Source organism: Electrona antarctica (assembly GCF_951216825.1).
Source record: "Electrona antarctica genome assembly, chromosome: 5".
NCBI classification, from domain to species: Eukaryota; Metazoa; Chordata; class Actinopteri; order Myctophiformes; family Myctophidae; genus Electrona; species Electrona antarctica.
Window position 1 is genome coordinate 35889524 of NC_136810.1, and position 288358 is coordinate 36177881.

At 41.7% G+C, this 288358-nt stretch overlaps 2 protein-coding genes across 4 annotated transcripts; one reads left to right on the forward strand and one right to left on the reverse strand.

Annotated features, from left to right (window-relative positions):
- Positions 1-22861: 22861 nt before the first annotated feature.
- lysmd4 (LysM, putative peptidoglycan-binding, domain containing 4) lies at positions 22862-227888 on the reverse strand. 3 transcript variants are annotated; one of them, XM_079502190.1, is made up of 5 exons: positions 227766-227888; positions 226488-226771; positions 225982-226126; positions 24037-24303; positions 22862-23953 (listed from the first exon to the last, which is right to left on the reverse strand). In XM_079502190.1, the coding sequence occupies exons 2-5, from the start codon at positions 226571-226573 to the stop codon at positions 23393-23395; spliced, it is 1059 nt and encodes a 352-aa protein (XP_079358316.1). In that variant the 5' UTR covers positions 226574-226771; positions 227766-227888; the 3' UTR covers positions 22862-23392. The 3 variants fall into 3 exon arrangements, with proteins under 3 accessions (XP_079358316.1, XP_079358318.1, XP_079358317.1); XM_079502192.1 differs by lacking the exons at positions 225982-226126; positions 226488-226771; positions 227766-227888 and adding an exon at positions 51276-51293 and having other exon boundaries at positions 24037-24308; XM_079502191.1 differs by lacking the exons at positions 225982-226126; positions 226488-226771; positions 227766-227888 and adding an exon at positions 26563-26626 and having other exon boundaries at positions 24037-24308.
- On the forward strand, positions 138044-140245 carry LOC306923206 (tRNA endonuclease ANKZF1-like; the record flags this gene model as incomplete). Its single annotated transcript, XM_079501232.1, is given in 2 exon segments — positions 138044-140092; positions 140096-140245. Coding segments are annotated over 2 exon segments (2196 nt in total). The 3' UTR covers positions 140243-140245.
- Positions 227889-288358: the final 60470 nt, after the last annotated feature.

Sequence of the window (288358 nt, forward strand, 5' to 3'; positions counted from 1 at the left end):
TTATAGGTCAACCACACCAATGAAACTCCTTGCAACTGCCATTGGGGATAACGGTTGCAAGTAGTTGCATGTTGCAAGGAGTTGCATGGTGAATCATTGGTGCGGTTTGGGCTTGGGCTAACCGTTACTAAGATATTACAATCAATGGGTTATCTATATCTATAAATGCACCACGTCTCTGTGTGTACGTACGTGTGTACGTACTGTACATCTGCAATCCACATAACTCAAGAACTCTAGATTTACTGTAGGCAAAGGCAGGCAGATGCCTTACTTTGCTACGTTTCTGCCTCCTCTCAGACAACCGTTTATTTAAAATTATATCGCCTATTATCGCCTATAGGCCGCCGCCTAGCCGCTACTCAAGGCCGACAGACAGTGTATCAGACAGAAGAATACACATCTATTCTGGAGGGGTTTGAGTCTTTTCACACTCTGGTGCAGTGCTTGTGGTTCATGAAAGTACAAAATAAAAGTGTATGTGTTGTCATCATTTCGCAATCATCTAACTATTGTAGCCTATAACAATATAAGCTACAGCTAGCTACACGAAACAATATACATTGTATTTCGACTGTTCTGACATCACAGTGATTTTCTGACATCTGCATAGACTCCAGATTTGGGCATGCCTGACAAAAAACTTCATTTATGGGCATAAAAAGGACACAGACATAACTAGAACTGCACTCTGTCGAGTGCCTACTTGCGTGTTGCACACAAGTAGGTCATAAATGGCCTACTAGTGCGCAAGCAGAGCGCGCAAGTACTGTCGACCGCTACAAACTTTCAAATCTCAGCCTCTCTGTGAAATAACGGTTTCAATATTGAATTATTAGGTTTCTAGTTTAGGTACCTAGTTTTTGGAGGTAAAAAATAGTATTTTGAAGTATGGTAAAAGCTTTTATCTATAAAAGAAATACAGTCCCATCGATTTTGAAGTGTCCAGGATCCACTTGTAGTTTCTCAAAGAAAAATAAAACCTGGACCTATGCACCTTTCCTTACGAATGTCCATGATTGTGCCACGCTCCTAGAATAACCCACCCCATCTGCTTTGATTGTCACTATGGACTGATCAGAGTCACACTGACTGTTTGAACGTCCCGTATGTTATTGTAGGCCATGGTGGAGGTGGTGTTGATAATCTTCTTATTATCTTCGTCTCTCACAACGAGGTGCTACAAGGTGATCTGTCTCTAACCTCTGTCTTCCTGACGCTTGTCAGGACACGTTGTTCCTATTAGATTCTATTATATTTAAGTATCTTCTTTGGGTTTATCTGTTAGACTGAAAGAAAATATTCCTTATTTGACAACTCTTGAATGACATTTTATTATTGAACCTTGTAAATGATCGTAATTCATTTTAAACGATTAAAAAACATTGACTGGTTATGTAATTAATAACAACCAATTAAGCACTACAAAGCATAACAAGTAATGATGTAATTAATACGGGTGAGTGAGGGGTTATAACTGGCTCGCAATGGTGACGTAATAAAGATAGGTTGCAGATTACATATATACATGTATGTATATGTAAGTTGTATTATGTAATTTGTAAGTTGAAAAGTAGTATACTGTGGTTACTTGGGTCGTTTTATGCGTATGCCGTGGCTGCGTATGACGTAATGAAGATATATACCAATGCCAGGGTATAAGAAATGAAAAAATCGGCACACCAATTCAGCCTAAAGGTATAGATGGTATAGGTGTCCTTTTTGACTGTTTGTTCAGCCTCCTCCACCAATGCCAGGGTATGACTGGCTCTCGATGGTGACATAATAATGATATGTTTCAGTGTCGGGTGGATTCAGGGTTATGCCCCTATGTATACATGTATGTAATCTGAAACCAATGCCATATCAAGCACAAATTAATCATTACGTCATACGCAGCCACGGACATACGCATCGGAGCACCGGACAAACAACATTACTTGCACGCTCTGCTTGCGCAAGTAAGTTGATTATCAGTATACTGTGGTTACTTGGGTCGTTTGATGCGTATGTCCGTAGCTGCGTATGACGTGATGAAGATATGTACCAATGCCAGGGTATAACTGGCTCTCAATGGTGACGTAATAAAGATATGTTTCAGTGTCGGGTGGATTAAAGGAAATGCCTCTATGTATATATGTATATGTAATTTGTAAGTTGATTAGCAGTATACTGTGGTTACTTGGGTTGTTTGATGCGTATGTCCCGTAGCAGCATATGACGTGATGAAGATATGTACTAATGCCAGGGTATAACTGGCTCGTAATAATGGACGTAATAATGATATGTTTCAGTGTCGGGTGGATTAAAGGTAATGCCCCTATGTATACATGTATGTAATCTGACACCAATGCCATCTCAAGCACAAATTAATCATTACGTCATACGCTGCCACGGGACATACGCATCGGAGCACCGGACAAACAACATTACTTGCACGCTCTGCTTGCGCAAGTAACTAGAACTGCACTCTGTTGAGTGCCTACTTGAGCACGCAAGTACCGTCGACCGCTACGAACTTTCAAATCTCAGCCTCTCTGAAAAACATTGAAATTAAAGTCGGGTTATAACTGTCTGTCAATGGTGACGTAATTATGATATGTTTCAATATTGGTTGGGTAACAGATAACGTATGTATGTAAGTTGTAAGTTGAAAGTACTATACTGTGGTCGGCTGGCTTTTGTATGCGTATGCTCGGAGGTATATATACTGATGTTGATGTAATTAAGATATGTATCAATGCCGGGGTATAACTGGCTTTCAATGGTGACGTAATAAACAGATTACATAAATGTATACATACAGACATTACCTTTAATTCACCCGACATTGAAACATATCCTAATTACGTCACCATCGACATCAGTATATATACCTCCGAGCATACGCACATTCGTACGAGCACGACAACAGTACTTGTGCGCTCTGCTTGCGCAAGTAATAACTAGGTGGGGCATGCAGTAATAACTGGGTGGGGCATGCATTTCCAACTTGCATCGCTCCAAGTAGGCCGGTGTCCAATGGGCACCGCTAGTTACCCACTACAATATGATCGATTGACCAAATATGGAGAATATCTGATGTCGTCATAAACTTCTGATGACGTGTTGATAATAATGGATTGCATTTTTATAGCACTTTTCCAAGTGCTCAAATCGCTTTACAATGGTCCATTCATTCATACATTGGTGATGGACTTGGGTAGAAATGGGAGCCAGACAGACAGATACAAACATGGGTTGGGTTGGCCAATCAATCAGTGAGTCTTCCACAGACCCGCAGAGAGACAGATACCAACATCCGTGGTACTTCGGTTCTCGACAACCGTTTCTCCGATCATCTGTGACACATGTCAAGTTTGCATCATTCCAAGTAGGCCAGTGCCCAATGAATAAACTCTTTTATTTTGCAGACTTTATCAAAACAAAGTTTAAAAGATTACATATCCAGGTCGCGAGAGCCGTAGAGTAAAAGGCTAATAATAACTACAAATCTGAAAGTACTAACTGTAGCATAAGCCTCATTTATACTTGGCTGTGCACGTGTGTCACGCAACCAAGTATAAATGAAGCATCAGTGGGTCCACTGGTGTTGTGTGCATCTCTCATATTAATATCAACGTAATAAGGACCTGGTCCACTGGTGTTGTGTGCATCTCTCATATTAATATCAACGTAATAAGGACCTGCATGAGCAGCATTATCCAATACAACAGCGGCCCTTTTAGCACCTGGTGAGTTTGCTCAGTGCCGGGGTTGTAAACAGATAATAACTTAATGGCGGGGCCAATTTGGAAGCAGCTGGAGGCAAAGCAGTGGAGGCAGCTGTTTCAGCTCAGTCCAGCAGAGGAGGGGGAGCATGGCAGACCACGCCACTGCATTAGCATAGAACTCATTAACGGTGCCAGCAACATTATATTCATGCATACGAGTGCATACGCAAATACACATGCGTGTGCACGCATCTAATAAAGAAATACTGCACTTTCAAAAAACGCCAGCCTAATATATCTATAAACAAAAGATGATTATTCATGTCAAGTTGTGTTTAACCCAGTGGGACACGATTAAGAAATGTGTACCAAAACATAAACAGATGCTCATGGTTATGCATAACAATAGTCTTAGACCTATGTGTGTTATTTCTCCTCAAACCATGACAACCAGGATGCAATCTTATAAAGAAAACCTGTTATTTCTGCAGAGAAAGCCCATAAGGGCACATAGCACCCTCTACTGGCTGCAAATGGCCTCTGGCTCTGTGGTTCCCTGAAAACATAACCAAGGTCCACATTAAAAACCTTCCCTCACATTTCCTTGCCCACAAGCTTAGATACTGTAATTTTGTGGCTGCGGCAGGGTGATTTTCTTGGACATGATGACAGAGGATCTCGATTTAAGCGTAACCTACCATGCATTCAATGTGTTTGCTGCTGGCATAACGGACATCATCTGCTAATAAACTCCCTCTTGAAGAGAATTATTTGCATAATTAACAACTTAAGCCCTATATAGTTTGTCATACGATGAATATAGTGAAAACAGCCGATCTACAAGCTTACAATACGTTGCACCGCAACATCTTGTGAGCTTGTAGTATTGCTATAATGACATGCCCAAAATAGAGACACCAGAGTTAAAGTGGTTAATACGATTAGGACAATAGGTTTCAACCCATAATAAGGTGGTGCAGAGGTGGGTGAAATATGAGATCCTCTATTATATACAGTAGTGCTACAATTTGGTAGACTATGATGCAAAAAACTGTACAGCCCAGTACTGTTTGTTCTTTCTCTTGGAGAGCTACTTGCTGTCACTCTCTGCACAAGAACATATTATATGCACTGCAGAAATGTTGGCACCCGGACAAACACGCACACACACATACAGACACACACACTCTCTCTCTCTCTCTCACACACACACACACACACACACACACACACACACACACACACACACACACACACACACACACACACACACACACACACACACACACACACACACACACACACAACCTCAACACCTATTTTTAATGTAGTGGCTCTGGAAAAGCTCAGACAGGAGAACACAGAGTGTAAAAGGAGAGCCACAGTTGTTTTCCAGTACTAATTCAGCTCTGACGCTTTCCTCCTTTACAGTCCCTATTTAACCAATTATGTACAGTATCTCTGGAGAAAAGGGACTTCTATCTGCTACAGTATGACCGCCTATTTAAAGGTGTAAATTGCCTGATAGAAAATTATAATAATTAAACCACTAATGAAGACTAAATCTGGTCTAATAGGGTCATTAGCTTGATCTCAGTGAGGCGAATTATTGCCACAAAATCCTTTTTTGCAACGCCTCTAATTGCAACATAGGTAGGTGTTTAACTCCCAGGACAGGAAGATCTGCCAAATGCATGCAATTATCTCAACAAAAGAAGCCTACAATTCTTTAAACATCCTTTCTGTATGAGCCTTTTTACACAGCTCAATTTGAATCTCTGCTAAATATAGAGATCTCACAATACTCAAGTTCAATCCTATGAATTTGTGCCTCATGATCATGAGATATAAATAAGGTGGAAAGTAACTAAGTATATTTACTCAGGCACTCAACAATTTTGTGGTAGGTTGAGTATTTCCTTATGCATCTACTCCACTACATTGCAGAGGTAAATATTGTACTTTTTACTCCACCACAATTATTTGACAGGTTTAGTTAGTTACTTTGCAGATCTAGGTTATACAAAATACATTACATAATAAATTCTGATATTGTATTATTGGTGAAACTGCCTAGCAGCACATAAGGGAACCCACATAACCTACAGTTATGACCTACAGTAATTATAATCAGCCCCACCTAACAGATCCAACATTAATGTGATGAACACAAGTAATAATTGAATTAATTATTTATTTAATTAATTTAATGAATTCATTTAATACAATACTATGATTGTGTGTGACATGGGCCATTCCACATAACCTTATAGGACCACTTATAGGACCTTTAAGTGTTGATGCCAATACGTTTTTGTAAATGTATGTAAAATTAACCACATGAAGCCAAGTCATAATCTGTGAACATTTGGCGATAACAAGTGAAAATTCAGCAAAAACAGGTGAACACTGAGTGAAAAAAGAAGATCTACAGTGTACTTTCACTGTTTGACGAGCAAAGAAGTATAAATAGGGTTTTGTTTTTCCACCACTGGTACCTCCCCAATCCCCATAATAGCAAAGAGTCAAAGAGTCAAAGAGTGAAATAGTAACAGAGGTACTGAGGCTCCCAGCTGCATTGCTTCACCTACTGCAGTTGCTATACGTAAACACTGTTACTTTTTGGAGCCATCCATTTTTTGGTGAGTGATAGTGAGAAATATGGTAATGCTTGACCTGCAAACGTGACAAATAGGAAGCAGACTCTGCTTACAGCTGTGAACAATTACAAACAGTGGATGGAATGTTTCTCCGCGGCTGCTCTCTGGAATGTGTATCATTGCCCTTTGTCCTCCGAACAAATTGGGCAAAACACTATTCAAGTCTGCATAATCTGTCCATTAGAGAGGCTTTCGTACTTTAAATTCTATTCTGCCGCTGAAATACTACTGAAAACCAACAATTGTGACTGCAAAATGAATTTTTGTTTTAGTTTTACATTAATTGACTTGAGCTCTCTAAACCTAGACCAAAAAAAGAGAAAAGATTTAGACACTTAATGCATAAAGGCAGGGAGGTCGCTGTGAAGAAGCATGTGTTTTGACTTTGGGATTTCAGTCAGTGCAAAATCAACTCAAGATGTGATGAATTCTGATTTAGATCGACGTAATTCCAAATGAATGCATCATCGAACATCAATGTGATTTACTACTGTCCAATGTGCATCTTCTTTCACAGCCTCTTTCGATCACCAACACACCAGGGAAAGAAAACAGATGAGTAAACATCAACACATTTTAGATTGCACTGAAAGGCCCATTAAAAGGAAGGAGAGTGGTTTTAATTCCTGACAGCTGTAGTAAAAGAATACTACAATGATTAGTAATACTATTTAAGCTTGCACTGTTGTCCACAAAACAGACAAATAATTGATTAGTTTCCCCAAATCAGAACTGTTCCTATGCTTTGAGCATACTGTATCTGTGGCTGTGCTATGACCACTTTACCTGTGCCTGAGGATGGATCGCTTTTAAAATCTCCATTCCAACCTGACAAGTTTAAACAAAGCAATTTCAGGCCCAGCTGCACCTGCAGTATTGACATGTCTCCTCAGAAGTGTCTAGCAGGAAGACAATAATTTGTCTAGTTACACGGCTGAAATGAGCTCACAGTCTGGACGCCATTGGTTGGGGGCAGGCAGCCACACTTTGAAGGTAGTGAAAGCTGGTCAACAGGCTTGCCTTAAAGAAAATATATCATATTTGGCACTTTGGCAGTCATTGGTACTATAAAATAGTTATTTGGATAGTTGGTTTGGACATCTGTGTATAATTAAAATGTTACAATTAATCAGTGAATTGACAAGTTCTTAACACACAGCAAATTGTGCCCAAATAAAATAATGATAATATAAAGCACTATAAATGACTGGGATTAAAAGATAAAACATTACTCCGTTTAATTATAACAAAAGGCAAGTCAGACCAAAACAAACACCAAGCAAACAAAAACTAAACAAAATCAGTATCAATATGGCGGCGCTTTTTGCCTGCCAAGTTGAAAAGAGACATTATTAGGATATTTTAAAAGAGGATCAACTTTCACTTCCGCCTATGTGCCTGAAGGGTGAGGTTGCTAAGCAATAGAGCCTATCTCTGAGGTGACGTTATCCCTCCCGGCACTGTTTCTCACTCAGCACCTCCACAGAAAGACAGAGGGACGCAGACACACGTATGCACATGTGCATGCACACATGTACATGTGCAAGCATGCATGAGCGCGTGCGTGCGCGCACACACACACTCACACAATCAATCAAAACACACACACACACACACACACACACACACACACACACACACACACACACACACACACACACACACACACAAGCCTCTGCTTTCCAGAGGTCTTTCTCTCTCCCTACAACCTTATCTGTAGGAGCCTGTTCTCACTCACTCATTGCTGTGCTGAGAGGGGCTTCAATGGGCTGACCCAATGAGGCTTACAGAACGCCTCTGAAACCTCTCGGGTGTCAAGCAGAACCAGATGGTGACAATGGAGAGGCCCTAAGAGCAGGGGCAGCTCAGCACTGTCTGTCTAATACCCAAGCAACACTCCTACAGAGCTGTGAACAGAACGCTTTGTTTATCCGTCAAGCTTAGATAAGATGAAGTGTTGCAGAATCTTTTTTTTTTTTTTTATCATAGTAATGCACTTAATCCTGGACCTCTGTTCTTTACCAAGAGGAGTGCTTGATTTCAGAGGCAAGCAACTAAAGCAAGACACGTTTCTATTCTAAGCAATCTCAGAATATTGCCCAAGAGTGATGTGTTGGAAATGAATAGGCATTTAGTATTTTAGTGTGTTTTAAGTGTCACTTGACAACTGCATAATCTGCAGGAAGAATTACGAGTTTATGTATTTTTTATTTATTTGTTTTTATTTCAGTTTGGGCAACTTCACAGAATTATAACATACATATTTCTTACAACTGCTTTTTTCACACAACCGCTGTTTCACACTTTCATAGAAATATGTATGTTATAACATACATATTTCATATTGAAGTTGTTTGTGTGTGTGTGTGTATGAGTATATATATATATATATATATATATATATATATACACACCTACTACCTCATTAGTAAAGGCAATATAGGACTCCATCTTTTACTAAATATGTTTGGTTGAAGCTTCAAGGCATATGTCATTTGGGTAACACTTTATATTAAGGTCGTCTTTATAATGCATTATAGCGCATTTATAATGCATTATAATGTGCTTATAAGGCATTATAACACTCGTTATAAATGTTTGTAATCATGTATAACAACTTATAACCACGTTTATAACATATTATAAGTGCTGGTCATAATGCATTATTATGCTCAGTGGAACAGCACATTATAACTATTATAACTTAGGTGATTATAAAGGCACATAGAGAAGTGCTGTAATGTCTGTGTCATAATGCATTATAACCAATGTGTATTAAATGGAATAATGTCTTATAAGCATCAATAATATGCTATAGCAGTGGCAACATTCTTTAATTGTTATTAGCAGTTGTATCATTTTATAATACCCTATAGCATGACTTTGTGACCTTTAAGTAAAGTGACAAAGACTGTAAAATATGCTATAGCATATTATTGATGTTTATAAGACTGTACTGTACTCCTTTGTACTGTACTGTACTGTACTGTACTGTACTGTACTGTACTGTACTGTACTGTACTGTACTGTAGTCTGTACTGTACTGTACTCCACTGTACTGTACTCCACTGTACTGTACTGTACTGTACTGTACTGTACTGTACTGTACTGTACTGTACTGTACTGTACTTCACTGTACTGTACTGTTCTGTACTGTACTCCTTTGTACTGTATTCATTGTACTGTGCTGTATTGTACTGTACTGTTCTCCACTGTACTGTCCTGTTCTCCTCTGTACTGTACTGTACTCCTCTGTACTGTACTGTGCTGTACTGTACTGTACTGTACTGTACTGTACTGTACTGTACTGTACTGTACTGTACTGTACTGTACTGTACTGTCGGTCAGAGTTTACGCATCTTTGAGAGACAAGCCAACAAAACACTTTTCACAGCAACATGTATGGGCCATCAGTCAAATATTCAATCCAATGTTGGCTAAATTCAAGTCAAATCTCATCAAGTCCTGGTTCATTCATTGCCTTTTTCAAGTACGGCATTGATGGATAATTTTGAGTTATTGTAGATCTGTTATTTTTGGTGGATGGTAGTTTCCATGTTCCCAATAACTTTGTATCTTCATGCCCTGTGTGCCACTGAGTTTACATCTAATTTCTGCCCAGACCGTGTTCCATATAGGTCATATTTTGTCATCTTGCCCTTTTATCATCAGTTTACTCATAGCCTACTGCCTGTTTACACAGGATTGTTCATCTTATCCTTTATATTATTTTATCATATTTATATTATGGATTTCCTGACGCCACATTCAGATTTAATATCTTATGGAAGTCTCCATACTGTCTGCCTGTAGCCACAAAACTCGCATACTGAGAGGTCTATTTTGATATAAGACTGCATGTATTTGACCTTGGTGCCTAGTGAGAGAGTAGATAGGAGTATTTCTCTCTGTCGAAAGTTTACAGCTAGCAGGGAAAGAATGTTATCTTCAGGTTGCCATAGCAACGCCAGCCTCTGTGCTTTCCCGGTTTATGGCCCTCAATGACGGAACCAAGGAAGCTGTCATGATACCAGTCTCATCATCCAGATGCTGGTCCAATGAGCGTTCGACAACCAGCGCCAGTGTGGCATATTGCGGAAATGAACTATCTATTCAGCCAATGAAGGTTTATCAACAACTGACGTGATCTACAGTATTAAATGCCTGGGACATGATGTGTCCGGGAGAGACAACCCTGTGCATTCTGTGGCACAGGGGGAGAGATTTTGTAATTTGGCTGTATGTGGGTATCTGTTCTGTCTCTCTGATCTGAAAATGAATCGACAAACCATATTTGCTCTGACTGGACAATCCTTCTTCCTGGTGGTCTCATCTTTTTATTGGGTACTTAAGGTATTTTTCTAAAAGAGTATTTCCTGCTTTAGGTAACATTTGGATATTGATAGTAATCCTGTTAAAGCTAAAAGGTTTGGAAACCATTTTTTTACCATTGTTAGAGGCTCTCGGCCTAGAGTTGTGGTGCTGAGTAAATGGTAAATGGTAAATGGTGCATTTATATAGCGCCTTTATCCAAGGCGCTTTACATAGATTGTGCATTACATTCACCCGTTCACACACACATTCATACACCGATTGCGGCGGAAGCCATGCAAGGTACAACCAGCACATCGGGAGCAATTTGGGGTTCAGTGTCTTGCCCAAGGACACTTCGACATGTAGACAGGAGGAGCCGGGATTCGAACCGCCGACCCATGGATCATTGGACGACCTGCTCTACCTCTGCTCTACCTCTTGAGCCACAGTCGAGTATTCATTTGTACTCTTTGATTACTTTCTTAAAAGTATTTTTACAGTTATAGCTCTGTGCAGCTCAGTAATTCAGTTATACAGTCCTTTATATCATTAGTGAATCATTAATTGTCCCTTCTGCATTTTATATGCAACAAATTGGTTTTATCTTAAATATATTTCCAACAGGCATGAAGTCTCAATGTACTCTGTCAAGTCCATGTCAAAGCCCAGTAGTAATTCAAATAACTAGAATTTCGCAGGACTTTGGCCCGCTCATTCTAGCGCCACGAGTTGCAAATAGGAAAAAGGCAATAGCGGGAGGGTGATATTGTTTTCTTTTCTTTTTTTACTTGGAAGAGCAAACATGGCAACCAACCTAGCGGGAATACTGTACTGTACTGTACTCCTCTGCACTGTACTGTTCTGTACTGTACCCCTTTGTACTGTATTGTACTGTGCTGTACTGTTCTCCACTGTACTGTCCAGTTCTCCACTGTACTGTACTGTACTGTTCTTCACTGTACTGTACTGCACTCCTCTGTACTGTACTGTGCTGTTCTGTGCTATTGTCCTTTTTTTTTTTTTTTCCCGATTTTGTAGGCCTCAAGATCAGGTAGATTATAGTTATAGTCACCATGTACACAGTTTTTCAATGTACAAATATTTATTTAAAACAAATAAAAAATAAAAATATATTTTTTTAAATGTATTTATTTTTTTACATAATAGGTAGTTAAACAACTAGTCGACTAGTCGACTAGTAAACTAGGCAACTAGTCAACTAGTAAAAATGACTAGAAGTGAATGCCCTACTTTGTACTGTACTGTATTGTACTGTGCTGTACTGATCTCCACTGTACTGTCCAGTTCTCCACTGTACTGTACTGTACTGTACTGTTCTTCACTGTACTGTACTGCACTCCTCTGTACTGTACTGTGCTGTTCTGTGCTATTGTCCTCTGAAGTCTGTACTGTGCTGTCCTGTACTATGCTGTTCCTCTGTAGTCTGTACTGTACTGTAGTCCTCTGTACTGTACTGTACTGTACTCCTCTGCACTGTACTGCACTGTTCTCCACTGTACTGTCCTGTTCTTCACTGTACTGTACTGTACTGTACCCCTTTGTACTAGGGCATTAAGAAACTAGTCGACTAGTTTACTAGTCGACTAGTAAATCCACTAGTCGACCTTGTTGGTACTAGTTGACTAGTTGATAAATAAATACAGTTTTTTTTTTTTTCCCGATTTTGTAGGCCTCAAGATCAGGTAGATTATAGTTATAGTCACCATGTACACAGTTTTTCAATGTACAAATATTTATTTAAAACAAATAAAAAATAAAAATATTTGTTTTTAAATGTATTTATTTTTTTACATAATAGGTAGTTAAACAACTAGTCGACTAGTCGACTAGTAAACTAGGCAACTAGTCAACTAGTAAAAATTACTAGAAGTGAATGCCCTACTTTGTACTGTACTGTATTGTACTGTGCTGTACTGTACTGATCTCCACTGTACTGTACTGCACTCCTCTGTACTGTACTGTGCTGTTCTGTGCTATTGTCCTCTGTAGTCTGTACTGTACTGTGCTGTGCTGTTCTCCTCTGTAGTATGTAATGTATTGTAGTCATCTGTACTGTACTCCACTGTACTGTACCATAATGTACCGTACTGTACCATATTGTTGCATACTGTGCTGTACGGTATCATACTGAACTGTGCCATACTGTACAGTACTGTACGGTACTGGAGCATACTGTACTGTGCTGTACTGTACACTACTGTACTGTACCGTACTGTAGCATACTGTGCTGTACCGTACTGCTGCGCCTTGTGTGTGTGTGTGCGCGTGTGTGTGTGTGTGTGCAGTGACATCACTTCCAAGTCCCGGGAAAAGACATGCTGTGATTGGCCAGTAGTCACTTTGAGCTCCAATATGGCGGCCTGCCTGGGAGTGGGGAATTTGTGATGTAATTTGCATCACAGCGAAATGTTGCACAATAACAGTGTGTTTGACAAAAGTAATATTTGTACAGTAAATATGGCAGTTGTGGGGAAGCGATGTAGTGCATATGGATTCGGATGGCGTGCAGGATTTGTTGTGCATGGAGAGATGTGTGCTAACGGAGTGGTTTGGTAGGAGAAGGCGAACGGATAAACGGCCATGTGCTTGTGTACCCCCTTTCCATTAGGGTAGAAGGATAGGCTTTCATTAATTTTCAATAGGCTTTCATTAATTTTCAATAGGCTTTCATTAATTTTCAATAGGCTTTCAATAATTTCTCAAATCCCAAACCCTCAAAAGGATAATAACAGATTTGCACAAAACCAGGTGGAAAGGTTGGTCCAAGGAAGAATAACCTTTCATGCCAATTTATGGCACTGATAACCGAGTGATTAATGCGTGTACCACATAGGCTCTGATGATGCCCGACAGCAAGTCCCCGGTTCAATTCCTGGGGCCACTTGCTGTCACTGATGTCACTCCCCTACTCTCTCACTTTGTTCCCTGTCGGCCTGTCTAATATCTACTGTACTATCAATAAATCAGAAAAGGATTGAACGTTTTCCCAAAAGGGGAGGTGGCAGAGTAAATGGCACTGCAACACTTTTCACCATTCAATGAATGCATTGTTTAAAGGTGACTCTCCACCAAGACAACTTCAGACTACAACAGACTGGCAATAATTTACGATTCTGTTCCTATCGGTACATAACTCGAACTGCTCTGAGTCGGCTTTAGCGACCTTCGCAGTGTTCGGCATGGCGACTCCCTTGGCGGTGCCTCTCGTTGCTCAAGCCCAGCCAGCGACGGCCACTACTGGCAAATCACAACCGTGTCTTTTCCGTGACTTGTCAGAATCATCACTTCCTCAGGAAAAGACATGCTGTGATTGGCCAGTAGTCACTTTGAGTGGCAGTGTACTGTGCCTAACTCCAATATGGCGGCCTCCATAAGATACAGGTCGCTCAAATGAACTGCAGCGGCAAATGAGGCGTCTACCTTTCTATGTGTCATGCTATTAGCCATCACTCTTGTGGGAATATTTACATTACCTTTGTAGAATGTCAAGCACTTGCACATACATTCTAGCAGTTAGAAGATCATAAAATAAAATAGACCAGCAAGTTTTCAAACAGCTTAGCAGTCTCTTTGTACAGTGAGGAGTCACAGGGCAGGATCCAAGTGAGAGTAGAAAATTATGAAAGCAGCTAGGATACAAGATCTCTCCGAGAGCAGAAAGACGTGAGTGGAATTGAGTTATGTTTTGAGTTATGACTCAACAACAACAATGTTAAACCAGTTTAGAATTGTTGTTCATTTCACAGCAGTGATGTCTTTTTGAAGAATATTTTTCACAATTATTGACAAAATGGTGACACACAATAATGTGAACACTCGCTTTCGTTGACCTATACAGTAGGCCTACAATACATTCAAGTGCCATTCTGCAAGAAATGCTATTCCCAGAATTACCATCAAGTTTGTATTTTTGTCAGTGAGATTACATTGTCATGTTTTTCCTTTCCTAATGGAGCTAATGTAGGGCCAGATTATTAACTCTGTTTCCCATATGGGTGCAACAGCAAGCTAATGCAGAATGCCAACTCCCAGGGCCCCACCCATAAATGCCCCAGCTTAAACATTGGCTTGGATTGCTGGAATAAGTTGAACGATACACACAAAGTTACAGTAAAAGGGGGGGCTGTTAAGTGAGACTAATGACAAATCAAAGCATGTTCTAAGGATAATATTGCTTAGCTTACAATTTAGGTTATTCTTGAATGTATTGTTTCTAATTACTTTTATATAGGTTTTCTAACATTAAGAGCACTGATATGAACTGTTTCACACTATCCTTAGGCGTCTCATCAGCATTCACGAAATCTCTCCAACGCCAGGCAGACATCAATGCTTACAACCTCACATAAAAGGATGTGTCTTTATCTGACCTTGGATCAGCAGCCATAGGCTATACCCTTTCAAAAGGGTAGCCTATGGGCTGACAATACTCCCCATGTCACCTTTGTGAGGCTTTTGATGCCGGTCCCTTCTGTACATTTTCATTGTTAACCAATCAATCTGCCATTTCCGTTTTTTTTCTTCTTCTTTTTTACCACTAAGCAAAGCTTTGCACAATCATTACACAACTGTCATTCGACAGTGATTTTGATGGATTCCACGATGGCCAGTCACCTTGCATATACTCATATCCATATACTGTATGAGCGGTCCCATAATATGTTTAAAAAAATATTGTAACTACCAACACCTTACCTAATCTAAAATTAAATCTTATATAATTAATTTGAGTAATGTCATTGTTGCCCTTTTGGCTCGAAGACTACATACAGTACAGTACAGAAAATGTGTAGACCTAATACAATCTACAGTAACTGCTACTGAAATGGGAAAAGCCATCACTGAAAGTGCAGGTACGTTGAGGGTTTGTTTCAACTTTGGACTGCTCAGACGTGGTTCATATGGGGAATTATTTGCACATCACAACTTTTTGCATGGACATGTTAGCAATGGCAAACATTAGCACAGATTTCGCAGGCAAACAACCTTTCCTTTGAAACACTCCTCTGAGAACATCTGCACGGGAACATCTGGGGATGGCAGGAAATTCACCGTCTCTCAGTGTGACGTGCAGCAAATGTTTTTCAAGTACTTCAGAGGATGAGCAGAGTATTCAGCCCCATATCCTCCAATCCCTGTAGAATTTATGGAGTCCAGCAGCAAGTGGTTCTCATTACCCATGTCATCTTCCAAACAAATTGCTGTATTGAGCCCACAGCTGGGGTGATTTTCTTCCCCCTGGCATAATTACTTTCAGAACATCAAATTTCCTTTTTATTTTTTTCCATTTCCATGAAAAATCTACAGTGTTAATATAACTCTGATGGCATCGTGGCATACAAACGTAACAAATTGGACCTGTAAGCGTCCATTTTGTTATATTTGGTGCATTTGGTTACATCTGTATTCTTCTGTACACTCTCAAGAGTGACAAATAGATAAATCAACACTGATGATTTTACTATGCATAGTTCCAGTTGATGCAGACAAGTGTTGTGACCGGAATAGAAGAGGAGGAATAGCATTCTAGTGTCATTAACGCTCAGGAAAGTGTACATGAGACTGCATTATCCATTCTTCTGGTAAACCTGCCCAAAATCCCCATGTGAATAAAACCACAGAAAGAGAAATGGGCGTTAAGCATCAAGAATCCCCCACCACCGTGAGGGGGCATTCCAGTTCCAGTTTAAGAAGCCACCCAGTTTTAATGGCATTCATCTGTTTTTGGTCAGCAGTGGGGAGCAAAAAAATATTACGCCAGGAATTATGGTATAAATTGTGCCTGAGAATGGAGAAATAAGCAGACTGCACCTGGTCAGACACAGCTGTTTTGCACATACTGCAGTGTAGTTCAGGCATGGTTTTTGTGTGAAGGCCTAAAAAAAGGCAGAAAATGCTCAAATTGTCCTTTCAAATCCAGCTCAAACAAGGTGGGTCTAAATTGCTTTCTCCAAGGTTATATTGTAATGTACTGTATGTATGGTGAGAGGATAAGCAAAATAAACCTTTTCTTCACATTCCAAAGATAATCTCTGGTGAGCCAATTATAAAAGCTACTGTAAGGTGTTTTAGTTTTGAATAGAAATGGAAAAGAATATGACCACGGGTGAGTCAAGCACCTTATAGTTATAGCTGGTTCCATTTGAAAATGACCCCATAATTAACTGAAATGGTCTGTTTATCTTAAAGATAAACACGAGTTAATTTAATCCAGGATGGTGATTCATATCTCTGTAATTTGTGTTAATATTGTAGTTAATTAATTCATTGCTCAATAATCAGAAAAAAGCAAGCCCTCAAACATACAATATGTGATATTGAGCAGAGGCTCAATATCACATATGGTAATTGAGTTTACTTGAACATCAGTTATATTTCCATCAAGGACATTCCAAGGATCTCTGACCTTGGAGGTAAGGAGCGCTTATTTTGAACCACATACTATACTTAGAATGACATAGTATTCACTTTGACCTCCCCCATAATCTTCATAATCTAATAAATCAAATTACAGTACCTGAACGTTAAGTTAAGGTCTAATGCAGGTGTAAAGGCTGAACATAAAGTCATCGTGTCATTCAGGGTTCAACATGAATACCGCTTTCAAAGAAAATGTCAAGACAATCCTTTCATGGATGATCTTAGTAGCACAAACCTCCCAAATCATGTGGATATTGATATGTCATAATCATGAAGTCTAAAATACTGTGTTCGTTCAATGCATCAAATGTGTTTAGTAGACACTCAACAAACTAACTCCACATGGAATAAAAGCCATCATCATGGCTGTTGATGTTTCAATGGTATCATTCACATTGACTTAAACATTAATACCAAAAATACAGGAATAACTAAGAATGTGATTAATATTACTGAACAGTTTGGCCAGAAGCAGCCCTTGGCTGGTGTATAGAATCTAATAAGATCCCCCCACGGAGGAATGCAAAACAGGTGCTGGACAATTGGTTCCCCTGCAGTGGGGGTGGGTGGAAGGAAAACACCCACCCTCACAGGAACATGACTGACAGCGTATCACATTCTCCAGCCAGCTGTGTCTCTGGCTGATCCCTTGCTTACACAGTCATTTTAGGCTATTGTCACTCGATGGAAAGGACATATTTCCAACTGAAAACAGCATAATCAAATCACAGCAATATGGATATGGAGTGTACTGCATATGGGTTCAACTGAAAAGTCCACTGCATTTTTGAAACATCACTGCCAAGTCTAAATCCAGCTTTGATAAATTATTTGGTATTGTTTTCTTTTGCACAAGTTCCAAAAGCACAGATGTTTGTTTTCAAATAAGCCTGAAGATTTGCTGATAAAAAAGAAACTGAACTATCGTATTTTTCCCTTGACACTCCATGTGTGTCTTTGTGGCACTGTATGTCTGGCATAGATTTATACATTCAAATTCTGGCAGGAGATTCAAAGAGCAGAGTTTCTAATTGAATCCACACCAAAGCCTGTGAGATTGAAATGTCTTCTGGCAAGAACCACCAATGCATACTCATGTTGCTTTACCATGTGACCTCAGCCCTCTGAGATCAAAATACTGCACTTTTTTTTGCAGCAGTGAAATAGTATTGAACTTTTTTAACCCACTATCAGCATGACATTTTCTATTCAGATTGATACAAGAACTGCAATACCTAACATTACTTTTGCAGCCTTTACAAATCCAGGATGATTACAGCATTGTAAATCAGGAAACACCCACTTCAAAGTGTACATCCTGCTTTGAGGAGAATTAGGAGTATTAGTGACCTAATTAGTGACCTAATGTGACCGTATCCTTTCCATTTGTCCAGCCATTAGCATGACAGCATAACACTAACCACTGAGCAACCATACTCATATTAACAACTAAAATCTACTGCTGTGCAACAATACTAGTATTCACAACACTAACCTAATGCTGAGCAACAATACTCATATTCACAACCCGAACCTGCTGCTGAGCAATGGCACTCGTCACAGCACTAACTTACTGCTGAGCAATTCTCTACTTACAGTTGGAGGCCATCGATATTGTCCTTTTCTTTTTGCTGAGGTTTGCGTGATCTGCGCAAAAGGACAGTTAACCCATTTTGGGCGGGAACCCCTTTTGGTGTTTTAAACATTATAATTTAGCTATTGAAAAATAGCAGATCTACAAGCTCATAGCGTGCCACCGAGTGGTAGCCTGGTTAATAAACCAGACCGAATCAGCCGTTGGCAAAAAAAAGTTGCCTACCAGCGGATTACGGTCTGGCGAGGCTCAGTAGCACGCCTCTTTCCTACAACCGAGAACAGGTCGGACCAATCGGGACACGGTATGCAATATGGGCGGGCTTTGGTACAGTGACGTTCAATGCTTGAGACTTTTGACTGACAGTAGCTCTGACCAATTGCGTCAAAGAGAAAATGTTCCCCGGGAAATGAAATCCAAGTGGAGCCAGCCCAGACTGATATACCGCGACAGTGTTGTGTGATATTAGTCTGGCTTATTAGCCAGGCTAACCGAGTGGCGCGCTACGAGCTTTGTAGGTCTGCTATTTTTGAAAAATCGTGAAAATATTTATTTCAGAAAACTGGAGGATTTAGAAGGATTTTTTTAAATTTTGAGGTCAGGCCTAAATGGGTCAAATGATAAGGGACAATATCGGTGGCACCCAACTGTACAGTACATGACCATTACCCTGTCGATTGTGGGCTAGGCTTCATTCCATTTTTACTCTGATCTTGCACTTGTAAGTTGCTCTGGATAAGAGCATTTGCTAAATGCCTATTAATGTAATCACGCACAACACCAACCTACAGTACTGTTAAATAACATTAACTCATATTCACAGCACTAATCTATTGCTGAGAAACAGTGCTCATATTTAAAACACAAACGTATTGCTGAGCAACAGTAGCCTACTCATATTCACAACCACAACACAACACTAATCTACTACTGCTGAGCAACAATACTCGTATTCACAACACCTACTCCTGAGCAACAATACTCATATTCACAGCCTGCAGACAGCAAATTGCTTCTCTCATTCCCTACCACGCCCTGCATTCGTTCTCAGCCACCTGCAAAATGAACCGTGCTGGAAATTTCACTACAAATTACCCTGTGTCTGCCAAATCCCCCCGGGAGCTGTGGAAATCAAAACCCTAGATCGCCCTGCCCCCACAGAAACAGACCTCAGACTCACATATGCGTGCGTGCGTGCGTACACACACACACACACACACACACACACACACACACACACACACACACACACACACACACACACACACACACACACACACACACACACACTTCTTTATTCAATGCAAGAGAATGTGTGCCAACCTTTTACTGAAAGCTTAATCTGAACCTGAATAAAAGTGTGTGGTGGTGGGGAAGGTTATAAACCATATAAAGCTCCCCAGTTTATCTTCGTCAATGCCACTTCTCTGAGCAGTTATGAGCCTCAAGTCAACTTTGGGTCTTGAAGCGAAGTCTCAGTTCCCACTAAGAAAGAGTGAAAACTGAGACCTGTTTTGCTTCAGGGGAAAATCAAAGGAAGGCACATACCTTAGCAGTGAATAATGATAAACAGCATAAACTCCCCCCAACATGTACATTATAAGGGCCACAGTGCCTCCTGGTGATGAGTCGGCAGAAGTGTAAACAGACAGGAATGTCAGAGAGAGAGAGAGAGAGAGTGAGAGAGAGAGAGAGAGAGAGAGAGAGAGTGAGTCAGTGGCCAATGTGCCAGTGAGATGAGTGTTGAAAGCTCCTTGGAAAAAGGATTAGGGGTGTTTATGTTGGCCAAGTGGCTCACTGCCAGCAGCTAAAGTGTGCAAACTTCTTAAAGCTGCAGAGTTTGAATGAATCTTCTTGCTCTATTTACACTCCACCCTCACTGTATAGATGGGTGTGCTTTGTTCAAGGGGAAAGCCCCTTCCACCACCAGATGGTTACTGTGTCAGACTCAAAATGACCGTACCTGTTCAGTATTAAATCTCGTGACACACACACACACACACACACACACACACACACACACACACACACACACACACACACACACACACACACACACACACACACACACACACACACACACACACACACACACACACACACACACACACACACACACACACACACACTTTTTGTTAAGTGTGAGTACAGTAGCAATACAGTGGGTAGCAATAGCATTTTGCTTTTCTTTTTAATGGATGCGTCTTCTATAGAGAATCCACAAACGTGTGGCTCGAATGTAGGTCTTGGACTTATAGCTCCCATACCGTGTGGATGGATCTCTGACTTCATGTGAACAGCCTGTGAGACATCTGTGACGTATTACTCCAAATTTGGTTCAGAGCTACACATTGAGTAGAAATTACAATTGAGGTACTTCTGTGGCCTACTGGCAGCTAGCATATAAAGTTTGTTGCTGATCAGTTCTACTGTTAGCTCTGGACAGACACACACTAATGCGTCATAGTCGGCTAGCCATGCCGTGAAAGTGGGAGAAAATAAAGGGCGGGGGGACGGGGGACGGAGAGGCCGACATAGCGAATGTGGGAGACTCACCCTGGGAACTGGCAGTAAGCCACAGCGCTGTGGCCTGGAGGTAGAACAGAGCAGGGAATGGTTGGTGAGCTGCACTTATGAGATGGAGGTCTCATGTAACGGTATCGTAAAGCATGGAGCTTCTGCATCAAAGCTTTAAACCCTAAACTTGTACTGCAAAATCATGAGTGTTCATTTAACTCTCCGAGTCCCTCCTAAGGGTCCGTTTTTACATTGTGAGTTAAACTGACGCTTTTCATTGTCTCTCTTTCATGGTGATTATGTATTAACAGTATTTTCAGTGAGACGTATGATTCTACAGTAATAATGTATGAATTAGCTATGTGATGCATGCATTTCTTCATTTGGAACACCTACACAACAAGTATTTCTACCCTCTTTATTGCTATATTTCCGTTGTATTTTGCCATGCATATTATCTATAATTGAACATTGTATATTTGATTTGACTGCACCTTCTTGTCATTTGACTTGTTCTTTATTCCTTCCTTCTATACTTTCTTTCACACATATTTTACACCTGTAATCTTGTGATGTGACAATCAAGCTACATTTTGAAAAAGGTTTAAGGGTTTAAGTAGTTGCACATAAGAAATTAATTGTTTATTTTCATTTAGCTGTTTTGCATACAAATTAAAGGTTCTCAAATAGAAACATTCATCAAATCCAAGACTTTGACTAAGAATTCAAAACATCAGTAGATGGATTAGGACTCTCTGAAACTGGAGTCGCATCAGACCCAAAAATCTGGCATAGAACCAGTGAGACATGGCTCTAAAGTCTAAACACAGCAGCATTAATGCTTGCATTCTGCCATCTACTGGCAAGTGTGGGTGCTACTTATCAATAGAGAGTTCTTTTGTATTAAACTTAATGCTGTGTTACCCTACATCAGTGAATCATGCCATCTGTTCACATTTGAAGGAAATTTAAACAAAATAACAAGGTTATAGTTTGTAGCCCTAAATCTGAGGTGAATTCACAGTGGGTTCCTCAGCCAGATTTCCAATGCTTTTGATACTTTTCATACTGAGAACGTTTTGTTGAGACATTTTGCTTTATGACAAAGTAGTGTACACGTTAATATCTCAGGCATGCATATTAAATTACTTACGTGACTTTTTTTCTAATTTTTCCCCCATCTTGTTTAATAAAACATGGGAATATACGTTTTTGTAATTTAAAAAAGAAAGAAATAAAGTTGACGAAGCACTCTCTACTTCACTGACAATAACAGACTATAATACACACTATTACACAGTGGTGTAATTTTTAATATTTATATTGAAAGGGGCATATAATGAATGTAAAATAATATTCAAAAAACAAAGGCAGCTATAGGATTTAAGTCACTCGTTGAGAGAAACATACACTAAACATATTTTCAACTTTACCTTGAAAGGGTAAAAATATGGCACAGCTGAGCTGGCACTGTAAACAAAATAAAACTTACAATTTGTTAGTGTCATTAGTTTTGTAAAACGTGTGTTTTAATCAGCAGATTCACCACCTAACCTAATCATGGTGGGACTAGGTTCGTGTAAAATATCAATTGAAAGTGAGGGGAAAAAGGTTTAAGGCACTTTTAGAATTCTCGGAAATAAGCAAAACATTTCTGTTTATTTCCGATAATTTGTTGAGAATTTGTTTAATCATGTTAATCAATTACGTCATTGATATAACACTGAACCTTGTCGAAAGGCCCTTACAATCCCTAGTACAAATAAAATGCAGCATACTGCAATCGCTTGCCTTGTAGTATTGGCACAGTGTTTAGATCAAGCAGTTCGTTGGATGGCTATTGGCTATGACTAAAATGCAAAATAATAAACACGCACAAAGGCCTACACACACGCACGGACCCACAAATAAGTTATACATCAAAAAAGGCACAGAGAGATAATCCTTAATCCATTTGTGTTGATACGACTATTTGAAACATGCACCGATTTTGTCACAAAACCATTTCTGAATCTGTTCTGGGAAAACACAGACAGACTACTGTAAAAATACTGTACTGAGCAGAAATACATTAAAACATGCATTGCACTGTGGCTTGGCTTCATAAAAGTGAAGCCTGTAATCCACATTATCCAACATTAACCTAACTCTCATTATCCCGGATTCTGTAAATGATCAGTTCCTACTGTACTGAGGTGTGTCCCTGAGCAGTTTGAAGAAATATGAGAAGAATCTATCCCACCACACTCTTCTACTGTAGAGACATTTCCGTTATCTTTTGTTTTGAAATAAACTATATAGAATATGGGTAGGATGATGCCTATAAGTAACATGGCGATCACAGCATTCCACCACTGGATGCCCCAGTCGGAGCCGTAGCTGGGCAGGCGATGGCCTCTGAAGCCAAACTGTCGTGGCATGTCACAGAAAACCTCATCTTGTACATCTGTGGTTTGTATTAGTTTCTCTATGTCATGGTCTACCTCCTTGAGAAAGTCTGTGTACTCCTGCACATTTGGCTTGAATCTGGCTCCGGCCCCGTCTTGAGGTGTGGCTGCCGGCATTGATGAAACTGGCGTTTCTTGCTGCCAGTCTCTTGGGTCAGCATGAGCCTCTGTTAAAAAGCTGTGTTTCTGCACAGGAATTTTGATTGATTTCAGTGCAAACAAATCTTGTTCCTGAATTAGGTTGTTCACTCTCTTTATGTCTGCCACCTGTCAATGAAAATAATTAATGTGCATCAAAATATCGGGCGCACACCGCCAACCAATGGCAATATTAAAAAAGAATCCCCTACCTTGCAACCATATTGCAACGCAAGCTTGTTGAGGTTGTCGCCGTCTAAAAGTTCTCGTTCCATCAGCTGGACATTCCCATCTCTGTCCTGTTCCTGACAAACACGCGGCATCAACTCGATGCCATTCAGGTCCTCTTCCTCAGAGGAGTCAGCGGATTCATTCTGCCTCTTCCTGAACATGTACACCTGGCCATCTGCACTGGCATGGACATCCACTGGGGCCTGAAAAGCCCTGGGAACGTGCTCCACACGCCGCATCAGTAAGATCTAACCTAGAAGGAATGTTTGGAGAAAATATCTCCAAGTTAATGGGGGTTCAGAGTCTTGCTCAAGGACACTTTGACACTAACTCTGGGAGAGCCCGGGTTCGAACTGGGAACTGGAAACCTTGCGGTTCCCATCTGGTCACTCTATCCCTGAGCCACTGCCACCCAGAGGTTCTGCTCTGGCAGGCATCCAGGGAGTGTGCGTGCACAGTTTCACTGCTAAAGACCCAACGGTGCCAGAGATGAGCTGGTCACATAGTACAGACACACGGACGGACAGGGTGCAAAACATAGTCTCAGCCATGCCTTTCGGCCTGGCGGAGACAAGTACACCTGAAATGGTTAGACATCTCGTTAACCACTTAAGTCCCTATACTAAATAAATAGCTTACACTGTGAGCTTGTAAATCTTGTAATTTTTGGAAACTTTCTTTCTTATGTTTTGAAAGATTTCACCTGACATCCCCAAAATAAGAATGACAAATAGGGGGATACAAAATTAGAGACAGGATACTAAATAATAACAAAAGTGCTCAGTCAGAACAAAATAGCAAGTTGTGGTGAATAATAATAATATTATAACTAAACATACCTACTAACACAGAGTTCTTAAAGTGGGGTCCAGTATGGTTACCAACCGTCCCATAAAATACGGGTTCGTTCCGTATTTGCTTAACTAAACGTGTCCCTTAATGAACTGATACTGGACCGGGACGCATTTTGTTCCATATTTTGGGGTTGTAGAAGTCACTCACTCACATTGTGGACTCATGTTTGTTGGTGTGATGCACAACAAACCAGACAGCTCAGTATAGATCCGGTATAAACCGGATACGGAAACGGCCTTTCTCCGTGCCTATGGGGTGTAGTCTCGCGTAGCCAGACAACTATTCTACAATCTCCGAATGCTATATAGAGTCTGGGACTGTAGCCCCCATGAGCTGAGTAACGGAAGCTGCCATTTCCGTTCAAGAAAATATATATTTTTTATTTCCTTTTCTGCTAAGCAACAAGCTATAGCCTTAGATGTTTTCTATTTATATTAGGATAAATATGCACGACTGTAAAGACGAAACGGAAGTGGCGAGGAGGCTCCACTTCCGCTGTATCCGGATACTCATGAGACCTTTTCCGTTGGCCCAGACTGTATGATGAAGCGTTTGGAAATCGCGGAGGCAACAGTCTGGTAACACGAGACTATATGGGGTGTGCAAAATATTACCGGATACAGTAGGCAGGCTATGAGTCCAACAAATTAAATTCAAAACATGTTTCTGGTTGGCTGACAGATTGTCAGTTACTGTATCATAGTTAGTTCTGATTGGTTGAAAAAAGAAAGAAAGAAAAAAAAGAAAACAATAAACTGGAGGGGAAATGAATACGCCGGCAACATTTGTTGGAGAATGCAATAAAAAAAATGAAGCACAATGCAACGAACAATTACTCAGATGTTTAAGAGAAAAGAGGGAGCTGCAGAAGCTGATAATGTGGTAAAAGACAACGTTTTGACTTTTGAGACACATGGGGAGGAGGCAGGGTACTATACCCTGCAATGAGAAGTGACAGCAGGACAACCAGAAGCAAGCACAGGTCATTAATAATAATTAGCCTAAAATTTAGACTCCCGCAGATGTATTTTATCGATTCAGAATTGATAAAATACAACAAAACAACATTTTCAATTAAAATCAGAACATTTAGAGACGTACAAATAATTAATATACACTTCTATATAATAAACTAAACCATAATCGCGCGTTTAATTTATGGGGGTTTGACACGAAATGTAGACCCGAAATTGGGGGCGTTTGACCCAAAATGTACCCGATGCCACTATCGTCCCTTATTTGAAACTCTGGAAGTTGGATCCTCGGGATTCCATCCTGGGGGTTCCAATGGACCCCCGCTGTAAGTTAACTAACTCTCTGACAGTGTACAAAATGGAAATAAATTGAAATGAAAAAAAGTTTGAGAATCCATGCACTGACTGACTAACATAACAGTGGCAGCAGTTGGAGCGTCTGACATTCGCAGTTTCGCACGTCGATCAATGATTGATCTGGCAGCATGTGTCACCTCACCAGCTGACTGCTTACATGGCATGTTTTAAAGTTACCTCGTATGAAACCCACACACCTACAACGAACACTTTGTAACTTGTCGAAATGTTACTGTTACCGAGTAAAGTAGGCCTATGTATTACAAAGTATAGTATTATATTATAATACTGTAACTATATAACCGGCAACAACAAACTTACCTCACAAGCTACCACAGCGTCAAAACATTTCTTGTTCTTTAACCCTATGTTGGTTGGGAAGAACTATTACTGCCACCTATTGATGTGGAGTGTAAACTGAACGCCAGACAGTTTATAATTCATCATTGATGAATAATGTGATGACATAAGAAAATAGACAAAATATATAGGCTAGATGATGATGATGATGATGATGATGATGATGATGATGATATAAAATGTTATAGTTTTTGTTTTATTTTCACAACACTGTAAATAAAAGCATAGCTACAGTAGCCTAAATGTTTCTCATCACCACAGATGAAAAAAAAAGAGAGAAAAAAATGCCACATCTTGTCTATTATTATTAACTTTGCTTTGTTTTGTTTTTACACAGCTATTTGACCTCGTTTATGCTCTATGTTTAAAGGTGTTTTCATTGATTTTGTTTCTTTTTTGGTGGTTCCTTTTCATTTATTCTTATCACGTAATGTTTCTACTTTATATTGTCTGTGCAAAATCAATAAAGAGATTTGTACAAAATAAATAAACAATACAATAAAAACGATCTGCTTCTACTTTGATGTATGGCATACATTTGCATAGAATCATTATGAGAATACTGGGTGCTACTTTGACAACTTACTGATTTAATAGAGCAAATAGAAAACAAAAACATTCTGATGCTTGAATAAAAATGTCAGTTTAGACATGCATTCATCAGACCAATGCAAGCTGTATAGAAGTTCACACCACCTACCTCATATGGATATGGCTCATGCATTTACTCATAGACCACCAGTAAAGTGATCTAATTTGAGATGCAAATGATCAGAAGAAAAACATTTTTCTTTCCCCATGCTTTTCTCCTTTGCATTAATATTTGTGTTAATTTCAAACAGGAGACAAGGAAGTAGTGATTAAAGAAAGTGAAGATGAATGGCAACACAAACATGTCTGGGTCAAAGGGGGTGACCTGTTGTAGCGTAGTTAGACCTCTAGATGGGGCTATGGCTCTTTCAAACCTTCTATTCATCATCACTGAACTGCAAAGCATTGGAGGAGGAAATGAGATCTTTGTTCAGAAAACATTATGTATTAAGAATGATAATTCCTCCTACCATTTCTATTCACTGTTGTACTCACACTGTAATGGAAAACAGCATAGCTAAATGCTTAAATGGTCATTTATTGTAGCCTACTTGTGCTTTCGTTTGAAATGTACCCATTCTGCATTGCATACTGTGAAATAAAAACTTCAATCAATCAATCAATCAATCAATCAATCAATCAATGGTTTATCTTCCCTGGACCACACAAAGGTTGAAAAGATATACAAATGTGTCAGTTCCTTGATTTAAAAACAAGGAAAAACGAGAGAAAAAAACATAACCCTGAAACGTTTTGCTATAAGTTAGGTTAGGTGATTAGAACCTAAGTAAGCAGTTACTCAGAAGTTATACCTATGTAAGAAGAACTGAAGCATCTGAAGGAATAATGCGGAATGCGAATATGTCAAACTAGACAGAATGGGAGCACAACTTCAGTAAACACAAAGAATAATAAAACAAATTTGCCAGGTGCATTGCTCCAAACATTTCAAGAAAGTATCTACCTGAAGGATAACGGTATCCAATGTCAGGGAAAACATTTCACTTCTCCTTAGAAGAAAAAGAATGATGTACTCATAGACTTGTATACATGGATTGACTTTAAATACTAGAGCAGGTCCACCTCTAAACAAATGGTGTATCTATATTTAAAGAGGAGCAAATTATGGCTCACTGAATATGGTGTGAAAGAAGATCCAAGAAAACCCCCTTCAAAATGTTGTATTGATTATTATATATTGAATAGAATACATGTTTACTTTTAGCACAAGTGAATGTTCCATTAGTTTGTTTGTTTGTTTGTTTGTTTGTTTGTTTGTTTCTCCCCCCCCCCCCCCCTTTCTCTCTCTCTCTGCACGTACATTTGCAGCACTTTGATTTAATTGATTGTGGGGTGGGGTTGTCTTTATCTAAATATAAAATGAAAACAATGCAGTTTTACAATATTTCCTTGCAGCAGTCTGTATATATCTGTAGCATATCAATGCAGACTGAACCTGTTATTTAATATAATATAACATGTTGTGTATAACGCAATCTAATTGTGTTCGTTAAAATACACCCCCTTTCCTTCCGAAATGAGCCATTATATGCATTTGCAACAGAGTAAATTGACCACATAATTCCATGTGTGAACAAGCTGTCATGTTTGACGAACCTTTCACACCTCAAAAGATACTGCATTATCTCAGCTCCAATGTTGTAGTCTTGGCTCTTTGGTAAATCCCCAGTCACATTTGAAGCAAGGCAAAGCTAAAAGCAAGATATGCTAAATGCTAAGTTAATAGCAGTCATGCATATTCTAGTGTTACTTTCCCCGCCATATAAAATGCACATCCACTCAGCTGGAAGCCAGCAGTGACCTCCAGTTGACCCCATGTAACTTGACAGCAAAGCAGACCGAAGTGCATGAACTTAACCAGTCAATTAATTGCAAAACTCTTTGATTTTGGCTTCCATGCTTATAATATTGCCTCCTTTTGTATGCTTTTGCCCAAAAGGTCAGTCTCTAATGTACTGTATGTTTCAACTGATCTAGTGCAGATCTAGACCTTACAGAATAGTCTACTTCATAGGCTCATGAAACCACACAGTTTACTTATGGGCTCATGTAGTCAACCTTCTTGTGTACTTCATAGGCTCATGTAGTCAACCTTTGCCACTTGAAAAAGCTGAAGGAAAGTAAAGTAAATGTTGCCTTAGAGGGATTCATCATATCATTTACATTACATTCAAATGCAGGGCGCGACACTGAGCGATGGGCAACAGAGCGGTATAATGTGCCATGTTTCAGGGCCACTGAGCAGCTTGTCCAACTGACATAGAGAGAGAGAGAGAGAGAGAGAGAGAGAGAGAGAGAGAGAGAGAGAGAGAGAGAGAGACAGACAGAGAGAGAGAGAGAGAGAGAGAGAGAGAGAGAGAGGGGTGGGAGTAGAGCCATGTACAATGCATGCACATTTTACCCACAGAACAACAAAACAGGGACTTACGCTGAATGATTCAGAACAAAGATGAAATATTAATTGAGTTGAAAGATTGATGTATAGGCGGCGGTGCAGCTATGAGCTAAAGAGAGCATGGTCACATCATATCATATAGCACAATGTTTTGAACTGACGGATGGAAAGAGCTTTTGCATCTAACATATAATGCTAAATAATGTGTGGGACATTCATTAACTTTTTGCTATTTCAAATGATTTTTTTTAAATTATGGAACCACTGTTCATAGACCTGTTAACAGCATGCAGAGACTACTGTAAAGTATCCAAATTGTATTTTACAATGAAAAGTGTGTGGATGATTTATTTATTTATTTATTTACTTTATTTATTTTATTTTTAATTATTGAACTGTGTACTCCACCTAATGCATCTGTCTCAGATATTATTCAGGTGTGCAAGATAATTTTGACGTTTTTTAAATCATTATTTGTCTTGTAGAAAATAGAGCAGAAGATTGAGGCTTAATCTGCTGGATGAATGTGGACACGAAGCACAAGCGATTGGCGGATGCTCGGGGTAGGTCTTGGGAGATCCACAGGGGTCCCAATGAATTGGTGTGGGGAAACAAAATTAATCTTTACGGCTCAGGGTCATGGCAACAGTTCAGAAGTGTATTGATTAAACGTCGACTGCCCAGGTGAACGTGATTCACAACTCAGAGGAGGCTTCAGTCAGCAATCCATCACCGACTGCACTACAATATCTACAGTGTTTATTTAACCCAAGGAGTGTAAAAATGTACCCCTAGAGGGACATTTTTACACTTTCCGAGTTACATGAACACTCTGGACTTTGCAGTGTAGAGGAACATTCAAACCAACACAACATCAATGCATGTTTACAGGCTTAGTATGATTAGTGACACTTGTTATGATGGCATATAGCTTCACCACCAGGGTGTTGTACTGTACAGTATGTTATGCTAATTTGATTTAATGTACTTTAGTGCAGAGGTTCCCAACGTGTGGTTTGGGACTCCCAGGAGGGTCCCCACATGATTTTAGGGGGTCCCCAGACTAGTGAAGTGACTTTTAGAGGATGACTTCACCTATATCTTTATAAAGGTTGGTCATGATAAAATAGCACAATTTCTTTCTACTCGGTCTGTGTCTCATAGGAGGGCTGTATATATGTATACCGGTATATATTTAAATTTGTAATATCGCGAGAATGATGGCTTCCATTATAGCATGGCCGTTTCAGGAATATAAAAGCCTGCAGTTTCTATTACCTTGGATTCCCCATCGATGATGTCACTGGAAGACGGGTTTCTGTACTTGAAAAGTGAAGTCATCCCTTAAGACCCAACAAACAACAACTGAACAAAGAATAAAATAATCTAAAGTAATCAACAATCTATACTATAAAAACTGGTCAAACATTGACCAAACTGTCAAATAATATAAGAAAGAAGCAACAATTCTTATGCAAATATGATTATTTTGGGGGCCACGGTCTGAAAAGGTTGCGAACCATTGTCAAATAAACCATTGTCATTATAATCTCACTGGTTGTAAGCTTTGTCTCAGGTATTCTCATACAATATTTAGCACTGTACAGTATGTGAGCGGTTGTTGCATGACAAGATTATGTCAATGATGTTAATTGTGTTTCTGTGATGAGAGTAACAAGAGTGCTGGCAATACAATAATGATGTGCTGTGCTTGGCAATAAAACAATGTGTTGAGAAGCTGCCCTGTTCCGTCCCTTATGATGGCCATGATGCATTAATGAATGAGATAGCGGTGTGACTGTGAGTATTAAGGCTGTTGACAGCACCATATTTGGACAGGAATTACATTTCAAGGACACCCAGTTTGATATGTATTAGGCCACAGACCCCCATTTGATATGATTTTTATCTCTGGGATCCACTGTAAAATCCTCAGTGTTTGTACCCTTGGTGGTCCCCGAACTGACGCTGAGAACAAGAGCCAAATGTTACCCAAGGGAACTTGGGGACGCATTTCATTGAACTGCAGCAAGCTACTGTATACTGTATCAGTTTGGATCGTGAACCCTAAGGGTGAGCCCGAGTTCTCATGGGAATTATTTTGCCATTTTAAAATCCTGGCAGTCGTGGTCTCCATGTTGGCCATGAGCGCTCAGTGACACATAACCTTGCCCTGTCACCACCCTCGCCAGCATGTCAGCTGATATTAGCATGATTGACGTTGAAACAGCACTCCAACCCTATGAGTTTTGCGGCTCTGTATAACCTCGCCCTAGCTGTGTGCCAGGGCTAGGACATTTAGGGCATGGTACTGGATCACAATGCCATGATTGCCATCTTTGATTGTACTGAGCTTGTGTTGTAACTATAGCATTTTATGTAGACATAGCACGATATAGTTGAATGCATAGGTTCATTATATTAATATATAGTATATAAATATACAGTAGATATTCCACTGTTACGTTCTTAGCTTATATGTATGATTCATTAACTACTTTTTATGTATATGATTATGATGTATTGCCATGTTTTTTGTTCTTGCTTAAAGTCGCTAGATTAAGAGTGTCTGCTAAATGTCTAATTGTGTTAGACAAGGACAAGGACAAATGCATTTATTGAATTGTATGAACTTAAGCTGTATAGTTGTTAGTTTTTAATGCTCAATATATCATGCTCCACTCAGAGATATTATCATCATCATACTATAATTCACTCAATGTCTGTCTGTCTGTCTGTCTGTCTGAATGAATGAATGTCTGAATGAATGAATGAATGTCTGAAACACGTATAGCTCCTCACTGCCTGCACCAATCGCTTTACGACTTTTCACAGAGGCATTGACCATAAATATTATTACGGAGGTCTTAATAACGAAGCCCTTTTTTCACTTTAACAAATTATTGATTAATAATTTATTTATTTATTAGTGCGTTAAAATTACCCATCCACTTACATGGGAAAATGCGAAAACTCACATCAAGTATTCTTCACTCAGAAACCGTCGGAGCTACAGTTACAACACTTGGAGAGGTTCATAATAATTATTAAAATGAATGTAATAAAATAAATAATAAATAAATCAGTCGGCCTCATGGTGGCGCTATAACATGGCGCCTTATAACTATTGAACCGTATGTCGTAAAATCAAACTTTCCCTGGATTCCTTGGGCCATGACGCATCTCCCCATATAGGCCACGCCCATTTGCGTCAGGACCGATTTTCCGCCATTTTGACTTTTCTTCAAAACACACTTTTTACGTCCGCCATGTGGCCCATAGGCCCAATGAAACCACTCCATTGAACAGCAATGTGTGTCCCTTTGTAAGTACAGTATGCGCGTGCGTGTATGTTTAGAGTACCAACAGGTGACAAAGTGGCGCTGTTGAGCTTCACACTGTGCACATGGTGCATGATGGGAAGCTGAGTTTTTAGCAGCCATGTGGCGCTGTTGAGCTTCACATTGTGCACAGGTGCATGATGGGAAGCTGAGTTTTTAGCAGCCATTACGTGATTTCAGGTGTGACAGTATAGTACAGTGACAGTACAGAGTACAGTACAGTAGAGGGACCCCCTGGGGATCCCACACGGTAACTCAGTAATTTCTCAACCGTTTCGGACCGTTTCAGCACCCTGGGCGCGTTCCTGGGGGTCTTACTACTACTCTGGATGTCCCGGGGACCCCCATACAGTAACTCTGTAATTTCTCTACCGTTTCGGACACGGGCAGCTCGCCGAAACCGGGCCGGCACCCTGGCACGTTCCTGTGGGTCTAGAAGTTCCGGGGACCCCACACGGAGTTGCACCACAAAATCACACAGGTGTGATTTTTCTTGTGAATTGATCATAGAACAAATATTGTGTATACATGCATTATTAATGTGAGGGATTATGGTGCTGAAGCTGAATATATGCTTCCTTAATAGTATTTATAGTATACTAGGGCGATGCCCGTTGGAAAATGTTGCTCATGGGGAATGATACCCATTGGGCGTCAAGCCGTCCTCTGCATGTTAAGAAAGTGGTCAATGGTGTGTTGTGTGACTTTAGCTGCTGTTGTAAAAATAATCAAGTTTGAAGTCGGCATGGCGAACAGTTCTCAAGTTACGTGGATTACAGACGTACACACACGTACAGAGACGTGGTGCATTTATAGTAGGATAAGATGGAACCAGTATTCGAGGACAAAATAACAATAAAATGAAAGTTCTGTGATGAATCTTTGTCTAATATAAATGTAGGCTATCTTTTAATAATTTAGAAATGTTGAGGATTTGCTGCTACAGTGTAGGCGTTTATTTTATTCTAATGCATTCTATTCTATATCTTTATATTGCTTCTGGCCCAGCTCCTACAACTTAACCCACACATTGCATCCCCTCCAGGGACTCCTGGACATCTATAAAGGCTTTGCCGACTACTATAATGCAAGCATAATAATGCATGCACGTATTGATCTGATCCACCTAGATCCACTCTGGAACTCGAGCATAATTTACGGTCATAATGCATAATGAAAGGGCAGTGTTTACTGCATGAGAGGGTAATGCACCTCTTTTGAAATTTGGTTCGAGCAGATTAATAATATGTGTAACTAGATAAAGTGCCCCTCGGGGCACAGGTCTCCACCAGGGAAGGTCAGGTTGTGGCCTCCTGGTGGCGCTATAATAGGCCAATGTGAAAAGGGTGCCATTTCTTCTCACGCCTTGGATGACAATTGGATGATTTGAGGCATTTTGTTCCAAAAGTGTGTTTTGCAAAAATCCACCTGTTGGTGGCGCTATAACAGGCCAATGTGAAAAGGTGGGATATATTCCTCAGCCTAGTAGGAATGTCTGTGAAAGATTTCACGTAAATTGCATGCTGCGTTCATGATTTGAGGCTTTTTGTTCAAATCTGGCCAATCCTGCAAATTTTGAAAGCCACTGTTTCAATGGAATATGCAATCGGACAGATCTGTCTTGATCACATGACTATAGAGATACTGTGTAACGATTTGCGGGATTTTTGGACAAAATATGGAGTAAAATAAAAAAATGTGTTTTACAAAAGTCGTCCTCCTGGTGGCGCTATAAAAGGCCGTTCTGGACAATGTGGGGCAGAGGTTCATCGTTGGCATCCAGGGAGTGTGTGTCTGTCCGTCCGTGTGTCCGTCCGTCTGTCTGTGGACAGCTAATCTCTGGCACCGTTGGCTTGATCGCAGCCACACACACACACACACACTCCCTGGATGCCAGAGCTGAACCTCTGCCCCAAAGTTTTCACATTGGCTTGTTATAGAGCCACCAGGAGGCTGCTTTTTGCAAAACACATTTTTTGACAGTACACCTATACAGATTTTGTCCAAACATCACGCAAATTGGTACACAGTCTCTCTATAGCCATTCAACAAAACAGGTCTTTCAGATTTTTCAGACTCCATCCTGATTGGCTAAGATTGGCTTCCAAAGTTTTCAGGAGTAGCCCGTTTTGTACCCGTTTTGTACAAAATGCCGCAACTCATCAACGCTGTGTACGATTGCGGTGAAACTGTGCACGCATATTCCCACTAGGCTGAGGAAGAAATGCCACTTGACATTTTTCAAATCAGCCTCATGGTGGCGCTATAACAGGCCATGTCGCGTCTTATATACATATAACTGCACCGATCTGCGTAAAACGTTGTATGCACACTCCCTACAGAAACATCTAGCCTGCATTTTTCAATTCTGCCTTTTCGAGCGCCACCAGCAGGCCCATTCATGTGCAACACTTTGTTTTGGTCCTTCAGATTTTATCCAAATATCAATCCTGGTGGAGACCTGTGCCCCGAGGGGCACTTCTTCTAGTTGTGTGATGTGCTGCTGAGCTGCTCTGAATTACCATGACACGGCAATGAATTGCCTTTTAATTACACATCTCTGTGATTGGGCTATGGAGACTTTCATGTAGCTGATGTGGTCTAATTTCATGTCCAAAGGCAATCTGTGGAAAGGCAAAAACTACACATGTACTGTAGGGCAGGTATCAAACGAAGCAGTGGCAGGGTACTGATTTTGTTATTGTTTCAATTAATTTGATCAAGCAATCCGATTCACTCACTCCTTCTCTCTTCTTTATACAGTATACTAAATGAGAAAAATAAGTTGCGCATCAGCAATGGTTTTCCAAAATGGTAGCACGTCCAAAAAATGTAATTCATGGTGGACAAAGTAGCCTATACTCACATTTTCAAGTCGACTTGATTTCACTAGATGTGAACGCTCTGATGAAGGCTCATAGCCGAAACGCGTAAACGTTCCTTTTTGGTGTGTGCCAATAAAGAAATGGAAATGTGAGTCCGCTATTTATTATTATTTTTGGATGTGCTACCTTTTTGGGATTTTAATTCCTCCTTTTTTAAATATATACGATAATATCTATATCAAATTGATTCAACCCCAGGAGGAGCCGGTACTTCTGTATTTCTTGGAAATACGTCAGCACTGCATGTACTATGTACATTGCAGTGTGTGATTAAGTTTTAATCATGAGTTTTAAACATACATAAATAAATAATACTCATAGCTAAGTGCAAGAGCAATACGCTCAGTTTCAACTTTTTGTAGGGACAGTTATTTATGCACTATGGGGAATCATGCATTGCATGCCATGCTTATACTTCTGAATCTAATTTCTAATCTCATGAAGGTTTGAATGTGGAAAAAAAACACCCCCAGTAGGAAACAAGCAAGCCAGGCCTGTTGAACTGGCAGTGGTTGCATTCTTAATGCGAGTTCAAACTAAAGTCACAGGCATCACTAGCTTCGCCTGCAGTCCTGATAGGATGTGAGCTTCCTTGTGACCTGGGGGTTTTAATAATGCATACTTAGCTGTGTTCACGGTCTTTTTATGCCTTAGTGTAACCATTACATGACCTCAGCCGTCCTGTCACTAAATTATCACTGAAGTCGGGGAGAATCGGATGCATTGAAATATTGATTTTACTATACTAATGTATGGACAATAGTTGTGTTCAGTCAGCGGTCCATGGCAACAGGGAGTGACAGCTTGCTGAAGCAGTAAACCTCCCATTCTGGATCTGATGAGTGACTTCTGAGTTCTGAACATTAGGTATGGCCTTGTCTCGACAGGGCGTGTGGTCAATTCTCGTCCTCGGACCAACAAGGTGGGTTTTATCATCTTACTTAATGCACTGCACTGCTTTTTCATTGGTGGGGTTTCTCTGGGTGAGAGCTCCAGTTTCCGAGGCCTATTTGAACCTCACATAAGCCAAAGAGCCCAGTGTTCCTTTCCCATGCATTTCAGCCATAAAGAGCCTAGAAGTGAGAGAACACACAATTACTAATGGCGTCAATATAATCAAAATGTTTGAGGGAGTATGTTAAGCTTCGGCGCTGATGGAGGAGGTGATTCGGCAGGTAGCGGCTTTCCCAGGCTTTGACGCCGTGGGATTTCCTCTTGGCTCCGCCTCTCTTGCTCTCTCTCTCCCCAAGGGGGTTTCCCCATTGACCATTTGCAGACCGCGGCCATGTTTCCATCAGAGTTTGGAAGCACTCGTTTTCAGTAAAGCAATGTCCTGCTGCCTCTTGCATTATGTGCTAATTCAAAACAGGTGGTACACAGGGCAGTTGGGTGATATCTAATGAGCACTTCCAAACTCCAGCACTTAGAAAAAGAATCACCTGCAAGGACACAAAGTAGCTCATAACATGTATACAGGGGATTTTTATGAAACAAACACTTTGAGGATAGAAAGAGAATAATTCAAGGTTTCCGTACAGCTGCAATGTTGGTGAGTTTGACGTTGTTTAATACAATCAGATAGGACTTTTCTGTTTGGATGAATGGGCTGTCATTGGAAGTTGCACCTAGGTAGCACCTTGCCATTAACTTATATGGTAAGATGGCCGCGGTCTGCATATGGAGAATGGTGCGCAGTCCCAGCACATGTATGGTTCACTCAGCTTCGTATTGTGGCTGCTTTGGAGAAGTTATCTTTTAAGATGAATAATCAGTTAGATAAATATGATTTGAAGTGGCACGTGTTCCTCAGTCATGTTGCAGGCCCTTGATGTGATCCATGGTCAGGCAATGCCCTTTTGATTGTTTACTGTCTTAGTATACATATGATACGGTTGATGATGCTGCGTGTTTGGTCGTGTAAACACATTTTAAATTGTGTTTGTTTTTTCTGTCTATTTGTAAAAAATCACACCCGTGTGAACTGAGTGGTGTAAGGTCTTATATAGACTGATCAGCTGTGGTCTGACGTAATGTCTGACGTAATGAAATCACACCCGTGTGAACTGGGTGACCATAGCAACCGTGCTCATTTTTTGAGCACAGACAGACAGACAGACTAACAAAGCCAGTTGTAGGAGTGGTTTACACCACTCAAAAATCCAAATAAAGTGCTGATCATAAAAAAAATAAAAATAAAAAAAAACTTCATTCATAAGGCCCAACACTACTGTACTGGTTTCACTAACAAACTAATGAATGATAATAATTGTGTCCCTTTTTAGTTGCTTTGGGTGAATTTGTCACTGTACATTTGCATATACGTGACTGTACTATTAAGTTGCATGCATTAGCATGATGAGGAACACAATAAAGCAAGGCTTCGCCCATTCTGAGAGATATCTAAAACACATTAAACAACATTATTAGGCAGTGTGATGACCTCATGATAAAGTACATTTTCTCTCTGTTTGCCATTCGTCCTCTGGGAAAGAGAACAATTAGGCCACAGAAGCAATTGGTCAACAATGCCTCCTCCTCTGACCATGCAGACAATAGAGGGGGACAGGCTACACTGGGAGTCACATCAAAGGTTAATTGCAGCCAGACAAATGTCAACCAATTTTACCAATCACCCAGGAGGGATATGGAATATGGTGGGGGAAAAGATGCAGGGAATATCTCAGTACATTACCTATCCATAATGGCCTCTTTAAGAGAGTCATGGTGACATATTTTCAGCAACACATTCCCCCTCAAAGCATTTAGTGTAGGAGACAGTGTGTGTGTGTGTGTGTGTGTGTGTGTGTGTGTGTGTGTGTGTGTGTGTGTGTGTGTGTGTGTGTGTGTGTGTGTGTGTGTGTGTGTGTGTGTGTGTGTGTGTGTGTGTGCGCGTGTGTGTGTGTGTGTGTGTGTGTGTGTGTGTGTGTGTGTGTGTGTGTGTGTGTGCACATGCGCATATGCAACGTTAGGCTGTGCTTGATATGCTGTGTGTCAATGCCAGTATTGTTATTGGAAATGCAAGCTCCCTGAAGCGACAGGTGTTGGCACCATATCTCTGACACCTTGATAGTCATGACATATCCATCTCCTCCGGTTAGCAGCAACACAACACTTGGTGATTTCACAACAACATCTCTGCTGGAGAACATAAAAGGCATGGTGGGTGCATTGGGCCGTGCCTGTTAACTATGAGAGACACCATATTGGCAATAAAGTTACCTCATTGTGTGTTTTGAAAGGTTTGACATGTTTTTTTTTACAAGCATGGAAAAGCTACTGCATGGAGTTTATCTAACAGAACCCTTTTTTTGGACAGGGGATGGGGGACGGGGACGGGGGACGCAATTGTTCCGCTGCTCTTTGGTGAAATAAGGTTCTCAAGAAAAAGATGGTGAAGTAACATTTAAAGTTAAAGAGTGAGAGGGAATGAAAGGAAGGGATGCTCCATTTTAAGGTTAATTGGAGCCAAAAATGTCACATCAATCCAGCAGTTTACAGAGGAAATTGGCCTGGCCTTTTGTTGAGAGATGACAGGGATTTCCACATGGGTCCTTAACACACACACACACACACACACACACACACACACACATACACACATACACACACACACACACACACACACACACACACACACACACACACACACACACACACACACACACACACACACACACACACACACACAGTTGTTAAATTTGTAATGGGCTTACATTGTCTGTGACCTGGACCAGTCTGATCCAGAACTGTCAGCCCAAAAGATTATATTCATATTTTTGGCCTCTGGAGGTTGAATGATAGCCCCCAGTTTGTTTAAACTAGTGATGAAGGGCCTTTGGTTTTGGTAAATTAGATGTACATTTAGAATACATGTAGTAATTTATCTTCAACTGGTTGGGTGTCCACACGTCATCCATTCTACTCGAGTTTCTTTAAGTCGTTACATTGACTGGATCATGCAGACATTTGTTTATTCTGCCTGAGCAATCTTCGAATTCTGAAGGCAGATTTCACCATCATGCCCTGGCCATTTAGTGTCTTTTGAATAAGGGCCAACAAACCTAGATCTCCATTACAAGCCTGTGAAGTCTAATGATAATAAAAAAAGGATTACGCTGTGCGTCTAAGGAAAGCTACTGAGCTGCAATTTAATTGGAGAGTTTCCCTTACTAAGTTGATCCAGTCTTGAGGCTGCCAGTTAGTGAACTGGTCAATTAATCTTTCCTCTCTCATAATGAGGCGGGGGATTTCCTCTGGCTGGCACGCCACACATAGACAGACAATGTGCCCAAAGGATCCTGTGTCCCTGCACCAAGTGACCTGCCAATTAAAAATGTACCTCCCCGTCTCCCCCACCTCACCAGGTGGCAAATTGGTCTGACCCAGCCTCAAATAGAAAGGACTTAACCATGACTTCAAATCAACTTCCCAGGCAGAAGCCGGGAGAAAAGGGCAATAACCTCCATGAAATAAGATTGTTCTAGTAAGACTTTTGGTCCTGTATTATCGTGCCCTCTTCATTTTTGGATAAATGAAAGGGGACATTGAATCCCCCCCTGCTGTGCAGGGCAAAGGTTTACTCCCTGAAAGGAAACATTGAGTTATGGCTTGAATGATTTGAGGATGTTGGGAAGACAATGAAATAATCTGGATTTTGGGGTTGAACACACTTGACCTTGTTTTGTAGTGCAAGCCAAACTGTTTTCTTTTTTGAGGGGCGCTAACCCCTCCTATAAACAGCTATAGTGTGGATTCTGACTGAACACAGACATCAATGGCCAGAGTCGTGGAGTCATACTGTATGTGTCAAATACAGCAAATCGGCATATGTATGTCGGTGGGAACCCTTGGCCAATAAGAGACCACCATTCTTGATGATGATGTACGATGATTTACGATGATTAGAGCGACCCTCACTTCACACGGGTGTGAAGTATATATGTATATTTTTGTTGAGTGGTGTAAACCACTCCTACAACTGGCTTTTGTGTGCAGAAAAAAATGAGCATGGTTGCTATGTTCAAAATAATTTCTGACGTAATTAAATCACACCCGGGTGAACAGGGTGAACATAGCAACCGTGGTCATTTTTTCTGCACAAAAAAAGCCAGTTGTGAAATCACATCCGGGTGTGATTTCATTACGTCAGACATGATTTCATTACGTCAGACAGACCTTACACCACTCAGTTCACACGGGTGTGATTTTTATATACATACAAGAAAAGGAACAAATTAAGAGCCACATCAGCCACAGTCAAAGGTTAAGTGTGGACAACCTTGAATGAAACCTACACTTGTGACCTCTATGCACAATTGTACTATTTTAATAATTATGTCCAATATTGCTGTACTATTACTGTACAGATGTTGGGAACAGCATACTGTCAGTAAGATATTAAGCTACCATAGCTATACCAAAACTGTATTCCTTTTTGGTCGTAATAACATTAATGTTGTTGTGTAAATCCATATCTATATTTTTCCATCATTGCCCACAAATAGCAAATAATTGTTTTGAATGATCTTTGTTTAATTATGAAGAGATGAGCAGTTGTACAACCGATGAGGAGTTGTACTTGTATAGATGAATCCACAGAGGGGTGCCCAGGGCACAGCCATTACTGAGGTGTACCATTAAAGGTGTAGGGAAACGGAAATGGTGGGCATTTTATTTTGAAGTTTCAGACGGTTTCAACTTGAAACACCGCTCTGAAGTTTCTGAACCAATCAGAGCGTCGCATCCCTTCAGGCGATGGGACGGTAGCTAGGGACGGTAGCTATGCTATACGCAGGGCATGGTGTGTGTTTGTTTACAAGTCAGATAGTCGGCCAGCTGTACCAGTTTACTGTTATGTGGCTTATTTCTACCCTATAATGTTTTCAGATACATATTTTAGCGTGATGATTTAGTTGAAACGGAGTAATACATTGTCTGGATGTCATATTGAATAGGAATAAAAACGGAGGATTTCTGTAATCAGTAGCAGCTGATTTTTTAACGTATTTTTTATTTCACTACGCCTTTAAGCTACGCCTATTAGCTACACCTGGCCTACAGGCCAGGGCACTGGTCCATGGAGAATCTTCTATACGCAATATGTGGTCAGTGATACTCATGATAACACTTTTCTGGATAACAGAAGTGATGTTATTCTCAATGGCAATCATTAATGTTAGTGCTGACATTGTTGAAGTTCAGTGTTGAGTGTCGTCCTTTACAATCCTCAGTGATCCATGAACTTAGCCGTGCAGAACGATGGCCCTCATCTGGAAATATTCCACTCACCAGCATGGGGCTTCTCCCCTTGGCACGATGACATTGCACTGGCCGAAGCAACTGTTTAAATCTCCATAATATACATGTCAGGCCTGAGTCAAAAGGGCTTAGTTTGTCTCTGTGAATGAGGCCACAACAACAATAGTATTCAAAGAATAGAAACAATGTGTGATGTGTTGTCATTCATCAGTAGGCTATTTATTTAGGGCAGTGATAAAAGGACAGAGACATACAGTAAGCTATATCAGCCCTAGGAGGAGTGATAACTGTTATCAGTACTGTTTACAGTTATCATGGTATTAGATGACCAACCACAACCAGTGCAATTAAGTTAAAGTGGTACTGTGTGGTGAACTGTAACTGTGATCCCTTTCACTACATAAGGTCATGTCAAACATGGATGAAAATATTCTTGCGGATTATGTAGAATTCACTTACTGCAGTTTCCTGGTTCAAAATAACAAAAAACACAGACTGGAAAACAGGCCTTCAACAGTTCACAGAAGCGTGAACATGTCACGTGTCACATGTCCCAGGAATGGCTGGACCAAAGGAGAACTTCCCTTCCCAGCTCCATCTAAATTAAGTACCACATTTTTCACAGATTTTAGTGTACAAATATTTTTACGTGGCCACACCCACCAGTTCATTATACATGGTTTTCATCTTAGCACCACCCACCTGAACTTAAGGGGAGGGGCTGATTTTAGTGTGTCACTAAAGCGGTGTATTTCGATTGGGCCTTTTGACTCAAAGGCTTTCAACTTTCTAGAAACAAAACAGAACTTGTGGGGGCGTGGCACGGTCACATGCGCAGTGTAAATAGGACCTGCAATTATGAAGTGTTCCAGGCAGCAGAGGTGCGAGTCACTCACAATCACATGATTAGAGTTCATCCTCTAGAGTCTAGGCAGTCCAGGGAACATGACTGTGCCCAACAAGTTTCATGGCAATACGGCCATTACATTTGAGACATTGTGTGCAAACTGACATATTGGTTGAAGGCCAGTACTTAGGGTCTCCAAAATGTATAGTTTTTCCAATGGGCATGTATTGGTGCAGCCACTCAATACATCCTTGCCACTGCTGCCTCAGTTTAGCTTTGCTTGTTTTTTTGCCACTGTGCCATCGATATGAAAATTAGGGGCGAAGTTTTCTTGAACACACACCTGAGTTGTGAGAGAAATTAAGTATTCTTCCTAGTTCCCGAATCAATTACTGATAACATTGACACAACTTTTGACACATATCCACTTAGAATGGGATTTGATCAATTTCCTTTGATCCAGTCTGGGACTAAAACGGAAGGGATATGGATGTGGTGCGTGCATGAACAACAGTGTGCGCAAACTACCGGATAGTAGGTGGACTATACATCAAATCAGGCTGGTTGGAACAAAAAGCAGGCTTTCCACAGGTACTGTGGATGTGAGGTTATATGCGATTTTTCAAGTTGAAACCATTACTCCTTTGATGATGGAACCCAACAACACTGCTAGATGACATGTTCAGTAGCCCACTACCAAAGAACTTTGCTAGATGTGATTCATGTTTGCTAATATTCCTTTGTTTTGCCTCCTGCTAATGCTGTAATATAATCATACGTATTTGCAAAAAAAACATCTACTAGTTAATTATTCATTCAACAATGAAAAAAAAAAGTGCATTTCAATATATGGCGTTACACTCTGGAATAATGTGCAAAAATATTAAACAGTTCAAGCACTGCTATAAGCAGTCACTCCTGCAAAATTATGAACAGTTGATTGACTAGGATTGGTTTTACACTGTGATGTCTTTTTATTCTTTACTATAGAGAAGTCTTGTTATTACTTTCAATTAGAGATGTCCCGATACTGTATCGGTATCGGGAAAAGTATCGGATCGGCCCTTATTTGTCATATCGGGTCATATCGGTATCGGTGAATATGCCAGTCTAACCACAGATCCGACAGGGGTAAGGGGTTGACACTATGGCAGGTAAATAAATTGTTGGGACATGTGGAGTTTGCTTTGGAGTTGCCCAAACTGCAAGTGCTCATTTGAGTGATGAGTCTGCTATAAACACGAGATATAGCTATAAACACAACATGAGATCACGACACTGGTATCTGTATTCGGTATCGGTATCGGCTAACACAGAAATTGAGGTATCGGGATCGGATCGGAAGCGAAAAAAGTGTATCGGGACATCCCTACTTTCAATATGATGGATTTAAAATGACTGTATGTAATATAATGGTTTTATTATTATTGTTGTTATTATTATCATTATTATATAAACTTCAGTTTTGTATATAATATATTGTTTTACAATATATGTAAAGGTAAGAAGGGGGCCGGACAATAAGCATTGCTTCTCTCTGTCCCTTCTTGAAAAAAAAATAGTTGTGATTTGTTATTGTGTTGATTTACTGTTATTTGTACTTGTTCAAGATAAATAAATATCAAATCAAATCAAAGGGGCGTCCACGTCACGGCCCTGGAAGTATTGACGAGATCGACGAGATCGACAAGATACTGCTAATCCTTTCACCACTACAAGCAACAGTTACAAGTTGTAACTGACTGTCTTGTGGACACGACAAGAAGATCTACTAGATTATGAGTTATATTGTGTGCAAATTAGAAATGTAGGCCTGCGAGTGTGGCAATATAATAGAGGAAAGATCATGGGGTCACCAAAATCAGGAGGGTTCATCCGTGACAACAAATGAAATACAATCATGTAGTTTTTAAATGACATGGAAATACAGTCATGTAGTTTTTAAATGACATGGAAATACTGTCATGTAGTTTTTATATGACATGGAAATACAGTCATGTAGTTTTTAAAGGTATATTCAGTGATTTCACTTCATTCAAATATCACTTGTTTTTTCTTGTTTTTTTGATAATCCTCCCTACTATAGAGTGTGCTGACCATATAAGGAGTTCCTCCCTGTCCCCAGTGAGCCCCTGGGGTCAAAAAACCCTAGTTTCAGTTTTGGTGGCGGGTGGCAAAGCCTTCATCCAATCAGGATGAGAGGGGCCTTCCTCCAATCATGATCGAGTGGGGCGGGCATTGGTGCACGTGCTGTTGGTCTGTTGTACTTCCCCCACTGTAGAGCGTGTGCATGTGCACATCTTGTTACCGGGTGGACCGGGTTTTTTTCCAAATCACCCAAATCACTGAATGCTCCTTTAAATGACATGGAAATACAGTCATGTAGTTTTTAAATGACATGGAAATACAGTCATGTAGTTTTTAAATGACATGGAAATATGTTATTTGGTACCAAACTACTGATCAACGAGCATTGCCGGCCACTACCGGGGATGTATTAACAAAAAAACAAGTAACAAAAATAATTGCTAACCTTTTGACTTGATGCATGCAATAGCCAAGTTGAATGTTCCTTGGAATACTGTGTAGCCTATGACCCATTGATTGCTCATATTTGAATATGAGCATGGCTTTGCTAACATTAGTTAGGCACATATTATTCTGCCTACCTCATTTCCAGTTTAGGGCAAATGAACTGTTCAAATAGTGCAACCCCTGTGTGGAATGATTTAGTGGTGATAGCACCTTAAGTATAGGTCAAGATCAGAGTCAAGTTTTTTTTTGGCTGTCTTGTAGAGTGCAGACTCCACTGAGAGTAATTAATTGTGGAGAGTTTAGGGCCCTGGGGGTGACGGAGTGGGCGGGGGGGGGCAGAGGGTGCGCTGAATCGGAAAGCACGCCAGTCCTGCTCAGGGTTGATGCTCAGTGAATCTGAAAGGTCATGCCATGTTTTCTGGCAATTGACTCGATTGGTTTGGATTCTACAACATAAGGCCGGGACATTGGTGTACACGTTTGTTTGTGTGTGTGTGTGTGTGTGTGTGTGTGTGTGCGTGCGTGCGTGCGTGCGTGCGTGCGTGCGTGCGTGCGTGCGTGCGTGCGTGTGTGTGTGTTTCTGCACGTTTGCTGCAAAATGTGCCCCTGAGCTATTTTTTGCATTGACCTTATTACCCTGCACAGTGACGAGCCTGCCACTGCCACATACAGTAACTTGCTGCATGTATGGCTGATACAAGGCGTTTCTTCTCTTTAACACACAAGCACATGTCCATTAGCAGATGTTGCATTTCTTACGTATCTCATCTATGAAATGAAAACCTTTCTATTCATTGTGTAAAGATTATAAGATTATAATAATATTTACAGTGCATGTGCTACCTGCTACGTTATGAATCAAGGTCAACGTTATTATCAATATCAACAACAGAGAGACATTTTCATTAAACACTTAGGTATATTCAGTGATTTCACTTAATTCAAATATCACTTATTTTTTTGTTTTGTTGTGATAATCCTCCCTACTATAGAGTGTGCTGACCTGACCTAACCTGACTCCACCAGATGGGGCAGCTAGAGGCGGGATCAAGGCATACACAGTGCTGCCTTGATCCCGCCTCTAGCTGCCGCTGATTGGCCAGGCCGTTTTGTGCCCGGGCATCAAGTCTGCCTGAGAGTTCCCAGATGGGAGCAGGAGGGGGGAACCCAGTGTACTCTCTGCTGCCCCATCTGGCGGAGTCAGGTTACAGTTAACCCCTGGGGTCAAAAAACCTTAGGTTTCGTTTTTGGCTATAGGTGGCCCAGCCTACATCCAATCAGGATAGAGAGGGGCCTTCCACCAATCATGATCGAGCGGGGGCGGGCCTTGGTGTGTGTGCTGTTGGCCTGTCGCGTCCCCCCCACTGTAGTGCGTGCATGTGCACATCTTGTTACCGGGGCGGACCGGGGGGGTTTTCAAATCACCCAAATCACTGAATGCTCCTTTAAGCCTTATTTCAGTACTGAAAATCGCAGATGTTTCAATTTGGGGGCAAATGTTTGCAAAAACTTAGCAAATGTTGGTTAACTGCTCAGAAATTATCATATGTTTTATTTCATTAACTAACTATTTGGATGACCCATTGTATAACTACATGAACACCAGCATACCAATTCTGGGAGGAACATTCGCAGAAAATAGCAGATCTACAGTACAAGCAACACTGTTGTGAGCTTGTAGATCTGCTATTTGTGGCAAAAGATTTGGTTTAGACTGTACTGTTGCAACACAGTTCTGTTTCACCAAGACCAGGCTTTAAGTGGTTAAAGGGAAACTTCACCCTTTTTGCTAAAACATATGTTAATGGCGTTTAGAAGATTTAGAACACTTTCCTGGGTGTCTTTATGTGTGTAATATGTGGTTTTATATATTTTAGATATTAGCAATGAGCCCAGCGTCTCTGATGTCATGGACACTGGGCACACTTACTTCCTGGACTACAACAATTCCCATAATGCTTTGGTGCACTGCTCCTCCTTGTGGACAGGGGGAGGGCTGTCTTACTGAGACAACATGTAGTCCAAGGACTATTTAAAGAGGACAGGAAGTGAAAACCGTACGGTGGACTCCATGTTGCTCCCTGGAAGGAAAGAAACATGCGCAGTTGAGACCAGGAAGTTGTACATGACAAATATGGCACAAATGGCCCAGCAGATGGCGTGATGCCACTGAAAGGAGAGATGCTTGTACATGTCACGTCCGACCAACATTACTGTCTGTGTGATGATCCATGCTGGGACTTACTTATCCACTTGTTGTTAAAACGTTAATATGAAAGTTAAATGCAATGATGTGACATGATATATGTACAAGCATCTCTCCTTTCAGTGGCATCACACCATCTGCTGGGCCATTTGTGGCATATCTATGATTTGTCATGTCCAGGAAGGAAGTGAGCCCAGTGTTGATGACATCAGAGACACTGGGCTCACTGCTAAAATCTAAAATATATAAAACCACATATTACACCCCCGGGAAAGTGTTCTAAATCTTCTAAACTTTATTAACATTATTCCCTTTAATTTGTGAGGAAAAGGAGAGATTAAGAGGTGGTGTTTGGGGAGGTGCTTGCAAAATGAAAAAAAAAAATCACATAGCTTTTTGCATTAAGAATACAATGCAATTATCATTATTATTATTATTATTTATTTTTTATTTTTGTGTATTTGTCTATTTTGTATATTTGTATGTGCCTTTTATTTCAATGTATCTTTGTTAATGGTACAAGATACCGGGGTTGTGGCTCTTTCAGATGTTTCAATTTGGGCTCTTTCATTTGTATGCTATTTTTGACTCATACGTGACTTGAAAAATGAATAAAGAAACTTTGGAGAAAAAAAAAAAGAATACAATGCTTGACATAACAGTCTGCTTCCCCATGTTCGCTGTTCATTGCTTGCACAAAGTTCTAAACATAGTTTATTTCCAAGTTGGACACTTAGTAAAAACCCTGAAAAAGAATGCTTCCTGTCCTCTAGCACCCTACAGAACATCACGATCTTTCTCTCTGCTGTTGACTCCTGCTCTCCAGCGGATCGGTGGCAGAGGTCCAGAATCACTTAGATCATTTTACCCGGGGCTCAAAGGGGGCAGAGAGGAGCCACTGACCCCGCGCTTGTCAGGCAGGGCTTTACGCCTCGCTGACTTCCCTGGTGTGACATTTCTCCTGTATTTGCCCCCTCCTAACGCCTCCCTATGCAGCCACCGCTGCAGCTCAGAGAAAAGATCATTGTCTGTGCAGATATCAATCAAGTGAACAGCAGCTGGGGTCAATCTGCTGTCAGTGTATCCTGTTTAACCGTCCTAGCTCTCATGCAAAATGACAATAATGACGGAATGTCAGAAATGCTACCAATTGTGATCACTTAACGCAAGCCGATGGTTTGAATCCCAGTTTTCTGAAATTCGGGATATTGTATCGGTCCCTCGCCCCCATCGCCCATCACGTGACTTCAACACACGCTTCTCTCAACGAGATGTGTTGTGTGGCCTGAAAAGCCCTCCCCCTGTTAGGACAAACACACCCCCTGCTATGGGTCATCCTCGGTCGTGACATTATTAAAAGATCAAGTGTGCCTTAAAACACTGCCTCTCTACCATGGGGATATGTAGTAGAACAGATGGGGCTTATGCAGAGCAGCTTTCATATCTATTTAAAGCGCTTGAGAGACAATGATCTAATGAGACATTTACATTTTGTTCCATCGGGTTGAGAAAGCGAAGACCAAAGCAATTATGATGGGTCTGCGGGTCATGTTATGATGCCATGATTTATGCACAAACTTCTTTGAGCTCAGTGGCTGCACATGTTACAGAAAGTACGATTAAGGATAAAACAGTCCTGGACTATAAGACTGTAAATATACTAACTGGAAGAGCTGTCATACAGTAGCTGACGTGGCGATGGCAGAGTTTTAGCATATGCAGCGGATATTTGAAAGGCTGCAATAAAGTTGAAAGGCCTAGATTCACTTCCATATCCATAAGCTGCTGTCAGGGGAGTTGAAAAGGAGGGGGTTGGGAAGGTAAAAGCTAGGACATGCTGTGCTGGGATCAACACGTGTCTGCAAAAGCCTGGAGGTTCCACAACAATCTGTTCCACTTGGTTCACTCTTGTACTGTGACCTCAATTTTTGACTGTTGTAGTCTGAGCGTCTTTGTACTCCGGTTTGACACAAGAGCAGGCAGCTTCCCACCCGCTCAGCAAGCCATGGGGGTGTGGGTGGGGGGCGGGTGCCCCTATATCTGCCCCTATATCACGCAATATAGCTGAAGAGTTATACCAAATTAACATCCCTCCATCATGGGCAGCGAAAGCATCAACACAACTTTGGAAATCCTGAGAAATGACACTTTCAATTGGGGTCAATTGGACCCCTGTGTCTGGATTTCAGGCAGTATCTCAGCCTTGGGGTAATCATGGGTTGTGGATATAATTGGTGTGTTGGATGAGTAACGGGCATCCCATACAGTAACTCAGGCAAAGCAACTGAGCACTTTGGCAACACTAGGGGTCAGTGGCAATCCATGCAATCATGCAGTGACAAGAGCATTTTTAAACACATACAGTACACCTCTGCTGCTACTGATGCGCTCTCACCTCAGAGATGAAGATGGAGAATTTGTGGAAGCCGACGTGTTTTATTAAAAATGTCATGGCTGTTATATTATATTTTGATTTGTTTTATTGTCAATACCATAATTAGAAATATCGTCAAGATACGTGCCACATGGGAGCACGGTGGCGCGGTAGGTAGAGCTGTCGCCTCACAGCTAGAAGCTCCCGGGTTTGATTCCCGCCGGGGACAATGTGGGCGCTAGGGCGTGTGTTCTCTCCTCCGTGACATCAGCGCCCAATACCCTAGGTGGGGTTGAAAGAGCCATTTCTGTGTGGAGTTTGCATGTTCTCCCTGTATCCCCTAGGGTTGGTACCCTCACAGAAAAAGCAGTAATCGTGGTCTCTATACTGCCTGATGTAGGGGAAAGGAACAGGTTGGAATAACGTGTTCCTTTCACGTGCTACGTCCTACCGGGGAAACTCCCCCCTGTCAAGTGGCCTGCTCACTCCTCCTCATGCATTGAAGGAAGCAAGAGCTCAGTTCGTCGCTCTCCCCAGGTTGGCAGAGGGAGAGTAGCGTCCAGGATGACAGCCTAGGCAATAGGCACCGGGTGAAAAAGGGGTTACAAAAATTGTGGGATAAAAATTATTAGGAAAAAAGGTACTTGCCACATGAAGTGGATTATTACACTAACAAAAGCAAACTATAATTTGAGATGAGATGAAATTTCTGTGCTGCCCCACCCCCCACCCCCGTCTCATTTGATACCAAAATAATGATGTGGGCTGTATTCTCAGAGCTGTTTCTTACCTTTCTTCACTCCCTCTAAGTGGTACAGCAAAACAGCAGTGACACGGTGGTCTAGTAATTATCTAATTGTTTGAGCTATGTCTTTCTTTGATTTATGGTCTTCTATCAGTGGCTGACCTGATTTATAATGAGGTTCCCCCACTTGTGAAAATATGAACCTGTATTACAGTATATGGCACTGGTCCAATTATTTCTTTGTGCGGCTCAGGCTCCTGTCGACATTGACGGTGTGCATCGCAAATAGCTGCCATCTAGGCTTTCACCTAATAACAATAATATGATCCATCATTTTAGATTGGCCCAATCACACCTCTCACCATGTCTCCACTATATGTAGATGCAACATCTCTACAGATTGTAATCAGGCATTCTCCCCCAAATGGATGTATTTCCACGGATAGTTTCCGTGGGAGCATTTGTCAATTTCTTACCTGCCAAAGACAGTCCGGTAACATTATGCGATGGCGATGGCTGACGTGGTACAGTACGTGTGAAACAACAACAGGAGCAGCAGCTGGGGAAGCAATGTGACACCACCTTCCATTAATCCTGCAGGCCTCCCATTATCAAGTTCAAGACACAAAGTCAAAAAACTGGGCACTAAGTGGAGCAAGTTGCTTGGCACAAGGACAAAGTTGACAGAAAACATAAGGCCCCCCACACACTGTCTGGACAGCGGGAGGCCACCGTTACACCGGTTGAAGAATAGACTCCGCTGCAAACACATCCACTATACAGATGAGCTGCCCCCTTCAAATTAGCACTGAGCACAGAGACTGCTGCAGCAGCCGCCTGATGAAAAGATGCACGGCTGCCACTATTTGTGCCGCTATGGCATTCATCAAATTAATTACTGGTGCATCCAAGCACCTCTCTGATACCTCTTTATTTTGAGTCCAGTAAATGGGGACTCAGACTAGCGCTGACAGAGAGGCCTAATACACCCTGAGTCGTTCGCCGCACATAATTAATTGAAATCTTTGCAGGCTTGACAAATTGGAATGATGAATCTATCTTCTATGAATAGCTTAAGAAAAAAATGCATAATCAGTCAAAAGCATACAGTAGAAGCAACATCTCTCTCTCTCTTACGAACTCTCTCTCTCTCTGTCGCTCTCTTGCTCTCTCCATCTCTCCTCAGCATGGAGTGATCCATTAGGCTGAGGAAGCATGGCTTGCTGAGGAGCTTTCCTTTCCTTTCACCACAACTCGATTGATAACTTTGGCTTCTCACTTTAATAGAGCGGTCAAGGTGGAGAGTTCCTTTGTATAGTTCAATAGAATAGGAGAGGACATAAATCAAACTCTACTGTTCTTTGCCACAGAAAACAGATATGGTGTAGTCTGTAATCTCTGTCACATCATAACAGTACTCATGCTCACTACTCGATCTCTGTCAAGACCAAATAAATAAAAAAAGATCATCGTATGGCCATGTGAATTATTAAAATGTGTTTCTACACACCTTTTCAAGCTAATTGGGTACTGTGTAAACTTGGTGAATTCAAAGCTCTATAAATGTACAATACATACTGAATGGTATTAAATCTATTCTGAAGGATAACAGAGATCATTAATTGCATGTTGCCATAATATAAGCATTAACAATAACAGCGGTTTAATCCCTTGGGTCACATTTTGACCCTTAACCCCACTTGCAAGACTTCAATACATTAATGATCTCAGTAACGTGCCAGACTGTTTTAGCAGATTGCTTGAATATTAATGATAGACGAAGCATTATCAGCAGTACGTTTGGCCATTGATATACAACATTTGAGATGCACAGGTTTGTGTTTCAGTAAAGGATGCTTGACTCCAGAGTGAAAGAGTAGCGTACCTACTGTAATAGCAGAGACTGCTAAGGATCAGCACAGACACACTGTAGTTTGTACGTGGCCAGGTGGCACATCAATAAATGAATTATTCAGAATATAGAGACACTTCATTTTAGGTTTAACTTTAGCATCTACATGCTCAAGAAGATTAGACGATGTCAAGGAGCAAGCACTATGACATGTATGTGTGCACATGTATTGTACACAAACCTGGATCCATTATTGTTGGTATTTTGCAGCATGTGATGTCAACAAGGGCACTGTATTTTTACTTTGGGGAGTCCTTTACAGTACCATTATTTTGGAGGACAAAAAGACAACAAAAAGTATCATTGTCAAGTAAAATGAGGCTAACAGAAAATGAGTAGTCTAGTGCAAGCAGAGAGTAACAACAACTAACCAACAACTGTGCAGTATGCGCCATTTGTACAATCATGTCTCAAACATCAAAATCTTTTTGTAAATAGAGATAACTCCAATACAGCTAGTACAGCTACAGTACTGCACATCTTTCAGTGTTTTGTCCATTCAAGTCATTCAAATACAAAAGCGGAGGCCAGAACTCTTTTGTAAATAGAGGAATGTTCTAGAACGATATAAACAAACTCTCAAAGGCTTTCGATGGTCACTCAATGCAGACATTGCAGGAATATACACAGTGAATATATATACTGTATGTATATATATACACACACACACACACACACACACACACACACACACACACACACACACACACACACACACACACACACACACACACACACACACACACACAGACGTAACAGACATGCGAGAGGCGCTGGGATGTCATTCCAAACATTTCAAGGTTATGATCAGGGGTTTTGTTGCGAGGACAACAACATCATATGTGTTGGCAGTTGAAATATAACACACAGAAAGTATGCACAACAGTATGCGTGTGTGTGTGTGTGTGTGTGTGTGTGTGTGTGTGTGTGTGTGTGTGTGTGTGTGTGTGTGTGTGTGTGTGTGTGTGTGTGTGTGTGTGTGTGTGTGTGTGTGTGTGTGTGTGTGTGCTCGCGCTCGCATGAAGATGGAAAAAACACTGAATGTGAAGGTTGCTGCCGTGAAGGACATCTTCTCTATGGTAAGTAGTCATTCTTAATAGGTTTTGGTTTGGGTGTGAAATATTGGCGTGCCAAACCAGTATGTGACATTACTGTTATCCCTAGGGAAAAGTGCAGACTGATCTCAGTTCAGAGAGAACCAAGACAGGACAAGGGGGCTAAATAAAGGCTCAGATGGATGGAACCGCACCTAAACCATACAACCTGCACCACAATGAGTTTCCACTATCCTCTGCGAAGTGCGTGTTCATCATGTGTAACAATGGTTGTTGGGCAACGTTGCTTTTTGCTAGAAACAATAGACAGTGTGTAGCATGGACATCACATATAGTCGTTGTGCCATAGCGATACTGTGTCATACAATGAATATACAATAAATTAGGTTTTGATTTGCTGGGGGGATTCATGCCTAACTGTTTTTGATATCCCCCTGTTGGTCATTCATTTCTATCGCTGGTGGGGATACGTTTTATCCCTACTTTTGGTCAGTGTTAACCTCATTAACCCTAAGAGTCCCTATTTTTGCTAACTTTTCAAACTCTTTCAGAATGTCTAATTTGTCTCGGAAATAGCGAAAATAGTCAATCTACAAGCTCATATTGTGCTGCGATGTGACATTGTGTTTTATTTACAAATAGAACCCTGAATTAAATGATGACAATTGTACTTACGTCTTACAGTATTTTCCAGTATTGCTAAAAATGAGACTACTGTACATTCTACAATCTGCTAAAATCATTGAAGTTCAATTTTACAGTAAAGTGAAAATATGGAACACCAATAGGCATATTGTGCTACTTCTGCCATTTTCTGAGAGCTTGTAGAGTCCTTATTCCTTAATGTCCTCAAGCAATAAGCTAACTATCATTTGCATTTGTGTCAATTCCATTGCATCTGAAATTGTATCCTTCATAATATCTGCCCAGGAGTGCTTCAGGATGTAAAAAGAAGAAGAAGAAGGAGGAAGAAGAAAAAGTAAATCATGGGGAAATATTTTTAGTGGGAATGAAACTGGGCTTCCGGGGAGCGGTATAGCATGCATGCCTGGCTGGGACAGAACAAGCACTGTGTCCTGGAGATATTTTTAACCAGAATTTTACATCGTTGACACATATGAGTAAGTGGACACCTACAGTTTACACTACATGTAGCACGCCAAGACCATGTTTATTTCAGGTCACACTGTACATAATAAGAGTACATACATGCCTATTTTAACGCACGCGCGCGCACACTGACACACACGCGCACACGCACACGCACACGCACACGCACACACACACACACACACACACACACACACACACACACACACACACACACACACACACACACACACTGCTCTCTGCAGGAAACTGTGGATCTCAGTTGTTTTAGAAAGTCTCTGTATGAAGTGGTTCTTTGATTGAAATCCTTGCCATGGAGCATGACATGAGCATTTCCTCTCCAGTCTCCTATTATCAGCTAAGCCTGTGGTGCACAACCTAATCCCTCTTCATCAAAGCAGTGTGGGCAGCAGTCAGCGAGATGTGACCGTCAATTAATCACCCCCTACCCCCCTGACCAGGCCCGGTCCCCGCACAGATGTGAGGCCTCATTGCTTTTAAACACTCTCACTGGGAGATCTGGTGCAGATGTGAGGCTGCCGCAGACCGGGCTGTGTCAAAGGGCTCCTTGTGGCCAGTGAGGTTGTCCCCACTATGAATGGCAGGCTGCCCTGAGGAGAGGTCAGTGTGAGAGAGCACCATCAGATTAACCTCCAAGTTGAGCCTTAACTACTTCCTGCTCTTGGTCCACTGCAGTTATGCTCAGTGTTCACCGTACGACGGTGATCGCCTATTCTTGGCAAGTGCCATCATTATATATCGAAGTATAAATCAGGGTTTAAACAACATGATACTCTATAGCATCCCTATTGTGGGCAAGTCATAATAGCCGATGTTGATCAGCTATTTTGGAAAAAGAGATTTCTTGTAGAGGGGGGAAAGAATCACACCCGTGTGAAGTGAGGGGCGAGTTCCAGACCCACAGGAACACACCCAGGGTGTCCAAGCCGCCCCGCGTCCGAAACGGTAGAGAAAGGACAGAGTTACCATTTGGGGGTCCCCGGGGGGTCCCCGGAACATCCAGACCCCCAGGAACGCTCCCAGGGGGCCGGGCCGGTTCCGGCGTGCCGCCCCGCGTCCGAAATGGTTGAGAAATGACAGAGTTACCGTGTGGGGGTCCCTCTACTGTACCCTCTACTGTACTGTACTGTACTGTACTGTCACTGTACTGTACTGGCACACCCAAAATCATCATATATACAGTTAATATGTGTGTGTGTGTGTGTGTGTGTGTGTGTGTGTGTGTGTGTGTGTGTGTGTGTGTGTGTGTGTGTGTTAGGTTGCGCACAGGTGGTGAAAAACAACCATGCTGTTTTTGTGCTCAGACCCACCCACACAGCCACCCAGCCACCCACCCACACACATAGCTCCGTAAGGGAGTGGTCGCACCACTCAAAAATCACACCTGTGTGAAGTAAGTGGTGCAACTCCGTGTGGGCGTCCCCGGTGGGTCACCTCCATTCAATACCTTACATGAAACACAGAAGGAAACTAATTATAATACATGCCATCAACATAAAACCAACATTTCCACACTATTACAATTATTCCCAGCTTAACCAATTACCACCATAATAATAATTAACCATAACAAACATTAAATAAATACTCAGAAGGACCGTGATCCGTAACATCAATCAACAATGGTAACAATAGGAACCCACTGAAGGGCCTTGCCTACATAACCTTCAACATATCGCACACAATCAAATAATATGTTCTTGTATCATCTACAAATCAGTATATTCATTGACACCTGTGTTTCACTGCAGGTACCCCATCCACGAACCCCGGGATGGTTGCTTCGGAGACAAAGAGGGATTTCCTGGAGTGAGAACCTATGGAGTCCGAGATGCTAATGAGACCTATGATGTGTACTGTTTTGCTGACAAGATGTCAGGTACACACCACTGTGCTGGGAACACTTTATGTGTGCCAGATTGCCCAGATGTGTGGGTCAGACCCACCCACACAGCCACCCAGCCACCCACACACATAGCTCCGTAAGGGAGTGGTTGCACCACTCAAAAATCACACCTGTGTGAAGTAAGTGGTGCAACTCCGTGTGGGCCCCCGAAACTTCCAGAACCACAGGAACGTGCCCAGGGTGCTGGCCCGGTTCCGGCGAGCCGCCCCGCGTCCGAAATGGTTGAGAAATGACAGAGTTACCGTGTGGGGGTCACCAGGGGCTCTACTGTACTATACTGTACTGTCACTGTACTGTACTGTCACACCCGAAATCATCATAGTTAACCAAACGCTATTTTCGTGCTCGGACAGACCCAGCCAGCCAGCCAGCAAGCCAGAGACACACAAAGCTCTGTAATTAAGTGGTTGCACCATTAAAAATAGTAATCTTGTACAACTACCTTCTACAAAAGTATCAAACTGAGTAGGCATACAATACAGCACAGTATACGGAAATTGGAGTAGTTTAAATCAGTAACTCTCGGAGCTACATTCACAACACTTCAGATTTTACTGTGCATAAAACAGCACATGAGGCAACACGAAACATTTCATTTCAGCTATTTTTGGAACGTCCTTCTGAATAGGATGTTTGAAAGTTAAGCTCAGTTTCTGGTTTTGGATGAGGAATTATTCTAAACAGAAAGATGTATTTTAGATTTTAACTGTATTTCTTCTCTAATTGTAAATCAACGGCAAGATGTTACATGGCTGGAAAGCAATAACAGCTGGCAGTCTCATTTACTCAGTTTCACTCTAAGACTTCCATAAGCTGCTTTCACTCATGTCCATTGTCTTATTAGAAATCTCCTTAATATTGCATGAACCAATTCTCCCCAAGTCCCCTCCCTCCTCTCTCTCTCTCTCACACACACACACACACACACACACACACACACACACACACACACACACACACACACACACACACACACACACACACACACACACACACACACACACACAGTCACACACACACACACACACACACACACAGCTTGTTCACCTTACTTTTCATTAAAAAGACGGTAGCCTGTCAAAGTGCATTTTCATTCGTTCTTATGTGCTTTAAACTCCAAGTGCACTATACTGTTTTTTTCCCTTTCTCTTTCTTTTTCTTTTTTGCCACCTAGCTATAATATTCCATGTAAATTTCCGCATATCCAGACCAGTAGCTTAGAGCACTGCAGAACAGAAGGGTTGTGAAGTTCATAAATGAGTAAGAATCACCAAATGAGTTTGCTGACCTCCTAAACTCCATGAAATTAATATAAGCAGACATCCTGCATGCTGTAGGCTACTGCAGAGCCGTGGAAGATCACTTAAGCTCCCTGAGTTTCATACAACTTTTATAAGTTGACTATCAAGACACATTGTAGCTGCTCATTGGTGACAACGACAGGGAGCAATATAGAAGCAAATAAACCTTTACTACCTTCACTTAACCCCTCATGCAAGTGCAGAGGAAACACTAGCATTGCACTGTGTAAAGCCTGATTCATACAACACATGCTGAAAATAGCTGATCTACAAGCTCACAGCACACCGCGGCTGTGCCACGTTGTGACGCCATAGATCTGCTATTGTCCATGCATGACACCGTCGTATGATGGAGCATAAATGAGGCTTAACTTCATCCCTGGGTCTTTAGAACAGGAAACACAACATTCCTGATTCGATTTACACAGCCGGTGCAATCTAGACAGAGTGCAGACAGACTATAAAATCCTTCTATGTTTTTCATTTTAATTCTCAATTTTTTTGTCAGTTGTCAAACGTGATATGTCTTGGCATGATTTGCTACTGTTATCTGATCAAATAGCCTTTATAAATAAGCAACGTTTTACTGGCATCATATAACCTGCTGGAGAAGAGAAATGTTATTTTCTTTCTTTATTTTATAGCACCTCATACAGATGTCCCAGTCATAGCTACAGTACATGCAGACAGCTGAGACACTAGTAGGTCAAGATAAATCACTTGTCAGCTGTTTGTGAAGACACAATAGGGAACAATGAAAGACAGGTCTGACACATGTGACACATTTGCTCAACCTATTTGAATTTCAAGTGTGTTTGGATTTGACTTTTGATGTTGTCAAGTGACAGTGAATGCCATTTGTCTATTTGTAATTCTGGGAGTATACACATGTAACCACATGGACTCAAGACTCCATTTGATTATATTTCTATTATACTCTCAAGAGTTACTCTGGATTGTACTGTGCATAACCATATTCTCTACATATGGTTATGCACAGTACGCATGCAAGCGCATGGTCGCGCGCGCAACACACACTGACTACACCTGATCTGAAGATGCATAAGAAGTCCTCCTAATGACTTGCCTTGCAGGGTGTACGTTAACCGTGAGCATATGCTAAACTAGTCGGGTCTGATCCACCCCCATGAATCTTAATACCATTGTTATAAGAGGTGCTGTATTAAATGTGTAGTATCCCAGAGTGTGGCTATTTAGGCGGTTTGACGGGATACCAATCTGAACAGCCCTCTGGAAATAAAGAAGAGAAGAACAGACTGCTTGAATATGATCAAGCACGGTGATGCTGTGGGTATTTGCTTGAGGTTATCTGGTGCTGAGGAGGTGGGCCAGGTTAAGCAGCCTGTTTTTAAGGGAAAAGGGGCCAGTAAAGATAAATGGGGACACAGGAAAGGTATTTAATGAGGATGGAAGCCACGTCTCCCGCAAGGATGACCTCGTCGTTAACGACGTGCTAACCCCTCCTCAGTCTTGGGAACACATTTCGAGCAAAAAAGATGGGGTTAAGATTGTCGGCTATTTTAGTTAAAGTATGCAATGACATTGTGGTCAAAAGACAGACTTCACGGGGTTTAAGTAGATTCTCTGAATGTTACATTATTATAATACTATACTATATTATATTATATATCCCTTAAGACGTATTAAACATTCAAACAATTACAGGAAAAGCAGTTAACGTCTAGCTTTGAGCGTCACAGTCCCCAGGGAAGATGGCAGAGGCGTCGTCATTAATAATGGCTGCCTAGTGCCTGCCTACCCTACCCTACTACTTAAGTTAATACATAATCTACCTCATATCTCACAATCAACAGTGAATCCCAGCATGTGTGACTATATTTGTGACTATATTCCAAATGCATATATCAAGCTCAGGTTCAGGCAAAATGTTGGTAGATGCCTATTATTGTTGTGTGTGTCTATATACCAGTAGATGGCATGCTTGTCCTATCAAAGCTACATTCTGGACAACAAGATTAACCAACATACAGTAGCTTAGTCTCCTTGTGTGCCTCATCAATTGGAGTGAGTGGTGGAGAGAGAAAGAGAGAGAGAGAGAGAGAGAGAGAGAGAGAGAGAGAGAGAGGGCGCATTGGGGGGGATTACTGTTTAAGAATGACGTGGCTTTGATTGTTACATTATTACAGTGTAATTGAATGCTTTTTTTTTTAAATGCACCATTATACAATATTTCTGCAGCACCATAATGCATAACCTATACAGTTTTTTCCACAGACATTGACTTACCTTGAGGAGCCGTGGGGAACTACAATGTCTACATAGCAGGTGCACAGCTGTGGCAAAAAGCCACTGTATATTGCACAGGATGAGATGAGATGATGTGGGAGAGCAGGGGACTATATGGTAGAACGAGCGTGTAATGCATGTCACAGCTTATGTAGTTCCCACTGTGCATTTTGAACAAGGGCGTATTGCAACTTAAATATGTTATCCTTTGGTTTTCACACTTTACGAAGTTAGAGCGTGACAGGATAATAATCGTCGGTTATTGGTTGAAATCATGAATAAATTGGATCCGCAGTGGCCCACAACAAGGCTGTCACATTCTCATGAGGGTCTGTATGAATACAAAAGCGCTAGCAGTATTGTGCTGTACCGTGTAATGCCTCTAGTGAACACACGAGGAAATGGTGATGACAGTCTATTAGAGTGATGTTCAGATCAATGCAGAATGCTGTCCCACACTCTGAACTTCTAAGCCTGACCCGTGTTCCAGCGCAACATGATGCCACTGCACCCAGAGCAAAGTCAATTAAAGGATGAGAAGCTTAGCACATTACGGTGCAGAAACGGCATGGCTACTGGGTAGAATTAATACAAGTTGTCTGCCTACTGCATTCAATATACACAAATACTGTGTGTGTTGTCCAGAGCATTTATATACTGTAGTCACCTCCTGTTTGAGTACATGTCTTGACAAATTATAGCTATTTGATGATTTATTTTAGATGACTTGATGTGCAGTCCTCTCACTTACACAGTACTGAAACATTTTGATTTTGCTGAGCAATGGCAATCATGCGGGCCTTGCGGGGCAATCTTGAATAATTCAAAGACACGATAAATATCGCATGGACACAAAAAAGGTCTACTTCAGATTCAAAAAAGTTTGTCATCCTTACAGAGTATAGTGGCAAATCAGGGCTATGAGACAGAAGTGAGTGATTTTAAATGGAGCATCACGGTAGATCAGGATCATACTGTACACCCTCCAGTCACATACTGTACATTGGGGTGCCCAAAAGGTAGATTGTGATCTACCAGTAGATCACAAAGGTTGTGCAGGTAGACCACATGAAAAAGGGCCTGTCAACTCAAACCCGCAATGCAATATTTTGTTTTCAAGATATATAATATATATTTTTGGTGGGTAGATCTTGTTGCGTTGGTCATTTTGAAAGTAGCTCTCATGTCAAACAAATTGTGGGCACCCCTGCTATATAACCACGTTCCTGGTGGTTCATTCATTTAATATGTTCACACTTCAGACCCTTCCTCACCCAGGAGTCTGTCCAGCTCTGTATGCAGGTCATCTCCAAGCTACTACTGAAACTCCATCCTTTCTGCCATTCTGGCATGCTCACTTAAGGCCCCTCTAAATGGTCCAGAATACCGCAGCACATCTCTTCAACCAGCCAAAATGTTCAAGTCACCCCCCTGTTCCCTTCATTGGTTGCTGCCTGAACCGATCGGTACCCCATACCTTCCAAGGCCTGAACCAGCTCTACATCAGCAGACTCACTCCCAATTTTCCACTATAAACTGAAGACTCACCTCTTCAGACTCCACCTCACCCCCTAGCCCCTAGCACTTCACTCTCCCTGTACCCCTTCTTGGTACTGCTACTGTATATTGACCAGGATATGGTTACTAACTTACTGTGCAGACATGTCTTATATCGGTATTCTTAGATTATTCTTAGAATGTTAAGAATGTGATTAAGGGCCTGGGCCGTGGCTCAGCGGTCCAGGCACCTTGGCTGGTGATCCAGTTTGGCAGTGTGCCGCGGGTTCGACTCCCGATCCCAACGGCTTTTACTGCATGTCACTCCCCCATCTCTCTCCCCATTTCCTGTCAGCCTACTGTCTCTCCCTCCATAAAAAATATAAAATAAAGGCGAAAGCCACAAAAAAAAAACATTAAAAAAAAGAATGTGATTAAGATAACATGTTATTTAAACAGATGCTATGTTTGTTGTTTCCTGCTATCCTATAGTGTCTTAATTTGCTCCTCGCTCTATTTATGTGATTATTTGTATATTGACTACAGAATTCAATAAATACTTGTAAGTCGCTCTGGATGAGAGCGTCTGCTAAATGCCTAAATTGTAAAATGTCTATGAGGTGTATTTAAATAGACATCTCTCGCTGCTACTACAATGACAGCTCTTCAGTGATCAAGCTTCTCCCAGCCTCAGCTGGGGAATATGTCATTCATTGCAAGTTCATATGTAGCATGTTTATTTTAAACTATGTGGGCTTTTCGGTTCTGCCCTACGAGGGGTTCTTATGTCTATTTGTAACTGGGTCATATTTTGGCTCTGCTTCGGGGCATGTCACTGATCTCAGAGTCTGTGTCATGCTTGCACAGATTGTTCTGCAACAGTACAGTCACAACATCAAATGCAATGCAATAGAATTGCAGCTTGTTTTTTTGAATGACTGAAATAGGACCATGTTAGGTGTGACTCAAGATGAACTGCCTGCTGTGTACATATCATGTGTTTATGCCACTGCATCCAAATTGATTTCAGTGTTTTATACAGCTGTTACTCAGACTCACACTGATAGGATATCACTATCAGTCAATGCTTGTAGTGTTCACTGTGAAAACCACTCATACATATTTCCATTCACTTCAGCAAATACTATACAGGTATAGTGACAAAATCTTGTGACAGCTAAGACACTCAAAATGAAAACACCTCCCAAGCCTTGCACAAACTTCACCGTTTATCAAGCCTCACACAGCCAGCTTGTAGCCTATTTAGACTGAAACAAACATGAACAAACATATGTTCCATTCCATGTTGTAAAATGTATACGACTCACTTCAAGATACAGCATTTAAAATTTTCAAGTGACCTGTTAAAAGAGCATCTAAAATTCAAATTGACAATTGACATTCCATATATTGATCTGACCTCATCAAACCCTGTACACTCAAGACATGCTCCTTATATGGCCAGTACAGAATTAATTCCATGTTGATCTGACCCCCCATGCCAAAGCACCAGCGCTCGCCCAGCAGTCTGCCATCAACGAGGCGGATGCGTGCACGCCCTCAGGTCAGTCTGCAGCTTGGAAGAAGAGTTTAGACCACCTGAAGTGTTGGGTAGGTTGTTAGGGACGGGAAGGACAGACATCCATTGTTAGCTGATGTAAGTGTGAGGGAAGGGAAGCAGGGCTGGAATATCACCTGCAGGAATACCTTGCCCTTGGCTTGTCTAGTGGGTCATCACCAGTGTTTTGAATTGGATGCGGGTAGCAACCAGGAGGAGCCAGTGGAGATCACAATGTGAACATTATGGACGGTAGAAGACCAGGCATGTTGAACATTATGGACGGTAGAAGACCAGGCATGTTGAACATTATGGACGGTAGAAGACCAGGCATGTTGAACATTATGGACGGTAGAAGACCAGGCATGTTGAACATTATGGACGGTAGAAGACCAGGCATGTTGAACATTATGGACGGTAGAAGACCAGGCATGTTGAACATTATGGACGGTAGAAGACCAGGCATGTTGAACATTATGGACGGTAGAAGACCAGGCATGTTGAACATTATGGACGGTAGAAGACCAGGCATGTTGAACATTATGGACGGTAGAAGACCAGGCATGTTGAACATTATGGACGGTAGAAGACCAGGCATGTTGAACATTATGGACGGTAGAAGACCAGGCATGTTGAACATTATGGACGGTAGAAGACCAGGCATGTTGCCACATTCTGTATCAGTTGAAGGTTTGAGAGAGCATGCAGGAAGACCACCAGCAAGGAGGGAGATGCAGTCGTCTAGCCTGGAGATGATTGAAGCTTGGATCAGGAGCTGGGCTAATACTATCATCGCTGCAATGTGGGCCTCAAAGGACAGCTGACTGTCCAGGATCGCTGGCAGGTTCTTGGCAAGTCCGAGCAAGAGACACCACCAGGATGTTGTCGATGGAAATGCAAAGATCCTGCAGGGGGCATGACTTCCAAAGGGAGAACAGAAGCTCTGTTATGTCTACACTGAGCGAAAGGCAGTGGGATGACATCCACAGAGGGAAGTCAGCCAGGCGTGGCAGAGATTCAACCTGTGTGGCAGATGGAGGGAAGGAGGAAAACTGTTGTATGTAGCAAATTAGCAATAGTAAGAGAACTGAAAGAATATTTATAAAAAGCTTTTTTGTGTGACTGTGCATACAATGCATGTTCCTGTACAGTACGTTTGTGAGAGCATGTCTGAATATTTGTGTGTTTATGAGATTGGCCCTCTAATCAGAAATGGCAAACAAAGCTCCTGTAAGAGAGACATTTGCAATGTCCTTTTATTGCGCTATAGTCAGGTCAGTAAAACAAAAGACTTGCTATTACACTGCTTTGTACAGCTGCCACCAGTCCTTTATTACTGCATTCTTAGTGTGATACCGCAGCCAGTGCTTAGTATTGACTGTATTGTAGCTTTCCTAATGTAACTGCAAAAAGGAAATTAAAAGCTTTACAAACGCTATAACGGAAAAGATGACGAACAATAAACCACCTGCAGTTCTGTCATAATCCAGAAATACATGTACTTTATAATCAAAATACAAGTTGTGTTTATACAGTATGGGCTATATCTTGCACCACCCCTTATCCCTTATCCCTAAACTAATTTGCCATTTTTTACTATTTAAAAAAATCTTTTAAAATAGTTCAAATAGCCGATCTCACAATGTCTCGATGTAGATCGGCTAGTTGAACTATTTTTGTTGTTAAGGTTTTTTAAAGTAGTAAAAAATGGCAAATTAGTTGCCATTAATGGCAACTAATGGCAATTGCGCTTTTATAGTGCATTCGATCGATCGAGCCATAATGCTACTTACGTTGGCCGGTTAGCTAGCTCTATGTAGTTATCACAGCACTGGATCGTCCATCTTAGATCGTCGTCACCATAATAATCCATTCTATCTGTTTCTTTCAATCGCCTGTCACAGATGGCATTTTTGGTCAAAACAACGTTTCTTTGACGGCACAGAGCCGACGATGTGGAGTTCTCCAGTGCCCCGGTTTGGATTAATATTGTAAACAAGGTCTGTCCAGGCTCCATTCAGCTTCTTAGGTTATGTTCACTTCCGGTAGACTGGAAATGTGGCTTTTCAAAATAAGAGCTCAAATGGGAAAAATGCTGGCGTGATTTAGATCATCATTTTTCAATAAATGCTAGCGGGCTAAGTGTTAAAAAAGAATGCAAGACCCATTCCTAATAATCCATCAATGCAACTGTATTTGTCAAGATATGGATTATTTTCCTTCTTGTTGGAATGTATACCTGTATACTTGTATGTAATAGCCTACTTAACTGTTCAAATACTATCGAGTCAATCGAGCATGTTGACTGGAATTGACATCCAGATATCAGATCTGTTATAGCACACCTGTTGATAATCTGAAATGGATGCGCGTTTAAGTAAACAAACAAAGAGGTCATGTCTACACATTAAACTCCATTTGCACACTCTTGGGGTTACATACAGTAAATCAACACAGAGAAGCTTACTGTGTAGTGTTGATCTTCAGATGACAGGCAGGTCTCATGCTGATTCATACAAGCTCACACTGCATCACAGTTATAAGCTTGTACATCACTATTTTCGGTGCGCAACACAATGTGCAACCAAGTATAACTCAGGCTTTACCGCTTGATGGAAGGCTTGCATACTTGTAGAGTAGAGTCAGTCCCTGTTTACAGTCAGGCAACATCGTTTCCAAGGTTACAGTCAAATGATGTGATGATGTCTCGAGAGAACTGAGCTGTAGGTGGCTGGCTCCGTAAACCACTGACACTTTGGCCTGTCGTGTTTAATAAAACATAGTTCTGTTAAACACGATGATGATTTGTGTTCCACTCCGCCTAGACTTGCTGCTCACTGAACCCTAAAATAGAAGTCTCAAAAGCAACAGATCAAAATAGCTTCCAAATATCACTGAGTAATATGCTTCACGTAGTGTCTCTTCTGTTACATTTGTTGTTGCGTGAGACCTGCGCACATTTGCACAACAGGTTTCTGAATCTAGCCTTTATGTGGTGCCTGCAGCCTAGTGTCAGGGTGGCTGCCAGTCTGTGCAGTGTTCAGTGTAACGGGTAAACACTGTTGGTATGTACACATTGTATGGTGGCTCATTGCCACGCATACATTCTTTAGCTGTATAAAGTGTTTTTAATTTATTCACAATCACACAGTAAAGTCCTGAGTGTTAATTTAACTCTGAGAGTGGCTGTCAGAGTTACAAATGGATAAATAAACACTGATGAATTTACTAGCCTATAGTGGCTTGTCTGAAGGGCTGTTTACACCCAGCATTATATAGCTATAGCTATATAGTTTCACAAATAATTCTAACCACATCGTGGATGGCATGGTAAAACAATAGTTATTGATATCGCAATCACATTTGTTGTGATTGGCCCTTGTCTTGTTTGTCAGGGACATCTCAAGATTTTCACATTCACATCTTGGCAATTAGCTGTTTAGAGTTAGAGTATCAACTTTATTGAAATGTGTACTGTTGACAACCATCAACTTTACTCTCAAAGTACTGTATGGCATAGTTGAGTATATAATTACTGCATATATTAACACAAAAATGACAACAAAATGCCATCACACAAGTGTGAAAAAGACACATTTCTGTAAAACGGTGTTCTATACCATGAATTATAGCTATAAGATAGTTAATGTAATGCAACAACAACGAAAAGACAGTGGCGTTTAAAATAGTGTGATGTAGTGCATGGCATGATGAGATTATTCGGCATGAGTGAAAAGGGGAGGTCAGGACCAGGGCATATATGCAATAATCTCAGTTACATTCACCGTCCGTATGGAAACTGTGTCGGTTTGTAGCTAAGTGTGTTCACGTGTACACGTGTGTCTGTGCGAGAACGACAGAGAGAGAGAGAGTGAGAGAGAGAGAGAGAGAGAGAGAGAGAGAGAGGGAGAGAGAGAGAGAGAGAGAGCAGAACATAGCACACATAGTGCTGGATGCTGCAAACTCCCCTGTGGGCTAATAGATTCGAGATGACATGCTCTCCGCTTCCGTGCTGAATGTTCACTGAACTTTCTGGCAAAGAGGCTGCCTCTAAAGTGGGTTCAACCAGAGGTTAATATAAACAAACAGCAGAAAATGGAGAGCCAGGGATTATTAAATGTAGGGATGACTGACAAATCCCTCATTGCCATTAGCCCCTGGCCTGCACCTATGCCCCTTAACAAAAATACAGAGTCTTTTCATTGTTTTTGTTCATTACCCTCCTTATCAAGTGTAATCATTTCAGGCCAAATATTCCTTCTGCTTGACTGTCCAGTTGCAAGAGGACGAAAGGAAAGTGTCAAAGTATCTTTTTCTGTGGATTTTTACCATAAATTACATTTGTTTTGGATGAGTTGGACTAATTTGTGCCCTTGGAGTTTATATGTCCCATTTTCCAGTTAATACACATGACTGATTTGACTTTGCAAACAGCTTTTTCACAGCACTCTTATCATTTCACAAATGGCCGTGTCCGCTGTGTATTACAATGTCAGTGCATTAGATCACATATCATGGTGTAAAATGTAGACTGCCCTCTAGTGGTTGGTTCCACACATTGAAAATTCTTCTAGAATTCTGCACACAGCAGTGGATGGCTGAGGGCAAACTTGTAATTTAACACAGTAAAAGTGATGTGTTATTTAGACAATACAGGTGTCCAGGTCATTGCCAAATTAACAGAACAGCTAAACAGCACGTGAATATAGTGCTGAACATACAAATTACAAATGATTGTTAGTATTTAGAAACTAAACATGTCAGTCTATTACACGAAGTGATATATTTGCATTGGCCACTTACAGAAAGAGTTAAAATTAGGATGTGAGCTGTCCCAGCTGGCTTACTGGAATTTATCACTGCCAGCACTAATGTGCAAATTTTGTGATGTTGGCTGTGCATTGTTAACAGTGATTGTCATCTAATTAAATCGTGGTTCGTCACAAGAGATGCTTTTTATGCTGAGATAAGCACTGGGAGTCTACTGAAGCATTCCCAAGATCAATGAAGATGTTCCAATCTGGATTACGAATCGTTTCAGGGTCACATAGGCCAATTGAATTAATTAGTATTGCTTTCTGATGCCCCCCGCTCCCTCCCAATACTCCAAACTTTGGTTTGGTATGGGCATTGGAAGCCCCCAAGCCCTTTCATTGTATTTCTATTTAGTTCATCATTATAAGGAGATTAAAAAAAACAATGTTTTTTCTGTTGTTATTGTACTTGGAATTTTGCGAATTTATTATGCAACTGTAAAGACATCTACAGTATAGTTATTTTTGTAGAGACATATTCTGTACAGGTACTCCATAATAAGATGTTATTGTCACTGTATGGAACATACACCGAACTTTAGTTAGTGCCAGGCCGAAGGCATGGACGAGACTATACAGTATGTTTTCACCCCTGTCCGTTTGTGTGTCCCTGTGCGTGTGCATGTGTGCTCGTAGCCTTGTACACGGACGTACGTCCATTATAGCAAGTATAGTGGGGTGTTTGATGTTTGTTCAATTTGTTGCATGTAGGAAAAGTTGAATGAAGCCCTGAGCAGACCCATGGTATCTGGTTGTATGTTTTGTCTGATTAACCATCTCGACTTACCATATAATGCTGTACTACAGGCAGTTCGACACAGTAATAATTTATCTACCTGCTTTTTTTTTTTTTTTTTTTTTAAGATATTTTTTTGGTTTTTGAAGGGACAGACAGTAGGCTGACAGGAAACAGGAGAGAGATGGGGGAAGACATGCAGTAAAGGCCGTGTCGGGCTCGGGAGTCGAACCCGCGGCACACTGCGACTGGATTACCAGTCGGGTGCCCAGACGGTTACGCCACCGCCTGGGCTATCTACCTGCTTTTAAGGTAGTTTTGTTTAGCAAGCAACATGAGATATAATTGAACGAACACAAGCTTATACTATTTTAGGATCAGTGATCATTGATGGAATACCATATTTGAGTATTCTTCAATATTCAACGGACCTCGTGGTACCACTGGTATAGTAGGCTGCTGCTGCTATATTATTATCCACCCTATCACAACATGAAGATATATAGTAAGGGCATTTTATCAGGTATTTGACCAATCTGGGAACTAAATCGTTACCAAGAAATGTCTTCACCAATGTGTTTCTAAAGGTGTCTAATAACATGTACTAAAAGTTTGAAATTCAACTCCCGTGGGAAAATTGAGTTATTAGCATAATATGTGACCATACCCATAACATCCTATATAAGGCAAAGAAGTCCACATTTCATCATTCTTTAAGTAGCATGTGACATATGAAACTAGGGTGATTTTATGATTCTGAATCCATTCCAAGCATTAGTTTTGCACAAAAAACACTCCCACGGGAGTTGAATTTCAAACTTTTAGTACATGTTATTAGACACCTTTAGAAACACATTGGTGAAGAAATTTCTTGGTAACGATTTAGTTCCCAGATTTTCATAGATTTCTCTTACTAATAGCCTAAATGGCGTTATAATATGATATGAACAAGGATAGGATGATAAACAACTTAAAACAAGCGCTGTCCGTTGTGCATCTGTCCCTCTGTCACAACCTCGCAGCCGTGGTTTTTGTTAGTTTCTGATGTTCTGTTGTTGGTTCAATCACTGTTCTTTGTTATGGCTTTCCTGCTGTCCAGTTAGCTCATAACATCAGCTGCTGACTTGTCAGATGCTCAGCGCTGGTAGCCTCGCAGTGACCAGGCACGATTATTGCGATGGCAAAAATAAATTGTCTGGGGCGGATATGAGTCTGGCTTACTAGCCAGGCTACCACGCTGGCTGCGGTCGCTAATACAGGCAGCCAATCATGACTAGGTCGCTACTACGCGATTGGCTCCCGCTGGTTCAGACTCCCATTGGCTTAGGCGGCGTTTCAGTGTATCCCATTGGCTTATGGGCTGCCAAGCATGACTAGCGGGAGCCAATCACAGACTAGGTCGTCTACGTTTCCAAGCAGCTGGTAAAAAGGAAAGATGAAGAAAAATGCTAAAATAAATCAGTGGCTAGTAATTAACAATCTTATGTGGAGAGGCTTTTCAAGACATGCTACTGAATAATATAATAACACGCACACGCACACACACACACACACACACACACACACACACACACACACACACACACACACAGGCACAGAAGGAAGAGAGATTGAAGGGTAGTAGTGTCATTACAAGCACAGAGGCGACAGTGTCCTGCTCAGGCCATGTTTGTACCCTGGGGTTCCTTCCAGTCCGTGCCGTGTGTCAGTACAGCGAGCCACCAGGCTGAACCCAGGGGCTCGGTTCAGGCCACCTCACTGGGAGTCAAATCAGAGACGCTCGGTTGTCACCTCATGCCTGACTGACCCATGACCCTGGGGGTGCAACCCATGTCTGGGTCACGTCGTACAGTCCCATGCCCCACTTAACTGACAGGATGGCGACAGTGGTGTTCTTCTGAGGTGACCTTACCTCCTTTACCTTCAAATATGAGGTCTAACCACTTGAAATTTGAACTTGAATTGCCATCAGATAGGAGGCGTTTGTGGACACAAATAGAGCATTGACCAACGTCTCCTCTTTTATTCCTGAGACCTGTGTGCCCACTGTCCTTCCCCCTTTCTCTGGCCTCAGCTTTTTGACAACTATGCTATATAAAGTATATTTACTTTACTGTCTACATTGAGAACTTGTGGCTTTCAATCCAATTGTTTACTATGCAAGTCACTCTGTAATGCTTGCCATATCCTGTGTCAAATTAATTTAGTTTACCAAACCTGTGTTTGACTTTATGCTGTAAAAATGAAATGTTGGAATGGGCAGCTTGCCCTACATTGTGAAATGTGTTCCTGTCCAATGTTGACTGAACTGGGAGTTACATACACTCACTCTCTAGTCTCTGGTGAGGCTAGTAACACTTCTCCCGGCAAAACTGTAATGAAGCTAGTTTTATTACAATATTGAGTATTATTTTTGTTTTTTACTTAAATTAAAAGTAGGCTACTTGTGTGATTACAAAAGTGCTTACAAAACTAATTTGTTGTGTGTCGTTAAAATAATGATGAAGCAGGTTTCACTAACCTATAGGCCTAGCCCAGTGTTTTCAGAAATGAGCAAATCTTACACCATGATGCCTCATGATGCCTCACGGTTGTGAAAAAAAGAAGGAAAAAAAAGCCTCCATCCTGGGATTCCTTTTCACCCCTGGTCAATACCTGAAGTAAAGTTAAAGTTATCGGAGCCATTGCTCATCTGAACTGACATCTGATGTCCACGGGGAGCACCAAAATTCACTGCCGGGTGTGATGTGGTGTAAGAGGACTTGGAGCATGTCACCTGCTTCCCTCGTTGTGACCCTCTTCCTTGCAGCTGTGTGAAGCACCACGAGGTCCGTTCACTGCTCCATCAGCCACCCCCCACCCATCTTTGCCCTCTTAATGGCCTCTACACTTCCCTTTCCCTCTGTGGCTGACCTAGAACATTGGCAATCACAGCCTTGTCTCCTGGAGGCTTCTCTGAACAAGCCCTTCATTTTTGGATTCATCCAACAATCATAGTAGTGTTTGAGTATGAATCTTATAACATTGACATTAACTGACTTTTTTTTAAATGTTAACATTGGGAAATATAACACTTGCCTTAATTGTAATGTCAAGTTACATCAAGTGCATTATGTCAAGTGCATGGGGGGGGATAAAACGTTCTTATGGGTATTAAAAAAAGAGCATGATTCTTTAGCATACTGTAATTTGATAAGACAGAGTGAAACTGCGGTCTCTCCTTGTGTGATGGGGTCTATTAGCTCACCGTCATGCTACATAGTATAATATCATTGAGTCTGTTACACTCGTAAGCTGCCTTGTTAACCCTGTGCCTTGTTGTGCAGCCTGACCAATTACTTTTGATCTTAAGAGGATGCGACATTTGTGGGCTTTGCACTCTGAAATGACTGCACATGTTAAAAGATGCATCATGCCTTTTCCCTTGCAAATAATTTATAGCACTGGCCCTCAAGGGTTTACTCTATGAACTTAAAGGCACAAGCTTCAAATATAGCCACAGTTGTGCCTTTAAAAATGTCATAGTTAATAGTAGTTGGTTATGACAAATTCTCACATTTCTATAACTCTGCGCTGAAATTGGGGATCAAAGTTAACAATTAGAAATTGTAATTAAATTAAATCATACATTATTGGGGGGGGGGATTCATAAAGGTTTGTTTTTGCCGCATGACAACCATTCAGTTTGTACAGGTTTTCATACAAATCACAATATGGTGGAGCTGGTTTAAAAGCATTTCTTTTTTTTTTACCAGATATACTTCCATGCATGGTAACCACTGCTGCTGGTGGGACAGAACAGAAAATACCACAGGGCAATGCAAATAGGTTTTCTGATCTGTCAACAGCCTGCATATTTTCATCTTGTTTTATACGGCTAACTGGTAATGGGTGATATGATGTATTACATGTCATGTTTGTATTATTAGATATGCTGAAAGCCTCTGGTTTAGACATATTTTATGCTTATTCAGCCATTTGAATTGGTGCCTTTCATATCCAAATTTGCTGTGATAGATTGATGAAGATGCAAAGACAAACCTCTGTGCATGCTGATCAAAGATGTTCTTTCTTTCTTGATAAAGGAGAGGCTAAATATAGATGGTATATTCAATATAAATTGAATTTACCAAGGGGATTGAGGGCTTACTTTATTCCGCCTATTGTAGTTTGAGCACTTTTGCATGAATGGTACAGTACATCTGAATCCCTCTCCACATCTCACATTGAAAACATAGGTAATGACACACACACAGGGAACTCGTTAGGACTCTAGTCTACAGTATATCAGAGAGAGGATATACGTATAAGATTGTCGTTATTTTAACCAGCCATGTAATGCTGTTAATTTTCATACTATGTTACGGAGGGATGGAAACACATTACTCCAGCAGTCCTTCCTCAGTGGGTCGCTATCATGATATAGCAGATTATGGGTCAGAATATCAAATCAGATGTGGGTGGGAGGCAGGTTGTAAACCACCCCTATCCCCTGGTTCCCTAGCCAAATACATGTGTTCTCTCTATAGCAATTTGTCAAACACAACGCTGCATGCTTGAGGAACCAAGTGCCCCCTGGTGGTGATGTAATGGACCAGAAAACTAGATTTTGATTGTTCAAATTGAATGTACAACCAGCCACAGGCACATTATGTCCATTTGAGCATTAATTTACTTTGCAAGAAATAATGTGGACACTCATTCTGCAAACGTCAGAATTCAATACATTCTTTTTTTTTTTTTTTTAATCTGGAGTGAGTGTATAAGGATTTAATATTTCCTTCCTGTTAAAACAAGTACATGCAACCAAGTGACAGAGGTCGTGGATTGGTTAAGCAGACATATTTTCTGTTTTTTCTTTTTTTCAAAATACTTTGCACATAAATTCTTAACGATTTGGACCCACCAATCTCTCGGGTCAACGATGGATGATAAACAAACAGAAACAAACGATTGATAAGAGATAAACAAATACGGGAGTGTCCGGCCAGATGGGCTGTAGCCTTTGTGGCTGTTGGAGCAGGTCACCAAATGAAAGACAGCCAGAGCAAATATAATCCCATCAGCAGAACTGCATTCCCATAATGAGAAATTAATAACATGACCATGCTTTGAGATTAAACGGAGCAGTTAGGACCATTAGATCGTTTTCATTGCTGGCATTAGGGCAGCGGATCAGGGCTTTTTCCCCCTTCTAATCCTACAAAGTAGGTCAATGTCTATTGAGTATTAGTGCAGTGACTGTGATCCCGTTGTTTCAGCTCCAGGACATGGAATTAACCCCTGGGACGGCTAAACAGGATAGGGCAGAGGTGGCTGGAAGGGTAAGTTAGGGGTGGGACTTCAGGCACCCTCATATGGGGGGGGGGGGGGGGGGGGGGGGGGGCATAACCATACAGTTTATAAACTGTCGCTGGTGCTCCCTGACTAATAACGGGTCCTGACACTCACCTCCTCCTTATTCCCAGAACCCAAGCAACTTGCAAGTCTGATTTCTGGCTGCACTGACTAAGTAACCTGTTACTGTACTTCTCTAGCTGACCCTCCCTTAAATCAAATCAGTATTATAGTAAGCTGGGATAACTAGAAGCCTTGTATTATAATACTGTATGCATGGGAGCATCAGTATGACCTCAGGCAATTTCAACGTTCGTTGTTTTTGTTGACAAACTAATTTGTGAGTGCTTTTTTTTCTTGTAGAATTCTGGGGCCGCCTGTTGGATTCCGTGAGCAAATTACTGATAGTTGTCAGTTCTCACAATGAAATGAAATAGCTTGTAGACAATGTATGACACAAATGTATGCATGTGTGTGTGTGTGTGTGTGTGTGTGTGTGTGTGTGTGTGTGTGTGTGTGTGTGGCTTTGTGCGTGCATGCGTGCGTGAGTGTGTGTGCATGCGTGCATGTGACTATGTATATACCCCCCCCCCTTTTTTTCCTTTTCTTTAGAACAACAGGCCTACAGGGAAAACTAAATATCAAATAAAGAAACCGTTCTTCCTCTGCGTCCAGACATTTAATTGTTTTACATGTCAAACTGCCACGTGATATTTTTGAACATGCTTGAATGAGGTCTAACGGCTTTGTGATCCCTACCACAGCTGCCCGCCCGCCCCGGCGTCAACTAATCAGGCAGTGAGCAGACGGGCCGTTTAAGATCGGTGTCCTCAATAACCACACCCAAGACCTCACACCCAGTGAGACGATGAGGGGGCGCGCCGCAGATCACGCCGGATTAGTGCAGCTTGTTTTGCTGCAGTGGTTGAAGCTCCCATGTCTCACTAACTGCCAGTGTGTGACGGCAGCCCTCCTAATGTGGCCGAAAGTGTATTTTGACAGTTAAAGACTGATGGGGAAATACTCCTCCTGTCAAAGGACTGCATGATGTGAGAACAGGATCAAAGAGATACCAGGTGGTGTTTATCAAAGCCGACTTTGGTGTAAGAAGTAAACACAAATTCAAAGTTTATGACAATAAGATTTGTTAAGGATGTTAGTTTTATGCATCCTCCAAGTCGTATGCAGTTGTGAAAATTGTGGTATAATATATATTATCTATATTTTGACACTTGTTTTGGCAATGTAAACGTATGTCTTCTCATGCCAATAAAGCTCCTTTGAATTGAAAATGTAATTGCATTGCCCATTTGGGGAATGGCCGCCATTTGAAACGCACGCTGGTTCTGGACAACAACGCATCCCATTGGCTCTGCTCTTCCTTGGGTCCTTGGCGACGTGTAAAGCTGATTGGATGTAAGGTTGGGCGATGAGGTGAATATATCGGCAATCGTGGAGTCGAATCGCCAAATTCTTTTTAGGAAATTTTCTCAGAGATTTTTTTATTTAAAAAAATTCAAATTTATATACTCGGAAATCGAAAATCCAACTCTTCAACAGCCCAATTAACCTGCACAGCGGAATAAAATGTCAATAAAAAAGTCAAATTGTCAGCAAACTCGCAGCAGCATGCTGTGTGTGCATCGTGGGGTGGCTGTGGAAACTCCGCCTGGAATGGTATGCCCCAGCAGCATTGTTTACGTCCGTCCCCAGTTTAATACACTAGAATGCACACTGCTGTCTCGTGTCTCATTATTATACACACAAACATGGTGTCAGAAATGCCTAGACCTGAACGTAGATTAAGTGGAAGAGTACCGTGCTTCACTGCGAGATCCGTGAAGTCGAGGGAAAAAAGGAAAAGGAGACCAGTGAAACAGCGGTTAGCAAGAAGGCTAAACACATCACCATGGCCATAGCTACTAGGCTACTGTCTGCTTCAACTTCATCCTCACCTGTAATCTATTCATGACGTTGTGACTGCACGTTGTCAATGAACAAAATAAGCTAGAGCTTATTTTGTTCATTGACAACGTGCAGTCACAACGTCAGCCGACACGGGCGCTGCAAAAAATAGGCAGATCTACAAGCCACAATGTATCGCGTCCACGACGTGTTGTGAGCTTGTAGATCTGCTATTTTTGACCCACGACCCGCTGTGCGGTGAATATAAATCGAGCTTAAAGGACTGGGCAGCTGTTCTCACATTATTGCTTTTATAGCACGAATATATCGTCAATCGCCGATTTTGAGACAGACGATGGCCAATAGTTAAAATGTGGCAATCGCCACATTTCACCAAAGCCTAATTGGATGAGTGGTTCACAACACAACACAATGAGTGGGTTGGTTCCTTGCATGGTTTGCTCCGCCGTCGTTGTTTGAATGTGTGTGTGAATACTGTAGGTGAATGTAATAAACATTGTAAAGCACTTTGGATAAAGGTGCTATATTTAACACTTGACATCCACTTCCTTGCATCCTCAGCAATACACTGCCAAGGGTGACAGTGTATGGACCAAACATAACAAACAGTGCTGGACCAAACATAAACAAACATGGCTGCCCCCACTGTGGTAAATTGCGACCGTTTCAAAAGTTTTAGAAACATCATCATCCGACATATTTTACCGCGTTTGTTTACATGCTAGTAGCGCTCGTTGGTTGCGTTTGTTTGGTTAGCAACCGGGTTAGCCACATTGATAACGATGTCATCTGATTTTGCTGCTAATTTGATTGGTTGGTGTGAAGTGTGAACCAATCGCCGAAGACTGCTGCTTTGGCAACGCCCATCCCAGAAACGGCTGCCGTGGGAAGGGCTTTCAGTCTGAATAATGAAAATTAAAATTCAGGCTAAATTGTATACACAGCCAGAGTTGGCACTATACACTAACAGTGCAGCCATGTAGAAGTCACATACTGTTACTTAGGATTTGGATAACAGTGTTCACGAAGCGGCATACTATGACATAAGATCAATAGAGATGCTGCTTTTCTCCGCTCAGATCGTTGTACGCCATGCATTGTAGTCCAGGGACGATGTCGTGTCAAACAACAGTTCACTGGGAGGCTTCTCACAGGACGCCGGGCCATTGATCACACCACACTGCCGACAATGGCTGACAACTGTTTAGGCAGAGCAAATAGTGAGGAAGCTAGGGGTTACTCTGTCCAGTTCATACAATCACAGAGGAGCTACAGCCACTCGTGGTGGTGGCTCTGAAGCAATCTGTGATGCCATTAAAAGTGACAGCAACTGCTCTGCTCTGTCTGTCGTCCTTGTGCACAGTGTGTGTAACTCCCTCTGCCACCTCTTAAAGAGACAGATCACGTTCACTTCCCAATCATTCACATTATGCTCTCGTACCTCTATGGAAGACACCAGATACTACATGGTTATGTGACATTACCCACATCAATCACCCTCTGTGCGTGCGTGTGTGCTCGCGTGTGTGTGTGTGTGTGTGTGTGTGTGTGTGTGTGTGTGTGCGCGTGCGTCTCTCTCTCTCTTTATATATACATACAGTATATAATGTCACTCAGTCTCAGGTTCCGGGGCAGGCGCCCGGTAAAAAAAAAGAAGAAGAAAAAAACGAGGGCAAACGAGGGGCCGACGATTTCACTGTAATACACACACACACACACACACACACACACACACACACACACACACACACACACACACACACACACACACACACACACACACACACACACACACACACACACACACACACACACACACACACACACACACACACACACACACACACACGTCTTATTATATGAGACAGAGAGAGAGATACTTTTAGTAGCATTAAAATGGATAGCATCGTCATGTAAAGTTGGCAGTGCCATGTAAGTGTGGTGGTTTGCACATTGCACACGAGGATGAACTCGCAGGGGAAATGTTGACGTCCTGAAATGCACCCCGCAGTGTGACTGGAGTGAAAGTTGGCTGGGTCGAATGAACTTTGATGTGTGGTTCAGCGTGACCTAAATAGTAAGGTTGCCATGTTTACCTTAGCTGCCCCAGAGTGAAGACAGAGCGAGGGAGATGAGCTGGTCGAGGTGGGAAGGGAGAGAGAGAGAGAGCACGCACTTGCAAGTACTGCACACACAAGGGAGGTCAGTAAGAGAGATGGAGACGGGAAGCATGCATTACAAGTAAATTGCACTTTAAACGAGGAAGGGGCACGACTCTGCCAGGCCCGGGCAGCCTACCCAAGGCTGTGTAGGACGCAGAATGATGCTGAATGACTGGCAGGGATGATTTGCGTTAACGCAAAATGCATGTAGTTAAATACAGTAGTAAATATTATGCGGTATAAAATAACTGGGTATGTCATGGCATACACAGGCTACAAGGTCACCCGTGTGTGCGGGTTACAAATCACCCATGGCTTCCTGTGAGGTTAGGTTTCTGGTACCCAAATCATTAGCTCTAGTGATTAGTCGGGTCAATTCAGGCTACAACTGCTCTCTCTCTCTCTCTCTGTCTGGTGTGCGCACATGTGTGCATCATAAGGGCACGGGATAGGCCACCGCCATAGGCCCTACGTTATCACATAGGCATGTTGTTGTCACTTACACTTGAAGCATATAGCATCACAATTCTGGCCATGTCATAATAGACGAACATTCAGAGAGAATAGATCTACAGTCTCACAAATGAAATGTGTTGTTTTGTGACTTTGCGAGCTGAACCATGGACAAAAACATAAGCTCCGACCCATGCTGTTGTGGCCAGGTGGCGACAATAACAGGGAGAAGACAGAACTACAGGCAATGCAAAAATATTGCTTGTTTAAATACATGTCACGTATTTCCACTCCTCACTGTTTACATGACGTGCACTATTGTCAAAGGTTTGGCCATTATTATTCATATGATAAAGCAGACAGCTGTCATATATGTTCACTGCCTGGATCAATAACATACAAAAGCAAATGATGTTTAGTGATTTCTTACTTATATTGATCTGTACAGTACATGAATGAGCTCAAGCAATCAGTACTTGAAGTGTTTGAACATTGTAAGAGTTGTGAATTCATTGGCTGTATTGACAAGTTAAATAGGGCAACATGAGTAGGTGACTAATACTCATGCTTCAAATGACAATGTACAATATGCAACACTAGAGCAATATGGAACACGTGCAGGATCAAATGAAATGGCTAAAAGCAACTACAGTTTGAGCCTCGCCTTGTTCAGGTAAAAGATTACAAAGTAGTCACATTACATATGTTATGAAAACAATTAAATCTATTTCTAAAATATGTGTTTTCTGAGGAGAGCAATGCGACAAGAAATGAGCTCATACTGTATAGCATTTCTCTGCTACTGTAGTTCTACTGAAACTGCAACTCCGTCTGCGTGAACCCGTCTTTGCAGAAGTAATTGTAATATTTAAAGTGCTGCTTATTATTGTATGCCTATAAGCAGTGTCATGAAGCATCAGGGCAATCTTTCAACCCGTATGGTTCAAGAGTTATAGGCCAAAGTGCAAACTGAGCTGGTTTGAAAAAATCGGGGAGTGACATCCTTGGTCTACTGGCATTGCGAATGAGAAATGTGGCACTGTTCGATCCAGTTCACACAGCAGAGATGATTGTTCAGGAAATTTAGGCAATGTTTTAATGGCTATGGAGAAAATGAGAAGGGTCATATCAAGAGTTTAAGAAAGAAAGAGAGAAACAGCTGTGTCAGACGCGCCGCCAACTGCCAATAACAGCCGCGGCAGTGTTTCTGCATTAGTCCGACACCCTACCCCAAACACTAACATCACAGGGAAGCCACGGGTGAGTTTTAACCGGCAACGCATTTTGGGAGCCACGGGTGAGTTTTAACCAAGCCTGCAGAATGGCTGGGCAATGTTAAAGCCGCCGTCCCTACTGGTCAAAAGTAAGTACTGCAGGCCCATGGAGGCCCAGGTTACATTACCACATTTTATGAATGAATCGTGATGTAGGACGTGACGTAGAGGTACCACAAGAACAGCGCGAGGGGTACTATGATAGGAGCAAACCAATCATATCAACACTCGAGGGGTAGCCTACTACCCGGAAGACTTTGTCGATTCGTCATGGCTTCAAAACGCCACTGAGCAACGTCCATTGAAGTGAATAGCGGGGGGCGGGGCTATCACTCCTCAATCCGTTCTCTAGTTATATTATAGCTCTATGGTTTTAACCAGCCACACATGTGTCTGGCCACGCATGTCGGAAGAGCAGAGGAAGCACTGTTATCGTGGCAGCGGGCGAGCATCGGGCGACACATTGCCTAATCGCGAAAAGATGAATTATTTTTATATTTTCGGGCGACATTCCTCCGTCCACTTTTCGACTATCGGCCATTCGCCTGCTATCAGTGGTAGTCGCTGGATCCCATAGACAAATAATGCACTTCCGGAAAATGTGTCTGTCTGTCGCCCGCTGTTCAGTTGCCGCGTCTGGACCAGTAGCCGCCCAGCGGACTAGCAGGAGGAAACACTGGCCGACAGTGCAGTGTCATAATCGTAGAAAAATGTAAAGTTTATTTTTACTTACTAGATTTTACATCATATTTGATTTGGCTTTTCTTCTAGACTAGAGGTACTAGACACTAACTGGTACAGCGTCCTTTTTCACGTTGCTTTTGTTTACAACACATAAACCATTTGCCCGCAAACACGCTCCACTGAACCACCTCTCAAGCCAGCCCGGACAATCATTTTATTTTCTGCGCATTTTCAGTGCTTCCATTGTACAGGCTGTCAGGCGGAATCATTTGAAAATTGTGTGAGACAACAATTCTGTCTCGACTCGACTACACTGAACCTATTCCACACCCCACTGTTCATTGTTATTAATGCAAGTAAACTAAACATCTGCAGTGCTTCTTTCCCACCGTCCCACCCTTTTTTCTCTCTCTGGCATAAGAGCCAGTCTTTATATTGACTCTATAGACAGATCTGACAATGACTTCCTCATGTTTTTCACTGCCGTGTTTAAACCCTGGTCTACACAGCTGTTGGTGTCTTTTCCTGGATCTCAGCCATTTCTGTACCGGTTATTGGCTGGAAACCTGTTGCTTTCTCTGCAGGTCTGTGGTTCATATCCTCTGGTACCCTCTTTCCAAACGTCTACCTCAACATACTGATGAATTCACCTCTGGTATTATGTCTGTCTGAAGACATCTGGAAACTCAGCTCTCCGTTTCTGTTCTTCTGATTTGTTCCTTTTTATTGAACAAGGCATGGTTGGCTTACTTTAAGTTCCAAAAATGATGACCAGATTTTGTACCCCCACACATATACTGTATTCATTTTGAGTACCGTGGCTCTACAGGAGGCTAATCGGTCTCGGCTAGCCATCTAGAGTGTGTCCAGAGATAATCTTGCAAAACATTGGAACAACCAGTGCCAAATGTATTGTACACACTGCCAATAGACCAAAGAAGTACCTCACATATTTATACAACTAGCTACTAGAGGTTCGGACCGCTACGCAATGCTCACACCTATGTCCGCACTGCCGATCCGACTTATATGCCCATATCAGTATGTCAGTCCTGCGTGAAAAGAGGAGTTAACGGGCAATTATGGGCACTAGATTTTCCTGTAAACCTCAAGTTTAGCAGGCATATACAGTAATATACGGTAATATACAGGTGTGATGGTACAATTTTTCTGTTTAATACTGTTGATTGATGTCTGCTAACATAAATTGATGTACGATGACAAGAGTGCCCCTCATTTCACACAGGTGTGATTTCTATCGTATGTTCCGATGTAGGTAGGTGTATGTATGTATATCTGTGTCCTTAGTTTTGCAACTTGTCTGTGTTTGTTTTTATTTCGTCTTCATCATAAAATGTAAAAATCAATAAATATAATTTATATATTATTGAAAAATCACACCCGTGTGAAATGACGGGCGCTCTTGTCATCGTTTGATGTTTGTCATTTCTCCGTTCATTGTCAATGGCAAATATTGAGACGGATGGAGACAAGATTTAGCGGACATTTAACAGGAATCCCCCTTTCATTGTCAATGGCAAATCTTGAGACGTGTGGGGACAAAAGCTATTTATAGAAGGGACTAGCGCCCCTTAAAAATCACACCAGTGTGAAGTGAGGGGCGCTCTTATCATCACACATCATCATACATCATTTCAATCTGGCCAATCACAATTTGCGTCCTCACTTTTCCGTTCTCACCTTTCCGTCTTCACTTTTCTGTCCTCACTTTTTATCCTGAATCACTATGATTCACACAAACACACAAAGCTGGACATAGGAGGGGCTAGCGCCCCTCAACAAATAAAATAAAAACATATATGGACACATTGTTTGGTGCTTAAGAGTTTTTAGATGGGTGAACCACTACACAGGGAAAATTAAATAAAACAAATAATACAGTAATGGTATTAATACCCACACACAGCAGAAGGTTAAACGTAAATTAAAATAGTACATAAACAAGGAATCATGATCCTATCCCAGGTTAGCGGTATCGCTTCTGTGGCCAATTTTAATATAGGATATTTAACTTAAATTTTATAATAGAAGGGAATGGGTCTTGGATCAGGCCGAAACCTTGCCCAAATCTGGAGTCTTCAAAACTGACATCAAACTGGATCCTGAGATCCACATGATTCTTTTTCTTTCACCTGAGTGTTTTTAAGTAATCCGGTAATTCAAATTAAAATGAAGCTTAAGCTTTCTGATGATTAAATGTTTTGTTTACATACTGTACTCTCCCAACTCTTACCATAAATGGTGCGTTCTCCCAGTTGTGCCACTTTACTTGAGCCCGTTTGAGAAATGTATGTTTTAAATGGGGCAGAGGACACCAAAGACATACAAGTTACAGCAGGTTCTGGTTGTGTGAAGCAAAATCATGAATGTTATATGTAATGTTATTTGAATGTTTCGGTTTGAATAACACTCAGGATTTTCCTGTGAATATAACAACCCAACCATTTTTTTTTACTTATTTATTTCGCTGGACCTAGCGCTTTATTACTTGCATGCTCACAATAAATGTGTGGGTGTGTGTGTGTGTGTGTGTGTGTGTGTGTTACAGTATACTGTGTGTATTTATAATATGCAGGTCAATGCTAAGAGCATCAGCCACGTGTGCTCACAATGCAAAATGTTAATGCAAGAATAATCTCTGTTTCTTTTTCATTTGAGCATTTTGACAGATATGTACAAATGAATTTGCATGTGATTGTGTGTTTTGTTTTGTGTTGTGTTGTGTTAAGACAGAGAGAACAAGAGCACAACTATGTCATTATAAGATACATGACAAAGTTGACCTGAACTTAACAGTGCATTGATAATAATTTTCTATATTAAGTAGCCCTACATTTACATAGGTTTTATGCATTTGCATGGCATCTGTGTCTAATAGGTGGTGTCATGAAACATTTGAGAAGCATAGACTGTGGTTCGCTCCATGTTGGAGCAGCCTAGACATTTATCAGACATTGGAAATAGCTGTGCTGAAAAAACAGGAAACTAATCCAAAAATGTATTTTAACTTTGCCCCTAATTTTTTATTAATGCAAGACTATGCAGCTCCAAATACTAGGACAAACTAAGCCCCTTGGGATGAGCAAGTTTCTCTAGACAGTTGACTGTCTCTTCCTCATGGGATTTGTGTGTGAGTTAATTGCTCTACTGGCTAAGCTTTAGGTCACTCGGGTCAATGACCCTAACAGCAGATAATCTGACTCTGCGTTCTTTGAGGAGCGTATAACGGGTGGTTGACAGCACTCCAACTACGACACATTTGATAACCTATAGACACAGACTGAGGGATGGAAAAATTGCACTTTTTTAAACAAGCCAGTGGATGTTAAGGGTAAACAAATAAATTATGATAGCGCACGCAGCATTCGAGGTGTAAATGTAATTTTAGATTTTATCTCTTAATGACCTCTGTTACTGGGATATTGAGTTGTACAAATATAATGTAGACAGCGTTGCCTAGCCTACGTGTCAAAGGTAAAGTGAAGGCTATTTAGAGGAGTGAGGGGCCAGCTGTTAAGACAATGTTGGGGTGGTCAAAAGCACACAATGCCACAGATCACCAGGCACTCTTCATCCTGTAGAGGGCACTGAAGACACATGACACAGCTGAAACCAGCGCCCAGGCCTGATGCCTTGTGCAAGAGCAGCCTGCTAAGCCATAGCAATGCTCTGGGCCTGATGCCTTGTGCAAGAGCAGCCTGTTAAGCCATAGCAATGCTCTCCAAGTGAGTCTTAGAAGAGACGATGACATGTAGTAGGTACATGCCAAAAGGGAGGGGGAAAGTAAATGCTGAAGCTAATACTTCTTGTGATGTTTCAAGTGCCCCAATGTGTTTGTGGCCTATCGGTCACATTAAGTAACTGTCAGCTATATGCGAATTCTGTATGTGTGTGTGTGTGTGTGTGCGTGTGCGTGTGCGTGTGCATGCATGTGTCAAGAAAACACCTTGTAAACCTTGATTGTCTGATTTTGACAAAGATTTTGTCACAGAAATCTCGGTGAATGTATTCCTGGGGAATACATTCACAGTAATAAAATAAATGCATTATAGGCTACCAAAGACTTGAAATCACTACTCCTCTGAGATTACATTCATTTAAAGAATCCCCTGATAAACTACAGTACAGTAAGAATATGATTTTATAATGTTGGGGGAAGGAAGTCATTAAAAAAGAGTCAAAAGAATCATTCTCAAGACACCAGGCCTTTTATGTCTGTGCCCCCCACACGAAACGCCCCCACACAGACAGACAGGCACGGACACGTATGCACGCACACGTATGCGCACGCACGCACGCACACACGCACGCACACACGCACACACACACACACACACACACACACACACACACACACACACACACACACACACACACACACACACACACACACACACACACACACACACACACACACACACACACTTTAGTGCATGCCATATTTAGGCCACTGTGAGAGTATCAGATATCTGTAGGCACACATATAAACAAATAATTCAACCAGTCAGTGTACCAACATTGGCCTAATGCATGCTGCTTGATCACTGTTATCAGATGATTATTATATACCACTCTGAGACAGAAGGTACCAGGATAAAATCCTCCTTGGCGCTTTAGACTCTAGTGCTGATTCTCATCCACCATAATGTGGAGGATTATGCTGGTAATGCTTGCAGACTGACACATTAACTCCACTTGGTCCAAATTATTCCCTGACCTGGCTGCTTTTTTTTGCCGAGGTAAGCAAGGTTGATAAAATAATAATAATAATACAAAAAATATGTGTAGGCTATATATATGCGTATATATTCTTTCATATATATATATATATATATATGAAAGAATATGTACTACGCACACACACAATTTAGGCATTTAGCAAACGCTCTTAATCCAGAGCGATTTACATTAAGCAAGAACAAAAAGCATGACAATACATCATATACTATAAAAAAAAGTAGTTATCATGAATCATATACGTAAGCTAAGAACGTAACAGTGGAATATCTATATAATGAAACTGCATATACTATATAGTGCTACTGTATGTCTAGTCGTCTACATACAATGCTATGAGTCTATAGATAAAATGCTATCTGAGTTACATAAGTTGAGCCTTTGCATATGCCTGTAAGGTCGTCAGGGTTTCAGACTACGGCGGAAGATTGGGAGTGAGGCTGCAGTTCTAATTGCAATGGGAAGTGCATTCCATAGTTTTTAAGCCAGAAGGGAGGACAGTTTGGGATGTGTTTAGCGTTGTCCCAGCGTTTTTAGTGAAGGTACTTCCAGCTTCCCTGCGTTGGCTGATCTGAGTGCGCGGCAGGGTTTGTAGGGCTCAATCAGACTTGCAAGATATGGGGGAGCCATACCTTTGGTTGCTTTGAATGCCAGCATCAGAGTTTTGTATTCTGTGCGGGCACGCCGGGCAGCGACCGGGAGTCAATGGAGGGAGCGGAGAAGGGGGGAGACATGTGAGAATTTTGGCTGGTCTCTCTCTCTCACTCTCTCTCTCACACACACACACACACACACACACACACACACACACACACACACACACACACACACACACACACACACACACACACACACACACACACACACACACACACACACACACACACACACACACACACACACACACACACACACACACACACACACACACACACACACACACACACACACACACACACACACACACACACACACACACACACACACACACGTCAAGTCTTACTTAAAGTCTGGTCACTTTATTTCTGTCCCACTGTGACTCAGTTTGACTGTGGTTGTGAATCCTGATCGGTTTGGTTTGTCTTCCACAATAGGAACTAGCTTCACCACTCCCTTTACATGGAACTGGCACTCAGCTTTACTGTACTGTATACTGTATATGTGCAGAAGGTTCTTGTGTCACATAATGAGATGTTGAAAGTAAAAGATAGGAGACAAGCCTGGGTCATCATGGCAATCTTCCAAACAGCTTTTAAACAGTGTTTTGCAATTGATAAACAACGGCGCCTGTAATTAATATTGTACATTCATGGTAAAAGGCATTCTGCATAATTACTCTACTGTCTCTTCCAGAAATATGCACATTCAGTATTATTGTAAGGCACACCAGTATATCATATTAAGTCATAAATAATGTGCCAGTAGAATTAATTAATTTTATACGCACCCCTCCCCCTTGTGTGGTACTTTACATTTAACTATGTCAGCAGTTATTGATGCACTCTTTAAACAATGACATCTTACATGCATTTTAAAGCCAGCCATTTTGTGAGATGGTGAGGGTGTTGGTAAAATTTCCTTGGTTGTCACTTGTAGAGGTTGGATAACAAAACACATTCAAGCCCCCTTTGGCATGATATTAATTCACGAATGGGAGAAAAAAATACATTCAGCCCCCAGAAGACATTCCCCTAAAGGTACGGAAATGGCACACATCACAGGGTCACAATAGCGCTAGGCCTACAGTATATGTGCACTCCAAATATGAAGTGGATAGATCTTCGTCCATTGTTTGTACATTTTTCACTGCATGCAGACCTGAACAAAAACTTAGATCATACAAAGGGTTTCTAGCTGGGTTGTGGTGAATGTAGAAAATGGGTCAGCCCCTGTTACCATCATACTAGGTTATTGTTATTTAGGTTAGACATACAGTACATTAAAGTAGCTGATCTCATCCCAGTAAATTAAAATTATAATATAGTCCAAAGGCTCTTATGCTTTTTATGGTTCTAATTATGCATCTACAGTTAGAAAAAAAGAAAGAAAGAAAGAATGTAATCCAATTTTTACACAACTTCTGGCCGCTCTATCTTAGCCACGGTACACATTTCAGGTTCAGGTTCAGTGAAAAGTCTGAAAGCAAAGCTTCACTTTGGTCGCGCAGGTCAGCATTGATAAAAGAAAGTCCCTTTGCTCGTGTCGTGCACCAGTTGGCTGTAAACACAATAACTTAACTTTGGGAGTGTAACCAAATGAACCCGCTCGTTCACCCAAGACAGCTCGGTTCAATATACTTAACATAATTTCTGCTACTATATCATTTATGAGCAGCAAAACTAGTGCCTATGTTTTTTAAAAGGGTTTGGATATTGTTTTTTCCACCGTTGCACTTGCTGAGTCACGGCAGTCAGTTCAGTTAAGTGGATGAATAAAATCAACCAGCCAAAACATTTCCAGGGTTCCGGACAACATCAACACTGATTGGCTGTCAGCATGCGGTGCGTGGAGTCGGGGGGACGCGAAGGTTGTTTCAGTTGGATTTTTTCCAGCCAGGGCAAAGATACCAGGCGGCCATCCGCTTTGTTCGCCGTGCCCGTTCGCGCAACTTCATGTCTTTGCATTGACTTTGTATATGTAATCGCGCCGCTCTAACTATGCAGGTTTGAACGTATAGCTTTAAATAATTAATTAGTGCTATGATCCCAAAACAAAATACAATACACATGAGTGCCCCGACTCAGATATGGCTTTATGAACTGAAGTTCATATGAGAGAGGGTTCTTCCGCAGTAAGCCTTTTGTTTTTACATTGAGGGCACATTAGCCTGAAAGTACCCGAGCTTTTCTTGGCATAGAGGGGCGGATCAAACTAGCGCTAGAAATGGACACCTCCCGTCCCCCTGCTCCCATCCTCCTCACCTCCCCGGCAGAACACATGTAGCGGAGAACACTAACGTCACCAAATTTGAAGCGAAGCCCCTCTGCACTGTTATTGGTTAGGTTCACACCAACTCCTATGCCACATTTCCTGGGGTGTTCGCCCAGGCTTCTTTTTATTCTCTTTTGAAACAAAATCGCCTGGGTCTCCGAGGCTAAGTAAATATCAAGTCGCAAAGTAAAGAGTATAACCACAGACCTACAAGATCTTAAAATCCCTGAAATTAAAAGGCTACAATTACAATTTACAATTTAGGCATTTAGCAGACGCTCTTAATCCAGAGCGACTTCCATTAAGCAAGAACAAAAAAGCATGGGAATACATCACATAAATAAAAAGCATTTATCATGAAACATGCGTAAGCTAAGAACGTAACAGTGGAATATCTATATAATAAAACTACACATATAAAAAAGATTACGATTTTAATTAAATTAAAGACCTATTAAATGTATTAAGAATGTATCTACCGGTATCCATGTCCTGGCCACAAGAGCAAAAACAAAGGATACATTTTGTCCCACACACGCATAGGCTATCATCGGCTATATCTAACTCGGTGTGGCCAACATGCTAACAAACTCATATTTGGTTATGAATGTACAGTATCCAAGAACCTATCCTTTTAATCAGATTAATATCTGTTACGTGTTCTTGAACATATGACAGTATTTTTGTAGTTCCTATGTTTCTGTCTTGTGTCAGGTCTCCCTTTTTTGTATAAATACGAGATGCTGTCTTTGATGGCTGCTCAACAAAGAGAGCTGTCTTCAGCTGTAACCTCTCTACACCAGAATCTGGAACATGACACATGTCAGACTGTGATAAATGGTGCAGAGTCTCAGTAATTTCACCAGGAATGCCCTTGAGATGCCCAAAACCCTGTTTGCAAATGCTATTGTTGAATTAAACCATAAAAATAATCCCCACCACTTGAGCATATACTGCATTTTCTTTCTTTCTTTTTGGTCCATTTTCTACATTTACCATGTAAAATGGACAATGTGCATTAGTCTACATGTGAAGACATTGGGGTGCCACAGCATTTACTTGTTTTGGGTGTATGAAGTGCGACGGTAGCAGTATTGTTGCAGTAAATTGTAGTAGTACTAGGCTACTACTACTTCTATTAGCAGCTTGCATAATGTTGCAGGCATGCGATGTTCCTGATAATCTAATTCGCTTACTGAAAGAGTCATTTTGCATAGTCAACCAGGACATCTGACTGGACTAAAACATGTTCCAACTTCCAAGGGCATACTGTACTGTAAAGGTGACCAGATTTTCAAAATGTCACATGGGGACACAGGCTCTCATACAATGTACAATTTAGGAATTTAGCAGACGCTCTTAATCCAGAGCGATATACAGTTTTCATACTTGCAGACACTCAAAACCTTCTCTCTGTCTTGAAGCAAACCATTTGTTTGTTTTCACCACACAAAATGGGACAGGATTACGGTATTCTTCACTTTATACAGAATATACACCATTCCAAAACAACTGATAAAGTGCAGGCTTCAATAAATTATATATACAGTATTCTAAACAATAATGATCTTTTCATAGCTGTCCTTTCATAGGACCTTACAGCATCATGATCAGCGCTTCAGCTGGAAAAAAAAAATAAACAAAAAAAAAAAAATGTAATAAGTTACAGTTCTTTGTGACTGGAATTTGGATAATTACAATATGAACGGCAAGGAATGTGTGAAATGTCTTTGTATGCTCTGAAAACAATAAACACTACATATTTAACTATATTTTAACTGCTATCCACACGTAATATTTTGGGAACATTTGGTGAAAACCAGAACATTAAAGTATTTTGCAAATAGTTCTCAGAACAGCCAACACCGAACACCCTAGTTACAAAGTGACATGCAGACATCTGGACGTCTGGTCACCATAAGGGCTAGCTGCTGTAAGCTTTATGGCTTCTGTAACAATTATTGTGGTAGTCGTGGTGCTAGTTGGTGATTTTATTTTATTGGTAACTAGGCCTATTGTCAAGTAAAACAGTGCAACACTATCTCTCTCTCTCTGTTTCTGGCACAACAGCGCCACTTTTGCCCCTACTGGTACTCTAAACATTGGGACATAGTCCCATAGTCCGTCCCATAGTCCCATAGGGACATTGCTGTTCCTTGGAGTGGTTGCACCACTCAAAAAGTGTCACACAACACAATTATTGTTTTTACTGTGCTTGCAAGTAGTGCTTTGGTGCAGTCAATGACAATTTCACCATGTTCCTATTGAATCAATGCATTCCTATATTGATAAGAAATACATTATAGCAATTTCAGTGAATGCAAAATATACTTTACTTTTTGGTTCAAATGAAATGGAGGCAGTTCATCTATGACACATAGTTAAGCAATATTACACGAGAGGGTGTTCTTTATCGTCATTAATGCACGCCTGCGGTGCCGTAAAAACTCAAGCGTAATATTGAAATTATACAACAGTTACCCTTAAAACTAAGATAATCGCAGAACATTTTTATTTTTTCAATGACAGATGTAGCCACTACGACCCCAAATGTCCCAAGAAACTAGCTAGCCTAGCCACCGAGTCTGCTGCGCTCTTAGAGAAAAGCACGGCTGAATTCATTGTTTTGATTAGCCGTGCCATTATCATGGTTTAAGCACAGCTAGAAAGCTGTTTCAACCAATCAGATTGCTTCCTCGAAACAACCTGTTGTGTATATATATCATAAGTCACTGGTCTAATTTTTATGAAACTGAAATTAAGGTTGTGGCTTGCCATTGAGATATTACAATGAAGTCAGCAAAGTGCCTCTATCCCTAAAGGTATAATAACTCTTAGCTTCATTACCCAAAATGGAGCAAGAATACGATAGTCCTATTTAATATGCTCTGCTATTTACTACTGAATTGTACATATCAAGGCAGAAAATAGAATAGGATCCATAAAAATATCTATGCACCATTTATCTCTGAGCTTCTTAGAGGAGTTAGCTTGTTTACTCATATTGAAGAGTGTTTGACTTGTAAATAGTCATTAACACAAGTGCCAAGAGTAGATGCCATTTAAAAGGTAATTTTACATTTTGAAGCTGTAGAAAATAACTCAATTGTCATTAATATTGGCATGCTGTTAAAGAGATAATCAGAATTGAAAAACAGCATACGTACCCCCAATCAATCTCTTCCTAAATCAATAGTGAAGTGTTTTTAAATAACTATTATTCTTCCTACACTTTGGCTGTTAACTACATTTACCTTGATCATAATGATATCTACCAGAACTAGATGACTACAAAGAATTAATTAGGCTGCAATGGTGCAAAAGAGGAACAGCCACTGAAAATGTAATTTCACCGTCCCTATTCCCTCAGGAGCCATCTTATCTGCAAAAATAGCAGATGAAAAAAAAGAAAAGCGGAATCGCTGCCAATGGTGCTTTTGTTTGCACTCGCTGAACATTCCTATTTGTGGTGATTTGCCCAGCAATTAATCCAAAAACTGTGGCTAAACTACCCTCTGTGATATCCCTTCCATCCTATGACAAATAGAACGGTGGAATCTTAATTAGGAGGGAAGAAGCTGCATATATATTAGAGTTGGGATGGGGAAACAGATGAGTCCATCCCACCACACAGCAGGGAGCTGAGGAGTTAGCTCCCCCCATCGCCATGTCCTATCCATAATGCCATGAGTGTGCCACATGCCTCTGCTGTCATCTGCACAGTGCCACAGGAGCCCCCAGGGGCCCCCAGGGGCAGGGGAAGGGCCTCCCCGTCCAACACAGAGTTCAGCCTCTCATTGCCACAGCTTGGCTCATTGGCCCATTTAGAGACAACTCTCACCACTGGGACCTGCATGCAAAGCATTCAAGAGTAAATATTTATTTTTGCACAGTCCTGATAAGTATATTCTAGGTCATATTTAATGTTTATTGTAGTTGGATGTTTATTCCATCCTATGCACAACATTTGATTCATTGTTACTGCCAGCATTCTACAATAAAGTTAACTTGGTCTTAGAGGTTACCAGGGTGGAATTGGATCTAATAAATCATGGTATTTCTGCATAGCCTGGCTTTGCTCTTTCTACCAATAGAGAGGAACGGCTCTTTAAAGAAAAAAAGAGAGAGAGAAAAAAAAACGGGTTTCCATGTTGGTCAGCGAGGTTCTCTTTTGAAAAATAGCCATAGTTTGACTGTGTCTGTTCAGCTGGCTGCCTTCAATTTTATACCTGCAAAGTTTCAATCTAGGCCCTCCCTACGTCCTTTAGAATTCAGTGCCTGCACCAACACCCTCCCCCACTTTATTCTCCTTTTTTCCACGATTACGGGTTGAGACTGCACTTGTGCTGTTATTTTCAACCTTGGTGGACTGGGGGTTTGGTATGTATTCTGGAAATACTTCAAAGAAAAGCAAAAAGGCTGCAATTTTCTGCTTGAATATCCCTCTGACTAAATCCATTGATCATCCTTGGGGTTCCTGAGAGAGAGGGAGTGAGATGGAGAGGCATGTTTTATCCTCTAATAACTCCTACCTTCACCCCTTCCTGCCTCTCTGTTGTTGTGTTGTTGTTGGTCGCACCTCTGCTCTATTCCTTGGAGAGCTGCTGAGATTGAAGTTATTTTATGCTTCGGCTCCCCGGGCCCCAATTTGAAAACTCCTGTGTGTCAGTTTTCACACACTGCTGTCATATGGCAAGGAGCATTGCCGCTTTTTGCTTTTTACTTTTTTTTTTCTTCCATGAAAGCATCTTGTGGGGCATTCTGTATTTTGTGACAAATAGGTCAAGAAGAGAGGACTAGTTTCATGTGCTTTTCTGAAGATTTGCTAACTTTTATTTTATTTTCATTTTAGTTTTAGCATGTGCGTCGTTGAGAAGCAATCACTTAAAAAGATGAGAGAAAAATAAGTTTCAACCAGGCCTATCCAGTGGCAAGTCATATGCTGGACATGAAGAAATACACTTCAATCTTTATTTTCTACAAGAGTACTGCCAAAACCTTTTCGTTTTTGTTTATAATCTATATTATTTGTGTGCATGCATGCATGCGTTTTTGTGTGTGTGTGTGTGTGTGTGTGTGTGTGTGTGTGTGTGTGTGTGTGTGTGTGTGTGTGTGTGTGTGTACACATTGTGTGCACACATGCATGCGGGTTTGCCTTGCCTTTTAAGGTGTATTGGTCACAGTGGTGGTGATGGTGGAGGTGGATGCATTAATGCTATGTCTGGGTCACAAGTCAGCCCTGTCTGAGTCTGGAGTGCAGGTACATGCACCTTTCAGACACCTCTCCTCACCTGCCAACATGCTCCATCTCTTGCAGACTCAATAAACTGCAGTTAATTGGGAGGTGATGACAGATGAGCCCGGGCCAATTTACCGCAGTTTGAAGACAACCCATTCACTTTCCTTCTGTAGCTTCGGCGAGCCCTCATGGTGGAGCAGCACTTTATCACTCACCCCTGAGCACACATTTGGCATCTGATGTCACCGCCTGTCTGGAGGAGCACCGAGGACATCTCACAAAGGAAAAATGAATGAATTGAATGCCGTGCATTCTTTGAAAGGGCCCTGCTGGTAGCATGGCCGAGCAGCACATTATTGCCCAACTCTGATAGTTATCAGCCGTGTTCCTCACTGTTGGGAGAGGTCAGGGCTGGTAAGACACAGTAACGATACACCAACACAGTTGAGTGCACAGTTGAAGTGAGGTGACAGTGAGACTGACATTGTTGCTTCACATCTCAGTTTGGTTGCACTTACTACAAAATGCTATACCAAACACAATTACATAGCCTGATACACATACAAAATTCCTGTAATATTTGTTTGTCCCGTAATATTTAACAATGTTTAGGATTTACACTGACTTTTTATTCATTCCGTCACGGTTTATTTGCATTTTTAAAAGTTAACCCTTTTTAACACTTTTGACACATTTGATGCTAAGGATGGTTATACTCGTCCTATTAAATAAGTATGCAAGGTGCAGAGGACTAAGGGCTGATTCATACTCCTATTTTACCGCTGTAGTGCCGAAATAATTTCGGCTCGTCAGAAAATGTCAGTAGCACCGAAGAGCCGACTTTAGGACGGTACCCGCCCCCCCCCGAACCTCAAATGACATCACATTGTAGGCTCTACAAAGCCGAACCGACTTTTATTCGGCTCTAAAATAGGAGTATGAATCGCGCCTAAGGCGTTTCAATATAAGATTGCCTCGCTATTTTCCATTTTTGGAATCGCTCCGGTTGCTAGGCATGGTTATAGGGCCTCGTCTGCACTGCGTCTGCGAGACCCAGCCACATTAACTTCTGTATTAGCCACGGCATTTCGGGCCTCTTTTCTCGGAAACTACGGCGCTGTCCGTGGTTTTGAACAGATCAATGATGTTCGGAGGTCATTTCTGATTATCCGGTGATCGCGATTTGGAACAAGGATGGCGTTTTCTAGAGCAAGGATGGTCCTCGCCTTTGCTCACTAGCATTGGCGCTATTACTGTTAGCATCCAAGATTGCCACAAACCAGACACATGTCATAGTGGAATTGCTTCTCATCACGTGGCACCCAAGTGCCACCGCCTTTGTCCACCAGGTGGCACTCATTGTGTAAATGAAGGCACCCTAATTTTAGTAATGTATGCTTTATTTCAGTCATTAAACCAAGGGCAGAAAGAGAGGAGAGACATGCAAGTCAAGATGCGGGTTGGATTCAAACCTCCAGGTTGCAGGTACTTGCACTCACGTGGAGCATATAACCTGTGCACTGGCTGAGCCACCAGGTAATCTTCTTTAAACATCTATATTTAACTGGTATCTGGATATTGAGTAATTGGTGTAGCATTTGTTACAGTTTGTAATCTATATGGAAATCAGTGTTTCTTGAATTCTTTGTTCTATGAGCTATAATATTCATCCATACTATGTTTTGTTTTTACACTTGTGGCAGTGAGGGTGGCAGTAGTTATTAGCCTGGTACATTAGCGTGGTAGAACGAACAACTGGGTGATATTTAAGGTATAGGTATTTTACATGAAATCCAAGTATGTACAAAATGTCCAAACTACAATATGGTGCACAATTCTTTTTCCATTAACATAGTGTACTAATCAACAAGAATAGAATAGAATACAGTTGGTTGAGTGTGAGTCAGTTTCTGCTGAGTCTGGTCTAACTTTCATGTGTTCATGAAATACACTTCATTATAATGAATGTTTTGTGACTGGCAATGATACCCTACAACCTGAATGCTGTAGGTTGCTACTTTGTGTATAGAATGATACCCTACAACCTGAATGCTGTAGGTTGCTACTTTGTGTATAGAATGATACCCTACAACCTGAATGCTGTAGGTTGCTACTTTGTGTATAGAATGATACCCTACAACCTGAATGCTGTAGGTTGCTACTTTGTGTATAGAATGATACCCTACAACCTGAATGCTGTAGGTTGCTACTGTACGTTGTGTATATAATGATACCCTACAACCTGAATACTGTAGGTTGCTACGTTGTGTATATAATGATACCCTACAACCTGAATGCTGTAGGTTGCTACTGTATGTTGTGTATAGAATGATACCCTACAACCTGAATGCTGTAGGTTGCTACGTTGTGTATATAATGATACCCTACAACCTGAATGCTGTAGGTTACTACGTTGTGTATATAATGATACCCTACAACCTGAATGCTGTAGGTTGCTACGTTGTGTATAGAATGATACCCTACAACCTGAATGCTGTAGGTTGCTACTGTATGTTGTGTATAGAATGATACCCTACAACCTGAATGCTGTAGGTTGCTACGTTGTGTATAGAATGATACCCTACAACCTGAATGCTGTAGGTTGCTACTGTACGTTGTGTATAGAATGATACCCTACAACCTGAATGCTGTAGGTTGCTACGTTGTGTATAGAATGATACCCTACAACCTGAATGCTGTAGGTTGCTACGTTGTGTATATAATGATACCCTACAACCTGAATGCTGTAGGTTGCTACGTTGTGTATATAATGATACCCTACAACCTGAATGCTGTAGGTTGCTACGTTGTGTATAGAATGATACCCTACAACCTGAATGCTGTAGGTTGCTACGTTATGTATAGAATGATACCCTACAACCTGAATGCTGTAGGTTGCTACTTTGTGTATAGAATGATACCCTCCAACCTAAATGCTGTAGGTTGCTACTTTGTGTATATAATGATACCCTACAACCTGAATGCTGTAGGTTGCTACGTTGTGTATAGAATGATACCCTACAACCTGAATGCTGTAGGTTGCTACTTTGTGTATAGAATGATACCCTACAACCTGAATGCTGTAGGTTGCTACTTTGTGTATAGAAGAAGGCTGTCATAGTATAACTATACCATGAGAAAGAGAGAAAGAAATGCCACGTATTGATTGATTGATTGATAGTAAAAGAAAAAAAATAAATTCAGCCAACAGTGTGACCAAAAATATGACTTTAGGATTGAAATAACAACAACAACAACAAATAACAACAAAAGCCAAATGGAAGCCATGCACCAAATTCCTTCTTTTTTTATTACTGGACATTGACTGCAAATGTCACCAAATTGGTGGGAGTCTGGAGCCACCGAATTGTAATTACTTTCTAATGCTTTCTTTAAGGTAGCAACCTTTAGACCTCACAATGCTTTTGAGGGACCTTTGTGTTGTTCTAATGTATGAATGTAAATTAAGCAACATTAAAACACAAATGGACCAAAAATCATCTATGCAATGGTATTATAACTTTCTCTTCAACTGCTTGATTGCTGGAGCCTAAGCCTTGACACTTGTGATATACTCTGCCAAGAACATTAAGTATCCGAAAGTGATAAAGCTTCAATTTGCTAGACCATTAGACTAATTACTGCAATAATTAAGTAACTACTTGATTAGAACTAATGGGTACCTAATTATCCAGGAAGAAAGGATCAGGTGGTAATTAATAGAGTCAAGCTGATGTCTTCTGACTTACCAATGCCGATTACCAAACATAAGGGACTGAAACGGGTTAGGAAGAGAAAAACCCACTGCCGTTTGAGTGTTTACCTAGCCCCCCGTAGCTAAGGCAAACACTACGTTGTATCAGATAGTTTGGGTGGATTGATGATGATAGAGGAACGTTACGCATTAGGCTACTATGTTCTAATTTGTCCCCCAGTGGAGATTGAACCGGGCATCACTTGCATTCATCATTAGTTACACATAATGTATGAATCAGACATAAATGTAAGTGTAATACCATATTTCCCTATAAAACAAATGTTAATTGATGTCTGTCTGTTTGTTCTCTCTTATGGATACTATCTGTGTTTTTTCCCCCATACAATTGTAAAGTAAAATAATCTGCAGAAGTTAGAAAAAAATGAATGAGTTGGTTTAATCACATATCATGACAGACAACTCCAGGACAGAAAAAAAGATGAATAGAGACAAATCTAAAATTTATAGAATTATACAATTTGCATAAAGTGTATTATCAAAACATATAAGCTAAAAGTGAGGGTGTTGAAAAGGTCATTAAAAATTAAATATATTGAATAGAAAATGCGGGTATTATCTGTCAATCCATCAATCTGCTTGTTACTTAATGTACAATTGTTATAAGACGGGCAGCAGTCAAGCCTAGTCTACATATAATATGCATGACTATGAATGCAAGTGAAAGTGAAACCTGCCGCTTTTTGATGTATAGTTCTTTTTTATATTAATGTTTGAATAATATGTGCCTGGAGGGTGGGCCATAAATTAAAATGGAGAATTGAGGTATAAATTTTTATGAGTACTCCTCATCCATTTCCATTATGTATTTAAAAATGAAAGAATTACTGTTGGAGGGATAAAACAGACAATCGGATACAGAATGTACTGTTGACTGATGGCCAGGAAAGGGGAGAATTCAACAATTGCTGATGTTCTTCTCATTAAGCTTGTTGGAAACAATTGGTTAAAATAAGCAATACAAACAAATGTGTGGTATGTATGTGAATTTAGTTTCATTACATTGGTAAACTAGTATGCTGCGATATTTTTGATACTGTGGCTATTGTATTTTTTGTTGTTGAAGCGCTTACATTTAATTTAACAATTTTTTTCACCCCGATTTGCTTACTGTAAATCGCATATTGTTGCCGTTTGTTACTGTCATTCTCCTCTTTGTATTTTTTACAATTTTACAATTCTTCATTTCAGGGTGAATGGTAAAGTTCGCAGAAAGATACATTTTGCTCTCCGAGCCTGGGACGACAACCTGTCCATATTGAATAAGGCTGTGTTTTAACAATGCTGTCGCCACAGTGTGAGTAATCATCCAGGGACAGTGCTGCCACAAATAAGACGACAGTGAGGGAGAGGGTCTGAGGTCTCCAGTGGACAGCTCCTTTGAGATCCCCAATGAGGGGTTTTAACAAGATGAACAGTAAGGCCAAAGTTACTATATGCCTAAGTTGTCTCCCATTCCATATTCCTGAGAGAAGATGCCTTTGATGTCAAGACAGGATAAAAATAACATGCTTTCCCTGTGTTCAGTTAAGGCTCTGGAAGGTAGGGCTCACATAACTGGCAACAGCGGTGTCAATTAATCAAGTGTTTATGGACCACGCTCGACGAGGCATCATGGTTTACTGCTCTCAGTAGAAATGGAATCAAGGCTCTAAGGGGGGCCTCTGTCCATTACTGCATTCAAATGTCTAACATGCTGAAACTTATTCATGACACTAGCAATACTCAGCGATTTAGCAGCGAGGCAAAGTACAGCACATTGTGTGAGAGTATCTCCAAGTTCATCACATTAGACTACTTATAATCGCACAAGGGTTTAGAAATCTCTCACTATCGGCTCCGTTCACTGAGCTCTGAAAGCACAGCGAATTGATATGCAGTCTAATCATCTGCAAGGGAGCTGATGTGATGTAAATGAAAGTAATTAGTGAAATGTCAAACATAATTAATAAAGCAGGTTTAAGTTGTGAAAACACTTGTCAGCCGAATGAATGAAGATTGTGCCTCTCATCTTGCCGCTGCTGCCCTCCCTTTTTGCCACTGTTCAATTAGGTCACGGTTCGTTCCTAAGTTACCTCTCCCCTCTCACTTTGCCTTCTACCCTCCCTCCCTTGTTCTCAGAGCCTTTCCAATTCTCTGCATGGAGACCTGTGAGGAAGGAGGGGGAGCCACCATCCGGCGGAAGGGAAATAAATTTGCCTGTCCATCCACCGCCTGGATGAAATTAATTGCAGACTCCTCGTCCTGTCTGGATACAACTGGGGCATTAACATAAGCAATTTGCGTCCGACTTCTTCTGCCGGCTGTTTAATAGAGCATCGGACCTGGCCGATAAGGCTTAAGGTCCCTTACGCATTAGCATTTTCATAATATCAAAATATTATAGTGCCATGATTTGCTAAAGCCCATTCATTATTGATAAGAACAAAAGGTTTTATAAATTACAAAAGGGGAGCATGACCTATAATTACGGCAAGCAAATTAGGGTGTGCAGTAAAGTCAGTTACATTTTGAAGGAAAATAATGATGCTGGAGACCTTTCTCCTTCCCCCAGGATCGGAAAAATAATAGATTCTTTCACAGCCTCACATGAGGTTGAGGGGCGCGCTCACAGGTTCACGAGGGACAGCGCCAGCACAAGGAAGAGAACAAGTGTCTCTGGCCTGTGCGTACACCACCGTTGCATGCATAAAACTCACACACTTGCATACAGTACTTACACTTACACAACAAGCACAAAATCAAATATAGGCTACTGTACAACTTACACATATTAATTTACAATGATACATTGTTAGTTGGTGCACAACATTATTGATGAATGAATGGAATGTTAAAAAATACTGTGGTAAAGCAGAGCACTATTGTCTGGATTTATCAGGGGTGGTGGTCTTTGGAGCACTAGCACTACTCGCGCTGCAGCACACAATGTACTGCAAGACGTTTGTTTGGCTGTAACCATAGAGATCTATCATATTCATTTCTGATTTGGGAGGAAAGTTATACCGGTAAGTAACTTAATAAGGACCAGGTCAGATGAGAAGGAACCCACATTTGCTTCTTTCATTGATTATACAAAAAAACATTTGCTTTTGTCAACAGGGACCTACTCTGTTGTAGACTGTTAGAATATGGAGTGAATGGAACGTTTTACAAATCACTATAATCCTTATACAGTGCTCCTCTAGCTTGGGTTAAAATAAATGAATTATTATACAGATTGTTTTCCAACATTTGCAGTCTATATACCAACAATCTAGCATGTACAATGAAGTCACAAAACTGTGGTGTGCAATGTGGGGAAATTGCAGTGAGCATCCTTTTTGTATGATCTGGTCTCACCGGGAGCGACCACCAACGTGTGTGACAGAATTTCCCTCTGATTTCAAACAATTTGAATGGAATAGACGTGATCAGTGCCTTTACTTCTGGTAACCAGAGTTTTGGTGAACTTTGACACGTAAATTCATGCCGTCGATCAATACATTTGTTTTGACTGTGTTGACCTTGGATGGGGAGGAAGCTACGTTATTAATTTAGCCTAGTTTATTTTGTACAGTTGTGCCAGAATATAAATAGTTTGCCCTTAGCCATGAAGTGGGAGTAGATGGGATAATCATAATAACCATTCCATTCCTTGTTTCAATTAATTATTAATTATATTAATTGTTTGTTTGCCAAGATTCTTGTTCCACAAGGAAAAACTGGCAAAACACATATACCATCAGCTCGGAAAGTGGAGGCATCAGATTTTAATGATAGCAATTCTGAGCTACCAAATTGATTACGAACTGGCTAGCTAGTGATTTACAATTTAGGCATTTGGCAGATGCTCTTAATCTAGAGCGATTTACTGTAAGCAAGAACAAAAACACGATAATACATAAAATACATCATGAATCATACGTATAAGCTAAGAACCTAACAGTGGAATATCTACACTGTAGATATTATACTGTAGATTCTACAGTATATAATGAAACTATACATATACACTATAGAGTGCTATGTATACATAAAATGCTATCTAAGTTACTTAAGTTTAGCCTTTGCATACGCCTGTAAGGTCGCTGAGGCTAGGGCAAGTACTGCTACGGCAAGTGCTACGAACGGTTTTCAGAAGATTGGGAGTGAGTCTGCAGTTCTAATTGCAATGGGAAGTGCATTCCATAGTTTTGGAGCCAGAAGGGAGAAGAGTTTGGGATGTGTGGAGCGTTGTCCCAGCGTTTTTAGTGAAAGTACTTCCAGCTTCCCTGTGTTGGCTGATCTGAGTGCGCAGCAGGGTTTGTATAGGGTCTGATCAGACTTGAATACCAAGTGATCTGCAGCATTTTGGATCATTTGGAGAGGCTTAAGTTTACTAGAAAATTAATACCATACATTGATGACATCATGAAGTAGGTTGTAAAATAGACAACTTGATAAGACAATTTAACAGCATAATAGGTTTAAAGTTACACACAAAACAAAGTTAAAGTACATTTCCATTAATAGCCCACAGGTTTTTGTCTTGTGTTCTTTTTTGTGGGGGGTGGGGGCTCCTGCAACATCCACACACTACCGAGCACCCACTAAATCCTTGCCCACAACGTCCTCATACCGTATATTTTCTCCAATTCACACTGATTTGCTCAAATAAGTATTGTTTGACTATTTACCACATTACCTTGTTATTACCACCTGATAATAAGCTAAACAATAATAATAGGTTATATAACACCAGCAGAAACCCATTGAGGAGGGCAACCATACTTTATTGTCACCAAAGCACAGAGGTGGCTGCCTGGTTTGTAATTGTATTCTACAACCGTACTTTATATCATAGCGTTCTAAGTGTCTCATATGCTCAGGTGGGTGACGCACCAGGTGCCACAGATGCCAGCAGAGGCTCCAGGGTGGTGGAAATTGAGATAATTAGGCAAGGTCTCCAGAGACATTCTCTGTCACCATCCTTTGATTGTTGGTGCTCCATGTTTGCCTCAGATGACATGAAAACAAAATACAAGTGAAAACAGATTTTTCTATTTTGTAGGCCTATATTGCGTGTTGTTTCTACAAATTTGGCTGTTATTTAGGAACAGCGTGAGCTTCTCACGAAGCTAGAAAAAAGGGAGTCTTACTGGTTCTTAACTGTAAGCACTATTCACACCCAGCAGGAGGTTAACACACAAACAAATGTTCTGAACCTACAGAGTCTGCTAATTAATTACTGTAATTCCATTGTGAACAAGAAAACGCCCAGGTTAGTTCTGGATAAATACTGTTTCATCAAATCTCGGCAAAGGAGGTTTTAAACTTTAATAGCTTACCCTGAGATATCTCGAGAATGGCATGGATTGTGTAACCAAAATTAGGAGAGAGTATCCATTTATCAGATTACATTTGATAGTGTTGCATAGCCAATTTAGTTCACTTCACTTATTTGAATCATCACTTCTAATTTCACCTGTTTATCCTGTAGCTTTTGAGTTGGATCAAATTGGCATCCCAATCTGTTTACTAAAGAGATGGAGAGATGGGGAGACCCCTGTTACTGAACAAACATTCAACTTTAACATGACATAATTAGCAAACACGAAATAATAGTAAGTAATCACAATGTATCATTTATAGATGCTACCAGTTTCTGTCCAAATTGGAATAAATAGCAACGTATGTACAGAGCATTCATTACCTTTATTATTACAAAATTATTAATTATTTTGTAGAATTAATTAAGAATCAATAAACTCAGGCCTATATAGGCTATAACTTCAGATTCGCCCAGTTGCTGCAAAAAGTTGCTACATGCTTTTAAACCATATTTAAATTAGCACAAATTCCTTTAATCTGACACAGTATGCTATATCTTTTCATTTTTAGGCATAAAGTAAAAACCATGCATCCGGTGCTAGATACTGACCATAGTACAACTGGTGGGGATGACTCTTTATTATCACACTTCTCCTTGTAAAGTGGGCTGAGAATGTGATTGTCTTATACAGCGGGACTGTGTAATCGCTGCCACCCTGTGTCCCACAGTGCTCCAGTCTCCTTATCATTCATTAACCTCTAGCTGGGATGTCGCTCTGCCCTCCCCATTCAGTCATGCAGTATTTCACGGCACGGATATATTCTCGTGAAGAAACAATGACCACGCACGGAGAATATATTGCGCGTCCACTGTTCAGCTAAAGGTGACTTCTCCTTCTGTCTCCTTCTCCAACCCCCTCTCCTCCTCCTCCTCCTCCTCCTCCTCTCTCTCTCTCTCTCTGTGTCTCTCTCTCTCTCCCCCCATCTAATTTCCCTGTAACAATAAGAATTAATTAGCCTGCTTATTTTTCTCTGGTTGTGAAGAGGCTCCCCATCTGGATGGCAGACAGTCCTCTGAGTCTCTGATTAATGGCATGTAGAGACAGTTGCCAGTTTTGTGCCGCCACTGAAGACACAGTGTCTGGCCAGGGTCAGAACCCGCAGAAGGCAACATAATGTTATCCCAAACTTCTGTTTCACTTTTTTCTTTTTTTCCCTCCTCCCGCAAGAAATGCCAAAGTTATAGTCGTACATCAGTGTCACGCACCAAAGATAGTAGATAGACAAGCCTGCAATGCATCAAATGACAAAGTGTAATAAAAAAAATAATAAAAGATCACACTTGTGTGAAGTGAGGGGCGCCCACTGTATTTATATCGGCTACATGACGTCTTACGTCGCATTGTAGTGCCCTAAACAAACATTAAAATCCATAGACTTGGCTGGCAAATGCTTTACGTCATATGTGCTCTAAACAAACATTGTAATATCCTCAAAGTCCATGGACTTGGTTGCCATATGACGTCACGTAATGAATCTTCAAAAGCCAGGTTCACGGTGGCACAGTTGGTAGTGCTGTCGCCTCACAGCTAGAGGGTCCTGGGTTCGATTCCCGCTGTGGATGCTGTGGGCGCTGGGGGCGTGTTCCCTCTTCCGCGTCATCAGTGCCCATACCCGAGGCGGGGTTGGCGAAAGGGCCTTTCTGTGTGGAGTTTGCATGTTCTCCCTGTGTCCCTATAGGATAGGTACCCTCACAAAAAACATGCAGTAATCCTGGTCTCTAAACTGCCTCCCCCTGGCCAGCCGGGGCGCCTGATGGAGGGGAAAGGAACTGGTTGGAATAACGTGTTCCTTCCACGCGCTACGTCCAACCAGGGAAACTCCCCCCTGTCAGGAGCAACTTGAGGCACTCAGGCATGAAGGAAGCAAGTCCGTTGCTCTCCCCATGTCCCCCATATATGGGGACTAGGTTGGCGGAGGGTGTGTAGAGCCCAGGATCACATTAGATAATTGACACAGGGGTGAAAAATGGGTTACAAAATCGTGGGACAAAAATTATAAAAAAAAAAAAAAGAAGTGTTTTAATCATAGCCCAACGCTGGAATCCCCTGCATGACGTTTCCAAAACACATTGACTGCGAAGCTTTCTGGACTTTGCCTATCTGGAACTGTCATCGGCAAGGATTAATCAGGCCCAAGAGGGCACAATTTCAATGTGGACAGACCTAATATCAGACCTGAAAGACTTACTGACGGTGATGTAATGGATGTGTTGTGGGTTGATTATTTTGTGAATAGGATGGGGGGAGGGGGGGTTTTGTGTGTGTGTGTGTGTGTGTGTGCGTGCGCGCGTGCGTGCACGTGTGTGAGAGTGCGTGTTTTAAGTTCAATTTTGTATGCTTTAAAATGATTATACTCTGTGTTCTGCTTGATCAGAAAATGAATAAAAATTGAATGAGAAAAAAAATGTGTTTTACAAAAGTCGGCCTCCTCTTGGCGCTATAAAAAGCAGATGAAAAATTAAGGTCAAAGGTTTTTCCTTGGCCTCTAAGGAGTGCGCATGCAACGTTTCATGCAGATCGTTGCAGTTATAGGTAAAAAAAAGGTGAAAAGCTGCCTCATGGTGGCGGGCCGTTCAGGAAAATTTGGGGCAGAGGTTCATCGTTGGCATCCAGGGAGTATGTGTGCAAAGTTTGGCATCGATGAGGTTAACAGTGCCGGAGATTAGCTGTACGCAGACGGACCGACGGACGGACACACGGACGGAGTGCAAAACTCTCCCCATGCCTTCGGCTGGTGGATTCAAAAATACATTTTTGTCACAAAAAGACATTTTTGTCTTTTTGACCTATCTACATAATTTTGTAGATATCACAAAAATACATTTTTTACTTTTTGTCTCCACCAGCGGTGAGCAGTGAGGTTTACAATCGTTATTGGTGGCATTATTAATTTGGGTCAGGGAAGGGGAGGGGTCAGTGTATATTCACTAGAGTAAAGGCCATGGTGTCACCAAAAGCAGGGCACATCCTGAAGTCTATTAGATTAATTAACACATTTCTATCTGAGGGTGACGCTAGAGGTAACATCACAGATTGTGGTGCATGAAATGGTTATGGTTCATCCACCCTCCACAAAAGTGCATTCAGAAGGTTTCAATGCAACGCACCCATTAATTTTGTAGATATCATATTGAGCAAGTGGATATTTTGGCTAGGTAACTTTCACATGCTGTACAGTCTTTGACTGATGTCCGGAATCTCTGGGTATAGTATATCACTGGAGAATCGTTTGCTCAACTTTCCTACAATCATTGTAAGAGGGACGAGGGCTTTTTGGAGCGTGTCATCGCGATGCTCCGTTCCCTAGTTGAATGTAGCTTGTTTTCACCAAAAACGCTGTCTACTAACAGAAAGCAGATAATTCATTTTATTATATAAATCCTTTAATATTACGCTCAACTGGCTTGGAAATGTTGTGATGATCTCATTTCCGGGTGTAATCTTCTTCGGAGGTTCTGGGTTGACTCACATATCGTAAATCACATATCACATATCGCTCTCTATCGTAAACACCGAAAACACCAATATATGTCAAAATATGTCAATGGCTGTCTGTGCATTGGATTGACATGTATCAAAATACATCAATAGCAGAAGGTAGGGGATCATGTTTTTAGTTTTTCTTTTGATGTGAGAAAACAAGCTTAAATATGATAAAAAAAAATAGCTCAAAAAGCTCATTAATCTATGGTCATAAAGTTCATGTTGTGGCTTGTGATCAGTGTGGGTGGTGTCTGTGGTGAGCACACAGTTATATGCCCATATATGATTATGAACTGGACATCCATGATGCATTGTCAACTAAATAATACCAGCAACGACGAGTTCGCAACAATCCTGGTGGCACAAGCTTATAACGTTTTAGTGGGAAATTATATACATTACCATAGCATACTGTGTCAGATTAAAGGAAGTTGTACTCATTTAAAATACAAATCAGACTAATCTGTCACACATGAAACAATATGCTTGCTTATGCTTAAAACCAATTATGTTTTCCAATAATGTAGAAAACACTTAACATCCATTCTTGTATCAACAAGGAACAATGAGTGATAAATGTCCAGACCAACAGTTGAAGCTGTTGGTTTAGAGACATTCAACAACATTAACCTTTGTGAGTTAAAAATGCCAGTAAATGTCTTGTTCTGGACACAGCTGCATGGAGCTACACATATTTAATTTTGATAAAGAAATGCTTTTGATTAAATACAATAATACATTAGAGTTAGACTTACTTCTCAGAGACATCTAATATGCTTTTGTACACCCTCAGAGCTAAATGAACACTCAGAGTTTTACAGTGTACAAACAGACATTCAGCATTGCTGACAACTGCGGTAGAGGCATATGAACAGCACACCAGAGCAGGTACTAAATCAATGGAAAGCTGCACACATGTTAAAAGTAGACGGGGAGAGGCCATGTTTGGGCCTTGAGGGCCAACATCACACTGGACTCTTATCTCTGGATGCATCTTTCCCCCGAGAGGATTTTACACTCCAGTAAACACGACGATTCAAAGGTATATCAGGTGTATGACCTTAGGCTTAAGAGACATCTACAACCAAGCACTGTCCACTGAAAAATTCACACAAAGAACTAGGATCCTAGTAGCCAATTCACAGAAAATGTAAGTGCATGCACACACACACACACACACACAAACACGCGCACAAATGTAATATTCTACATACAGTATGTGCTCTCTCTGTTGCATACTGTACAAAGACATACATCACATCCATTCACAACATTCTCTCATGATCATAGAGGTAGATTGTTTTAATTTTAACACTGACTACATGTACTCTTGAGTGATTCTCTGATTCTTACACTTCCCAGAGTTAAACACTATACTGAAATATAATAAATATTTGATTGCTCATTTGTGAGGAAACTGTATGAACTGTATCTACACCAGCCTATATTTATGTCCAAGGTCTGGTAACCCTTCCTTAGTTCTAACTCTTCTGTCTTTGTCACTCTCCAAGTGACTAGGATAATATTCATTGCTAGACACTAATGCATGAGATGAGTTAAATCTAAAATCGAATTTAATCTAATAGAGATTAAGTGACCTTTATGGCACAGCATAATGCATGGCATGCTTTGTCTTTTAAAATATATTTTCATTATCATTGAATTTTCCCCTCATTAACCTTTGGTTCATTGCTTAATGTGTCGCAGGCCAAAGGCCATTGTAATCTCTCTCAATGGAGACACTGTACTTGATCAATATGCCTCTTGCTCAGCAGCTCACATTGTTTTATTTTCCTGCCTGCGTTCCAGGGAAAGGTGTGAAAGGATCATTCCAAGTCTCAAAGGGGAGGCTTCCCTCAGTATCCTCAAAGTAGCGGATCCCACCCCGCTCGATTGTTCTCTGCATAATCATATAAAAAGATTCAGGAAGAGTTGCTTTTTTTTTTATTGTTGTTGTGTTTTTCCGCACTTGAACAATGCCCTTCCGCCACAGGGTCCCATAACGGCCTACCAGGCTCTGCTCAGCGCACCTCCACCCCGCATCCCACCCATGCTATCTCTCTTTCCTCATCTGGCCCAGGCCCACTTCCACATCGACATCCCATTGTCTGAGTGAAGGCAGCACGCGCTGGGCTGGGGCTAGTCCAAACATACGCATCTCTCTCCCTCTGGACCACTGCCAGCATTCTTTGAAAAAGAAAACGGGATTTTCCAAATCAGTGTAACAGTTGTCTTATACTGATGGGCAAGATTTCAGCTTCTTTTTTTCTTTCATCCACCCGATAACAATATCTGTTGTACCAGAGGTGTTTACATATGGGATTGAGTGTGCATGTGTTTGTACGAGGCGTTTTATACTTTGCCATATACTTTGTGTTGAAAATGGTTAATTTACAAGCTCTCAACAAATCGTGGATGTGATGGGTTTTGAGCTTGTAGAGATCTGCTATTTCCGATGTGACACCATCAAAAGACGGAGATTAAATTTGGCATTAGTGTGTGTGCGTGCCGTGCAGGCATACGGCATGTTGGGATAAATGCATGCACATGTGTGTCAGGGAAACCAGATCCAAATCCATCATGCATTCCCTGAGGTGGGCCAGCGGCTGTGTGTGTGTTTGTCACTGTCCCCTGTCAGGAAGGAGGCTTGGAGCGTGTTCTCCGGACGAACCCCCTTTGGCTGAGGAAGTGCTCCTCTATATTGGCCTCTTTGTGGCTCGCTAATCGAGCTTTCCTGTCAGCAGGCAGCGTGGTCCCAATGCAGGGTGCACTACGTGAGACAGACCCACTCCAGCGCTCCAAGGGAAGTTCTGGGATCAGCAGATAACAGCGCGGCGCGCTCATCTAACACGCGCCGCCTCCCCTCTCCCTCGCTCGCTCTCTGTCCTTGTATGAATAAGGAAAACACCCTTTTTTAAAACATTTAACCCTGTCCCTTTATTAAGTGCCAAATCTCTAAACAGGCACACTTGGAAAAAGCCATTATTTCCTTTTGTAGTATCACAACGGTTGTGATAACCACCTCTATTCATTATGCTGTATATATGCATATGCATATGTATGTATGTATGTATGTATGTATGTGTGTGTGTGTGTATTACTGTACATACAGTACATACAATTGCCAATTGCCTATCAAATATATATGTATAACAGTCGCGCACGCACACACACACACACACACACACACACACACACACACACACACACACACACACACACACACACACACACACACACACACACACACACACACACACACACACACACACTCTGAACTCGTCTGGGAGCTATTGTACAAACTACAGGCCTTTGCAAATGTAAGTGGATTTTAGTGCTATCTCAAAACAGTGGTCACCAAGGACCCATATTCTGGTATTCAGAAAATATGGTTGTCTCTTTATCTGTTTAAAAATTAAGGTTATTGAAGCATTTTCAGATAAAGTATGTCAAGGGATTTTTCAAGGACTTGATAGCAGATATCTATACCGGAGAAACACACTGGAGAAATCATGAAAGGAAATGTGCAGTTTTGTCCCTTTAGCAGTCTGTAAATCTTAAGTGATTGCATTTGATCATGTTCCCTACTTTAGTTGAACTGTGACAATTGTAAGCAGTTTTTGCCCATATCATCACCAGTACGATGACCTGAGGGCGAGAAGCGACCTCGCCCTTTAGGGCCGAGAAGCGACCTCGCCCTTTAGGGCGAGGTCACATGCGCACGCATCCACCTGGGTGACGGCACACTGTTGGGCGAGCACTGGCGCTTTGGCATGGGGGGTCAGATCAACATATGGAATGAATTCTGTACTGACCATATATGGAGCGTGTCTTTATTGTAAAGGGTTTGATGAGGTCAGATCAACATATGAAATGTCAGAACAGGAAGGACGGGTGGGGAGGGATCAACATATGGAATGTCAGAACAAGTCAGCTCCATGGAGATCTAAGGGTTTGAGGTTTGAAGTCAGATGTAGAGTTGCTGGCTGGCTCCATAAATGCAGATCTAGGTGATGATCCAGTCTTCTCCATGTCTGGTTTGGTTATCCAGGGTTAGATGAGGTCAGTGTCGTGATCTTCATATATGGAGATGGACATATGGTGGCGTGACGTGTCACAAGGCGTGACCATATATGGAGGCGTGATGTCACGAGGTGTGACCATATATGGAGGTGTGATGTCACGAGGTGTGACCATATATGGAGGCGTGGCGTGACACACGGAAATGCAGGTTTTCATAGTGAATGCGACCAACCTATGGTCGGATCAGTATCTAGGTAGAGTGAAGCCCAGATACGGGGCGGCAGTGGCTCAGGGGTAGAGTTGATCCCAGGCTCCCCCAGAGTTAGTGTCGAAGTGTCCTTGAGCAAGACTCTGAACCCCTAATTGCTCCCGATGTGCAGGTTCGTGCCTTACATGGTTTCCTCAGCCATCGGTGTATGAATGTGTGTGCGAATGGGTGAATGTAATGCACAAGCGCCTTGGATAAAGGTGCTATATAAATGCACCATGTCCATATACAGTACCATTTTACCATTTAGATACAGTACAAGCCCAGATATTATCTTATCTATATGCATTATTGTAAAACATTTATGTAAATAAATCAATAGATTATAGACAACAGATTGAGGTCACCAAATTCAATCAACCTATGAGAAGGAAAGGAATTTACTCTTGCCTAGAAAAACAAATGGTTTCCTATCCAGAGGAGCAATCAAAGCAGCAGTCTTCAACAAAGCTTTACTTGAACCCTGCACTGGGGCGAACATTTGCTCAAAATAGCAGTTGTGAGCTTGTAGATCAGCTATCTGACACGCCCAGCGACTATGTGTTAGTCACTGTCCCCAGTTAGGAAGGCATGGAGCGCGCTCAATTGCAGACCTAGAAGCACACAACACGTGACACTGCGAAGCGCTGTGAGCTTGTAGATTTGGGGTTAAAGGGGGGTTAAAAAGAGCGGGCTAAGTACAGAGCCAACTCAGGTTAAGTTGACTTAACTACAGAGGATTTAAGTGGTTAAAGTTGTTCAAGTCCTCCAGGTCATCTGGCTGTCTGAGAGGGTTTTCACCAAAATACAACTGACACCCTTTATTTTGTCATTTAGGAATACTAGACCTGCCTTACTCAGGAACGATTCAAGTCGGGAATGGATGGTTCGACGGTTCTGGACAACCGCCTATACCGCCAGGCAACTTCCTCAGGTCTTCGGTAATACACAGGGCCGATGATTCACGAGATTCACGAAGGACATAGTTTACGCATGCACGGCTTGCACGCACAGTCGCACACAGAGATAGTTGCATTTATAAATAGATAGATTATACTATAAATGATGACAATACATTCTCGTAGCAGCACCATGATTCAACAAACCACCTCCACATCATGTTCTTACCTCCTTCTCTCCCCATGAGGTGAGTCACTGATCAAATTCATCAAAGCCACTGCCCTATTAATGGTTATGGATATAACCCCTTTTCACTGAAGAAAGAGGAATGAGGTACTCAAAACCATGCGATACACTGTAGATGTACTGTAGATGCTAATCTTTATTGGTGCTTAATGTTGTCAAGTTCACTACCTCTATTGGAAATGAATTAAAATGCCACAGAGAAGTTGATTGATTGATTGATTGATTGATTGATTGATTGATTGATTGAAATATGTATTAACAGTTTGCAGAATTACAGTACATTTCAAGCACAAACTCAATACAAAGACTGTTAACTGTGAGTGGACAACCCAATTAAGCATTACACTTGTTTACAAGAGGGTCCACCTTGCTCAATTCATCAGAAATCCATGATCCATGTGGTGACATGACAACCAGGGTATAAAAGATGGAAATGGCAGTATTGCCATATTGAAAACATCCAACAAATGTTTACATTTTAATATAAATTCAAGGTTTTTCATAATATTTCTAAAAACTCTTTTTTGAATTCGTCATACTGCAAAGCATAAATTAGGGTGTAACTACATGAACCCTAGCGTCCCTTTTCTGGGCATGATGTCATAATAGGAACATTCAGCAAAAAATAGCAGATACACGCTCACAACACATTGTAGACTATTTTGGTGAACAGTTATGGTGTAGGGAAAAAGGAGGGGGTAAAGTACAGACCCTTGGTGGACCCCAGATAACGAAATATATCGGGTAAATGGTGTCGGCGATCTTTCAACCCTGGTGCAAATATTGCATTTGAAGTTATATGACGTCATAGCCTAAATAGGGATATGCTGCAAATTATTATGCCAATAATAGTTCCAGCCTTTGATTCTGATTGGCACATGATAAAGTCCCACACCTGGACTGCTTTTACCAGTATCACTGCGCCCGTATCTTGTTTACAATATTCACTGTACCGTTCTGAAAATATGTCCAAAGTGGCCATGGAATTTGCTGTGCACCTTCATGCTCCATGCTAAGCCCCAGCCTCAGGGCAACATTTTTACATGCATATACTGTAAAATATCTCAAAATGAAATGGAATGATTAGCACGAGATCATGCTTCCCAACGAATAAAACCCTTTGAGTGACCTCATGATCTTTCCTCTATAGGGCCAATCCCAGGCCAAAATGTCAACTTTGCAGAGAAGATATTTCATAATCCAATAGGCAGATTGCAGGAACCGTATTGATTTGTTGACCCTATGGCCTTTCCTCTAGCACCCTTTTTTTCCGCGACACGACACGCTGTCAGGCGCCATTAGTAGCCTAGGTGCTCATACGGCTACTCCAACCGCCCGGGCCATGCACTCTTTGGTCATGGTCTTGTTTGTTCCGTTGGTCCGGTTATTTTGGAGAGGTGCAGAGAACACACATTCAAACTCTGGTGCGGATCAAAATAATAACCAAACCATTCTCCAATTCAATATTATAGACGTGGAGGACTTAAAATCATTGTTTTATTTGATGGCCAAATTCTCTGACACCAAATTCTAGGCCTGCCATGGTTATTATTATTCAATATTGCCATTATATACAGACCTGTTGAATCCATTGCATTTTATAACGAACAATTGAAAATAGTGTCATTTTTGCCTGGAATTGTTAGGACTGGCATGAATAATGGATGGCTGAGTAACCTTGTTGCTGCCAACTAAGGAACAAAATAACAATGTTTTCAAAATGATGGTGTCTACCTGAAAAAATACGCTGCTTATAAAAATGTAAGTGAAATTGGTGACCTACTGTATCAAATTATGTAACTTCAATGATGCAGTCGACAAGATCTAACAATCAAACTGTTTCTAAGGACAGGTCAAGACTCAAGAGCTATAGTTCCGATCACACAACTTTATGAAGTTGTTTGAGAATGGTAGCCGTCCCAGGCATGCAAAACTTCATTCAGAATGGTAGCCGTCCCAGGCATGCACAACTTCATTCAGAATGGTAGCCGTCCCAGGCATGCACAACTTCATTCAGAATGGTAGCCGTCCCAGGCATGCAAAACCTCATTCAGAATGGTAGCCGTCCCAGGCATGCAAAACCTCATTCAGAATGGTAGCCGTCCCAGGCATGCAAAACTCCATTCAGAATGGTAGCCGTCCCAGACATGCAAAACTCCATTCAGAATGGTAGCCGTCCCAGACATGCAAAACTCCATTCAGAATGGTAGCCGTCCCAGACATGCAAAACTCCATTCAGAATGGTAGCCGTCCCAGGCATGCAATACTTCATTCAGAATGGTAGCCATCCGAGGCATGCAAAACTTCATTCAGAATGGTAGCCATCCGAAGCATGCAAAACTCCATTCAGAATGGTAGCCATCCGAGGCATGCAAAACTCCATTCAGAATGGTAGCCAGCCGAGGCATGCAAAACTCCATTCAGAATGGTAGCCGTCCCAGGCATGCAAAACTCCATTCAGAATGGTAGCCATCCGAGGCATGCAAAACCTCATTCAGAATGGTAGCCGTCCGAGGCATGCAAAACTTAATTCAGAATGGTAGCCGTCCCAGGCATGCAAAACTACATTCAGAATGGTAGCCGTCCCAGGCATGCAAAACTACATTCAGAATGGTAGCCGTCCCAGGCATGCAAAACTACATTCAGAATGGTAGCCGTCCCAGGCATGCAAAACTACATTCAGAATGGTAGCCGTCCCAGGCATGCAAAACTACATTCAGAATGGTAGCCGTCCCAGGCATGCAAAACTACATTCAGAATGGTAGCCGTCCCAGGCATGCAAAACCTCATTCAGAATGGTAGCCGTCCCAGGCATGCAAAACTCCATTCAGAATGGTAGCCGTCCCAGGCATGCAAAACTCCATTCAGAATGGTAGCCGTCCCAGGCATGCAAAACTCCATTCAGAATGGTAGCCGTCCCAGGCATGCAAAACTCCATTCAGAATGGTAGCCGTCCCAGGCATGCAAAACTCCATTCAGAATGGTAGCCGTCCCAGGCATGCAAAACTTCATTCAGAATGGTACGGTAGCCGTCCCAGGCATGCAAAACTTCATTCAGAATGGTAGCCGTCCCAGGCATGCAAAACTTAATTTAATGTTGATTGATGAGTGATGCCCTAAAGCAGCTGTATCCAAAGTGCGGCCCTGGGGTGAATTTTATACGGCCCGCAGCTTCATACCTGAATTGTATTATGAACAAGACATTATGGGACATTTTTACAAGTACAGTTCTTTAACCTGGGCATTTCCCAAAGTCTGTGGCAGTGAATAGTTGGCAAATAATGCATAATGAGCTTTAGGTGATTTTAACTTGCAATTTCTTACAAATAGGACAGCCAAAAGTATATACAATGAGAACACAATGGGATGTACTGAAAATGATTACATTGCATTTATTATTATTATTGATAGGTGTAATTATGGTAGATAGTGTACATACAGTAGCTGAGAGTCAGAATCTCATAAAAACACCAGTAGATGCGCAACTAAAAACCAATGGCCCTGGATTCTCAAACCACAGATTAAAAACTGCTCTTTTCTGTGTTGTTTAATTTTTATAGATAAATGTATCATTAATGTGGTTGATGATCAACTGCGGAAATTACTTAATATTTGTATGCCTATAGCTTGTTACACATACAACGACAAAATCATCATCATACATGTAGTTACATTTACAGTTGTCAATCAACAGTCAACACACAAAATCCAAATTCAATGACCGGAAAAAGGAATAGGCTGAAACACAACGCGTATTCTTTGCCTATGCTTCAAAATCCATAAAAAGGGATTAGGAAGGGAAAAAGGCTATGCTATAATGATATGTTTTTGTGTTAAGATGAGTGTGCAACTTTATTGTAAAACCAGAATACTAGTTGTTTGTTTAATTAAATCCTTTCTTTCATACTCAGACATACAGTAGACAACATGCAGCATAGTACCTGTTAAGTGTGCGAGCACATGAGGCACGCACGCACGCACGCACGCACGCACGCACGCGCACACGCACACGCACACACACACACACAGACACACACACACACACACACAGTACACAGAGAGAGATGTAAAGGCCAGCAGCTGTCTTATATTCACTGCTGGGCAGCATGTAAAGCTGCAGCACAGCATCTGGGTCAGAATATTTGGAAAACATGGAGATCAAATGCAGCTCTCCAAATGGTGAATTATTATGACTTTCACTGGTGACATTTTCCAGCGGCATATGGCACCAAGCTCATGGGAGAGGAATGCTTTTTGATGAATACTTTGAGTTGGAGGGACCAAAGGACACTACTGGGCATATGTGGCCTTCTGTCTGTACCTTGTGAAGTGATAATGCAGCTTCACTTAAACCAGATTCTGACGCTACTGAGATGCCATTTTTAGAAGCATAAAATATCATAGCACAACATTATCATAGAATTGTAGAGGCATATTTGTGGAAGTGTGAAGTGTGTGCGTGCGTGCGTGCACGCACACACACCCAAAATTTCCAGAACGGCCTGTTATAGCGCCACCAGGAGGCAGACTTTTGTAAAACACTTTTTTTAATATTACTCGTCAAGTTAAAACAGAATACATCAAGCATAAAAAACATAGCATATAGAAACCAGCGTGAGACATGGATAATACTGTACAGGAGTGCCTAAAAAGGTTAAAATCAGTTCACATTAAAAGCCAGGGAAAAAAGGTGCGTTTTAAGAAGGGATTTTTCAAAAATGTTAATGGTTTGAGCAGCTCTAATATGGGGGGAGGTTGTTCCAAAGCTCAGGGGCTGCCAACGCAAAAGCACGGTCACCTCTTGTTCTGAGGTTTCGGGTTGTTGGCACGGTCAGCAGTGACTGGTCCGCAGACCTCAGAGCTCTGGTGGGGTTGTGGCGCTGTATGAGTTCGGCCATATACGGGGGGGCCAGGCCGTTGAGAGATTTAATGGTGAATAAAATAATCTTAAAATCGATTCTCTGTTTAATGGGGAGCCAATGGAGTGAGATTAAGACGGGTGTGATGTGGTCATACTTTTTGGTACCGGTGATGAGGCGGGCAGCAGCATTTTGTACTAATTGGCTTTCAAAGTTTGGAGGCTGGCAGCAGCATTTTGTACTAATTGGCTTTCAAGTTTGCAGGATTGGCCCGTTTTGAACAAAAAGCCTCAAATCATGAACGCAGCATGCAATTTACGTGAAATCTTTCACAGACTTTCCTACTAGGCTGAGGAATAATTATATCCCACCCTTTTCACATTGGCCTGTTATAGCGCCACCAACAGGTGGATTTTTGCAAAACACATTTTTGGAACAAAATGCCTCAAATCATCCAATTGCCATTCAAGGCGTAAGAAGAAATGGCACCCTTTTCACATTGGCCTATTATAGCGCCACCAGGAGGCCACAACCTGACCTGGCCTGGTGGAGACCTGTGCCCCGAGGGGCACTTTATCTAGTTCACTCTGCAACATACCAACTGACCCATTTGTATGTAATCGTTATAGTTAAGTATCGTAGAATGCATGTACACAAACATATTCAGGCGTGCAAATACAGACACGCATACACACACACACTCTCACAAGCGCACACACACACGCACGCATTCGCGCACACACACACACACGCACACGCACACACGCGCACACGCACACACACACACACACACACAAAACAAACATTTGCATTCAGCAATTTCCACCAACAAATTCAATTGAAAATGGTAAAGTCAGAAATTAATTATGCATCCAAAGCAAATGTACTGGAAAATATAATGTATGGAACAATTATGAAAATGGTGTGATTAAGTGAAAATCTCACATTAATTTAATTAATATTTCATTAGAATGCTCGATATACTGTGGGTGTAAAACTGTATAAGGTTGTTGAAAGAAATTCTGTTTTATGTAAAAAGAAAAAAAAAAGAAAAAAAAGGAAAGCCGGCAAAAAAGGGCTTGTGCTGCTTTTAATAAGATTTGAACTTCAAACCCTGGTTGTTACATACAGTACTACCAAGATTCCCAGGTGATTAACACAAGATGAAGGCTTAAAGCTACAATCCCTAAGTTTCATGGCTTCTTCCGACAGTGAGGTCTTGCCATTGTAAAACCGGGGATTCAAAAGATGGTCTACAGCCCCCCCCCCCTCCCCCTTGGGACAGACATGCTGTCACTTAAAAGATAACGACACGCACGCACGCATGCACGCGCACACACGCACACACACACACACACACACACACACACACACACACACACACACACACACACACACACACACACACACACACACACACACACACACACACACACACAGATCACTAAGGTGATCTCAACAAAAGTGACATACTGTATACAGTAAGTGAAGGTGCACTACAGCTGCACATGCCAACAGTCTTTACACATCTGTAGCCTACTAAAAGAGAATGCCCCAATCGAAGCCAACAAGAATAATAGATTCAAGTAGCAACACGGTTAATTTACAACCTTATTTTAAAAAACGGCTGGCGAAGGTCTGCATTCTTGCTATGGAGCACAACTTTCTAGTTGAGAACCGTTTTCATACCTTTGTGTTTTAGCGTACAGTCTGTGTGCATGTACTGTAGTCTTGCAGTGCATGTGTGTGGATGTGCGCACGCACGCACACACACACACACACACACACACACACACACACACACACACACACACACACACACACACACACACACACACACACACACACACACACACACACACACACACACACACACACACACACACACACACACACACACACGTGCAAGTGTGCATGTGAACACTCATGTCTGAGTGTTCCAACTTTGACCCCAGATGGTTTCCTTTGCTCCATGTCTTTCTTGGTACACAGTGGCTCTTTATGCCACGGAAGGCCTTGCCCTCCTTCCTGCCACCAGTCCACTGGGAACACTGCTCTCTGTGCAGTCTCATTGGCATGCTAAATAGCCCTGATATTTTTGTCTTACATTTAAAAGGGGGGAATTAAGCTGATCTATTGAGGGCTTATGTCCAGGGCATTTTAACTGTTTTTCATGGGCCTTATTTTGGAATCCGGCCAACTAGATTGAAAAGATGGGAAGGTTAGACAGTGGATAGAGAGGTTATTGACAACGCCGAGGCCAGTACTTTGAGGGACAAGCGGAAACAATGCGCTGACTGTTAGTCAAGGAGAGGCTTTACTGTACTGCATGGGGACATAAATGACCTGACTGGGCTGTTCTTCATATGCCCCCTTCCCCCTTTTCCCTAGAACGCTGTTACAATGAGACCAAGTCTAAGACAGCAATTTGTAAGTCAAGAGCCTACACTGGTAGAGTAGGGAAGAGGGGATTTGAAAGTTATGGTGTGTGAAGTGAGAGCCTAGGGTCCATTTAGGTTTAGGGTAAGAGCAGATCTCCTGGTCAGCTTTGTAAGCCACTTAAGTGGTACGTGTCACAGTGTTTACCATAAAGGCACCAGTTACTAAGTATTTGAGTACCATACATTTCCATTTATAAATACAAATGGAAATGGATTTGTTTATACAGTAATGTTGTGGAATTTGGTAATGCCAAATTTACGTTAACTGTAGTTTTGCATAATTTTGCGTAGCCAGATGATTGGAGAACTCTGCGAACACTGCCTACCAATAATCCCGGTGATATTTAAAGATAGATTTAAAAAATAACACCAATGCAACACCAATGGAAAGACTTTAGGGCAGACCTGCAAACTGGGATGTTGATATGATTTGTTATCAAAAATAGTGGGTGTAGGTTTGTTTGCAGGCATTTTCTCAGCTGTTCTATGTTCTACATCTGGATACACAAGACTGCGTTTAATTATTGATTATAATTATTTGATGATTTTAGTTCTCATTGACTTATATTGTCTCAATTAACTTTGGTTAAGTTACTTAATATATACCGTCATAATCATGTGTGAATAATTAGAATTGCCAAAGGATCAAGGGTATGTTTAGTCACGGCAACAGTAGGAGCAATGCTCATGGTTAACTTCAGTGTCAAGAAAATAATACCTGCCACTTGTTCTTCGTTGTCCAGTGTTGCAATGAACAAGTGAAGCTTTTTACAGAGGAAAATTTAAATTTAGAACATTGTTTGTGGTTGTGTCAAATTCCACTGACACAAATGCTCAGTAATAGTGACATTTCTTGTGTCAATTGAAAGCTATTATTCGAAGGGGTACTCTGTCATTCTGGGAACTTTACTAACATGCCAACTGTAGCTATTTAAGCTGCCGTTTATGATAGGCTCCCTGAAGTAACTAAACGATTATGAGAGCCTTGGGCTGCCACTGGAAACAAACTCACTGACACGGTGACAAAATCCCTGCCCCGTGTTTATATGCCATTTTGCAAAGAAATCAGAAAAGGTAATCATGTATGGAAGCCGGGGTTAAGAAGCAATGTAACAGTCTATTAACTTTAATATAGATATGTGGAATAAGCATATGCAGGGAGCCATTAGCATAAATCTTGGTTACACACGAATGGCGCAGTGCACGCTCCTCTCTCTCCGCAGACCGCAGTGGGGTCTAATGACAAATACTGTGAATGAACCATGCAAGCCTGCCGCCTGCTCGGTTGAGCTCTCAATTAGCCCCCTCACCACTGACACAAATCTACTGGTCCATTTAAAGCACTGTTATCGTGTGAAAAAAAACATATGAGATAAAAGGGGATTAAGGAAATGTAATGTAGTTGAGGATGAAACTCTTACTACAATACTACAACTACTGTATCAGGGTTGATTAAAGAAAATTTGGGATTTCTGACATTATTCTAAAGCTGCAATTGAGTGTCTGTCATGATTTATGAGCTTCTGCTTCACCCAGTGGCGAAACACCCATCTACAATACGTAAGCATATTGATATCCACCATATGATGACCATCAACTACTGCATCAGAGAGACTGAGGTCTGTGCACAATGATACCAGATGCATGTTCTGTTCCTGTTCATTCTGTTCTTATCCTTGTTTTCATATCTGCTAGGCACGTCATAAATAAAATAAATATATTCAGTATTTAACAGTGGACTGTTAAATACTGAATATATTTATCTGTGTGTCTATTAAACTTCAGAACGTGCCGTGTAATACTGCCTGGTACTGTCATGTTCTCCGTGGCACGCGACTCTACTGAATCATCACTCACGAACCCTTGATAGATGGAGAATCTTAAGGGACCACTCGGAGGGTCAACCAAATTCCTTTGCAACTTCCTTAGTATGTCAGGCATTTAGGTGATGCTTTTATAGTGACTGACTTGCAGTATCATTGTCATGGCTCAAAGTCACTTTAATAGAACATGTGGCTGTTGATGAAGTCACTACTGGCTGTTGCGTTGCAGAGATTGTTACGGTTTAGGAATGGCCTGACATGAGGCTGTCTTGCTACCTGTTCCTTTCTGCCACCACGGAGTGACACCGAGGAAACAAGAAGACAAAGGAAGAACAGTGATCTTCCCCTTTACTTAGAAGGATGGCGATGTCAGTTGATTGGTCAGTCCAAGACTTTATTGGCCCCAAACAACATATTCCAAAACCTACTGGATGGATTTGGTGTAGAGGGAAAACAAGGCAAAAATGTGCTTTGCGTCCAGTTTGAAAACAGCTTAACCGTTTCCCCGCCATTACCATAAATCTACTCAAATTGGTCTTTTATAGAGCTTTTGATCGATCAAGTCGAGATGCTACTAAAATTAGCATTGGATTGCTAGCTGAGGTTGTCAACAAGACTGGAGCGTGCCATCTTGGATTTCTCCTGCACCCGCGGCCAATCTATCTGTTTCTTTCAATCAGTTTTATCTCCAATTCCTTGTCCCAGATGGCATTTCTGGTCAAAACAAGGTTTATTCCACGGCAGATAGCCGACGTTGTGATCCTTGTGATGATGGTTCAGTCAGGACAACTCAAGAATGGATGGAATAGATATTTATTGAATATAAATGAGAAATATATTTATTATGGTTTGGCGATGAATTGGATCTGCTTTTTAAGTACTCAGATGAAGCGCATCATTCCCGGTCATAGGGACTCCGAATCCCCCGTACCTAAACAGTAGATCCAAAACGACAGGTGGTAGCTGGGGTGGAGGAGGGTGAGCAGCAGGTTTGTATACAGCAGCACAGCAGATATAGCAGAAGCAAGCAAGCAAGCAGGAGGAAGAGTGCAAACCTTCCAGTTTATGTAGCCGGTATGAAGATGGAGTGAGTGTGTGATTGGCTGAGTGAACCATGTGGATGAGAGTGTGATGTTGAGGCGGCCCAATTAACGGCCAGCAGCGACTGCACTGAAGTTTCCTGACTGAACTTGCTCTGCAAATGTCTGTGACAGGCGTGACGCTCATTTTCTCTGCTCTCATCGGGATTCCGGAAGTGATATGGAACAACACACACACTAGTATAGTAGTATGACTTCATAACATCCGGTCGCGGATTTTGGGCTCTTCAAAATAAGGGTTGAAGAATACGAGGTAAATTAATGAATGAATGCTGATGGGGAATGTATTCAGGAGCAGCACAGCCACAAGGCAAGTGGCCACTAGGCAGGCAAGCTTTTGATTGAAACTTAGCCAATGAAACTTAGCCAATTAATGTAAGGGGAGAGCAAAAGGTGTGTCTTACCTTGTGTCCTATCTCTGGGAGAGTTTACACTTGTTCATCTGTGCAGCTGATGTGTTTAGTATTAGTATGTTGAAATGCAATCAAAAACATATTGAAAAGTGTTGAATGTGTTTATTCAGACAGACTGGCGTTAAGAGCACCTATCAAAGATAGACATGTGTGTACAGTAGATGTCTCTACACACATCGGTGTTACCCTTTATTTCTAGCTACTACAGTATGCAGTAATACACTCTGTCCTGACAGAGAACTTGTTGACCTAGATACAGCTTCAGGCAAGTGCAGTAAATGGTTGGTATCCCAGGGGAATGTATAGTCTACTCATCAACAAAAGCAGCAATTTAAACACACACGCACGCACACACGCATGCACGCACGCACGCACACACGCACACACGCATACAGTATACATACATTCTAAACACATATACGCTTCTTTGGTCTTATTTTGGTGTGTGTTCTTTTCTGTTTCTACGTGTCTGTGTGAGTCTTTCCCCCTGGCAAGACCAGGTCAAGGTTGATTTTAGATCACAATGACAGAGAAAGCATACCACTGGACATGTCTGGCCCCTTTGGCTGTGGCACTTTGGGAAACGTACAGTATCATTCCCATATACAGTATGTTTCACAATATATGATTTAAAAAAATTAACAAAATAAATAAAAACCTTCACCACACCCATCAGTGGTCTTGGAATGTGTGCGTAGTTCTGTAGTTCTAACTATTGGGAAGCCAATTCAAAAGAAAAATGCCTAATTTCTGTACAGTGGTAGTAGAGGTAAAACACTGAAAATTACTGTGACCCGTTTACAAGATCCAGTAACAAGGATCTAAATGTTTTGTTTTTTGTTGATGTATCAACACAGCAACTGTCACAACACAATGCATCTTACAGGCAGCCATGTTGGAAGACACAAATGTTCTGTGCAAGGGCATCTATTAGTGGCATAACCATTGATGTGAAGTAGCTGGAAAGTAACTTAATCAGTATGTGCTACCTTACTGGCTACCATTATACGTTTGGCAATATGTGTTTCTTCTTCTTTTTTATGTTGTCATCCTTCCCAACCCTGTCCAGAAATGTCCATGCCCTGCAGAGGAATCCGTCACTGAATCACTATAGTGTTTCTATCTCATCGAGTCTGCAACACACTGACATACAATATACAGCCATATGCATTGCTGCATTGTAAAAGTGATGAATCACGTCGTAGAAAGCCCAAACTCAATTGAGTCGGTACTCAGCGTAGCGCCTTCAGGGGCTAATTGGATTGGTGTTTAGCAAGACCTCCAGATGAGGCAGAGATCGCCTTCATGCATAAAATTGTCTTTGTTTCTCTCCGTCATCGTTGTTCTCCCTTCCTCCCTTGGCTGCATTTCCCACTGCCTCCCCCAACGGCACGGACCATCGAAGGAGTCATGTTAGTATACCTTTGTCCCAGCATGGGAGGAAGAAGAAATGATCGGGTATTAAATTTCAATAACACATTTTCCCAGGTCCTCCAGAGTACAAGCAATCAAGGGTTAAATTGGATCTGTAACGTATGCTCGGTGACCCACAAATCGCTTACCCATCAAACAGACTCATTACGAGCCGGCAAGCAGATGAGTGTTTGTGAGCCTTGCCTCTGAGCGGTGGGGATTGTGTGTATTACCGCTAACACGGCTGAGGTATTTAAATTTTGATTTTTTCGTAATGGGTTTTGACATGTTTCATTTCCTCTGGGGGAAGCTGTGTGAGACCTCCGAAAGTAAATGTTGCTAAAAAGTCATCAAGGCAGAATATTAAAATGCCATCAAATAAGAATTTCACTAATGCGATGGGGCTTGGGCTTCAGGTACGCGGGGCCAGGGTCAGGGGGTCTTGGTTCTGGGAGAAACACTATTTGTTCCCCTTGGCTGGCTTCTTTCCCTCTTAAATAAATTATTAAACGACTTCCACCCTCCCCCTCCTTCCCGCCCCTCCACCTCTTGGGCCTCTCATAGCTCAGTCATAGCTTTTGAAATGAAAAGCTGATATGAAAAGAACAGCAGCACCTTGAGGTGCAATGTGGCCAGCAGAATACACTTACATTTCCACCTGTCTGAGGTGTCACTCTATGTAGAATGCCTTGTATTATTTATTTCTGCAATAAAGTCAGTCATGCATGCAAAAACAATAATTACACTAGATTTGTAGTATTTGCTCATTTTAATTTGATTGGGATACTAGTCTTCACTGTATTTTCAAAACTCTGTCTCCACTTTGACTTTTATCGCAGCTAAGGTTTAAATCGTACTTTTTGTATTCCATGGGTATTCCTTTTGAGGCCATTACCAGGCTGACAACCCACCAGCTGTCACTAATTGCCCACTAATGGGTTTCGGTGGTCTGATGGTTTGTCTGTGAGGGGCGTTCCAAGTCTACACTGGAGGTCCTTCTGGCTTGCCAAATCAAAGGGGACATACTTAAAAAGCATGTCATGTTATTCAGTTATATCAGCTCAGTCTGCACACCTCCATGATAACAAGTCATGCTAGGTTAGAGATTCAAATGTAACATTTTTGCTATATTATATTTACTGTATATCTAAATGCTGCAATTAGTCATAGGGTGATGGCAAATGTCTCCTATACATTATATGAATTATATTTTGTAGATTATTTACTATACACCTGCCACTACCACACGTAGTAGTTAAAAGGAGACTTATATAGCTTTGTTGGTGACAAATATATTATCATGCATGGTATTTTCCATTCCTTGTCATTGAAATCTTTGCAGGAGACAAGAGGGGCACGTGTCTGCCCTCTGCGTCAGCCAGCCTGCTAATAGATGTGAGAAGGTCATCTGGCATTAGTGGCAGAAGTACGTTAGCATTTGTGCTGAGCGTCTCTTGCCAGACTGTGTGCATGTTTGAAGGCGCTTGGACAAGCAGGCCCTTTCATGGTGATGAATGGCTTTTTTCAAGCGTTCTGCTCCCTAGTTATGAGAAGGGTGACCTGGTCATTGGACGACTTTATGAAGCTATAAAAAATGTATGTCAGTCTGCAGTCCCTAATGCCATCCCTGAACGGGGGAGGGAGGGCGGGAGGGGAAGCTAGAATGGTAAAAAGGCCATTTACCGTGTCTCTAAATAGCTCTCCGACTGCCCTTCTCCACTTATCTGACAATGTCCTTGTCGTCAAGACTATTTTTTTTTTTTTTTTTTTTTTTACATTTTTGTCCTTTTTTATGGGTCACATTTGAATCAGTGGTAGACAAGATGGTATTTCTAACCAAGCTTTTTACAGTCCAATTTATTTTCCTGTCTTGTAATTATTATGTTGTCACTTTCGGTTGTACAGTACTGCTGGAATATGGAACCACACTGTAGTTTGAATGATGCCACCTAAGACTTGGTTACATTTCTCCAAATCAGTACAAAATAGTGCATTTATATAGGCTTGTATCACGTAGACCCAATATCTTATTTACTGAATACCATAACAATGCAAGTGCAGCGTAAACACATGACCAGGAATTCACTATGCCACTATTCTCCTCATTTACATGTGACATGGCTGGATGTCATTAATCACAAATGTCTCCCTTTTAATAAATATGCAAATTCATATTAGCCAATTGGTGTTACAGCTTTTGTGTCATTAATAAATCATGAGCTTCTTTGTGGGATATTTACAAAGGTACTGGGACACAAACAAGTCATGAATGCTTTCATAGTAGCAGAAAGTGATGTGCAGCAAACAAAGGCGTTTTACAATCTTGGGGTCTGAGTATTAAGAATACATTACATTACATACATTACATCTGTAACACAGTTCACTGTAACGAGTGTCACATTAATAGGCTATTCTACTATTCTATTCTATGTTAATACAAAAGCTAAAGTGAATGTCATATATATATATATATATATATATATATATATATATATATATGAACCCAAATTAACCTAACTGCATTATTGAGTGCTTTATTACAATTGAAGGTCTGTTGACATTCTGTTTATTGTTTTTTAGGTTATCTGACCTCAATTGCTCCCAAAAACACCTGAACTTTGAACATTCAGAGGATTTGCTGCTGTCTGAGTTTCTGAATAATTAGGCAAAAAAAGTGCTTTGCCTGTGGATGGTGATGTCACCATCCACTAATCCCGCCCCCTCTCCTCTCCTCCCTTACCCTCCCCTATGATTCAGCCTCTGGGAGGAGGCGGAACAGAGGCATGATTGACAGGCAAAAGCCCTTAGCAGTGACATCTGCTGGCAAATTGTTATTTTTTCATTGCAACTCAAAAGGTTAAGGCTTCAGAACACACAGCCAGCCTTTATTGTAAACTAAAGTCATTCAACAACAGTACAGCAGTTTGATCATTTAGAACTATATTATACACATTGAATTAATTGATCATTCAACAAAGTTGATGAGCTTATACATAACACATTAAACGTAGTTTTGCCGTTTGCCTTCTCAGTCCCTGATGTTTCCTCTCTAGGCAGCCTTTACTCCCAAGCTGCACTGCCCCCACCAGTCAAATAATTATGTATAGTATTATTTATGGGTTATATAGAGATTGTTATGGTTAGGTTTATGGCCATACTGTAGTTGGGGTTAGTGCATGTCAATCCTATAGAACAGTGGTTTTCAACCCTTTTCATAATATCAAGGCCCATTATTTATTCGGCATTTGAGCCACGGACCACCACTAGCCTCTCAGACCTGGCCGAAACAAACATAGAATATTTTGTTATCATTGGATAAGATTTTTGGCAAACGTCAATCAAAATAATAATTCTTCAACTCTTGAGAGCGGTCCATTTGGTTTCATTTTATGCTCTCACGAGTTCAAGATCTATAAGGCTCCATTTGGTTACCAACTCTCCATCCTTTAGCTGGGGACCACCTGGAACCGGTAAGAAGAGGAAGAAGTTCGCACACCGGTCTTGAGCTCCAAGCTTTTACTTAAGGAAGATGAAACAACGTTTCGCCCCCTTCGGGTCTTCGTCAGGAATGAAGTATACAAAAGTAGGCGTGTGTTACAAGCGTCACAATGGACCAGCCGCCCTGCAAACAAGTAATTAATGAGTGATACACCCACCTCAACTACTAGACCATCCTAAAATAGATGTCAGGAACTAGTAGAATAAATATTAGATATTAATGTGGCACTAACGCCAATTGTAGAGATAGCGATTTCATAAAATCGGGGGTAGGGGGTGGGGTGGTACTATGGTACAGAAAAATAATTAAGTGTAAATAAAAAAAATCTAAATATTGCTAGACACAGCTTAAAGCCTACAAATAGTTATCATAAAAACAATGAAAAAGATGAATAAGGTACAAAAAGGTATTTTTGAGGGGCGCTAGCCCCTCCTATATACAGGTTTGTTTGTTTTTAGTTCAATGTTTGTTCAATGATTTACATCATCTTGTCCCTAACACAAACATTAAATGCCATTAACAATAAAGATAATTTAATGTTTGTTTTACATCACCATTACATCACCTAATCATAGCAACATGAGTTAGACTTTAATATATTAGCGCCCCTCACTTCAAACAGGTGTGATTTTTAATAATTATTACCTCCTCTAAGAAGAGGCCGGAGGAGACTTAAACATCAAAAAGAATTATTAAAAATAAATGAAAACACTAAATGAAAAACACGGCCCCCTCACTTATTAGAAGGACAATATCGGTCACCAGAAAAAAGATTGGGTGTTTGCCATGATTCTATCATGGTTAGAATGGAGTTTGAAAAGGAAGGGGGCAGGGCAGCTAAAATGAACGAAAATACATCGCATGGATGCACCTGGGATGTATCCTCAGTGATCCTCCTCAGTGGTCATCAGGGTTTCGGGTCTCGCAAACATCATACCTTCACCTCGGGTGACCCAGCCGGGGTGATCAAGTCCCGACTTACGTCCCAGTAGCTACCCTCGATCAGACCCACTAGGGAATGACCGGGGCCACACAATCCGTTGGGACCACTCCGGAACTACTCTGCCGGGACTGGGAGGCACAATTCTGGCAAGTGGAGGGACTAGGCTCTGTGGGTTGACTCCAGTGCGGGCCCTTCCTACATCTCACCAGGTCCACTCCTGCTCTCACCAGGAGTACAGCCAGGACCTGTGCGTTGCACCAGACCCCCAGCACCAGACACTTCATTCAGGAGTGGTGGATTCTTGAGCCGCAATGGTTCTGCAGGCTCCACCTGGGCAACGGTGGTACTGCAGGCTGCTGGGACTGGGAGGCACAATTCTGGTAAAAATGAATATCAAGTATCTAAATACTGAATGAAGTAGCCTAACTTAAACATTTTCACATAAGCCTGAGTAGGCGATAAAAAGTGTTTTTGAAAGTGAAATATCCCTTTTAACACAATATAAGTTAAAACATGAGTAAAAACAAAAAAAGAAGGGGCACGGTAGTCGGTAGTGATGTCGCCTCACAGCTAGAAGGTCCTGGGTTCGATTCCCGCTGGGGACGCTGTGGGCGTGTTCCCTCCTCCGTGTCGTCAGTGCCCATACCCGAGGTGGGGTTGGCAAAAGGGCCTTTCTGTGTGGAGTTTGCATGTTCTCCCCGTGTCCCCTAGGGTACCCTCACAAAAACATGCAGTAATCCTGGTCTCTAAAACTACCTCCCCCTGGCCAGCCATGGCGCCTGATGGAGGGGAAAGGATCTGGTCGGAATAACGTGTTCCTTCCACGCGCTACGTCCGGCCAGGGAAATTCCCCCCCATCAGGTGAAAAGAAGCAGCTTGGACTCCTCATGCATAGAAGGAGGCATGAGGTCAGTCCGCTGCCCCCCCAGGTTGGCAGAGGAAGTGTAGCGCCCAGGATTACATTAGATAATTGGCACTGGGTGAAAAAACTGGGTTGCAAAATCGTGGGTTAAAAAAGGTTAAAAAAATAATAATAAAAGAAAAAAAGAAAGAGAAAATGAACATTATTATCCCAGAAAAGGTTTGACATTGAATTCCTCGTTGAGGCCATGAGGAGCCATAGTATTAAGTGTGTAAATATAATAAGCCTCACGTTGAAGTAGAAGCCGATTGTGATCACCACCACTGGGGGGGGGGGGGGGGGTCTCTAAACCTTTTCAATGCCCCAATAACATAAAGAAGAAATACTGTGGCCCTCTCTCTTAAAATAGGGATGCGTAAAGCTCCGCTTGTTTTACCAATATACGCAAGCCCACAAGGGCACTTGATGAGGTAAACAACAAAAGTAGTGGAACAGGTGATAGCACCACATATGGCTATCTCTTTGCCACTATGAGGATGTGTGAAGCACTTGCTTTTTGTGGTGTAGCTGCATTGAGCAGTTTGCACATTTGTAGTTGCCAGGGGGAATGTCTGATAAAAATGTAGCGTTGGTGGTGGGGGGAGTGTAAGAATGTATAAGTTTATCCCTTAAATTAGGAGAGCGTCGAAACACCAATTTGGGGGGCTCTTTTGAGTTTAGGATCAGTCTCAATGATATGCCAATGTTTTAAAGGATCTGTCTAAACACAGAGCCCAAGGGAAAATACCTCGTAATACAGAAAGGGGAAACATTTTTAGGTTTTGTGCGTGTGACAGGGTTTAGACATTCCTCCTGTGTGACCATCTGGAACCCCCTCAAGGACCACTGGTGGTCCCCGGACCACTGGTTGAAAACCACTGCTATAGAAGAAGTCTCAATATGTACATGTACTGTACCAGTCTGAGAGGAAATGCTGTCTTATAGTTTCTGGGCAAAAACATCCCCTCTGCAGGCTTCTCACAGTCTTCTGTGATTTGGTGGCAACAATGTTAACTGCTTTAAAAGTCTTTAAATGCTGTGTTCTCCCTGTGGACTTGGTGTGACTTCAGTTTCTCATGCTGTAATGCCATAAGTAGAGGATTCACAGGAAATACTGCTCATAGCCTACAGATGTGAACAGATGGAAACAAAATTAATGTGGTTCCTCTGTTCCAAACATGCACACTTTTAAAGTAACAGTTAACAGTATCGCTTTTTAAACTGTTGTTTTACATTTTCATACAATACAAGATTTGATGTCTACACTTGTTACTTGTCAGTTGTCACTTGTTATTCGTTGAAGTTTTCATTACACTTTTTCATAGTAGTGCACCTGTTGACTTCTTAAAACTGCTATAGGAACTTTTCCCAGAGTTTCGCATGTATAACAAAATTCTCAAAATAGATTGGAAATGAAGCAGTTGTTCTGTTATCAGAGTAGAGAGGCTAAAGTGAGATGTGAGGGCTGCACTGCCTGCCTCTGTCTCGTGGTGAGCAATCAATCATGGTTCTCTCCGTAGTCTCTGTGATCTGAAAACAGCTGTAATCTGTGGTCATTCGTGCTAGAGTAGATTGTTTGCCAAACTATTACCATAACTGTCAAGCCAAATCAGTGCAATAATCTCATCGCTTTGGACAGATGCGGTTCCTCTGCATTATTGATACGGTCATCTCGGAGAGAGAGAGGGAATTATAAAACATAGTTCTATTTACAAAGGGAGATTGGCTTGGTCCTTGAGAGTGAGTGAGTGGGACAAGCACCTCTAGAAAGTGAGATATAGCCAAGTTCAGGTGGAGTAAAAAGGAAAAAAAGAAATTTCCTGGCTCTTTAAGGTCACCTCACCCCACGGGTCTACTTCCGCTCTGAAAATGAATCACCAGAATACACAGTAGACTGATTTTTCAGTGCCTCCACTGGCACCCGGATAGGAACATTAAAAGATTTTTACCCCCCCCCCCCCCCCTTCAAACAAGGGTTTCAAGGCATGACCCTCATGACAAGACAAGTGATGCATTAAGTGATGTATTAACTTATGTATTCATAGGTTAACATAAGCATTTAACCCACATATTTCGCTTCTGTATGTATGCCATTCTGTTTGTTTTTTTTGCTTAATTTTAAACTAAATTACATTTGGGATATTGGCAAAAGAGGAAAAAAAACAGTTTAGTAGGAACAGAATTTAATGTTTCCATTACAGCACATGGCTGTGCCTTGTGGAAAGGTTGTGAACCAGAGCAAGCAATGCATGTTTATTTAGCAGCCCTTCCAACTGAATGAAACTGGCTTTGTGTATTAGGGTGGCCAATGAGACCTCCCACATTTTTAAATTGCTTTGCCTTAGAAGTACAGGTATATGGTAGTGTGATGCTATTAGTGTTGGCACTGAAATACATCATGCCCTTACAGGTAGGTGGACAAAGTGAGAAAGAAAGAAAGAAAGAAAGAAAGAAAGAAAGAAAGAAAGAAAGAAAGACTTTAACCACATGAACTCTAGCGTCCCTATTTTGGTAGATAGATACTGTAGCCTACTCATCCCTGAGGAGAAATTACAGCAGCTCACAGAGATATCGTATCAATAAAAACATATTATAATAAAAATATCTAAAATAGGCATCTAAGCATAGTCAAACCTACAATATGAAAAAATATATTCATTGAAGATAGATCTATAAGCTCACAATACATCACATTGCAAGCTTGTAGATTTGTAATTTGCAGCAAAAAAGATTAAACGGAGCATACAGTACAGAGCCCTTGGGGCTAAGTATATAGGGTTTAAGTGGTTCAGTTACTTTCCTTGTTTTACCGCCATTTTTACAGGAGCTGAAATTATAAAATTATCGACAGTCCATTTGCCAGACTTTCCTTTGTGGAAACATGTGGCCCTTGTTGGCAAAGGGCAACATTTGGCAGGATCAAGAGAAAGCGATTACAAGTCCTGGCATATGGAAGAACAAACAGTTCCTCATTCAGTGCATCAGGTCTGTGCCACCTTCATGGACTTAAAAAAAGAAACATGATGGATGTCCAGAAGTGATCTCTGGGTTTGGGCCAGTGAACGATACTGGATGACCCTTCTGTCTGCACAGGCTCTTTAAATAAATACCGTACGATAAATGAAAGGCTATCACAAAAGGTTGTCTGTACTAATTTTAGATTTTTGTTCCGGTACAGCCTATTTTATCGCAGTCAATTAACAACAAGGTTTATCAGCTGCCTACTGTATATTACTCATCGTTTTGAAATAAAGTCCCAAAGCACTTGTAGTCTGCTAGGTTAACACATTCAGACCGTACGACGTGTGGAGCCGTCCTAGCTAATCCACCGATGGATTGCGAGGACTTGTACACACGTCCTAGCGCTTTTTCATTGATATCAAACGAAAAAAAGAAATATTCAGATGTTTTAATTTTTCTCCTTCTGCAATGTACTCCTTGCTGTTTGCGCATGCGCGCTGCCGCTCACTTCCTTGTTTAGCGCTCAGAAAGAAAGGCTCGCCGCGCGTAATCTAGGGAGCTCTCTGTGGTTTTGACCAGATGGGTATACTTCTGTCTTCATTTCTGACTTCAACATGCCTCTCGCCCGGAATATTAATATTATGTATCGCGACACCCCTAGTTGCAACGCATTGGGAGCATGCCATGCAGTTACTTTCAGCAAAGAGATTTGATGTAGAGGGAAAAAAGGAGGGGACCAAGTACAGACTCCTGGGAATTACGGTCAGGTTTGATGAGTTAAATCACTGGCTATGACTTTGCATTATCCATATACTGTACAATTTAGGCATTTAGCAGATGCTCTTGAGTCTTAATCCAGAGCGACATATAATAAGCAAGAACAAAAAAGCATGGCAATACATCACATACATAAAATGTAGTCATCATGAAACATGCATAAGCTAAGGCGTAACAGTGGAATATCTATATAATGAAACTATACATATAAACTATACATACTATACTATATACTATACTATATTATGACTACATAAAATGCAATTCTAGTGCTGTCTACGTAACATGCTATAAGTCTGAATAAAATGCTATCTAAGTCTATATAAAGTTCTATCTAAGGGGCTAGGGTAAGTGCTACGGGCCATGGAGTCTGAAAAGGTGGGTTTTCAGACTACGGCGGAAGATTGGGAGTGAGGCTGCAGTTCTGATTGTGATGGGAAGTGCATTCCATAGTTTTGGAGCCAGGAGGGAGAAGAGTTTGGGACGTGTGGAGCGTTGTCCCGGCGTTTTTAGTGAAGGTACTTCCAGCTTCCCTGCGTTGGCTGTACTGAGTGAGCGGGAGGGTTTGTAGGGTTCGATCATACTTGCAAGATATGGGGGAGCCATGCCTTTGGTTGCTTTGAATGCCAGCATCAGAGTTTTGTATTCTGTGCGGGCAGCGACCGGGAGCCAATGGAGGGAGCGGAGAAGGGGGGAGACGTGTGAGAATTTTGGCTGGTTGAAGACCAAGCGAGCTGCGGCATTTTGGATCATCTGGAGAGGCTGTACCTCTACAAGCCTCCATTCTGCCAAGGTGCTACATATAGGCTACGGTAGGGCTCGAAGGATGCACAATCACTACAGAGTACAGACACGCAAATAGTCAAATTAATGTTTTGCCATTATCCTTTGCAGGAATATTGTTGTGAAAGTAAACCTACTCTTTACCCCAGGCACCATTCATTAAAGCCAGATGTCTGACCTGTAATGAAAAAGTCTCTGAGCTTAGTAAATTTGTACTTATTATCCCTATTGATGTTTAAATTTTGTCATGGCTGTAACTACATACGCACTGGGCAGTGACAGAGGTAGTGCGACCTCCTTCGATCCATAATTTACACCTGTTAGTTGACTCCCCCGTCGTTTGTGAGTATACCCAGGCTTAAAGGTTAACAAAAGAGAAACAGGCCAAGCTCTGCTGCCGCTACAGCAGATCAATGTCAAGTAAATAACCTTTTCTACCTTATTTCCCCGAGTAGTATTGATCTGTTTCTTCTCTCCCTGTCCTCCTTCCACACTCCTTCACTTCCCATGTCTGGTACTCACTTTCCTTTTCATGTCTTCTCCACTCACGTGCATCCATTCATATCCCTTTAAATAGTGTGCACTCACGCACGCGCGCGCCACCTGACCATCCATTCATAGAAGTTTAAACATTTCACGCTCATGACACGTGCAATCGTGCATGTTAACTGGCCGTCTATTCATATACTTCCATGCAATCAAATGTAGTCTTGAAAAGTACATAATAATAATAACAATATAATAATAATTATAACAATAATAATATGTAATATGATTTATATTGTGATGTATTATGATTATTATTAGTAGTAGTAGTAGTAAGTAGTGTTCCTAAAATGTTCTCAGTTGTTTGTACAGTTTAACTTTTGTAGAAGGTTTTGTGTCAAATTAAAAAAGTAACTATATATTTATCACACGTGTGTGAAGTGAGGGGTGACCACTGTATTTATATCAGCAAAATGACATCTCAATCTTTGTTTAACTGCTGCCCTAAACAAACATTAAAAGTCCTATAGATTTGGCTGCCATTCCATTTATGTCACATGTGCTCTAAACAATCATTAAAAAGTCCAGACTTCACTGCCATCATTTTCAAAAGCCTCCCCAAAACAACTTTACCAGTAAGGACTTCACATTCACAATGGTAGTGTTGGAAAATCAACACTTGCATGTTAAGGGTTTGCAACAGTAATGAGTTTATCGGGATGTACAGTATGTGGGCTTTTATTATTTTGGAGGGGCACTAGCCCCTCCTATATCCAGCTTTTGGTGTCTGTCCACAAACTTTGTCGTACACAAACATTAAATTACCATTGACAATGGAGAATTTTACGTCATAGTGTCTAAGCAAATAGACAATAGTGTCTATTTTACGTCATAATGATGTACGATGATAAGAGCGCCCCTCACTTCACACGGGTGTGATTTTCATTTGTATTATAATCCCATAGGGGGATGTTAGATCGCCTCATAAAAGAACCGTGTTTGAAATCATCCCGGCGGTCATATGGATATGAAGAATCAACTGACTGCGAGAAAATTAAGCTAATGTTACTGCTGCTGAATAAGTTACATTTTCGCTAGAACAGACTGTATCAAATCGTAAACGATACAGAGACACCTCCCTGACAATATCGCCGAAACAGAAACAGACCCAATGTTATTCTCCATAGAGAAATTACTTCCGCAAACCAGGGGATGAGCGAGTGATGTCAGGACTTCGGCACTCTATACCAGGCTACTTTAATGAGTATGTTAAATTGCTCTTCAAGGTAGAGATACAGTATATTCGAAAAAGTACAGCTATATGGCAAATTATGCCAACCGATATTTTATGGCCAAATTCGATATTCCAATTTATGACTTCAAACTCATTACAGTATTCTCCCACGAGGATGTCATTTTTTGATGAAAGGCTATAGGTAGTGATCTTTTGTTTTGAGGGGCGCTCAGAATTACGTCATATGGCGGCCAAGTCTATGGACTTTTAAAGTTTGTTTAGAGCACTTTTAACAGAGTGGTGGCATATGGACTTTTATTGTTTGTTTAGAGCACTAAACGTGACGTCATGTGGCAGCCTATGGTGTGATTTTTGTGCCCATCCAATGCATGGCATTTGAAGATTACGTCATATGGCAGCTAAATCTATGGGATTTTTCATGTTTGTTTAGATCACTTATGGCATAAATCGTTTGCCAGCCAAGTCTATGGACTTTGAGGATATTATAATGGTTGTTTATTTAGATCACTTATGACGTAAATCGTTTGACAGCCAAGTCTAGGGAATTTAATGTTTGTTTAAGGCACTATAAATGACGACATATGACCGATATAAAATACAGTGGGCGCCCCTCACTTCACATGAGTGAAGCAACTTATTAGTTGCTTGGAATTTTCACAACCACCTACCTTTGAGGTTAATCCTCTGTGGAATGGTGTCCTCAGATAAACTTGTAAGCACAGCTAACCCCAGACACAGTGGGAGCCTGCATCTCTATTGATTTTCTTTTTTACATGCAACGAGGGAGAGAGATAGCAGTGAGACAACGGTTGAACAAGACTCTGGTATCTGTCCATGTTATACTACAATGCGTCATGTCTTTCAGAGAATGAAAATCACACCCGTGTGAAGTGACCATTTATTGTCAATGGCATTCAATGTTTGTGTTAACACAACTCAAAGCTGGACATAGGAGGGGCTAACACCCGTGTGAAGTGAGGGGCACTCTTATCATTATACATCATCATACATCATCTCATGAACAACTGAATTTATGTGATTGGTTAGCCGATTTGCTCGACTACATGATGTAAATTTTCACTTCATTGTCAATGGCATTTAATGTTTGTGTTGCCACAAATTTACGTCATATTTGGCGGACATTTGACCTAATTTCTCAATGGCAAATATGAGACGTGTGTGGACAAAAGCTATATATAGGAGGGGCTAGCACCCCTCAAAAATCACACCCATCATCTATTGCTTCATTGTTAATGGGAATTTAATGTGTAGTACTGAAATAGCCAATTTGCTCATCTACATATGACGTAAATTCTCCATTCATTGTGAATGGCATTTAATGTTTGTGTTAGGACAAAAGTCTACACTATAACTGAATATAGGAGGGGCCCTCAAAAAAGTCATAAAAGTCATAAAAAGAATAAAATCACACCCGTGTGAAGTAAGGGCCGCTCTTATCATCGTACATCATCATCATTTGCTCAGACACATATGACGTAAATTCTCCATTCATTGTCAATAGGAATTCTTTGTGAACAAAAATCTTCCATCTCACCCTTGGTATTCCCTCATACAGGTTCTTGTTGGTAACGTGTACACTCTTGCTGATGTTAAGTACTGCATGCAACATTCTGGTGTAGCACCCGTCTACGGACTTCTGTAGGGTTGGCTTCATCCCTCCAGGCCTCCTCATATTGCTTTTTGCCTTGCGCTGCCTGCACTCCTTGCACACCCTCCATCAGTTCCTCCTCTTCGATGGTGTCGTATGTACTGAAGACAGTGGCGTATCCAGGAATGACGTTTTGGACAGGCAAGATGTGTTAATTGTCGTCTCCCGCGCACATTCGTAGCACTAAAGGTTTTCAAAGAGATATATACCTGCCAGACGAGTAGGATACAAAGGCTGAAAGGCATGCATTTACATTCCAATGGGTGATTGAGGGTCGCGCTCTACCGCAACGGCCAATCAGCTGTCCATTAATAGTTATCAGGTCTTGTTTTTGTCCTTTTTTCTCATTGTATGGATTTTGGCCAGGCCAGAAATGGATTTGGACAGGCGGACACCTGCCCTAGCCTTATTGTAGATACGCCTCTGACTGAAGAGAAACTGTTTGTCTTCGTTCAGTGTGTTGTCTAACCTCAATATGTCGTCATGACACCATGCACAAACAAATCAGCTCCATGTATGGGCACAAAAGGGGCATGTTCATACGAATACTAATTAACTGGCCAGATGTATGGAGAACCAGGATGACTGGAAGCGACAATGGAGGGCTCGTCTGAGTACGACCTAGAGACACACTCCATATTTGAGCGTAGCTATATATAGGAGGGGCTAGCACCCCTCAAAAATCACACCCATCATCTATTGCTTCATTGTTAATGGGCAGCGCCGAAATAATGGCAGCAGCTGTGTAGTTCATTTGTTGTCTCATCCCCCTGTTACTGCAATGAATGTCACTGAGACAAATTCCTATCAACCTTGTTGACATGGCAATAAAATAATCTTGAAATCTTGAATATATGGCTGAGTCATAATGACATGAGCGTGACGTGGTCTGCCTGTGTCTGGATACAAAAAAGTGTGATTATTTGTGGATGCATTCAATGAAACTTGACGATGATACTGACAGCCTGCACAACATACCGTTTTATCTTTGATTTATGTCACCAAGACGAGGCTCTTGGCCTAAGAGAGGTGACAACTGTCCAACCTGTTCCCCCAGATCCGTCTTCAGACAAAGAGGTTTTCGACCTATGTCCAGAAGATGCCACACATCAGGGAAGGAGTCTTGTCAGAGAGGTACCAGACTGGATGGTCTGCACAGCCTGCCAAAGCTCTTTTTACAACCGTGAGGAACAGACGGAACACTATAAGCTGGACTGGCATCGGTTCAACTTAAGACAAAAGATGATGGGACTGCTACCGGTTTCAGTGGATGAGTTTGAGAAAAGTGGAACAGGAGATATGTCAAGCATCTCATGCTCGGAGTCCGATTCGGGGGATGAGGACACGGAGGACAGTGACTGGGCTATAAGAAGCAGTGATGCTCCCCGCACTGATAATGAGGGCGGTCTCCTGTCCAATTCAGTACCACATCGACTATCTAACAAAGTTGTTTTCCAGGACTTGGGGGGGAATTATCTAGCTGTCTACCGCTGTGTTCTCCAGGGCAAGTTAGATGATGAGGTAGACCGGGTGGCTTCCCTGAGGACCATAAGTAACAAAACTCTGTGGGTCATCCTCATGACTGGCGGAGGACACTTTGCTGGTGCAGTCTTCAAAGGGAAAGAGGTTCTTCAGCACAAAACCTTCCACCGCTACACTGTGCGCGCCAAGAGAGGCACTGCTCAGGGTCTCAGAGATGCTCAGAACCGCAACCATGCACCCAAGTCAGCTGGAGCGGCCCTTAGAAGATACAATGAGACAGCACTGGTCAAGGAGATCCAGGATCTCTTGGAGAGCTGGGCTGAACACATAAATGAGGCATCTGCAATATTCGTACGCGCTCCGAGCTACTATAAAAGTATCTTTTTTGGTGGTCGGGCCACTCCACTAGCCAAAAAAGACCCCAGGATCCGCATACTCCCTTTCGCCACACGCAGGGCAACCTTCCGCGAGGTGCAGAGAGTACATGAGGTACTCTCTACTGTTCATATATACGGGAAAGACATAGACATCTCAGTCATCTTTAGTCCCTCTAAGAAAGCATGGGAAAAGGAAAAAATGTCTACAGCAGGACCAGACTCTGTTCCAGAGAAGGCAGGTGGAAGCGTTAGTTCAGGTGATGATGGTGACGACAGCAGTGACATCCAGCTGGACACAGTGGAGATGACACTGGAAACCCTGGACCTTCGGAAGTTTGAAATCCAACCCTCCAGACATAGACAAAAAAAGAAGGAAAGCGGACACAAAATTGAGATTAAGTGTTTGAATGCATATGAAGGACATGAGCAGGTGGTGGTGCAGGAGCTGGTTGCTTCGTCTACAGATGACCTCTCTCAAGAGAAACTAGCAAAGAACAAGCAGAGGAGGAAAGTACAGTATAGGAAGAATCATCCAGCAGAAGAGGTAGCCGAGTCATGGGAGTACGGTCTCAGGGATGCCCTCTATACAGCCTGCAAGATTGGGGATGTGGAATCCCTGCGCAACCTCCTCCACCTGTCTGCGGCGGAGGAGATGGCAGGAACGGAGAGTGCTGGTGAACTGGGAAGCAATTCATCCCGACAACAGCAGTCACCTGATGGTGACTTCAGTCCACTGCATTTCCTGAACAAGCCTGTAGACTTCACAGGGTTCACTTTGCTACACGTGGCTTCTGCAGCTGGACAGAAGGCTGTAGTCAGGCTGCTGATGGACGTTGGAGCAGACCCTGCTAGCAGGGATAATAAAGGAAAGACCCCATATGTCGTTGCCCCAGAGAAGGACACAAGGAACGTGTTTCGGATGTACATGGGTGAGAATCCTGATAAGTATGACTACAGCAAGGCACAGGTTCCCTGGCCACTCAATGCAGAGATCAAAGCAAAGCAGATGGAGAGGAAGAAGGCGCAAAAGGCGGCAAAGAAACAGCGAGAGGAGGAAAAGAAGAGGTTTGCATCCCTCACTGATCGTGAAAAGAGGGCCCTGGCTGCAGAGAGGAGGTTGGCAGAGCATGCAGTGGCAACATGAGTCACTGTCTCCAATGTCAAGAGATGCTGGACCTGTGGAGAATCTCTGCCTGGGAAGATCCCATTCCAGTATCTGGATTATTCATTCTGTACCCCTCGCTGTGTCCAGGCACATCGCAAGGCCAATACTCCTGCTGCCAAGACCTAAACCTCATGTGTATTGATGTAACATAACATCCAATGCACATGTACAGTATATATGGAGATTTGATTTTCAAATTGAACTTGAGATGTGAGGGCCACGTAGCACCCCGGACCTCTAGTATATAAATTAATACGTCATTTTGGGTGTCTGGGCCAGACACTTACAAATAAAATAAATATTTAATGGTGTTTAGAGAAGCTGTCAATCAACAGATTTATGTGAAATGGTTATTATAAAAATCACAAGTTTGTGTGAAGTGAGGGGTGCTCTTATCATCATACATCATCACATTCAGTGCTCAGCCAATCAAATCATCACATTCCGTGGTACACACAGACACACAAAGCTGTGCATAGAAGGGGTTTGCGCCCCTAAAAAGAACCCGTCTGAACTGAGCGGTACAGTGTGTGTGTGTGTGTGTGTGTGTGTGTGTGTGTGTGTGTGTGCGCTGACTAGACATACATACATACATACATACATACATACATACATACATACATACATACATACATACATACATACATACATACATACATACATACATACATACATATTTAGGTATGCGGTCTAGTCTAACTTGGACTCAGGGGGGTGGACGCCTCTGCCTTGCATAGTCCCCAGTGAATAGGCAGGTTGCCCTTCACTGGTAACCTTACTTTGGATTTTAAATATATTAAGGTATTGTAGGCTGGGATTTTACAAAAAAGCCCCCCTTTTAAATACATACAGACATACAGACATACATACATACTTATAAGGTATGCCATCTGGTGGCTAATGAACCAAACACACATTCTCAGACGTTGAAGCAGTTTTAGAGGACCCACTTTTAGGCCAGTGCAACAGAGCATGCTTTTGCCTTTTTTAAAACCTTACCCATTTTAACCAAATACATACATACATACATACATACATACATACATACATACATACATAGAGACACACATGGACACGCTGTTCAACAGTGCCACTTTAGGTCACCCAACGGTATTGCAGCTGTCCGTACTCAAACAGACATGGCGACATAGCCATACACACATAGTGGCAAACACTGTTCATTGGAGCCGTTAAGGCTCATACATAGTCTGGATTTTCGGTGGTGGGGTGACCACCGAACTACAACATGACGTCACGAGCCGCGGTGAAGAGCAAACCACCGCTCCAGCCCTCTCTGTTTTTACTCACCACCGCTCAACGTTATTTCAGCTCCGGTGGTCAGCTCACCACCGGAGCGGTGGTCACCTCACCACCGAAAATCCAGACTATGAATAGGCCTTTAGGCACCACTCAAAAAGAAAAAAATCACACTTGTGTGAAGTGAGGGGTGCTCTTATCATCATGCATCATCATACATCAGCCAATCTAATCCTCACAATCCGCGCCGCACACACACGCACGCACGCACGCACGCACGCACGCTCGCACACACACACACACACACACACACACACACACACACCCTCACACACACACCCTCTTTAGTGGCTTTAGGGCTCAGAATGAGCAAATTAATATTTCAGATGACAGATTACAGCCACGACCTTTGCTAGAAAATGGCCGATTATCACTTCCGGTTCAAACGGCCTGATCACGACTCTTCTTCTCTGCCTTTATCGTGCATTCTGTTGGCACTGGCCCCAGATCACCGTCTATGTGCATTCTGTTGGCACTGGCCCCAGATCACCGTCTATGTGCATTCTGTTGGCACTGGCCCCAGATCACCGTCTATGGCATTCTGTTGGCACTGGCCCCAGATCACCGTCTATGGCATTCTGTTGGCACTGGCCCCAGATCGCCGTCTATGGTAACCCAATGTGTTGAGAAAATTGCACAATATGACCAAGGGTGGCTAAGTCTTTCAGGAATCATGTCTGTTGATTTGTATTAAGAATAAGTCATATTGCGCTTAATCCTTGCAGAAAGGTATTTGTTTTTCAAGAATCCCGACTGAATTTCACAGGTATACAAAACAAATTGCGCACATACTGTAGATTCGTTGCGCAGTTATTCTGAAGATCAAGTGTCAAAAGCCCAGCGATAAAGAAAGCACCTGCCAGTGTCACATAGCTGTACAGCTGGTTCTGAGGTGAACGTATAGACATTTAAAAGGAGACAAAACCCTGTAGCTATTCTTAGTGATGTTAACTGATCCTTGTGCTACAGGGTGACATAGGGACCACCAGTGTTGACTTTGTTGACAGTTAAGCCACCAACTTGTCAGTGACAGGCAATGTTACACTCCCTTTGAAGTTTATAGTAGTGTATATAACACTGTTTTATACTATACCCAGACATTGAACAATAACAATGTAACGAGTTATAATCTTGAAATGGCTGGTTAACGCAATCATTGAAAATCAAATCAATAGATACTATCAGAAAATGCACTGATTAATTAATTAATGATTATCAGAACATTAATTAATTAACCTCGTTATTGTGAAATGCACACAAAACATTGCAGGGAAAAAACACATCACAGAAATGTGTAGTACAGTAAGTGAAGTGCATCATTTTAAATTAACAGGGATTCCTTTTGAAAATAAACATTGTTGTTTAATTTCTTCTCATGATGATTACGATTAATATGATTATTATTATCCATATCAGTAGCTGTAATGGTAATAGTAGTACTGTAGCAGTGTTTATTACTATTACTATTATCATTATCATTAATATTATTATTATTATTGATATCTATTGATCTTGAAAAAGCATGCAATAGTAATGATCCACTATTGCTTGTGTCCATTGCTGTCCTTATATGAGATGTATATGAAGTCATGTAGTGTGGCGAGTGCATGAATGTATAAAGTGAAGTACTGTACTGTACATGTGCTTTCTTAGAGGTAGTAGTAGTAGTAGTAGTAGTAGTAGTAGTAGTAGTAATGGTATTAATAGTAATAGCAGTGTTTGTTATTAGGCATATTGACTGGTGTCAAACTAAACCCTTTAAAGTGCCAGTCTAAGTAACTGATGTTATTGTCAGTATACTATTCCATAGTATACAGTAAATTAGTCTGAAAAACAATTAAGTAAATAAATAGTTAAAAAAAAACATCTAGCTGAGAAGAGGAAAATTATTTTGATTGCTTCCAATTTATTTTGCCTGTACCTGGCTGGCTACAGAATAATTGGGCTGATTTGGGTCCGTTTGTCCCTTGCCGAAAATCCCACCCCCACCCCCCCTTTCCCCTCACTGTATATGTTTCTTTTCCCTTTTTACCTCCATTATGATGAATTCCTGTTCTGTTCTTTGTCTATATAGAAGTGTCTATTTGTACGTCTCTAAATGTTTTGATGAATTGAACATGGTGGACCCTGTTGTAAACAAGTGTAATGCTTAATTGGGTCGTCCACTCACAGTTAACAGCCTTTGTATTGAGTTTGTGCTTGAAATGTACTGTAATTCTGCAAACTGTTAATAACATTTTCAATCAATCAATCAATCAATGGGAGCTTTATCGATTTGAGGCTTGTCTGAACAGATTATCTGCCCATATGAGTGTGAGGTGACTATTAACCCTCCAGATTTACTGTGAGTCACCCTGATGTCGAAAACCTGTAGTGTGATTTGAAGAGTGAGGAAAGTTTGAACAGAACACTGCGTCAACCAATGAGAACCAAGCTGAAGGGGAAGCGAAATTGATGTAACAATAGGATTGTTACAAGATGTCAATTGCCTCCAAAGTCAAGTGAACTGTAGAAATACAACTTGATGAATTGTATGTTGCAACAATGCAAGCAAAAGTGTGACAAGTTGTGTCCAACTGTCCGGTTCCCATGTATATTTTGCACTTGTCGAGAGCTTTGAGTATATTGGTGTATGTAGTCAAACAAAGTCTCGCATAAGCATAACAGTCTTGATGTTATCTTATAAATTGCAGGATTTGCAAGCTAGGTGAAAATGTATTACTTGAACTAGGTATAACAACACAATATTATATTTTATATTTGTGCATTCTAATTGTAAACAACAGAGTCGGGGAGTAAGAGATATAATGTCACCCATGTATTCCCACATCTCTGTCAACTATGAGAGAAGGACCATGTTTAAAAAGGGCATTCTTTTCCTGAAAAACGGAGACTAGGCTATATGTTCTTACATATTATCTGGATACATCTGCTCCTACAATGCTTGGAGGGTCTTCACATTTTTTCTTTTAAGCAACAGTCATAAATATTGTATTTCCTGACTGTTGTTATGTTGGTAGCATGTTGGTGTGGCATTGTTGTTCTTCATCCATTTCAGTTGGAAAACCATTCCACTAAGTGAAACCAGGCCCTGGGGTTTTCATGGGGGGAAAAAATGGAAAAGAAAAAGAAGTTCTCTGTGGTCCATGTGGTCCAAGGTCAGTGACCTGCTCTGTAGCTGTCTCCATTTCACCTCAGGGCACCTGCTAATGTCAGCCCTCTTTTAGATTCCCCAAATCGCGGCTTGCCACTGGTTATTTTCAGCAGCGATAAGTGATCCCAGTGACCCCAGAGGTCTGACACGCTGCTCTTTTTTTTTTTTTTAGCTAGAAGTCAAATGCCATAGCATTGCCTCAGGATCAAAGCCTTCAAAGTCAAACTCTACTTAGGCATCCATTGAAATAAGAGCTCCAAGCTCAGTTAGGGATGCAGAGACAGCCAAGTGGTGTGGGGCTTTGCACATTCAATCGCACACACGTCACACGCACATGCATGCACGAGCGCACACGCACGCACGCACGCACGCACGCACGCACGCACGCACGCACGCACACACGCACACACACACACACACACACACACACACACAAATGTATAGTATGACTAAAATAGATGACTAGTAATTAATGTCACTGGCAATGACAGCAATGTATACACAACATAGTCTCTGACTTCGTTAATGCCAACCATGGTTCATTAATGGACTGCATGCTATGCTTTTAACCACTTAGGTCCCTTTTTACTAAGAATAGACGGTCTGAGTTACAACTGCACTTGGACCACTATTTTTCATCTACACCAAATCTCTTCGCCAAAACATTGTCGATCTACAAGCTCACAATGCGTCACGTTGCGACATGTACTAGTGAGCTTGAAGATCGGCTATTTTGGGCTAAAATTCCCGCCCAGAATGGATGGATACTGGGGTTCAAGTTGCCTGCGTAGTGCGTACTTAAAGATCCGAGACAGTGAAAACCCCCCTGTGTTCAACATGCTTTGACAATACTGGCACATGATTGTTTATAAATTATGGAATAGGGACAGGGGATGGATATTGTACTCTGTTCCTTCCCCCCTCTCACCCAATCCTGGTCGGTTGTTCACTTCCCTTTCCTGTTCCCGACGTTGCAGCAGCAGCAGCAGCGCCGCCCCTCCCTCCCCCAGTCGGCAGGATATGGAGTCTGGCCTCTCGGCAGATAATGTGACGCACACGTGTGCTGGCGGAAGACAAGGCCATGAGCCACAAAGGGCCACTCTAGGTCCCGGATTATGATAACATCAGGAAGCAGAGCGAGGAAGAGGTGTCTGCAGGAAGCTGGCAGACCTGCGAAGGCCTCCGAGTGAATCACACTTATCTTTTTGGTACGGAGCTCAGGAGCCCGGGCGGGTGTAGCCCATGCAACACTCAGGTCCTCCCCTCTTCACTATGATGTCATCATCATGCACTATGGCTGACACAAGACATGCCCCCCGCCCTTCCCCTACAAGTGCCTTCATGTTTTATAGTTACAGTAAGACCTCCATCCATATTGCCTTATTGGCCCTGCACCCACTGTCCTTATTGGCCCTGCACCCACTGTCCTTATTGGCCCTGCACCCACTGTCGAGGTGCGTGTAAATAAGTATGATCTCTTAGTTACAGTAAGACACATCTATTTGCCCCTTTGAACTTAGACACATTAACCCTGACATCCCTATTTTGAATTTAAAAAAACAAACAAATTTCAGGACAAAAGAAATATGATTTCAATTCTTTCAAAAAATAATAAAAGAAAATACAATAAAAAGTATGACAAATGAGCTATATGTGAAGTATACAATAGGGCTAAATTGTAGAGAATGTGAGGATGTATGTGCTCTAAAACAGATTAACTGTTTAACACGTATTGATAGAAAGTGAAAGCAAATCAATTAAATGAAAATGACAATAAAACCCAGAACAATTAATTGCCTTCTAATGGTTAGCAGTACCAAAGAAAATGATATCTTTGTCATGTTCACTGAGGAGGAAGCTTGACATAAATGTAGGAGTTGGATATTCCAGATGCTCTTAAAACTATATAGTCCCCCTCCATAAGCACTCTTGATTTATGAGTTTCTCTAATGGTATCTCTGTCCTGATCTGGCTTCCTTTCACCCCGCTCTCTTCTGAAGCTTTAAACTCATCAGGTTCTCTTAGCCCTGTCGTTAATCCTGAGCTACAAAGGAAGGTATGGCTGAAGAGAAGTAGGGATTTTTCCTCCTCCCCTTTTGCGCTCTGCTGAAACTCCTGCTGACTGATGAATGATAAACTGATGAGCAGGCCTAATCCAGGAGAATCCACTCCCGCTGCTTCACTTTACATTCCCTAAACAGATGTATTCCTTGGTGGAAATTTGCCATGAAATTGGGAGCTGGTTTGTGTAGAATTCCTTTACATGACACCGCACTGAGTGAACGTGTACAATTGACCCGAGTTCCCATGCCTGCGAGTGACATACCAAGTTTCTTTTTTTTTTGTTATAGTGAGAGTGGGTGGGCCATGAGAACACCAGCTCATATATCAGTTTCTCTAAATCCATAGAAATGCAATGTTCATTATATGTCAGAGTAGATAAGGCTGTGTGATACTATCTTCTCTATCTGCTTTTTGTAAGGCTACACTATAGGACCAGTGGGACGTGGACCCCAGAGGTCAGGGCACAGGGGGGCTGGTCAATTAAAACTGAAACCTCTTGGTATTATGTGCTTTTACAGCAAAGACGTATTTGTTGACAAATGCAATTAAAAGTAACTACAGCAATATGTCAGCACACTGTGTGTCTGTCATTCGTATCAAGTCTTATCAATGGCTGTGAGCATCTGTTTATACTCTACAGAAACTACAGTATGTGTGGACTATAGCTAGAAAGCATGACACTTGAGTGATTCAACTTTAACCACTTGCGTCCATGTGGCTCAGTGGTAAAGTGCCTGCCCACCACCACAGAGGTTGGGTGTTCAAATTCACCTCGGTGCATCCAACCTCGTCAGGTGTCGAAAACTACTACGGGCTGGAGTGGCACCTGTCAGCGGGGAGTGTTTGGAGGGAGGAGTAGGACGGAGGCTCTATGCTAAGGCTACACAATATATCGTTATCGTATCGTTATCGACGTATGAACATGCGCAATATCAGTATCGCAAAAAGGCAACGGTATCGCAATATAGATATATCGTCGATTTAACGTCCGCTTCTAAAGCCAGCAACATCCCTCTGTTTTAGCCTGTGCCCCTCGAAAAATAAACTCCCTATTCCATGCTAGTTAGCCCTGGTCAACTGTATTAGCGAACTCACTAACACAGTTAGTGTTGATTAGTGTTCAATGTTGTGTTCAACACTTAAAATATAGAATATGAAATGTTGACGGAAATATTGTATATCATATCGATATCACAATATTTGGCATAAATACAGAGATATAAAATGTTGTCCATATCGTGCAGCCCTCTACGACAGGGGTTTTCAATGTTTTTGGCTGGGGATCCCCGGAAATGCTTTGGCCATGTCTTGCGACCCCCCCCCCCCCCCCCACTCCCAATACAAACTGACTGCAAAAATAACCTTCATAATAGAGAAAATATATACTACTGATACCAGATAGAATCATTACAGGAAAGTTTATGCATGTGTACTATGTAAACTCTTCATTTCCATTTTTCGAGGCATTCAGTTGCAAAAAAAAAGAAAAAGAAAGAAAAAATATTTTTCTGGGGACCCCCAAAATAATTTGGCGACCCCCCGAGGTGTTGCGACCCATGGGTTGAGAACCTCTGCTCTACGCATCCTCACTGGCAGGTGAGCCAGGGGAAGCCCAGGGAGGAATCAGGTCTCTGCCAGGCTGGCCCTGGGTTAAGTACCGCAAACTTTGGTAGGCATAGCCACTTTGAATGGGATCTGAAAAATCGAACTCATACTGTACATCTTGATCACATGACCCCAGAGCAGTGTTGGGGATAATGGCGTAACGAGGTTCAGAATACTTTTTTGGGTAATAGAGTAACCTAACGAGTTCGTTTTGCAATAGAGAATTCGGTTACTTAGTTACCTTTTCTAAAATGATGGCATTAGTATACTTATAGTTACATTTTAAGACCTTTCTGTTGCCACAAAGGAATAGGAAAATGTACGCTGTTTCCTGAATGAATGAATACTTTTTTTTAATGTTTTTTTTTGTTGCTGCTTTCGTCTTTATTTTATATTTGTATGGAGGGACAGACAGTAGGCTGACAGGAAATGGGGAGAGAGATGGGGGGGGAAGACATGCAGTAAAGGCCGTCGGGATCGGGAGTCGATCCCGCGGCACACTGCCAGACTAGATGACCAGCCAAGGTGCCTGGACCGCTGAGCCATGGCCCAGGCCACAGAATACTTTTTAATGGCTGTAATCCTGTAACGTAACGAGTTACTGTTAGAAGTAACGTTGCCCGTTGTTAATGTGAGTTTTAGACAAAATCTGTAAGAGTAGTAGGAAAAAAAGGTTTTTACGAAAACGCTGAATGGCAGGGCCTATATGGAGAGTGAGAATCCAAGGAAAGAAATTATTGTATTGCACAAACTATGGTTCAGGATCTGGAGATATAAAATGTTAATGCACCACCACCATGAGGCTGATGTGAATTTTTTGGGGTGGAGGTTTTTCTTTGACCTACAGTACTATGATGTGTGGCATTTTGTGCAAAACAAGAAGAAAAGATTGAATGAATGCACAGGGCCACTGCGGTTCCTTATAGGAAAAAATCACACTAGCGCCCCTCAAAAAAGGGATGGCACGACCTTGGTCCATAGTGGTCAGGAGGTACACGCACATCTCAGTAAATTCAACGGGTGCTCGAACAAAAGAAATAAACTGAAAAAGAAGGAAGTCTGCACACCGTTATATGAATTTATGAAAAGTATTGACAGATACATGACCTTGGTCTTGATCACATGACTACAGAGATAAGATGTACCAAATTGCGTGAGGTTTGGACAAAATAATGTAGAAATAGTATCAAAAAGTGTGTTTTGCAGATTGTTTTGCAATCAGTCTGATTCGGCTGCCAATCTCTCAGTTGAATCATAAAAAATAAATAAAAATTAAAACATGTTACGCAAAAAAGGATCATTCCATTTGGGCTGTGGGGGGTGCTTAATGTCTGATTTAACATAGCCTATACGTGCTTGGTTTCTCCCATATATCCTATTTTTTATTAACTATTAGTTAATAAATATAACAAATCAGGCCAATCTCTCAGTTAAGTGATGCAGGGAAAAATAAATCTTGCAAATTCATTCAAAATCATGAACATTCTCAGATTGGCTCCCTCGGTTGAGGTCGGCCTAGGTGGAAATGGGTGTGGCTTGGGAGTTGCATAATACTGTACTGATTTGAGTGATGTTTGGACAAAATTTGTAGGAGTGATTGGGCTCCAGCTGGTGGACGGACTGACAGGGGATATTTTCCCGCAAAGGGGTTTGGTGTACAGGGAAAAACACACAATCACACATATAACATGAAACCAAGTGGGGGTCCCTGCTTCATCTCTCTCTCTCTCTCTCTCAACTAAGGGGTCCTTGGCCCGAAAAAAAAACATATGTATGACTCCAAATTTGGGAAAGCATTCAGCCCAATCAGAGCACCTTTCATTTCCATTATAAAATTGATATGATGTATCTATGACGTATGACTCCATACTTGGGAAAGGTTGCAGCCTGATCCGACCAGAACACACACACACACACACACACACACACACACACACACACACACACACACACACACACACACACACACACACACACACACACACACACACACACACACACACACACACACACACACACACACACACACACACACACACACACACACACACACACACACACACACACACACACACACACACACACACACACAGGTAAGTGGTCTTGGTCAACTGGAAGTAGTATGTGCAGAAGTTTGGTGCTGATTGATCCAGTGGTTTGATTAGAGATAAGCCCTTGGCATACAGACTCAGGGACTCATTTCTACATGACTCACCTCCTAATATTACTTTTTAGGTCCAGACGATTCTGATGAAGGCCGTTGGCCAAAACATCACGTTTTTGAAGTTGAACAAAGCCACATAAAAGAGGTTTATTTTTTCAAGAGTCCTTTATGTCCTTAACACTTAGTCCGCCAGCATTTATTAATAACTTCCCCCATTCAACTCTTATTTTGAAGAGCCAAAAACCCAGACTGGATGTTATGATCTTATGTTTGTGTTTGTGACGATGCATGATCACTTCCTGTTTATACCGCCGTTATATGTATCTGTGATTTTTTCTTTTATAATACTCAACCTTAGTGAAAATCCAACTCTTCAAATGTAGCCCAATTAACCTTTACAGCGAAATAATGTAAGTGTGAGCAAAATGCGAATAGATTTGGGCCAGCAAATTACCCCCCTCCTCCCGTTATAATGCTATGCTGCATTGTCCCAGCAGCAGCAGCAACATCGGGGAAGTCAGGCTGAGTAAGGCTGGGACCAAGGGAGGCCACTGTATGTCGTTTACGCTCCGGACCCATGCAGTTTAATAATATACAGTTACACCAGAATGCACACTGCTGTCTCGTGTCTCATCACAACCCAATGCGCGACCCGTGAAGTCGGGGGAAAATAATAAAAAAGAGAAAAGGAAAAGTTGGAGTGACAAAATTAATGGTTAGCAACAAGCTAAGCTAACAAGCTGATGGTGGGTTAGCTTAGCTTGTTGCTGCTGATTCAACACACTGATTGAACTTCACTTCATCTCCGCCTGTAATCTAGGTTATTTTGTTATTGACAACATGAACAAACTCTGACACTAGCACTGCAGAAACAGACAGATCTACAAGCTCTTAACACGTTGCAAACGGCGCTGCAGATACGGACGGGTCTGCAGGTTCTCAACGTGCCACCGACGTGGCGCGTTGAGAGCTTTTGGATCTGCCTTTTTTTCCCGACTCACGGCCTGCTGTAAGCTGTAATCATTGCACGAATATATCGTCCATCTACGATTTTGGGCCAGACGATGGGCGATAGGACAATTTTGGTATATCGCCCAACCTTACCGTCCGTGCTGCTAAAACATGATGGATCATCGGCTCTGGGCTGTGGAATAAACGTTGTTTTGACCAGAAATGCCATCTGGGACAAGGAATAGGGTGTGTATGCGCACAGCGATCACTGTTATTGACAACACCAGCTAGCAAACCCAATGCTAACGTGAGTAGCATTACAACTTGATCAATCAAAAGCACTATAAAAGACCAATTGCCGTACATCAACGGCAATGGCGTTAAGCTTAACATGCCGTAGATATGCCAATGGCATTTTATGTGTTAAACATGCCTTTATGTTGCTTTCCTCCCATTATTGTTTCAAGAAGATTAAGTTACAAGCAAAAGATGGCATGCAAACACAGCCATGCATTTTGGCTCTTCCATTGTCTGCCCTCTCTTTGCTTCAGTGTAGTGCAGTTTAGATTCCAAGCCCTGATGTGGGTGTCATGTAGAGGGAAAAAAAACATTCATCAATGCAATTTTCTTTTCTTTTTTTCTCTCTCCTTAGGCTTGTTCAAAAAGTATGTTCCCAGCACAGACATCTTCGTAAGCATGGAATCCCTTCGTGTTCGCCGAACTTCTGTTCCTGTGGTCTCACTACCAGCATGAACCTTAGCTCCTGGCTGTACACATGACAGTTTGTTATGATTTCTCTGACAGGGTGGGTAGCCCGGGGGGCTAGGAGCTCCTTCACTCACACAGTTACTCACATACTGTAAGTACACCTGCATGTACTGTAAGTGCATGTGTCCACACACACACACACACACACACACACACACACACACACACACACACACACACACACACACACACACACACACACACACACACACACACACACACACACACACACACACACACACACACACACACACACACACACACACACACACACACGCTACAGTAAGCCATCCCACCCACCCTTTGCCATTCATGAATCTGCGTCTCTCGCTTTCTATGTCTCATTCTCTCTCGATCTCTCACTCTCTCTTTCTTATCCTGTTCACTTTCAGCCCTCTGTCTCCCCCTTGATGTAACCTTTTTATGGACGCACAAGGGGAGAGAAAGAAGGGACGATTTAGATCGCGAAAACTGATACAGGAGCAACACTTTTGTACAGTGTAGTCTCACTGTGCTATAGATTGTTCCAATGGGCACTGCCCAATTTTGTGATGTGTGTGTGGAGTAGAGTTCTTGTGTTCAGTTTCTTGGGATGTCTGTCTACCCAGATATCTTTCAAATGTTCAGCATACAACCATGATTCAAAAACTACAATGCAGAATGCACACATTTTATCTAGGACACCGACCTACTGGAGATGTTATGCAGGATGATAAGGACCTGATTGGTTTCTTCTTTCTCCACAAAGTGCTGCACATTATGTTATTGTTTGCGATTTTTCAGGCATTGTCCTGAGCCATGTTGTACTGTTTGAAGCCTAGTTGCTACATACATGTTGTACTGTTTGAAGCCTAGTTGCTACATACATGTTGTACTGTTTGAAGCCTAGTTGCTACATACATGTTGTACTGTTTGAAGCCTAGTTGCTACATACATGTTGTACTGTTTGAAGCCTAGTTGCTACATACATGTTGTACTGTTTGAAGCCTAGTTGCTAAATACATGTTGTACTGTTTGAAGCCTAGTTGCTAAATACATGTTGTACTGTTTGAAGCCTAGTTGCTACATACATGTTGTACTGTTTGAAGCCTAGTTGCTACATACATGTTGTACAGTTTGAAGCCTAGTTGCTACATACATGTTGTACTGTTTGAAGCCTAGTTGCTACATACATGTTGTACTGTTTGAAGCCTAGTTGCTACATACATGTTGTACTGTTTGAAGCCTAGTTGCTACATACATGTTGTACTGTTTGAAGCCTAGTTGCTACATACATGTTGTACTGTTTGAAGCCTAGTTGCTACATACATGTTGTACTGTTTGAAGCCTAGTTGCTACATACATGTTGTACTGTTTGAAGCCTAGTTGCTACATACATTAAAATAAAATCACACCCGTGTGAAGTGAGGGGCGATCTGATCGTACATCATGAATCATCTCATTCCAGCCAATCAGAATTTGGGTCCTCACCTTCGTCTTCAATGTTTGTGTTACGCAATGTTTGTGTTTACACGAACACTCAAAATTGTCCATTCATTGTCAATGGCCTTTAATGTTTGTGTAGGACTATGTGTTAGCACATACACCAAAAACTGGACATAGGAGCCCCTCAAAAAAATCATCAGATTAGCAATATGAACTACCGCAATTTCTAAATTGCTGCAATTCATTGGATAAAATAAATGGGAAGTTCAAACATTTACTTCTATACAAGGTATTCTAGTATTGTAGGTAAGATTTGGTTGATTAGGTGCAATATTCATTTCACCCTTAAAGTCCAGATGAAACAGGAGTTGAAACAGTGAAACAGGATAGGCTAGCAACGTTAGGGGACTGGATGTTGAAGCAAAACACTTACCTCCTATACACAGGTTTAATGTTTGTCTTTAGTTCAATGTTTGTTTTGTAAACACCATTGACAATGAAGGGAAAATGTAGTCATAATGTGCCATTTACGTCATATTGTCTCTTTGTTGTTAATGGCGTTTAATGTTTGTGTTTGCACAGTTTGTTTTACATCACCATTACATCACCTAATCAACATGAGTTAGACTTTAATATATTAGCGCCCCTCACTTCACACGGGTGTGATTTTTATTACCTAATTAGTTCCACGGGGGGATTCAGTTTTCAGCTCTACCCATCTGATGGCTGCTCAGGAGGTTATGAGTGCAAGGGACAGAGCAGTTAGCGTCTTGCACAGGGTGGGACACCTCGACGTAGACTGGGGCCAGGAGGTGAACTGCTGACCCTCTGATTACCAGACAGCCTCACCCACTAAGCGTCAGCCGCCACAACTACAATTTGGACTTGAAAGTGCTAATTGTGTTTGAGCAGTATTGTTTTTATGTCTTAAGCCCTTCTGACAAAATAACAGCTATCTAGGGCTAGGCTGTATGAACCCCTTTTTTGCTAACCTAGCCGCTCCATTCAGCTAATAGTGTAGATTTTTGTCCTAACACAAACATTAAATGCCATTGACAAAGAATTAAGATTTTACGTCATGTGTGTCTGAGCAAATCAGCTATTTTGTGCTAACACAATATCACAATATGAATGGAGAATTTACGTCATATGTGGATGAGCAAATGATGATGATGTACGATGATAAGAGTGCCCCTCACTTCACACGGGTGTGATTTTTCAAAATAAGAAATAACGTTTTCCTTATGATGTACTACTAAACTTGGTTCCCTCTACGTTCAAGGCACTGAAATGTACAGACTGTTACAGTATACAGTAGGGCACTAAATAGCAAATGGGTTTATTGCTACAGTTTTAGGATTATTATCCACAGAACTTATTTTCTGAATAAATCGAAAGAAAACTACAGTATGGTTTAAATAAAAGCATTACAATTTAACGTTGGACCCCATTGCAAACTCACTTCTGGGTTTTAGGATGATACTGTAGCCCTGTAGAACACTATTTGTTATTGGTCACCATTAGAATGGATTAGTTGGGAGGGTTATACTCTCCATGCATTGTGTGAACAGCTAGAGCCGGGAGGATTTCTAAACGTTACCATCTCAATTCTTTAATACTACTGTCTCTTGCCGTCTCATGCATCATGGGTAACTAATCCATTCTAAGTACAGTAGGCTACTGCAGTCCCCTTTACTAAAGCCAATACTAGTGGAAACCTAAAGTCAGATAGATTCACATTTACCAACCTTGCGGCAACACACTTTACAATTTGATGAGTATATTCTAAGGGTTCAAAATGGCATACTGTAACTACATAAAGAAAGAGAAATGGTATGGTTCATTCCTTTGATGCATTCAACTATTAACTACTGTAAAAGCTGAACTTATTTTTTTTGCCAATTATTTTTGTACCTCTTTTTCCTCCCAATTTAGTCATTATGTCAATTATTTCCTCCCACTGCTTGGCAGGTGAGCCTATTGGCTCACCTGCCAATGAGGAGCCCCCACTGGGAGGACGTACTGTAGTGCCTCCGTCGTACATTCCCCGCTGACAGGTGCCGCCCCAGACAGTAGGAGTATGTGCAGTGACAAAGATCATCCTCCCATCCGGCTACCCTCCCTTGAACACTGCCAATTGTGTTTGTCGCTCGACACTCAGCAGGCAGGACGCACCGTGGTGGATCCAAACCCCTAGACTCCGTGGGGGTGGGCAGATACTGTACAGATACTGTACTGCACCACCCAAGTGCTATAAGATAAACATTTGTAACTGTATTAAATTGGTTTTACAGAAACATAATTTGAATGTACTCTACTGAATACTTGTTAGGTTTTCAGTAGTGGATTCATATAAGGACAAACATGTAGCCTAGGCGTTCTGGAAATTATGTCTAGTAAGAGAAAGCAATTTGTACAAAGCCTCCATTGCTGCTTATGTAAATGTTAGTGGCCGAAGCAGTGGTTTAAAATGAGGAGCCATCAGAATTCTTGTAAAAGTTCAGACAGTTCTGGAAACCCACCTTGGCTATAGAATGAAAAAGCAAACTAATGCAACCAAGTTTGTGTACCAAAATTTGACTTTTGTGTGAAAGAGATTGTAAAGGTGGCATAAATTTAAAGTAAAGAAAGCAAAAGCCAAGGCCTCCCATTAAAGATAGCTATTCTGATTGTTCAGCCTTGCATTGTGTATTGTGCCCCTGTTTTTAAATGTATGTGCATTGTACAGTATGTGTCTATTTTAGCAACTGTGAGGTCAATTGTTGTATTGATGTCTTGCATAAACACACACACACACACACACACACACACACACACACACACACACACACACACACACACACACACACACACACACACACACACACACACACACACACACACACACACACACACACACACACACACACACACACACACACAATAATGATGGTAGGAAAACATTATATTGGTTTATTAGTAATTCATGTGTGAATAATTTCTATAAAGTCCCGATATAGACTGCGTAAGACTAATGAAATCGAGTTTGCGTTTATAAAAGGTTATATTTCAGACTGATGCTGATCTTTGGAAGTCAACAAATATTTAAAACATAAACTGACCCATGTTAAAACAAGTTCACCCCCATTGTTGCTGCAACATAACCTACACAGAATTGGCCGAGTCAGACAGATGATAGAAAGGGCTAGCTTTGAACAAAGGAGAGCTATCAAAAACTTAACTATAGCCTTCATACAGTAGAATAGATCTATTAGGTTACATTGCACCTGTGAGGGACTGCCTACAGGGAGAAGCCAAAGAACCAATGAAGGTGCTAAGTTGTACTTTTACTTAAGAGTGTGCATTCGAGAGCTCTGTCACCTTTCCCTCCCCTCACACCCTAACATCCTTTGGGGTTTTGTTCACCTCTCATATTTTGCTGTCATTGTCTTGATGTTTTTGTCAGCTTGAGCCTGGAGGGCACTCGAGCAGCAGGTTCGTCCTGAGCCCTCTCTGTTCTGTGCTTTTCATTACGATGGTATCCGCCTCACTATTTCAGGCAGGGAGACACAGTGAGTAGTGTGGAGACAGAAAAGGCTGTAGAAGTCAGGCCTGGTAACCTTGTCCGCCCATAGACATGGGTCACTTGGCAAGTGCACGTTGGAATTCATCTCACTATAGGAAACCCCTCTGCAAGGCTAGTAGAGTGCATGAGAGAGAGAGAGAGAGAGAGAGAGAGAGAGAGAGAGAGAGAGAGAGAGAGAGAGAGAGAGAGAGAAAAGACAGACAGACAGACAGACAGACAGACAGACGCACAGTAGAAGAGTACAGTACTACTGGCATATGTTATAGTCTCTGTTGTTAGATACTTAATTAAACTCAATTTACTGAACTTGAAAATGTCTACACTGTGTCATCTTAATACGTTATTATTATTTTTTACTTCATGGCAGTCATAGAAATACCATCATCATGTATCTCAGTCTAAAAGGCTATAAAGAATAACACAGTAGCCTATAACACAGTATAAATACAGTAGTAAGACTGTAGGAAGATATATATTTGTGAAAAACATTAATTTCAAAGAATTCAAATGTTTTCATGATCCTGAGAGTATAATAAATTGCCAAAAAAAAAGAAAAAAAAAAGTAAGTCAAGTAAAGTAAATCATACCATATGCCGGACACACATAATGTATGATACCACAGCCCATATACAGTATGTGGAATATGTCCTGACTGCTTATAATTTTAACCACTTAACCGTCTACTTAGCTGACTGGATTCCCAAGGGTTATATAGTAGGCACCATCCTGTTTTCTGCTCTACACAAAACATCTTCACCAAAAATAGTAGATCTACAAGCTCACAATGCAGCATCGCAGTGCAACATGTGAGCTTGTAAATTGGTAATTTTCACCAAATGTTAGCCCCAGAATTGAGATGGTAGGGTTTAAGTGTATTTTTTGTTGTTCCTCTTATAGTATATATTGTAGGGCTTAAGTGACAGAAATGAGTGAAGTGAGTAAAATGTTTTATAGTGTGCTCCTGCAGCTTTAATACATTTTACAGACAAGATAGTTGCGAGTCAAATCCAGCTCAAGCTGTGACTTGAGAAAAGACAATGGCTTTTTTGTATTTACTCTCATTTCCTTCCCTAATTAAGTCATAGAGAACTGACACAAAGGCTTTTCTGTTTGCTACAAGAAACACCTATCCAAACATATTGTGTAAGGGCATGCTGGAGCAATTAATAACCCTCTGAGGCCACAGAGCTGTTGCCGTTGCACTTTTCTCTGCAGTGTGCAAGTTCAGCCAGCTTCAACCTGCAGGTCATCCAACAATGGAGGTCTGATACATGCTGGAACAATCAGGATTTACTGAAACAGTCCTTGGCATTTCATATCTCAGAGTTGCATACTGCACAGTACAAATAATAAAGCCTAATCTTGTTTGGAAAAAGGTTTAGCTTGTTTGGATAAAGAAGTTTGATGTTGCATGTGTGCGCCGTGCGTGCGTTGTGCGTGCGTCTCACATGTGCACAGTAAGTACAACGAGTTTGATGTAATTTTCCACTTCTATATTGTCAATCTTTTAGAAGAACCTAGTTGAATAATTAGATGTACAGTTACATAAAGCAAAATCAACACAGTGTTGCTAATCTGCTAAATCAGGGAGTCTGGATGGCCAGGGCCAATTAGTAGTATTTAGTAGTCAACATTGAGCGCCGCTACACTACTTACAATCTCCTACAGTGGATTTAAGCGCAACAGGAATCTCTCAGTTCTACACTCCTACTGTATATGAGCATATTTAAAGACTTCCACTCTGACATGTTGGTGAGCTATGGAGGTCCCCCTGGCAGGTAGCTTGATTAACTGCTACAGCCTTTAATGTGTTATGAAATGATACAGCACTCCTTCCTACAGAGATGATGTGTTGGTTCTGTAGGTGTTAGTTATTTCCCTATGTTTTCTACAGCTTCCAGCCATTAACACCTAACACTTAGGAGATCGCCGGGTAAATGATCGACTCACATGACAGTTATGGGTCTCTGGCTGCAGATGACGGGGTGCTTTAAAGGCGCAGTAAATTATTTTGAAAGTAAAAGCAAAGCCAGGAGGGAGAAGGCAGTAAGCATGCTATTAACATTCTCTCTATTAGGATATATAAACCACACATTTCACTCCGTTGTCATTTGTGTGGGCTTCCGCAATTAAGGACATATGAAGCTTTTCACCACGCATTGCTGCCTATCTTTGTACACTGAAGGGTGGCTTTTTTAAGACTTGAAAACAGGTTTAAAATGGTTAATTGGAGCCGTGAGCGTTTTATTGAGGAGCTGCTGCCTTTTGTTGCGTGCTTTCTCAACCCTTTGACCCGCAGGCATACACCTGGTATTGGGTCAGGTTACAGCCTGGCTCCAAGGCTTGCAGGTCAAGACCTAGTGCTTCACAGACCTCTAATCCCTTGCATGGCAACATATTTGACTGAAGGGACAGATTCACACATTCTCAGTGTGCCGCTTGAAAAAGTACAGCATATTCTGTCTTTTGCTCACCTGACCCTTTTCCTGTCTTTTCCATCGCTCCCCCTCTACATTGTGATGATTTCACTCTGGGGGGGGGGGGGGGGGGGGGGGTTCTAAACAAGTGTGTGTGCATTTGTGTTTGTCGCCATGGTAGGGACAAATTCAATAATACCTATTACACAGAAGATAGTTTCGAATTACATGATGGTCATTGGGACTAAAGGTAAACTTAGATATAATCAAACACATTGTATCATATAATTCAGTTAAAACGTTATTTTTACCCTGTGTATCAAGCATGTGGACATGGAATACGAGACTGTGGTTTCCAGGAGAAGTGAAGGAAAGGCCAAGCATCAGTTTCACCTTGTCACTAATTTGGCCCCAAGGATCCATAATAAATACAGTCCATCCTCCAGGCAATGTGGCTGTAAGCACACCAGGGGGAGCAGTTATACTGCAATTTTGGTCCTGATTCACAGAGAACAGGGCTGTGCTCTCTTTCCCCATCTTGGATGCTTTCACAAGCATTACAATAGATATTTCTTGCATGATTACATAAATAAGCACATTTTACTGGAGACCTGCCTCACGGTGCTCCCGATTGTCCTGCGTCAAGTGGCCCCTACTGCTCGTGATTCAGAGGATTTCAGAGCGTAATCCTGCCTGACTCCCAAACATGCTCTTTCAACATAGCTTCCCGGCTTGTCCCGTTATGATACCGTCATCTGTTGTGACTGTTAATCTTTTACAGCACACAGGTATTTCTACAAACAGACAACTCACTTTGAACTAGGCATTTGTCGTATGGCGGTGTCCTGCGCCAAAAATAGCAGATCTACAAGCTCTGCTATTTTTGCCGCAGGACACCACCATACGAGAAAGTATTAAGCCGATATAATGGCACACAGTTTCAACGGAGTCTTTTTGTTGTTGCTTCTTTTTTCTACTTTTTTTTGCTTTTTGCTGTGATGGACCCCCCAAAAAAGGGCCTTACACAACATAGGCACCATTCATTAAAAAAAGAAGCTTATTTGCCTCCCCTCCAATTAATCTTTGTTAATTCTGCTCCCATGGACACAATCATGATTAAGCCGACATCAAACTCTGGTCTCTCTCTCTCTCTCCGTCTACTCTAGATTACGCATTGACTGGCGGGGGGAAGTGAGGAGACATAAGTGGTGGGTTTAGTACCTTAACTCCACTCTTCTGCACTCTTTTGTAAGCTGGTGTATATCCTTGCACTGTTAATGCAGTCCGATTACACAACACTTTCACCCTGTCTGTCACAGCAAGAATGCAACACAAAGCACTGGAGCCCACCGTGTGTGCTCGTCCTTGCACCAGTAATTATTGTTGTGCTCTAGAGAACACCTACAAAAAAAATAATACACACATACAGTAGCATGCTGGCAAACTCAGTGCACAATAGATGTAAGTTCCATCAATGTAACCCCAGATTTATTCTGTACAAAGTCAGTTCTATACGACTATACAGTATGTTGACTACAAACGTGCGCAGCTTCGGTATGTGGTGGTAAAAATAAACTGATCGCATCAGGTCTGAATCCTGAATCTGTATCTGAACCTAAACATATCAAATATCACATTTCACAGACATTGTATAGCTTTGTGTTGCGTGTCATCCAGTGAAGACCTGAGGCTGATTCTATAGCTAGAAATGCCTTCTAAATAAGTTTTCTGAAAAAAACGTATCTTGCTATAGGCTCAAATCTAAAATGACACAGATGCTTTCCCAGTTTGAATGGTTTACAAACCAAATAGTTTGTTTGCTTGCTTTGTACTTAACTAGATTACTTCTAGGTTTTGATTTTACTATCTTGTGAAGGTACACATTAAGAGCTCGAAGTAAAAAAAGAAATGTGTGTGTGTGTGCTGCGTCACACACACACACACACACACACACACACACACACACACACACACACACACACACACACACACACACACACACACACACACACACACACACACACACACACACACACACACACACACACACACACACACACACACACACACACACTCTTACTTCTCATTTTTCAGGATCAGGTAAATGGCTCTATTACCACACTTCTTTAAGTCGGTTATTGCTCCATATAACTGACATACGGCACAGCCCCCATTCCTGTCCCAGACAGTTATGGGGCTTTGGTGATCATGTGAGGAATTTCCTCGGTGCCCTTGGTTTAATAGGGTGTGTGTCGTACATCTCTGATAAATACACCCATTTGAACAAAGTAGCTGAGAATGCAAGTGGCCCACTCTGCTTCAACCTCTTCTGTTCGGTGTTAAACCTATAACAGCCTCTTAGAGATCTCAATATAAGTGTTTTAAGGGACGGGACAACAAAGCTGCCACCACCACTACAGATTTCCTTTCCGACCGCTTATTTATTGTTGTTATTTAGGACGAGCCGGTTATTTTTGATGTCACCAGTGAAGGAAAAAGAGAAATGTCACAAGCCTGGGACATTTTGACCTTTTTTAATGGTGATTACTGAACTTTGTCTCTCAGGTTCCCTCTCCTCACCCCTGACTTCCTGCCTGCAGCCCTCTGAGCTGGACAGGGCTCTCCCCTCTCCTCTCCTCTCCTCTCTTCTCCTCTCCCCCGCATGTCTCTATTGCTATTCCTCTGTTCTCCTGCTAGGATTGGCCCCCGAGGTGAGGTGCATTTAACCATGTCAACCCGCCCGCGCGTACCTATTTTGGGCATGTCATTATAGGCTAAATAAATAAATATGTTGCCGATTGGCTATTTTCACTATTTGTAGTATGTATATAGGGCTATAAATATATGTGGTTAAGCCACCTCAGTTTCAGTTTTCATACTGTTGTCTTTATGTAAACTCCACACACACACACACACACACACACACACACACACACACACACACACACACACACACACACACACACACACACACACACACACACACACACACACACACACACACACACACACACACACACACACACACACACACACACACTTTCTCTTTGACAACTGACATGAAATACAGCATGGCCATTAAGAGGGTTTAGGGTTGAGAACTGTCTGCTACAGCCCTGCATATATTACTCATTGTGATCATTAATTCCAGATTTTTTTGAATAGCCTTGCAATTTACTGTTTGTCAAAAGTGATTTGAGTCTATGCATTAAACTTTACTTTTCCTCCTCAATGTCCAAGAGACCCCCCCCCCCCCATGGGCATGGTTTTGTTTGTCAGGAAAGAGTGTATTACATAAAATTAGGTTGAGTGGAAAACACATTTATTGAACCTGACACTGAATAATCCAACTCTCCCAGAATGTGAACATGTTAATTAGAATAGAATGTCTTAATTGTTCATGTAAAAATAAATACTTCCACATGAAGTAGCAGTAGGTGATAATATTTTTCTCACTTGTATATACTGTATAAGTCATGCCCAGATAATCTGTTGCGCCCGTTTGCATGTTGATCTTGTTGATTAAGTTTATAATTAGTAATGATGGCTCAATGGAGAATATGTTCAGAATTTTAAATAGCTGAAATATACAAACCCATAAAATTAAAGGTAGAACATGATGACCACCATCACTCTGAACTCTTACACACAACTCATTACAAAACAAGGAACTTTTACAATAGAGCAGTCTTTTAAATCTTGAATTTTGAAAGAAAGAAATGTTGTACTTAGAGTTCTATGATCTGTAATTTCACTGTTACCATAGGCTACATAAGTGCAGTGCTAAGTATAAAGAAAAATACTCCGAACCCTTTTTTGTAAGGATGGAGGTGGAGTTTATGCGGCTAATTTATAATCTGCCGTATGGCGGTGAAAATAGTAGGCTATACATCCGCAATACATTGTGAGCTTGTAGATCGGCTATTTTTGCTGTGCAACACCGGCATATGACGAAACATATAATCAGGCATTGGAGCCATTTAAACATCTCATTTAGGCCCCCTTTCCCCTCCAAATGTTAAATACTAATGGTGGTCATCCCCCCATTTTAAGCAATGTGGCTCAACCCCCACAGGAGACCTGTTCAGGATCTCCAGTGAGGCATTTGTGTGGGCCCGGCCCGCTCCTTTCTTCTGCTCCTCGCCACACAGGCTCAACTTCACAGGCCAGTCGACAGCCCGTGGACAGCAGATGAAAAAGTAAGGCAGCATATCCTGCGCCTGTTAAGTCCTCAACTAATTAGCAAAAATGGTGTCCTTTCTTTTCTTTTTTAGGCATTTAGTCTCGGGGTGGGGTGGGGTTTGGGGGGTATGGGGGTGTTAGAGAGAGGATAATATAGAGGAGGAGAACGAAAACAGGGAGAAATAGCAAGCGAGGGAGAGCGAGGAGTAATGCTGAGTGCGAGAGTGGAGTGACGGAGGAGGGAGGACAGGCATCTGAGCTCTCAGCTGGGCTGTTTTGAAAACACACTTTTGAAAGCCTCTCCCTTAATTCAAGCCTTTTGTTTTTGCCCCTTTTGTACTTGCCAGTTTGACCATATAACATCATACATCTGGTCTATAGCTTTTTTGGGAGGGCTCTCTCACTCAGGGAGCCGTGGTCTCCCCCTGGGCTCAGATTGGAGCGATCGTGTAACATAAAAGGACGGAACGTGTGGGCTGAGGAGAGACAAGCAGAGAGCCAGAATTCGAGATGCCTGAGCTCTCTGACAGGGAATATGAATATGGCCTTACTTAGTTTAGAAAGTAACACTTTCATCACTAGTCCACAACATGATGTGCAAAAAACAACAAAAACAACAACAGAGAATGTGTTATGACAAAATAAAATTAGAAAGGTGCAATTTCGAGAAATTGCAAGTGTGGCTACCCCGACGCAAGTTGTTGGTTGCAGCCATCGGGACCCGAGGAATCTGCTGGGAGAAATAGCGTGGAGGCAACATGCGATCATTTGGGGTTGATTGGATGTTTGTGATATATGGATTATTGTATAGGCCACTCATTTTACATGCAAATTACATTGTCTCCATGTGTAAATACATTTGGAGGGAATTGGTACACAAAAAAAATCATGTTTCTGCAACAAACTGTTACATTTGTCACAAATTGGAATTGTGTCGAGTAGATGTCCCCTAAACATGTCATTCACATTTGGGGTGGATTGGACTTTGGAGATTGGGGTTCATGATTTTTGGCATTTTTGTGAAACAGGCCCCTCCCATTAACTTTGGAAGCCAATTATGGCCAAACGGTATGGACTATCAAAAATATGTATGATGTGTTTTCTTAATCATAAGAGTCGAGGGAAAAAAAGTGAAATGGCTTATGCTGTCTAAATGGGAACGCAGTTTTAGAGTCCTAATATCTCTGATTCTTCTTCCAGACTGTGTTTCTGATCGAAACAAGCTTGTATGTGGCTCATTTCTATAAACGATATGATTGCCGGTTACAAAATGTATGTTTTGGGTGAATTAAATAACATTTGCGTGAAATGTTACACAGCGATTTTCCTGTTTCTCTGTTTCCAAGTGAAACGCCTTTCAAAATAAATCGGTTCTCCATAGAGATGAATGGTTGGTGGTCTTCGAGTACACAATTCATGTTGTAGTATTGTTTTGTAGTCGACAGGCAGGAACAACGGGGCGGCAACTTCCTTTTCCCTCGAACCGATTTTTCTCAATAAAAGCTCTCGTAGCCTGTAGCTTTTATTGAGAAAAATCGGTTTGAGGGAAAAGGAAGTTGCCGCCCCGTTGTTCCTGCCTGTTGACTACAAAACAATCATAGAGTATAAAGAAGGATAGAGACCGAACTGGAGTGTTAGCCCCGCCCCCCCGCTATTCATTTCAGTGGAAGTTGCTCAGTGGTGTTTTGAAGCACCCGGAAGACTTCCGGAATTATAATTATAACTCAATGGCTCGAGCGAGAGGAAGTTTAGCCTAGCCCAGCCCCGGACCTCAAGGTCCGGGCTTTTCACGTGACGTCATGAACGTCCGTCCACTTCCATTAAGTGCTGCAATTTCACAATTCGCCAGTAGGTAGTGGCATCTTCAACGTTGGATAGCCTTACTGGGGGCTTGAAAACAATACTACAACACTAACGATATCATCCGCTCCCGACCGGATCATACAGACTTTTGAAACAGAGACCAGGCTTTCCTCCGAGGTGGTGGAATTATTATTTTTTTTAATATAGGAAGGGAGCGCTGCCGTGGTCCTTTGTTTGTTGAACTGAATACAGGTGCTCGTTGGCGAGGTATAATCATGAAAATAAAGAAGAGGATCCAACACGTTTCGGCAACCAGCCATCATCGGGGTCAGGGTTGCCGAAACGCGTTGATCTTTGCCATGCCTTAAAGCTTACAAAAAAAGGCCTTTTCACTTCACTGGAACAGAGTGCCTTTAAACCCGCTTTTGTTAGCTTATTTTATAGTGTTGGCAACCAACACGAAACTTTCATATAACAAATCCTAATAATATTGTTTGTAACTATCTTTCTCGACGTACTGTGCTTCTACTCAGTAAGCACCTACATTCAAAATTCTTTGACTTACACTCAAGGGGTATATTACATTTTGTACCAGACATACAACAGCCAAGGGCGTTCTTGGCTGGATATGTGTTCCAGTGTTTGAACATACAGTGCATAGGCCCTACTACTGGAATAAGGGATTTTTTTAATGGCCACATTCAAAAAAGGCAGTAAAGTATTAGGCTACACAAAGATATTCAATCCAAGGTTCAGTATTTTGCCTCTGACCGTTAATCAGTCATCCAAATTGGCACAATACCCAACACTTCTTGAAACAATCTGACAATTTGTACAATACCGTGTCTGTTTTGTTTCACACAAGATGTACTGTACACCGCTACCCAGTTTGCCTGCCCTAAAGCAACATTTCACTTTGGACAAATTTAACTTTTTACATAACCTCTGTTTTTGCCAAAAACTACAGCCGTTATTTCCAACCACCAGGGGCAATGGCCTCGAACACAGCTTGAGAATCAACCTTTGTAGTGGATTCTGGGTATTGTCGAATCAGACATGAAATGTTCAGAATTGTACCAATATTGCAGCGGGTAATGTATCACATATAATCAAAATGATTTGCATTGATCTACAGTGTACAGTTAACCCCTTTAAGCGTCCATATAATTTCTTTGCATGTCATAATACAACTTCTTTTAAAAAGTCACATCACAATTTAGCACTTAGACTACGGCCGTGTGGCCTACTTCCGTTTCCCCCGCTCGCAGACCTCCATTGTAAGAAAAGGCTAATGTTAGTTAGCATTAGCTCACGCTATAGCTATCTTTCTCGAGAAACATTAATATTTCAATCGCAATGAGATGAAAAATCTGAAATCAGATCCGAACCTCGGATGTTTGATCAGCACAACGGACAGCGACGTAGTTTTCGAGAAAAGAGCCAGAGAAGATCCTAATTATAACAGTAGTCTACACATGCGCGAGCGTGTTCTGTGTGTGCGGGGGTGAGCAAGGCGTTGCCTAGCAACCGGCTCAGGGCTAACAGTAGTTTTTTACGGTGCTGTTTCAGATCCATATAAAGAAATATAAAACGTCTATATGTCAATCACAGACAACAGATGGCTATTTAGAAAAAAATCACACCCGTGTGAAGTGAGGGGCGCTCTTATCCTTATACATCATCATACATCATCTCATGAACAACTGAATTTATGTTATTGGTTGGTTAAATTTACATCATATTTGGCGGACATATGACCTAATTTCTCCTTTCATTGTCAATGGCAAATATGAGACGTGTGGGGACAAGATTTAGTGGACATTTGACCTAATTTCTCCTTTCATTGTCAATGGCAAATATTGAGACGTGTGGGGACAAAAGCTGTATATAGGAGGGGCTAGCGCCCCTCAAAAACATATATGTCAAAGATATTCTGCAATTGTCAAGTATAGCGAAAATAGCAGATCTACAAGATCACAATGTGACACGTGAGCTAGTACACTGCAATTTTAAAGTGGTTAACCATGCAAAATTTGACAGTGGAGCAGAATTCCTTACATTTTTGTAAGGGCAACATTGTTATTTTTGACTGATTTTGTGTTTCAGGTCATCACTTTCATATTCCACGAAATTCTATTTGATCTCTTTAATGCACCCACTTTCGGGAAGTTCATTGAGAAGTTCATTCTATTCTTGGTCCAAGGAAAATAACTTTCCAAATGTGATTTTACCAAAAACAGTAGTGCACAGAAATATCTGCTTGTTATTGTTCGTTCTATCAACAATTCTGCAATTCACCACATAACCATTAACCACTTAAACCCTAGCATCCCTATTCTGGAGGGAACATTCAAGCTCACACCATGCATTTTCAGCATGTAGATCCTTTCATACACAATTCTAACCTCACATATCAGCAGGCTTTCTGCAGTACCTGCAGGCTTTCTATTTACTGCTCAGAGCTCAGATCTGGTTTAGAGCCAGCTTACTGGACCTAGTCATTTGCGCGCACACATGCATGCACACACACAGATCATTTCTTATGTGCTCTAGACCACTGTTTCCCCAACAGTGGGTCAGGAGGGACCCATTTGTGGGTCACGGACCAAATTTTATGGGTCACGACTCGAGTAAAAATCCCAGTTTCTTTTCCTACATTTAAAAAAATATATAGATTTCAAAAGATTTAAAAATAAAAATAAAATACATTTAAATAATTGTATATATTCTAAAACAAACAAACACATCTAAATTAAGTAGTGAAAATAGGCGATCTACAAGCTCGCGTAACGTCTAATCTCTCTTTTGGGTCTCGACCTGAAAAGTTTGGGAACCACTGCTCTACAGTCTAGACCATATCTGCAACCTGCAAAGCGAATCAATCCCATTCTACACAAATCTAATGTAAGCATGATCACACAGTACATTTCATGTCAATCTCTCCATCAGACTGAGCGTTTTGAACCTCACCCCTAACCCATCTCTCCTAAATGAGGGTCTCCATTGTCCTATAGTTCAGCAAAGGTCTTGTCATCTATCTCGTGTCTGTTGGGGGTGGAAGGCATCGACTTGCCTGATTGTCCAACGCAACCCATCGGCTTTACGGATTGGCCAAGCTTTACGTCACGTTTGTGCCATCGCCCCAAATCTAAGTGGTAGCGTTTACAATGGAACTCTGTTCTATTACAGAAGGATGTGCCAAATGTCTGTACTGTATGGATCTGTCTGTCTCCCATTTATACCCATGTACGTCATCAACATGACGTCATCACTACAATTTGGTCGCATTGCTGAACTGTTGTGACAAAAGGTTAGCCAATGGAATACAACCACCAAGGACTACTATCTGTACCAAGTAGACCTACTGCACATGTAAAACAGAGCTGCTACCTTTAAACACAACACAAACATTAAATGCTATTGACAATGAATGGACAATTTTGAGTGTTTGTGTAAACACAAACATTGCGTAACACAAACATTGATGACAAAGGTGAGTACACAAATTATGATTGGCCCGGAATGAGATGATGTATGATGATGTACGATGATAAGAGCTCCCCTCACTTCACACAGGTGTGATTTTTGTTTACTATTTAAATAGGCTTGAGAAAAATATGCTGCTATTTGTCCCAAAGTGAAAAACATTGCTCCTATTTGTAAAAAAAAAGAAAAGAAAAAAAAACGTTATACCCTGTATAACATCCTACTATAAATGTGCCAAGTATCTGTGTGCGTACGTGTGTGTGTGTGTGTGTACGGTTGTAATGCACGTAACTCGAGAACCGTTTGACCCACCGACTTCAAATTCGACACACACGTTCCACACCCCCACAGGGAGTGCAGTGCCCGGTATCGAGTCGGTCAGACCCACGCTTCTCCAGAACCACCACAAAAGGCTCTGCTCAGGCTCTGCCAGTGGGCCTAATGAGGCCAACTCCTTTCACCTGGGCCAGGCTCTGCCAGTGGGCCTAATGAGGCCAACTCCTTTCACCTGTGCAATTTCCAGCCTCTGCCTCAGCTAATAGAGCGTCGCAGTCCCGCCCCCTCGAGAGACCCGGAAAAGAAATCCCCGTTCATTTTCCTCATAGACTTTTCAGAAAGTATTTATTTAAAGACGTTTACGCCGCGGACAAAGCCAACTCTTGTCATGACAAATCATGACAATAAACACAATGTTTTGGGCCAAACAAAGAATTAGAAAGTAGAAAAAAACGGCAGGTTACAACATTTTTTTGTTGTTCTTCTTCTTTGTAATTATTTGTTTGATCCAAAATATTGTGTTTGTTGTCATGTTTGTCACGACTCGAGTTAGCTTCGTACGACGCTTAAAAGGTCTTTAAATAAATACTTTTTGAAATGTCTATGGGAAAAATGCATTGGGATTCATTTCCTGGGCCTGGCGTCGTCATGAAAGGGGGCGGGACTGCGACGCTCTATTGAGGCTCAACCAATCAGGCTCTGCCAGTGGGCTGAATTGATTGCCAAATACACTTTTCAGTGTGTAGTTTTCACACACAGGCACACAGGCACATACACAGATCTCCATGTGGGACACCGGCTGACGGGTGCTATGACAACGTATATCATTAGGTTCCCAACTTGCATCGTTCCCAGTAGGCCGGTGGCCGACTGCGACGGGCACGTACAGGTCTAGTCTACTATATAATGTGCCACGTTTCTGCGTACGTGTGTGCGTGCGTACGTGTGTGTACGGTTGTAATGCACGTAACTCGAGAACCGTTTGACCCACCGACTTCACATTCGACACACGCGTTTCACACCCCCACAGGGATGTGGGGGTGTGAACGACTCGAGTAAAAATCCCAGTTTCTTTTCCTACATTTAAAAAAATATATAGATTTCAAAAGATTAAAATAAATAAATAAAATACATTTAAATAATTTTAAAACAAACAAACAAATCTAAATTAAGTAGTGAAAATAGGCGATCTACAAGCTCGCAAAGCAACGCGTAACGTCTAATCTCTCTTTTGGGTCTCGACCTGAAAAGTTTGGGAACCACTGCTCTACAGTCAAGACCATATCTGCAACCTGCAAAGTGAATCAATCCCATTCTACACAAATCTAATGTAAGCATGATCACACAGTACATTTCATGTCAATCTCTCCATCAGACTGAGCGTTTTGAAACCCACCCTAACCCATCTCTCCCAAATGAGGGTCTCCATTGTCCTATAGTTCAGCAAAGGTCTTGTCATCTATCTCGTGTCTGTTGGGGGTGGAAGGCATCGACTTGCCTGATTGGCCAACGCAACCCATCGGCTTTACGGATTGGCCAAGCTTTACGTCACGTTTGTGCCATCGCCCCCAAGTGGTAGCGTTTACAATGGAACTTTGTTCTATTACAGAAGTATGTGCAAAATGTCTGTACTGTATGTGTCTGTGGATCCGTCAGTCTCCCATGTATACCCATGTACGTCATCAATATGACGTCATCACTACAATTTGGTCGCATTGCTGAACTGTTGTGACAAAAGGTTAGCCAATGGAATACAACCACCAAGGACTACTATCTGTACCAAGTAGACCTACTGCACATGTAAAACAGAGCTGCTACCTTTAAACACAACACAAACATTAAATGCTATTGACAATGAATGGACAATTTGAGTGTGTAAACACAAACATTGCGTAACACAAACATTGATGACGAAGGTGAGTACACAAATTATGATTGGCCCAGAATGAGATGATGTATGATGATGTACGATGATAAGAGCTCCCCTCACTTCACACGGGTGTGATTTTTGTTTACTATTTAAATAGGCTTGAGAAAAGTGATTACAAAAAATTGCTCCTATTTGTTTAAAAAAATTATCACACCCGTGTGAACTGAGTGGTGCAACTGTGATATATCTATTCTGTGATGTCAGTGACGTCACATACTGACCATAGCAACCATGCTCGTTTTTTTGGTTGCTAACCATAGCAACCATGCTCGTTTTTTTGGTACGAACAAACACGGGTACACGGGTACAAAGCCAGTTGTTGGAGTGGTTTGCACCACTCAAAAATGTTATACCTGTATAACATCCTACTATAAATGTGCCACGTCTCTGTGTGCGTACTTGTGTGTGTGCGTGTGTGCGTGTGGGTGTGTGTACGGTTGTAATGCACGTAACTCGAGAACCATTTGACCCACCGACTTCAAATTCGACACACGCATTCCACACCCCCACAGGGAGTGCAGTGCCCGGTATCGAGTCGGTCGGACCCAGGCTTCTCCAGAACCACAAAAAAAAGGCTCTGCTCAGGCTCTGCCAGTGGGCCTAATGAGGCCAACTCCTTTCACCTGTGCAATTTCCAGCCTCTGCCTCAGCTAATTGAGGCTCAACCAATCAGGCTATGCCAGTGGGCCGAATTGACTGCCAAGTACAATTTTCAGTTTGCAGTCTTCACACACAGGCACATACACAGATCTCCATGTGGGACACCGGCTGACAGTTAAAACAGGTGCTATGACAACGTATATCATTAGGTTCCCAAGTTGCATCGTTCCCAAGTAGGCCGGTGGCCGACTGCGACGGGCACGTACAGGTCTAGTCCTACTATAAATGTGCCATGTGTGTCTGCATGCGTGCGTGCTTGTGTGTGTGTGTACGGTTGTAATGCATGTAACTCGAGAACCGTTTGCCCCCCCCCCCCCCCCCCCGTCTAATTCGACACACGCGTTCCACACCCCCGCAGGGATTGCAGTGCCCGGTATCGAGTCGGTCGGACCCACGGTTCTCCAGAACCACCACAAAAGGCTCTGCTCAGGCTCTGCCAGTGGGCCTATATCAGCCTAAATCCCCCCACCTGTGCAATTTCCAGCCTCTGCCTCAGCCAATGCCGTCGCTGTTCTCCTCCTCACCTGAAGAGTGAAGAGGAGACAGGCTGAGGTCAAGACTCAGAAGAGTAAATGACCTACCAGACCAGATCACGAGGGGCTGTGGCCACACCCACCCCCCCTCAACGCCCGGGGCACAAGGCCAAGAGTAGTACAGTCACAGACTTCACTCCTGAGCCAGCGCTGTAGCGCTTGAGAGGTACGGTGCAAGCCACTGGTTCAGCCGCCACTACACCTATGCCATAAGTATGTCATAAGTATATGTCATAATGTTGTTATGAGCAAAGCACATTTCTGTACTTTTCAGTAACAACAACAAACGGAAAGGTTACTTCACTTCCCGTGGATCATCCGCATAATATTCTCTCGAGTGAGTGGGCAGAAAGCGGACATTCTGCAAGAGGAAATCAATTCCTTACTGCAGAAAGGCGCTATCACAGAGGTGTCCCCCAACCAGGCACTCAACAGGTTTATTTTTGTTACTTCCTGGTAAAGAAGAAAGGGGGCGGGCTCCTTCCTATACTGGATCTCAGAGCCCTGAATCGTCATCTAAAAACCTTCCGGTTCAAGATGCTGACACCACCAGTCCTAATGCGCTCAGTGCGCAAGAACGACTGGTTCACGTCAAAAGATCTGCAGGATGCATATTTCCATATTCCGATTTACCCCCCGCATAGAGTACGAGTACACGGTTCTTCCCTTCGGAATGTCCTTGAGTCCGAGAGTTTTCGTCAAATGCACAGCAGCAGCTATCGCTCCCCTGAGACAACAGGGCCTTCGTCTAGCAACATATATCGACGATTGGATTCTGTTTGCAAACTCTCCACAAGAAGTGCTGTCACACACACATCGAGCGCTCAGCCACCTCTTCTCAATCGGTTTACAAATAAACCAGGAGAAGAGCATGTTAACGCCGACTCAGTCTAATTCATCGGAATAAAGCTGGACTCAGTCTCCTACATGGCTCGCCTGAGCCAGGAAAGGATAGACTCAACGCTACAATGCGTGGCATCATTCCAGAGGGGACGTTCGATCCCCTTTCTGCCTAGCCAGGTTACACATGAGACCCTTCCAACGATGGATGAACTCTCTACGTGTCACCATGTACCGTCGCCGCCAAAAGGTAATAGTGACGTCACACTGAGTGCTAGCCTTACTCATTATCCCCACTCTAGACAGAGTGACAACTCAGGGTCTGAAGGTGCTCCTGATAGCCCCGTCTTGGGGGTCTGGAGGTTGGAAATAGCTCCCCTCCTTTACGAATTACGACCAACCGTGGCAGCTTCCTCTACGAGCGAATCTTCTCACGCAAGCGAGATGGGAGATCTTCCACTCTCACCCCAAAGACCTAGACCTGTGGGTCTGGCCCGTGAAAAGTGGATGTTGAAGGCTAGGTGCCCAGTCAACAAGGAGCCGCTACGACACAGCCTGGTGTATATTTGAGCAGTGGTGCTCACATCGACCCGACCAGGTAATTCCCTCTCAGGCCTCAGTAATTGACGTTCTAACGTTTTTACAAGAGTTCCTAGACAGGGGTCTAGGCCTCTCTTCAGTCAAGACCCACCTAGCAGCCATCTCAGCTTGCCACGTGGGCATAAACAACCAAATGGTGTGGAAGCACCATCTGGTCAAGCAGTTCATTAAGGGCGTACGCAGGGAACACAGGGTCAACAAATCCCTGGTTCCCTCATGGAACTTGTCCCTGGTTTTGCAGGCCTTAACCATGGAACCCTTCGAACCACTGCAAGCAGCAAGCCTGAAGTGTTTGACACTGAAAACAGCCCTCCTGGTTGCTTTAACAACTGCAAAGAGGGTTAGTGACCTACATGCGCTCTCGATCTCTCCAGAGTGCATGAGGTTCGATGACAGGTCGACAAAGGTCACCATTAAGGCAAACCCAGCCTTTATTCCCAAGAATGCTCTCTTGTGTGTTTGCTAGTGGACTTGCAAGCTTTCCATCACCCTCCATTCGCCTCTGACGAAGACAGGGGGCTGAACTGCCTTTGCCCAGTGAGGGCTTTGCGCACTTACGTGGACAGAACGGCACCCTTCAGGAAAGGGAGCCAGCTGTTCGTGTCCTGGGGTACGAGGACCAAGGGAAAGCCTGTTACAATAGTCACTATCTCTAACTGGATAGTGGAAGTCTGGCTTACACTAGTCAAGGAACGGAGCCCCCGCAAAAGCTGAGGGCCCATTCCACACGAGGTATGGCAGCAGAGTGGGCACTCCACAAGGGTGTCTCGATCCAGGAAGTCTGCACCGCAGCAAGCTGGTCTACACCCTCGACATTCGCCACATACTATAACTTAGATGTGGCAGCGCCCTCTTTGGCACACGCAGTCTTAGGAGCTGCTGCCCAATAAAGTGGCCCACGCTGGCCCTTTATGCCATAAGATGCACAAGGTACACTTACGTCTGTCTGCCTTATACATCTCCCCAGGGACCGGGCAAGTGACCATTAAAGTCACCCAGCCCACTCCTCTCCTCTAGTCCTAGTACTCACTCGATGGTTCCGGATTCGGGAGTTCATGAGGTCCCATAAGCGAAATATTTCGCGAACGCTAACTTAAAATAACAGAAAGTAAGTAAGTAACCCTGGTTATTTAAGTAAGTGAGCGAAATATTTCACGGAACACCCTTCTGTCTTGCCGTTGGCAGGAGGAAAAAGTTCTGAATGAGAGGCTGGTGACGTAGGCGCCTCTTTTATGCCTTCGGGGCATAGCGCAAAATATTTCGCTCACTTACTTAAATAACCAGGGTTACTGAAGTAACCTTTCTGTTCTTATCAGTTCGTTCATGTATCTGATTGATCTATTTCCAGTGGCTTTGAGACTGCGAAACCGCTTCCCATGCGGCAGCATCTCAAACAGACTTGCGGTTGGGATGGCTTGGGTTCTTCATTATTCCTCGAGATTTGCTGACTCAGAGTTCATCGTACAGGGCTTGGATGGGGAGGAGAGCACATCTGCTGATGCGTTCGGCTGTCCGCACAACCCTTTGCAATGCTTTGTGGTTTAGGTCAGTGCAGTTGCCATACCAGGCCGTGAAGCAACCAGTCAGGATGCTCTCTGTGGTGCCTCTGCAGAAAGCTCTTAGAACTTTTGGACCCATTCCAGCTTTCTACAGTTTTCTGAGAAAGAAGAGGCGTTGTTGTGCTTTCTTCACCACCCGCTCTGTCTGCACTGCCCAGGTAAGGTCCTCAGTAATGTGCACTCCCAGGAATTTCTCTGACCCTTTCCACTGCAGCACCTCCGATCTGGATAGGAGAGTGGTCTCTGGGAGGCCTCCTGTAGTCAAAGATCAGCTCTTTTGTTTTGTCAACGTTGAGAGCCAGGTTGTTCTCTTGACACCATTGTGCCAGGTTTTCTACTTTCCTTCTTCCCTGTAATCTACTCCCTTATGTTAAACCTGCAGACCAAAATTACGCTAGTATTCTTTGACCAAAAGTTATTTTCATGGTGAGGCGTCGAAGGGGTCACGTGGTCTAACCTCATGTCACTAGGCTTTAAACAGTTCCTGTGAAAAGAAAATCTGTATAATTTGCACACTCACATACATGCACACACATACAGACCATTTCCGTAACTGCTGATTCTCTCTAGACCATGCAAACCAAAGTGAATTGATCCCATTGTAGTGTTGGTACTGTATCTGTGTATCCCCATAAAAGTAGATCAATCATGTACAGTACACACTGCCATGTACATACAGTGAACTACACAGATCAACTTACGCTGCTACAGCAATCTCAGCTCAGTAACGTTAGCACTCAACTGATGCTCATCTGCCACAACTCAGCAACACAAAGCTCCTGCTCCACCCTTGTCTTAACTAACAGTCATTGCCATGCCTTGAGCTTGTCCAGCATGCCAGCTGCCAGGATTTTAAGTGCAAGGACCACATCACCTCAGTGTTAGCAGCTCTTCACTGGCTTCCTGATGAATTTAAGATGGACACCTTGTTTTATTGCCAAAACTCTGGTACCCTTTGATTCAACTATAGATCCTTGGGCAGAGCTCTTCTGAGCACTCCTCAGACCAGACATAACACAAAATGTGACCAGGCCTTTTCCATCAGGGCTCCTACTCTGTGAAATGACCAGCACAATGAGCTGAAAAGGGCTACATCAGTGCAGACTTGTATCTGTTCTTAAAATATTTTATGAACATTTTGGTTCTTAAATTCTGTTATTATAGACTTGTATAATTGCGTCTTGTCGCTGTCCTGTCTTCACTATTTGCTCTGATCCGTTGGGAAAAGCATTTGCACTGTAATGTGCTTTGTAAACCGTTCTGAAAACCTACAGTTGGGTGCCACCGATATTGTCCCTTATTATTTGACCCATTTAGGCCTGACCTCAACATTTTAAAAAATCCTTCTAAATCCTCCAGTTTTCTGAAATAAATATTTTCACGATTCTTCAAAAATAGCAGACCTACAAGACCTACGAGCTTGTAGATCAGCTAAATTATAACACAATGTTTAAAACACCAAAAGGGGTTCCCGCCCAAAATGGGTTAACTGTCCTTTTGCGCAGATCACGCAAACCTCAGCAAAAAGAAAAGGACAATATCGATGGCCTCCAACTGTAGTTTACGTTAGTTTCTGAGTCTTTTGTTTGTTAAATGAGGTTGTGTCTGTATGAACGCAGTCTGCCCTCTTTTCTTTTGTAACAAGGTAATGTTTGCCTGAACAGCAGCTATTGGGATCTTACAAGAGGGGAAAGGTTGAGAAATGCATACAAAAGTGACATAAGTGGGGGGGAGGGGCACAAAGCAGTGATCATTTCTGAGGTATGATGATTATATTACTTACATGTTTCATTTTCCCATTAGATGAGAAATGAATGTTTACACAAAAACATTGCTAAGAGCCTGACTCTCAAATGTATAACACAATTTAAAAAGACCATAATTATTATTATTGTTCGAAATTGGTTGGTTTAAAAGTGCTAAATTGACAGGACTCCAAATAGAGAAAGCACCAGAGCGATTTCAAAGCATTAAAAGGGTAGATATTTATTTGATCATCAATTCATGAATCCATGGGGTGCTATATCTTCATTTATTCATGACAATTCATACAAGGCTACAAGGCTAAGTGAGCGTATGTACATCCAACACAGTTTGCAGTAACAGGAAACAGGAGACAAATGATATAGCTTGTTGAGATTTGATAGAGCATTGTTAAGATAATCTCCACCAGGAGGCATGCCCTACTAATAATAGCGACGTATGCAGAATTGTCTACCGTCTTCCTTCCTCTCTTATATGCACGTTCATTTTCTACCTCTCTCCACCTTTGTCTCCACCAGGCCGAAGGCATGGGGAGAGAGTATGCTTTGCACTCCGTCCGTCCGTCCGTGTGTCCGTCCGTCCGTCTGTGAACAGCTAATCTCTGGCACCGTTGGCTTGATCGCAGCCATACTCTGCACACACACTCCCTGAATGCCAGAGCTGAACCTCTGCCCCAAAGTTTTCACATTGGCCTGTTATAGCGCCACCAGGAGGCCGCTTTGTGCAAAACACATTTTTTGACAGTACACCTACATATTTTGTAGAGTCTTCGTTACAGCCGCCCCAGATTTCACGTTGAAATCTATACCGTATCAAGAAGACACAAACAATTTCCTTTGGCGATAAATGCTCCCTCAATATTATAAACTTGGTTTGGCTGTGCAGCAGGAGAGGAGATACCTCGGAAGATACGGCCACCCTGTGCAAAACTTGAAGATCTGTCATGATTCTGATTCTCTTTTCAGGTTGACCCTGCAGCCCGACCTGCTTGGCAGCTGTGTGTAACAAAATGGTTCGCCTCGAACCATCATCCAGAACCCCATATGCTTCCATTACTCTGCCACCATTGCAAATTAGAACTTTGCAAACCTTTAGAACTTTGCAAACCTTTAGAACTTTGCAAACCTTTAGAACTTTGCAAACCTTAATCATGACGTGTATCGCCGCCCCATGAAGAGGATGTTTGGTGTCACAGGGTCTGGATCAGCTACAGCTACTGCTGGTTACTCGGTGTACGATCTGCAGAGTTGGGTGCCACTACCGTACCATGCATAATAACTGCTTGTCTCCGGTTATGCTCATGGTCATTTCTGCGGGAGTGACCCCTTGTTGGACTACTTCGGTCCCGATGAACCCGGACTTGTGGTCTATCGGCTTGCACTTTCATCTCAATCTCCATCCATTCTGACAGGTCCATTCATCCGAGTGGCTCCCCAAAAGCCACTCGATGAGGCTTCCCGAACCTGTCCTCCAATGCCGCCATGGTATCCGAGAAGGGATGAGCTGAACTGAGGCATCCCTCGGCTATCAGACAAGCTTCTTCCAATCGAATTTGGTCGCACAGTACCCTACACTTGAAGTGTTCTGATGTGTTTGGAAGGAATATACCCTCCAGTGCTGTTTTCAACCTAGCGAACTCCCTAGGATCTGGTGCTGAGAGGACAGGGACCATGGGAGCTTGACCGATGCCATAATACATCTCAGCATGCTGGTGACTCTCCGCAGGATAAGGCGGATGAACATTCACCTGATGGCTATTATCAGGGAGGTGACCATGTGCCCTCCCGCCAATGGCACGTTCTACAGGCGAACGAGACCTTTGTCGTCCTCCGACCATTCCATCATTCGTGGAAGTATTGATATGACACCAATACTCTCGTACATCATTCACATTCGTTGTACCAGTTATACCCTGACGTCATATGCTGCTACGATACATACAGTACGCATCAAACGGGGCATACGCAAAGTAACCACAGTATACCGCTAATCAACTTACAAATGACATATACATAGAGGCATTTTCTGATCGACATATATGTCACCATCGAAAGCCGTCACTCATCCGTATTAATTACAACATTACGTAATTGATTGTTGTTAATTACGAAAGAGATTTGACAGTTTGTAGCAGTTCGACAGTACTTACAGTACCCCCCCCCCCCATTGAAAATAACAGATATACAAGCGCACAATGCTCCGCAATGTGTTGCTTTCTGAGATTGTAGCTCAGCTATTTTCAGCACGCCACAGTGGCGCACAACAAATAAATCAGACTTTAGATGAGGAATGATGTATTTATTTTTACTAGGCCAGTGCTGTTGACAGATACATGTAGCCTGCACACACTGACAGAGATTTCACCCGTTGTCACCCCAGTATCCAGTGGGATATCCATTATAGTAAACAGAGGCTAGTTTATGATGCCAGTACAAAGATCTCCATATGGCTATAAAGATCACATAACTACAATAACAGTGGCACAAATGCAAAGCTTGGCTCTTGGCTGATCGTGAAGCCAAACAGTCGGGTCTGCCAACCGCATGTTCAGCTGCATTCCCATTCGGATCAACACATCACGGGAAGTTTGATGTTGACCGGTCAGAACGAAGATGCCCGAGTTATGCCCAGGACAGAAACACACGTGCCGCGACACACACACACACACACACACACACACACACACACACACACACACACACACACACACACACACACACACACACACACACACACACACACACACACACACACACACACACACACACACACACACACACACACACACACACACACACACACGATCATCATCATAATTTTTCGACCGCGGTCAAAATGTACCTCTGGCCATGTTGTCCAAATGACTTCTATTTGTTTGTAACAGCTCAAGCTGTGAGCTCACACAAGGGCTGCTGGTCTTAGCATTTCCCAAAACAGAGTAGATGGGGTCAAGGGACTAAACCCATTAAATCAATATGGGGGATGAAAAAGGGAAGAAAATAAAAAAATAAAAGAAATACAGCTGTGAAAGTCATTTCAGAATGTAGACAATAAGATCCATGCAAATGTGCAACATATCGTCTCTGTCGGGTGGAAACCTCATTATGTCCAAAACTGTTACTTTTCAGGATTCAAATTAAAAAATAACAAGCAGCAGATTTACAAGCTCAAAATGTGCCACTTAACACCACGCTTGGAGCTTGTGGATCTTCTATTTTTATGCTTTTTTTGTGACGCGCAAAGATCAAGTAGGACACTAATTTACGTAAAAACACAAACAGTTGGAGATAGGAGGTTTCTGCCGCCACCAACGATATGCTGAACATTAGGTGCATGCAAACACAAACATAATACACTACATGGACATACAAACAGGACCCCTACCCCCACCCCAACAATGGGGGTAGCGGGAAGAAGAAATCCCAAACATGGTAGTGGGGTTATAAATTAGGGCCTGTCAGTATTACAATGTATATTAATAGTCACACCTCTTTTTAATGAGTTTGGCATTGGCAGCTGAGAGGAAATACAAGTCATCATAGCACAGCTCATGCACACCCCGATGAAAGAACCTATAATAAATCTTGTGAGAGCAGGGCTCACCATAAATATGTATCGCATAAGGCATCTGTTTTACATTCTGCATATAAATCAGCTAGAGTGCTGAATAGCAATGAATCAGACGCTCGACGCTTGATTTGATAACAAATCGACTCTGAACTTGGGAGGGGAGAATTTAAAGCCTTCAACAAAATTGGGGGAGTTAGGGATAGGGGGGGTTCCAGGTAAGACCCAGGAGACTCAACCTCGTTTCTCTTTGGATATTTTAGTAGAGATGTTTCTTGGGTCAGCCTTGTCGAAATACAGCCTGATTTGCCCATGTTTGAACGGTCACAAAAGCTCCACCTGTTTTGGTCAGAGAGTGAAGTGAGGCTTACTGTGGGTGAAACCTACAGATAATTTCCTGGTGAAAAGTGTTGCCATCCTGTTGCCACTGTGATGTACTAGGACTTGGTTTAATTTTGAGTCAGATGTAAGGGTTGTGATGACAGGGCATTTTCTATTGAGGCTCTTCAATAATGATGCTACAGCTGTGTAGTGGTCACTTCAGAAAGTTGGAATTACTCTAAGTCTAACTAATTTAATTGGAATTAAGTGTTGTTGAATACAAACAAACTTTCTGAAAATACAAATTTTGTGTAGAGTACATTAAATATATTAAATTAATGTCATGCTTTACAGTTACAGTAACATAAAAAAACTAAAACATATGTGATTCAACAAGATATGGTGATGTTGAATGAATAATTATGACCAAGTATAATTTTTATACTATATAGCAACCTGCATATACAGTAGGGCACAGCATAGGACAATAACTGTATATTTTGTCATTCCATTGTACAAGTTGTACAATGTACGCCCTTAATTGGACTTAAGCTTCTGCTATCGATACAATTAATACATGCCTGCAGGTGATAGCTCTATATGTTCCACTATTGAGGGAATACTATACCATCCGTTTGCAAGAATTGCATTAAGACTTTTTCCCATAATCAATAAAACAACTTTGCTAATTTGATTTTATAGGTGGAATCTGTTTGCGCATTTGCGATATCAAAGGTGGTTGGCGCAAGTCTTTATGTACTGTGATAACGTGTAACTTGTGAATTCAATAAAATACTTTAAAATGCAAGGTCTGTGGTTAACAAAGGAAAAAATACAAATGTGCAGAATAATGCATTATGCCTGAGAAATTGATTTGAGTTATGGTGAGAAATAATTTAGCCATATAAAAAGGCTAAACGCTTTCATCTGACATTCTGAAATAAAAAACAAACTGACAAGGAAGAGGGGTTGGGTGAGTGGTGAAGGGAGCACATGAAGTCATTAGGATTCAGTACCAAGTGATGAGATAGTGGGTGTAAAGTGTGCATAGAGGTAATGCAGGCTGATTCACATAAAAGGAAGACATAACCATCAAATGAACACCCAAATGGGAGCCCTCTCCTCAAACATACAAATTATCTTGTGATAACAGCTGGGATCTAACATCTGTCTGGGAAGTCAAACACCCAGGGAGCAGATGTTCATATATCCAATGATGTCTTTTTTTTCCCTTCTTTTTGTTACTGTACTTTGTATTGTCCTTGGGCTGTAGGATAACAACTCTAAAAAGTGTCTTTTACCTCACCTGAGTATACCGTGTATGATACTAATGACCTGATAATGCTGTAGTGTAAGGAAGGATAACTTAATCACGCAATAGTGAAAATCAATATCAAATTGAATCTACAGTGTACAATCTTTGAAGCAGAATGTAGAGGATGGCGTGAGTGAGATAAACATCATGTAAAGTAGTGGCTAGTGATACATCAACTCATCAACAGCCCTAGCCTCCCAGAGGTGTGCTGATATGGCATCTCCACAGACCACATGCCAGAAGGAAAGTGAAAGGCAACAGCATCGGGAGCCAAAGCAAGCTATCTGGAGATACACCTGAATGTTCCTCTCCCTTGTTGTTTGGAACACGCAGATGGCTCTCAATGAGGTTTTCTTGCTGCTGGGTTTAAACACTCTGATGGGAGTTGGTGTCTCTTGATATTGACTGCACCAACCTGTACTTTGATGTACTGAGGTTAACACTTGTAACACACCTAAAGTTTTGTATTTTCAAATGTAATGGGCTATAGAAAGTTAGAGGTTTTCAGATGGTGGCTGCAGATAAATCTAATTTGGTTTTCAACGACAAGAAACGTTCATATTTAGCTACCTTTGAAGAAATAACATGATGTGAAGTACTGCAAGAAATTAAAAACTAAGGGAAACATTTTAATATTTCTTTCATCTTTTTTGCCACCTTTTATTCAAATACCCCAAAAAGTTGAAAACCTAACATTAAAGTAATGCCTGCCTATTAAATAATCAAAAAATAAAGTGCAGTTATAAATGCCTTTAAGTGTCATCAGAAGATATGTACTGTACATCAGCAGTGCAGAAAATACTATAGGCTACTGTACATATTTTGCACTGTAAGATCTATTATTATTTCAGTTGATTCTGGCTAAGAAATAATATTTCATTCCAAAATAGCACAGGAGCAAAACGTAGACGTATGACTTGTTTTGGATATAGTGATGGCCGTGACAAGAAAGGGAGATGGAGGAAGATGCTGTAGTTTTGAGGATCTCTCTTGCAGCTTGATTCACACCTGCACACTCTCTGTGGCAGCATGTTCTGCAAGGGTCGTCTGTTGCACGGCGGGAGTATTTGGGGATGATTAATTGCTCTGTCTTGTCAATGGTGCGCTCAAAACAGCGGGATCCTCTGCATATGTAAATACAAGCAGTCTCAGCACAGCATTCTGGAGCAGGATTAACACAACTCTGCTCCCAGATTCAGACCTGTTCACCAATCTTTTCTATTATCTTTGACACCCAACTTATGTTGGAGAGACCGAACACGCTTCTTGCCTCTCCCCTGAACCAAATACATACATCCTTTACTAATGCCCTTTTGACAGACAACCAACATTCTAGAGAAAATATGTCTAAAGAAATGTCAAATGAATCTTCTGTTTTAATGAATCTTCTAATAAAACAACATTGTTGAGGTTTGGAAATAGGTATACTGTAGCCAACTATAGAATGCAAAATATTTGTGCTTTGATTGTTCTGAGCACAAAATACTTTAATATAACTATGTTTTTGAGTGAAAATCATACAGAAATGACATATTACACATTAGTTCAGAGTATTAATTTGTAAATAAAATACATGTTTTTTTCCTGGTGACTTGATGGTCTCAAGAGAAGAGACATTAAATTCATTAAATTCATGTGATTTAGACTTCTGTGCTTCAATGCTGCAAATGGTAGTCTAAATTGTAGTGACATCACTTGGCAATGAAGAGACAATAGCATTTGGCTCCAGACAATCTCAGAGCTACTGTAACTTATCTCACTAAAGCTATTGCATGTCTCTAGTCTACATATAAATCCAGTGGCTCAGGGGAACATTGTGGTGGGTCTACATACAGTAGAAAGGACATTTGATGACACGCAAACTCCATCACTAAGAGCATTAAAACAAAAAATGCAATCGCCCTAAAACTGAACAGTGATAAAGGATTTGTGGGCATCTGGGAAAATTAAGACTAACAAGATCTCAGACGCCTAACAAGACACCCCCTTCCTTTGATATGTATCATCCCCTCATGCCATTGGCTATTACGGGTGAACCCGCTGCCTCATGGCAGGTACCAAATTTATTGGCGCTCCATTATTAGAGAATTGCAGGGAAAGAAAGCGGGAAGCACTACGGCTTTCTGAGGATGTTACGATCGCCTCCTAGATTATGCCTTCTGACAGGTTTGTCATCCCTGTGCACTGATGTGCTCTGCAGAGTGCTCTGATATCATTAGCTTCATTGCTCCTAATGTGTCTGGTCCCCTCAGCAGGAGGACAGGTCATATATTGTGCACATCGGGGGACAAAAGCCAAGTGCAAGAGCTCACTGAATAAACACTGCCTCTTCACTAAGCATGTGGGAAGCGGCAGAGGAAAATGTGGTTTTATGACAACTTAACATCATTTGGAAATGAAAGAGAGTTGTTTAGCCAGTTAATCTGTCCGCTAGAATAGATGGTTACTAGTTAGCATGCCAATAGCCAATAAGTTAGTTTCACTACAGTAAATATATCCAGATATGAAGGAGCAAGAGGGCAAGCTAACTCTTATTTTTAGGGCAAGTATGCACTCCGATGGTGGAGAGAAACTCTTGGAAAATGTAAAGAGGCTGAGAGCCCATTGAGGCACATGACATTCAGTGCCATAAACAATGCCACCTGTTCTCATTTTGCCTGAGGTTTGTTCCTGTTAAAGGGGAGTTTTTCTTTGCCACTGCCACAAAAAGGGTGGAGGGACATAATTTCTCTGCTCTATGTGTATTGACTTTAATGAAATTGAATTGAAAATAATTAATTGTTACAGCAAAGCAGAGCTTTACGGTACCAAGGAGAGATGGACTTTTGAATGATTTTTGAGCGGTGCCTAACAGCTCCATTAGGTAGCTATGTATGTATTTGGTTAAAATTGGTAAGGTTTTAAAAAAGGCAAAAGCATGCTCTGTTGCACTGGCCTAAAAGTGGGTCCTCTAAAACTGCTCCAACTTCTGAGAATGTGTGTTTGGTTCATTAGCCACCAGATGGCATACCTTATAAGTATGTATGTATGTCTATATGTCTGTATGTATTTAAAAGGGGGGCTTTTTTGTAAAATCCCAGCCTACAATACCTTAATATATTTAAAATCCAAAGTAAGGTTACCAGTGAAGGGCAACCTGCCTATTCACTGGGGACTATGCAAGGCAGAGGCGTCCACCCCCCTGAGTCCAAGTTAGACTAGACCGCATACCTACTAGGTAGCTATGTATGTATGTATGTATGTATGTATGTATGTATGTATGTATGTATGTATGTATGTATGTCCCTGTGTCCGAGCACGAAAAACACGGTAACTCTGTAATTTCTCGACCGTTTCGGACACGGGAAGGCTCGCTGGAACCGGGTCGGCTCGCTGGAACCGGGTCGGCCCCCTGGCGCGTTCCTGGGGGTCTGGATGTTCCGGGGACCCCCACACTGTAACTCTGTCATTTCTCGACGGTTTCAGGCGTGGGCGGCTCCCGGGAATTGGGCCGCCCCCCTGTGTGCGTTCCTGGGGGTCTGGATGTTGCGGGGACCCTCCAGAGACCCCCACATGGTACAGTTGCACCACTCACTTCACACAGGTGTGATTTTAGAGGGCCCTCCTATATACAGGTTTAATGTTTGTCTTGTCTAGACAAACATTAAATGCCATTAACAATTAACAGAGTTTAATGTTTGTTTTGTCTGTCACTGAGCAAATCGGCATATGCATGTTATGTTATCGTGATGATGTAAGATGATAAGGGTTGGTAAGGCGCCCCTCACTTCACACGGGTGTGATTGTTTTTTAAATATACGACTTCACAGTGGCAATGACCTTTAAAGTGCACCAACTGCTGGAGACGAAATAGAGCTGGAAGACAAAGACTGAGGATCCGTACAGGAAAGAAATCAACAACCCTTTGAGACTACAGACAGCAATCTCCTGACTAAAGAATTAGAAGGAGATATCCTGTATGTGTACAGTATGTACTGTAGCTTTGAAAGGTGAATAAGAACTGACACTCAGCTTCTAACTCTAGCTCTAACAACACCAGCTGGTTGGTTGCTGTGACCTTGTTAAATTTTTGAGCGGTGCCTCTGCTCCATTACGCAGCTATGTGTGTCCCTATGTCTGCGTACATGTCTGTCTCTGTGTCTGTCTCTGTGTCCGAGCACAGAAAGCTGCCATACGGTAACTGTAATTTTGCATCCGTTTCGGACACGGGAAGGCTCGCTGGAACCGGGCCAGTCCCCTTGGCGCGTTCCTGGGGGTCTGGATGTTCCGGGGACCCCCGGGGACCCCCACAAGATAACTCTGTCATTTCTCGACCGTTTCGGACGCGGGAAGGCTCGCCGGAACCAGGCTGGCCCGATTCCGGCCCGGCCCAGTTCCGGCCCGGTCAGTTCACAGGTGTGATTTTTCTTTGGATTTTTAGATCTGTTACAATATTGCAGCCGGCATCATCCCAGAGCAGGAACCATATCCTCTAGCTATGGTAGTCATTAATTTACAAATTACAAATTAAATGACATTATTTCACTATCAATGTTTATATTTTGAGTTAATGACCTCATATACCGCATATGTTCAATTCATGATACGAGAAACTGAGCACTCGGGTGACACAGGTGCAATGTACCTGTCCACCATGGTGGAGTCTAGGGGTTAGAATCCACAGCGGTGCTGGTGCATATAGTTTGGCCAAGCATCTATAGCAGGAGCCTCGGAAACCCAGACGTTTTTATTTCCAGCAGTGGTTCCCAAACCTTTTCATGTCAAGGACCCCCAAAATGATACTCATTAGCCTGCGGACCCCCATTTGAAAATACATGCCAAGGATTCCCATAAGAGAAGATCTTTGCGGCTCTAGCAGTGATTTTCACAATTTTCATTTCAAGGACCCCTGGTTGGACCTGAATTAGACTACAGTCCCCAATTAAATGGCATTTCTATCCTTGGGACCCCAATGTATATTGTGAAATCTAAGTTAATTTAACTCTTAGAGTGCACAAATGGAACCAAATGGACCTATAAGGGTCCATTTGGTTCCTACATTTTCATTTAGCTGGGGACCCCCTGGAACTCCCCCAAGGACCCCTAGGGGTCCCCGGACCCCACTTTGGGAACTGATCTACAGTATATGAACACAAGTGGCCCATGTTCGGAGAAGGGGGTTATCCATGTCACAGCAACATACTCCTACAGGCTGGTGTGGCACCTGCCAGGGGTGTTGAACGGGAGAAATAGGATGGAGGTGCTACAGTATGTTCTCCCGGTGGGGGCTCCTCACTGGCAGGTGAGCCTGTAGAGTACAGATACATGGGGAGGACTTGATTGGCATAATGGCTAAATTGGGTAGAAAAAATGAGGTGAACATAATTGGCTACTCATTTGTTTTAGTTTAGTTTTTTTAAGAAAAAGAAAAGGAGAAACTGTAAGCAGTAACATGACTTTAGCGTGTTTAGAATGTGACAATGGACAAATGATAGTGAGAAGAACCACTGGAGTATTTATTTAGGGGAATTTGAGGATAGAGTCCAAGGTTGGCAAGATCTCGTCAGTTGCAATTGCAAAACTGTGTGAAATATGTCAAGCACTAATTTTGTAATGAGCCATGTCAAATGAGTACCTAGAAATGTTTTGATTTAACCGTTTCAGCGCTAGCATTTATTGAAAAATTAGGATCTAATTCACGCCAGCATTTTTTCCAGTCGAGCTCTTATTTTGAAAAGCCACATTTCCGGTCTACCGTAGTAGTATTAACCTAGGCTGCTGAACGGAGCCTGGGGAGGCCTTGTTTACAAGATCGATCTATGTTGGTGCACTGGAGAGCTCCACATCGCCGGCTCTGTGCCGTCATAGAAACGCTGTTTTGACCAAAATGCCATCTGGGACAAGGAATAGGAGATACAGGCGATTGAAAGAAACGGATAGAATGGATTATTATGGCGACAACGATCAAAGATGGATGATCCAGTGCTGTGCTAACAACATAGCTAGCTAACCGGCTAATGTAAGTAGCATTATGGCTCGATCGATCGAATGCACTATAAAAGCGCAATTGCCATTAATCAACGGCAATGGCGTTAAGCGTTAGTATCAAAATTAGGCTTCAGATCCAAAGCCAAAAACACAATTTTGAATGGATGGCTTTTATAATAGCATATATTTTGGCAACACAGGGCTTGACATTAAAGGACAACTTTAGTTTTTTTCAACCAAGGTTCATGTTTTAGGTTGTTATTAGAGAAAGTAAAAGATGAGTGTAAATTTCTTTTCATTTGCTGCTTTCTTTCGTTTTAGGGATTTTAGCTGTTTTTGACAGGGAGGCATTCGAGGCTAAATATGTATATTTTTACAAAATGTTATAGCGATTCATTTTTATTTACTATTGTCCTACTAGACCCCAAGAAATTACATCTGGCCACAAAAGATCACGAGATCTACTGAATGTGTCAAACTGACATATTGAGCCGATCACACAGTGTGGCTTCCCACCAGTAGGCCTCCTTCACATTCAGTAGATCCTGTGATCTTCTGTGGCCAGATGTAATTTCCTGGGGTCTATTAGGACTATAGTAAATAATAAAAAAAGAAATCGCCATAATATTTTGTAAAAACAATACACATTTAGCCCCATGCTCGAATGCCCCCTGTTAAAAACAGCTAAAATCCCTAAAACGAAAGAAAGCAGCATCTTTTAGTTTCTCTAATAACAACCTAAAACATGAACCTTGGTTGAAAAAAACTAAAGTTGTCTTTTAAGGCTTGTCCACTTGTCCGGGACAAGTAATACATCTTTCCGGACAAGTGCATCAACATTCACTTGTCCGTTGGACAAGTGACTCTTGGTTTCACTTTTTCTGTGATGCTCCTAGCAGCCAACAATATTGTCTGGCATTATTGTCTGGCTTTCCTAATTATCACCTTTCCAATATTGGTAATAGCCCTAGAATGTCTGTGATCTTACATAGATTTAATTTATTCCAAATACACAACAATATCCTATCCACGCACGTTTAGCAGACTGACCATGTTGGCATTTAAACTTGTAGCACTACGTTTGTACTACTGCGTTTGTACCCACCCAGTAATTACTTCCTAAGATTTGGAGTCAGATATTGTGGTCTAGTTTCATATCCATTTGAAAGTTCTGGCAGAAAAGTGTTCCCAAACAGTTGATGTTTGGGAAGCATAACCGTATGGGGCACACAATTGACAGGTGGTAATTGATCACACCACCTATTTTTATTTGGCCCATACATTTGTGCTTCCTAAAGGAAGTTTTGATATGTTCAGTCCTGCGCTCATTCTGGGCCCCTCGCTGGAGAGTATGTCGTCCGTGTGCAGCTCGTGGAAAAGTAGAGACATTTTACTAAATATAAGTTTTATGCCAGAACTTTCAAATGAATATGAAACTAGTCCCCAAACAACTCCAAGCCTTAGGAATTAATTATTGGGCGAGTACACACGCAGTGCTACAAGTTTAAATGGCGACAAGGTCAGTCTGCTAACCGTGCGTGAAAGAAACAATCTATGGCTGTGTATTTGGAATACATGAAATGTATGTTAGATCACAGACATTCTAGGGCTATTAACTTGTAAACTGATAATATTCAACTAATATTCAAACATGTATTCACCAAAACCAACTTAGCAGTTAGTTAATTTAAAATGTATGTGTGTGCTCGTGCTCCGGACAAGTGACTTTTGTGCCCAGACAAGTGAATGGGAAATGTACTTGTCCGCAGGACAAGTGCCTCAAAAAGTGAATGTCAAGCCCTGCAACATATAATTATGCTTCTAGCGTAAACCCTAAATCTTATCATTTTCTGCAAACCCTTAGATGAGAAGACAGTTTAGATCAGTTCAGTGTATGTGTGTTGTCTTCAGGGAATGTGTGAAGAATACAAATTCCTAATTACACTGTGTAATAGGGCGTTTTGCTACGGCCAATATACACTAGCCTCTGACCCCACAATAGCAGAACCCTATCACTGATTCACGACCGCACTTACTTATGAGGAGCGGTCTCAGGTTGCTCTGACAATCTTGGAGGCATGTACTGTAAATGCTGCAAGAAATAACATGACCAAAAAAAGCGAACCGGTGAGATCCTTTATATTCAGTGAAGCCATATCATGTGTAATGTATGGAGCATACATTTTCTTGGTCGCCAAATTGAAAGCTGCTCTGAATCACAGAGCTCATTGATGACACCGCTGGTAGAAAGCTGTAGTGCGACAATGCTGTATTAAAAATGTAGGGGGTGAACTGGACCTGCAAGGACATGTTTTTTCTCTAGGTCGTCCTCAGACGAGCCTTCCATCGTCGCTTCCAGTCATCCCGGTTCTCCATACATCCGGCCAGCTCGTTGGTGCTTTCTTGAGTACATCAACATATTATGTTAGTATGGGACGTCCTCGTGACCGGTGCCCATGTGTTGGTTCCCACAGCACCAGTTTGCTGGCTGGGAGCTCTTGGTGTCTTTGGCAGTGTCATGCGAGTCTCATTTTCCTGGCTGCTATTTTGTCGCTCAATTTGTCGGGGGAGGTTGGAGTTCCATACACTGGCCATGCCATTCAGGGCCCTCCATGCAGGTGCCTTCCTCACTTTTTTATCTTGCTCTGTTGAGTTGACCCATGAGCCCAAGTACTTGAAGTCATTGACTTCCTTCAGAGCAGTGCCTCCTGTTGTTATGAGAGGTGGATGTTCCGTTTGGACGTTATAGGTGATCACCTCAGTTTTCTTGGCATTCAGCCGAAGGCCAACCATGGCACACTCGGACTCCACTCTGCTCAAGAGCTACTGTGCTTGCTCCATGTGATTGGAGAGCAGGCTGATGTCATCCGCGTAGTCTACAGTAGGTCTGTCAGGACTACTGCAGGGTGTCTTCTTGATCTCCTTGGTGTAAGAGTGAGGCCAAGATCCTGCTCTCGTCCACTGATGGCCTTCCTGAGTGCGTAGTCCAGGACAATGACAAAGAGGAAGGGGGCTAGGGTGTCTCCTTGCATTACCCCAGCCAGGATGTCAAACTCCTCACTGTCGCCATCTGGGGTCACCACGTTGGCCCTTGTTCCTGCATACATGGTCTCTATTGCCCGGAGCAAGTTGGGAGGGACACCGTAGGCCTTCAGGATCTTCATCATGGTGCCTCTGTGTATTGAGTCAAAAGCCTTTTTAAAATCAATAAAGCACAATACGGCCGTCAGGTTGTTCTTCTTCACCTCCTCGATTAGTCTCCTCAGGGCCAGGATCTGGGCTAGTGTGGTTCTCTCCTCTCGAAAGCCGTTTTGGTTTTCCCTCAGGTGAGGGTCGATGTCATGCAGAATCCGATTTAGTATCATCCGATTGTAGACCTTTGCAGCGATACAGGTCAGGTTGATGCCTCGGTAGTTGTCTGGCTTCGAGAGGTCTCCAGATTTAGGCACCGGGATGATATTGGAGAGAGACCACATGTCAGGCCCTGTTAGGCAACGTTTAATTTTTCCGTATATTTAGGTAGTTTAATTTCCGCTTTACTGGCATGGAGTCCGCCATTGTAAAGATCGGCTAACATTAGCATTAGCTCACGCTGTTTTCCTTACGCCAGAAGTGTTAACATGTCAGGAGCGATGCGGTACAAAATCACAAATCACATCCGAACCTCGGATGGTGACGATCACTAAGGACAGTGCTCATAGTTTCAGAGATATGAGGCATTGAAAATCCTACTTTGCATGGAGGTCTATGGGGACTGTGTGCAAAGATCCTGGTGTTGGGGGTGACGGAGGCATTACCAAGCAACCGGGCCAATGTTAAAAGCTAATTTACGGCTAAACCAAATATTTGGTGTAAAAGTTTAAGCACTTAGCTGATAACGTCCCTGGGGGCAGGTACGAATATGTTCGTACTTGGCAGTAAAATAATTAAGCGGTCCATTACTACAGCACCAACATTGAAATGAGCTTTTCCCAATCACAGTACAAAAGCTGTTCTATTTCTGGGCTAGTATTCAGCAAACATAGCTAAAAATGCTGGCCCGGGCCGTTGGCGTAGTGGTCCGGGCACCCTAGGCTGCAATGCCAACCTGACAGCGTGTCACGGGTTCGATTTGCCACGTACCCGACAACCTTTGCTGTGTGTCACTCCCCATCTCTCTCCCAATTTCAAAAGAGAGGAGTAAGCTAAAGGGATAATCCATGTTTCGCATTTCTACTATTCATTACACAATGTGGCTAATGAAGGTCTGCAAAGTGAGCGGTTTAGTTGAATCTATTAACATGTGCTTTTTAAACAGTTTTTCCCTGGCTAAAAGGTTATACAGCTGTTGCCAGAACAAATGTGATTTTTATGCACTTTCTTTAAACAGTGTAGGTAGATTTGCCATCTACTTTATTGCCTCTACGCCCTCCTTGCAATGAATCTGCTGGCAGTGGTCTGTGCAGCTGATGGAAAGGCTCAGATAAGAATCCGCTGAAGCTAGGAGAAACAACTGCTGAAAATCTAGTGTGGGGAATTACACCAATTGAGGAAGTTGCTTTTTCTGGGACCAACAAGAGTTATAGGCAAAAGCAGAGGTGTATATTTTGGTTAGGATGGAGAAGGGAGTTGAGGCAAGCGAATATTGCTGAAAGAGCGTCGTTCACATTCAGACACAGACAAAAGCTGGAAATGAAATAACTTCCTTTCCTCAGGAAAACACAGCAGCTCTTGACAGAATAATAGCAGCTGAGTAGCGGGAGAAGGTCTGGCACTAGTGGCCCACAAACACAGGAAACTGTTGTGCGGCTTGCTTGGCTTATTAAAAGTGAACAGACACACGCTCTCCCATACAATCAACTAAACCCCTGTACAGTGTGTACACTTTTTACACAATAAAATCCTTTAAAATAATTTGAATTTTAAATAAACACAGATTATTTTACAGGGTATCACAGGGCAACACCTTTGATATAAGACAGTTGCAAGTAAAGTAATTATTACTAGTGAATATTAGTAGCCAGCACACAGTGCACAATTTAAGTATAGTCTACGACTGTATTTTAATACCAAAGCTTGCCCATTCACGCGCAATGTATGAATATAGAGGGTATGCGCGTGACATCATCATCATATCAAGTAATGCGGAAACGCCTACTGAGTGGCAAAAACGACTTTCTGGCCTTGACAGCCCATACATCCAAACAGAAAAGTCCTATCTGATTGCATAAACGACATTAAACGTTAAACTCACTCGATTTTCCATTCACTTTATGCATGTTCATACCCTCTATACAGTAGCTGACGGCTACAATGACATACAGCGTGTCCAGTTTGTATCAAAGTTATCTTAAATGTAAGATCATATACATCATAAACATAAACATCTGGAGGAAAAAATCTGATCATGACATTGTTCAATTTACACTGGACTATAGTATTATACTATTATTATATAAATGTACTGTAAGCTTCAATGCATTTAGCCTTAAATACGTATGTAGGATTTAGCCTTTTAAATTTCTAATACCACACTTACACACTTAAAGTTCTAGTGAAATAAAAAATACGTTTTTCACACTTTTAGACCATATCCGTGGTCATCATATGGGCATACCTAACAATGGATGCCAAAAAATTGGCAAATTCTAATTTGTGTGTTTTTATATCAAAAGTCCATAAAACCTTTTTTTAATTACTTCCTGAAAACTAAAACGTGCTGCGTGATGACGTGTCGAGGCCCACATCAATAAAAGCCAATAAAAATTAACACAGGTGCTACAGATTACAGAAATCCTCCGTTTTTAATCCAATTGAAGATGACATTCAGACAGTGTATTACTCGTTTTCAACCAAATCATCATGCTAAAATAATGTATATAGGTTGTGTACAGGTTAAAAAAACATCCTCTGGCTTTTCTGCCGTCTCTCTGTCACTTTGTAAACAAAGTAACCACTGTGCATGAGACGGACGTATAGGACCCATAGCCTGGAGGGATGCAACGCTCTGATTGGTTTAGAAACTACAGAGCCAGCGTGTCCAGCATAGACAAGCTGAAACTTCAAAATAAAATGCCCGCCATTTCCGTTTCACTGCACCTTTAACCACTTTCAACCTGGCGTTCCTATTTTGGATAATAAGAAATGGTCAAACATTGTCGCAAAATTGTCCCAAACTTGAAAATTGTCAAAATAACTGATATACACACAAAGCGTGTCGTGTTGTGACACATTTGTTGTAGATGAGCTTTTTTTTCCATTTGTACGGTAATACAATGACGTTTATAGAGCTTTAAGTGTTTAAAATCACACCCGTGTGAAGTGAGTGGTGCAACTCCGTGTGGGGGTCCCCGGAAGTTCTAGACCCACAGTACCACGGCACCGGTACTGTGGGTATTTCTCTACTGTGTTATTTCTCTACCGAAACGGTAGAGAAATAACAGTTACCATGTTGGGGTCCCCGGGGGGTCCCTGGAACATACAGACCCCCATGAACGCGCACAGGGGGCCAGGCCGATTCCGGCGAGCCACCCCACGTCCGAAACGGTTGAGAAATGACAGAGTTACCGTGTGGGGGTCCCTCTACTGTACCCTCTACTGTACTGTACAGTACTGTCAATGTACTGCACACCCGAAATCATCGTATATACAGTTAATATGTGCGTGTGTGTTTGTGTGTGTGTTAGGTTGCGCACAGGTGGTGAAAAACAACCATGCTATTTTCGTGCTCATACCCACCCAGGCAGACACCCAGGCAGGCAGCCAGCCACACACATAGCTCCGTAAGGGAGTGATTGCACCACTCAAAAATATGTGGTCACTCAGGAAGTCGAACTTGATAATGTGTTGTGTGAAATTCTCATGGATACCACCAGTTTGTGTGTTACTTATGATGAAGCGAATGAGGGGACCCCGTGGAGGTCCTGGACCTCTGCAGTCTTTAAAAGCTGTTTCCAATCAAGCAAATTATTCTTCTCTTGCAATAAGGTAATGCTTGTGTGTGTGTGTGTGTGTGTGTGTGTGTGTGTGTGTGTGTGTGTGTGTGTGTGTGCGTGCGTGCGTGCGTGCGTGCGTGCGTGCGTGTCCACGCACGAGTGTGTGAGTATGTACGTAAGTGCGTGCGTTTGTGTATGTAAGGTGATATATCAGTGCAGTAAAAGTTAATTACCATATGTTTGTGGGTCCTATAAGCTGATGTACTTGATGTTTGTACCTTGGATTATTAAAATGTCTTGACTCAATTACTTGAGACATTGCTCCCTATGCAGATCAGGATTTGACCTGTTGTCCCTCTCCTCGGAGTGCTTGTGAACACTACTGTAAGACTTCATAAACAAAGATATAAAGAATGTAGGCCAAGGTTTCTCAGCCAGTGGGGTGACGCACTGCTGCAGAGTGAAATGAACCCAACCGAGCCTTAAGATTTTTTGCACAATTGTAAAAGGAAAAATATTTTAAACAAAATTGATATTCCAAAACCTCAACATTTTATATAAGCCAACGGCAATAGAAAGGTTATGTTAACTGGCTGACATTTGTCAAGGAATCATATATTTTGGTTTCCCAAAGTCTGCCTCAGTCCCAAAAAGGTTGGGAACCGCAGATGTACTTATCACTAGCCAGGAAAAACAACATTAAAAAAACATGAGGTACATGCTATAAAAAAATTCTTGATACTTTGTTTTTATGACTTTAGATAATTTTATTCAAACACTAGCTCAGACTTGGCATCAAATAGTAATTGCAGATTATATTAATCATTGCTGATGTTGATACTTGACCTGTGCAGGTTATCATGTCTGCAAACCCAGTCTCCCTCTTCCCCTGAATCAATTGTCTGCTAATCTCCTATTCTTGCTTTCTATTGTGAGAAAATATAGCCAGTGCAAGGGTAGACCTTTAATGGCTTGACCTTGAGTGGCTTTTTCTTTTACAGTGAAAGGGTAGTGAAGACTGATTTATATTTTGTCGTACGATTGTGTCGTACTGAAAATGGCTGCAAGCTAGTTAATAGCTACAAACTCATCACAAGACGTTTCATTGAGATTGTAGATCTGCTAATGCTTACAACACTGTAAGCATTAGGAAACCAATGGAAAGGAATGTAATCAGTGAAGAGCTCGGTAATATATTATAGGGGTAAAGAACGCCAACATATAAGACACAACTGTACTTCTGTATTTGGACTGGAAACATCAACATTTATATTAAAAGGAGAAATACTAATCTTTCACAATTTGCAGAACATTTAAACTCAATTAGGGTTGTTTGAGTTTAGACCATTACAAATGTATTCGTGGGAAATGTTTTCCAAGTAAATGAGTGAAACTATAACAATAATTTGTAAAGAGAACTGCCTATTTAATCAAATGCCAAACAGCATATAAAACTGAAATTACGTGCAGTATTTTCTTTTTCTATACAGGCAGATTTACACATATTTTGTTTTCATTACATCCATACTTAGTAATTAGCTTCAGTATACATTTGACAACTGGATTGGCATGCTTTCTTAATTAACTCTTCAAAGCATGTACGTGTGGTGAGATAGATCCATGTAAAATACTTTATTTTTCAGCAAATATCACGTAGATGATAGACCTTTCTATTGCTAGGCATGACCAAGGGAGCAAAATCATCTCAAAGCACATTGATGTTTACATTTGAAAACTATTAAACAATAAAACCTGTGGCTGTAATTATAGACTAGTGATAAAAATAAGTGGTGAAAGTGGCTATAACAGCATTCTCACTAGGTTGTTAACACGCTAATTAATACCTGAATAATAATAATACTGTACGACCGTTAGCTGGAACTAGAACAAAGTAGAAACACAAAGCAAGCTAAGCTAATAGATGACAAAAGGTACCATGCTGTTGAGATTTTTCAAATACTGTAACTAGTAGCACACTTTATTTAATGTGACTATTTCTAGTTTTTCTCAAAGGACAAGTAAAATGGAAGTTAAATCTACACACTTTATACAATTATTTATATAAATAAACCGGCCATGATGAATTATTTTCCCCTCCATCAGGCACCCCGGCTGGCCAGGGGGAGGCAGTTTAGAGACCAGGATTACTGCATGTTTTTTGTGAGGGTACCTAGTAGGTACTACCTACCCTCGGGGACACGGGGAGAACATGGAAAAGTGTGTCCACTTCCTGAATAAAACACAGGCTCTGAGACGAAGGGGAACAAAAGCTGGCAATGCCCTGGCAGTCACTTTGCGCCCCCTAAATTATAATGCTGCCTATACCCTATAGGCTTATGTACAGTATTAAAATAATTATAATTTACAAAATATGTCATTTATTTTCTTTACAATGGTCAATTTGAATATATTATATGAATATATATTATATATATAAATTAGGGATAGGGAGAGAAGTGAGGTGTTTTTGTTAGCATGACAGGGTACCCTTTGATTGGCTACGTAGGTAGACAGGAAACGGGGAGAGAGATGGGGGGAAGACACACAGCAAAATTTGTCAACCCGAACCCACGACACACTGTCATGCTGGATAATTACCAGCCAAGGTGCCTGGACCGTTAAGCCAGCCCAGGCCGTGCTTGTTTTAGTTAACATGAACTGTATCGACCACCATGGCTCGCCTACTCGGACAGCATAGATTTCACCTAGTGAATCACAAGCATCAAGGCCTCGCTGGCTCCCTCATTTCAAAATGTCTGGAAAAGTAACATCATATTTGTTGTAAAACCTTGTATCCAGGACATCGAGTGAACTAAAATGTAACGTTGAGTGAACCAGCATCAAGGAGGATGCAATTCTGTAAGACAACAGTCTAGCTGGCTGATGGATATTATTTTAGAAACTTGGTTTTCAGTTGACTTACAGCTATCACTCTGTGCTTTCATGGTATTGTTAATGTTATTTCTTGACATTTGGCATTTGAGATAACTCAGCTAAATAGTTATTTCACTGATGTGTTGGACAATATATCTTCTTCTGTGTATTGACAATTTGGCACTTGACAAACAGGACAATCGTAAAAAAGAAAATCGAGCTTGCTCGTTATATATTTATTTATTACACATGGCTTTTTTAATACTCCATTCTGATTGGTCAATTCTGATTAGTCTGGTATTGCTGGAAAGAGAGCAGACCACTGTTAGAACACTTGAATCAAAATGTGAAAACCAATTTTGTTGCTTTAATCTAATTAACCTCACGACACATTGAGCAATGTTCAGACTAAAGTTATAATTCTTTGTCTTCCAGTGAGGCTACCAGTATGCCTGGAAGCACACAATGGCAACACCGCTGGAAAACCGTCTCTCAATGTTTGCTGTCGAACAGCCGAAGGCGGAAGATTATGTTTTCACTCAGGGTGAGTCTGTCTGTCCGTCCGTCCGTCCGTCCTTCCGTCCGCGTGTCTGAACAGCTAATCTCCGGCACCATTGGACTGATGGGAGTGACACTGTGCACGCACAATCCAAAGTAGGCCAAGAAAGAGCCTCCACTACAACATTTTCAAATTAGCCAGATGGTGGCGCTATATTTGGTCTTTAACTCTTGAACCATAGATCATCAGCCATCTATAAATGCACCGAAAAATGTCTGTCAGTCAGGGTATGGGCACATCTAAGATTCCATGCACGGCCAAAGGAAGCTGACTCCCAACGTCTTTTCCGGGCTTTTAGACAGCTGGTGGATGGAAAAGAAGCTCCACCCACGCGGCAGGTTGCCGCGTCGGCCAAATTCCCGGAAAAGCTTGCCCCAGCGGCAACCTGCCGCGTGGGTGGAGCTTCTTTTCCATCGACCAGCTGTCTATAAAAAACGGAAATGACGCAAAACACAGCTTCTTCTGTCCGCACATGGAATCTAAAGTGTCAGCCAGTCAGTCTGTAGCCTACACTTCCTTATATTAACCTGACTCCGCTAGATGGGGCAGTAGAGAGTACTCTCTACTGCCCCATCTGGCGAACATCATTTGCTGTTCATATATTCAGAACGGGTAAGGACTAGTACTCACAATTTAAAAAAATCCATCTTGGATCATGACACAACTCCACATACAGTATAGGCCCCGGGCATTTGTCACATACTATTATTTTCTGACATTTTGTTCACTACTCCTTCTGTCGCACACAAATCGGTACATTATTATCTCTTCAGTCATATGATCAATAAGGATCAGTCAGGTTCCATTCCAATTGGCTATGACTGCCTTCCAAACTTTGCGGACCCTGGGGAAAAAACCTGGCCTGGTGGGGTTCTGCATTCCGAGGAGTGCACTTTTCTAGTTGGTACTGTAGCAGCCATAGTGTGTTTAAGGGTTAGATAGGGTTTTGATTCACCCGGGCAACAGTGCTCTGTCATCTTATGTTAACAGTTTTATGATAAAAAAAAATGTCAGTATGAGCCATCTTCCCCTCCCATGTTTGTGTTCCTGTGAAACTACCAGCTAGAATCAGACTTCCTTAAACTATTTTAAAGAATGAAGCATTAAACAGATTTTGGCATTTATTTGAATGGTATTGGTAATGATCAACGTTGTGTAACTTTCAGTTTGTGTTTTTTTTTCTGCTAGGGGCAGAAAGCAGAGTGGCACCCCCACTGGCAAATTGTCAAAGCCACAGGAAGGACTGTCGATGACAAGATGCAGTCGGATGCCACTATCGTACCAATAAAATAAGAGCAAAGTGCCCATTCCTGATGGAATGGCAGTGTCTGTCAGTTCAGGGGTTTGTTTAATAGTCTCAAGTATCAGTCGGAAACCTTGTGCTTAGAGAGTGTCAGACCCCCATTCTTACCAATGTGGCATAGAAAACAGTTGGTCCGAGAGCCCATACACGGCATATTTGCTCATCTCGACCCCAAGGATGTATGGTGAGGATTTAACTGTTCAGATGCATTCCTCCATAGACAGAATTAACTCATTAACAAGGCATGGATTTCATTCATCCACTTCTGAGGTAAACAGGAAAGCAGTCTTCATCTATGTCAAGGTCAACTTTATGGGGACTGCCCATAACTCTGACATCCCGTTAGTACGAACATACGTGGCTTCTGTGTGCGGTTAGGTTTAGGGTTAGGGATAGGGTTAGTAATGAGGTTAGGTTTAGGGATAGCGATGCCCAGAGGAAATTATGGTCAATGCATTTACATGCAAACAATGACAGAAAACAATCAATTGTAGATAACATCAAATGTAAAACATGTGGATAAACAGACAAATTACATAAAACGTGAAGATTGGCCAGATGTCAAATGCATGCTATTGCACGTTCTCATACTAAATATTGCATCCTTTCACCACCTTTATTTATTTTACTTTTACAAATGTACTGTGTAGCAACCACCATTAGTCTTAACTTTAATGACCATACTTCCTCTTTGAGCAACCTGATAACAAATGTTATGGTACATTATTCTGATTTTACAGTTCAGTCTGGACTGTGTGCACAGTAAAAATGGCATGTGACCATTAAGGGTCAATTTCTACACTGGTCATTAAGGATTATTGTTCAGTAAAAAAACATTATCCCATCAGTGTAAAATGTGTCATATTAATGCCAATGTTTCTGCTAGCCATTTTGATCATGCACTGCAACTTAGCCTCATCCTGTGAAAGCATGCTCTAAAAACACAGACTATAGGCCAAAGGACACAACACTTCATAGACTCCCCATTTGGCTCTCATGAGGGTGACTGGCAAAAGGTATAGCAGGCAGCTTCTCTGGCCCGGCATGGGCCGGGTGTTCATGTCGAGTGGGGCACCGCCACACTGGGTTCCAAGAGTGAGAACCAGCAGGGACAATGTTGTTAGTGATGACGTAAACAGATTGATCTACAGGATGTATCCACAGTTCCAGTACGCTGATAAAGGACTATTAACGTATATGCAAAAAACCTAACCAAAGTGCTTCTCAACACAGCAATTAAAACTGCCCCTAGTCACGAAGAGAGGCATCATCACCAACTATATGCTTGACAACATTAAGTCCAGTGGCATGCTATTCGTCATACAATACCTGTACATGCATTAGCCTCCGCTAATGCATGTACAGGTATTGTACATACCCATCTTGGGTATGGGCACTGATGGAGGAGAGAACACGCCCACAGCGTCCCCAGCGGGAATCGAACCCAGGACCTTCTAGCTGTGAGGCGACAGCACTACCGACTGTGCCACCGTGCCCCCAATCACACATTCTAATGACAAAACAAGAGTACCACATGGAATGAGCATCATGGATATCATTAACTAATACAGAGAATACAACACCTGTAAGAGATTTTCAGAGGTTGTAATAAGAGTAGTTAACTACTGTAACAAATGAACATGAAGCTATAGAGGCTAGATAATCATAGAAGAATTGGGTCCGGTGTTGCAGTTCTTTTGATCATGAAGAAAGATCTTCCACAACAGCATCCATGGTTGTGTGTTGTGGAGCAGCAACTAGATATCTGCTTAAGCATAATAGTAAAAAGTAGATCCATCTATTGTGACAATGATTAATGATCAAAGCTAAACATTTAATAAACTGAATCTATATGGCCGTGTCTGTGTGCGTGCGTGTGTTCAGAGCTAATCTCGCTAAACAAATAGTGACATGTGTAGCATTTGTAGTGCCCCCTATGAGTGAAAGAGAAATCGCTTTTGGCTCTGCTTTTAGAGGCCCCTCAGCCTCAATGTGAGATTTTCTGGAGGTTTTGGACTCCAGAAAGATTCATCGAAATCTAATGTATAGTAATGTATAGATTATAATTACCATGGCATGCAAGTGTATCATATTATTTTTATAGCTTCAAAATTGATATTTATGTTGTATTCCGGTGAACCACAACAGGGAAATATAATTTATATAGTGTGGGGAAAAACACCTCTATTATGTATTTTGTGTATTATCTGAAAAATGTTGAAGTCAAAGATTCAGGTCATTAGGCCAGGCGTATATTCTGTACGTTTTTCGACTCTTAGGCTTTGAATGGGAAATTTAGACCCTGGTTGACAAGTTATTTGAAGCAGACTGCACACAGGATTAGACACTATGCACCACCATCTATATTGTAGTTCGAACATTATTACAATTACCACTTTCCATCAGGAGAGAGAGAGACAACGACATAAAACATACTGGTTGTAGGATTAGTGGTCAACTGTGGTCACTGTAAGCATTTTTATGAACCCTACTTCAGATGTTATGTTTGTGTTATCCTTTGTTTATATTGTCTGAGTAAATGTTCTGCACTGTACACCAAATTGTATTAAAGGCACCCGATTAGCCCCCATAGAGACCTTTGGAGAGAATCGACCCCTCTATAGCCGCACACTCCATGTTTGCATAGCTTAGATTTTACTTTCATATGACCCATCTATCTCAGTTTATTTCCGTTCATATTCAACCTCTCTGTCACTCTGTCACTACCTACCTGAGGGTGATGTGCATTTTATAAGAGGTAATGGTACAGTACAGTGATATCAATTAAAATAGACATTTTCCATTTAGCCATCATTGTAATCACATGAATATTTGAGTTAATTAATGTTTTCCATGTTTATAAAAAGACAGAGATGGAGAAAATATGTTTTCCCCGCCCTAAGGGCAGATGTTTGCTCGCTCATTGTCTTCCTGTTCCACGGCATGTCATTAGTTGTTAATAACATCAAACCCTATCACTCCAGCTTCCAGGGACTTTTGTGTTATTTGTGCTTTCATATCAAAAGCAGTGACATGGACCCCCCCCCCCCCCACCTACCCACTCACCAGCAAATCAACCCCTTATATATAAATATGAACAGTTAAGACAGTGTTAAGTAGACAGACATAAAATAGATGGATAAATGGTCTTAGAAAATGCAAACCTAATGAATGATTTTTTTAGCCTCTGCATTTACCCTTCCCCACTCATCCCAGGGTTTTTTCTTTCCGTTTTCCCCCCCCTCTTTTCTTTTTTTTCTTTTTTTCTTTTGGTCTTCTCTCACCGGAGACAAATCCCCATGCCTAGCCCAGTGCTTTTATTAAATTCTCCTCAATAAAAAAGCTCAGACAGGATTTATTAGGTACTCAGCACGGACGTTTAGTATTTCCCTCCGTTATTAACTGAAAATCAATAGAAAGCAAAGAAAATGGAAGTCATACAAGTGTTGTCGCCTTTATATTATGTCGGCTGTCGGGTTAGATTCATGACAGGGCTCCAGCGCCTGCAAGGTGGATTTTCTGCTTACATTGCAAGACCTAAAGTGGAAGTTATTCATTAGAGTAAGCCAGCGGTCAGATACATTTCCAGGCCCTTTCACACATCTGTCTTGGTAAGACTCGAACGGAGTGAGAAAGGATGCTGATATACCCTGATAGAGATGTCAGACACAACACACAGCTTGCTGGATTTATGGTTATTTTGTTCTGAAGACCTTTTTTAACACCATCAAAGAGCCTGTACCCTTGGAATGTAAACTGGAATGGCCCCAACTTAACCATGTTCCACCATTCATTATTTCAACACTAACACTATCTCATCGTATGCAGTTGACATTCTCAACTTACCAACTGTGCTGGATGTAATGTCCTGGATGTTCTTTAGCATATTATTTCATTTTGAAAAGTCACACATGCATTAACAGTCAATTTAGTAACTAATTTAAATCAATATAGAAACATATACATATATACATATAGAAACATAAACTAAAGTTGAAATGTTGCCAGAAAAACAGCAAATAAATGAATAAAATAAATATTAATAATACAATGCTATGTGGCACACATGACCAACACCTCCAAGACAGCCTTGATAGATTTGTTGAAGCCTATCTGGTATTTTTCAATGGTTTGACATAATGCACATGCTCTGATTTAAAAGGGTAAAGGTGATATTCACTTAATATGCTATAAAATAACAGTTACTCACTAAGTCTGCATGCCATGGTGGTACTGAAAAGCAATTCCATCTTGAGGAAAAGTGGCTTTGTCCACATATTAGCCTATTCTTTCACAAAAGGGTGGAAGAATCCAAGAATAAAGAGCTTACCCACCTCACTAATTTAATTACTCTTAGGACCTCCATGACAGTAATGTAAATATTCCACCACGAGGACCCAAGATACACAGAGTAATTACTTAAGGCTTTCCTTCACATCTCTCAAGACTTTTTTTTATTACCCAAAAGCTTTTTAACATTAGCACTCTCTCCCTGACAAATTAAATGAAATTTCATTACTCCAGCCATCCTAATGGCATGAAACTATCAGCTGTTGTATGCCTGGTCTCTCTTCCCTGGCTGCCCCGGCAGATTAATCAAATAGTCAGCTTCTGAGTCAAACTGAGGGAGGCATCGATCCACAAGTCTGTGTTTGTCTAAGGCTGCTACGTGTTGGAGATCTGAACGGTGAGTGAAAGACCCCCATATTGATCTCCATATGTTAAACATGAACAGTCCATCACAGAACAATTATTCAGAGAAGACACTAGGAGAATAATGTCCATCAAACTTATTATACGTATGTAAACGAAAAACCAACCTAAAAAAAAGGACTTTTATTGACACCAGCATTATTATAAATGCACATAAGAATTACTTTAGAATAGAATAACTATTTGTGCTGTCCACTGGACACACACACACACACACACACACACACACACACACACACACACACACACACACACACACACACACACACACACACACACACACACACACACACACACACACACACACACACACACACTATATATATATATATATATATATATAATATACACACACACACACACACACACCAGGCTGATGTATGGATTTTGCCTTTCGACGAACCATATTACTGTATAGAGTGCGAGATACTGTGGCAACAGTCAAAAGGATACATGATTTTCATAGATTTGTTATAGCTAACCATTACCATGGATATTTAACACCTATGGTTTTGTAAGGGTTAAGCTGCTTGGCCTTTGATCTGTCAGGGGTGAGGTCTTGGCAAAGTGCCCCTCCACCAGCCGAAGCCCTTAAGGGACTTTCAATCCAATTGCTAGCCAAGAGTGGATGCAGATCTCAAGGTTACACCTGAGTGTTCAAGGGCAGGTCCAAGTGTAATCGGCACTTAGATCATAGATTAATCTTATTTGCTATCTATTAGGCTTGATTCTTGCTTCCCTCACTCCCCTCCCAAAGCCAGGATTACTGTGATAGTTTAAGATAATGGATTCTTATGGAAGAAGAGGTCAAGAAGCGTTCTTGTTTCAGAACCTACAGATAATATGATTAATCTAAAAGCCTTTTTTCAAAAGAGGTCCCACCTTCAAAGGCCTAATTGGCAAAAAGGTATAGAATAAATCTAAGTTGTTGGCAGTAGAGTGTTTCATTAATTACAATTTTATTCTATCACCATGTGTAGGTGGTAGAAAATATTATTTGTGTCTGCACCTCATTTATTTATTTACCGGTAGAAATAAATTCAGGGTAGCAGCATGATCGTTTATCAGCTAAATCAGCAGGGGTATACCAATGGCATTTATTGGATATGATGTTGTGTGTAATCTCATATCCTTTAGCTTTCAACCTTTAGGTCTTTGCGTACGTAATTTATTGATGGCATATAATGCAAGATATTGATGTTGATGACACTACTTTGTGTGGCATAATTGACATTTCTTTAATACAAATAAGCCAGACATTTTATTATGATTAACACTCATTACTATTTTTAAAGTATTTATAGAATGCTCTATTAACATTTAAAAGCACAGCAACATTTTGCATCATTGTCTCTCCCTTACACAATAAAGGTTATGTAAAGACATATTGATTTTGTAAAGTAGCCTACAATCTCATTTTGATTCATTCTGGAGAAAATCTCACATGTTTTGATGTGGTAGCCACTAGCTAAACAGATAACAGATAAACTCTGATAAAATATATCCAAATGTGGCAGCCTCCCTGATAACCTCTGAAGACACATTATCTTGTCCAGTCATCTGCAACTGAATATTTATCACAAAGAGCAGACCTGTGTTCCTTGCTGCATGTCGCTGGGAAATGTATTTAGTCGGATACGCTTTATATTTTATATATTTATTAATGTATTCATTTATTCTGTTTTTTATTTGAGTTTAAATGCGTTACTGATCTGCAACAACTTGAGGATTAAGAGTAGTTGGGATTTGGGGGGAATGGGTGTTCACCTTAGTTGCCTACATTTTGGCTCAAATACCCCATACTTGGAGCTCAAAGAAAAAAAGGTTGCTTAGGTGGTGGTCTGTTTTAATTCCCCACACAAAGATCTTACTCTTGGTTTACTACATGGGCCATACAGGCAGATTTTAGGGTAGCCGACACTCCGACAGTCAAATTGCTAATGACACTTTACTGCCTGCTTGTCAGTAGCGGTACAGTATTAATCATTGCCATTTTAAGTCTGTTGAAAGTGAAGAAAACAATTTAAAGTCATAATGGTTAACATTATGAAAAGCTAACATGAAAACTATAGCTGCATAGATGTATCCATGATTATCTAAATAACATGGTTTGGATAGGAATGTCTCCCACAAACTTGTTTTCCTGCTTAGCCCAACCTCTCCCCATTTGTATATAAAACACAAGTTCAAAGACCTAAAGAGGTGGGGATTTAAGGATTTCTAGGAGACTTAAATGTTTGGAATTCATACTGTAGCCAACATTCACATTCACTAAAGTCCAATTCATATTTACTTTTGAATGTGCAATGATGTACTGGCCTAGCAATGTCACCAACATCAATGTAACTTTTAATTCTAGACTGAAGTTAAATTAATTAGTACACGTAAAAATTGATAGATGACATGGGAAGTTCCATATAAGTTTCCATATTCAAAAGATAGAGTAGAGTTCATAGCTGAGTACATCTGATGTAAGCTAGTTTAATTAATCATTAATTAAATGAAAGAGACCAGTTTGCCCTATAGTTAAAATGATTGTATAATTACTGTATAGCCACAACACATGAGTAGGTTTATTTTCTTCTTTGAGATAGCCAAATGGAATCTTACACTGTATCTAGGAAATTATTTTACGGTCAAGGCTATTGGAACACTGTAAAATCCTAGGTGTCGAAAAATACCCTTTCAGATCCATTTGCCCTACACCCTCAGGTAAATTAACACTCAGGATTGTATTGTAAACATTAGTGGTGCATACCAAACATGGTGGAAAAAGATTTATCATCTATACAGCACTTTTTCTTTCCTAGTTTATCTTCTTCCACAGAGGATACTTAAAAGCATCTGGATTCTGTGACAGCATGATTTTTAGATGCAAGGGTTTGGTGTAAAGATGTAGAATGTAGACTAATTTATCGTTTGTCTGTGGGTGATTGGCATCAATGTCTTGACACAATAATAAATATGATTACAACTGGTTCATACAGTAAATCAAATTCATAAGTGATACATCTTACGGTGTGCATTCATTTCCATGACAACAGCCACCGAGCATAGACTTGTAGCATGTAAGCGGTGGACCTACATCACATGATTCTGATTGGATTGATTAGTGTAAGGTAAAAAGAACATCCCAACAAACAACCATGCTTAATTTATACTCCACCGTACGATGATGCCGCACACCGGAAATAGCAGATACAAGCTGAGCTCACAATTGTGAGGTTGTAGTCAAATTCCGTCCCGATCCCAAATATATTGGGTTTTGGATCTTATTATGGTATAATCTTTTTTAATTTTCTTACACAAATTCATTCATTAAAGGGAACATGTACAAGTACTCTGCAAAAGGCTGCCTGCTGGAAATGACGGTTAGCTTTGTTTTTAAGGAATAGACACATGACCTTTGCGAAGGTACATTGAAGGCCTGTTTCCATCCTGACCTGATACTGGCACACACTCACTGCTCCGCTTATTAAAATCTATCAGTCATCCTTCTTCGCCAAACAGCCCTGCTTTGTTTTAACCATTTATCAATGTCAAATTTGTCATGTCAATAAGAAGTCACTGCCATCACGCAGCTGGATGCATTACTGAGTGCCCATTGCCAGAGCAGTCAGACTAAATCTCTATAATTATTGGAGATTTGTTCAAAGATGAATCGATAGATTATGCTTTTTCGTGACGAAAATACAATTTAAACAGTAATGACTGAGAGGTTTATGGGGAAGTGTTCTATGAAGAAGACTGTCAGCTGAGCACTGACTAAGTATGCACACCATCAAATTCAATACTGCCATGACAAAATACATGAATTTATTTGATTTATAAAACGTATCGAATGTTAACCCATAGACCAGAATGTTAGGTATTTTAATCTACAAAAAATACTCACTTTCTGTACAGTAGCCCAGTGGTAGGTCGGGACCCCCAGGGGGGTCCACACATGTTTTCTTGGGAGTCCCTAAATCTATTATCTAAAGTAATCAACAAACTATGCCATAAAAACTGGTCAAACATTGACCAAATAATTAATTGTCAAATAATATAAGAAAGAGGCAAAAAAAATGAAAAAATTAAAATAGCTGATCTACAATCAGCTATAGATCATCTATTTTCACTATATTTATCTGTGGAAAACATAATGTAACTCCTACAATTCCAAGTGCCTGTCAGGGATAGGGTGGGGGTCCCCAGTTCAAATATGATTATTTTGGGGTTCACGCGGACTGTAAAGGTTGGGAACCATTGCAGTAGCCTATACTTACTGTATATACAGTGTACTATAGTAGTGTACTCATAGGAATAGACTATGTGACAACCAGGTATAGTCTGGTGTCCACCGGAGACGGGTGACAGCCAGAATGTAGACGGCACCCCAGGAGCAGTATGGGTTAGTGCCCCAGCCTGCTAGCCTGGCTAATAAGCCAGACTCAAATCACACTGTCGTGTGGTATTTGAGTCTGGAGATGCTGTGTATGGATCTTGTTTCCCGGGGGGCGGGTTCAAACATTTTCTCTTTGACGCAATTGGTTAGAGCTACTGTCAGTCAAAGGTCTCAAGCATTGAACGTCAATGTACCAAAGCCCGCCCATATTGCATACCGTGTCCCGATTGGCCACACCAGTTCTCTGGTGTAGGAAATGGGCGTACAATTGAGCCTCTCCAGACCGTAATCCGCCGGCAGGCAATTTTTTTTTGCCAACGGCTGATTCGGTCTGGCTTATTAGCCAGGCTACCAGCCTGCATCCTCCATGAGGAGGAAGCCCAAAAACCTTCGATGAGGCCTGTAGGAGGGCCATTCGAGCCGCAAGTGGAGCCTGCAATGCTACCGTTGCCCAGGTGGAGCCTGCAGAACCATTGCGGCTCAAGAATCCACCACTCCTGAATGAAGTGTCTGGTGCTGGGAGTCTGGTGCAACGCACAGGTCCTCGCTGTACTCCTGGTGAGAGCAGGCGTGGACCTGGTGAGACGTAGGAGGGGCCCGGACAGGAGGCAACCCACAGAGCCTAGTCCCTCCACATGCCAGAATTGTACCTCTCAGACAGTCCCGGCATAGTAGTGCCGGAGTGGTTCCAACGGATTGTGTGGCCCTGGTCTTTCCCTAGTGGGTCTGATACTGGGTACGAGGGTAGCTACTGGGACGTAAGTCGGGACTTGATCACCCCGGCTGGGTCACCCGAGTGAGGGGTATGATGTTCGCGAGACCCAAAACCCAGATGACCGACTGCCCGCAAGTAAATAATACGAGTTTGATTTCAGGTGTTTGAGTGGGGAAAAGCATCTGTCTTTAGTTCGCTATAAAACAACACAAGATGTCCGTGGAATTTATAGCTGTTGAGATATTTGGCATAAATATTGAGGTATGTCCATATCACAAAGCCCCAGAATTTATGTAAGTGTTAAATGAACGGTAATTATAATTGTACCTATCGCAATTTACTTTTCGGGCAAGTGGACATGACCCATGCGCAAGTAGAACATGACCTGTACTTGCCTGATGGGCAAGTGTGTCTGAGATCTTAGTGTCAACCCCTGCACAGCAATGCAAGGGTTAACAGAGCTGCTCCCCCAACCTAAAATATCATATAGCCTATACGTGTGCATGTGATGTCGCACAGGGAATAATTATGGTATACCGTCTGAAAAAACCTAGGCTACAGCGCTGATTTGGACCACTTCAGGACATCTGACAGTAGGCTTTGCCACCTACAGTATTAGCAGGTCACACAATGGACCATTTATATGAATCCCCACTTCTCAGTCTATCTGTCATGTCTGTCGAGCACAACAGCTACTGCATGTCACTGTGTGTGGGGAGTGGGACTTTTATCATAACTTTAAATACAAAAACTTTGGGCTGAAATCTTATAAGCTCTACGCAGTACCTTAGCAGGCTCTTACGCAACCTGCGAGCTGAAACCACTTTGGGAAAACCGGCCAGTGACTGTGACTGATACATCACTATGCATGGCCAGCACAGAATTACAGTTTGCCTCAGCCCTCAGAAAGATTGTGTTTACACACAACCATGCTTTTTGAGTTGGTGGTGCCAGGTTTTAAACATATATACTGCATGCACTGTAGTAGACCACATAACATAATAACATAGTGCTGAGCACATCATCATTATTAAAGGCCCAGTACCCACAAATGGAACTCTGTTAAACACATGTACACACACGTACAGTACACACACTAGCAGTCAAGCTACACCCAATAAAACATAACTTTGCACATTAATGGACAAAACATCTGTTTTGTTTAGTGACAGATTTTCAAAAGAGCATTCTGTATGCTTGGTAAAATAACACTTTGTAAATAGCAGGGTGGGTTGGTGGGAGCGTCGTATTATTATATCTTATTACGAAGTCATTGTTATCAACTCTAGTGTTCCTCCATATAGCTTTATATTTTGTGCAGCATAATCATTGGATCAGAATGAAGTAGAATATGCTAATGACTCTAATTGGACTACTAATAGAGCATGTTTCTCCAGCTTTAAGCTTTTGGGGGTCTGTGTAATCAGTGTAGACAGTCGTTAAGGGAATGGAGAGGCAACTAGCAGTGTCAGGAGAGGGCCCAGGCGGTTCCGGCTGACACTACCCCAATCTTCCAGGACCCATTAAATGGCAGTTTCAACACATTACCAACCATAACATCCTTGAATATCACTGATTTTATTTGCAGTATCAAACATTTCATTTCACGCACCATTAATGGAAAAGTGCTGAGGTTCTAATGCCGCCAAACATTTAGTAACTACCTGGACTCAGAGAGCCAATTAACTCCAGAGACAACATGGCCAATTAAACACAAAAATAGGTAGGTCCACCATTGGTTACAGGCCCCAGTAATTTACTTCTCTACAAACCCCAGCAAAAAATATAAATGAATTAGCTGTGGAATGACCACTTGAAGTTGGAGCAGGAGTTGGCTTGCATAGCCATTCAAAGAGAATAATGGATTGCACCAGTAAATTTGTAAATATTCAAGATACCACTATGTCCCACTGTATAGCGCATTTATGATTTTTCTTTTAATTAGTAATGTGAGAGATAACATGGTAACAAGTAATCTGGCTGCAATTCAATTTGACTTGATTGATTCAATTACTTTCAATATTAAAGTGCATATAGAGATTTAATATGTGACCGTGAATGAAACAGGAGAGGAAAAATGAAAAAGGACGGTGATAGTAGGTTGTTATAGTAAAATTATTGCACATGCAATTCACTGAGTAATCATAAACACATTATGTTGTGAAGTACAATAAGAGTCTGTTTTCACTGAAAGCTGATATTTTAATCATTGCTTGTTTTGTGATTTATTATGAAGCTTCATTATATTTTTGCCTAAGGGCCCTTCTCAACCATGTCCCCTCTGTGACGAGAAAGTGAAACTTCAGCATTAGTTTGTTGCTCTTTCTGATTACTTGTGCAGTGCCCATTTGGGACATGGCTGCCATTCAGCACTCAACATGGCACTTTCTTGGGTCCTCAGCAATACACATTCCAAATGTTCATATGAAATGCAAAGGAGAGACAGACTTGGGCCTACATATTGTACACATTCCTGGAATTTACACATATACAGTATTGTGCAGTGCCTGTTCAGTGTGTGGCCGTTCAAAGTAGGCTGATATTGGCTCCCAGCACTAATGCTTGTGCCTCTTTGAAGTGCGTAACTGGTTGGAACAAAACGTGAAGTCTAGATATATTGAGATATGCAACGCATACACACGTAGTACAATGCCAATACGGGGTCTGGCCACCGTTCGGAAAGCGTACCGATTCAGAACATCCAATTGACAACACTCAGCAGTAGGCTACACCCACCAAGTGTGAAGTCCATTGAATGAATGTTAGAGATATACAAAGTACAATGGATGGTCCAATAGATTGAAAACAAACAAACCAAAACTTGCCTCATATGTAAGACATCACAGGGTAAGAAACAATACAAATAAAAGGATTTATTGGGTGAACTTGAACTATCCCTTTAACTATATTAACCCTGGTGTCCATATTTTGGGCAAAGGTTTTCAATAAAAAAGAAAATCTACAAGCTTCACTTGTAACATGTTGCCAAGTGACATGTTATGAGCACCAACTCCAGCCTACTCGGGAACAATACAAGTCGGGAACGATGCAAGTTGGAATTGTATGCCTTAACCACAAGATTATGCAATACCCGTTGTACTTGTTGTCAGGGTACTCGTACCCAGTGCAGTCTTTACACCGTCTTTACATCGGCCCCGAACTCCAGAGTTTGAAGTCGATTGTTTGTGTGGTTCCCAAGATGTGCGAACTATGAAGGACAAATACACACACACTCTCAAACCTACGCACGCACACATATATACAGTATGTAGAATTTATGGAAGGGTAGGGCTTAAGTGGCTAAGGTCTATTAGGAGTGGAAACAGCCAAACTCTATAATTTTCCATTCCTAAGTAAAAAATCAGTAAAAATGGAAAGAGTATTTAAGTCACCACCCATGACTTCGCTGAATACTGCTGAAGTGTCCTTGAGCAAGACACTTAATCATCCATTGCCCCAGTAGAGCTTCACAGTGACCAATAATAAGAGAATGGTTGCGCTGGGCAGCTTTCAGGTGCAGCATGAGTACCGTATGTTATCTTCCCAAGTTCCCACTCCTTAAAAAACACTCCCTTAGGTCATTTCTGTAAATGTGGTTTAAGTAAAAGTAAAAAAAGAAAGAGGCTCAATTACAGGAACAAGATGGCTAGGTGTGGACCTTTGCAGGGTGTATACTTTGTAATGACAGTGACCTTTTTGTCCCATTTTTGAGGATATTTACGCAGAGAATTTTAATTAAAATGAAAAGCGACCCCATACTTAGGCGACCAAGGCTTACAATGTGATAGCACCAAGTTGGCCGTCTGTGCTGTTAATTACTCCCTTGTTCCACAACAGGGGTGTCCAATAAATGTATTGCCCATCACAGTATTAGGATGTGGGATGTTGTGTCGGGAGTGGGGGGTGCAGTTGGGAGATGGCCAATATCTTGCTAAACAGCATGTGATTACTGTACCTGCTAATGTTCCTGAAACAGGAAGGATAAAATGTGTGGATGCATATTTCAGAGGACATCCCACAAGGAGTCCTAATGTGGACTATTTCCTCTCCAAGCCTGCCCTAGCTTTGCTGCCTTGTGTTTACAAACAGATTTAACAACTTCTGGCTTGATTTTGGATTAAGAAGAATAAATACATGTATGGTCAGGTGTGCTATGTGTTTGCTTCATATATTTTTCAGAAGAATAAAAGTAAAATTCCATAAATACGGTAAGAGATGGATGCAACCAGACATTTTGGCCAAAGTGTGGTGCTTGAGGAAAGGACATGGGGTCACCACAACCAGTAGTGTTCATCCTGCAATCTGCCTGTATGAAGGGATATAGTAGGTGAAAAACTGACCTTTTGGCATGAGAGTAGTGTTGGGGGAAGGAAATGGGGTCACACAAATAGGGTTCATCCTACCCAAGGACTGTCTAAAGAGGACGAGATGCGAAGACCGTACGGGCGACGCCATGTTGCTCCATGGTGCTCCATGGAAGGAAAGAAACATGCGCAGTTGAGACCAAGGAAGCTGAAGTGTTGGCTGCATATAGCCCATTGCGCATGTTTCTTTCCTTCCATGGAGCACCATGGAGCAACATGGTGTCGCCCGTACGGTCTTCGCGTCTCGTCCTCTTTAGACAGTCCTTGATCCTACCCAGGAAGTTTAATGGCAAACCGCCCATTGGATTGGAAATCATTTGTGTGCAAATTGGATGGACTCCTTGGCCTAATGGTGGCGCTACAGGAAAGGTAATTTAATAACAGAAATTGGGCAACCCTCTAGGGAGCATGACGGTGCACAGCAATTTCCATGGCAAACCAACCAGTAGTTTTCGAGGTACAGACATCAACTTGTTTGGAAGTAAAGGGATGGACGGTCCAACGGCTGACCAACCATACCAGCAGGTACTTTTTAGACTGTTCTGTATTTGCCAATTTTTTACTCTGAGAGTGTATGCTTCGAGACGTAGATTGTTGAACTGGTTATGTCTGGTTGTTGGCTATACAAGACTACAGATGTAACCAAACGTACCCTACTACCTTAGTTATATAATCCCCCTCGTCTGCTGCCATGTTTATTATAATCCACTCATTCCACTACACCCATAAATACAGCATGGTGTAATGTTTTGTTGAAGACTATTGAAAGGCCTGTTTTGTTGAAGACTATGATTGTTCTTATTTAGGGAGTTAGGTTTCGTGACTTTTAGTGACGATCACCTCCGGGGAGTACAAGAGGGGCGCCCAGTACAGTTAGAACACAGTGTAAATAATTAACACTGATGAAAAGTGGGTAGAGAACCTGTTTAACCTGTATATGCACCTGTTTGAGGTACTTATGTATTATGAATGATCATCAATAGAGAAGAGAGGCAGACATCTCCCCTTGTGTGTATTGTACGTATATTGTCTTGTTTTGTTTTCGGTTGTATGTATTGTCAATTGTCAGTCATTTCGTTTTCATGTATGTTTGATTAAAATTCAATAAAACGTAAATTGAAAAAAAAGAAAAGAAAAGTGGGTAGAGATTTGACGGTTGATGGACCAGGTGACAGAAGACCCTACTGGGTTGAGGTCATTACTTCTCACTGTGCAAAGTGTCCAGATGATGCCAGCATCTGCTCTGGCCAAAGACGGTACAGTTACAGTATACTACGCAAAAACAATATTGCATTCCTCAAGAAGGTTGCATGATGCTATGATGTTTATTTTATTTTTTGCTCAATAGCTATGCTATGCTATGCTTTGCTGAGCAATAAACCCATCTTTCAACAATATCTATATAATGTCCAATATTTATGATTATTTATCTTGACAATGGGTTACATTATTTATGTTGGACACATCCAGGTTCATGTCTGTATCTCAGTCTAATTTGGAAACTTGGGCTTTGAGAAATGGGCCAGAAGTATGGTGGTGGGGGGTGTTGATCTGATGATTGAATGTAGATTGTATGCTTTGTCCAAAATAAATATAAGGGTTTTTCAATGAACCCCAACATCCCCATTTCTGGGCACGCGATAATAATCAGCAAACCATCTGTGAGACAACGCTTGTAGATTCGCCATTTTCAGCAAAGAGGTTTGGTGTAGAGGGGCAAAAGGAGGGGGCTAAGTACAGATCCCTGGGGGACCCCGGTCAACAGAGGATAGGTTTTAAGTGGTTAATTGGGAATTATAAGGTACATAGTAGATACAGTATACAGTCTGTAGCATATGACAATGAAATAGTAGTGTGTCCCTCCAAATGCAATTTGCTTATATACACCTCATATTAATCTCCCTCTGTCTGATATGGACATACTCGCACACCATTTTATTCCCTCCCCTTCCCTTTCCTCTGGGGTAAACATCTAGTAGTATCCCAGCTTATTGTTCAGGAGCAAAGGGGTAGCCACAGGGCAGGTAACTTGCATTGGACTGGTGTATTCTCCTGTCCCACAGGACACAAGATACAAATCAAGTTGCTTTGACCCCATTGTCCTCTCCACACTCTTAGTCCCCTAAAGGCAATGCTGTGGTATGGGATCTTTTCTTCCCTTTATTTATTTTTTTCCCTTTGTATGGCTGTGGCTAAGGGCACAAGGTACATACATTTCCTTGGGTAAACCAAATGGCATTCAGGGCTAGAGTCAACCGCCATTTTCATTTTAAATGGTGTTTACCCATTGTGATAGCTTAATCATCAGCTGGACACGCACTAGGAATGAGTTTCCATACCAAAGAGGGCACACTTTTGATTTATATTCAGAAATAAATTCTCGTTCACAGACATTTTATTATAACCACTATCTACACTATCTGCAAAATATTGTGTTTATTAAAATAAAAACAATACAACTGGCCTCCAACAGTGTGTAACATTAGATGACAGGTCTAGGTGTGATATCACCTAGTTAGTATAAACCAGTAAACATGGATGCCTTTGACAACTGGCATCACCACTCATGCCGATGAAGATGAATTTATCTTTCATGTCAAGTTGACCTTTCCAAGCCCTCGTGAAATCAGTCCTCCCGTCTTCAAAACAAATAAGCAGATTTCAGCTGCTGTTACCTCTCAGATCAGGCCGGTGACCTATATGAACTTCATTTTCTATCCAAACACATATTCATTTATGTCTTCCTCTCTTTCCATGATGGCAAGTGTCACAGGTGCTAAAGCCTGATTAAAAATATGATAATGTCTGTCTGTTCTAGACAGAAAGTCCCTGGAAAAAACATATTGGTTATAGTTATTATACAGTCTAAACATAATGTTCCAACACTGCGAATGGATCCTATCAGGGTTTTTATTTATTTACTCCAAAAGGACTATGCATTTAAAGCCTATTCCAGTTTATAGTTTAATTTACATGTTATTCCCACATTCTCTCAGACAGGTTTTGTTATGCTGTAACATGGTCAGCTCTGAAGCATAAAATGTACAGTACCGGTGCACGAGAAAATATTCTATCTGTCCTATTTCATTCTTTGAATTCTCTCCAGATGTTTTATCTTGAAGGGGAACCAGGGTTTCAGGTAGCCTATTAATGGTTTCTGGCTTTGAGAGAGTGTGTTTCAGGCTTAATTTTAGTGCTGTAAAAATATACAGTATACATAATGTATGTACTCACACAAATTACTCATCATGGATCTCATTATGGATGCTAACGTCCCTAGGAAGATGGCGTTACATTAAGATCATTAAGAATGATCTTTCAAACCTTTTGAACCACTTTGTAACCAGCGTTCTTAATGTTTTTCTTTATGTAGAGACACCCCTTAACCACAAAACGTCTCTATTTCCCCCAGAATTTCCATAAAAGACGGATCTACATCGCATCACATTGTGGTGCGTTGTGAGCATGCAGACCATTTTCACCTATTACATGACAAAAATGCCAGGGTTAAAGCAAAGAATAAAGCCCTTTTAGCCATTTTACGAGATACTGCGGACATAATGTGCCTCATCTGAAACTCTTCAATGCCATTTCATCATCAGATTAATATAATGTTCAAACAAAGTATCTGCACTCATTATTAGACACCTGAGGCACAAATCCCCCCAGGGCACCTGTCCTGAGAGATGCATATGCTCTGGAGATGGAGATAATGGGAATAAAGAACACTGACATGCCTTGAGGTCTCGTCTGACAGAGCTCATTGTGTGTACAATAATAAACATAATTTTAATGAGTTCTCATCAGAATTTATCAAATATATTTACAGCAAGTTGTAAGGGAATACGGCTTCATACTAAGTTGTAACCAGTTATACTGTAAATCTGCCTCAAAATGTCCAGAACGTCACCTGACGTTAATTGGAGGACCACTATCCCTAGTCACCTGTGTGAATATGGTCTATCCAATTCCAGAATGTGTTACTTTAACACAATCAGTGCCGGAAGTCCTTCAAAATAGGAGCTCTGGGGTGCCGGAAAGACATGGCCGCTTTTACTCGGAAACCCACGACCCGGAAACAATCCACTAAAAAAAAGTTTACTTTACATAGCTAGCTTACATTGCGATCGTTTTAATTTATACGATATATGATCCAAAAAGCGTTCATATTTTGCGGGAGAGACGGATGAGGAGCAGAAATGAAGCGCCAGTATATCGATCCGTTAAACACCACGGAGAGCGCCCTGGATTAGCGCTAGGACGCGTGAGGACGTCGGATGTACGCGTCGATTGGGACCCCTAGGACGTGTGGCGACGTCCTATGAACGGAAACGGTTAAACAGTAAAAACCTCAGGTGTGGCACCTGTTCCTTCAGAGAGGGAAAGCAGTATAACCCCTTAACCCATCTCCCACCACCGTCCTTATCAGCACATTTCCTACAAAGGGTTAATTCAATCATGTCAAGGCTCTCTGCTCTGTCGCTTGCCTCTCCCATCATACTTTAGGCGCAGTGGAGCGTCCCCTCATTGATGGCACCTTTGGCTCCACAATAGAAGCTAATTTGTTAGAATCTTTCACAGGTCAGAGGCTGCTTAAAGGCGAGGAGGGCGCCTCGGCCACCAGGAAAATAAAGCCATCCACCGAGGTGCTGGGGGCAAATTAAATGCCCAGTCATTTTACGACCGCAGACATACAAAACATAAATATCCATTTTCTTTACTTCAATACAGTCATGAGATCTTACCAGCCATCCCAGTTAACGCAGGTTAATAGATTGATTCTGGTGACATGGCTCATAATGAACAGTAAATTGTTTTATCTCTTAAGTCTTATTTGGTCAGCCAGGAAAACATATGAGGTAATATGGCTGAGGCTAAATGGAGCGTATAATAGATCTCTAGCTAAGGCATAAGGATAGGTTGATGGCAGTGCGATGATTAATGAAAATAATAATACTCTTGAAATTGAAATTTTTCTTATTCTTTTTTTTGGCCCTTTCAACCCTTTCCCCCAATGGTCATTCTGGGTGTTCATGCATGGTGTGATTTATGTGCAATTGCTAGCATCTTTATTTATGTCTATTGGGTCATTTTCCCAGCCACGTAGGTCTAGCCTGGTCGTGTTGTTGATGGAGAAAGTACTCCACACATCAAAGTGCACTCAACTTACTTCATAGGCAAAATTATGAGGGTGGAGAATAATGCGCAAGCAGGAAAGTTGGAGCCAGGGTTTATTCAATCTAAAATTACATCTATTATCTAACCCTCATGAATTGACCTTTGTTATGTAATTTCAACATTATGCTGCACACAAATCATGTTCAGAGGTTTTATTATAGAGCCACTATTTTATCAGAATGCTTCACAAAACAAACTTAAATCCTTTGCCTTGCTCTTGCTATCAGCTGCAATATATATATATATATATATAAAATCTTTATTTCAGACAGAAGTCCATAGTACATACAGGTAACATACAAGACATACAACATGGGAAAAAGATAAAAATAAATTAAAAAATAAAGTATTAATCTAATCCTACCTAATCAGCTTACTTATCCTAAAGCGTTACTTATTTTCAAGCTTCTTCAATATAAGATTGAAAGGCTAATGCAAGCAATAAGAGTTTAGAGTTTTCTACACAATTATATTGACAGTACTCCTATAGCCTATAGCTATTAGGACACACAACTCCCTCCACATTTTGGATATAGTCTTTATAGAGTCCGTGGCATCAGTTCATTGTATCAGCACCGTCTTCTTTTGACCAAAGGAAGAAAAAAAACGTGTACAAAAAAATCAATTACTTTTAATTCCAAGCTATTGATATGCTTAGATAATGCAGCAATTGAACTGTGCCACTGCCAGTGGTGATGAGGAGCAGTGGATGAAGAGTAATTGTGCCCTGACCCTTGTACGCATCGGCCAGCGTATCACCTAAGCTTTCCCCAGCATTGTATCCTATAAGCAGGGGGCCTTATTTCGCAATCCCGTGGTTGTGGCAAGGTGATAAATTACAGTTCTTAACTACCATTGATTACTTTGTGCTTCTCCACTTTCTGTGACAACTGTTCAGTCACTCTGAATGGACCTTAATGGCACATTAGAGAGAAGAAAGCATACAGTTTCCCTACCATTGATTAAACCTGCTTGTTGCTTAATAAAGACAAACTGACATGCACTGCTCTTTGGTGGCCTGTAACCAAGTAAAGACATAAGACCAATACCATGTAAAACAATAGCTTATGAATAAAGTGGTTCCAGAATGGAAATAAGGACTTAATTGCAATAAGGTCTCACTGTTTTACTTTTATATCCAATTGAAAAAGATGTATTCTCTGTAGGGATTTAAATAGAATCAGCACATAGTCATTCCAGGACAACCTGTTCAGCAAGGATGCTTAGAAACACTTTAAAGCTCTGTAAACCTCTGTAAAGTTCCTCTCGTGGCATTACTACTCAGAGCCATAATTGCGCAAGCAGAGTGCGTACTGCGATCGGCTGGGTATGTCGGTGTTGTCCGTCAGCCAATCAGGGACCCATCATTCTTGATGACGTAACTAAGGTTTGGTGATCGGCTGGGTATGTATGTATGTATGTATGTATGTATGCAGTGATGTAAATAGGTTTTCAATGTAATGAGTCCCGGGATGCAGGGGTGGTCTTTTAGATGAGTCCCAGGGACATTTGATGAGTCCCACTTCAGCGACGTTTAAGAGTCATATTTTGCCATTTTTACAAATTGCAGCATTTAACTCCCATTTCATCTTATATGGTTATAATGTGGTTATATTCATGTAGAAAACGAAGAAGAAATTATTATTATAACTAAAGCTAGCAAAATAAATTATAATAAAAAAAAACCTCTACATTCATACTACATACATATTTCATATGATTTTGGCTATATGAAATCTATAATAATTCTGCCAGTTTTAACTGTTAATAAATCTTTATGTTTTCATGACACATTACACAATACATACAAAATAAAAATGAATGCTACAAAACTAACCTGGAGATTAAGTAGAAGCAGTCATGGAGGAGGTAGGCTGTGCACAGCAGCACACATCATCATCATTAGCAGATGATGATGTTAGATTTAGAAAATAGGGTTGCTAATATTTTTTGTTGCCCTGCAGTTGGCTTTGGCACTTCTTTTTTTGGGGGGTGGGTGGGGGCATGTTAATGTGTGGTGGCACCGGTCCACAACGCACAACATACAACAGTGTCGGCGTTTGTTACAGTACACAATGTGTGTTTCCCATTCAATCGGGTCTACTCTGTTTGTCATGCTCAAAAATGTTCGCCTGTCTTTCTGTCGGAGGCAGCGCCGTGTAGATGAGAGAGTTGCGACAACCCCGTTCACTGTTTATTCACGGAGCTTCATGAGTCACTGAACGGTATGTTGTCGTCACTCTCTCTCTCTAAACGGCTCTGGTCTCCAGGCTGCGCTCCGCTCAGCGCTCGACTCTGAGCAAGATGGCGGCGCCCGTCAGACTGTGTTGTTGTTAACTTACAAACTAGTGGTTCTACAACGAGTCCTACGTGGATTTTATCGTTTATAACGTAGGATGAGGTCGCATGCGGCCATGCAAAATGATCGTGTCCGTAGATTATTTGTTTTACCGCATTTTTTTTCCGCGATTTTTATTTCTCATGTGGATTATTATTACTGTACACTGAGTACAGTAGTGCATCCCGTGGACGCATGCATGTTTTTGAAGTGCGGCCCAAAACTATAAAGTGCGTTTTGGGACGCAAAACGCACCCTATTTACATCACTGTGTATGTATGTATGTATGTATGTACTGTATGTATGTATGTCGGGGTAAGAATGGTGGTCCCTTATTAGCTGTTGATGGTGACATAACTAAGGTACGTTTCAATGTTGGTATATGGTATAAGGTCAATAACGGGTCTAAAGGATTTAGAACAGCAGTTGTAGTCAGCCAGTGGATAACATACAACATCACACCCAGCTGATACTAAGGGGGAAAAGGACCCTGCAGAAAGTAACACAGCGTTCACTGTAGTCTGTGAAGAAACCTGAACCAATGGACTCCAGGTGCATATTTGAAGATGCTAAAGGTCTCATCCTTGGGGTCAAAGCATTATTTTTGCTGAAAAACAGATGAGGTCTGCATGCTGTCTGGCTGGGCATACCAGACTGAGGTGCTGCACAATTAATCGAAAAAAGATCTCAATTCTAAATTTGAGCAAGAATCATGCAGCACTAGTTGGCTGTCCAATTCATTTTAGTTACTCTTACGTTTTTACTTTGATGTTGTCTGTTTAAACCCACAGTAGTTGTCTCCAGGTGCCACATTTTGAATGTAGTAATGTTCAGCAACTACAGACTAAAGACAATAAATATTTTCATGGAAAATAATGAGAATCGTATGAGAATCGTGATCTCAATTCTTGTGGAGGAAAATTGAGATTCACATTTGAGCAAGAATCGTGCAGCACTAATACCTATCTGAGATAGCAGTGCAGGTTATGCTGCAGGTTATGCTGCAACTTCTCCCATGGGAAGCATACAGTAGGTAGAACCAGGATGAAACTCTTAGCAGGTCAGTGGGAGGAGCTAGGTGACTGCTAGTCTCGATCAGTGACGGCCCTAGTTATATAGACCATATTCACACGGAGGGCATCTTGCCATTATGGCAGGATGGCAACTTGCCACACTGCTTTTTCAATGCAAAATCATTATTATAAAATAAGGGCATTCGTGATGGCACAATACAGCTCTGTACCTCTGTCTGTATAGCTTGCTTTTCCTCTCGTTCTATGTTGTTTATTTCTCAATTGTGTACCCGTCTGTCAGGGTAATATTTTGGAAGCCATGGGGCCACTGAGTTACACAAAAAAAAGGTCAGTCAAATCTTATCATCAACTTTATGTTAAAATGTTCTTGTCCAGCAAACCATATCACATCACACTGGAGTCACATACTTTGGTAGGTCACCAATTTCCCTACCATGAAAGTGGACAAATTAAAGTCATTGGTTGTGAAGTGAAATGTACTGTAACGTCTCAGGCTGCCGCTGGACCTCACCCATATTGCGAGTCCTTTGTGAGAGGAAGTAAGAACTTGGCACCATGCCCTAAATTGACATATTTAAATTGTAACAGAACTCTGTCAATCAAGCTCTCTCCATTGTTCTCAAATCAAATTGCAGGCTTGCAGCGGACTCTCTCTCTCTCTCTCTCTCTCTCTCTCTCTGTTGTTCTCACTCTCAGGCCTCATTCACACGTACCAAACACCAATCAAGCAAATGTTTGGTCGTTTTTTTGGGCCACCACAATGCTTTTCCAATGGGAGTCACATGGTTTGATCAAACATTTGTGTTTGATTGCTGATTGCTGGTGGTGTTCTGCCCCTCCCCCCTCATCAAACAAAAATTTTGGTCAAACCATGTGACTCCCATTGGAAAAGCATTGTGGTGGCCCAAAAAAAACGACCAAAAATGTGCTTGATTGGTGTTTGGTATGTGTGAATGAGGCCTCAGAGTTAGGCTAGGATGACAGTGTGTGTACCTCTGCCCATAGTGAATGTCACGTGATTAAAAATCACGGCCCGGTTGCATATAAAGACCCGCCCCTGCTTGCCTCTGATTGGCCTACCGACACTAACCCGGCTTTGCTCCGTGGTTACCAGACTTTCCTCCGAGGTGCGTGAATTCCGTTTGTGTCCGAGCATAGGCATGGCTGAGGCATGGTAACGCCCCTCCTGCCTGTGATTGGTCTACTGACACTGCCCGTCTTGACTGTCCTCCGAGACGCAAGGTTACTCCGTGGTGAGATTGAGAAATAAATAATAGGCTACAAGAGAATGACAGCTTGGCACGCGCAACAGAATGCAGCCTTGTAACTAACTTGTAAGTTTTATTTTTGTAGAAGAGGCAAACTAACATTGTTAATGTTGTTTGCTTTGATTGAATAACACGTATGTTGTACTATGATTTGATTTGGGTGTGTTCTAAATAAAGTGTTAGTGTTGATTATCGTGTATTAATCTAATTATAGTAAACTAATACTATTACACTAAAATGGATAAAGATGAAGGGAAAATAGATCTTTTTATAGTACAATAATGTTTCAATTTTACACAAATTACACAATAATTAACACAAACACACCCAAATCAAATCATATTATGGTGTGCATGTTCAATCAATTATTCCATCAAAGCAAACGGCATAAACAATATTAGTTTGCCTCTTCTACAAAAATAAAACGTACAAGTTAGCGTTCTCTTGTATCCCACCACGGAGTAACCTCGCATCAGACTATACAGCATATCCACCTCGGAGGACAGTCAAGACAGGCAGTGTCGGTAGGCCAATCACAGGCAGGCGGGGCGTTACCATGCCTATGCTCGGACACAAACGGAATTCACGCCTCCGAGGTGGATAGTCAGGTGACACTGACGCGAGGTTACTCATGGTGGGAAATGAATGCTCGTTGTTGGCATTGGCTTGGGGGGGTAATAATTTACTATTTTGTGCCGGATTACAACTCAAACGGGGCTGAGTCGCTCGTTGCTCAAGTTGGTTAGAAACGGCGCCCCTCCGTCGCGGTCTAAAACTATACCTTATCGGCCAAAAAAACTAGTGGTTGTTGGAAAAATATTGGCAGCAGCGGGATTCGAACCCAGGAGGTGTGAATTGGGAGTCTAATGACTAACGAGGTATGCTACCTCGAATGCTGGAATGTGGTTTTCTGGCTGTTTTAGAATGTGAGAATGCCCCGCGGGCAACAATAATGATAGAATTACTGCACAAGTGTGGTGTAACTAAGAGATTCACCATTCAGGGATGTAAATGGGATGTGCATGTAAAAGAGCTTTTACATGCACAGGTTATGACCTAGATACACACAAGAGACACCCAGTAGTGAACTGTAGTGTAGTTTATTGTTAGATTCCATACAGTATGCCCATATAGGATTTGGCCACTATGATGACCTGGAGGGTTGCTACATGAGTATTCTGAACATTTTGAGCACATCAGAAAATCTGTAGCTCCAACGGTTTAGAAGTTAGAGCCATGTTTCTACTAGCGGTCCTTTTAAATAGGGTGTGGTCATTTTCGGGTATTTCTCCCCGGATAGAGAATTAGTCATAGTTCACAAGTTGTCCGTGGCGGTCATATTAGCCAAAAACAGTTGAGATATTCTCTCCTAAATTAAGTGCATACATATCTTAGCCACTTGTGAGATTAGCCAGGGAAAACATATAACCTTTGGTCCTGGTGGACACCACTGCCACAGTGGGGGCTTATAGGCTAACAGATGCACTACATACACATCATCCTCAGTGGATATGAAAATATCATAGAAGTTATAGCTCAAAACCTCTGGCTTGTACAGCAACCACAGCAGTTTTAAGGAAAATAGAAAATGATTATGTATGAAGAAATCTTACACTATTACCCTTCAATTCTGTGAGAGAGGAGAGTATCAGAGCAATTCTGACCTAGAGGAACACGCACGCACGCACGCACCAAGGTGTTTGCTTGACACCCAGTCAATCATGTGAACCAATACAACAACCATCCTGTCACAACTTGAAACCTTCAACAGCAACAACAACACCACCACAGACATAGATTCACATCAGCATCTTCAATTCCATAGCAAAAAGCAGAGTCACTGAACATGATTCATTGCTACCCAGGCTTTTGGACCCAATGGAACAGCAATAGAACAATAGTCTGAATCACAGCAGCTTATACCCATCAAAGCACAGACAATAACAGGCAGCGGCAGAACATAGAAAAACATGGAGCCAGCTTACCATTAGAAGTCTTCCTCTTGACTTCTGTCCAGTAAAGTCCTTAATCAGGTCAGAAAAATCCCCTTTCCACGGTAAGTCACTCTCAATGGACATCAAGGTGAGATGATTAAGATTCATCTGGCTACTTCTCGAGTTTTCCCTGTCTCTGTTGAGTCAAACAGAGAAACCACACGTATACACCTTCAAAGATTTCAGCAAAGCACACAGGTCTGGTTCCACTCCCTGATAGCAATGCTTGCCCTCTCACAATACTGTCAATAGTGTTACAATTCCACATGTTGCACAGAAAAGCCACCTTGAGTTTGTCTCTTTTATTATTTTTTCATAATGCAATAATAATAATGATCTCTCATTCCCAGCACTTATCAATCAACTAGGGGGTCATATCTCAAAGCAAAGAATTGATGTATGAGAAATAATATTATTATATCAGTCAAGCAATATGGAGCTGCATCACCTATTCAATTCATTTGGGAACATGTGTGGATGGGAGGGAGGGGACTCACTTGGTTATGTCGAAGTTGAACTTGAAATCAGTTGTGTTGTGAGTAGCGAGGATGGCATCCCCAAAGAGAGGGCACCTTAGGCACATCTGCCTATGTCACCTCGCCAGTCAGCTCTATGCCAAGGTCTACTGCTGTGGCTGATCTCCATAGCAGGAAGTGTTTAAAGGCTCTCGTCCAGTTTCTGCCATGTGTGGGTTTTGGGAGAACTTCTTGGTGCTGGCACTCTGGGACCTCCTACAATTCTTAGAGATTCCCCTGCCCAATCATGCACGCTGGCTGTCAAGCTGAAAAAGAATGATGAATCACCATGAGGCATGCTATAAAGACGGAGCTTAACATACCTAGCATCCAAAGGTGTAAGTTTGCATTAAACATTGGTGGGGACACCATTGTTTTACATTGTCCTACATGCAGTACTACCAATATGCACAGCCATCTATTATCTCTATTACACCAATATTCCCCATTCTCTCATCTCTCCATCTAGCAATGTTTCTCTACCCAAGTATACAGTTATCCCAAAATAAATGTGTATTTGTTTACAGTTTATTTTCATTTTTTCTATTTTTATGAAACAAGCCAAATTGCATTATAAACTAAACATTCTCTTTACAATTACAGCTGCCTCCTCTGTCCTCACTTGCTAAAGGACCCAAATACAAGTCTATGTTGTCATTGACAATGACACATAATACAGTATGTATTATCTGTCTACGTCTAGGACAACATTATTGTGTGCCTATGCCTTGCCGAATTCTGAGTACTACTAATAACTTTTAACATACTGTAGCAACTATTACACTGTACATCAAAACAATTGGAGGAGACCAAGCCATTGGACCTCGTCTCCTCATCTGTTTTGTGTAGCTCTACTGCTGGCATGGATGCATTCTTAATTCTTAAAATGATGTAAAGGATGATGCAAACATTTAGGATAGCTCTGCTAACTTTATTTGCCAATTATATTAGGCTACTATTATGTATAGCCCTAGGCTCTACCATAATCTCTCACAGTCTGTATCCCACTACGACCTGTTTGCCTTTCCATGTCCTGATAAAAAGTAGGTTTTATATCTATGACTCAAACACTAAGTTGTTTGTAAATTATAATGTGAGCCTGGTTAGACCTATCAGTTCTGTTTACAGTGCATGTAAAGTTGTAAACAGGCCACATACACTTTGTGTGCGCACGCACGCACGCACGCACACACACACACACACACACACAAAACGTTATTTTCTGCAAATGCATTAGGCATAATTAAGTTATTTACTCACTGCCTAAAGTGAAATAGTTGGCAAATCAAAGCTTGCACTCTCACGTGATCGTCTGCTTCCACTGTGTTACCTATATATGCTAATGCTAACGTAGTGTTGCATGGTAGTGTTGACCGCAAGAAGAGTCCAGGAGGTTGTTGATTGGCTATGATATGATAGCCGAAATTGGTGATTGGTTCTCATTGTTGCTGCTGATAAACAGTCAGTCTAACGGTCATAAATCAATTCCTAATTTTCACAATGATTAAAATGATACCGGACAATAATTTAATGATTCCTTAGTTAATTGACAATGGTAGGGACCGACTGGGAAGGATAACAAACAAACCTACTTTAAAGCTCCCAGGCCGCTAGCATCTTCACCTGTCTGCAATGCCAATGTTGAATGTTGGAGCTCCATCAGGGCTGGACTGGATAAAAAATTCGGCCCTGACATTTGGCCCAGACCGGCCCACCACAAACCAGCATATTAAGCAGCTCAACCCACAGGTGACAGGAGTGACGCTGTGCTGCTGTGCTGTGAGTAAACTGACAACTTGGCTTTCTAACATCCCTTTCTCACAATCTACAACAATACATTTGTTACTAACATTAGGACAATTAAGTGGCGAAGTAGAAACGTGGAGAGCAGAAGATAGTGTGTTTTGGACAAACAGGCTAGTTGATTTGTCTCAAATGGAGTCTGTATGGCTGAAGATAAATGAACACATGACATCGGTGGGAGAGGAGTTATTGTGTGTTTTGGACAAACAGCGTGGTGTTGATTTGTGTCAGCTGAAGCTTCATGTGTTTGTGCCTCAGTGTGGCCGTAGAGGTCATGTGCAACCTCTTCCAGAGAGATGGAGACACTAAATCTCAGCTGGAGAAACATGTTGTTTGCATCCATGCATCGCTGCCTTGCATGATGCGTGCTACTATGTGTTGAGTCTGTCACTCACTTTGAGTGATTTATGGCGTTGTCTTTCTGTTCAAATCCAACTATGTTAACTTAAGAACTCTGGACATCCGACATATTAGGACATTGTTTATTAACTGTGCACACGTGTAGCCTATTGTATGTCAGACTGTATGTCTGTCACCCCACAGTCACAGACCGAATTTTGTTATTATCACACAGTGATTATAACCAGTTTAACTTTAATATCGTGGTGGTTTCTATAGTATGTGTATAGCCCAGGGAGGTAGACATTGGCGATCTTGCATTATAAAAGGGTCGGTGTCAGGGAAAAACGGTCCACATTTTGCAGGTGTGTGAGGCGGGGGGGGGGCAACCAGAAGATAGTTGTGAGTAGGGCAACAAAAACAGCCCTGCACAGACTGTAGAACAAATTGTAGTGGGCTAACTGCATTTTTAAAGATTACTTTCCCTTTTCCTTTTAATTGAATAAAATCTATTTGAGATAGACTTCATGATTAATCTAATACATCTGTATTTCATTTTAATAATCCATCTGTAGTAGACTTAATCGGGTAAGGATTGCTGGCTTTGCTGAGTCTGTGTTAGCAGTGTTTTGCCTTCACATCTGTGTAATTTTGCTCAAAAGTGGAGGGGATGTCCCCCCCAACTCAGCGCAAAAGTGGAGGGGATTACCCCCCCCAACTCATGAAATTTTCCGCGCACGCGCAAATACCCCCAAATATATCCCCCCCGTTATAAAATGCTATCTGCGCCCCTGATAGAAGGCAGACGCCTCCTTTGGCCTGTCTATCTATCTATCTCGGGCGCCATCTTAGGGTATGACCAGATAGTTGCGTCAAGAGGCGGCAAGAAAATGCCTATAGTCCAGGCGTCTCTTCCTGGTTTTTAAACAGCTGGTGGATTGAAATGACGTTCGCGCGCGGCTTCAACTTGTAGCGTCAGCAAAAAAACGGAAACGCTTTGCCGACACTACAATTTGAAGCCGCGTGCAAGCGTCATTACCATCCACCAGCTGTTTAAAAACCCAGAAGAGACGCCTGTTCTAGGTGCTTTCTTGACGCCTATTGACGCGTACGTCTGGGTGAAGCCACAGAAGCTTCCATGTGTGTCACAGAGCGGACGTTCGGTAGGCCAATTAGAGGCAGGTGGGGCGGGTCTTAGTCACTTGAGTGGCAGCGCTGTGTGCCTTCCGCACTTGTGCTTTGCCTGTGCTTCCATGTGATAGGTCGCTCCAATGAATTGCAGCGGCCAATGAGGTATAGCTTTTTGAGGGGCACTAGACCACCTACATCCAGCGTATAGTTACCGCCAACAAACTTCGTCTTAAACAAACAGACGTAGAGAATTCTACGTCATAGTGTCTGCGCAAATAGGCAGTCTATTTTACGTCATGATGATGTTGATGTACGATGATAAGAGCGCGGCACCGCACCCCTCACTTCACATGCCTCACACATCTCAATATTTGCCATTGACAATGAAAGGAGAAATTAGGTCAAATGTCCGCCAAATATGACGTAAATTTGTGGCAACACAAACATTAAATGCCATTGACAATGAAGGGAAAATGTACGTTAGATCTTGCTATCCAGTGAGATGTGAAGGATAAAGATAGTGATGTTCTATTGTAATGACTTATGTGAAAATATATAAGTTTCACTCTATGATCCTATAATGATACTACAGAATAACAATGTACAGTATATTCTCCATGTTACCAAAATAAAGTATAGTATCCATGATTTGTGTTGATCTCCAGGATAATTCTGCAGTAACACTTGGGAGGAAAATGTACTTTGTTTTAGCTTTAAAGCATCTGTCTCAATCTTAGTCTCAGTTTATATTAGACAAACTAGGCGCGAGAAATCTGAAGGCAGATCGATGTGTGTGCATGTATGTGTGTGTTGGGGTCGGGGTGTGTGTGTGTGTGTGGGGAGGGGGTGGCAGTTTTGACATTTTTGTCAGCTTGTGACCCACCAGTCATAGGATTGACCCATCCCATCAACGAAATGTCAACTGGAGCCAAATCAAAAAACAAAAGAAACGAACCCTCATTAGAATAAGGATGGTATCATTTCTGAAATAATACTGACAGCTTTGAGATGTCTATAAGATGCCGTTAAAAAGATGTCTATTGTCCCTGAAACCTGATGTCAAAATGCCACGAGAGGTGTCCCCCTGCCAGGTCAGTGTGGCTCTGGGGTCGGGGCTTTTGCCCCAGCCCGGGCTGCAGGCCACGGAGTGGGCCTGGCACTTCTGTCACCCACGCATCATGTGAAACTGCAGAGGGCTGAGAGGGTATAACAGGGTTAAACTGATTAGCTATGCACTTGTGTTCTATGGGTCACACAGTGTGAAGAACAAAAGTGATATTAAAGGATCTGTATTTCTCTCTTTGGTTACTTAATGCCATTGGTTCTTTGGCACACAAAAGTCAGTAAAAGATAGCCCTGACAGATACGTGCCATTTTTTTCTCTCTCTCTCTCCCTAAGTTCGGCCTTTTCTTTCCTTTCACTGTGGATATAATAAATCCTCTACACCCTGAGCCCCAATCCCCACATTCTTAACCCCATCTCTCTCCCTGTCAATACATAAACTCTTCTTTTCACCTTAAATTCTCGCCTTTTGGCTTGCGCTCAAAGTTCTGCTCTGTCTTGCAGCTTCCTTCTCACTTTCACCCACACTCATCCCTGGGAAATGTAGATCTTTTCCTGACAAGTTCCTCACTGACTGGAAAAGAAGCAAAGCCTCTGGAGATCATCAGGAGTCCTCTGCCAAAAAATGCGTGGGAATAGCCTGGATGGGAAGGGGAAGGGACTTTTAATTGTTTTTCTTTTTTTTCCCTTCTTCTTCTTTTGGAATTAGTCAGTGGAAGAAAAAAAAGCTACGATTGTTCAAAGAATTAGCTTTTCCAACTGTGGGAGTCAGTGACGGCTATACTGTATGATGTGCCACTCAGTGGGATATGAAGATTCTAATCTGCCTGTGGTTCAACACTCATATCTTTGACATTTTTACCCATGTGACACAGATTATAAATCTGTGTCTTATGATATGGAGGGTTATAGTGAATAAATCAGACCACTTTGAAGAGAGAATTATGTACTCCCTGTGTTTATGTACTTAGGAAGCTGCCTTCCACAACAGCTGGAATAACACATGCTGTATTTTTGGGTTCATTAAGAGCACAATCAGATGGTTTCCTGAGTGGAGCGTTTGGAAGTTCAGTTGTGGGGTGGAGGGTTGTGCGGGTAGGCTGGGGAGCTTAGAAGGTGTGTGCGGACTGCGGAGGAGTCTCTGGGACTTTATAGATGCCACAGGGCAAATTGTATTTTTGTTGGACAAAATATCCTGATCTGTCATCATTATACCCCAGACATACAATGTTTAGCTTGTGATACTCGTTAACTCCATAAAAAATGATTTATGGAGCCATTCATACTAATAGCAAAATACTGTTTGTATATGAGAAAACATACACATGGAATGTATGTTCATTATCTTTATGGTGAACTCGAATATCGACATGCATGAAAAGCCTTGTTAAGTAACACAAAAGATTTTATAAACTTGACATCTGTGTCCTATGAACTTATATTCTGTTTTACTACTACTCTTTTTCTGTGTTTCAGATCAGTACTTTATTCACTGTTTATATCAGATATAATAGCTATTTGTTTCAACAAACAAGTTTAATGAATATGACTATTATTGACTAATAAGAAACTCCATTGCAATGGTCTGCCCCCTAAAGAGAACCATACAAAAACAATTCTTTGTTCGTCTCTTCTTTGAGTAAAATGTGATTGAAATTTAGTTTACTGACAACCTATAAGATATATACTTAACACTGTCTAATACATTAATTGAATGTTAAAAAGACAGTTGACAGCAAGTCCAGTCACTCAAAGCCACCCCCCTGCATTAGCCAGTCAAATTCAAGCATTGAGACATGCAGTCCATTGTATATCATTGTAATATCTTTTCGATAAATAGATCTGGATTAATGTAAATTATATACATGGCGTTATTGCTTTTCTAGTTAGTTGCATTTATGCTGCCATCAAGTCAGTCACCAATATTGGAAAACAGAGAGTTTTTCCAATGTTCCTAGAAGTGGCCTCAGTAATCACATAGTATGTTGTTTCTGTCTATACACAGTCACGCTCCAGTCTGCTGATGGTTCAACTTAGCTCCACACTGTTGTTGCACAATGTCACTTATCATCTTTGTTCCATGATGGACATCAAAAGGGCTTCCATTGTTGGTGCACAATAAGCTTCCATTCTTAAAGCAGATAAGCAGAACAAAGTAAAGGTAGGGGGCCGTCAAGAATCCAAAGACAGACGTGTCTAAGCAACACTATTTCCATATTAGCCATTCTGATGGGAAGAATAGTTGAATAATCAAATCAATTATTATTATCCAAAATTATGCTGCTGCAGTGATGTCTCAAAGGGAAATGACACATTTCAAAGGTTTATTGATCAAAACTGTTCTCTGAAAACCCTTTGTTTGTCCCTTTCTATAGTTCCCAAATAATAAAGAATGAAAATATCTCAGATGATGACGCATAAGCAAAACATGTTTTTTAATTAAAATATCATCTACCGCAATGTCGTTGCTAGTACTTGATACAATAGAGTAGTAGTAGCTCTAATTGCATTATCAATGTCTCAATAAATCATAAGAAACATTTAGGTATATTTCAACCCACCTCTTCAATATTGCCTTCCCTAGCTAACCCTTTTCACTGTCTTTTAATGTTCTTAGCTTTTAGTGTTTTTCCTTTTTTCTAATAAAGTTGTTTTTATTTTGTTGTTACCTCTGTAAAGCCCCCCCATGTAAAGCGTCTTTGGGTACTCAGAAAAGCGCTATATAAGTTTGAGATATTATTATTATTAATTTATTGTAGTTATTCTTTGGTAATTTATATTACTGAGTCTCAACATACTCCACAGTATCATAGAACTAACCACTGGATAATGTGTAAACCAATGTAGACAATGTAAACTAAGATATGGTGTGAAAGTCACATATTGTTTTGTCATTGACTAAACTATACAGGAATCTGCAGTACAATTTCAATCAATTTTAAACTGTTGCGGTAATACACACAGACAAATCCTCAGTGTTATTTCAACCCTGAAAGTGTATGAACAGAACAGAACCAACAGGATGGATCCACACGTGTTCGTACACTCTCTGGGTTAAATTAACACTGAGGATTTGACTGGTGTGCAGGCAGTGGGCTGAAACGTCCACATGTGGTTGGAGGGTGGCGTGCTGGAGGCAGAGGAGGACCCCCTAAACTAGTGCCTGGGATTTGAATCACTGCTCCACAGGAAGCTGGCTGGCTGGTTTGTTTAGCTGGATGTGATTTCGAGTGGCAGGAGGGGGTGTTGCCTGGTCATAAGAAACACAATGGGGCATACTTTCTGAACACGACTAATAGGCAATAATGACGTGGCTCGAGTCCAAGCCATTCGCTGTCCATGTCTGCCGATTAAGATATGCCCCTCCTTGTTATTAATCAAATAGGGCCTCCATGTGTGCCGTTGTGGGAGAGTATGAGTGTGTAATGATGAGTGATTTCTTTTCTTTGTACTGTACCATTTTGGAAAATAGATATTATTTGGTGTTTGAGTATTGTAAAGAGTGTTGTAAAGACTGTGTTTTACTTTATCCTTGAAAGTATTCAGCTCATAGTTAAGAAGAAAAAAACATGTTTTTCTTTCAGTTAACTAAAGTTTATTGAGTTCAACTATTCTAATTCTTTCTTCCAAAAATCACAGTTGCACTCAACGCTTCATGCACAGTGCATTATCCCCCTGTTTAAGGTCTTATAAACATTTAGCTAAATGCACTATTAACATATTGAACAAACAGACAAGACGAAGAAACCCAGGAGTATCCAATTGCAGGAAATAACTTCTCTCGCTCTCTCAGTAACTGATTCCAGGAAAGGAGCTACATGAGAGGAAGAAAAAAGATAGGGAGTCAAGCATTGGGATTTAGAACACTGAACACGATAGATTCTTCCAAATTCTAATTGGAGAACAGTTGATTTAATTGGTATCCATTTGGCTGACAAAAGAAAGCAAGAGTAGTGGGCAGGCAGGAATGCCCCTGGGGCTGATGTGAACATGAAGTGGCTCCGCTCAACGCTCGGGGACGGATCACTTCCAAAGACAAACCGTGGGAGCTGGCAGGACAGATTGCAGTGGGAGGGAAGGAAAAGGGAGGGGGGGGACCAAATTCATGGTGGAGTGAGAAGCTTTCAATAGAGAGGCATCTTTATTTGGAGAAGGAGGCCATTTTAGAGGAAAAACTGGACTCTCAGTCTGGCCAGTAATGTGTAATGTGACTCTGACCCTAAGAGGACAGAAGTGGACATGGTTCATCAGACCTTGTAAACCATGCAAACCTCAATTAACTTGATCAAAACAAACTATTATTTAATCCTTTGAGCATCACAGGTAACAGCCTACGGCTACATATAAAAGTGTTGTAAATGACCATACTGTACAGTTTAGAAGATTATAATCAGTAGATAAACCTCTTAACAAATACAAATGGGTGTCATTGAAAGTAGATTATCTCAGTAACCTACTGAAGGTCCAAACACATCATGAAGCTAGTTTTAGTGTGTGTCATGCGTGTTGTAGTGTGTTTGTGTGTGCATGCCATGAGAGTGCCTGTGCATGTGCGCACGCACGTGTGTGTGTGTGTGTGTGTGTGTGTGTGTGTGTGTGTGTGTGTGTGCATGTGTCTTTGTGTGTGCACAGTGCGTGCATGTCTGTGTGTTGTTGCCTGCATGAAAAATAGAAGTCTGAGGGTTGTTGTATACTGTAGCTTGTGCAAAAGCAGAGGGGGAACCCAGGTGTTGGAGTGTTTTTACTGCCTCTACGGAGAGGAAGGGTGGGAGAGCGAGGGCATATGACCTGGAGGGGGTTCAGAGGCAGGGGCCGTGCTCGGGAGACCTTCACAGTCTGCCTCGGGGGGATACAGACACTGCTTATCTCTTCCTCCACTTTTACTGCTTTTTTATCCTCTTCCACACAGTCCAGCTTTCATTTCCCTTTCCGCCCAGTTTGGGAGAACTAGCGCTCCGGCGTTATTTCCAACAGACGCCATTGTGTTATAGATGCTGACATGCATTTTGTGGAAAGTGGAAATGCTCTTCTTTTGTCTCTTTGACTGCAAATATTTGAACATTGGCAGGACTGTAAATCTTACACTGTTGTTGCATTGTGGGATTATTCCGTCTTTAATCATCGAATGAGTGCTGACCAATTTGGACCCGGGCATATACAGTACACACATGCGCAAACACGCACACACACGCACACAAAGACACACACGCACATGCACGCACGCACGTGCACACACACACACACACACACACACACACACACACACACACACACACACACACACACAAACAATGATATAGTGTTTTTATGATGACAAAAATGGTTAGACACAAGACTTCCTGTGTTCAGTTTAAAAGCCCCTTACAATGTGGCTGTTCTTCTGCAGTGACTGCAGTAGGTTTTAATCCTCCTACAGTATATGACAGGCGTGCCCTCACCTTGCCCAGCACTTAAAGAAGCAATCTTTCAAAAAGTCCCCTTTCAATTAAAGCCTATGTGAATGTGCGTCCGCTCAGAGGAGAGTGCAGTACGCTGCGAGAGAATGGGCCCATTGCTGATGTAAATGAAGAGATGCATATCAGTGTTAATCCATTGCTTTGTAGTCACGGCCATACCCAAAGTCTGTCTAATTTCCCTTGCACTCCCTTTTTGCAGCCAGAAGTGTATCGATCGGCAGTAATTGAAGTGTACTTGATAATCCGCAAGGCAACAGGGGAGAGGGAGACCCTCAACTCTCACATCGATGCACAGAGAATGGTGCTGTGGGGTTGTGTGTATTTGAGTGTGAGTGTGTGGTGCAGAGGGGGGGTCTCTCTAATGTATGGGCGGGTAGGGCAACACCCCCCCCTTACCGCTTCTTCTCAGCTGATTAAACTCATTGAGAGGCAGACAAGTGGAACAAATAGATATAAAGGTTTGCCTGGCAGCTTACAGCCATTCAGATTTCTTCATTGGAACCGCCAGCCCTGCATCTACATGGCGTGCCTTAGACTAACAGTACAGAAGCGGATTGGCTGTTTTTGAAATGAACCATACATTAAGCATCACACAGCCGTCTAAGATAGCTCAGGTGGAAACTTTGAGAACATTTAATTGGCTATAGGGAGATGGATGCATTTTCTTTTGGACCAGGTATTACTGTAGATGCATGGTATATGATCAACCCTCTTGTTATTTGTAAGATGTAATTCAATGTAACAAAATAGGCCTACTGTTATTATTATTCAAATGCTAGAGTTGTATGTATTAAAGAGAAGTGCATTCATATCACTGTTTGTGCCTTTATGTTTATTGTCAATCCACGTATAAGTTTTTAGAATATAAATGTTTGCGCAAATGTTTCACAACTAGATTTGTTTTCATCAGCTGCAGGTGGACTCATTATTGTCACTCTAGAGCAGGGGTTTCTCAATGTTTTTGGCTGGGGACCCCCGGAAATGCTTTGGCCATGTCTCGCAAACCTCGCCCCGCCCCCCCCTCCCCACCCCCAATACAAACTGACTGCAAAAATAACCTTAATATTATTATTAATAATAATAATAATAATAATACAACTTTATTTGTATAGCACCTTTCATGACATGAAATGCAGCTCAAAGTGCTTTACAGAGCAATGGAGGAAAAAAAAGAAAAGAAAAGCAAGGCATAAACATTAAAAAACAAGAGCAGTAATGCAATACAGTGAGGACATGAATAACAAAAGATTAAAAGATCAATTAAAAGCAAGAGTGTAGAAGTGGGTCTTGAGCTGCGCTTTAAAAATGTCTACAGAGGCTGCCTGTCCGTCGGCCCGTAGAAGCAAAACGCTGCTTCCCCGTATTTTTTGTTGCCATTTCTTTAGGCAAAGCGAGCAGGCCAGCAGTGGAAGACCTTAGGGGGCTGTTTGGGACATATTTAGGCAGGCAGTCATGTAGGTAGGAAGGTGCGAGACCATTGAGAGCTTTATAGACAAGTAAAATCATTTTTAAATCAATCCTAAAAACAACCGGAAGCCAGTGCAGTGAAGCCAAAACTGGAGTAATATGTTCTCTCATCTTAGTTCTAGTTAAAACTCTGGCAAGTTGTAATCTGTCAGTTGTTTTCTTAGGCAGTCCAGAAAAAAGTGCATTGCAGTAATCAAGCCGAGAAAAAACAAAGGCGTGGATTAGCGTTTTTGCATCGTCCAATGACAAATAGGCTCTGATTCGCTCTGATTTATTTATTTTTATAATTTGGGGACTCCCCCAAAACTATTTGGTGACCCCCCTAGGGGTCGCGAGCCACGGGTTGAGAACCCCTGCTCTAGAGCAGGAGACAGTGTCTAGCCTGCTCGAACATGTTCAGCTTTTTGCACAAGGTGTTATGCTACAGTAGGTGTTAGAATACTTACAGTATGTCCTGTCAGCATTTGATCAGTGTGCAGACTGGCACTCCGGTGTAGGAACATGCCACAGTACATTACAAGATATATTTGTTTTACTTTACTAATTCAGTTACTGTATATATAGCTTGGAGGCCCTTGGTTCCCAAAGACATATACATTGATTAAGGTACCTATTAAATCACAATATGTTGTAATTTATAGCACTCAATCAAAGCATTGGTGCCTTGTCAAACAATTATGATTATGAAACACTGAATGATCCTGTCATATCCTTCTTGTCGAAAGACGTTTCTTAACTCAATCTATGCATAATGATTTGGTGCAACATGCATCATCATTTCCAAAACATGAGTATTTATTTTATTACACCATTCATTAATTTTTTTCCCTGCCAATTCCCTGCCTTCGTGGTGGAAGGCAAATGTGATAGAATGAGTAATATAATTGCAACTTTAAGTAAGTAATTACAAAGCAAATTACAATTGTAAAAAATAAGTGACAAGATGTATGAAAGTCACACTTTAAGATTTACAAGAACAGTTATGAAAGCAGTCCTGAATGGATGACTGCAGAAAAATCATTATGCAGTACATTCGACAAATGTGTCCTGATGATCATGATTGCGTTGCAATAACATACTGTAACTGTGATGATCTGATCTCTTTTGCTGCTAACAATGCTAATGATGGTGGCAGTGACAACAACATTGTAATCATCGGTGATGGCATTCATATTCAGTCGAAAGGACTACTTGTTCTTGACCGTTTTTGTTAGCACTTTTCATGTAAGATTTTGACATTCCAGATTCTTGTACAGTCTGGACTGATGTGATGTCAGTCTGTCATGTAGTGCCTGCATGTCTATATTGTCATGTGACATTTCGCCTGCGGGATCTTGGGTCTGACTGCCAAACATATCTCCTTATCTGTTTATCTACTTAAAATCAACACATGGGTTCTCAAGCTTTTTTGTGCGTTTTTGTCATATTCTAATATACTGTGTGTATAATATACACAGTATAATATGTATATCTTCTGAATTCATATTATGAATGTCAGATGTGATTCGCTGTAACAAAAAGGCTGTAACTTTAAAGTAATATTAAAGATGATGCATGAAGTAGCCTGTATACTGTAGATCTGATATTTTCAGTGTGTGAAAACGTGTGCAGCCAAGTATATAAAGCCCTAACAGCCATTATTAAATTAAAAACTTTTTTTCCAACGCTACGCCTATTAATTTCTAACTTTTGATTCCTATATGAAATATATAACAGAGTTTGATCAATTTAACACACATATATTTTTTGGACATAAACGGTGATCTATACAGACACAGCTGCGTAACTAGACGTCAGTTGGCGTGTCTGTCACGTGCAGGCTGGTCGGCTGTTCCGCCAGGCTAATATCACTGCACAGATATTAGTCTGGAACTTCAGACTAATATCACTGCACAGATATTAGTACTCTGGAACTTCAGACTAATATCACTGCACAGATATTAGTACTCTGGAACTTCAGACTAATATCACTGCACAGATATTAGTACTCTGGAACTTCAGACTAATATCACTGCACAGATATTATTAGTACTCTGGAACGTCGGTGTGGAAGATTTATTTCCAAAGGTTGGTTACAAACAGATTCAAACATCACAGCAAAATATGTCTCACTTTGAATAGTGCATGGGTTCTGATTGCCTGATTAGTCACCCAAAACTCTGGGGTGAGCGAAATGTAATTCCAGTGCCAGACCAATCTCCCCAGGGATTTCTTTTCTCCTGTAGCAGATTCATCTGGTTTTCAGGCTACACTATCCATGCTTTCCCAACATAAGACTGGGGTCTTATGTTGGCAATAAAACAAGGCTTTTATTGGGTACGCCCTAAAATTAACATGTGGTGTATGAATCCGACCCGTTTCTTCAAGTACGTCTTGGAATAGTTTGTTTGGTATATCCATATTTTATTCCAACTCGTAGTAACTGGCGAGACTAAATGTAGAAACACAGGCCCTCCGAGGTGGAAAGCATGGTGACGCGAGGTTACTGTCTATGCACTATAGCAACTCCTACAGGTTGGTTGGGGCTGTTCGGAGCGGAACTAGGGATAGCATGTTCCTCTGCATGTGTTACGCCCTCTTGATAAAACTGTCACGTGAAAATAAGTGGCTAGCGTGTATCGGAGGAGACACGTGGTTGCCTACACCCATCCGAAAGACCAAACAGCTAATAACAGTAATAAGGACTAGGGTATTGAAAATGAAAAAGAACAAAAAACTGCAGAATCAAAAGAAATAGAAAAAATACAATCTCTACTGTTCAAGACGGTGCTGCCTTCATTACATTAATGTCTCTCTAAAATATGTCCACTTCGGTAGTAAAAAGAAGAAAAATCTTCCATTGATATATCTAACCTGTACAGTACACACAGCTGTAGCCTAATTCAATTGTGTTTCCATCGTGCTGTTTTAATTCCAGTAATCCAAAAAGATACATATTGTCTGCAGAATGAAACCTGCTTCATCACAATGAAAGGACGCAAATTTACTAATAGAAAAAGAATTCTGTGGCCAGGTCGTAAGATAGGCCTCAAATATTTAATTGCTATGAGTGCTGATAAGAGGCTTTAATCATAAGTTATTGGTACGGTAAAGCCCTATCGGGTGCCTGGATGTGGGGTTAGGTGAAAGGACAGGGCTGGAGCCGCCATTTACTGCCCATTTATCTACTCTCTCCACCACACATCTCTCTCCTGCCCCTTCCCATTCAACCTATAAGCTATCCAGCGTTTCAAGACATTTGTCCATTATCTTGGGTGTTCAGTACCGTTTTGTACTTGGACGTTGAATACATTATCTGAAAAATGTCCCTTGACTAGACTTGTCTCTGGGCCTTTAAGCCTCAAGTCTTTTCTCTCGCATAATATGCAAGTTTCAAATATAATTTGAAACCACAGCACCTCAAAGGCCCTTAAAACAAGGCTCCAGACTACCCAAAACAAACAGGTCAGGCTACTACTTGGCCTCCCTCCCCGAAGCCACCTCACCCCTGCCCACTTTGACAGGCTGAAATGGCTTAGGGTTGTCGACAGAGTTGCATCTTGCAATGGGTCTGGTCCACAAGATTCGCTACACCACCAAGATACCCATGTACCTGTCGAAATAGTTTCTTAATGTCAACAAAGTTCACACCCACAACACCAGAGGGAGTTCAACAGACCATTTTCAACCCAGATTTGGCACAAACAAGGGACTAAATTAATTTTGCTCCTATGCCACCAAAATGTGGAACACACTACCAACAGCCATTAAGACATGCAAATCCCTTTGACTCCTTCAAAACCGCTCTCAAAGGGCACCTACGGACGGCTGCAATTCGAAACTGGCCCCCGTAAAATCTGAATCCCCCCGCCCCCTTTCCCCTTACTGTTTATGTTTCTTTTCCCTTATCTCCTTACATGATTTCCTGTTTTTTATATAGAAGTGTATGTGTACGTCTCTAAATGTTCTGATGAAAATGGTTGTTGTAAACAAGTGTAATTCAGTAAATCAGTGTGTCGTCCCACAGTAACAGTCTTTCTATTGAGTTGTGCTTTCATGTGAAATGTACCCATTCTGCAAACTGTTAATAAATACTTCAATCAATCAATCAATCAATCAATCAATCAATCAATCAATCAATCTCTCCCACTCTCTGTATCGTCTCTCTGTCTCTCTGTCTGTCTGTCTGTCTGTCTGTCTGTCTGTCTGTCTGTCTGTCTGTCTGTCTGTCTGTCTGTCTCTCTCTCTCTCTCTCTCTCTCTCTCTCTCTCTCTCTCTATCTCTCTATCTCTCTCTCTCTCTTTCTCCCAGCATCTCTTTCACCCTCAGCCACACCCAGCCACACACACACACACACACACACACACACACACACACACACACACACACACACACACACACACACACACACACACACACACACATACAGACATAGACATACATACAGTTTCATGGAGCGCTTCACCCTGCAGAGAAAATAAGAAATAACCATAACTCCTTCTCCCGCCAGCCTGCCCTGCATGACCCCTGCTTTAAGTGGGTAGCAGGTAATTGCTAAGGCGGTGTTGCCCATCAGCCTACAAGTCCATGTGTGCCTTATGTGTCATCTCTATTTATTATATTCTGCACGCTCCCCGGGCCTTGGTAATCAATTTCACAAGGATACAGGGCTGATATCAGCTGCCGCGCACATTATGAGGCGAGCCCTCCTCTTATCAAGTGCAGAATTGCCGGCTAGAGGTCATGAGCAGATAAACAGGGATGTAACGCAACTCCCCCACTCACCTGCCCCCCCCCCCCCCCCCCCCCCCCCAATGAACACAGAGGTGGGAAGGTGATGTTGAGCGAGGGGTACAAAGAACAAAACACACAGCAAGGGAAAGGTTACGACCCCTGTAAGGTGCCTCTTGTTACGCCCGACCTTCAGAATTTCATCATCAGTGCTCCTGACTGCTTAATAATTTGGAGGCACCGGGCTCGTCACTCTCTCTCTGGAGTCCAAGTGTGCGTGCGTGCGTGCGTGCGTGCGTGCGTGCGTGAGTGCGTGCGTGCGTGCGTGCGTGCGTGCGTGCGTGCGTGCGTGCGTGCGTGTGTGCGTGCGTGCGTCGGTGGGGGGGTTATGAGTCCTGCAGACACCCTCTCTCTGATTATCTCCCAGCACTCTTTGCAGACCTTTATAGACCAACCTCAACTCCATCAATCACTTGGCCTGTCTCCTTACTCCTCTGGTTGTTCCATGTCCCACCAGACTACTGCTGCATGGGCTAATACCGTTGTCTATATAGTATACTGTATACGCTTGTTTATTGTTTGGAGGGCAAGGCTTCATATCAACTGTATTCTATGGTGAAAAGGTATCAGTGATAGCCCATGTGATGCTGCCTATTTACTTTTTTTTTTTTTTTTTTACAATTATATTCAATGGGAGAGTATAGAGACTATTCTCCTACTGTACATTGGAGAGAGAGAAATGTTAAGTTAAGAGAAGACGCAGGACCGGAGTTGGATTCAAACTCGGGTGACTGGTGAGCCACTGGGGAGTGGGAACCCCATGCTACTTTCTTTCAGGGTTAACCCTGACGTCCCCATTACGGCAGGGTTTTTATGCAGTTATTTTTATTTTTTTAATAGAGCGGTTAGAAATCTACAAACTCTAATAAGCCACTTGAGATCAAGGCAAGAACTAGGAGTTTGCATGCATGTGAACATGCTTGCATTTAAATGGTCAGGTCAAACTGAATAAGTGTCGGGAGCTCATCTTGTGGTCAGCAGACAGATCTCACAGCAGCAGGAATGTCATTGAGCTGCATCAGCCTTAGTAAACATTAATTATGAGTCCATCTTTGTCTACTCATCCCTGGACCCCACGCTGGCAGCTGTGTATATTTGCCAAGAGGATTGGATCTTCCATGTCACTATGTTTTGGATATATGCCTATATGTTCCCATTGGCTTTATACATATATGTATTCATTCATATACACACACACACACACACACACACACACACACACACACACACACACACACACACACACACACACACACACACACACACACACACACACACACACACACACACACACGCTCGCGCGCTATTACGTAATGTATGTTTTTAATCACTAAACAGGCGAGTGCAATGACAGGTGTTTACATGCTCCGTTTAAAAAGCATAAAAAAGAAAATGTATGCTTTATGTTAAAGCTCTTTGAAGTGCAGTCTTGTGTTTCCATGGGAGAAGTTTAGCCTTGGTCACCTGCCTTTTGTTGTAGACATGTGTCTGCCTCTCTGCACCCTGCCCCCCACCATGCAGCTGACCTTGTGCAGCCTTTCCAGGCCAAAGACTTGATGAGTGTTTTTTTAGCCCATCCCCCCAGCATCCCTCGGCATGTGCACCGCACATCCGCTCTGTCATTAAACCCTCCACCCGTGGCATTAGGATCCAACCATATGGTGCAGCTAGTGGAGTGTTGCAAGAGAGGCTTGGCCGCGCTCATAATCTGATGAATCTTTCTCAGAAGGGGGGGGGGTTCTATGATGACATCACAGCCAAGTGCCACACTAAACGTGTGTTTACACAGTGTGGCTGTGCATATGACCTGCATGTGTAGTTTATGTGTGTGTGAGGGTCGGTGTGTTCATGAATTTATGTGCGTGCATGTACTTGTGTTACTAATACTTGAGGGCCAAATGTCCCCACAAGTATAGCAGAATTTGAGAAATGGACATAGTTAGGGCCATTTTCACCAGGAAAATCTTTTTTTAACCATAAAAACAACTATATTATGGTTGTTTTTATGGTTAAGCTTGCGATTCCACTCGGTGTGGAGTTTGCATGTTCTCCCCGTAGGTACCCTCATAAAAAACATGCAGTAATCCTGGTCTCTAAACTACCTCTCCCTGGCCAGCCGGGGCACCTGATGAAGGGGAAAGGAACTGGTCGGAATAACGTGTTCCTTCCACGCGCTACGTCTGGCCGGAAACTCTCCTCTGTCAGGTGAAAAGAATTAAGCAGCTTGGACTCCTCATGCATAGAAGGAAGCATACGGTCAGTCCGCTGCCCCCCCAGGTTGGCAGAGGAAGTGTAGCGCCAAGGATTACATTAGATAATTGACACTGGGTGAAAAAATGGGTTGCAAAATCGTGGGATAAAAATTACAAGTTTTAAAAAAAAAGCTTACGACTGGGAAAAGGTTCCGGTTGGGGTTAGGATGTAGAGGGTAGATTTAGGACGGTATCAGGTTTGGAGTTGTGCTTGATTTATACTAGTTGCATCTAAAAGGCTTGCATCTACAAGCTCACAACACGTCACAATGGATTTTTTACTTTACTTACAGGGTTAAAAATATCAAATTGTATATAAAAATGGCATTCATAAAATTGTCATCCTAACATTTTTGTCCTTACAAGTAGGCTATAGTAGCCTAATACAAACATGTGTGATTGTACATATAGGAAAATTATGCGTATTATGCATTTAGAAAATTACATTATATGAAACATGACATTCAAGAACCTTGCAGAAATTCAAGAACCTTACTTTGTGTATAACGACATCTCTGGCTTATTTTTTGCTATACATTTCATGTTGACAGGGTTTTTTTTTATTGAATATTTGACTCAATCATTATTATTGCCAACATTATCAAACCAGAACGACTTACAATGAGCTACAATGTTAGAGCATTAAGAAAACATCCTAGATGATTTAATGGAAGACCCCAGGGCCTTGCGGGGGATGAAAGGTTGCCCTTGGAGTCGTTAGAGGCATGTTCAATAGCAGCGCGAACAATAGTTGCCAGTTTCACAGTTAAGACATGACCAGTTGTTTGGCAACATGCTTAGTATGCGGCAAGCAGAGCGTATCAAGCACAGAGATGGAAGAGATTTTCTGTGGCTCACACAATCCAAAAGAAGCTATCAATTCCCTGACATAAGTGTGAATGGATGTGGCTGATGTCGTGGAGATGTTATCGGTGCCCACATGCGAAATCCTTAAGGAGAGTAAGACATGGCTGTGGCTGATGCTTGTATGGCCTGGGAGGAAAACTGTGCAAATAGAAGCCATGCACTCTGTGTTGTGTTGTGTTGGGCCACGTGCACTTTCATGTGTTTTTGTGTGTATGTGTGTGCTTGTATGGGTGTACATGTGAAAGGGAGAGTGTGTGTGAGTGAGAGAAACACAGAGAGAGAGAGGGGGAAGGAAGGGGGGTAGTGCATTTTCTGAGCCAGTAACTCTATTTTGGCAGATGTGGTTATTGAAAGAAGGCCTGCGTGAATTTGGCAATTGTGGTTGGTATGCAATTGTTACAGGCCATCCTACGGTATGATGCAGTTAGATATCAGGCCATGTCATCCATCATCAGGATAGTATTTTTGCAGTGTTATTACGCAGTTAATGCTGACCCACTGACCCAAAAAGTTGGTTTGCAAATGCGGTCGCAAAACATAAGCTCATTTCCCCAGGGAGATTTGACTGCCTGTAATTTCTGTAATATCAAATTAAGAGTAAAAATATAATTCCAATACATGCTATTAGTCCAAATTTGAGCTGCGCAACAGCCCTGGTTGTGAGACAGGCGGCTATGAAAAGGTTGTTTTTTGGATGTGGATAAACAATGTGGTCTCACATTGTGGTGATTTGCTGCTGCTTCCCACAAAGTTCACTGAGTCCATCATCTGCATCTACATCCAACACACGCACGTGCGTGCGTGTGCGCACACACACACACACACACACACACACACACACACACACCGTACTTGCATTTACTCTAATAGGCCTTGAGGCCTCTTGACTTTCTCATTTAGCTGCTTTGTGTATGTGGAAGGAAGGGGGCAGAGGGGGAATGTGGGGGCGTTTGGCAGTAATTTAACCAGACTGAAGTGTATTGCAGATGGGAATTATTAATTTGTATCTGCTTTGCCTCAGCTCCACCACTTATGGAAGAGGGGAAAGTGTCATTCTATTCAATTTTTGTGTTTCTGAAGTCCCAGGGCCTGAGCACAGCCTGGTCCAGGGTCGTGAGTGTTAAATGTCAAGCCTTGTAGTGAGCTGTCAAAGAACAGAATAGGCCCGGGATGATTGATGACTGCAGAGCCTGAAACCAAAACCTCCCAATTGCAAATGCTACCTTGCGTCAGTCTCCTTATACCCCCCACCACCTCATGCCTGATAGTTGCTCACTATTCAAGGGCAGCTCTCATTCTCTTTCTCTCTCTCACGCACACACACACACACACACACACACACACACACACACACACACACACACACACACACACACACACACACACACACACACACACACACACACACACACACACACACACACACACACACATACTCAGAGAGAGAGAGAGAGAGAGAGAGAGAGATGCATACCGGCATCACTCTGTGTCTTCTCCCCAAACAGGCAGCAGTTATTTTGCATGGATCAGGGGGAGGTCTCATGAGGTCTCCAAGCATTTAATCCCACTAAAAGGAGCAGGAATAAAGCAAAACTCTGCTTTCCCCTGATCCCTTCCCTCATTTTGTCTGGTTTTGTAGTTGTCTTATTTTTTCATGATGTGACTCTGGTGCTCGCTATATAATGGTGTGTGTGTGTGCGTGTGTGTGTGTGTGTGTGTGTGTGTGTGTGTGTGTGTGTGCGTGTGCGTGTGCGTGTGCGTGTGCGTGTGCGTGTGCGTGCGCGTGCGTGCGTGCGTGCGTGCGTGCGTGTGGGTGGGTGTGTGTGTGTGGGGGGGGGGGTACTTTTGAATTCTCCAACACGATGACAAGATTATTAATGACTCAGCTTAGAAGACCATATTTGGTTGGATCCATGCATATTCAGTGGAACCACACAGATGGAGATGCTAGCTAGCTATACCTAGCTATGAAAGGTTTTCTGTCTGTCTGTCTGTCTGTCTGTCTGTCTGCCTGCCTGTCTGGGGGGTCAGATCAACATATGGAATGAATTATGTACTGGCCATATATGGAGCGTGTCTTGAGTGTACAGGGTTTAATGAGGTCAGATCAACACATGATGTCAGAACAGGTCAGCTCCATCCATACAGTATATGGAGATCTGTCTGTGGTACCCACCATAATGCCTTGTCAATCAGCCATGTAGAAAGTACAACAGTTGCAATGTAGAAATCACTTCAACTGCACAATTTTAAAGATGCTGTTGTTGATCAAAGGTACACTGGGTAATGTTAGTGATGCTATATTACCATCAATGACTACCCTCCATTTATCATTATCAATGTACTCTCAGAGTTAAATAAATACTAAGGATTTTACTGTGTACTAGTGTGTAGTTATGCTTGTGACGACACAGAATGACAAATCGTCCAGTTTGTTTGAAAATCACCAGAGGTGTTCACACGTGCGATACAATCATGTTATGGCGAAGGGCCCATGGAATCTAATACAGTGTAATGGCCCTCCTTGTATGCCAGTCCGTGACAGCTTTAACAAGGAGCACTTCTGATGAAGATATCTCTCTGAACACAGGAGTGATCAAAGTCTGTCATAGCATTACAATAGTTCCATTTGTCTGCCTTGGCAGGGACATACACCCTGCTTACCGGATGGCTAATCAGAGGCTCCCTCTATCATCTTCATCAGGATTGCCCGTGGTCTCGGGGAACCTGGAAAAAAAAGAAAAGAAAATGTGCTCACATTACTTTATCTGCCTTTCTCCCACTGCCATTCACTTGTCTCTGAGATGCTATCTCCTCTCAAAGCGTTGCCTATTTAAATAGATCAAAGGAGATTCTTTGTCATACCTCAGTACACTAATTACAATCAATGCCAATTTTATTTATTCTCAGACGGAGGATTGCATGTTGAGTGTAAGCATTGATTTCAGCGGGCCTGTAGTTATTGCTTAGGCACATGATACTTCTGGACGCGCAAATCTCCAGGCCAGCATATTAACGTAAGCTTCATTTCACTTACCTGAACATGAGCTCGCTCTAGTCTACCATCTGAAGTGCTTGAACAGAGAGGCTATGAAATCACAGCTTAGGAACAGCACAACACCTGCCAATCTGACCCACGGTGACAAGCCACGCTCCTTTTGGCCCACATTAATAACAGAGATAAACATAAAGCTAAATACCAGGCCATGCTCTGTTAACTTTTATGTGGTTAAGAATGATTGGGTTATTGCTTCACTACACCAGAGGGGATCAAAGTACCTGGGAGGCATATCGCAGCTCTGCTTTCCCTATGGAAAGGCTCCTCTGTTATTTTTAACTCCAATGCATATAATCGTGACTGTTAATTCCCTCCCAAATCTACTGTACAACCTCCCTGGACATGTCACATGTAATATTGTGTGATATGTATTTAAGCAGAGTAACCGTGCCATGGCCAGGTACCACAGTTGGACTTTATAAATGACTCCTACCTGTGCAAGCTGTTTCTGTTGGCTTAGGTTTTAAAGCTCTAAAACCCCAAAGACAATAAAGTCTGTAATTTTCTGCCATATTGTGCACACAGCTACTTGCTAGTGAAAACATGTCATTACTGTCCGGAGGTACTGTAACTATATAATTTAACATTTAAATATTTTGCCCTTTCCAGGAAGTTAATTGTTCTTATTGCATAAGGCAAGTTCTGCACGCCTGAGATGAACCTCACCCTGTTATGTAACCATCAGGGCTTGATAACACTTTTCTTCTTACTTCTAAATGTCTTCATTACTTCTTGCCTTATGTATTGTGGACTGCCTTCTTATGTGGACCTGTCTTTGTGCTGCTTCTTTTTGCGCATTATGTCTAACATGCATGACATATACATACAGGTACCTGCTGCCACTGTATGTTACCACTCTTTTTTTGCACCTCATGGCTAACCTCATGTAGCCTGCATACCTGCTGCTTTATGCTATGTGTATGTGTAGATTTATTATTTTATTGTGCAGGTTTCTTTTTCAGTTTTTCTCCTTGATCTCCCTCTCTCTGCTCTCTTCCATCTTTCCTGAAAATAACAAAATGATGGAGCTTGAATAAAAGCGAATTTCACCCACTGATATGCACCTATACTGATATACACCTGTAAACCTGTGATGTATACAATACAATCTGATACTAAAGTATTTGTTATTGCAGAATTATCATCTTGTAGTATTTTAAACTATTTGCTGAAACGGTTTGCTTTTATTTACTTGTAGAAAATGTAAAGTGTTATGAAGCATATGGTTGCTTTACTGTAATAGCATGACTTCCTCCATAGTGTTTTATCACTTTGGGGTTGTCTGTCACTCTTTGGTTTCTGGTTGTTTAGTTAAAACTCCATGATTTGTTTTGCTATCAGCCTTAACAAAGCACCATATTTCACAACTTGACATTTAAAAGAGTGGACTTGAAGGTCATTAAGAGGTAGGGGATGCGGGCAGACGTCTGCAACTGTTTGTTTACCACACCACTCGCTGGTGTCAGACTTCCTGACATTCTTGTACCTTATCTTCCCCATTCTGTGGTCTGAAAACCGGTGCCAGTGAACAGGGGGGGATGTGTGTGGGCTCTAGCTAGCGGCTTCCATGGCACTGCATGCGTTGCATTGCACCACACTCACACTGGGACTGAGTCCAAAAGAGCCAGGCTTGTGCTTTTGAGGAGTCAGGGTCAGAGGAGATTAACCCATGTGATCCGGCGGTGCTGGGTAGAAATTTGACTGAGCGTGGAGCAGAGGTGCTGCAGAGGGCACTGTAGGCCGGAACAGGTTCAGCCCCTGCTCGCTTATCTCTGGGCTTCACTGTCGACAAAACTCCCTCGGTCAAAGAGTGCTGAGAGTGGTGTAAAAAACGTGTTTACAATTCTAGGAGGTCAAGGACTTGAGGACAGATAACTATTAACAGAATAATGCCACAGTCATTCACGAGAGAGGAGGAGGGCAGAGCGACATGGTTTGGTTGGAAGCCACAGACATTTTGACCCTGAAACAGAGGAAGCTCTTCAGATGAGGGTCTCTCTCCAGAAATCAATAACAATGTATTAATTGATATGTCACCTATAACAGGTTGCAGACTTGGATTATTTTTTAATTTATGGCTAGATATAATGTCATGTAAATAAAATGCAAAATATTTTAATAAAAGTATAAGTATAATATTTAGCTATATAAAATCATTAATAGTATTTTGGAGTAGTTTTTTTTTAATACTTTCCTCACTTAAAGGGTTAGTTCAGATTTTTGGACTTAAAGCTGTATAGGAAATACTTGCCATTAATATAGTTGTTGCAAAGGTATTAATCGAATGCCTGAGTCCTGTGGTGGGAATTCTCGTGAATTTTGGTGAATATTAAGTAGTTCCGGTCATTTGGCACTGGGGGCCACTCATTAAAAATAAATTAATCAACAAAACTAGCATCATTTGTAATGTTGACCTATTTCTACCATATGGCTCAAATTTTGTTCACCTTTGACCCCTCTGTCACATGGAACTGGTCCTGTGCTGCTGCTGGCGTAGTAATTATTTTTGAAAATCTACGAGTTGTCTTCACCTGTTAAAACTTGAAAATCTGTTTTAGCATATAAAAAAATAGCAGTGCGGCACAAAGTGACGCACTGTGAGCTTGTACATCTGGTAAATGGTGAATATATATATATATATTCATCCAAGGCACTTTACATAGATTGTGCATTACATTCACCTATTCACACACACACACACACACACATTCATACACCGATGGCGGAAGAAACCATGCAAGACACCAACCAGCATCAGGAGCAATTAGGGGTTCAGTGTTTTGCTCAAGGACACTTCCGACACCAACTCTGGGGGAGCCCGGGTTCGAACTGGCAACCTTGCAGTTACCATCCAGCCCCTCTACTCCTGAGCCACCGCCGCCCCTGCTTTTTTAAATTTATTTTTTACATTTTTTAAAAGACTTGTGTGAGAACTACTATAGTTTAGAAGGCCTTTGTAGAATCAGCCTCAGGTCTTAATGGGTTAAAGCAGTGGTTTTCAACCCTTTTCATATCAAGGACCATTATTTATTCAGCATTTGAGCCCATGCACCGTGATGCACGGACCACCATTTGATGAGATTTTATAGCCTCTCAGACCCAAAACGTTGAATATGTTGTTGTCGTTGGATAAGATTGTGTGATCAAAATAACAATTGTTCTACCATCTCTAATTGTGTCGACTTCTTGAAAATGAAGTGATGCAGATGTTTAACAAACATTTCACTCTTGAGAGCTCTCAAAAGTTAAAGATCTCTAAGGGTCCATTTAGTTGGGGACCACCTGGAACCCCTCAATGACCACTGGTGGTCCCCGGACCACTGGTTAAAGTCATGGCAAGATTAAGTGACTCACTCATACATTACAGTACTGTACGTTTAACCTCTTCACTCACTTCTTCACTTGCCGCTACTGCTTTAAAAAGGACCATGCCAATGTTTCTACAGTACATGTCATAGTCCGTTATGAACCACAGTTTGCATAAGCCTCACCCATTTCCCCCCAAATTGCTTTGTTTTATATATTTTCTCATATTCAGTAAAGATTATACAGAATGTATCTGATAATTCTTTGCAGCATTAGCTGACAAGTATTGTAGGCTATTGTTAAAGCAAAACATTTGAATGTGATGAGTCACTATACCTGGCCAACGGATATAGGCATAGCAGAACAACAACAGTGCATCAAAAGTATTAAACAATAGGGCATGCAAACCTCGCACCTTTGGGGGGAGGTGTTTTTTTTTGTGTGTGATACAGCTGCGCCCTCTGGTGGCGGGCCGGTGGTGTTACAGCGTGACACACAGAAAGGCTGACACACAGACAGACAGACAGACAGACAGACAGACAGACAGACAGACAGACAGACAGACAGACAGACAGACAGACAGACAGTTTAGGCCAGCTTATATAGTTAGTGCTCACTGCATCCGCAATCACTGCGTTCGCATCAAAAGTATTAAGCCAACAATGTCACGAGCAAGTAAGGAAGATTATCAATCAGAATGTGCAAATTTGAATGTCTTGTATGATAATATGGTAAGTTTAGATAATAAATGGCGTAGTGACTTTCAAAAGGGTGAATTACCTATACCGTTGCAGCCAGCAACTTGAAAGTAGTGTTTTCCACACTGTTGGACATGAATGGCATAAGGCATATTCAATGACATTTAAAAATGTATGATGAGATAGTAGTGTATACACTGCATGCATACACCTTTTTTGCACAACATTGTTTTGAACACAGAGGCAATCTCTGCTAATGGACAACATAACATTGCAATTTGACCGGTATGGTCCTTTAAACATATAGTGGAACAAAATACAGCAAAGTAATTCACCTATAGGTCGACATGCTGCTATGGTGTGTCACTCATGGTGACTAATAGTGTCACACACTTTCGTGACATTCTGTGATCAGACTGACTCAGAGGCGTCTTGACGCAGACAAACATATTCAGTTCAAACATAATATACAATTGTCCTTAGTCATTGTCATACAGCAAAGTGAGTGCCACTGGATGCCAATGAAGACTAATGTTATTTCACAGTTTCTTTCCAGTGGCTGACAGCCAGGACTGACATCTCCTGTGAAGGTTGGTTGACCTCCATTCTTGCCCGAACCTGTCCAAACACACTATCTCTGCATTGTTCCAGGGGTTAGCAATGTGAAGCAGCTGTTTCCCTCTATACAGTATGAGTTCAATCTCAAAGGTTCTCTGTCTCTCGGTGTGTGTGTGTGTGTGTGTGTGTGTGTGTGTGTGTGTGCTTGCATGCGTGCATGCGTGCGTGTGGGCGTGCGTGCGTGCGTGCGTGCGTGCGTGCATGTGCACATGTGTCTCTATCTCCCAGTCTCTCTCACGCACGCACGCACACACATATACGCACTTTTGCTTTTTCATTAATTCATTGTTATCTATATTCTATCTTTCTTTGTGAATCCTTATCTGCTGCAAGGACAGATACTGAGAATAAATGTTGCATGAAAACAAAGATATTACCACCTGACATACTGTACATGAAATGTAGAGCAAGACAATTTATTGATGACAATTTCAATGCAAGGCTAGGCTGCTGTAATGTTCTGTTTGTATGGATAACTTAACCTTTACATTCTGGAATAATATGTATTATATTATATTATATTATATTATATTATATTATATTATATTATATTATATTATATAATATTATATTATATTATATTATATTATATTATATTATATTATATTATATTATATTATATTATATTATATTATATTATATTATATTATATTATATTATATTATATTATATATTTTTACGACCGTAGGCCGCAGATTACTATGAAAACCTACAAAACTTGTCAGCGCCTCCGTCACGCCACCATACAGTATATGACATATGTCATTTCATCACGCCTCGTGACATCATGTGACATACGTCATCAAGTCTGTCACGCCTCGTGACAGACTCTCCATATATGAAGATCATGACACTGACCTCATCAAACCCTGGATAGCCATACATGGAGAAGACGGGATCATCACCAACCGGCCAGCAACTCTACATCTGACCTCAAACCTCAAACCCTTAGATCTCCATAATATGGAACTGACCTGTTCTGACATTCCATATATTGATCCTTCCCCACCCGTCCTTCCTCTTCGATGTCTCCCTCTTGACTGATACCTGTCCATTCAAACTCTAGATGGGCCCGCCCCAAAGTTATTAGTGCAGCCACGCCCTAAGAGTTCTCTAGGCCCAAAAATGAAGGCCCTACCTGGGCCCTCTTCAAACCCTGTACACTCAAGACACTGTCCCCGCTGCCACCCTTAGATCTCCATATACTGTATGGATGGAGCTGACCTGTTCTGACATCATGTGTTGATCTGACCTCATATGGCCAGTACAGAATTCATTCCATATGTTGATCTGACCCCCCAGACAGACGGACGGACGGACGGACGGACGGACGGACGGACGGACGCAAAATCCCCATTCATGGGAAAGCCCCCATATATGGTGCCCAGATCTCATGACATCATGTGACATCATCAGGGATGTAGATGATGTCATAGTGAATGCGACCTGCTATCGCAATTAAGCCCATGGAGATCCCTGATCAATATTGGCCAGCAACTCTACATCTGACCTCACACGCTTAGATCTCCATATATGGGTATGTCAGACCTGTTCTGACATTCCATATGTTTGTTTCCCTTTTGACTGATACCTGTCCATTCAAACTCTAGATGGGCCTGCCCTTTGGGGGCGAGGTCGCTTCTCGCCCTCAGGCGTCTTACTGGTATTGTATTGTATTGTATTGTATTGTATTGTATTGTATTGTATTGTATTGTATTGTATTGTATTGTATTGTATTCATTTTGGGTGAGAAATCAATGATACTGACTTTTATTTTCTAAGATAAAGGTTTGCAGATTGCAGATTGCATTCCTAAACATAATTGCAGACTTTGCAGACATTTTAGTTATGCTAAACAACCACTATGCAATTGTATTTAGCTGCAATTATTTTGGAAGAGAAGCTGTCATTTTGTTTTTATTATCTTCATTAACTTAATTCTAGTCACACGTGTTCAATACCATGTATGTGAAAAGCAGTGTGGTCCTTGATTTTTTGAATTCATACTATATGTGACTGCATCCATCAGCACCTCCCTGGCAGCATGAGGCCTGCCTCTCTGTGTTTAATCTATTAAAGTGCACTCTAGCCTTTTTTCCATGACATTGAGAGCCTGAAACTGGCTTTGCGCTGACATCATGTTTGAGGATCAGACTTCCATTCACCCTGCCATACTCATATCTCCTTGTCTTTGTGATAGCATGACTTAAAGGTTATTGAGTTGTTTAAGTCACATAATCCCTCCCCTTTAAAAGAAAACAATATTTGAATAGTTTCACTAGTTGACAGAGAGAGTGATATGTATTTAAGTAATTGGACCTTAAACTGACAACTGATTTCAGACATAACCATTATTAGACAGTTGACAACAGAACAGACCCATAATCTTTCACAAGGAAAAACAAATTTGACAGTGAATTCCCTTGACTTTTCATACGTTTGTCCATGACCCAGACTTGCAGCAAGAGCTTAATGTCCATAGCCAACTTTTTAATATGATTGCTAACGTGTGAGGTTGAGGGTTGTCCATGGCAACAAGGAGGAGCAAGCACTGTGTAGTGTGATGTGACTCAGAATGAGACCGGAACATAACTAAACACTTCCAAATAAATAGAAAGTAAAAGCAGAGGAGAAAAGGGCAACTCCACCCCTCACACGACAGCAGCCAGGTCATGCACCATGACCATCCTACCAGGCGTATACCCCAAAGCCAGTTACAATGGATGCTTCATGAGTCAGACATGCAACGTCTCAGAATTAAAACCAAACATATCTTTAGAAACAGGGAAAAGGTTACCTTTCGGAAGGAATTCCCATTGACACTATACTTTACATTTAACTCTTTGTATTGGCAAGTGTGGAGAGAAAAAAAGGCACAACTGTTGGTGATGGGATCAGCCTTAGCAACGCTGTAACAAGGAGAGAAAGGAAGGCGGCAGTAACTGGTACTTTAAAGTGTCAGGTTCTTTGTAGCCATGACTAGTTTATGATGCTGATGTCAAGCATCCCACTCAATGAGGCCTTTGTCCCCGGCCGAGACCAGGGCAGTGGGAAAACTGCCCACTCTTAGTCGGCAGGCCCATCCATCTTTCCATGAGGCCTTGTCGTCCCCTTTGCACCAAAACTCTTGTGTATTAAAGATCTCTTGGGTTAATGCGCTGGAAAATTGGCTTGCATTTTTATTGGAGGAGGCTAGCTAAATGAAAGAAAAACAACTCACGGAGGGTAGGAGAGGACGAGAAAGAAATATCTGGGGGAGCGATTGCGGAGGGCAGACCCTCAAGACTTGTTTCCTGTGACTTCGATAAAGGAGAACTCCTTCTCTGACATGCCAGCGATGATATTGTACTCAGGCCGAGTGTGGCTCCATCCATTTATCATCACCGTCATAACCAGCGGTTGTTACTGTTGAAGTATTGACCCGGTCATGATGTCTGTAATAGGACATTAGAGATAAATCTGAAACAGAACACCAGTGAAGGTTGAAGCAGCCTAAGAAATATGCTATTTTCATCCTGTTTCACCCCTACGATCAAGGACTGCATCTCATGTTAAATACATCACGACTGTACTGTACCGTTTTTTCTTCTTTTTTTTGGTATTGTAGTTCTGTTAAAACAGTGTCAGCGCACCCTTCTATTTGCTCCATTAATAACTCCGCCAGCGAGGGTCTCACTGACACACGCAGGCTGCTCAACTCGAGTCACCTGGCACTCCTCGCTCTGCTTGATGTTAGGAGGGTAAAGTCAAAGCCCCGTATGAAACACATCAGTGCAATCAATGAGCCTGGAGTGGCCGACCTACTGGACAGTGGACATATTTATTGGTGTGGGAGGCTAATTAGGAGACACTTCCCAGGCTTGGAGAGACAAGCCCACGGAACAGCTGCTGGTCAGCACTGGACTCCTGTCCCTGGGTCAAATAGGTGGCAGCTCGTCACGGACAGTGACACAGCTATCGGTCTGCAGAGGCCAATTTACTTAATGGCTAGCCCTGGGGCTAGAGACTCCCAGTATTTCTTTACTTGGACACTTGTAGATGACAGTGCGAGAGCCAAAATGATCCACTTTATCAAAGCCAGTCTCACAGGAGAGGCGCGACCGTGGCTAGTTCCATGTGGAACATTTTCGTCTTGTATTGTTGATAAAATGGAGTGGAGGGCTGAAACTTACAGTGGTTAGTTATTCAAAGCCGGATATTGTATATTTATATTCACACTGTTTTAACCTTGATTTTATATAAATGTCAGATGTGTATTAACATAATCCAAAAACAAGCAGAGAATAGACTGAACACAAAAAGGAGAACTGTATATTGTAGCATGTTTTGCCAAGGGTGAGGAAATTCAGGCAAGCATTCCTTTGGCAATTGTTCCTACGACGTAGTAGGACCACGTAGTGTACAATACTACACAGTCAAATCTGGAGTGCTAGTTTAACACTGACAGTGTAAAAATGGACGCTTACGGGTCCATTTCTAAACTGTCAGCGTTAAACTAACACTGCAGACTTTACTGTGCAGAGAGCTCTAAATCAAACATAGTCATTGACATCTAGCAATCGTCATGCCCCTTAGGGTCAAAATGTTTTGGTCCCTGAAGTCTCTTAACACGCAGATGTTACAGTAACATAGGCAGGAAATCAGGCCCAAACATCACCTTTGACCCCACGTGTCAGCTGATCCACCATCACCTCTTTTGAAATAGACTCCTGACTTCTATAAATTACCACATTTTCCCACCAATGCCCCTCCATTCATTTCGTCTGGCTCCAGCCATTTTCCACTACAGACCCTGCGGTCAACTAATAGTGATTGCACAGTTGCTGAAAATCTGTCCCCTTAGGTTCACAGGGGTCAAAGGGCTCACACCAGGGTCAGAGCCTGTCTTTATGTCTCTTCCCACCAAAGGCTCTGTGATGAATAGAGAGCCCCAGGAAACAAAAGCTTTCAGCAAAGACAAGCAACTTTGCTCTATACATCAGCACCTCCACTCACTGCAGCCGTCCCTGGTAAAAACACACTTTCTAATTGAGGAAACTATGTAAGGGGGGAAAAATGAAACTTAGCAAAGGCATTTAATAAAGGAAAAGGGAAAGGCAACAGGAGGAACAGATAATGACTCAACATGCAAGCTATACTTATCAGTGGATTAGCGACTGTGAAGAGACACAGTGGGAACAAAGTCATGTATCACTGACCGTCAGCTTTGGCTCGTTTCAAGGTGCAACCTTGTGCGCTGCAAAGACTTTATCTGCTGCTGTCATGTCGTGACTTGCAGACATACAGGTGTGTTTGTTACTTCAGTCTGGGTTTTTTTTTGTACATGAATATGTCTTAGTGGCTTTTCATAAAATGTACAGCGGAGCGAAGATAGTGTGTTTTTTGAAAAATAATAATAATAACAATAATAATAATATCTATTTATTTATTTTCAGGAACATAATGCTCTTCTTTGTAATGGAGTGTATTAAACTTTTCATTATCTTAATGGACAGTATCATCGATGGCCTGCATGGTTGGAGGCTCCGAAAGAAAACACTTTGTCTTCCTCAACTTGTTTTCCCTGCCATTGCATTTGACCCTTGTAAAACTGTATCAGCAAACTAATAACCAAGCTGGCCTCTAATCTATTGCCTTTGTTCCCTTCTACTCTTATAATGTGTTGCAGATTCCAGAGGTTGAAACTGGCAGGGAGATTTTAAGCAAATGGCGTCTGGTTAAAGGTCAGAGTCAGGGGGCCCAGTGGGTGAAAGGTTGAATAACTCCAAGGAAAGTAGTGACCAATTCAGCAGGGAGATAGACCGCGCGTTTCAGGCAGACACTTATCCATGAATCAGTGTAATCCCATCCGATCTATGAAATAGAGCCTTTAGAATCATTGATCTTTTTATTAGGCTTGTGATTTGTCACTTCCATCACAGTAGCAATGACAATGTTACGGTTTGGGAAACTTAACCACTTTAACCCGCTGGCATCCCTATGTTTGGGCACGTCGTTGTACTGTAGGCGAAAAATTTTAAACAATAGCATGTTTTTATATTCATGTACAAATTATTTATCTTTTTTTAAATAATGGCAAGTATAGCCTTGCATTGTAGACTATGTCAGTTACACCAAGATAATTTATATAGCTGAATTGAAATTTCCAGTTTTAGGCATCTCTACATGTGTTGCGCCCCCCCCACTGTAACAAAAAAAAGAGAGAGAAAGAGAAATCAAGAACAAAAGTTGAACTTGCTCAGGGGTCCACTGTCTCTTGGAGTTCAAATTGCAGGTGTGTAAAGCGGAACATGTTCCTTTCTTCTAAATTAGGCGTTGAGGGCTTGCAGAGAGGGACGGGGAAATTAGAGGAATAACTGGTTGATTCTAACCAGATGATTGCTTCAGTTGGACACCAGAGAGTTTTCATTAGGGTCTCTAATTTACTAGCCTCCCACTGCATTCCAGCAGATGGACCAACTCCCCCAGGTCTTAAAGATCTCCTTTAGCCTTCACCCCTTGGAAAACATTGTGCCAAAGCCTATGCACTTGGAAACTCACCAATTTAAACTAGGGCAGAGTTAAAGCTGTGTGTGTGAGAGTGCTGCTGATGAAATGCTATTTGAGTACGGTATCAAGATAAAAATTTGCATTTCATAAACAGCCACGTACTAAAGCAACGTGCCTTTTTTGTAGGTCATCCTCGCTACATTGTATCTGTTGTATTTAAATAAAGATCTTAAACCTCTGTTACAAACTAAAGCACAAGCCGTTTGGCCTCTTGGATATCATTATTATTTTCAGGTCATGGTTACCAGAAGGGTTAAAGAGAGGTTCTTGTGCCGTTGTGTTGTGTACGTGTGCCAAACGCCTGCTATATGAAGAGAAAACAGTGGAACAGACATATTTTGTTTTCTCTATGTAGTTTTAGCATAGCAGTACGTGCTGAGAACCCAATTATGCCAAAATGAATACATGTATATGTGGACATTAGCAAATGTCCTTTGAATGTAGGGAACTTACGATTATATAAAAATATGTATAACAGAATACGATTATATTCTTCAACAGCAAAGACGATTAGACTGCGGTGGTAATTATGCTATTATTCTGTTATTTTTGTACATTTAATGAAGAATAAAATTATGAAAGTGTGTGCGTGCATGGGCAGAAATGTGTGCTTTCGTTTTTGTGTGGTTGTGTTTGCGTAAGATGCATGTGTGAACATAATGTGTGCATGCTGTGTGATTCATAGGTGACATAAGCCAGTAAAATCCTGAATATTCATCATGGACGGTAAATACATTTTGCACACTCTGGGAGTTAAAATAACACTCTGGATGTTGCTGTGTACTTATTACGTCACACACAACACTGTATCCATCACTCCAGCAAACAAGCAATGCCAGGTGCCTTAACGAGGACTTGGACCAATTTAGCCACATTTTACCTTAATGTACTGTATATGGTGATGGAGCCTTGTGTCTCTGATGTTATAATTGCACACATTTTTAACAATCAAATAACTAGCTCCGGAATGTTTAAAGAGAATAATTAATTTAAAGAGAAGTGCAAACGTTGTGATATTAATGCGATATTCGCCATTTACAAATGCAGGATGGCTACCACCCAAAATAATGTTCATCATAACCAAGATAACCCTGCTGGGATTCATTTCAACATTCATTCATTCAACATCTACATGCTCCCACTGGCTGAGATTATGGAAAACAACAAAATATGTTACCATAATTATGCAGACGACACATACATTTGCATAACATATCGCAGGGGACTATGGTCCAATAAAAGCACTGAGTAAGAGCATTAAACAAATCAACAATTTGACGTGGCATAATCTTCTTCAATTAAACAAAGAGAAAACTCTTTGGAGCCAAAGAAGACAGTAAGTATGTAGTTCCAACCAGTTATGTAGAAAATCACAAACCAAGACAGTATAATTATCCTTGTTGTAGTCCAGTGATAATTTAAGAATAAGACAAATTAAGAATAAAAGACTAAGGTTTTTGATATGTAGTCGTCTAAGACTAAGACTAAACAATTCCAGAAGCCTAAATAGGACTAAATGGTCTTAGTCAAAAGACTAAGACTAAATCTTTTCTGGCAAAATTAACATTGCATTAAGACTAAGATTAATACTAAAAGACTAAAATACTAAGATTTTATAGTCGACTAAGACTAGACTAAGACCATTTCAGTAGACTAAATACATATAGGACTAAGACTTTTCTAAAAAAAAATATCCCACTTTCCCATTTCTTCACTCAGTGTCAATTATCTAATGTAATCCTGGGCGCTACACTTCCTCTGCCAACCTGGGGAGGGCAGTGGACTGACATCATGCTTCCTTCTATGCATGATGAGTCCAAGCTGCTTCTTCTGCTTCTTTCCCCTCCATCGGGCGCCCCGGCTGGCCAGGGGGACGTAGTTTAGACTATAGACCAGGATTACTGCATGTTTTTTGTGAGGGTACCTACCCTAGGGGACACGGGGAGAACATGCAAACTCCACACAGATGGGCCCTTTCGCCAGCCCCGCCTCGGGTATGGGCACTGATGACGCGGAGGAGGGAACGCGCCCACAGCATCCCCAGCGGGAATCGAACCCAGGACATTCTAGCTGTGAGGCGACAGCACCGACTATGCCACCGTGCCCCCCCGTCAGAGGTCAGAAAGCAGGTCTGCTTTCTGACCTCAGAGTCAGAACTAAATGGGGAGAAGCCGCATTCAGGTTTTATGCACCATATATCTGGAACAAACTCCAAGAAAACTACAACTCGGTTATTTTAAACCGAAGCATTCCTGTTTGAAACAGCCTTTTACTGATATTTCTGATTAATTTCTTATGCTGCACGCCTGCACTGCAACTTTATTCTCTTATTTTTATGTTTCATTTGAGCTTAAAATCTTGTGTTCTATTCTAATAACTAAAAACTGAAAAACCGTTATGGGTCATCTGGTTAATGCTGTTTTGTGTGTTTTGTGCCTTGTTGTCGAAATGTGTTACAGTATAGGCTAAAATAAACCTTTTAATACACAAATGAGACCCAGCAGGTACAAAATGTAGGGGTGGGAATTAACTAAGCATATGTATTGAAGCACTGTACAATTTTGAGCTACTTTAACTTTATGAGTATTTACATTTTTTAATACTTCATCCGAGACATTTAAGAAAGCAAATATTTTACTAATTACTCCACCGCAATTATTTGACAGCAGTTAATTACTTTGCAGAATTAGATTGCTAATACAAAACATCTATTAAATGATAAGTTCTGATGTATTATTATGCAGTAGTAATTAAAATCATACCTTTACCAGCTGCAACATTCAAGTGATGAACACATTAATGCATTACTATTTTCAATCCAATTATATGAAGAAATTGTGAAATGGGCCATTCTGTATAATGAGCGCTTTTACTTTGGTACTGTAAATATGATTTGATAAGAATACTTTTGTACTTTTGATTGCAGGCCATTCTGCAATTGGATAAAGAAACACAACCAACTCATGAGTTACAATTCAGGACATTTCCCTGAGACTCGATTATAATAGTAATATATTAGTCTTTGCTAGCATTTTATTTACTTTTAATTTTCAGCTAATAATATACTATACTTTTTATCTATATAAAATAATATATGAATATAAAAATAAAAATCTACTGTTACTGGGGCCCCAGGTTACAAACATTGAAAAACACAGTATTTCGTTATTATGACATTTAGCAGGTGCTCATATTTCAGACGAAGTGTTTCATTGTTTACTATTCATTATATTCCTAAGAGACGGCACGGAATGCAATGCAGGTCACAGTGATGGAGCTGAGAAATAATTGTATATCATGTACCCTACAGTACCTACACAGTAAAATCCTCTGTGTTAATTTACTCATTTGTAAACCGAATGATATACAAATGTAACGAAATTGACTCTTAAGGGTCCATTTGGTTACATGTGTACACACTCAGAGTTAAATCAACCCTGAGGACTTTATGGTGTAGTGGGCTGAGAGCAGGTAGGGTTGGAGCAGCTCGTAATGATGTGGGGAGAGTGGAGTGAACAGACTATAAGGGGCCCCCAAGCTGCTGTTTAACTCTCTCTTAGCTGTTAGGTCATGTGTGATTAAGAGGTTTGAGTTACCTGGAGCCATGCTGAGGAACTTTCCCCCAGAGGGGAGTTTGTCCCATCCATGTAATCTGAAGGAGCCACTAATGGATACAGGACTATTTACCACTATAGTTTTATCACTTGCGTCCCCCAACGGTAAACAGCCATAGCTCTCTCCACGGTCATATCCTATTTAGTAATCGGGATTGCCATTGAAATGTTGTCTGCGCTCGGGACTGGGCTGGAGCTTTCAGAGGTATTGTCAGGGCCCTGTTTGTGTTTGTGGACGAGGTGCTGTTGTTGGGCAGATTCTCCCAATATGTAATTGTCAGCTTCTCTTTGAAACATGTTCAGTTTCATATATCTTTCATATCATATTTGACATACTGTATACAAATCTTTTTTAAATTAATTTGAGTGGCTTGTCTTGAAAGAAATAGCCTAATATATTAAATTCTTTACAGGGGTATTGCTGAAGCAAGCGCAAAAAATAATTGCAATAAAAAGAAAGACTAAGCATGTACAGTAATTACTCTCTTACTCATTCGTTTATAAACCTGTCAATAGGGTCCAAATGAGCATCCACAAAACGCGTGTCCCCTGTTTCTTTTTTTATTGACCAAAGATAATAAATAGTCTTCAAATTGTCCCTGAAATTGTGTCCAACAGTGATTACAACCAGTGTCATGCTGTGTTTGTGTGCAGCAGAGCAGCGACAGAGGGCTCTGTGTGTGTGTGTGTGTGTGTGTGTGTGTGTGTGTGTGTGTGTGTGTGTGTGTGTGTGTGTGTGTGTGTGTGTGTGTGTGTGTGTGTGTGTGTGTGCGTGCGTGCGTGCGTGCGTGCGTGCGTGCGTGCATGCGTTCGTGTCTTGACGATGGAGGTGGCAGGTTGCAGGGGGCATGCAGGACAGGGAAGAGGTGGTGCAGAGGGAGAACACTGAGCATGAACACACTATTGCCCTTGTTTGTAAAGTGATAAATGAGAGGGGGCTGTGCTATGTCGGAGGCGCCGGGGTCTTTCAAAGTTGTCTTTAAAAACCGTTGGAGTCTCACTTTTGACTCTCCTTCATCAAATGTATGTGAAGACTTCACTCCCAGTTTCATACCATCAAATCCTTAACCACATGAACCCTGGCATGCGGGTTCTGGGGGGAACACTCGCCAAAAATAGCAGATCTACAAGCTGTGAACTTGTAGGCAACTTTTCGTCAAAGGGATTTGGTGTAGAGGGGAAAGCGGGGAAAGTGCAGAGCTGACCTTGGTCAACTATTAGTTTACTAAAGTATAGAAGGTTTAAGTGGTAAATAGACTATAGAATTACATGTTTGCAGCCAGTTGGGAAATAATTCTAAAATAGTACACGATGTGGATGAGAATGTGAATTTAACGTTTGTGTTTCAGGTCTCAAAACATTACGTAATGACGGCAAAGCGATAAGCTTCAACATCATTATTAACCCCTTAACTAGAACGCCTCTTTTAGTGCTAAAGTGGCCACAGTTTCAGGGACGACGAGTCAACCGACAATTGTCCGGATGCTGAGCGGACTGAGCTGTTGCGTCGTCTTGAGTGGGAGAGACTGGGGGATACGAGGGGAGCCCCAACCAGGACAGATCCATGAGTTCCACCAGCTGCACGCTGTCTTTGAGGAGGGGAATGGAGAGGCTTCTCATTGAGGTTGGCAAACGCTGGCTCATAAACTTTCCCCTGCCTCTCCCTTTGATTTTCCTTGGACATCTGCCTGGCCCTCCCATCAGGAATGTGCAGCAGCTGTTTAGCTGCAAGTGTCTTCGCCGTGTGAACTCAGGCTTGTGCACGGGTCCGGGCTTAATGAATTGAGCCAATTCAAAGTGGGTCGCCTGGGACACAGGGCTCTGGTGCATAACTCTGCTCTGGGGATGACAAGCGAGCTCAGAGAAAGGGGCTGGGAAATGTATATTATGGAGGTTAACCATTTGCCCTCGCACTGTAATTGGCTTAGATTGTCTAGCAACCGGATTTGCAGGGGGAGAACCTGCGCTGTGCTACAGTGCAAAAGTTCAGCTGCAGCTGACACGATGGGGTGTGTGTGTGTGTGTGTGTGTGTGTGTGTGTGTGTGTGTGTGTGTGTGTGTGTGTGTGTGTGTGTGTGTGTGTGTGTGTGTGTGTGTGTGCGCGCGCGCATGCCCACACATAGGCACACACGTGTGCTTTCGTATTTGTGTGTTGGTGTCATCGTGTGTGCATAAGGGATTCCTAGGCAGACAAAACATGCATAATGAGGCAGATACAATAAGGTATGACAATCATGAATGTGCGGAGAATAGTTGAGCATGTAGAAGAGATGTGTGGCCAGGATGCATGGCAGGGTAGAAGGGTAGAAGAGATGTCTGGCCAGGATGCATGGCAGGGTAGAAGGGTAGAAGAGATGTCTGGCCAGGATGCATGGCAGGGTAGAAGGGTAGAAGAGATGTCTGGCCAGGATGCATGGCAGGGTAGAAGAGATGTCTGGCCAGGATGCATGGCAGGGTCAATGAAGCACCAGGATGCATGGCAGGGTCAATGAAGCACCAGGATGCATGGCAGGGTCAATGAAGCACATAAAAGCACAATACATACCGTACATCATGTTTATTTTATTATCACACAAAGGCGGTTTGTCTTTACGGCATATTTCAATTATACATCCTGGATGCACTTCATTATGGTGTTTCATATTTGAGGCCACATAATAGAAAAGTGGCACCTTCTGCTAATAGATAACATTCTGCACCGGGCCAGATGTTGGAGCAAAGGGTGAAATTAGTAAGGTGGTGGACGTTGGAAATTCCCCCAGGTTAAAGGGAATGCTTTGATTTCCCCTCTTTATTTCTTCTAAGCAAATGACAGGTTCAGATCTTCCTTCTCCAACTCGTCTGAGCTTTAGGCCAAGGCAGACAAGAGGATTAAAGATAATGTGGGCAGTGTTCACCCAAGAAGAGCTGGTAAACATAACTGTGTGCTGACAGAGGGGGAGAAGAATCTGATGCTGCTTGTTTGTTTGAACAAGGAGATTAGAGAGAGCAAGAGCACAGAATACAGGAAGGTAAATAGTACAGGGGGATTGCCATCTTGTCAATCCGGTCGCAGAGGCCTACACTCTGAGGTCTTGGACCCTTTGCTTTCTGCACCGTTCGCGTCACTGTATCCAGAAGAGATCGGCTTGAATTCTGTAAAGTTGTAAGATGATGTTGATAATCACTCGAGTGCATGCTTTCACCTCCTTTCATATTTGAAGTCTAGTATAAAATGACATATGAATCATAGTAATTCTTCCATGTTCATTGCGAACTTCAACAAGTGCCCGTGTCTTTATTTCTGTATGGCTTGCCACGGACCGTGGTGAGTGGAGCTCCATGAGCCGTGATGAGTTGTTTAAAATCTAATCAGAAACTAACAAGTCCCTGGTTATTTGTTTCTGCCTCAATACTTGAGAGTTCCCAGATGTTGTGGAAGGTAGGGAGTCGATTGTTTATACAGCGGCGAATCTTTTCCAAACACACACATTCTATCAGCCTGCATGGCTATCTATCAAGGGAGGCACAAGTTACAGTTTTTCTGAAGTCAGGCAGGCACAAAAGCCCTTCAGCAGCAAATTACAACTCCCTCCCCACCTGCTGAAGCCAGCGTGCTGGCGGCACAGTGTTCAGACGGTAACCTGCCTCCGATCGATCGGTTGTTGTTGCAGCTGTGCTCCGGTTGATGGTTTATTTAAGCGGCTCCACATGCTTGTTGAGGGGAAGGCAGCTGAATACATAAAACAGGCTCTCAGAACCACTTTGTGGTCCGGCTAAGAGTAAATGGAATAATAAAAGCCAAATGGTTTCATCCCATGTTCTGGGCTCATAAATCCAGGAAGTCGCTGCTTACCTTTATGATCCAACACATGTAGCATGAGGCTTTGTGGGAGAACTGGATTTATTTTTAGATGATACCTATTCAAAAAGATCAACATAGATCTAACACATTATCACTGTGTGTGCTATCCTACTCTACTGCATACATGCATAGATCATGCAGAAAAAGCATTATTGGTCTTGCCAGTGTGTAATGTGCTGTATACAGTCAGATGTAGCTAATCAACACGTTAATGTTCATTTTGTACGAGAACATGTTCAGACCTACTCTCTGTCAATTTCAACAATCAGTCATGAAGGTCACTGTCCCAACATTGTCTGATTAGAGAGGGAAACAACTATGCTTGAGACATCTATGTTGATCCCTGGGTGACCGAGATCGTCCGTCTAGTCAGCGAGGCTTCAAGGTCAAGCTTTGACTCTCTTCACAGAGGTCAGTGAGCATCTCCTCTCTGTTCACCCTGTTTCCTTCCCATGAGCCAGAGGGGAGGATGTGTCTCTTAACTTCCTGGTACCACAGACACAGCCAGGAAATTAGTCATTTGCTTTGCTATGCCTGACATTTCAACTGTTCATAGTTATATAACGTAGCACTACGTGTCATTGTCTGCTTGCTGGCCATGTCATAGTGGATCTTATGGCTAGGTATTTACCGAAACATAAATATCACAAATTACCCAATTGTGCTCCGAAAATGATTTAAATGGAGAATCCATTTACAAATGTGATCAGATATTGTTGTGACACGTTAGACATAATTTACATTTGTACTTTCTTTCACCACTAATGATTATTTTAGAAATTCAGCCAGCCTTTGTGTGTCCCAGTTGGGCTTCAGGTCTAATCACAGTAAGCTACTATTACAGCCACATCCCTGGTAATAAATAATGTTGGAAGAACACGAGGTAGCAAGCACCATTGTGCTGCCCTGTTCATTGACCCATCAAAGGATTTTGACACAGCTGATGATGCTCTGCTCCCACAAAGATGGAATGAAATATCTTTCCCTCCCACAGTTTAAGATTGGTTCCTACATTATCTATCTATAGTATGACACTCACTATTATTCGATGCGTGGTTCTCAGTCCAACTAAACTAATATAGGCCTACTGAATAATTCTCAGTGCGTATATACGGTAGCCGCGTGGAACTGGATATTTTACCTACATACCGTAATGACTTACTTTACTTGCATTCAGGATTTAACAAAATGTTCAAGTTCAAAATAAACATATTTACAGTATGCAGTCCTAGACACACGCGCACTCTCACTCACACACACACACACACACACACACTGAAATGCCCTTGAACAAGGCATCAACCACTACGATGAAATGTGTTCTATGAGCAGGGCCTGGCTGGAAACAAGTTCTTGAGCTTAGCCCAGATACCCTGGGTAAATATAGATTTCATTTCATTTTTCATTTCATTTCACACACACACACACACACACACACACACACACACACACACACACACAGACACACACACACACACACACACACACACACACACACACACACACACACACACACACACACACACACACACACACACACCATGTACAGTAGACTAAAATCACATGCCTATTCTGTACTTTTAGAGATTCTCAAACACCTGTGAGGAACGGGAACCCCATGCCATTATGTGATCTTGACATTTGTATTGACCAAGTGAACTTCACTTCCCCTATGGATGCTTGAAGTGGAAAAGGTTTCAAGCTGAACTACTGTACTGTCTGGAATACAGCTTGTGGTGAAGAATAGCCAGTCAGCGTTTCTTCTCTTGCAGACAATGACTTCTGACCTACATAGTGACATCAAATGTAGAGATGGGTCTGGTAATCAGAATGTGATTGTCCGCAGTGGGGTTGGGACAGAAGAAGTAGCATGAACGCAAGTTAAATGGCCCAAAATCAAGAATATCCCTATTCTTGATTTTGGGCCATTTAAGTATCGTTCATGCTACTTCTTGAACCATTTTATATAAGCTCTATATTTTACACCTTGTCATACCATTATGTTGGTGAAAATAGACAATCTACATTTTGAAATGTTCGCATAAAAAAAAAAAGAAAGAAACCCCCATAGGCCTATTTATTTTAGAACCTTTCTCTCGTAATATGCCCAAATAGGGATTTAAAAGTCTAAAGTTGTTAAGCCATTATGGCTACATTAAACGTAGTCATATGAGTATGACAGATGAAATGAACTGATTTTCAACTGAAAAATAAGATGAGTCATATCTTTAGGTCGTTTCAGGCCAGGCCATGATACTTCCAGAAAGCTCTGGAGACCCACAACCAACCCATCTCTAACACTGATCAATTGTACCCTGAACAGCACACCCTACTGTATGTGATGCAGTTATTCAACCACATGATGACTTTACGACTGATCTGAAAACTGATGAGACATCTGAACCTAAATGGCTTCAATACAGAAAAGAAAAACAGTTCTAGTAATTCAGTAGTTAAACTGTAGCTACAGTTCAGAGGCTGAACTGTATAACCATAGGCTATGAAACATTGTGCCCAGCAGATTAGAAACTATTGAGTCACACAGTAACCATTTAGGCCATGTTTTACATTAAATGAAGCAGATGGACATTCTGCATAAATAGCAGAGCTCGCAACGCGATACAGTGATGGGAGATTATTTCGGCCATCACATCGGTACTGGCCGATTCCAGTTTGAACAGATCTACAAGCTCACAATGTTAAATATAAGGTATAAAGTTACCTGACTTGCCTAAGCCTGCAGTGCAGATACCCTGTTACATTTTTCAGAATGGACAAAATTATTATAATTTTTTAATACAGAATGAGATCATATCAACATCAGTAATATCTGTTATCGGACATAACAGCAATTAATTATATCGGATATCGATATCGGCCAAAATGTCTCATCGGCACATCCCTCATTGCGTTATGACCTTGTAGATTGGCAATTTTTGGCAAAGGGGTTTGGTGTAGAGGGAAAATGTGAGTGTATAGACCCCTTGGGAGACCCGGTCAACTATAGGGTTTATGTGGTTACATTAACACTGGGGATTTTACTATGCAGCTCTGATGATGGATGTAATGTGTGCCAACACATTTCCTCTCCCACTTTTTTACTCAAGGTACCATATGATGTCCATAGCAGCCCGTTTGGCTTCAATTACTGGATTTTACTTGTCATTATTCGCAAAACATATTTCTTCAAGAAACATTTCCAGCAGACTACAGTGGGCATAATATGCCAGTTTGTTTTACAGTGTAGTTAAGGTCCACTGCATAAATTGCACATGAGTTGCAAACATGAAGTATTGCCTTCATTTCATATTAAAGAACAATAGGTATAAAACGCTGGCAGTTGCAAAACTGCAAATAACAGGGATTTCATAACCCTTTGCTGTCAGCTGTCGAGCAGTTCCAGTTAACTTTTGTGGCCCTTGGAAACAACAAAGGTAAGCCTCACAAAAAGCCAGCCGCTCTGATATTTTAGATATTTCTGTAAACTCCCAGGGGTCTGAGCTTGCCCTAGAAATGGCTGAGGGCTGAAAAATGTTGTTGGAGCAATACTGTTTATGCAGACCTTAGGCTCAGTGTTAGGGGACAGGGAATACAAAGCATATTCACAAAACAGTCAGCCTTCTACCCATAGTCAGTTTTTCTACAGATATTTTGGCCCAAGTCTCCGAGAATGCCCTGAAAAAATTATAACCTAGATTCTAGTATCCAGAGCAAATTAAATCAATTCCGAAAAAATGTAGAGTAAAAGATAATAAGGTGCTGTCATGATTTAATTTTAAATAATGGGGTATTGCACTCATCCATTTTCCGTTTTATTTCCACAACATTAAAACAGGATAATGCACAGACAGGGCAGGACAAGACATTCTTTTCCACGATGATACATGTCCATTGTAGGCCTCAAAACTATATTACCTAGGATAAATCACAGACTGGACAATCTTAAAATGTCTACAACCTTGAGTTATAAGGTCATAGGCTCTAATATACCATATGGGATATAGCTTGGTGAAAATTCTAAATGCTATCCCAATCCACTCGGGTTCACACAGAATGTGTGCACTGGACACACATGAATAAACAAAGCATGACCTCACTGTACCATTTCAAAGGGACTGCAAACCATTATCAGCCTGTTTTCTTTATACCCGACTGCTTGAAATGTCATTAGTGGGTAACAAATAGTTTACAGTTGTGATCACTTGTGATGTTTCACGGCCAGGTTTAGGCGACGCAGTCATATTTAAAGCATAAACATTCCATTTAGGAAAATGTTTATGTGTTGTTTATGTGCCTGTATATGTGGTCAGGGAACTTTCATTTAGATTTGCTCATACTGTGCATTGGCTAAAACATTCTTCACTTATGGAAATTACTTAAATTTCTCAAGGAAGGGCGATTTTCTTCTTCTTCTTCTTCTTCTTCTTCTTCTTCGCACGCACGCACGCACGCACGCACGCACGCACGCACGCACGCACGCACACACACACGATTAAAATCACATGCCTATTCTGTACTTTTAGAGATTCTCAAACACCTGTGAGGAACCCCATGCCATTCTACATTTTATCATACTTTGCTCACCTGAACCAACTGCACACATTTTGACAAGCGCTCTAATTACCGTTGCTATTTATGGTGCTAACCATCTGATGGAAATAAAATTCCGGCGACCCCAAGGATCGTATTAATGGATAAAAATAAATTATATCTATTCTGTAATGCTAATTAGAAAGGACTGTAAATATATATATACCTTCAATAACCCAGCAGGGAGACCAAATACCTTAAAAATGAGTGAAGTGCCCTTTAAATCTTGAATGACAGTCACTGTACTATAAAAAAAATAGAAGGATACCTTAAAAACGAATTGGAGACAGACGAAATAAAGTTCTGAGAGGAAGTTTAAGGTTTTAACTGTAATTTTTAGTAGGTAATAAAGTCAATTTACATAGAGAATGTGCTACATGGTTCAGATAATAATAATAATAGTACAATACATCACTATAATTTAGAGTATTCAATTGTTCCAATATGGATCCGAACTGCCCCTCTTCACAGCATCTTCCTGGCTTATACTGCATCTGACGTCAGTTGTTGATAAACGTTCATTGGCTGAATAGATAGTTCATTTCCGCAATATCCACGGTGGTGCTGGTTGTCGAGCACTCATTGGACCAGCACATGGATGATGAGACTGGTATCGTGACATCTTCCTTGGTTCCGTCATTGATGGCCATAGACCGGGAAAGCACAGAGGCTGGCGTTGCTATGGCAACCTGTTGATAACTTTCCCTGTACTGTGAACTTTCGACAGAGAGAAAACGCTCCTTCTCACTAGGCCCCAAGGCCACACTGATATCGAAGCAGCTGCATGTAAACTAAAATCAAAACAGCACACTACAGTATGGTGAATTTCGTGGCTACAGGCAGACAGTATGGAGACTTCCATACGATATTAAATGGGACAGATGAAAACATATTTTGGCCATAAACATGGATGACATGACATTTATGATGATAAGAAGAACAACCCGGAGTAAACAGGCAGTAGGCTAAGAGTAAAATGATGATATGGGAGATGACAAAATATGACCTATATGGAACACGGTCTGGGCACAAAATTCTATATGTGTTGACCAACAGAATATGATGGAGTGGCCAACTTGACATGACGTGTAAACAACATGTCAGAATTTATCTATCAACTCCGCCCTTAGTTTACAAATAATGTCAAGGTGGCAACAAAATAAACCTACTTAAAAATGGGAAAAGGTAAATTATAATTTATGGAATTTAGGATGTCCGAATGTGGAAAAAAAATAAAACAATTAAAACCTTTTTTTTTTTTTAATAAAAAAATAATAATAGAAGCATAAGCTAAGCAACTAGCAACAAAATAATTATATAAATGTACCTAATAATTGAACAAGGTGTTGTAATGTAGAAAACCTCAAATTACTTTCCCTATACCACAACAATAGAACTGATTATTGATTGAATGGTGGATCTGAAAAATGAGAATGATTAAGAAAATAGGAAAGATAGAAGGGGGGAGAAAGATGTGCATGAGATTACAGCTAAAAATGGGATTGGGTGATGAACAAATTGGGATGGTCATCTAAATATCTACATTGATGTAAGGGGCATTGAAGTTAAGGTAAACAGAAAAATACCATGTCATGTTCCACCCCAAAACTGGGTCTTTATGAAATTAATGACCGAAACAACCTAAAATTTGGAGCCAAAGGTCAAATGGACCACAGGACCGCATCAACATGGGGGCTTTGTCAGCCAGGTGCACTAATCACATTCCTTCAGATCACATCAGTGGGTCACATTTCAGGGCTCTCAAACAGCAAACAACAGTAAACTTAAGAGAGGCTATCCTTATGACAGGAGAAGTTAGTGAAAAGTCAAAAAATTTAGTCTAGGGTCCTGTGGAAACCTTACTAACATTATCACCCACAAAGGTGGGTTCTCATAGCCAACAGGATCTATGTGCATGTATCCTGAAAATAATTTAGACAAAACTCACATGAGATGGTATTCCTCATTCCCTTTAATTCAATACTTCCTGAGTCCTCGTCGGTCCTAATGGGGAGGCATATACACCAGTTCCTGGAGAATGGATGAACAGAGAATGTAAGGGAAAAAATTTAAACATGTTTTGGAGATATGAACTGGGACATATGTGGAAGAATTATTGAATTCAGAATGGTAACTTAACTATGGGATAATGGCAATGGAATGCCACAGCAGAGGTTTGGTTCTGACTTCTTTGACTACCTGCCTGCGATATAAATATCAGAGGAGAGAAAGGAGAGAAAAATACTTTGGCCAAGGCCCAATATTAATATCAAATCAATAACATCAATAAAATAAGTTGCATTAAATGATGGAGACAGTGGATGTCCATGGTAAAAAAATGGGAAAACACCCTAAAACTGAGAGTGTCAAAAACGGTATAAAATTAACCTTGAGTGTCATGAATGGACTAAATTTAACCTTAAGTTGGGAAGGCTGCGTTCCCGATTGGAATGCACCCAAAACTGGGAGGGATGGTGATTAGATAGCTGTTTATATAACAAAGAAGCAAGTGTTCTCAAAACATAAAAACAAATGAAGAAAATAAGAAATGGAAGGACAATGGGTGAAGGGGGGAGGGGGTGGGGGGAAACAAACAAAAAAACAACTGTACGAGTATGAGTGTGGTTGGTGCAAAAATAAAAATAATGATTGAATCAGGGTAATAAAAAATAAAAATAAAATAACCATTAGAGGCATGGTGAAATAAAATTAACCTTAAAGGCATGGTGAGGTAGAAAACATAACCAATAATCAAAATGAATAATGAACTGAGGCTGGGTTTCCAGTACTCACTATCACTGGGAAATACAGTACTCAAGGCTGAGGTTCAGAGAGAACAAGAGAGTGCACTATGACCAGCATATCACTCACCGCGATCCTCTGAAACCCCGCCCTTCACGTCAACGCCAGTGATAGTGAACCATAAAGAAAACAAAATATCAGAATTATACAGGGAAAAATATCAGGTGAGAATGTATAATAACAATGTAACTGGGTGTTTAAAAAATTAAATAAAATACAAAATACAATACTTGAGGGTTTACTGTGTAGTTTGGCAGGCAGAATTCCATATAGGAAAACTATAACACATTGGTGAGACAGGTTAAATAGGGGCAAAAACATGACTAATAAATGATACATTTTGATAAATTTGATTGATAATAAGGATAATATATTTGTACTTAAGAGAGAGAGAGAGAGAGACCCAACGTTCTCACAGTATGCATTTCACAGAGATTAACCCTAGAGGGAGGATACTTAGAGAGGCAGGGAGAGAGAGAGAAAAAGATATATCTCCAAGTATTCTATTCTTTTCTATATTTTTTATATTCAATTGTTTTAATTGCAATGATTGATCCGTTAACACAGGAAATTACAGCTGATGATGACAAAAATAAACGCACAAGTCTATTTTGCCCTGCATTGCACTGGACTTTAAGACTATCATGCATAATATGGCATGGCAAATGCAACACGGACAGAAATAAACAAAAAAGTAGGTCATCACTCCTCAAAAAACACATGTATGCAAATGTACTTATCAAATACGCTATTAATGACGTAGCTAATGTCGCGTATAAGACACCAAAAAAAGAAATTGTGAGATCACAAGTTCTACCTGTCAGAGCCTTAAGTTACTCGTTCCAAGCAGAGAGAGATTTAAAGTACAAAAATAAATCATTAAAATAAATAAAGACCGGTAAGAAAGTATTCAAATGAAAGAAATTAAAATGGGCTCGATAATCTCCGTCCTGTAGTAAAAAGAGAGGAGAATGTACTTTAAAAAAATGAATGGAAAGAACAGTGTGATCTGTTCACTTTGGAAAATGGTGAAATGTTCCTTTAAGGGGGAAAAATCTAAAAGGGAGAATAACTAAGAGTTTACACTATTGAGGGTCGTGGTCAAGATAAAATAAGTAAGAACTCTTTCTATTCTCGTGTCGACTCAAGGCAGGAAAGACATCTTGGAAAGGAAGAAAACAATAAATATATGCCCTAGGCTGACATACTCCAAAAGAGCTATGTCAAAGTCTATGTCACAAGATATGAAGTTAGGAGAGGTATAGCCAAACTAAAGAGATAGGACCTACGTATGTCCTGAAACGTTATAAAGTTGGATATAAGATAGACAACCTATTGTGACCATTCATTAGCTGGGGAAAATAAATAAATAAATAAATTGGACAAAATAAATGTAGTAATAAAAATGATAAATAGGGAGAATAAGTTCTGTCTTGAATGTTAAAACTTTTATGACTGAAAATAATTAATTAAATTCAAAAAGGGAGTATTCCACACATATACAGGGAGAGAGAGAAAGAGACAGACCCAGCGTTATCCCCGTAAATCTCACCTGGAGGGAGGACAGACAGAGACAGACCGTTCTCACTGTGCATTTCACATATGGAGGGAGAATAGAGAGAGACAGACATATGTCAGAGACATATGTCACTCACACTATGTATTTCACATATAGAGGGAGGACAGAGAGAAAGAGACTGTTCTCACACTGTGCATTTCACATGAGAGATATTACGCAGATAGACAGACAGGGCTGCTCTTTCAGGCATAGGATATACTGAAATTTGTACCTAATGTTACATGTAATATTATGAAAAATATCCAGATGTAATCTTAAGGCAATGATAAAAAAATGTAAATGCAGTAAAAACTGTAAAAAGAACTATTCCTAATACACTTCTGAAGTTATAAAACAAGATGGCGTTCCCACAGCACAGACTGGGAGGGGGACACGCACGCACACACACGCACATCACATTCAGCAGGGCATGGATGGACAGGGAGGGAGAGACACGCACGCACGCACGCACACTGAGACTGCACTGACATGCATTACAAAGTAAGCGCACGCTAACGGGAGTGGAATGGGAGACACAAAACAAATGTAGATAAGAAAAGCGTAAATTAAAACAGTCGGACAGGGGGAAAAAAATCGCCTCAGCTGAGGAGGGGAACGAGATAAATGAATCATAATAATCATTAAACTATCTAGTAAAAAGCAAAAGCTACGCTATGCCACAGCGCTAAATAAAAAAATAAAAAAAATCAAACAAAAAGGGAAAAGGGTGTGTGGAGGGGGAGAGGGAACAGACGTCATATCTGACGTGGCCATGATAGCTCCGTCACATATGAGTCTGCTTTTATTTACTAAAGACGTAAATAATTTCCATGATGTAAAATACTATATGCAGCACATTTTCTCTGTAAATTGATTCCTACCTTATATCGTTGTTCACGTCGAAGGAGTCAAGATGGAGAGCAGCTCTTCAAACGAGGCAACAAAAAATGTCTAATGAAAAAAGAATTATAATGGGGGAAAAAAATGGGGGAAAAAAAAAAACTGTAAATTTGGAGAAAAAAAAAACTGATTCTTTTTTCTGTCCCCCTGTCTAGTGATTAACACTTGCAGGGTTCTGAATCCGGCTCGATCGACCAATTGATGGAAATAAAATTCCGGCGACCCCAAGGATCGTATTAATGGATAAAAATAAATTATATCTATTCTGTAATGCTAATTAGAAAGGACTGTAAATATATATATACCTTCAATAACCCAGCAGGGAGACCAAATACCTTAAAAATGAGTGAAGTGCCCTTTAAATCTTGAATGACAGTCACTGTACTATAAAAAAAATAGAAGGATACCTTAAAAACGAATTGGAGACAGACGAAATAAAGTTCTGAGAGGAAGGTTTTAACTGTAATTTTTAGTAGGTAATAAAGTCAATTTACATAGAGAATGTGCTACATGGTTCAGATAATAATAATAATAGTACAATACATCACTATAATTTAGAGTATTCAATTGTTCCAATATGGATCCGAACTGCCCCTCTTCACAGCATCTTCCTGGCTTATACTGCATCTGACGTCAGTTGTTGATAAACGTTCATTGGCTGAATAGATAGTTCATTTCCGCAATATCCACGGTGGTGCTGGTTGTCGAGCACTCATTGGACCAGCACATGGATGATGAGACTGGTATCGTGACATCTTCCTTGGTTCCGTCATTGATGGCCATAGACCGGGAAAGCACAGAGGCTGGCGTTGCTATGGCAACCTGTTGATAACTTTCCCTGTACTGTGAACTTTCGACAGAGAGAAAACGCTCCTTCTCACTAGGCCCCAAGGCCACACTGATATCGAAGCAGCTGCATGTAAACTAAAATCAAAACAGCACACTACAGTATGGTGAATTTCGTGGCTACAGGCAGACAGTATGGAGACTTCCATACGATATTAAATGGGACAGATGAAAACATATTTTGGCCATAAACATGGATGACATGACATTTATGATGATAAGAAGAACAACCCGGAGTAAACAGGCAGTAGGCTAAGAGTAAAATGATGATATGGGAGATGACAAAATATGACCTATATGGAACACGGTCTGGGCACAAAATTCTATATGTGTTGACCAACAGAATATGATGGAGTGGCCAACTTGACATGACGTGTAAACAACATGTCAGAATTTATCTATCACCATCTGCAACTGATTTCTTCATTATCTTGAAAGACAACAAACGGTTTAAAGTTTGGCTATGAGAGACGTTTGGCTATCAGACGTTAGCTTTCATTGCCAATTATTATAGGCCTACTGTAGTGTAGCCTATTTTCTTCCAGCAATGCGATATACAGTTGGAGGCCATCGATATTGTCCTTTTCTTTTTGCTGAGGTTTGCGTGATCTGCGCAAAAGGACAGTTAACACATTTTGGGCGGGAACCCCTTTTGGTGTTTTAAACATTGTTATAATTTAGCTATTGAAAAATAGCAGATCTACAAGCTCATAGCGCGCCACCGAGTGGCGCGCTACGAGCTTGTAGATCTGCTATTTTTTTTAAATCGTGAAAATATATATTTCAGAAAACTGGAGGATTTAGAAGGATTTTTTAAAATGTTGAGGTCAGGCCTAAATGGGTCAAATGATAAGGGACAATATCGGTGGCACCCAACTGTAATAGGAGTTATATGACGGTTGCAGCAAAGTGAGAGAGTGACCAGGCAGGCTGCAAACAGCCAGGCTGTGAGTGAACGCTGCACTGCATTTTAGCACACTGCACAGTTCACAGTGCATGAGGAAATCACTGTACTTAAATTCCAACCAAACTGTAGAAGCACTGTGTGTTCTCGCCCCAGTGTAGGTTACACTCATATTCGGTAGCAGGCGATAACGAGTTTTATCGATCGTTTGCTCGGTGCAAAATGGTCCCATGTGTTCTCTATGTTGAGCAGCCGGCGTTATACATGTTTGATTGCATGTCAGAAAGCAAAGCACGCAGAATCTGATTGTGAGAGAGATGTGTCTGAATACAGGCTGTAGAGTTATGCTCATATCATATATGCATATTCTTCTGGTTGTGTGTAAAGAACCTCCTGGATATTAGTGTGTAAAGACCCTCCTGGATATTTCCAATTGCTTATGTACTTAAAAATCACACCCGTGTGAAGTGAGGGGCGCTCTTATCATCATACGGATGGGCGGTTGTCCAGAACAGTCAATCTGACTAGGCATATGGTTATCCAGAACTGCTGTTCCAGCTGATTGACTTGACGTGGACCAGAGTGTGAAGTCCGTCAGATCAGCGGATCTCCAAACATATAACACCGCCAACCCTGATGACATCAATAGTACTGACATCATAGACTGGCCTCGACTCCATAATTATAGGCATATGCCTGACATGGAACTCCATACTGTAGATAGATCCATAGATTCTACAGAAGTTTGAAAGGTGAAAGGAGAGAAGGAGAAAAGGAGGCACTGGAGCAGCTCAGACAGTTTAAGCCCTTATTTTATTAACAGGGTGCAAAGTAAAAAAGCAACAACGTTTCGATGTTTCATGGCTAGAGGCGCGGTTGGAACTCCCTTCTGATTACAACAGGTATTGCATAACTGGGGGGGTCATGCATTCAACTTATTGCATCGTTCACAATTTGCATCGTTCTTATGTACAGTAAGAACTTAAAAAAATGTGAAATTAACAACTGGGGCAATGGAAAAAAGATTTTTTTTGAAATCCTTTCAATGTTTTATTTGTTTTTGAAAAATGTGAATGCATTTCCTTATGGTTCTGGCAACATATGGGATGCTGTACTTAGTGTACTACTGCTGCCATTTTACAAATGTGTACAGAAACACTTCCGTAGCTTTTACTGCAGTATTAACACAAAAGATCCATTTGTAAACACTGGATCATTGGTAAATATTGGATCCAGTTGTAAACAGCCTTCCTAGCACTAAAGTACAGTAAGTACAAGGACATAAAACAGTGTGACTACATTTGGACCACTGCTAATTTGGTTACATTAGCACACTCAGTGTTAATTAACACTTTGACCACATGTGTAGCCTACTGAGCAGCTAGCTGCCAGTTGACACTAGTACTTCAGACTCAGAGTACACAGTACAATTGTTAGTGTAACAATTGAGCCTGCTTTCATAAGGATTTCACCGTACAGTCTGGCTTCTCACAAAGTGGGTGCCATGGCACCCTAGTGGTGACCCTACCCTATGTGCCTCAATGTCACTTCAGTTTAACCACTTAGACTCTCTATATACTTTGTAAAATTGACCCGAGTCGAGTTAAAAATGGGTTCTTAATGGGTTGATGGGTTCTTTCTCAGCCTACACTACAGTACACCAAATCTCTTCACCAAAGAATGGCAGATCTATAAGCTCACAACATTGTGAGCTTGTAGATTTTGGTGAATGTTCCCCCCATAATAGGAATGCTGGGGTTTAAGTGGTTAAACGGCAAGTATAAAAGTTATTTTCAATCTGTCTGTGGAAACAAATATTCTCTCCAGTTTTCCTCGTGATAACTGTATGTTTGGGGGAAAGAGTTAGGCTACACATATTTACGTACTGACGTATGACAAAAGCTGCTATAAGGGGTGCCATGGATGGAAAGTTATTTACAGACGTGAACTGAGACAAAAATGTTTGAGAACCAATGATCTAGATACGTCCTTCAATGTATTGTCAATTCACACTACATATCATATGCGAGCTAGACTGACAGTGGTAACACTGTTTTCATCTGTGTATATCTGTCTGTCTGTCAGAATGTTCATAAATCACACTAAACATTTGCACATTTCTCTAATAGATGCAATGCACTGTTTTGAGTGATCGACCAAAATCGACACCAAATGTCGTAGATTTTCATGAGCACACATAATCAAAGATGCTACTGTATGCTTACTGTATGCTGATTAAAACCACTTTAGCCCCATATAATTTGTCCTATGCCAAATTGCAAAAATAGCTGATCTACAAACATGTTGCATGGTGACATTGTAGATTGGCTATCTTCACTATAAATAAATAAAATAAATGAATGTACTGTATTTGTCCAAAATAGTGACACCAGTGTTAAAGTGGTTAAGAGAACTTAAGACAGAGGCACGGTGGCACAGTCGGTAGTGCTGTCGCCTCACAGCTAAAAGGTCCTGGGTTCGATTCCCGCTGGGGACGCTGTGGGCGCTGGGGGCATGTTCCCTCCTCCGCGTCATCAGTGCCCATACCCGAGGTGGGGTTGGCGAAAGGGCCTTTCTGTGTGGAGTTTGCATGTTCTCCCCGTGTCCCCTAGGGTAGGTACCCTCACAAAAACATGCAGTAATCCTGGTCTCTAAAACTACCTCCCCCTGGCCAGCCGGGGCGCCTGATGGAGGCGAAAGGAACTGGTCGGAATAACGTGTTCCTTCCGCGCGCTACGTCCGGCCAGGGAAATTCCCCCCTGTCAGGTGAAAAGAAGCAGCTTGGACTCCTCATGCATAGAAGGAGGCATGAGGTCAGTCCGCTGCCCCCCCAGGTTGGCAGAGGAAGTGTAGCGCCCAGGATTACATTAGATAATTGGCACTGGGTGAAAAAACTTGGTTGCAAAATCGTGGGATAAAAATTATAAGAGAAGAGAACTTAAGACAGAACGTTGCCATCCAAGATGCTGACATGCTTTATAACGGTGACTATAGAGCGTCGCAGTCCCGCCTCCTACCCTGGACCAGGAAATGATTCTCCGTTCATTTTCCTCATAGACATTTCTTAAAGTATTTATTTAAAGACGGTTACGCCGCGGACAAAGCCAACTCGAGTCGTGACAACTCATGACAACACAAACAATATTTTGGACCAAACAAATAATTAGAAAGAAGAAAAAACGGCAGGTTACAACACTTTTTTTGTTGTTTTTCTTCTTTGTAATTATTTGTTTGGTCCAAAATATTGTTTGTGTTGTCATGAGTTGTCACGACTCGAGTTGGCTTTGTCCGCGGCGTAACCGTCTTTAAATAAATACTTTAAGAAATGTCTATGAGGAAAATGAATGGAGAATCATTTCCTGGTCCAGGGTAGGAGGCGGGACTGCGACGCTCTATTGACATGCATACAGCTCCACACATTGACTATTCACAAATGTACAGCCCTGCATTAGCGACTGTTTTCATGGACTATTTGTATTCTCCTCACCTTATTGGGGTTAAGCAGGTTAAACCTATAACATTTGTTAGACACTATTTTTGACCCTGGGTCTCCGTTTGACTGTCTCCATTTATATTGGGCATCCAGTTACAAATGCATTCTGATGCCACCAACAGAATGCGTTGTTATTTAAAGAATTGTGTGTAGAAACGTGTCAATGAGGCCAGTGTCTCTGTATATCTGTCTGCACACGTGCTTAGTAACCTAACCTTTCGGGACCTCTGTTGATATAGCAACAAGATTTTCTCTCCGTTACCACATGTCATACTAGGAAACAAATAGCGTAGCCTCCGCTGCATCCAAATATGATCCAGCCAATTATCCTGACATGTTTAAGACCAAAGATAAGCAGCCCACAAATATCAGAAGAGGTCACACTGACACTACAGTAACTGCACTGTTACTCATGGAAATTGTAAACGGACATTCGATCACTAGAACCACTGGACAGAATAACCACACATCAAAAGAGCAACACAAACAAAGGTTTTGAAGAGACCTTTTCCATGTTCTATTAGGTGTTGAGAGTGGCCAATAGGAAAGGCATGCTGACTTTAATGTTTAATCATAATGAACACAAACAGAGCATTAACATCACTCCAGTCCAGTGTGTTTCGTATTTGTCCCAATGAGACTATTAGCCATAATTCGGGCGCTCGCTCTGGGTGTTAGTATTGAGGTCTGATTAAATCCCTGTGGCATAAGTGACCAACAACATTGATTTCTCATCCTCATTGTTGCATTGACTCGCTGAGCCACAAGAGGCTTTTTTGAAGGCTGTTGATCCCCAATATATATTTGTAACACATTTGTTTTAATTAAGTGGGCACACAGCATGGAAATTGGATACTTGACTAAATGACTGGAACGAACAGTAACACTACTAATTGTGGTTACTGTTGCAGTCAGTGTGGCTCTCAGATCAATAATTAGAGAAGCAGGGTATAGAGTTCCAAAAAAAAAAAAAAAGGAAAAAGAAAATGGTGTGTCAAGCACAATCAGATACAGTTGTTGAGATATGGTTGGCAGATTTACAACATAATCAATAATGCCGTGAACAACAGCTCGCTGTTACTGCTTGCAATAATTATTGTTTTCTAACCACTTAAACCCTCTATTCTTCGTAAAACTGAGTTGCAACTGTACTTGGTCCACCTTCTTGCCTCATCAAAATTAATGTGTTCACCAAAAATAGCTCATCTACAAGCTCTGTAAGCTATGAATCAATGTTTCGCCCCAGAATATGGATACTGGGGTTCAAGTGACTAAACAAGCTCTGTAAAACGTTAAAGGTTACTTTAGTAACCACGGTTGTATATATAAATTGAACGAAATACCTTTCGTTTATGGGTAGGTTTCCTTCAAAACCTAGCTGCAGAACATTATTTTATGTACTCCCAGGACAGAAAATTCTAGAATTTTCGCTGTCCTGGGCTCTAAGGGTGACGTAGGAAGCCACGCCTATCCCGTATAGATACCTGCGTGGCTACGTCAGCCCTCATTCGGAACTTTTCTTCTGCTTTAGAGAACAGAAGGGCGTTCCACGAAAGGTATTTCGTTCAATTTATATATACAACCGTGGTTACTAAAGTAACCTTTAACGTTGTATTATATAGAAATTTCACGAAATACCTTTCGTTTATGGGACTTTATGAACTCCCGTGACCTGAACTTCCAGTGGGTCCCAGGTAAACCTTTTGGGAGGGGCTCGGACCCTTTTGGGTCCAGAACCTAGTCCTTGTGGAGAGCAGGAGGCAGCGCTATGCTGCCCTGATGCTTTACTGAGCAGCGGCCCCCAAGACCGCGTGCGCTAGCGAAGGCGCTGCCACATCTAGGTTATAGTATGTGGCGAAAGTCGAGGGTGTAGACCAGCTTGCTGCTGTGCAGACTTCCTGAATGGAGACACCCTTGTAGAGTGCCCAGGAAGCTGCCACACCTCTTGTGGAGTGGGCCCTCAGGGCTTGAGGGGAATCCACGCCTTGGCTAGTGTAGGCCAGACGGATGGCTTCCACTATCCAGTTAGAGATAGTGACCTTCGTGACGGGCTTTCCTTTGGTCCTGGCACCCCAGGACACAAAGAGTTGGCTTCCTTGTCTGAAGGGAGCCAGTCTATCCGCGTATATGCGTAAAGCTCTGACTGGGCAGAGGCAATTAAGCCTGCTGTCTTCGTCAGAGGAGAACGGCGGGGGATGGAAAGCCTGTAGGTTCACTGGCACACACACTGAGAGAGCATTTTTGGGAATGAAGGCGGGGTTTGCCTTTAGGGTGACCTTGGTCGACCCCTCATCGAACCTCATGCAGTCTGGAGAGATCGAGAGCGCATGTAGGTCGCTGACCCTTTTTGCTGTCGTGAGTGCGATCAGGAGAGCCACCTTCAGGGTTAGGAGCTTGAGGCTCACGGTTTGTAGTGGTTCAAAGGGTGCTGTAGCCAGAGCCTTTAGAACCAGGGACAAATCCCACGAGGGAACGAGGGATCTGCATGTCCTATGTTCCCTGCGTACACCCTTCATGAATTGTTTTACCAGCGGGTGCTTCCACACCGTCTGGTTATCAAAGCCTGGGTGGCAGGCAGAGATTGCCGCCAAATGGACCTTGACTGAGGAGAGGCCTAGACACCTGTCTAGGAGCTCCTGCAGGAATGACAGGACGTCGATCACTGAGGCCTGGTAGGGGACTGTTTGGTCTGGTCTTCGTGAGCACCAGTGCTCGAAGACGCGCCAGGCTGTGTCGTAACGGTCCCTTGTTGACTGGGCTCTGCCTTTCTGAATCGTTTCGATTACGTTCGGAGGTAGACCCACGGCAGTCAACATCACCCTTTGACGGGCCAGACCCATAGGTCTAGGTCCTGGGGGTGAGGGTGGAAGATCTCCCCCCTCGCTTGAGAGAGGAGATCCGCTCGAAGGGGAATTCTCCACGGCTGGTCGTAGAGGAGAGGGGTTATTTCCGACCTCCAGACCCCCCACGACGGGGCTATTAGGAGCACCTTCAGACCCTGAGTCCTCACTCTGTCCAGAGTGGGGCTGATGAGGGATAGCGGGGGAAAGGCGTAGAGAAGGGTTTTGGGCCATTGGTGTGACAGAGCGTCTAGCCCCAACGTTGATGGTCCCCTGATTGCGAAGAAGAGGGGACACTTCGTGTTCTCCTCTGTGGCAAAGAGATCCACCTTGGATTTCCCAAACCTGCTCCAGACCTGGGCCACTGCATGAGGGTGTAGTGACCAGTCTGAGTAGCGGAGAGGTCCTCTGGACAGCAGGTCTGCCCCTGTGTTCAGAAGACCTGGGACGTGACACGCTACTATTGAGAGGACGCGTGTGTTGCACCACAGGATCAGTTTCTGAGCCAGTTGATGAAGACGAGGGGACCTGAGTCCACCTTGTCTGTTGATGTAGCACATGGCCGTGGTGTTGTCTGTCCTGACTAGGACATGGCAACCCAGGATGCGCTGCTCGAAGTGTTTCAGGGCGAGGAAGACTGCCATGAGCTCTAAGTAATTTATGTGAAGGGCACGTAGTGGCCCCAACCATAAACCTCTGGCTGTGAGTCCTTCCATCGTGGCTCCCCAGCCTGTCATGCTGGCGTCTGTAGTGATGACTTTCCTGATCAGAGGCTTTCCCATGGGGACGCCCTCTGAGAGGGTTTTCCTGTCTGACCACCATTGAAGGGCTAGTATGCATTGTGATGTTACTGTTACCTTCTGGTGCCGACGGTGCATTGGTACATGTAGAGAGCCTATCCATCGTTGGAAAGGTCTCATATGTAGCCTTGCTAGGCGGATTAAATAGACCGCAGAGGCCATTAACCCCGCCATCCGGAGGCATGCATGAAAAGGAATCGAGCGTCCCCTTTTGAATGACGTCACGCACTGCAGTGTTGCGTCTATTCTCTCTTGGCTCAGGCGGGCCGTGTAAGAGATTGAGTTCAGTGTTATGCCTATAAAGTCTATTGACTGTGTTGGCATAAGCATGCTCTTCTCGTGGTTTATTATAAACCCAAGCGAGTCGAGGTGGCTGAGCACACGATGTGTGTGCGACAGTGCTTCTCGTGGAGTCTGCAAGTAGGATCCAGTCGTCTACGTATGTAGCGAGACGGATCCCTTGCTGTCGGAGCGGAGCGATAGCTGCCGCGGTGCACTTTATGAAGACTCTGGGACTCAGTGACATTCCGAAGGGAAGGACTGTGTACTCGTACACTTTTCCTCTGAACCCGAAGCGCAGAAATTTTCTGTGCGGCGGGTAAATCGGAATGTGGAAATATGCGTCTTGCAGGTCTATCGACGTAAACCAGTCCCCTTCGCGAATTAGGCGTAGGAGGACTGGTGGAGTAAGCATTTTGAATCGCAGCTTTTTTAAGTGACGATTCAATGCCCTCAGGTCTAGAATGGGACGGAGTCCGCCCCCCTTTTTCTTTACCAAGAAATAGCGGGAGTAAAAACCGTTCATTGATTGGTCGAGGGCCACCTCTGTGATGGCGCCTTTCTGCATTAATGAATTGATTTCCTCTTGCAGAATGGCGGCCTTTTGCCCGCTCGCTTCTGAGAAAATAATTTTCCTGGAAGTGGGCGGTTTCGAGGCGAACTGAAGCCTGTATCCTGTCTGAATTGTACGGATTATCCACGGGGAAGCCCCGGATATCCGCCATTGTGACAGATGACGTGACAAAGGGTTCCCTGTGCTTGTCAGCGTGGTGCATGGCCTGCCTGGGGGAAGACTTACTTTGTGTGAAATGTCTCCCTCTAGTGAATTTTTTCGGTATTGAGTTTGGAAAAAATTGGCGTGGAGTTTTTGGACTGTGACAGCTAAAGCTGTCACAGTGTGGGTTATCTTTCCCACTGGGCCTATGCCCTTCAGAGTTGGTTTTATTGTTTTTTGTGTTTTTTGTTTTTTTGTTTTCTTTATTGAACAACGTGGAAAAACATACACATGTGAATTGCACATAACAATTTTGGGGGTCTGTACAACGGTGCTCACAGCACTGTGTACAGGCCCCCTTAAGCGCTTCAGCGCAGGCTCTGAGGTGAGATCTGTGATCCCCACCTCTGGCCTTGAACTCTGAGTGTGGTGGGGAAGATGACCCGGCCCGGGCAGGTCATTTGCGCTTCCCCTGGCCTCGGCCTCTGGGAGCGCTCCTGGCCTTGTAGGGCGGCGGAGAGGTGCGGCGGTCTGCTCTGCCTCGGCCTGCAGGCTGTCGCTGTCTATCTCCGCTCCGGTCCTGGGACCTGGGTTTGTCATCGGTCTTGGCCTTCCAGGGTGCCTTCTTAGCCTTGGGGCGGCCTACCGGGGCGGCCTGGTTGGCCAGCGGTTCGAGCGCCTTCATCGTCTTGGTGGAGGACTCGAGCTGTTGGATGGTCTCTGACATTTTGGCCAGAGCGTCCTTAAACATACTGTCTGGGTGGATATTTCCAGCCACAAACTCTTTCTTTGTCTCCAGGGAGATGGCGCTGGTCTGATCGACCCAACGCCATCTCTCCTGGAGGATGGAACATGCCATTGCCTTGGCGTTGTGGAGAGTGGAGTCCCTCTGGAGGGTGGCCATCTCGTGATTCAAGCGGCGTAACTCGGCCAGGTCTTCTGGCAGTTCCGCTAGCTGGACTTTAATGGACTTCTGTCCCATCTCAATGAGGAGGCTCTTCATGGAACCCTGGAGAAGTGCTCCTGCATTGAGGGCCTTCGCCACGAATGACATGTGTGCATACTGCCACTTGTTCAGTTTTGAGGCTTCCCTCACGCTGCTGGACAGGAGCTGCGGTTCCTTTACGTGGTGATCCACTCTAGGAGCTGCAGGGTTGGCCAGGTAGGCCGCTATAGCCTTGTCCATAGCTGGCATGAAGTCTATGGCGAGGGTTTGTTTATCTGGTATGTCGTTGGGCCCCTTGGCGCTGGCCTTGGGAAAATCCACCTTCAGGAGGGGTTCGTCCCAGGC

Bases quoted from the DNA above. Each gene is read 5' to 3' on its own strand.
- lysmd4 (XM_079502190.1), bottom strand. From the start codon at position 226,573: ATGTGCCTAAGGTGCCCTCTCTTTGGGGATGCCATCCTCGCTACTCAC. The intron at 24,304-225,981 runs GTAAGCTGGCTC...CTTCTAGGTTAG, and splicing joins CAAGAGGAAGACTTCTAATG to ATCTTACTGATGCGGCGTGT. The intron at 23,954-24,036 runs GTAGGGGATTCT...TTTCATTGACAG, and splicing joins CGTTGCAATATGGTTGCAAG to GTGGCAGACATAAAGAGAGT.